Below are 288,358 nucleotides of genomic sequence, written 5' to 3'. Positions count from 1 at the left end.
TCCTGCCAAGAGGGACGGGGACTGGACTTGATGAACTCTCAAGGTCCCTTCCGGTTCTGAGATATGTATATCTCCATACTTGCAGGGTGACCCCAGCATCCTTGTATTCCCAGATGTTTTGCCCATGACCTATTACACTTGTTGGTTTCTAAGGTGCTAGAGGACTTTTCATTATTTGTGAAGTTGCAGACTGAATGGCTACCATCTGAGACTCCAAAAACCTGTGTTATGCCCTTTCCTGGACAGTCCAGGTATATTAGGCCCATTGCCCCTCTAAGGGGTTCAACATACAACAGTTTGGGCAACTCCATTTAAGATGGCAAATAGTTCACAACACTGGATTACTTTTGATTTAAAAACAAAGTGTATTTAACTACAAAGATTTCAAGCAAGTACAAGAGATGAGGCATTAAAGTCCGAAATAGTCACAAGAAAAATAAAGATAAAATGCTTTCTAAAATTAACAGAATAGACTTGACAAAACAGAAAAAGCAGTTATGTAGCACTTTAAAGACTAACAAAATAATTTATTAGGTGATGAGCTTTAGTGGGACAGACCCACTTCTTCAGATCTGGAAATTCTGAAGAAGTGGGTCTGTCCCATGAAAGCTCATCACCTAATAAATTATTTTGTTAATCTTTAAAGTGCTTTTTTGTTTTGTGAAGAAACAAACTAACACGGCTACCTGTCTGTGGCTGTTCAGATTAGGCTTGGTTCAAGATGAACCACATTTTCAGCATATTGCTGATTAAAGTATCAGGCCAGGATCTGCTCCCAAAAGCCATAGATTTGTTTCTATTGTCATTTTAGGTGGACAATAGGGATGAGTAGGGCAAGAAAATGTGGGGTGTATTTGCCTTTCATTTACTATTTGAAGTGTATTTTCTTGTGGTTTATCCCTACATGAAGTTTGCTCCTGCTGTGGGATTGGAATCAAGGGGTCTGATGGTGAAAGATTTATGCTGCTGTTTGCTAAGATTCAGATCTGTTTGTTCCTGCTCTTCTTCCTTGCCAAGAATAGCCACCTGAGAGGCAATTGTACATCAGGTTTGATGACACATAGACAGAAGCATCAACTTTGTCCTTTGCCTGTGAAAAACAGGCTTACCTGCTTTCCAGACTGGTCCAGTAAACACATCTCAGTCATGATTTCAGTTTTTTTTAGTATTGTGTGGTTAATTGTTCATGAAAGCCAGGGTGCTAATGGACCCATTTCAGTATGTTTTCTTCGTTATCCCAGGGTTAATGCTAAATTATTCCAATTTCTTCTGAGTTATTTATAATATGTAATAACGGAGAGCAGAATTTGGTAACCAATCTAACTCCCATTGAATCTGATGGGAATCATTCAATTACATTTAATATATGTTTGTCCTTAATTGACATTTTCATGAATTCCTACGTACCCTTTCCTCTTTTGCATTCATATCCCCATTGTACTGTTAGAGTTCACATGGCATGTCAAGTTTGGAAATGAGGAGTTTTCTTGTTCACCTGCTTGAATCCATGTATGTGCCATGTGCAAGCAGAATGTGTGTCTTATCATAAAGTGGATAATAAAACCCGTCTTGCTCAAACACACACATTCTCTCTCTCTCCCTCTCTCTGTCAAGTGTGTGTGTATATATACATTTGCTCACCACCCTACACACGCGTTCTCTTTCTTACATGCACACACTCACAAGACACATTTTTGTCTTTTGCTCTCACTTTCTCTGGCTCTCTCCCTCTCTCTCTCACTCTCACACATACACATGCACACACGCCTCTTACGTTATCATTTTGTTGGGCTCTAGATAAGACTAATACTTCTCTTGTAGTCTATTTTATCTTTCTCTTTGTTTCTACCATGGCTAACACTCAGCCCTGCTACTATCAGTGTCTAAATTCTTTGTTATTTCATTTAAATGGCTCCAAGCTGATTTCTTTATCCAGTGTTTCATTCCAGCATCTTTTTAAAACAAACAAACAAAAACCTTAGCATTTTTTAGTCTCCATAGATTAAAAACTTCTGAACACTGCAACACCTGAAGGAAGAAAGCATTCTTTTACATGAAGGTAACTGTGGATACGGAAGTGTTAGGATTCCTTAAGTCAATATAATATCCTTCTCCAAAGAGCTCCTCCTCCTCTGAGGCTCGTCGGCACAGGCATGGAAGGTGCCAACTGATCACTCCAAGGAGTATCTCTTCTTTGAGATGTTGCTTTGAGGAGGAGCATAAGAAGATTTCCTGCTGTTGCCTGCTTTCTAAGAACTTGGCATGCAGTAGCTGATGGCTTGAGTTTGGATAGGGGAAGGGAGATAGCTACATAGTCTGGGCAACATCTGCCTAGCCTTCCACCTCTATATCTGACAATGTATTATCCTCTCTCTGAACTTCCCTATTGGCTTCTGGTCATGTACCTCATTACATTCAAGTTTCTTGTTTATCATCATTTACAAGGTCCTATGTAATCTTGCCCTATCCTATCTCTCTATCCTCCATTCATGCTCATGCAGGTCCACCAATGCAGCCTGGGAGAGGGCAAAGGGGATGGTTGCAATTTAAAGGAGCATACAGCTAACACTACTGCAGTAGCAGCTAGAGCACCAAGCCCTATAAAATCATCTCCAGAGCCCTATGCATCATAATCCAGGTGGCACTGAAGACCGGCTGCCCTAATTCTGCCCAAGACTCCACTGCTCCCTGGGAGCCTGGAGCTGAGCCCTCCACTCACACGTTGCCCAGGGCCCAGGGAAGTCTGTTGCCAGCCCTACACTAATGTTTTTTCATCCTATCATTACAGTTGTCTCTCTGAATTCCCAGCTTCCAACCACCTACCATGGTACCAAACATGATACCTTCCTGTCTGTCTACCCCCACTTTGCTGCCTTTCAAATCCTTCCTTAATCCCACATCTATTTTATCTTCTTCTTATCATGACTAATTCCCAATTTACTTTCCCTAATCTCATGCCCAATATTCTGCATTGTGCTGCTCTGTCTCTTACTGTGCTTCTCAAGAGCCAAGTAAAAGCCTAGCATTGTATTAGTGACTTAAACAGGAGCTAATTGGTTCAGTTGCTAATACTTAATATGTTTTGGATTCCATCTGTATGACTACTTCTTCAAAAAAAGCAGGCTTTAGAAATTAGTTTTTATATTCTTTGAGAACTAGGTGTGATTCCTGTTATATTGACAGATTAACAAATTGGAGTAAAACATAAATATTCTTTCTGGAAGGTTGCACCAAGTTGTTATATTTCATAGAAATTCAGAATAACAAAGAACCCCAAAGCAAGGAGACACAAAACAGGCTGCTCGCAAGGGTATATCTGCATTACACACTCTTTAGTGCATTGTCAGACACCGCATTGTCCCCTGGAATGGGCACAAATAGCAGTGTGGACAGTGAGGCACAGCTGAGTCAAGTAGAATATAGGCTTGTATGAGCCCTGCAGATATGTGCCAATATGGCTTTCTACATTCACAAGCAGAGCCCCCTCTAATCTACACAGCTATTTTTAGCAGTGTAATTCCCTGCTGCTGGAGCCTTTCCCTGGCTTAGGGAAAATCTCCAGCCATGAGAAAAGGCCTTGGCAGGGATGATGCAGTGAGAAGAGACTCCACATTCTCCAGAGGGGATGAAAGAGGTGAAGGAGAAGAGGCACGGCAGAGCTACACAAACCTATGGCTATTCCTCGCCGCAGCAGTGCTCGAAGCTCCAGATGCCAGCAGTGTGTCTTAAAGATGCCTGGTAGCAGTACTAAGCATGCCCAGACCCTGAATTTGCAACCAGTTCCTGGAGGCCACCCTTTCTGTCAAACAGTATTGCTTTGTTCGGACGCTGATTGTTGAGCAGAAAAGCTCAGCTAGCAGCAACAGCAAGCCCCCTCCCCGACCCCCAGAAGGCAGGCAGTCTGCCTGCATAGATTACCAATAGGAAACTTGGAGGGGTAGCCATGTTAGTCTATAGATTTACAAAACACCTAAGCAGTCCCGTAGCACCTGACAGACAAACAAGTGTACTTATTAGGTAATGAGCTTTTGCGGGTCTTACCCACGAAAGCTCATTACCTAATAAATGCATTTTAGTCTTTAAGGTGCTATGGGACTGCATGTTTTTTTTAATAAGAAACTTGTGTTTAAAAGAGCAAAAGGTTAAATAAATCAGATATTTTTTGCCACTTTTCTTATAGAGAAAGCTGGCTGAACTGTGAAGCTCTTGAGGAATAGCCCCCAACCCCTTTACTTGCCAGGGTATTAGAAGAACTGGAGTACTGCACAGACCCTCTGATGTGACCGCAATCAGCACCTGCATTTGCACTGTCATGGCCCTCTTCTGTGTAAGTAGGTCTATTCAGCTGGTGAAGTGCAACCTCTGAGGTATATGCCAGCAGCTGCTGCACAGCACCTGAACTGACTGAAAAAAGGATCTAATGATAACTGTGAAAAGAGCTGCCCCTGAGCAGTTGTGACTGTCAAATAAAGAGGGCAATTATTTTCTCCTGATTATTCCCATTGCCTACTTTTTCAGAGGGTATGCCATAGAAAGCCCATGGTTGCAGCACAGGGATGTAAGTGCAGGGCCTATTCTTCCCTCCGGCGTCCAAGCTTTCAAAAATTCAAAGTTTCAGAGACTTAGAGGCTTTCTTTTTTTCTTTAGAGGAACTGCTTCACACTGAACGATGGGCTGGCTTTGAAAAGGGTGAGAGATGAGAGAGCGCTGAGGGACAGAATCCTCGCAAGGAGTCCTGGAGCAACTCTGCAGGAAACCGTAGGGCTTGTACTGCTTTGCTCTTTCACAGTCAAATAATGTTATCTCGTTCAGATGTTAAATGTAGAGAAGAAAAGCTCCATTAGCAGCAGCAGTTACAATTAGTCGAGCTTGATGCTTAGAGACTATGTTTATAGTTGTTTGCAATATTGTTTATCCCAGGATAAACAAGAGAGAAGATAGGAAAGGTGGCATTTTTCATTTACTTCTGTTGGTGAAAGGGACAAGCTTTGCAGCTATTCAGGTGTGGGGAAGAAAGCAGAATGCCTGAGATTAATACAGGTTGGGACAGATGGTTAAGCAGAAGGGGTAACATGTGGAAGGCAGTCACTTGAAATAAAATTGGCAATTGGGGTTAGATTGCTATGCAAGAAGCATTTGAAGTAGGTACGCAACATGGTGTGTTACAAATTGTTACAATGGGCCGTAAAACCAGTATCCCTTTTAAGTCCATGGTTTTTGCTGTGTAGCAGAGTCTGAATGTAAGTTGCCAGTTTTTCCTTCTAAACTTGTTGTGCAGACTTCCCTTGAAGACAAATACTGAAAGATCAGATGGGGAATGATTGCTTTGTATAAAGTATTCATCCCCAGATGTCCTTGCACAGGTTCAGGTTCTGTCATCTGGCAACCTTGGGACTTGAGCAGTCCTAGATGACGGACTTTGCTGGACCAACAGTGGTCAATTCTGCCCCTGCTTCTGGGCTCCCCTCTTCACTATCACTGCAGCTTCCCAACCACCTCTCCACCCCTTACCTGCAGGCCTACCAGCCACCGGCTTTCAGCTCCAGTCACCCCTTCCTAGCCTCTGTGGGCCACAGCTCCCTGCCTGACCCCAGCCACAGCTTCTAGGGGATGTGGCTTTGTGCACAGCCCCCAGCTACAGTTTCCTGCCCCATCCTGGGGGTGAGCCGCTGTGAAATGCCACTCCCCAGCTAGGGGCTTTGCACGCAGCCCCAGCTGCTGTTTTCTGTCCAGCTCCTGTGATGGGCTGCCAGATTACCAGCCTGGGCCACTACTCCCTCTTGCTGCTCCTGGCCCGAGCTCCCTAGCTGCTTCCCCTATTCCCCTGCTGCCAGAGCAGTTGTGGCTGCCCTGCCCTGGGCTTCTGCCACTCGTCTGGCTGGCCCCTCCTCTTCTCAGCCCTGGGACTCTCTGATCCTTCAAGATCTGTGGTCCTTCTGGACAACAGATGTTGCCAGAGGGGCAAGTGCCAGACTTGGGCATTTTAGCCTGTGCTTAAATTATCAAATTTAGTCTGCTTGGGCCTCCAGTACGTTATCCAAATAAACAGAAAAGTGACAATTAAATGTTTATAAAATGAAGATGACTGGCTTGCATATACCTCTCCCACAATATTTGGGCATGAATTTTCAGAGAGCTTGTAGAGCTTTCAAAATTTTGAAAAGTAAAGCCGTTCAAAACTAACAAATCAAAACTTTGTCGACAGAGTGTTATGCCTCAAGTTTTTGAAAGATAGCACTGTTGAGGCAAATGCAGAGTTCTGTTGAGACTCTGTCAAAAGAATGCTTTATGTGTGTAGACACCCCCTGACTTCTCAACAGAAGACCCCTCTGTCAACAAAACTCTCTAGTGTAGAGACATCCTAATACTGGGAGTTACACCACTTCTAAGAGAGCAAAGGTGAACCATTAAATGGGTTTTCCTTTGCACAAGAAGTCAAGCTGAGGTCCAACTCAAGAAGTTACACAGTTATAGTTCTCCACTTTGTTTCACAGTTGTAACAGGAAGCCATGTTATCATTCCCATATTCATTCCTTCTACTGGCAAAGCATTACCGACGTCCCAGAACTCTATAAGTGTGCATTGTTGGGTGCATAAAGATTGATCTATTTATGTTGATGCTCAGACAGTGCAATTTGCCTTCATTATTTCAAGAGTAATTTATGAAGTGCATCAAGGCTCAGAATAAAAAAAAAAATCAGGATAGTTCAGGTATGCTTTCTTAAGGTCCCAAGACACCTTACTGATGAAATAGAAAAGAAACCCAGTCAAATCTTCAGGTCTGCCAATATTTGAATGGATAGCTGTGCATGTCCCTCCATTCTTGTGTTTGGTGTTTCTCAAACTTTGTGAGCCTTTTCAGTATTTAAGGATATTGGAAGGCTTTGCTGAATTTCTCAAGCTCCAGTGCCAGCTTCTGAACTCAACATTGATTTTCTTCAGATAGTCTACAAATAAAACACAGAAAATAGGTCCATGTCTGAAATTCGTGCTCCTGCCAGACACAGTTCAAATGATATATTGCAACAATACATCAGAGGAAAGCAGCCTTGGTGATCTATTACAGTGACACTGAAATCCTCATAGAAGCAAACAGGAGCTCAAATCTGCGAAGTTGAATTACTTTTCTGAAGTTATTTGCTGGAGAAGGATGTAAGCACCCATTTTGCCTGCAAAAAAAAAAAAAAAAAAGTAAACCTCCAATTAAATCATTACCACACTGCTGAGGTACTGAGTGGAGGTTTATAAATTTTTGTTGTGTGTGTCTATTGGTGAATGTAAAATATTCTGTAAAATGTATTTTTTCAGAGAAAATGAGACCAAGCAGATCAATCACTCACTAGCCTTAGGCAAAATTCAACCACATTCCTCCAGTTAGATGAATATTCTGAGTTCTTCTCCAACATCAGTTTTGTCTTGGAGTGTAAGTTTGATCTCATCTTCCGTCGGTGCCCCCTTCTCTTGCTCTAACCTTCTTTTGGCTGTACTGAAATATCTCAGTCTTCCCAAGCCGTCTGCAAAACCACGCTGGCATTACGCACATTAGCGTGCTAATCATTTTAGGAGACTTTCCACTGTCTTGCCATTTGTTCCAAGAAATTGCTGCTGGCAGTCCCGGTGCTGATGCCATGATTGTGCTCAAAGATACAGACTAACACGGCTACTTCTCTGATCCTTGCAAAAATTGACATCGAAGGTCCTACAGTGCAGAAGTGTCTAAACACTTGCAAAATCTTGGCCTTTCTTCCTTCTCTATTGATTTGCCAAGCCAGCCATGCTGCATAGGAAACCAGTTTAACCGGAGCCATATTGTATCTGGGAATGAGGTCTGCACATGGAAGCTTGGGCCTATTTTTCTTTTGAGTGAAAGCCCTATTCTGAAACTTAGCATAGTGATGATGGCAGTGGGGATTTTACTATTCTTCCCACTCTTTCCTTTTTCCTATGTAATTACAGGAACAGTGCATTCACTCCCCATGGCCAATGTTCCTATTTGTTGCAGTCTTATAACTTCTACACATTGATCTTTTGTGCCTGTCAGTTCAATTGGACTTAGTTCTTGCTTCTTGGCATCCCTGTAGCTCTCATTGCTGATTCGTCTTCCTCTCTTGCCAACAAAATAACAACAAACAAAACGTTCTTTAGACATAAATGTAACAAAGGTATAATACATCACTTAGGAGTACATAGTCCTCCTTGTTTATGTAAATATTTTCTTTCTTTCAAAGCTCATGCCACTTGCTTCTCTTCTTTGATCTCCTTGCTGTGATAGTGTGACATGTTGAATGGGCTGGTCGGTTTCAGATCAAGAGATAAAGTACAAGATAATTTATCATTTTGGCTCTTCCATTCAACTTCGACATACAACTTCTTTTAGTTTCACTGGAAGAAAAGCTTATTTTTGGTGAAATCTTTCAAACCATTTTTTTCTTCAAGAGAAGTATTTTTTCACCATTTTGTCAAACTGCCTTGAAAGATACATTTCCATATTTTCACACAGTACAATTTTTTTTACAATTCTTGTAGAATTTGCGTAAAAAGATAAACCAACCTATGCTTTAGCTGACTATGAAAAGTAGCAAGTATTAATTTTATTGTATTGAGAACATATTGGTCTCTCAATCAATGTCAAGAATTCAACCAAACTGATGAATTCATAGAGCTTCCAATTTTAGTATATGTGCTGCTGTATTTGTAATATTACTAGCAGATTTACCTGGCTTTGCTTGGGTTTATAACTTTTTTTTTTTAAATAAAGGAAAATATACACATTTTATTTAAATGATTGTAGTTTTCAAAATTGTGTCTTTTTATATTTGATTTTTTAAAGTGTTCAAATTTTTCTGTTTAATGTTTTTAGCAAATCTTTTAAAATGGAAATTTCATTGTGAATTTTTTTTCTCTTCATCCCTATAAAATGTTGATTCACTGACTTTTTAAAAAGGCTATACTTAGTTTGGTTTCCAGTACATTTTTCTTCATGTTTTCAAACCTTAAGCATTGATTTAGCTGTGGCAGAACAGAACACTGCTCCAAATTTCTCTGTTTGATTTCTTTTGCGTTTTTTTTTTCTGTAAGGCCTATTGAGAAGAAATCTATTTCAGGTTCATCCTGTTTTTCTGGGTTCAGTTGCTTTCAATATTTGAGGACTGTGTGCTTGTTTTGGTGATTGTCTCTTTTCTGTCTGGTTCTATGAGAAGCAATCCAATTCCAGGCCCATCCCATTCTCCTGGCACAACCAAACCTTTATGTTGCTTTAAATTTTGATTAGAGGAAGCCGTGTACCAAATTTGGTGGTATTATCACCTACCCTTTAGGAGGAGTTCTTGATCTAACAGAAAACTCCATAAATACACGTATCAGATATTTTGCAAACTTTTCTACTGAGTGTATTTTAATATGTGCATTCATCCAGGGGAGACAACACATGATAGTTTATGAAGAAGTGTATATCTTTCCTACAGTGGAAATCAGCTGAAGAATAGAGAATAAGGTGGGATTGCTAACATGATTGGGTGAAGAACACTGATCCATGAAGATGGGAAATGATCTGGATAGTTTGGTATATATCCTTTTTTTCCTTCCCACCCCTCCAAGACCATTTAAAAGTAGATGACACATGGTCATTGTCTTGACACAGTGCCTGTAAGATTGAACTTTACCTGAATGTTCTATCCAAAGTATATTTTTATGCCCAGCCAGTTTTTAAGATTGGACATATTCTTTTATTTTTCTGGCTAAATTTTCCATCAGGGTGTCTTCATCCCTCCTGTAATCTCTCCTGATTTCCTCCACTCTCTGGCTGAGTACTTGAAAACTTCTTTCTACCCTTTTGTAGGATGAGTGCTATATGTTATAACCGTAACACATTATACATTGTGAAATTTTGGTGGGCTTGCTTACCGATATTTCTCTTAGCTTATTTCAGAATAGGCATCTTTCTTTTGAAGTACAAAGTGTGCACCACTGCATTTAATGCCTTGTATTGATACACATAGTAGAAGATATCATAACAGCTAAAACAGCCACCATGAAAGTTAATTTATGGTAGGTCATTTTTTCTACCCTAGGTTTTAAAATCAGCATATTTATTCCTATTACATAACGTTCAGAAATACTACTTTACTACTTCCCTGTGCTTCTCAATCTCTTATGAGGACATCCACAATATGACACAGTTAGCAAAGGGTTTATCCCAAATCCTTTATTAGTGCACAGTATTAATTTATAATGGCATGGTATTGATTTTAACATATTTGACCAACTGCTAATAAAGATTGCTTAAGATCTAAGATGAGGCCTTGCATAAGAGGCAGAAAATTGATTTGTTGGCTCAACTGTATTATCTGCAAAATCTCAAATAGGTTCATTTCATGTAGTGAGCAAGTTTGTTAATATAGGCTGTCTGGTCAAAATCCTGTCTGAAACCTTACCTTAGAGAGAACTGATCAGGCTCCAACTGCAGAGCCTAAGTTTTTGCTGGCAAATGAGGATTTTGCTGGAAGGTAAAACATCTGCTTGTAATTGTCCAGGTAGTATCCTCTGAGATTCCTGACATGCTAGAATAACTTGCATTGGTCTGAACTTCACAGCCACTTCTATGTTGGTAGGTGAAGGCCAGCAGAGGAAATAGAGGGATTGTCAATGGCTCTTGTGAGCAAAGAAGAATGCCAAACCCTGTTAAGGAAGCATGTATACCAATTTCTTTCACGCAACAAGCCATCCTGGCCAGATCTAGACCTGTTTCAAACTTTATGGTTCTGCTTAAGATTATGAACGAAATTAGGGTATGTAGGTTTTCTTACCACAACTCTTTGACGTGTCTCATTCTGGTCATGTGCCAATTATGACATTGAGATTGTACTGATGGCGCATCAATTATTTCCTTCTGGCAATAAATGTTTGTTATTGAGCTACTGTTGATACTGTTGCTTCAGGAGTGCTATGGATTCACTTACTCACTTGATTGTGGATAGATGGTATAGTCTTTTGCTGCCTTATCGTTAATTGGAAATATCCCAAAAAGTTTATCTGCCCCATATCCCGTTGATGTCAATTTTTGCAAGGATCAGAGGGGTAGCTGTGTTAGTCTGTATCTTTGAGAACAACAAGAAGTGCTGTGGCACCTTATATACTAACAGATATTGTGGAGCGTAAGCTTTCGTGGGCAAAGACCTGCTTCATCAGATGCATGAGTGGGGGGAGGGGGTTTCAGGGGGTATTTAAAGAGTGGGGTCCCAGTAAAAGGGAGGGAAAGAGCTTACAAGGTCTCTTCAGTCAGGGTGGAAAAGGCCCATTATCAGTAGTATGTATCAAAAGAGGAAAAAACAAGTCAGATCAGACAGGGGGGATGTGGCCCATTGTCAGAATCTAATGTGCAGATGTTAACACCCAGGGCAGAGAAGCTGCTTTTGTAAGGGGCCAGCCACTCCCAGTCTGTTTAATCCTTGGTTGATGAAGTCAAAACTGCAAATAAATTGCAGCTCAGAGATTTCTCTCTCCATTTTGATTTTGAAATTTCTTTGTTTTAGGACTGCTACTTTTAAATCCTGTTAATGAGTGTCCACAGAGAGATTGAAGTGTTCTCCCACAGGTTTTTGTACATTACTATTCCTGAAGTCTGATTTTATGTCCATTTATTCTTTTACGTAGAGACTGTCTGGTTTGACCAATGTAAATTGCAGTGGGGCATTACTGGCACATGATGGCATATATTATATTAGTAGATGTGCAGATAAAGGAGCCCCATGATGGTATGGTTGATGTTAAGTCCTGTGATGATATCACTGGTGTAGATATGTGAGCAGAGCTGGCAGTGAGGTTTGTTGCAGGGATTGGTTTCAGGTTTAGAGTTACTGTGTTGTGATCTTTAGTTGCTGGTGAGAATTTGTTTAAGGTTGGCAGGCTGTCTGTAGGCAAGGACAGGCCTGCCTCCCAAGGTCTGTCAGAGTGAAGGATCATTGTCCAGGATGGGTTGCAGATAACTGATGATGAGCTGGGGAGCCTTGCGGGGGGTTGTACATGATGGCCAGTGGTGTTCACTTATTTTCATCGTGAGGCCTGTCTTGTAGCAGGTGGCTTTGGGGTATCCATCTGGCTCTGTCAGCCTGTTTGTTCACTTCCTGAGGTGTGTACTGTAGTTTCAGGAAAGCTTGGTAAGAGTCTTGTAGATGTTTGTCTGTCTGATGGATCAGAGCAGATACGGTTATACCTTAGTGCCTGGCTGTATACAATGGATCGTGTAGTGTTCCCTGGATGGAAGCTGGAGGCATGTAGATAAGCATAGTGGTCCATGGGTTTTCGGTATAGGGTGGTATTTATGCGACCATTGCTTATCTACACAATAATGTCCAGGAAGTGGATATCTTGTGCGGACTGGTCCAGGCTAAGATTGATGGTGGGGTAGAAACTATTGAAATCACGGTGGAACTCTTCAAGAACCTCTTTCCCATGGGTCCAGATGATGATGATGATGATATCATCAATATAGCACAGGTAAAGCAGGGGTGCTAGAGGACAAGAACAGAGAAAACATTGTTCCAGGTCATCCATAAATATGTTGGCATACTGTGGGGCCATGAGGGTGCCCATAGCAGTGCTACTGATATGAAGGTATAATTTGTCCTCAAATCTGAAATAGCTGTGGGTGAAGACAAAGTCACAAAGCTCTACCACCATTTGTGCCTTGGTCTCTCAGGGATAATGTTCCTAAAGGCTTGGAGTCCATCTTCATGTGGGATATTGGTGTAAAGGGCCTCCACATCCATGGTGGTGAGGATGGTGTTTTCAGGAAGGTCACTAATGGACTGTAGTTTCCTGAGGGAAGTTTTTGCAAAGGTCTGCCTTATTACTTGTTCAGTGTGTCTAAGGAAAATGTTGGGAGAATTAGTGAAGAAAGTGTTTTCAATTTTCTGATGATATTCAGCTCTGTGTCATTCAATCCATCTGAGGATGAGTTTATAGAAAGTCCTTTGGAGAACAGCTGCATATTGCAATAAGGTCCATAATACTCTCTTCATGGCTAACCTTCCTGCGTTGATAGTACGAGGATGACCAAATATGATTCATCTATTTAAATGAGCACCCTTGTATGCCAAGCTATAAAATAATGTTCCTTTTCCATAATAGTATAGCTCAGTGGTTCTCTAACTGTAGGTTAGGAACTCAGTATTGGTTATGACCCTGTTTCTATGGGACTGCCAAGGCTGTCATAAGACTTGCTTGGGATGAAGTCAAAGCCTGAGCCCCACCACCCAGGTCTGAAGCAGTATTTTAGAGTTAATAGACTAGTAATGTGAAGATCAATAACATTTTATTTTAAGCCATTTAACAAAACTTTACTCTGTTTTGCTCCAGGCCCTAGGTGAAAACTACAACACTGTGAAAGAAATTATGGAGGTTATTACTTTTGATTAAATTAAATTTCAGTTTTCAGCTAAAGAGCAATTCAGTTATCCCATTAAAACTGTCAGCATTTCATGTCTAACAGCTGTTAGAGATGCATGCCGCTGGTAATGATTTGGAGTACTTGCCAGTTACCTTGTCAATAGCCCCTTTGTATCAAATGATGTTTTCCAATCCTGACTGAATATCCCCCACTAAACTGATGTGAAGTCTTAATGGTCTTCCTTAAAGTTCTGATATTAATGAATCCAGTGTTTTGGGTTATCTAATTCTCAACTATTTTATCTGGAGAATCACTCTTCTGTGTCTCACCTTGGCTACGTCTACACTAGCCCCAAACTTTGAAATGGCCATGCAAATGGCCATTTCAAAGTTTACTAATGAAGCACTGAAATGCATATTCAGCGCTTCATTAGCATGCGGGCGGCCGTGGCACTTCGAAATTGGCACGCCTTGACGCCGCGTGGCTCGTCCCGACGGGGCTCCTTTTCGAAAGGACCCCGCCTACTTCGAAGTCCCCTTATTCCCATCAGATCATTCAGATATCTTTAGTTGCTAAGGCTTTTTTTACCCAGGATGCTGGTGAAGGACTGTGTTGTAATGGCATGCGTAGGCAAGAGACTATGCACATGCCATAACCTTCATATTGTTCACTCTTATATCCCAAAACCATGTGTTTCAAGGTGACTAAAGAAGAAGTATGACAAGGTGTGGAGGACACCAAGCCAAGGGGAGAGGTAGGGATAGGATCCAGAGTGATCTAGACAAATTGGAGGATTGGGGAAAAAATATCTAATGTAGTTCAATAAGGGCAAGTTCAGAGTCCTGAACGTGGGATGAAAAGAATCCCAAGCATTGTTACAGGCTGACTAGCTAAATAGCAATGCAACAGAAAGGGACCTGGGAATTACACTGGATGAGAGGCTGGACATGAGTCAACAGTGTACCCTTGTAGCCACAAAGGCTAATGGATGGTGAAGCACTGGAATGGGTTACCTAGAGAGGTGATGAGCTTTCCATCCATAGGGGTTTTTATAACCTAGGTTGACAAAGTCCTGGCTGAGATGATTTAGTAAGAGGTGGTCCTGCTCTGGGCAGGGGCTGGACTTGACAACCTCCTGAGGTCTCTTGCAGCTCTAGGATTCTATAAGTAATTTAACATGGCCCCCTAGCAGTGCTAGTTTGCAGTGTGATCAGTAGAAAAGATTATGTACTAGATTTCAAGTTTCTGCAATCCTCCACTCCCATTCCTACAAGACATTGAGCCCTTTTCTTCCTGACTCTTGTACAATTTCCTGTGCATTGGCAGCACAACGCTGCTCTGATGGAAGGAGAACTTTTTCACTGCTGTGCTTACCAGTACAATGGATGCAACTCCAACAGCAGCCCACGAAGCACACCTCAGTGCAGACTAATGTGTGGGAAGAGTCCATTGTCCTCCACAACTTTGACACCAATATTTACCCTTACTGGGAAATTTCAAAGAAGTTGGAGCAGCAGATACTATCCCAGAACCATGAACACACACAAAATGTGAGATTCCAGTATAGGAAGGTTAAAAACTCCAACAGTTTGTTTGGAGGGGCTTGTTGTACATGTCCCCTCTATGGGACACTTGACCAGATACTGTCAAAGTCCTCCAGTTTTGAGCATGAACTGGCTCATGGTCCCCTTCCCCAATCCCACCATCCTGATTATCTGATACGGTGCTGATGAAGACCAGGGTGAGGAAGGTAGCATGGACTGTGGAGGATGATCCCAAAGATTCTGAGCATGTGATTCTGTACCTTTACCTGGACAGTTGGTTGAAGAAGCCTCGCATAATGTACCTGGGGAGGACCCAAGCCATTTCAGGAACCAGAACCTCAGGCTGGTAATTTTACAATGGGCCCTTACCTGGCCCACCCATATTCCACTCTTGTTCTAATGCTAAATTCCTGATTTTAGTATCAAAAGCATTTGCAATACTGTGTATTCACTTTTCCTAGTTGGATAATAAGCTCTACATGGTTCTGTGTCTGTGTGTTTGGACAGCTGTGATGAAACCACGTCATTGTCACATCCCATCATGTTATCAGACTTCTCCAACTTTCCTTTCTCCATCCAAGATCTGCTCCTTTCCAGCCCAAAATGCTCCTCAAAGGAGGCAGAGTTACAAATCAACTTATTTTTGATGAGCTGTTACTACTCATTTGGCTTTTAAAGCTATTTTTCCCTATATGTACATTTCTCAGCTCCTTCTTCATGGGCTGCAAAAAAAAAAAAAGTCTGAGAATCAAGGATAGTGAGACCATTACATTTCTGTAATGTTAAGTATCAAAATTATGATCTTCAGCAAGATTATACAATGTGGAGGGATTTTTTTCCAAAGGCTAAATGTGCAGTGCTGTCTCTCTTTGAAGTGGTAGGATTTTTGCCTTCCAACAGTGAAACCATTTCACCAGGAGCCACCCCTCCCCACAAAAAGGTTGAGAAATATCTGAAATTCTACAGATACATGGAAGGGAGGAGGAAAGTGCCTTGTACCTGTTACATAATTTTTACAGGGACTACCATTTTTTTCCATTGTAGCAGGTACCTAAAACAGTGATTCACAACCTTTCCAGAATACTGTACTCATTTCAGGAGTTTCATTTGTCTTTAGTACTTCTGCAGTTTGACCTTATTTAAACTACTTGCTTTCAGAATCACACACAGAGAAATGCAAGTGTTCAAATACATTTTTTACTGAAAAACTGCTTATTTTATTTTTGCATATTATGATGACAATAGAACTATAAAATTGTGTTTGCATTACGGTGTGTAGTGCATGATACAATCTAAAAAAGTCCTTGTCAGTATGAAATTTTAATTTGTACTGACTTTGCTTTGCTTTTTCAAGTTGCCTGTTGTAGAACTAGGCAAATATATAGATGAGTTGATGTACCACCTGGAAGACCTCTGCATACCCTCAAGGGGACTCATAACCAGGGTTGAGAACCACTGATCTAAAACACATCAAAGGGACTGATCAGTGCCTTAATGTCTTTCCTCAGACATGTTGAAAAACAAAACCAAAGAAAAATAACAGAACAGCAACATACTGGCAATGACAGCATATGTCCAAAACATGGAGGCCTGGGTGAAAAATGAGAATCTGGGGGTAACATGGAACACTGAAGCATGATCAAAGTGGGAATATAGAGAGGAAATAGAATACATGCATTACATGTATAGATAGTAATGCAAAAAGTATGGCAAATTAACAATAATAACTAGAAATATTACTGAATAATCACCATTGACACACTTGACTGGAGTATTGGTATAGAAGGGTACAGATTGCGCAGAAATGGTATACTAAAAAGGGGACAGCGTGCAAGACAGACAATAACTGAAATGTGGAAAGGTGTGAGTGCTAGGTGCCTTTTTTGAGAAGTGTGGGCAATAAGCAGGAGTTAGAAATACTAGGAATAATCATAAACATAACTGGCATCACAAAAATTTGGTGGGATCATGTTACGTTACTGGAGTGTTGGTATATATGGCATACAGCTAGTTAAGGAAGAATAGGCGGGGGAAAAAGACCTGTTCTCTTGGATATCAAATATATATGCACTTGCACTAAGGTTGAGATAGAAGTGGGAAGCAGATTTGTTGAAAGTCTTCAGGTAGAGATAAAAGAGAAAAAGAGAGGGTGATGTCATTTTAGGTGTCTACTATAGACTACCTAATTAGGAAGAAGAGATGCATGAAATTAAAAAAAAAATGGAAAAATCCGCCAAAATGCAGGACTTGGTTGTGATGAGGGTCTTCAACTACCCATACTTCTGTTGGGAAAATACTATACAGGGTCATGTATTACTATCAAATTCATGGACTGCATTGGAGATGTTTTATTAAGGAAGGTGGAGAAAGCAACTAGAAGAGTGGTGATTCCAGGTATGAGTCTGACAAGGAGGGAGGAGATTGAATAAAAGTTATCATTAGATAAAAGTTCATAATTCTAACGTTGTAAGGAAAGAAAACACCTGACTAAAGACAAAGGATATCAAGATGGCAGCCTTTGACAAATTTCTAGAATTAATAGGTAAAATCTCAAGGGAAGCAGGTGAACAGATGAAAAGGACTACAAGAAAGTTGCCAATTATTTTTAAAGAGACATTACTAAGGGCACCACAGCAAACTATTATAATGCATACGAAAGATAAGAAATATCTTATCTAGCTGCATGAAACAAGAGCTCCTCAGTGATCTGAAACTCAATAAAAAGTTGTATAAGAAATGGAAACTAGGACACATGACAAAGGATGGATATAAATATATCCAGGAACACAAGGAGCTAAGGCAAAATTATAAAAGCCAAGGTGCAAACTTATGTTAAACTAGTTAAATATATAAAGGGCTACCCTTTAAAGCAAGCATTTCACAAATACATGAGAAACAAGGGGAAGACCAGGGACAGGGTAGGACCATTCCTAAATGAAGGAAAGAAGAATAACAAAAAGTGTCAGTAGCCTTCTGCTACTGCTTGTGGCATGGGAGTGGGCTGATCTGGCTTCACTCAGCTGGGGTGAGTAGTTGTCTCTCAGGCTCAGAGAAATATAAAGCTTCCTCACTACACAAGATGTGTGCACATATGACTTCTCTGATTTTCCTTGCCCACTGGGAACTGGAACCAGAACTAGTGAGTATAAAGGTGGGATTTAGCTGCCTGCATGCAGTTTGTAAACAGACTAAATCTGAGCCCTGCTCAGGACAGAAACTCTCCCCTTCACCTTTACAAGTTTTTATGTAGTGCATATGATGATGATTGTTGATAATATGAATAGTATTTTTCACATAACCATGCAGACAGGTGCTTAGGCATTGACAACCAAACATAGATGTTCTATTGCTGCTCAGCTTGTGATGTGATTTCCCTTTTTTCCAGGGTCTTTGATGTCAGGATATAGTTGAATGAACCCAAGCAGGAGTGAGTATGCAGGATCCCCCAAAACAACCATTGTCACAGACACACTGTACACAAAGGTATAATTTCTGCAGAATGAAGGCCCAAGTACCATTCATCTCCTCAGCACCTCCATTTTCTGAGTCTTTCCAGTGTTTCCCATGTTTGTATTAATGTACCCCTGTGGTCCACCAAGCCTTTCCAGAAAGTTTAAAGCTAAACCTTTTCAGTTCACATACTTGCTTGCCCCTTTTGGCAAGCAAGATATTGGGATATGGGTGGTATTGATGGGCCTTGCATGGATTGCAAACCCCATACTGAGAAATCCTAGCTTTTAGTTCTGTAATCTTTTTTATTACATCTGTAACCCTTCCGCCAGAAGGAGTTGCAGCAATGAGGGCCGGGTTCAACATCTAGTGGTTCCTTTTCATCTATCTCACACAGAACCAGCTCAAGCCCCCACCCAGTAGCCTGGGTGTCTTGGAGAGGCAATGCTTCCCCACTCGCAAGTACAGAGTCTGAGTGTAGAAAAGGACTCCTAATAAAAGGCAGTAAAATCAACTAGCATAAGCTTGGGAAAATTATCACACCCAGAGTTCATGACCAATCCTCAGGTAACTGTCCCAGCTCAGCTGCATTGAGCAATGTCCTTGGTCTCTCAGGCTCACCAGTCCGATACTGTAAATAGCCAATCCACACACCCAACTTTCTCCGCACCCCCAATTCAAATGCCCCACTTACAACTTGGTCCAGTCCGTGCAGGCACTGATACCTCATGCTCATGCGTTCCCTCGTGGAACCTGAGACAATGCCACCTTTGTGCCGCTCCGGCGTTCTGCTTGCTCCTACTAGCCATCCATCCTTCCGTCTGCTGCTCCTCCCACCGGCCGCCCGCCGGTTGTGCAGTCTGCTGCTCCTCCTACCGGTTGCCTGCTGGTTGCGCTGTCCATCCATCCGCTGTGGGTCTGGCCTGACGCAAAAACCTGTGATTGCAGCTCTTGGTGGCCTCAGCTGCCACGCTGTGATTTCAGCTCTTGATATCTACCAAAGTGGAGGCTCTTTAAACCAGGGAGCCCTGTGTAATCCATGTCCCATGCAGCTATATCGACTGCCCTGTCCCCCCACAATGACCCAGAGCATTGGTGAGATTCCACAATTCTTACACTGAGCGTAAGCATAAATTGTGATTCTACAACAATGTGTTTACAATAGACAAAAGCTCATTGCTTCCTTGCTACCCATCAGTCTGTGTTTGCAATGTTTCACATAAGCACACCTTTGCATTCTCATGCAAATGATCTCTGGGAGACACATTCCTCCCAGGCTTCAGCAGCATTGAGTTCCTGCTTGCACATTCCTTACACATCCATCTATAGGTAAATCACTATTAAATGCCTCATTTCAGACTCAAGAATTTGAAAATTGACTGACAAGCGGTTGTTGCAGTTGACCGTGCAAATCCAATATTAGACAGCTAGGCCATGAGAGAAGCTGCAGACTCAAACTCTGCCCATAGATCCTCACTGCTGCTGTTAACCACGCTTTTTTGAGCTGGAAAGGGGCCATAGCACAAATGCCTCATGAATGTGTATAACCATGACTCTGCTTTCTAACCACACAGTGATCTTCAATGGACTTATAGCTGTTGGCTGTAGCCAGTTCCCACTAGCTAGTGACAGCCTGCTTCTGAATTGTTAGGGCACTGAAAGACTGGTGCAAGCTCATCACACGGCTCCATAAAGGTTGATTGTTTATTTCCTTCCTCTGGCAAAAGACCTCCCGGACTCCCCCAGTTGTGCTACAAAGATGTCTGCAAGAGAGACCTCAGAGAGGTAGACATCGAGCTGGAGAACTGGGAAGAACTAGCAGACGACCGCAGCAGATGGAGGCAGGGGTTACACAAGGGCCTTCAGAAGGGCGAGATGAAGATCAGACAGCTAGCAGAGGAGAAGCGAGCGCACAGAAAGCACACTAAGGACTTGCCAGACACCCACCACATCTGCAAGAGATGCAGCAAGGACTGTCACTCTCGTGTGGGCCTTCATAGTCACAGTAGACGCTGTAAATGAAGTCCTCAATTGAAACTATGAAGGGCGTGATCCGTAGTCTATGCAGACTGAAGGATGCCTACTACTGGAAATTGGAACGACACTGTTGGTCATTCCAAGTTTTTTCCAGAATGACGTGATTCCTTCACACCTTACTGGTTCTCCTGCTTCAGTAGCAACAGTCAACCAAAGGGCATGACGTAACAATACAACCATTAACCATACATATAGCATGAGAATGAATTTTCGTAGTGCCTCAAGGCCTCTTCTAAAAATTCTGCCTACATTCCATCCACAATCTAAGTGAACACCTACTCCACTGGGTAACCATTTGTCTCACAATATAAAGCTGCAGCGGAACTAGCTGTAGATGCACCACTGCAGCTGTGCTCCGTTGCACTTAGCGATGCCATTACCTGTGCTGATGGGGGAGCTTCTGCCATTAACATACTTGGCACATTGGTATTAGTGCAGCCATACCACTGAGCAATGTAGTTAGACTGCCATAAGTCTGTAGTGTAGATCAAACATTCGCTTGCATTAGCAGGCCAATTTGTGTTTATGGAAATGGAGCTGATCTGCAGAGCAGGAAAAGCTCCAAGTATTCAAAGCAGAGACTCTTTAAGCGTGCTGATAGTCGAGCCTTTTTACCCTATAAAAACAAGCAGTCCTGTAGCACCTTAAAGACTAACAACATTTATTTATTAGGTAAGATCTGCTTCTTCAGATTTTCAGATTGGAGTAAATAGGAATCCAGGGTTCATAGAGCAGGGACAGGAAAGAGAGAATTAAAAAGGGGGGGAGTCACCTGTCATGAATAGAACCAGTGGAAGTAGATTAAGTGGGATGGGTGCCATTCCTGCAAGTATCAAAATTGGGGAAATTGTCCTTGTAAAGTGCAAGATAATTGAGATCTTGGTTAAGGCTGCAGTTAATGTGCCAAACTGGCAAATTAATTCCAATTCAGATGTCCCCTCACCTGTAATCTTGTGGTAAAATCTTTTTGTAGAAGACTGGCTACTTTCAAATCCTTTACTGAATGTCCAGGGAGATTGGACTGTTCCTGTATACATTTATGTGTACTGTATTCCAGTTCCTGATGTCAGATTTGTGTCCATTCATTCTTTGGTGCAGAGACTGTCTGTCTGATTTGTCCAATGTACATGGAAGAGAGCCATTGCATTACAGACTAGCATGGCTACTCTTCTAAGACTTGTTACGCTATGTACTTCAAAGACTGTGCAAAGGAGCTGCTCTTAATCACAAAGTATGGGGATCATGGCATTCATTTTCTCCATGTAAGAACTACCTCATTTTGCTCAGACCTATCAAACTATTAATCCTTCTGCATCAGATTGTCATTGGTGTCTGTATGAGTAACCTAGCACTAAATATGTGCACATTATCTCCTTCCTAGAAGTCCCAGTTCAGCTAAACATTTTAGCATGTGGTTTAAAGTTAGGCACACAGTTGTGTTTTGGTTGAATTTTTACCTATGACATTTTAAGTGAAATAAAATATTCTACTTTGTTCCATAAATTTCACCATTAACAGTTATTTACTAACCTGAGTGGTTTTGATTTTTTACAGAAAAGAGGTCTCTAGCATAGGTCAAAGTAGTTGCTGAAAGCATAAAAATACTTTGTAATTATTCGATATGTAACATCTGCTTGGAAAGTGCTTTGTTGCTGTCCTTGCTCCATGATAAAAGAAAAATGACAGAGCATGGAAAGCGTGAAATCAAGCACTTTCTGAATGTTAAGCTCATAAAATAAACTTATGGTTAGCACTTTATATTGTTCAAATAAGCAAATTGCTCCTGTTGGAAGCTGTACTGAGAAACCACAGTTCGATTTTGAACAGGGGAGCCAAAATGTTATCCAGTACACTCTACAGTGTCTATAGAAGATCCTATCATCTGCACCTCTTTCTCTGTCCACCAGGAATATAAATCAGTGTCAATGGCTTGTTGTGTGGGAATGGGAGATGGCCAATCCCCAGTACAGAAACTCCACTGACTGCAAGGTGAATGATGGTCCAGATCCTAAGTCAATGTAAGTCATTGTAGCTTCATTGAAATCTGTGGAGTTTTGTTGATTTACATTGGCTAAGTATTCAGACCCAATACATATGAATTAGGTTCATTTCTGAACTGGAGTCATCTTATACTTAGCTATCTGCATGTGTTATGAACATCACACGGAATAAGGTGAAATGCTCCCGTTATGATGGCCTCTTTTATGTATTCCCTTATGAATCTGGCTGGCTCTACTTTCAAGTGCTTGCACATTTTATTAATTCTGTTATTTATGAACTATACCCACCTACTCTTCAATCTCGACATTTTTAGTTCCTTTTTTAAGTGAAGATGGGCTTATTTTTTGCAGATGCTTTCATCACTTCTCTCCTTAACAGTAACCAATGCAGTACTCAGTGTTTTTGTACATGCCTTCAAGACCACTGACAGAACAAGTGAAGGAAATATCTTTAAAATGTATTGTAAGTATTATTGTTGGCTTACTTGATCATGTATGTATCAGAGACTCCTTGCAGGACTGACACAAACTGAATTTTGCCCATAAGTTCTCAAACTAAGTCATGGTATGACCATCTGACATTAATAGTAAAACTCCAGTGGAGCTAGGGTGTCACCCCATTGATGTGTGAGGAATGCCATGACTAAGGGTGTACTGGTATAGTGTTGTCCTAATGCCTGTATAAAGCCAAGCATTAGCCCGCATGATAACTTTCTTACATTCATTAAGCCTACTTGTCATCATTTAAATTAAAATTATGTAGTTACCTTAATCACACTGGATTCCCCCCTCCAGTTTAATACCATTCAAATAATGTAAGTGAAATTGAACACCTCCCCATGTTCTCCAAATGATATGTTTACCCCCTCCAGAGTATGTGCTGCTACAGGCATTTCTAAAATGCAACTAATTATGGTAAATAGCCTTCATGTGCTTGTGGGGCTGAACGGGGACATGGATTTACATTAGGCGAAATAAATTAATCTCATAATATAATTTTAGGGACTTAAGTGAAGCTAGTTGTCAAGCAAGACTCCTTGGTGTTCAGGGATGGGTTATCTCCTAGCTTGTATGTATGTATGTATGTATGTATGTATTTATTTATTGTGAAAATTATAGAAGGGTCTGAGTTTCATCCCACAGCAGAATGAAAACAAATTCTGGAACTTTTTTTCCCCCACAAAACAGCAATGCTGTTTTCTGGCCCACCTAATCAAAGACAATGCTTTGTAAGAAAATACACAGCAAAATTATTTCTGCTTTGGAAACAATTTTTTTGCAGACTTGCCCCCATATTAAGAAGCAGCTAATAATCAGAGCTCTCTTCTTGTGCATATTCCCTTTTCAGCTTTTTGTTTCCTCAGTGTCTTTGTATTGCTTTCCTCCGTGCAATCTTTTTTCTTTGGGGATTTCAGCAGCTTTTGCAATGCAAGGGGGCCAAGAAGAGGACATAGATGCATGCAGAGTGGGAAGGATAGCTCTCTTGTAATTTTCTCTCACTCAGGGCACATGATTAATCCCATCAACATTATGGAAAGTATAGATGCATATCAGTGGAAAACAATAGTTCCCAAGTAAGCTGGGTGCTTTAATCAATGTCAGTATAATCAGGAGGAAGAAAAAGTATTTCAAACACAGAAATTTACTTAACAATATTTTATCATGGAAGTTCTTTGAAATTGTGAAATACAAGACATTAGTTAGTGTATTCTGCATTTTGAATGCTCTCCATTTATGACTGTTGTTCACAGTTACCAAGGAAAATATTCAGCAGGAAATGTATCTATTATCAGGAGCAAGACCAGCCACATGCGGCGGGAGGAGGGGATGGATGAAGGGAGATTTTTCAAAGGTACTATTGAGAGGTACATCCTAACTTTCAATTAATTTTAATGGGAGTTGGATGCCTTCACGCTCTTTGAAAATAAATCACCTGCCTCATTTATTATCATGTTTTGGAAGTTTGATCATTCCAACTGAAATCATTTTGACAGGGAAAGACTATACTTCACTGGTATTACCTACCCAAGAAAATATGGTTCCTGATGTACTGAGTATTCAAATTACCCTGTAAGCATGGGAACCTGCTTTATTGTCACTAAAGGTGTCCCCATGTGTACTACTTATACTCTAATCAGTTGATCCAATTACATCAGCCCCTTGCCTGATAGTGCCTACTAAACTTTTATTGCTTTCTGGGCTCCTAATCTCTTTAATTACAAGTGTCAGCAGCTCCTCACTAAGAAATAGAAGGTATAGTAAAATTTTAAGAGAAGCTTCACTCTAATGTTTGTATATGCAAGATCTTTGGAGACAGAATGTAAAAGAAGAATTGCTTTGTTTTTTCTTTCTCATTTTTGAATGTCATTGGTACTGTATTTTACTCCCAAGTGCTTTCTTTTTTTTTAAATTCCTTCTAATTTTGTTTCATTTCTTCATAAATGCCCCACAGAAGATGCAAAAACTTCTCATTACTTCCCCTTAAATTGAGGTGGTATTTCACCAGATATAAAGTGTTCCCTTAAAAGTATAAGTATTGCAAAAAAACAAACAAAAAAAAAGGCGGGGGGCAGGAAATGTTTTTCATGGAGGGCACAATTCCTCTCTCATTGATTTCAAAAGGAATTATAGAACAGACTTCAGTAAGAATAGGACTCAGGCCAATAAAAACAGCTGACAGACAGGTTAAATAAATGTAATTACGTAGTTTGTGTTTTAGTGTACATTATTTATTAGCTAAAAATAGTTTTGGGATACTCCTGAAAGGACTGATGGATAAGATAAACCAAGAAAGCAACATCAAACTCAATACCAGTATTTTTGGCAATCTTTTCACAGCACTGACAAAACAACTTGGTACTAATGAGACAATCTTATCTAGCCAATTCTGCAGGCAAACTTTAAGTGAATGGGACATACATCTGCACTGATTTGTTTTGGTCTTAGTACCTCATTTCCTCCATCATTGCTTCCTTCAGAAACTGGATTTCCTTTGGGGGTTTCCTGTCCGAACACCTGAGACCACACTCTGAAACTTGGTAAAATCACAGCCCATAATGATCACACAATCATAGAATAGTAGGGTGGAAGGAGACCTCGAGAGCTAATAGAGCCCAGTCCTCTGCACTCATGGCAGGATTGAGCACCATCTAGCTCATCCCTGACAGATATTTATCTAGTTCACTCGTAAATGTCTCCAATGATGGAGATTCCACAACCACCCTAGGCAATTTATTTTAGTGTTTATCCACCCTGACATTTAGGAAGTTTTTCCTAATGTCCCATATAAACCTCCCTTGTTGCAATTGAAGGCTGTTGCTTCCTGTCCTATCATCAGAGGCTAAGGAGGAAAATTTCTCTCCCTCCTCCTTTTAGGTATTTGAAACCTCTACCCTCTCTTCTCTTTTCCAGACAAGATATAATTCTAGATCTTTAATCACTTTTGGCATTTAATCATTGTAGTTGCTCTCCTCTGCACCTTCTGTGTTTTTTTTTTCCCATGTCTTTCTTGAAATGTGGTGCCCAGAACGGGACACACTACTCCTTTTGAGGCCTAATCAGAACAGAGCAGAGTGGAAGAATTACTTCTTGTCTTGTTTATGGTACTCCTGTTAATACATCCCAGAATGTTTGCTTTTTTGCAATAGTGTCACAGTTTTGACTTATATTTAGCTTGTGGCTCAGCCATTCTGTCAAGGGTGCTGGACGGTCTGGCTGCTCTCTGCTGACAGAGCAGATGAGTTGTTTCATATGTTTTTATGCGTAGAAGCATCTATCAGCAGATGTTCTGCTGGAAATCCCTTCAGATAGTCACTTCTGTCATCAAATGCTTCTTGTGTAGACGTAGCCTCAATGTTTAGAGTCTACAGCTGTATTCAGATTGCACTCTCTGATACATTATATTTTCCACTTCATGGCTGCACAAAAGAATGATCTCTGAAGCTGATACAGCTGAACTGCAAAATATATGTTTTTGATGACATCACTGATAAGCCTTGATAAATGTAGAGTGTAAATTCATCTGGCTTGCTATTTGTCAAAGGATATGCTTCAATCACTTTTTAAGTCCCCCTCCTACCCCCTGAGGTTTATTTCTTAGCCAGGATAAGTGATGAAAAATGATGTCAATGTTACCTCATTAAAACTGGCATGTACCCACGCCTTCTTTCTGCCCAGGTTGCCATTAGCCCAGCACAACACTGTTCCTAGAAGGAAGCATCCAGAACTCAATGTATTCTGCATGAAATTAAATAGACTGCCAAAACAAAGAGATCTCACCCAGTACAATGCTGACCTCAGCACTCTTCAGGCTGGAATCGTGATTCTTCAACTACCTAGTGCCCATTTCTCACTCACAAATGTGAAAAGAACTGCTGCTGTTTCCCCTCCATGCTAACTCCTTGGCAGAGATCTCTAAAGAACGGAATAAGTAAAGAAATCAAATTTGAATTTTCCCCAAGCAAAACACTGAACTCCTTATTTTCCAACATCCTGTAATTGTCACCACATATGACCAAGCCCCCTAATTGAATCAAAGCCAATTCTTGTGCCAAGGGTAAGTAATTTCTGTGGCACATATTTAGTAGTAGTAGTAGGCATCCTTCAGTCTACGTAGACTATGAATTGCGCCCTTCGTAGTTCCATTAATGACAGTGCTATAGCTCTGGTGTTACTTGTTAGCAGACTATTGGAGACACCTCCCCCACCCCCGCCCCAAATAATACAAGCTACTAATTGTGTGAGTATCCCCAATACACAGCAGCTTGGTGATGAGCACTTTGTCAATGACCCTCTTTAATTGTATATCAGACTTCAATCTTAACTCTGGATGTGCAGCTAGTGCCTCCAGAATGATGGGCTTCAGCCTCGGATGGAGTGAAGGAAAAGGCCTCCTAAGACACCTTTTCACTTTCCCCAATTTTGCCAGAAAAACCCTCTTACCCTGAATCAGCCAGATGGGTAAGACAAGTCACACAAATACAGGCTTACGCTTTTTGTACTGTTTAGAGACCAGTTGCTGCCCAAGATCATGGCAGGATAGCACCAGTCCTATCCAATGTGGTATCATAATACAGTTTGAATTTATGTAGTCTAGCATCCTTAGGACCTGACCGGTGCTGAATAAGAATTTGCTGGACCATGGGAGATCAATATTGTTTAGCACATTACCAACACTTCCACTGCTTACTGGGCTCTTAGAAGCCATTTAGGGGTAAATTAGAGCTACATAACAGCACAGAACACTGAGCCAGGACTGGTGGCTATAAACAAACTTTTTGGGACCATGGGAGAGTTGGCCACACAAATAAGTGACTATCCAGCTTATAAAATCATGTTGGATTACAGATATTGCCACACAAGAGAGCGCTGGACTAGAGAGGTTAAACCTGTACTATCATGAACTGTCCTATATAGGAGAAAGAAAAGTGCCATTCAATCTGTAGTGCCTGCACAGAAGAGGTAGGACCATCTTTTTTTTCCTTTTTTTTTTAAAAAGATTTTAGTAAAAGTAATTTATATTAATTAAGCTTGATGGGGCTCTTTACCTACCTCTGAAAATTGAAAAGCTGATCCAACTCTGCCCTGGTTTTGATTTTTAGATACAGCAAACTAAACCTCTATAAAATGAACCTCTAATGAAAACATTGCTCAGATAACCAGCCCCAAGGAAGGTACAATAACATAGTCCAAAGGCAGAATGTCAACAGATAAAATAAAACGCAGGTTAGAGAATTAAATGTCCTTTAGAATAAATCACATGGTATGTAGTAATGTTGTGTTACATCATAATGTCTCCTGAAATGAAAAGTGACTGTATGGATAGGACATTCTTTCTTTAAAGAGATGAAGTACTACCCCGAGAAATCAGAAGTGAAAGGGCTGATTAAGTGAAAGTTAAAATTAGGAAGGAGTGAATATGAAGCACTCAGTAAATATACAACCCCTGCCCAAGACATTTCCATTGTGAATATTTAAAAAGGTAACTGAGGTATTATCCAACAGGTTAATAGTAAACATATATTTTTAAATGACAATCCCGTTGCATACAATATTTATGTGGTACGTAAGCTATACTTGGGGTGGGTATGATTCGGAGACCCTGAGAGAGCATTTCTGAGAGTTAGAAAAATGTCATTATCATTAACTATAACTAGAAGGATATTGTCTTTCAGTGCATTTTTATCACAATCATTTAAAATTAATTGTTTTGACTACAAAACAGCTGTGCTATTGAAAAATGCATTGAGAATTGGTGAAAGTACAATGCTGACATGTCATTGTTTGCTCACTTGCATTATGGTTGCTCTCCATGGCTTAAGCCTCAGTCTATCAGAAAATTAACTTCAGGGATTTCATTTAGTAAAATCCCCGTGCTTTTATAAAGCTTGTAAAATTGCTTTTCTGTCCAAGGAATGGTATGATTTAAATCTGATATTTTTCTGAGAGGTTTAGAAAATAAGATTAATTTTCACTCTTCCCTCCTAACCATCTATGAGAAAACAACTTGAATTTGTGTATGTGCTACAACTTATAAAAGCTCACTGATTCTTAGGAACAGAACGTGATTTGAAAATGTTGGTGTGGCCTTAATTTTATATATACTGTACTATGGCCTGGCCAGTCTTTGGAGATCTGGCCAGGATAAGGCGTTTCCCATTTGGATTTTCCAATTTCTATGCAATAGGGGCAGAGGTGCTATTGTTAATACATGCCTGACTTCTTCACTCTATGGGGCTTCTATTAAATAGAGGAATAGAAATTTTTTGGGTAGGGGACTATGCTGGAGAAGAGAGCCGTCACTCTCCCTGCTCTGTTCCCGGATTTCTGTGAAGAAATCAAAGTAAGAGAAAAGCAAGCTTGGACTTGCACAGCTTCCATCTATGAATCTTCAACTGAGCATTCACAAGAGACTTCAGCCATGGAGGGAACACAGGGACTAATGGAAACAGAAGCTGCTGTCATCTGAGGAATGAGCTTCCTTTCTTTACAGACCTCAAGTTCTGTGGGGTTGGGAGAGAGAGCATAGCTCATAAAATCTACAGCGTCCTAACCTCTTCCCCAGAGGAAAGGGGTGAAAGGAGATCGTCACAGAGTTCTCATAACTTCTAGGCCCCTTCTACAGCTTTCTTTATGGAGGCGTAAGTTGTTCCTAAGTTACTGTTCTAGGTTGAACCTCTCTAATTGGGCACCCTCAGGACTTGAGTGATGCCAAATGAGAGAATTTGATGATCTGCGAGAGGTCAATATTGTCCAGCAGTATTATCAACACTTCTAATGCTTACATTTGAGGATAAATCAGAGCTAAATAACAGCACAGAACACTGAGAGCCAGGAGTGGTGGCTGTAAACCAACTTTAAGGGACTACAGGAAACTTGGTCACACCCATGATAAGTGGTTGTCCAGCTAACTAAAATCATGCTGGGTTATGGAGTTTGCCAGATGGGTGTGTTCCGAATTGGAGAGATTCAACCTGTACTTCAGACAGATCTGGTAAAGTTCAGAAATCATTGGTGAAAATAAGTCAGTGTTTAGGTGGAAAACCTGATTGTGCCATCTTTATATTGTGCATGCTTTACCCAGAAAGGTAAGAACATCAGTTAAATTAAATAACTAAAATTATAATTAAACTGATTTGTTGGGCTTACATGAATACACAAAATTAAGGTTTATCATTGAAATCAGGATTTAAACTTTGTCAGTAGCTCATAGTCACTGGTACTAAATGTCTTCATTTCTCTCATACTCTCAATCTTTTCTTCCACTGTGGGAAATAGTAAAGGTAGGAAGGGTTCTCCTCTGCTTTCTGGACCATGACATAATCCTCTGTGTAGTTTAACGAAGGTCCATGTTTAGTTACATTTGGCATCCAACAGATGTCTACTTAAAGTCCTCAAGAGTATGGAACTAGGTGGTTTTGTTTGGGCTACATTTTTTAATTATTATTTTCCTCCAATCCAGGATGTTTGTGGCAGATGTCCACTGCACTTTCTCCTTTGTTTTTAATTTAATTTAGCTTTATGAAACATATTCTGCATTTCTCTTCACTATTAAACATCATCACATCAGTCTACATAAACACATCTGACACACACAATACCATCCTTATAGACCTCCACTTTCTACCTTTCCTTAATGCCCTTGTATCCTGACAATTCAGCTGAAACCCTTATCCCACCAAGTCCATTAGGCCCAGTAAGTCACATGCTTTTGATCATCGAGTATTGTTTCTAAATCTTGCCAATTTCATAAACTCCTTTTATTGTCAAGGAGACTCATGATTTTTTTAGGATAATTTAAACATTTATTCTTAGCTTTCGCTTTTGGTTTGATGATACCTTGGGCATCCTTTTTTCCAATCAAAGCACATGTTAACAATCAGCCTTTTCAACAGTTTGATGAGGAAGATAACTTTTAAGCGTTTCAGACAATGATAGAATTTTACATTTGCCAGTGTTACTTAGATACCAGAATGGACTTTCACAAGGTTTCACTGGTCATTTTTCCTCTGAGGTACAAAAAAATATAGGCCTTGAGGAAAGCTGAAGCAAAGTATTGTCATTTTTGTATCATTGGTATGTGTCATGTTGATAACCATCCTCTTCACATTTATTCACAATGGAAGTGCATCTGATTTCATGTTGCTCAGGGAGTGTTTCACATTGGATTTAAAGAAAATTTAATAAGCACATTACCTTTTGATTTCTCAAGCTGGTACTTTAAGGCTATGTGTACGCTAGCCCCAGAACTTTGAAAGGGGCATGATAATGTACTAATCAAAAGATGCTAATGAGGCACTTCCATCCATATGCAGTGCCTCATTAGCATAATGGCAGCTGCGGCACTTCAGAAGTGCCACTTTCGATTGCATGCGGCTCGTCTACATGGGGTCCTTTTCGAAAGCACCCCACACACTTTGAAATCCGCTTATTTGTATAACCAAATAGGAATCCTTTGCTTCTATAAGCAAATAGGAATAAAGGGATTTTAAAGTGTTTTGGGGTCCTTTTTAAAAGGACCCTATGTAGACAAGCTGTGGACAATCGAAAGTGGCACTTTCTAAGTGCTGTGGCTGCCATTATGCTAATGAGGCAATGTATATGCATGACAGTGCCTCATTAGCATCTTTCGATTAGGTTTGTTATCATGCCCCTTTTGAAGTTCTGTGGCTAATGTACACATAGCTTAAGGGACATTACTAGGTCATGTAATCCAATCCTCTGCACTGGGGCAGGAATGAGAATAACCTATGCCATTGCTCACACGTGGTTTTTTTTTTTTTAATTTTTATTTCTTAACACCCTATGTAATTTATTCCAGTACTTAACTGCCCTTATGGTTAGGAATCTTTTTCCTAATACCGTCTCTTCTCCAGACTAAACAAACTCTCTTTTTTTCCTCAACTTTTCCTGACTGGACTTCTTTTCTAGACATTTAATCATTTTTGTTGCTCTTCTCACAACTTTGTCCAGATTTTTTCTGAAGAATGTGCTCAGAACTGGAGACAATAATACAACTTTATTATGTGATGTCCTGCCAGGACTAGTAGGAAAACAACTTGCATTGGGAAGGTTATTTAGGTGAACTGGTTGATGTAGCCTTGTGTTGTAATACTGGGGGCATATAATTTTATTTGTCTGAAACTGTACAATGGGGATGAAACTATTACTCGGTAAACTTGTATGTGATGTCAAACAACTTTTTTAGAATCTATATAGCTAAAGTGCTATACCTCAAGTCCCTTCCATTGGAAGCTTGCATTGTGCTGCTCAGTCACAATATTTTTTAAAAGTTAAAAGCCAGTCGGCAGTATTTGCATGATGGCGTGTATATTTACAAATTCTTTTTTGTGTACATCATGTTTCAATGGATAGAGGATGACGTAATCAAATAGACAAAGCTTGCTTCAGAGAAGACATGCCTGTTTACTTTCTCATAAGGACTTTACTGTGGTATTCCTGATCTACTGATCACTTACTATAAAAGAAGTTAATGCTCAGACTAGGTGCACATACTTGCTTTGCAGGTATGGAGTAATATACCCATTCAACATTAAAATGATAGACTATTTCATTACAATTTTGTAATTCAAAATCATCCAACAGTCAGGAGAGGAGAATCAATGATCTTAGAAAAATAATATGAATAAGAAATGTGGGAGTTGATATAGCTATCATTCTGAAAGCTTATAATACATTCATCGGAGCACTATTAGAGCAAGGCAGACATCCATATGAATACATACCAGTACAGTAATGACTGATATGTTTAAGTTTTAAATTCATATGCTGTAATAAAAATATTCCTTGCTTGTATTATCAAGTGCGAGACTATTAAAACTAAATTATTTTTTCATTTTTGGTGCTTTCTTTCTGATTACATTTCACTCAGAGATTTGGCAATGAAATAGATGGGATAATTTCCATCTAACAGGTTACTTTTACTTTAAAGGTCTCAGAGACTGGTTTGCAATGATTGGGATAAAGGCATAGTAGAGAAATATTTCTGGTCATAGGAAAATATTTTGTTCAACTAGAATAAAATGAATCACAGACACAGTTCTAATTTTAGTTAAAACCTTTAAAAATCCTTAATATTAAGCCACAATTAAGCCAACATCAACAAAGTGCTTGCAAACATCAAGGTCACATTTTGTATTATCATTGTTACATAATGAAATTTGAAGCTACTAAATAAGAGACTAGAAGAACATCTCTTCCTCTTTGGCAGAAATTCTTGAACCAAACCTTTCTCTCTATTAGGTTAAGGTCTATAATTATCCCTACTATTAGTTTTGGCATTTGCAGTACAAAAGGTTAATTTTTTAAACAGTTCCTGAGATTATATATATTCTAGTAATAATTTCTTCACATTTAAAATTCACATAATTTCCACTCACTCATAATGATTATATTTGAATTGACTTTATAGCCTTGGGTCTGATGTTGTGAAAACAAATTTACGAGAAGTGTTGAGCTTGTGCTGGTGATGCCTAGAAGTCTAGTCATTAATGAGCACATTTAATATTACTATTGACATAAAAAATAGCAAATTGCTTCAAAGCAGTGAGCAAACTCAATGTTACATCAGTGAATGTGAAAATAAAATTGATATGACCCAGTCCAGATTTTGAGACTGTATCAGGCCTGTAGTACCAGTATCCACCTAACTGGGGCCTCTCTCTGCTTGGAAACATGAATGAGGATTATGGTCGGGGACTGTGGTGGATCCTATGGTTGCTCCTTCCCTTCCTGCTCTGTACTTAGGAAAATAATTTCTCTACCCTTCCTTTTGCAAAGACCTCCTGTGCCTAGACCAGCAGAGTTATTTGAACAGGATGGAGGGGAGATGACCTGCTGGGGAAATCACTTAGTAGTAGGCATCCTTCAGTCTGCACAGGCTATGGATCGCACCCTTTAAAGTTTCAATTTAAGACTTCATTTACAGCGTCTATTGTGACTATAAAGAACCACACGAGAGTGACAGTCCTTGCTGCATCTCTTGCAGAGGTAGTGGGTGTCTGGCAAGTCCTTATTGTGCTTTCTGTGTGCTCGCTTCTCCTCTGCTAGCTGTCTGATCTTCAACTTGCCCTTCTGAAGGCCCTTGTGTAACCCCTGCCTCCGTCTGCCGCGGTCGTCTGCTAGTTCTTCCCAGTTGTCCAGCTCAATGTCTGCCTCTCTGAGGTCTCTCTTGCAGACATCTTTGTAACGCAACTGGGGGCGTCTGGGGGGTCTTTTGCCAGAGGCTAGCTCACCATACATGATGTCTTTTGGAATCCTTCCATCGTTCATCCTGTGGACGTGGCCAAGCCAGCGGAGCCGACGCTGCCTGAGGAGGGTGTGCATGGGTGGGATTCCAGCTTGCTCGAGGACGGCGGTGTTGGTCACTCTGTCCTTCCATGATATTCCAAGGATGCGCCTGAGGCAGCGCAAGTGGAAGACGTTCAGCCTCTTTTCCTGGCGGGCATACAGGGTTCACGTCTCGCTGCCATAAAGGAGTGTGCTGAGGATGCAGGCTCTGTAGACTTGCATTTGTGTGTGAGTGTACAGCTTGTTGTTATTCCACACTGTCTTGCTGAGTCTGGACAGAGTTGTGGCCACTTTTCCGATCCTCCTATTTAGCTCAGTGTCCAACGACAGGGTGTCAGTGATGGTGGACCCGAGGTAAACGAACTCGTGGACAACCTCTAACGTATAGTTGTCAATGCTGATTGATGGGGATTCAGCAACATCTTGACCAAGTACATTTGTCTTCTTGAGGCTGATGGTAAGCCCAAAGTCCTTGCACGCTTTGGAGAACCGATCCAGCAGTTTTTGAAGCTGGTCTTCTGTGTGAGACACTACAGCAGCATCGTCTGCGAACAGCATGTCTCTGATGAGGACTTCTCGCACCTTAGTCTTAGCTCTCAGCCTTGCAAGGTTAAACAGTTCCTTTTAAACAGTTAAACCCTTCCTTTTGCAAAGACCTCCTGTGCCTAGACCAGCAGAGTTATTTGAACAGGATGGAGGGGAGATGACCTGCTGGGGAAATCAAAAGCAATATGAACTGGGAAAAAAGTACGGATGGTTCCTCACATAAGTTCCCTGTTACAGAAGTGCTCACTAAGGTCGCTGTCCTGAAGTCACTTACGTGCTTAATTTCTCAGTGGGACTGCTCATGACATAGGCATGAGAACATGCATAAGCATTTGAAGGATCAAGGCTTAGATGAGGTGTCTGTATATACATGAATGGGTAAATAAAATGGGCAAGTATGTGGTGCTCACGAATACAGCACAATTCCTGGGTTTTGCAGGACCGACGCAGTTTGGTGCAATGGACAGCCAATATTCTTACATCAACTCAACAAGCTGCATTTCTCCTGTGGGAGACTGAGGGAACCTAAGAAGCTGCAAATGTAGACTATTTTGTAAAATGTGCTTTATGTATGTCAAAATCCTCTTGCTCACCAAATCGTCTTAAGCATCATCCTGACCAGGGAAGACAAAAATCTTATAAATTGGGGAGGCAACTGATCGGTTTTTTTACAGAGTTTTCACTAGAGTAGCTCATGTAGTCTTCAATAGGTACATTCTTGTCTATCATTTCCATTCCTTCTTAGCAGGACAAACCTGTATAGTTTATAATTAAATTCCTGGGGGCATAATCATATATATTATATATTATGTGTTTACTAGGCATTTGCACTGAAGAAAGACAAAAATGTTTTCTTCAGGATGCAAGAAATAAAATTGGAGCTGGTAACATTTCACTCTTGTAGGTGTTTTAATTGAGAATGTAATTTTGAATGGGAGACCATTACCATACATGAAGAAAGTGGAAGGTGAGTGCACAATGGTCCTGAGTCTCAAAATAGCATAGAGTGGGAACTGGTTAAGGGGGTTTTAATGCTGAAGGTGTGGAGAGGATCAGCAGGGGAAAAGCAGAGTTTGGTTGGGGTTCTTGGACCAAGGGAGGGGATATGCTACTGGGAAAAGGTGTGTGACTTTGTTTGGAGCATTTGTGCTGTAGAGATGGAGGTGGTTAGTAGCAGAGAATTGCTGAGGAACAGGCATACTGGAAAAATTTATATATGCAGGCAGAGGTAACTGTTGATCTTATAACCCTAGTCCATATATGTAATGGATGTAGCTGAATAACATATTTGCTTCCCTGTTTCAGCTCGAAGACTTGCTCCTTTCCACTCATTTCAGGCTCTTAAATGTTCTCTATAATTCAAGGTCAAGGAGATTCCACCTCACATCGGAAACAATAATTCACACTGATGCAGTTAAGATGTTGCAGCTGGGCAATTAAGCAGTATCTTGAGTACTGAAATGCTAGCCTGTCTCAAGCACCTGTGCTATTAGGTTTAAATTGACATCCACAGACGTGTCTGACATGGTTCCCTGATTTATAATGCAGAAGTTGGTCAGCCCATCAATGTAGTGGTAACTGACTTATATGGTACAACAGAACCAAGCTCATACACTTGCATAAAAAATTGCTCTGGAGTGAAGTCTCATATACCCTTAGATTTCCACAATCCATCCTTAGAACATATGTCCAATTTTGTTCCCCACTAATTTTTTTATAATAACCAGGAAAAATGTTTTTGAGGTAAGAGCCGGGGTTCAAGATAAGGCCTCAGGAGAGCAAACAGATAGCAAATGTGAGATGGGGTGGGGGATGATAGGTGCCTTTGTAAGATAAACTTCCAAATATCAGGATTGTCTCAGGGTTTCTAGTCACACTAATCTCAGGTTACTGCTTGAACTAAGATTGGGAATTAAATCAGTGGCACCATATAACTGGTACCAATATTAAACCAATGACACAACATGTAGCTATTGGGAAACAATCTCCTGATAAAGAAGAGATCTGTAAAGTCCAGGAGCCAGGGCTCAAGTTTACAAAAGCAATTAGTTATTTTAGGTGCCTAATCTCTGAAATTTATCCCCTTTTGGATATCTTCAGATGGACACCCCAAAAATAGACCAAACAAGATCACTAATTCCTTCTAAAAATCCACTTAAGATCTTGTATATATTTCTAAGATTTTTGTAACACATTTCTCAAGTCTATGGATGCAAGCCCTAAAATCCTCGTGTACTGAATAAACCACAGTTTAATTGGCTGATTTTATTTTGCTTACCTATGACTCTAACTCACTGCTGAACCTGTATTACAGGTCTTTGTGGGTTCCTGTGTCAATGCCATAGTGCCCCATCTGGCTGGGTAGAGCATTGTACCACAGTCCACTTGGTGGGCAAGAGGGATGGAGTGGCTTTCCCAAGTCCTTCTGGAGTTTGTGGGCTTTGTCCTTATTCCTCATGAGGTCAGCTAGTCCTGATGGCCTTGGGGGTCTGGAAATCCCTTCAGTTCTTAAGTCTCTCAAGGTGTTTGTAGGAAACCTTGCTGGCCTGCATTATGCCTTGCTTAATCCAAAGTTATTTTAGATTTTGAGTCATATATTTCAATTGACATGAACCTCTTGAAGCTGTTATACAAATTCATTCATTTGCATGAGCACTAAATTCACATACACATGGATGAAACAACAATTTTTCTTGGGGCAGATGTGATATTCAGATATTTGTTTATAACCAATGTATCTTTTCCTTTTTCCCTCCCCACAAAACTTTTTATTAACTTATTTAGCCTATACAAAGACAGAAAGAAAATTCATCGTATTTTTTTTGTTTACTATGATATATTATCCATTTTTACGTGTGTGTGTGTGTGTGTGTGTGTGTGTGTGTGTGTGTGTTATAATTTTCTCTTATGTAAAGGGTTTGCCCAACTGAGAACAAAAGTTCTTGGCTAACATTTTTAGCAGTCAAGCTATTAATGTTTGAGTCTTTCAGATACGTGACACAAAAGTTCCAAATTATATCAAAGTCCTTTAGCTGTCATCTTGACTGATTTTTCTCCCCCAAAGGCCTTAATTCCTTTACATCCCTTTATCCAGTCTTTAGATGTTGGAGGTATTATAGTTGTCAGCACTTCTCTTTTGCCTTTGCTTTGAATTTTAATGAATAATGTTAGCAATAATCAATGGGGCTTCTAAACAATTGATATGGAACGGAGTATTAATATCAACATGTCAGTCATATGAGGTAATGGGTATTTGTGGATGGGCAGAATTGGGAAAAACTTGGCCATTTGAAGGGAGAGAATGACTCCATCGGGTTTTTAGTATCTCTCTTGTTTCTATCAAGTTTTCATTTTTGAACTTCTGTGTCAATAAAATATTTATGTGGGGATAATGCATTCAGGGATGTTAAAGTAATGGATTGCTATAGGGAGTTACATGTAATCATATTTATTTTTAGAGTAAGGATTCGTGTAAGGGATAATTTTGGGGAAAAGGTCATCTCTGTGAGTAATCTGATTACTTTTTATGGCAAAAAAGTAGCACAGGTTACCTTCTATTACTCAGATCCATCTAGAGAGAAAAATATGGCTCATTGTGGGATTTTGTGACACTTACTCGCTTTAGCTGAAGGTGATCTTACCTCTGTAGGAATTTATTTTGTGTGTCTCATTTGTCTCTTTGTGATATGTCAAGGAAAGAGAATGGAAATGTGGCTGTAATGCATCAGCTGAGAATTCTCATGGCACATGGCTGTCTTAAATAGGTGTACAGACATCATAGAATCCTAGAGCTAGAAGGGACCTCATGAGGTCATTGAGTCCAGCTCCCCTGCCCAAAGCAGGATCAACCCTAGCTATGTTATTCCAGACAGGACTTTGTAAAGCCAGGACTTAAAAATCCTCCAGGGATGGAGATTCCACCACCTGTCTAGATGATGCATTCCAGTTCTTCGCTACCCCCCTAGTGAAACAGTTTTTCCTATTATCCAATCAACACCTCCCCCTCTAACTTCAGACCATTGGTCCTTGTTCTGCCGTCCATCACTACTGAGAACAGCCTCTTTCCATCCTCTTTAGAGCCTCCCCCCTCTTCAGGAAGTTGAAGGCTGCTATCAAATCACCCCCACTCTTCTCTTCTGAAAACTAATAAGATCAAATCTCTCTGCCTCTCCTCACAGGTCATGTGTTCCACCCCCTAATCATTTTTGTTGCCCTCCACTTGACCTTCTCCAATGCATCCTTATCCTTTCTATACTGGGGCCCCAGAACTGGAAACAGTGCTCCAGCTGTGGCCTCTTCAGCGCTGAATAAAGGGGAAAAATATGCTTCTTCCAATGTACCCTAATATGCTATTCACCTCCTTGGCTGCAAGGGCACATTTTTGGCTTAGAGCCAGCCTCTTACCCACTGTAATCTCCAGGTTCTTTCTGCTGCACTTCTACTTTAGCCAGCCAGTCAGTCCCCATCCTGAAGTTCTTATGCCATTCCCCACCTTCCTGGGTGTTGGGGGAATTTTGGGCATACTGGATGTGGCTGGAGTACTCTTGCACTCAGTGATTCTTTGCCTGGGACACAGTCTGTGGAGGACCATTACCATTGTTCAGATTTTGCTGCAACCACTAGCCTGCTATAACCTTGGCCAGGTCCAGGCACTGAAGCCATTATCTGAGGCTAAGCACAGAAGAGAACTGGGAGCTGCGTGTCTGAGTATCACCCAGGAAACACTGGACACCTCTGCCCAGAGGGGAAAGTAAGCAGGTGTATGGCTCTGGAAAGAGCTGACTGAGCTGTGGCAAATGCCAGTAGGGAGCTTGTTAAAGAGTTGTCAGGGACCCCTGTTGCAATAGGACAGAGACTTTATTTTCACCCTCTCACACATACACACTACACCTTTCCGGACCTTGTGTGTGTTATATGTTGGAGTGCAAACCACAAGCAGGTGCACATGATGATATTTTCACAGTATAACACAAGATGTAATTAGGTTACTGTAAACTAGCAACCTTCCTCACTAGCCTGGCGCAATTATTCAAATGTTCAATCCAGCCAGCCTGGAGCTTCTTTCTTGCAGGTTCCCCCTTTCCTGTAGCTGTTCATAGAAAATAACATTTCTGTTCTCGGCTGGATTTGATTAGTGAATGGAAGGTGTTGGCCCCAAGTGTTTGGCTGTTTAAGGGGCGGGCCATCTAGTGCTTAGAGCCTTTGCCTTCTAAACCCAGGGTTGAGTTCAATCCTTGAGGGGGTCTTTCAAAGTTCTAGGCCAGGTTAGATTTAAAAAAAAAAGTGTTGGAGATGGTGATAGGTCCTGCTGCGAGTCTAGGGGACTGGACATGATGACCTCTCAAGGTCCTTTCCAGCTCTACAACATGTGTGCATCTCTGGATGGTTTATATCTATTGGCTCAAGTACCCTTAAGTCCCAACAGAGCATTGAAAGCAAATTTACCAATTCTGATTCTGAAGTAAAGGCTACCCCACTGATTAGTGCTTTAAATGCAGCTTCACAGCATGCACCACTCTCTGCAAAGGCACAGTTTGGGCAGATTACTGGGGAGGACCTACCTTTTTTATGAAGATTTTGGGCCTGATCCTGAGATCAATTATCTGGGTGAAACACTACTGTCATCTGCAGAGTCACATCATAGAAAATCAGATCAGGGCCATTGCCCTTTAAGTTTGAATAGCAGGTAGAAATTGCTCTTTGAATGGTGGTTCTGACTGACGTTCGCCAAAGGTAGGAGAAGAAAGATAAAAATAATCGATTCTGAGAGAAAAAGTAATTTTCATTCCTGTCGAAAGCCATCAGTAGGAGGCTTGTTAATTTCTTTGTTTAACTGTTCCATAAGAATAAATTAGCCAGCCCTCCCGCTGTGTTCATCAGTAAGTGTCACACCTCCATTTCTTCTCACCTCACTCTTTAAATTTTCTCCCTTGTCTACACTGTTGTTCCTTCAATTGCAATGTGTGCTGAACAGTTAATAAAAAAGAACGGTTCTGCTGCTGACCCTCTCTTTTTAATTATGTGATGTCTTCTGGTTCGTCTACCAAGGCATGCTTACACAACTGTCCATGTTTGGCAAGAGGCAACAAAATCGTGGTGTATTTTCTTTTATTGTGAATCTCAATGATCCATTGAATCCTAAATAGTAACAATAAGCATATATTTAATATATTGGGGTGGGGGGATCTATTTTATTTAAGCAGAATATGCTTAAAATATTTAACTTCCCTCATTCTTTGATGAAATACCTATTTCTTTTTTCCTTCCAGGATATGTTGCTCCTGATATTATACCATATTTAAGTTTTGTTTCATAGGAAGCACATTCTGAAAAGACACGGCTGCTTATTAAAGCTATAAATTTTAGAAGGATAAGACTGTAAAGTTATCATGAATTCAGGGCTCATACTGCAAATCATTGTAGTTCCATTAAAATTGATGAAACCAACTTCCCAGCATTTGAAGTAGCTACAGCAGGACTCAGCACTACACTAATTTGGCCAGTCTGCCCCTCTGTAGCTGGACAGGCAAACAGGTCCTATTGGATTAGTGTTGCAATCTCATGCACTAGGTCAGTATGCCAGTCACATTTGGCCCATCCTTCCACTCTGTAGACAGAAAATTTTCTATTTCCACAGGAATGAAGAGTTCGGGGCATCAAAATCAGACCATCCTGTGAAACCCAGGACTGTTGGGAGGTCTGATGAAGGTATGTCAGCTTACACCAGCTGAGGTTCTGGCCTATGCTTTTAATTGCCTTTACACAAACTTTAGAAAGATCTTCTAGTACTGAAGATTTCCCTGAATACTGGAAAATCCTGTACTAAGGAGAGCACTAAAGGGTTAGGTTTATCCTCGAAACTCTCATGTATATGTGTAATGCCAATGAAGCAAATTATTATTATTAATAGATTTAGGCCAGTGGAGCTAGTCATGTGAATAAGGCTTGTTAGTATTGTGCCCTTAAATCTGAGAAGAGCAAAATATTTACAGTATGAAGCTTCTCTTGTCTTCCCTTCTCCCTGCCAGTGAAAGTTTCATTTAGAGAGAGAGGATAGTTGTTACATCCTTGTGCATCTGGCTCTGATCTCATTCATTGCAAATGCATTATACAAGGTACATTGGTTTCCCCTCCTTTTGTTGTTTTTCTGCATTCTGCTTCTTCATAGTGCTGGGCTAGGATTGTTCATTTTGTTTGACTGATTATTAATCATGCATCTGGAATACCCACAAAGAAGATGATGAAACAAACACATTTTTACAGCTTCTCAGTGTAGTGAAAAGTTGCTAAATGATGACATTTTTTGGAGTTGCTCAGCAAACCTTCATAGCTAGAGGGCTTGCTGAATCTCAGGAGCAGCTTGTCACCCCCCTATGATAACTACAGGCAGTGGCTTTAAAGAACTGTGTAGAAATCTGAACATGTTGGTTGCCTTCATATAAATTTACCTTCATAAAGTCTATGGTACATTTGATGCCAAACATATCCCCAAAGCCATCTGGTTCAGTATCTCTGTGCAATAAGGGATAGCAGAAGTGCTGACTTTCTAATTTGCTGGGGCTACTTGGCTCCAGGCTCTGCCCACACTTCACTTTTTAAAGCCCTGCCCCACCTCCGTTCCACCTTGCCCTGTCTCCTCCAACTTCCAAACAGTGGGCGGGAGATGCTCAGAGGGAGGAGAAATAAGAACACCATTTTGGTAGGGCAAGGGGGCAGCAGCCATGGGTACCAGGACAGTTTGCTCTTCTTCACAATCCCCTGACCATCAGTGGGTGAGGGGAAAAGTAAGCGGATTGCAAATTACTCCTCTGCCCCCTCCTCTTACCAGCCAGGAGTGAGATGCAAGCAGGCAAGCCAGGTACTTCCCCCTCACTCCCTGACCATCGGGGGAGCAGGCAGAAGCAAGCATTGCCCTGGTACACACAGCTGCTGCCTTTCCCAGCCTCCCAAAATGGTGTCCGTGAGGAGGCAGAGCTTATCAATAGGGCCACTGGTAGTTGCTGAGCTTCCATGGGTTTTTTTTCACCCATGGGTTCTCTAGCCCCAGAGGATCCATAGAGTCAATGGCTATGATATATAGCTCACTTCTTTCACTATGTTCATAATTGCTGAGACAAGAGACTCTCCAGTGATCCTGCAGCCAGAGACAAAGCCCATTGAAGTTAAAGGGAGGCTTTCACAGATTTTAAGCCTAGCAGGGAACCTTAAGTCAGTCAGAATGAGTTGCAGAATACAGGCCTGAGAATTTCACCTTGTACTGAGCCCAGTATTTTATGTTTGACTATTGCACATCTTTCTATAGAAAGTTTTTCATCAAATGTTATGACTGTTCTACTTTTTCCCTTTCTTCTTTTCTAGTAGTTAGTACAAGCCATGCATCAGATCCTTAGGTGATACAAATGGGCATATTTTAATTAATTTTAATGGCGTGATCCCAATTTACATGAGCTGAGAATATGGCATCTTGTGTATTTTGATATATGTATGTTTTCTGCAGTAGGGTATGCACAGTTAAACATAATAGGCCAGCTCCTCAGCTCGTATAAAGAGCTCCATTGGCTTTGTGGAAGAACTCCTGTTTCCAGAAGCCTAGACTCTGAGCCATTATATCTAGCTGAAGTGTATTGTCCCATTCAGGGTGAAGTTACTTGTGAGACTACTGAGCTTTGTTTGGTTTCTTCATTGTTATTGTTGCCTGATTCTCTGTGAAGCTTAAGAAAAGGAGCTTTAAATCTCTATTGTATGCTGGTACTACAGCACTATAATCTTGGGACTTCTTTAAAAAAAGTCCACAATAAGCTGTACATCATTTTTGCAGATGATAAAAGTGACAGGATAGTTAAAAAGGAATAACATATGACAAGGTTAGACTGACAGTAAGATGTATATTATACTCTACATAATTGTATGAGGAGTAAGACATGAGAGCGAAGGTCAATTGATCCTAGAGACTAAGGCAGCATTTTTAAACAAGAACTTCCAGCACTCAAAATCTTTGTTTAATTCATAAATTTCAGTATTAGCTGAAAAAAACATTTTTGTTATATCTGCTACAAAACAGCTATTTGCTTTTCTTTAGGAAGAGAGCATTGTGGCAAGCTGGGGTGCTGGAATGGAATTTGAACCATTACAAGAAGAAATATGTTGTACAGATTCAATCTTCTTCTAGTTCATGACACTGAAAAAAACCTGAGGCTGAAGACCTACGCTGGCTGAGGTGACTTGTTAAATGCTCTTTGTAAACTGAGTATTATCATGCCCTGCTGAGTACTGGAGAGAATCCTACTGTTTTCCTTTGTTTCTCATTCTGTAAGCCAGTTCATTAAGTTGGGTTGCATATGGTAAGAGAAAGTGCTGATGCCCTCTTTAGTTGCCTGAGAACCTTTGCCTCTTTGACAGAAATTAATGCATACCAGACCTTCTGGGCCCATATCTAGTTTGACAGCAGTCAGCACCAGCTTACATATGGAATGAGTAAAGGCAGACTGGTTAGTCTCCACCACAGTGGAGACCATTTTGGGTGTTCTGGGTCAACATGGCAGGGAAAGCAATTAAGCCATCCCTGGTTTGCTGTTTTAGACTGAATTCAGTTTGAAAGCCAGTGTGAAGGGATTAGGTAAACAGATGTGGTGACACGTGTTGTTGAAATCAAACACTGATCCCAGAGAAATTTTAGGCTTCTCCAAGATAAGCTTTTAAAATAATGTTATGTTCATTACAAATTAATCACATTTGGTATAAATTATTGTCCTGATTCCAGGCTGAGGTGTTGCATTGCCTGCAGGGTGGCATGATATTGCAGGGGAGACCTTACTTGCTTTTTCTCTCACCCAAAGTAAAAAGAACCACAGACAGACCTGTTAGGTGACAGAGAGACCATCATGGGCCATTTATGAACAATAAAATACATAAACATTTCAGTCCAATATCTTTGTTGAGTGACCTTGTTATTCTTAATCCATCTGTCTCCACACTCAAGTCCAATATTAGCCTCAATCCACTCCTTTCATAGGGGTTCTCTCTATTCTCAAATCTGGTCTTGTCCCTGGCGTAAGGCTTGTTTCCTCTCTACTAGAGTAAGGTTCTTCTCTGGAGTCTCTGTTTTGGCTCTGCTCCAGGGACAGCCTGTGTCTGTGAGACTGCCATGTGAGATGCCGGACTCTTGGATGCCAGTTAAAGGCAGCCCTCTGTCAAGGAGACCTCTTCTTTTTCTAGGTGTGTATCTTTTACAGGTTCCCCATTCTGGTGGGATCACTGGAGAGCTCTCCACCTAGGTTCCTGGCTTAGCTCTCTGGCTCAGTTTCTCTCCAGAAGGGCTTCCTGTTTCCCTTGGGCATTCCCCACTAAATAAGCTTGGATAACCTTTATTAGATCTTGGTTCTTATTTACTAGTCAGCCACCCAGTGACATAGTATACTTTTAAGAACATCCTCTAATCTCATATGTGCCTTTATTGTTTTCACTTTTTTATATGGTAATTAGGGTTAGGACTTGAGGTGACATGCAGGTTTTTTTTTTTTTTTTTTTTTTTACAGCAAATGTTTACAAACCACGACCAGCACGGTATAGTGTTTAGTGAATATTGCTTTTATGATCTGGAATTCAGATATATAAATCTCATTCAGATACATAGAGGCATGGAAGGAAATACAAGGGACGTTTTGACTGATATGAAGATGATGATTAATCATCCCTTAGTCAAGATTTTTCTTTACTTAATGCACCTTTTTTTTTTTTTTTCGGTCTGTCTTCTACCTGAGATTTCTTACACATTTGCTTTCACCTACTTTTATTTTTTAACCCACATTCCTTAAGGAAGACTTTTCCCTACCTCACTATTATTATTCTTCCTAAAATCAGTACAAACCTTTCAGAATAAAAAAATCCAGATTTCTGAGTAGGGATTATTTGTTGACAGGGTTCCCTGTAAAATGAGCACTTTGGGCAGCCACCCAGGAGAAATTCAGGTGCTGCCCAGCTGATTAGCAGCCTCCCACACTGGCAGCATGTGTTTCTATTAGGGGTGCACATCCACACACGCCTCAGCGCACACAAAAAATATTCCATCAATAGGTGGAAAAAATTGGAGTGAAGGCTCTCTGTTAACGCATCATTTATTAAATGTAGTGTGATATTTGCAATGTTGTTGTACCAGTGTTGGTTCCAGTTTATCACAGAGGCAAGATGTGGGAGGTAACATCTTTTATTAGACCACTTTTAATGATGAAAGAGACAGGGCTTTGCTCTAAAAAGAGGAGTTCTTCAGGCCTGGGAAAGGTTCCCACTGACACACCTAAATAAAAGTGGAACAGTATAAACAGTTATCACATATTCTAAGAGATCGTTCAGGGGAAATGGCCTCTTAATACCTCACCAAGCATAGGATGAAAAACGGAGAAATTTATTGGGTTACGGTTTGTTGTAATAAACTATAAATCCAATATCTTCATTTAAACTGTGACTTTTTTTAAGTGTTTTACAAAGTTATGAGTTAAAGATCCGAGGCCTGGGAAATGCACACTTAAAACCGTCTTCGTCCAACAAGGACACTCCACTACGGAAGTAGACCACATCACGGAATGGGCCACCTAAATACACTGAGAGAACCTACCCCGACCTCTGACTGTATGTCTCTAGCGATCAGCTCCCACCCAGTACTGGAACCCATATGAGGTACTGTCAAACAATTACACTGCGTACTTGATGGGGAATATATCCTGAAATAAATCTTTCCTGAATCCCAACTTCTGGCCTGTAAACCTCACCAAACTCATCCAAAACACACTGCCCCAAGACTATGCTAGAACAACAGATTCAAAACGTGTGGACTTATCGCTACTGCTGCAATGATCAACACCTCACAGCACGCACCTTTCAAGAGCCCTGGGGCCCATATACATTTATCACGTATATCTCATCCAGTGCACTAAATGCTGCAATAACACCTATATGAAAGAAGACACATTATACTTGAATGCAGCAAAATAATAAATCATAAAAAGCTCCATCACCTGTGAGTGAACATTTTTCACAAAGTGATCACGCTATATGTGACTGTTCAGTCCTTGACCTCAAAGGAAACCTGCACAACACCTTCGAAAGACAAGCCTGGAAACTTAAATTCATAACTTTGCTAGATGTACAAAAACATGGACTTAATACAGACATTGGGTTTATGGTGTATTACAACAAGCTATAACTCACTTTAGCCACTCCCTTGACTTGTTTTTTCCCTTGCCCCCCTATGACTGGAAAGGTGTTAACAGACCACTTGCATGGTCCCATAAACTGTATTAACTACTTATGCTAAGTGGTCTGTTCCACTGTGTATTAGACTGTGACATGCTGGAATACATTTCCCAGTCCTGAAGAACAGATCTATGTAAGCTCAAGAATGTGTCTCTTTCATGATCGGAAGCTGGGCTAATAAAAGATGTCATCTTGCCCACTTGGTCTCTCTAAAATCCCAGGACCAACACAGATACACCACCACTGAACAAAATTTGTTATTGGCGTTACAAGTGAGTCAGAGCTAGTTAACTTCAGGGGACTTCGCCTGTCTTCATGATCACTGTTGTCACCCCCTGTTCCAGACGTTCTTTCTTTAACATGTGTTATTTTAAAATGTTTTACTTCTTGCCACATACAAATATGCAGTTATATTGGATAATTAAGCTTAGTCAATGGGGCTGTTCTGGTGCTTACATGCTTTGCTGGCTCAAGAGCCTAGATCGTGTAAAGAAGAAAGTGGGGAAAAAGAGAGAGAAAGATATAAAAATGTGTATGCCCCAAATTTAAAATATTCATAACACATGAGAAACAAAGATGAAACTGCAATTATGACAACTCTCTGGTTTATTCCAAATTCCATGTATTCTTTCAAGAGTTGTCCTTGAGTCTACAAACTGTTAAGCACAAATTATTGAACTTGATGTGAATATTCCTATTTGTGTGCATCCAGTAAAACCTTTCTAGCAAAATACAAGGCAAATGATTTAAATAATAAAAAATAAAAGGAAACCATGGAACTAACATGATGCTGCAAATATCTGCATCATGCCTCTCATATCTTATGACACTGTCCCTTCCCTTTGTGTCCTATCTTTTTCAGACGTAAACTCTGTGGTGCAAAATCTGCCTTATTAAATGTTTTTTTTACAGTACCTATCCTAATGGGGGCTCTATTCTCAGACTGTCCCTAAATACAGACATAATGAATATAACAATAGTAACACGCTTGTGATTAAGGTTATTTCCATGTGTAAATCTTTGCAGTCTCAAGTTTTTCATGGCCAGGTTTCTTATAAGAAGGCAAGAAAAGGTTATTTACAAAGAAGATTAACTCTCTGTTGCTTCTCCATCAAAATATTGACAATTGATATCTGATGACATCAGATTCTCAGGTGGTTTCAACTGATGTAGCTCCAGGGAGCTAAGATGACTTAATCAGCTGAGAATCTGACTCAGTTCCTCGTTAGGCTGTGGCAAGTTGAGACCTATGCTGGGGATTTTATGCTTCATTGCAGTTGGATGAACTCTGTCATGAGTCTTGACTTCTGTGACTCGTGTATTTCTGTCCTGCTCTCCCACTCAGTATGGTGCTAGACTGTCTCAGACCTCCTCTGCTGGGAGCCTTGTGGCCCTTCTACACCTTGCACCATAAAAGGGCAGTGGAGAGGGTTCTCCAAGCTGCCCAGCCTGTCCATGTGGGTTAGTATAAGGGGAGCTGCAGGGCCAGCGTGAGTAAGGTCAGTTCTTGGCTGGAACTGGAGGAACATAGAGGAATGTAGTCGGCTGGCTGAGGGAGATGCAGGACCTCTGACAGGGCAGTGTTGAAAGAAGCTGCAGAAAGTGAGAAGGAGCCCTGAGCTGGTTGCTGGGCCTCCATCAGGATAATGTCTCGAGGTAAGGGTAGAGATGCAGTGAAGCAGTTACCCGGGAGATTAGAGCAGTGGTTTGACTCAGGTCTTGTCCACACTACCAAGTTTTGATGACCAAACTTATGTTGACTCCTAAAATTCTACATCAAAAGAAAAAGTGCAAAAGAATGTTCACACTGGCTCCCTTTGTCATCAGATCATGTTCACATTGGGGGCACCATCACTGACAGCATAAGCAATGCGCTTTGGTTATGTCTCCCACCATGCAGGGGGACACCTTGGGTTGGAAGGGGTTGCGGGAAGATGGAGTCACTCATGGCATGTCTTGGGGCATGTTAATTGTCTGGTTGTGCATTGTCCCAGCATTCCCTTAGACTTCCAGCTGCCTTTTGTGTCATTTTTTCAACTGCCCTTCTTTGCTGTGCACTCCAGCATCTGCAGTGAGAGGGGGTGTATAGTGTAAGTTTGCAGATGACACTAAACTGTTCAAGATACTCAAGACAAAGGCAGACTGTGAAGAACTTAAAAAAGATCTCGTCAAATTGAGTGATTGGGCAAGAAAATGGCAAATGAAATTTAATGTGGATAAGTGTAAGGTAATGCACATTGGAAAAAATAGCCTCAACTATATTTACAATATGATGGGGGCTAATTTAGTTATAACTAATCAGAAACGAGATCTTGGAGTTATCGTGGATAGTTCCTTGAAAACATCCATGCAGCATGCAGAGGCAATCGAAAAGGCAAATAGGATGTTAGGTATAATTAAAAAGGGGATAGAAAATAAGATAAGGGCTGTGTCTACACTAGCCAAAAACTTCGAAATGGCCATGCAAATGGCCATTTTGAAGTTTACTAATGAAGCGCTGAAATACATATTCAGCGCCTCATTAGCATGCGGGCGGCCACGGCACTTTGAAACTGATGCGGCTCCACCTCCTCTGGGGCACTTGGCACTGGCCACTGTCGGCAGACAGGCTACTGGGCTGGATGGACATTTGGTCTGACCCAGTATGGCCATTCGTATATTCTTATGTTCAATGAGATTGAAATGGTAGAAGAAGTCAGGTTTAGTTCCTTGAATGTAGAAAAATAGAAAACAAACAACCTTTTGTGCCCACATATTGGGAACTTGAGAATACAAATATAGGTACCAAAGTACCAAGAATACCAAAAATATAGGTACCAAGAGGCAGCTGTTCCCATTCTCAACTTGCCATTGATTAGTTTATTATTATGTACAGGAAGATATATTATACCAGTCTGGATGACTAAACCTATAGAACAAAGAAATTGTACCAGTAGAAGTAAGTTAAATTAATACTTGCCTGCAGTGGTGTGTTTCATCTTTAAAATCCCACATTAGTCTAGCTGTCAGCTTTATATGTGGAACCTGTTTTAATAGTTGTCAGTGCATCAGAATGAGTTCCTACCCTTAATACCAGTATTTCATTTCTATGTATGGAATTTAGAAACAGAATTTTATTCTGTTATCTGCAATTACATAATATCTTACATGCTATATCATAGTTCAAGGACAACACGATAGAAAGCATTCAACGCTTCTATGGCAGCGTGTTTCAGAAATAATGTATTTTTAACTGCAAAATGTCGTTTTATTATTCATGGATCCCATGGCTGTTTTAAAAATAAACTAGCAGATTTGGTACCAAATGACTTCATTTAGGACAGGAAAATGGTGCTTGCAGCCATACAGTTCTCTGTAAAGTGATAAAGGGATAATTGAAGCCTCAAGTATTTGTGTTGAGAAATTCCCTGTTTGTTCAATCCTATATTGCGGCAATGACTTTGTGAAACTAAAAGGTATCAGAGGCTATTTTATTACTGTGATAATCACAGCAGAATGACTTATATCTGGCACTGATATTTAGGTTTCTTTGCATCAAGTGGAATAACATTAGTTTAGTATCTGATTCATCATGGGACCAAAGTTATATGCTGTAGCAAAAGGGTTGGTTTTAAGCTTTTTTTCCTATATTATTTTCACAGCATCTATTATCCTGTAGAAACTGCTTAAAATCCATGAAAAATGCAGTGTAAGGACATAAGGTAACAGTACGATGTGAAGGTTCAATGTCTGTTAAATTAACTCTGGAATGTGGGAAATGTCTATTTCCATTAGGCACCTCAGGGTTAAGCTTAAGGTGTTCGGCCACAGATGTGATAATTCTAGTTTAAAAAAAAAAAGACATCTTTGCTTTGGAAAAAATGCATCAGGAAATAGGATAAAACCCAGGCCATATGAAAAATCAAATAATTGGAATCAATTGCTCTTGGGATGGCCTAGTTTACCTCTGTGACTGCAACTTTATTTAAGGTATAACTGATTACCTTTTGGCATTTCAGAGTTATTAGGGTCAGACTGATACCAGTTGTATGGGGCATATGTAGTTTATTCATATTCATACAGGAAGACAGAAATTCCATGTAAGTGATGTTTATCTTGGGACAAAGTCTAAATTGGGTTCTAGGGAACTAGATCTATGAATCTGTTTGTATCACAACTTTTTTAATTCAGAGTGTGTGTGTGTGTGTGTGTGTGTGTGTGTGTAAAAAATGTTAAGAAAAAGGCTGTTTCCTTTTTTCATAAGGGTTTGATTCAAAACACTAACTTCAGCTTATGGAAAATAACCATTTTCTATATGTTAGAATCAGCCCAACAAAATCACACTGATGGATTTCTGGGGAAACTTGGCATTTGTTGGGCTGATTCTACACATCCTTTTTTGCTTGAACACCCCTCAAATCCCACATTACAGAATGCCACGCACATTTTCCTTTTCATGATGAGATAAGATTAGATGTCACCATTACATAGCATATTATGGCTCTGACAAAAACAACTAATCACTATAACTCTAAATGACAAATGGGAATCTGACATCTAATAAAATATGTCAAAATTTGTGCCCCCAAAAACATTGGAAGATCATAAATTGAAGACTAAAACATCCATCTTGTGTAGGCCTCCAATACCCTGTAATATAGTCTGTAATTCACAATACTTTATGTATGGCATTTTGACAGACCATTCTCCTCTTTAAATGTTTTGGTAAATGTCACTGGGCAAAAATCTATTATAATTCACCTGATGACAGTAATGTATAATGTGACATGCAACAGATTGAAGAACAGCCAAGAGTCTGTTAATTCATGAATTTGTACAAAACCCAAGTGGCCTAATTTTTGGAAAGCAGCTAGTTGTGTTGTTGGCCTCAAGTTTTGGGTGCCCAGCCTGAGATGCCTTGAAGTGACCTTGATTTTCAAGGACAGGTCTCTGCATTTTCTAAAAAAATGCTTCAAATTATGCACCCATAGTCTCACATGAACTGCTAACAGACAAGATTTTCAAGAAGTTTTGAGGACCCAACTTCTGTTAAATCAGGCCACTTTAAAAATCTTTTAAAATCTTTCAATGTACCATGCCAGCAGGCCTGCCTGCAGGCCTTAGAGAGCTGCCTGCAGGCATCAGAGAGCAAGAGTGGAAACTTCCATGCTTGCTATGCAGTGCTTGGCACAGTCTTGAACTCTGCAAGCATAAACAACAGGTGGATAGTATCATCCTTGACATGCCTTATTGGCTGCTGCCCATATAGCTGTAATTGAAAGCCAAGTACTGAAGCAAACAGCCCTAACCCAGGCTTCAACCCTACTTTAACTCTGTGGGAATGTAAAAGTGGTGTTGAGCCAGTGCGCGCGCACACAGTGGTATACACCTACGGTATGAGAACTCAGAGAGCCCCACCCTTAGCTGAATCTCACCTGGGACTTCAGCCTTTGGGGTGCCCTGGATTCCCCCAGCTGGAGCCACATCCACTGTGGCCCTAGTGTGAGGAAACAGAGATGGGCCTCCCCTTGGCAGAAGGGAGGTAAGCATTCCAAAGAGCTTCTTATTTCATTAAGCAGTGTCCTGTTGTGCTTTTTATTTGCTAATGTGTACCCTGTGAACTGTTGTAACTGCATAATAGTAAGCTTAATAAAGTACATTATCCTAATCAGTTCTGTGTTGAAGAAATCCCATAATCCTGACCATCCTTGGCTGTGTGAGTTGACAAAAATAAGTGCACAAAGAGGTGACCAGGTTGGTGGTTGTTAAAGGTCATGGGAAAACTGACATGAAGCTGTGAGAAGTCATGCCTCTTATTAGAAGAGCATAAATCTGGAGCTTGCAAGGGGCTGGTCATTTTCTGTTTCTCATATTAGGCATGAATATCTAAAACTCTAGTATTGTTGGGTTAACCTGTGGTATCATCTCCATATCTAGATAACCATTATTATTAGCATAACTCCTTCATGTAAATATATAATGAATGTAAAAATTATGAGAAATAAATTACCTTTTCAACCATTTATTCAGTCATCTCAAAATGGGCAATGGATAGAGATTTGATCTGTTACCATAAGATTAATTTCAATTGCTAGTGACATTCTCAAAGGACACTGTTCATCACTTGTTAGTAGTATGCTACAGCTTTTCAACCCATCTGTCATTATCTTCAAGAGGAAATATTTTTCCTGTCAAGATTCTTCACCAATTTAAAGCCCTAAAGGTGAGCCTCACTTGCTATTTTCTGATAAATATGTCCAACTTAATTGAAAATCCTCCCTGGATACGTGGTGCAAGGAGAATATCCTAAAAGCTGAATAGCCGGTATAGTTGAGAACAAAACTTATCTAACTCCAATTACTTAAATGATTGTCAGAAGTATTCTCTTCTCATTAAAGATGGCCAAAAAAGTTTGCCAAAAATATGACCAATGCCAGAAGTTATGTCAGTGTGAGTTATTTCATTTTCTGATCAGCTCTAGTTTCACACCAATTAAGTGACTTTTACTGAAGTCCCTACTCCACTTTTTAAGAAGTTGGCAGTATGATGAAAACAGAATTTCTGTGCTTGGTTTAAGTGATAATAGTTGATTCTAAAACACCCTTCAGATAAAAGAGCTATTGGAAATAATGGAAAGAGAGAGAGAGAAGGAACAGCACTGTAACCCAGGCTCAGGATATTCCTTAATTTTATAGTTTCGATCATCATCTGGATTTTCACAGATATCAGGATGTTCAAATTCAGTGCTCGTACTGGCAAACCCAGAGCTATGTTGGAGATTCAGTTCTAGGATTTTGCTTAGTCTGGCTGTATTGGATATAAAATTTCAGAACCCTTTTCTGTACTATTTCAGAGAGGGTGCCACTGAATCTATGGACTCGAATAAGAACTCTGGGGTCAGGCCGATAGAAAGGCAGGGGGGAGGGGTAGCTCAGTGGTTTGAGTGTTGGCCAGCCAAACCCAGGGTTGTGAGTTGAATCCCTCAGAGGGCCATTAGCAATCTGACACAAATAAATCACACACAAAAAATGAAAGAAAAAAAAAACCAACAACCCTGTGAGGGATGGTGATAGGTCTTGGGAATGCAGGAGACTGGACTGGATGACCTCTGAAGGTCCCTTCCAGTTCTGAGATAGGTATATCCCCATACCATTTTCTTCTTCTTATTTTTAAATTAGGGGTAACATTTCAGATAACATTTCAGAAAATATTACCTTTTTCATTTTGCCTATTTTTATTTTTTCTCTACATTTTACCTGCTTATAGTTTGAGTACATCAAATATAAATTATATTCAAGTTGTCTGACTTTCATATGGCCAATGCTAGTTAGATAATTCTATTGACAAGCAAATTAAAATTTACTTGAATCCATAATAACCCACGTCTTGAAAACATGTATTCAGAAGCATGTTGTACAGATGTGAGACATGGGTGATAATGGAAGTTTGAAAGAGGAAGATATTGGCATTTGAGAGGACTTATAGAAAGATCCTGGGAATAGGATGGATACAGAAGGTCACCAGTGAGGAATTACATAGAAAGATACAGACAAAAGAGAACCTACTGAAGAAGATTACACAACAGAAGTTACAGCTATTCAGGCATATCTGCAGAGTGAACGATGAACAAAAATCACTACCCTGGTATTTGGCATAATGGATGGTTTGAATAGGAGAAGCAGAGCACACAGCAAATGGGTAGATGGTGTAGTAGATTGGTGCAGAGGTAGTCTGCACTGGGCAGGGAAAGATGTAAGGAAATAGTGAGGGAAGCATCGGACACCAACGGGCGCTGAGCCTATAGTTGATGATGATGATGATACCCAAACTTCAGCTCCAACCTAATTTTGATGGCCATTGTGCATTATCTTCTAAAGCCTGATCCCATGCTTGTTGGAAACAACAAATGGCATATTTGATTTCAGAGGTCACTGGCTGGGCCCCTGTTCTCCACTATTTCTATGGAAGCACTTATTTCAACAGGCTCACTGCAGGAGAATTTCCCTGTCTCTACACCATCTGTGCCAAGATCCGGTCTGAGCTTTGCTCTAGCACTCTTCACAGAATGTTAGCACTTTCCTTGGTTTGTTGCTGGTTGCTATTCCAGGTAGTCAACATTACAAAGCAGTTTTAAAGTTATTCTTAAACCATGGATCAGGTTACTTGCAGTAGTAAAGTGGCACAATAATGTATATGCAGGCATAAAATGGGATATTTGTGAGAAATTTTACTTAATTTAGGGCTGAGTTTTGTACAATTTTCATGCTGACTAGTAATTATAAAACAATTTTTTTATTTATCTTAATGGGACTACTCATTTGAGACATTACCACCCCATATAAGGAACGCATGCAGATTCCAGCCTTTAATCTGGTTATATTTTGACTTGAGTTTTGGAAACATTTTATGATTTGACATAATTTACATTGGGAGTCTCAATGTCCTGTGCTTCGGTGGGTTTTTACCTTCTGTTCCAGTATTCGCAATGACCTGTTAATGAAATCCAGTTACTGTATTCATATAAATTACTAGGTTGCTGAACCTAGAATTAGTCTGCCATCTCATATATGAAGTGAATCTTTTCAGTTTAACTCCCTGCCTTGTCTGTTAATAGACATAAAACATGTAGTGCTTGTTCACTATGTATATATAGGCAGAGATATGACCAGCCATTCAGAATGTGTCATACTCTGGGGGAGCTGGAAACATGTTAATATGTGGAACATACAATTTTTCCATACCAAATCCCAATAGAAGATCTAATAAATCTGTGACCTTTCCTGTATTTCACTTTTTGTAGGTACAGGATATAATCCACTCCCAGGCAAATATTGAATTTTCTGATTTGCTTGAAATTGTGAAAAGGGGAAAATTTCATTTTGGGTTGAATGGAAAACAAAATATTTCAGATTTTTTTGGTGAATTGAAAAGTGTAAAAGGAAAAAAGCGTGTTGAGTGGATACAACACATTTCCTTTCATTTCAACTTCCAGTTTTCCATTTTGATTTCACTAATTTTGACAAAAGCAAGGAACTGAATTCTCAACATGCCAGACTGGCTGAGGAAGGTAAAGGTCCTTCCTTATTTTTAGTTTACAGGCTGCACCTCCAGAAGTCCATATTCTCTCATCCGGCTTCACCCCTTGTCCAGAAGGATGAAAGATGTTCCTGGACCAGCTCGCTGGTCCGGGAGGGCAATCAGCTAGCAAACCTGCAGGGGTCAATGAGGCTGGGCTGGAGGTGGTGTCCCCCAGCAGCCCTCTGTGGGGGACCAGGGTTAGAGCTCTGGCTTGACATTGCAGCCCCAGGTCCTGGGCAGGGGCCAGAGCTCCAGCTTGTCGCAGCAGCCGCCCTGTGAGGAACTGGGGCTGGAGTGTTGGCTTGCTGCGGCAGCCCCCCCGGCACATCTGGCATGCTGGGGTGCCAGCTGTGACGGCAAGCCATGGCCAGAGAGCCAGAGCTGCAGTGCCAGTGGGTGTGGCCCAGGACAGGGGGGTTAACCTCTCCTTCACTGGCAAAAACCCTTGTTCAGGACCACTGAGGTCCTGAGGGTGCTGGACCAGGGAGATACAACCTTGGGTAGTTAGGGAACTTAACTCAGATGTGTAGTAACCACAGTTCAATTCTCTCCTCTGCCTAGTGTGGCAGAGGGTTTGAACTTGTGGTTTCCACGTTACAGAAGGGTGTCTTGGGCACTGTCTCATGGTCCTTTCTAGTATTGGTCTTTCTCATTCTTTCCTCCTAAAGTTGTTCCACTTTTTATCATTGAAGCAGAGATTTGAACTTGTGTGAGTGACCGAACCAGCAAGCTATGGAATCATCCTGACTCTCTCCCTAAACAGTGACTGTTTATATCAGTGTTGGGATTTACCAACCCCACATGGGGCCAGAAAGAGACAGTGGAGCTCAATCTATCTCACCTTATTCCTGAAGTGTGCATCAAGCCTGAAAGGAGGCATTAAAAGGGCTGACCCTGCCTCAGGTGGGAGCTGATCAGGGAGGAGAGCAGACTGGTGCCTCCCAGTGAGAGAAGCCTGGCTGAAGCCATGCACCTGAGTAAATCTGCTGATGCAGAAAGCCTCCCAGAAGAAAGGCAGGGAGGCCAGCAAGGGGAAGCCCAATGTTATTCGGAGAAGGAAAGTGGGAGGAATTGAATCTGTCCGTGATTCATTCTTCTAGTGAAAGGGCCCAGAGGGAAGAGACTAGAGAAACTCCTGCTGAGGCAGGAACTGCACTGCCGGGTAAGTGGAGAAATCTCGTGCAAGGCAGAACCAGCTGGTTGGCAGAAAGTGCTTAGAAATTTCGGTGAGACTCTGGAAGAGGCTTAGAGAGAGAAGCAGCTACACTGTGAACCTGGGAAGGAGCTGTGACAAAGGCCTATGTAGGACTGCAATGTAGGAAGTGGTCCAGGGGGCCAGAAAATAACCTATGTAGCCAGGCCTGAACAATTATTAAAAAATCCCTGTACTGGAACCCCATGAGAAGAGAGGGCCCTGGATCCCAAACAGGCCAGGGAGAAAGGTGCAACAGAAACCTTCAGCACAAAATGTAAATGAAGGGGGATGAGGTGGGGCTATATATGAGCCTACCAGAGGGTGAGTTACAAAAAGAAGCAGGCCACAGCAATGCTGAAATGGCTGTGAGCAAGGGGTTAAAAAAAGGAGAGCCTACTACACCATGCCCAACCACAAGGGGCCACGATGACAGGTAAGTCTTATCCTTGCACTAAATTCATTAGGGTCCCTACACACTCAGTTAATATTTTTAAAGTGGACTGGGATTGTTGTTTAAAAGGTGCTAAAAGTAGCAATATATTACACTAGAACGCTAGTGTCATCAGTCAAAATCGTCTGCCTGTCCTGATAAATGCATAGATATATAGCTGTGGAATACCAAATGTAACTGTTTATTCTGAACATTAGCAACCATTCATTATTTCAATCATCTTCACTTTATGCAAAAGTATATTCCCTAACTTTGTCATGGAGTGCAGCCAGGGGATTAAGAAATAATATAGGATGAATTCAAGATGGATTATTTTTATAGTGCTGCCTAGTAATTCTCATTTGACTACCTTTAAGCCTTGTCCCCTTCTATATATCCTCCTCTGATAAGCATAAGTGAATGAGTGATAATAAGATGTTCTTCCTGCATCTTGTCACTATTTTATCTCAGCCACAAGGACACACGTTCATATGTTTGTAACATCTCATCCCCAGACAATTTGACCTATTCATATGCAGTCAAAGTATGTGTGGTGTGAACCTGTGCTATTAATCATTTTACTCAGCTAGAATCTGCTATGATTTGTTCTTCTTGATATATAATAAGATCACATTTATTATTCATGAATCAATTCTCTTTTGTCTTGACTTACATTTAGTCCAATGTTTTGCTATGTCTTTTTCTCTCTCTTTATTTAATCTCTTATCTAATATCAGGGTCTGACGTTTTATTCTTTTTAGTGTGTGCTATGCAAGTTGTGTTACAGCAGAATAGATAAGTTTATTATTTTTTAAAAAAAAATTCTATTGTGCCAAAATGCATTTTAGGGCTGACACTTTTTTAACCATAATGATATACTATTTATTCTCTTTAAGAGGCCATGTGACATGGTGTTCCCGGTCTTATAGGTTTTGAAGCAAAGGACTCCTAGGCCATGTCTAGATTACAGGAATTTTTTGTCAGAAGTTTGTGTCAGAAGATATGTTGTGACAAAACTTCTGATGACAAATTGTTTGTAGACCACAGAGAAGAGTAAACTGCTCTGTTGACACAGAGCGACCAGACTGCCTGGCTGCTCTACTGGCAAAACAGCCACCCGGAACCATAACAGATAGGGGGTTTGTGGTGTCCTGGAAGCCTTTTCTGTCAGCAGAAGACCCCCAGGAACATCCAAACTGGCGTTTTTGTCAACAGATCTCTCTCAACAGAATGCACTTGGCAATCTGAATGTTCCATGGGTTTTGTTGACAAAATGGCCTTTTTATCGACAAAACCCTTTAATCTAGACACAGCCCTAAAGTCTTTATTTGTCTGTTGCAGGGTGTAGGTCAGGCTCATAATGTCCCCTCCAACACGGGTCAAGAATTGCCTTTCATAGGTGGCTATATATACACTGACATTACCTAATGACTAAACGTAAATAGGTCTTGATACAAGCCTTGTTGAAGTCTTCCATTGACAACAGATTTGGATTAGGCCTATGGTGGGAGGATTATTTTGTATGTTGGACTGTTCTGTGATTTACCTTTAGCATTTGCAACGTTGCAAGCTATGTGCTTTGCTCAAAGAACACAGGATGATGCACCTAAGGCAGTCTTTGCAGCTATCTAGGGTTTAGATCTGAAGTTCTGCACCATTTATAGCAATTTTACTCAGAATCTACTAGAATTTCTTAATTAAAATATAGGATAGCTACACTAAAAATAGTGTAGATGCATAAACAAGTGGCTGAATTGGAAATAGTCTCTTTATAATGATCCTTCTTTGTTATACTAAAACAGATTTTTTTCTGAAAATGTTATAAAAGTGATTGACATCTGTACATTCACCTCTCTTTTAAGGCACAAATGTGATTTTTAAATTAAATTTACAGAAGTTTTTAAAATTCTTTCAAGTGCTGAAATTAAGTGGTGTCAAGACTTTGTGCTGGTCCTCTGCATAAATGAATTTCACCTATTCCACACCTCTAAAGTTAATAGTGTATGAAAATCATTTAAACACTGAGAAAATTTTCAAAATTAAGATTTAAACCCATACAACTCTAACATGTAGATGTGTAAAACTCCTGTTCCAAGATGAGTTGCGATACAGCTTGAATCTCTCTAGTCTGGCGCACTCATCTGGCAACCTCTGTAATCCAACATGACTTTAGTTGCACAACTGCTCATCCTGGGTGTGGCCAAGTTTCCCATGGTCCCATAAAGTTTGTTTAGAGCCATCAGTCCTGGCTTTCAGTGTTCTGTGTTATTTAGCTGTAAATTACTGGCTAAATGTCTTCTAAGAGCCCAGTAAGAAGAGGAAGTGTTGATAATGTGCTAGAAAATATTGACTTCCCGTGGTGCAGCAAATTCTTTCATTTGGCACCAGTCAGATCCCAAGGGTGCCAAACTAGGGAGATTCACCCTGTCTTTGTTAAATTTCAGCTTTTAATAGCTTTTGATTATCAGAAAAAGGTATCATTTCCAAGCTTGGCCATAGTAACTTTGATGTACCTTTTGTGTGAATTATTCTTTTTACAAAGAGATAATAGACAACCTTAAAATACTCTTTCTGGAAGGTTGCAACAGAACATTAGTTTTATTTTTAGAATCCAGAACCACCCAAAGGAACCAAAAACAAGGAGAAAGCACTTTGCTCCGTACAATAGAGAGGCACAGCTCACTGCATTGTTTTCTAGGTTGGTTCCAGACTGAGTGTTGCCCAAGAAAGTGACAGACAGCTGGCAATTCCAACACAGTCTTCAGTGTATCACAACTCAGAGCCCTCAGAAATGAAATTATTAGTTCTTCTATCATCTGTCATTCTGAGAGACAATATTAGAGCATTGCACACTCAGTGAAAATGATAAAGGGTTAAATCTTGATATTGAAGTCAGTGGCAGAACTCCTATTCCCTTTACTTTGCTGAAGATTTCTCCTTAAACATTTAGTTAAACTTTATTCCAACACAATCTCTAATTACATTTCTGCCAAAACTTTATGTTCATAAGGCCCTTTATGAGGCCATGATTGTTAATTAAAAACCAATCTTTACTTGCCCCCTTTTTATTTTTTAAAGAGTATTTATTACATTCGTATCTTGCTCTGACTTATACTTTCCTGCAGTTTTGACTCACAACACATTTTCTGTTTTATGCCTTTGGGATAGTTTTTATTTCCTCCTAGGTTTTTTCTTTTTTCTATTCTCCTCAAGGAGGCATCAGGGTATTAATGAGAAATGAGGTGATTTTATAATAGGAAAAATGAAACTCCTGTAGTGGAAAAGACCAATGTTCCTTGCAGACTGGTATCCTTTTTCCAAAATCAGCCACTGATGGATTGTCCAGTGAAAGGTGAAAAATTGCAATAGGGCATCTGACTTTTGCAGTGCTATACTGTGAACCAAATTTCTTCCTTGTCTTATCTGATGATAAACATATAACCTGACACATGATACATTGGTGAACCTTTCTTACTTTATCCAAACACAGTGTCTGAATAAGAACATCTGGCACTGAAGGCTTTAAATTTTTTAATTAAAGTTTGTAAACTATTTGTATCAATACTTTGTGCTAGTGTGTTCCACTGTCTCATGATAAGCTGTTTGACATTTCTTTTAATCAAATATAAGTATGTTGCCTTTCCATTGTGTATTTTCTTCTTGTCGCAATGATAAAAGTGAACCAGATTGGCCTCTCTATATCATTAATCACTTTAGATATTCATTGTGCTTGTTATGGCTCCTTGTTCATCTTTCCAAAATAATTCTCTATGATGATCTTGAAATCAGTTCCAGGTGCAGCACCCTGACCCAGTGAAGCACAGGGGTCAGCAACCAAAATAGCCTTTTTTTTTTTTTTTTTGAGTTCGGTAAAAAATCCCAACGCTTCAAGAGCCACAATGCATGTGAATATGAGATGGTCCTAAATAAATAACGCCAAACCATACTTTTTGTAACCCCTCCTTTAAGAGCAGCGCATACAATTTGTAATGGAAAACATGTTTACTGTAGGATGTTCACAAGCTTTTTACATGTTCTCTTGAGGTTGCATTTTTGCTGTTGACGAATTTCTCGTTGCAAATGAGACGTAAAGGGAGCCCAGGTAAACTCGATAGAAATGTGAAGGACTGGGCCCATTCAGTTTGAAATTCTGTTTTCATCTTTGATTTTTCTCTTTTTTGAAACAGCTCCAACCCCACTTTATGCCAATTTTATTTCATGTTTAATTTCATTTTTCTCACTTAAAATGTGTTTTGCCCTTCACAGGAGAAATACTGCAAGCTTCCTTTTCCTTTTCAAAATCAAGACATTAGTAGCAACATGATCAAAACACAGATACAGTATCATATCCCACAATGCACTGCAAATATTAAAGGGGAATTTATGCAATGTGCAAGGGGCAGGTAAGCCTCACATGGGGGATAGTTTGGGCCCTGCACTGGGGGCCAGGTTAGCCACCAAGGGGTCAGCTTGGACTCCACTGGGGGGCAGTTAAGCTGCCAGGGGGCAGCTTGGGCCCACACGATGGGCAGTTAAGCTCCCCCCATGCGACAGCTTGGGCTCCGGGTGTTTAAGCTGCTGGGGAACAGAAGCTGGGACTCAGGATGGGGAGGGGCAGCTTGGGGCTTGAGTTCCACCACCTTTTTTTCTTTAAAAAAATAACTCATTTTAATAATTTCAAAACTATTGTGAGAAGTCCTTCAAATCACAAATTTGTCAAAACTGTCCCTTTCCTACAAACAGTTGTTTCAATGACTCATCCATTTTCTGATGAAAAAGCTCTTTATAGAAAAAGTCCTGATAATCTAAAAATATTTACCTATCATTGGTGCTAGTGCTACTTAATCTACTAATATAATATATGCCATCATGTGCCAGCACTGCCCCACTGCAATTTACATTGGCCAAACTGGACAGTCTCTATGTGAAAGAATAAATGGACATAAATCAGACATCAGGAATGGTAACATACAAAAACCTGTAGGAGAATAGTTCAGTCTCCCTGGACACTCAGTAACAGATTTAACAGTAGCAGTCCTACAGCAAAAAAATTTCAAAAATAAAATTGAAAGAGAAATCTCTGAGCTGCAATTCATTTGCAAATTTGACTCCATCAACCAAGGATTGAACAGAGACTGGGAGTGGTTGGCCCATTACAAAAGCAGTTTCTATGCTGACAGTGGGCCACATCCCCCACTGACTGAACTGGCTTGCTTTCTCCTCTCTTGATACTCACTGCTCCACACTTACTGCTGATAATGGGCTATTTCCACCTTGAGTGAATAGACCTTGTCAGCTCTGGCCCTCCCCTTTACTGGGACCCCCTCTTTAACTCCTCCCCTGGACATCCCCCTACCCCCCACCCCCACTCATGCATCTGATGAAGCAGGTCTTTGCCCACAAAAGGTAATGCTCCAAAATATTTGTTAGTCTATAAAGGTGCCACAGGACTTCATGTTATTTTTGAAGATACGGACTAACACGGCTATTTCTCTGATACTTAACATTGCTATAGTGCCGTAGAGGAGGAGGATAGGTGTAAGAAGAGAGCAATAGATTACTTCCCAGCTACAATGGTTCCTCACTCATTAATGCTAAGTGAACCCCTGTTCTCGCTAATACTCTTACCTCCATTTGTACAAGCAAAGGTGAGAAAAGATGCTGCTATGATACTCCAGCTTTCATCGATAATCAAGTGACACCTAGGAGCAAGAGTCTTTTATCAGGTAGTAAACAAAATCCTAAATTCTATAGGATATCTGAGGGTGACTCCCACTAAAATTAATAGAGGTGAAGAGAAAGGGTTTTAAGCATTTTGAAATGAAATTCTTGCATTTGTAGAGCAATCTAGAATAACTAGGATGGTGCTGTCATCTCTAAATTTCACAGGGTTGTGTTAAAAGAATGATAAAAATTAAGGAGCCCAAGTGTTCTGGGGGCAGAGAACAAGGGCAGTTGTGGTGGGTGGATCAGTCTGTCACCTGTCTACAGAATTCAGTAGAAACCATTCACTCACAACCAGAAGATTAGTAGGAGAGGAGCCATGTGACTGTATTGTCTGTGGGTTTAATGAGGCATCTTAGCAGAACAGATTCACAGATCAACTTACTCCTCTGTTAGTTACCCAGGGTATCTCTAGTAACTGTCATGGTGGGCAGAGCACCTTCACGCAGACTGTGATACAAAACAGAGCCTGAAGGCTTGTCTCTAAAGGAGTGGTAAGGGAATGGATACCATCATGTTCAAACAAAAAGCAAAACAAAACAAAACCCTTAATTCACTCTAATTTCTGTAATTGGAATTTGGAAACTCTCATTTGCCAATGACACTCAGAATCTAGCAAAGACATATTCTTTTTGATATTTTAAAATGTTTTTTAGATGAAATATATCATGCTGGGTATTTTGATATTTTAAAATGTTTTTAGATGATCTATATTGTGCTGGGTAATAAACTTTTCCAGCTGGGAATGAATAGGAAATAAGATCATCTGATAGCAGTAGCACAAGATTAATGAACAACAGGGATTCATATCTAGTGTGAATGACCAGGCAACAGCTGGTAAGCTGATGGATTCTACCATTTATCTGTAAACATCTGAAAATCCATTTGAAACAAGTCTGACATTGCAATTGCTTTCCCTAGCTAATTCAGAATATTAAATCTTCTTTCCTGATATTGCAAAGTAGTAAGCATTTCCTGGGAGGTGTGAAGCATCCTAGGCTCCCAGGGCCATCCCAGGGCAATCCCAGGAGGTGTTTATCACTTAGCTGCATTAAACAGTGCAACTGTGCCCCATGTAGAGCAATAGGTGTAAAAAATGTGTCACTCTATTAATATTTTCTTATTACGTTCTAAAGTTGAGGTTATCTCACTGATTCAGAACAACCTTTTTTATTACAGACAGCATTATGTATGTGCTTAATTTTAAACACATCTCTCTCCCTTCTGAGTGGAATATTTCCAGACTGCACAGCGTGAATTCCTCAGTACAATCAGATTGCCTAAATAGACCTAGTTTCCTTTTCTCCTTAGAGACGGTGAAGAGTGGAATTGCCACACCTTCACTTACCACCTGGCTTTTTCTAAGCAAGTGCATTAATTGTAAGAATTATAGTGAAAAACATATTAAAACAATAAAAGATCCAATCCACCATGCTACTGTGGGTGACAAGGTGTATAAAGTATCAGAGGGGTAGCTAAATTAGTGTGTATCTTCAAAAACAACAAGTCCTATGGCACCTTGTAGACTAACAGATATTTTGGAGCATAAGCTTTCCTGGGCAAAGAGCCACTTCCTGGTTTAGGAGTGACTCTCACAATCCTTCTTGCTCATTATCATCTGAAGCCTAAACACCTCTGTTGTCAGGTCAGCACTATTCTTGTGAAGATGTTACAGGCGACGCTGAGAAGTGAGGAGTTCAGCGGGACTTGGAATGCACCTCAGAAGTGGCTCTCAGAGTTTAATCTGTACCTTTACCCAGAATGAGCTCAGCATAGGGAGTGAAGTGAAATAGCCAATGTGGCTTTGTGTGCCCCACCCCAGTTTTGGCCCCTGCCGTGGGTTAGCACTCTAACTAGGGTGTTATGGTAGGTGGAAATAGTGGGGGATACAAACAGGCCTGCTGAAAAGGGGGAAGGTCCTGTGGTGCAGAGATTTAAAAGGGCTTGAGGCTCCCAGCCACTGTTGTCACTATTGAGGCAGCAGCTAGGGCCCCAGGCCCTTTAAATCACTGTTGGAGTCCCAAACAGCCCTCCCCACAGCCTTGGGTGCTGTGCTCTGGGTACCACTCAAGGGCTGGTGGCAGGAGGCTAGTCCATCCCTGCCCCTTCCACCCAAATCTGCATCCCTTTTGAGAGCACAGAGAAAACCCCCCACCTGGCCCAGGGACCCAGCAATTCTGTCATTTTCATCACCACCACCACCACCACCAGCCCTGAGGATAAGAATACTCCTGCTTGACCTTCTTCCACCTAGCTTATTCTTGTGAGTAAGGTCAAAGGTTCTACCCTGTTTACACCAACTAGATCTGACCCCATACGTACAAACTCCAGGTACATCCAGTGAGGGAAGGGTCTGGTTCACTCCGTGACTTTTCCTGTTCACAAAATAGACATTTCTCCTAACTGGACTAGAGAAGTTTCACATAAATTCAGGTATGTCACTTTGTAAGGTTTCGAGGATGCCACTTGTGTTTAGTTTCTGAATCACATGGGTTTGACTCAGCTGGCCATTCAGGTTCAAGCTGATCCAAGAAACTTCAAAGCAAAAGTGAATAGAAACTGCTTACAAATCTTGCAAGACCACAGGCTTTTCTTAGTTATGAACCAAGCATATTCCAGCCTAAATTTGTGAAAGAGAGTGCAATACTTACTGGAAGCATAGAACGAAACCGAAGTGCGCACAGTAAACAGCTTCCTTTCACTTATCTCTACAGTCTGGGAAATCTGTATTCACACTGCTCCCTGTTCACACTAAATCTTTTCCCTCCAACCTCCGAAGTGATATGGCTCCTACGTCCTTTGATAATTAGTCACTAGCAGAACATAACATCTGGTGGCTGTTGGGTTTTTTGTTGGGTAAATGAGCTGGAGCTAATGCCATAACAGAAGAATGTGCCTCGGTAAATAAAGTAGTACAAGCACCTTGCAGGCACTATTAACTGCTTGATGCTGCTGAACTTCCTGGGTAGGTCCAGGTAGAGTGTATTACGGGTAATGGATGGCAGCAGCAAAGCAGATACAGAGGAGGACCTGAGGCAATAAGGTTAAGAAGACTCAAATTTGTGTGCCTTTGTAGATTTCACATTGGAATGTGCTAATGGTGCAGCTGTCAGCAGGTCTGCCGACCGGAGGTGAGGGTGGGAAGAGGACTAAAGAGGCATCTGTCCTGGGGCCCAGCGATTCAACTACTGTGGTGGCCAGAGCCCTAGGCCCTTTAAATCACCAGTGGGACCTCAGATGGAACATTCCAGGCTGTGCAAAATGCTGGCATGTTTGGGGTCACAGCCCAGCACAACATGAGCAGGGCAGAGTTCAGGGCTGAGTGCCTAGGCAATTCCCCTTCTGGGAGTATGGCACCACCTCCCTCACCTTACCCCAGGGCTCAGCAATTCTACCAGCTTCCCAGGCTTTCAGTGATCTGTGTACCTCAGGAATGCAGTTTTCCCACATTTACCAGTAATGAGTTACATTAGTTGGCGTTCGAGTATAAATCTTTGATCGACCTACCAGCATTTAATCACGTGATTTTGGAGTTGTGTCTGTCTTCCGTAACTGAGTGAGCCTATTCTCACCTATTCACCATGCTCTTAAACAGAGATAGCTCTGTTTAAGAGCATGGTGCCCAGTCTTGCATAAGTGAAATACATTTCAGAAGCTGAGCATCCTGTATTCCCTGCTGAACATAAGCTGTTTGGAGGTGGGTTTAGGAGCCAAATTCAGAGGTGACTTCAATGTTTTTGTGATTGGTAAACTGGTACAAGTGAACACAAATTGGTGATATTTATTCGTAGGACATAAAAAGGTTATAGCAGAAAATCAAACAGTTGGTTAACACATGGAGGCGAAAACAAAAGACCATGTAAGTTTACCCATTGGTTGCTTTCCCTGCTGTCTTTCCATTCCCTTGCCTTTGGATCTTCAACAGAGGGCATCTTGCTGCACACAAGATCTGATGGGAAACTGTTTAATCTTGCAAGACTGAAAGCTAAGTCTAAGGTGCGGGAAGTCCTCATCAGAGACATGCTGTTTGCAGACGATGCTGCTGTAGTGTCTCACACAGAAGACCAGCTTCAAAAACTGCTGGATCAGTTCTCCAAAGCGTGCAAGGACTTTGGGCTTACCATCAGCCTAAAGAAGACAAACGTACTCGGTCAGGATGTTGCTGAATCCCCATCAATCAGCATTGACAACTGTACATTAGAGGTTGTCCATGAGTTCGTTTACCTCTGGTCCACCATCACTGACACCCTGTTGTTGGACACTGAGCTAAATAGGAGGATCGGCAAATCGGCCACAACTCTGTCCAGACTCAGCAAGAGAGTGTGGAATAACAACAAGCTGTACACTCACACACAAATGCAAGTCTACAGAGCCTGCATCCTCAGCACACTCCTTTATGGCAGCGAGACTTGGACCCTCTATGCCCACCAGGAAAAGAGGCTGAACGTCTTCCACTTGCGCTGCCTCAGGCACATCCTTGGAATATCATGGAAGGACAAAGTGACCAACACTGCCGTCCTCGAGCAAGCTGGAATCCCAACCATGCACACCCTCCTCAGGCAGCATCAGCTCTGCTGGCTTGGACACATCCACAGGATGAATGATGGAAGGATTCCAAAAGACATCCTGTATGGTGAGCTAGCCTCTGGCAAAAGACCTCCCGGACGCCCCCAGTTGCGCTACAAAGATGTCTGCAAGAGAAACCTCAGAGAGGTAGACATCGAGCTTGACAACTGGGTAGAACTAGCAGACGACCGCGGCAGATGGAGGCAGGTGTTACACAAGGGCCTTCAGAAGGGCGAGATGAGGATCAGACAGCTAGCAGAGGAGAAGTGAGCACACAGAATGCACAATAAGGACTTGCCAGACACCCACCACATCTGCAAGAGATGCAGCAAGGACTGTCACTCTCGTGTGGGTCTTCATAGTCACAGTACAGGCTGTAAATGAAGCCCTCAATTGAAACTATAAAGGGCACGATCCATAGTCTGTGCAGACTGAAGGATGCCTACTACTACTAGTACATCAGAGGTTTGTTGACACAACCCTGGTTTTGTGGACAAAACTCACAGAGCATCCACAATAAAAATGTATTGTGTTGACATACTGTAGACAGAACTCATCACTTTTGTCAACAGCCTTCTGCTTCTCCTCCACAAGGTTGAATACCTTTCCTGACAGAATTTGTCAACAAAAAAAAAGCCATATGGACGCTCTTTAGTGGGCCCTTTGTCAACAGAAAGGGCCTCCAGGTCACCAGGCAGCCCTGTCTGCTGTGCTTCTGGTCAGCCATTCTGTCAAGAGAGGCCAGGCAGTCTGGCCACTGTCCACAGAGCAGATCATTTTTTCGATCTGCTTTTGTGTGTGGCCACTCTGTCAACAGAAGTTTTGTCAGAAAATATTTCCCAACAGTGACTTCTGTCAACAGATCACTCTAATGTAGACATAGCCTTTGTGTTTTGAGTAAACCATTTAACACAGGCAACGTTACTCTCCTTCTGTATATGGTTCACTATTTCTGTCAAAACCCATATGAGCTATTACTAATCTCAGTAAGTTGCATGGTGTAGTGTTGCATCATTTGCAGAAGACGGCTTTCCTTCCTAACAGAAGCACAATACAAGTAAATGCAGCTCATTGTTGCGCCTCTGACCCAGTGCAAGCATACCTTTAAATAAAAGAGATTATGGCCACAACAAAACCTAACACAATTTTGCTATCAAAAATTTGATGTCGCTGCTCAGACATGACACAGTCCATCAGGAGTACATATGATTAGGGTTTAAAGCTACAACTTTCATTCCTTTTTACTCTTCTTACCTTTCAGCTGTTGGAAAATATTTGATTTTTGTTTGGATGCAATTTTAGTTGACAATTATCAAGCCAAATGTAGAAATCTGTGTTCTTAGGGTGACTTTGTTTGCATGCAAATATTTTTGCTCATAATTAAATAATCTCCTCATCAGTTTGGGCGTAGTCTTCATTTCACATGCCCCATTAAACTCCAGTTCCCTGAAGGCTTAGTCTTTCAGAGTGCCTGTTTTATTGGATACAATTTCCTCACGAGTGATTGTTGTGCTGCAGGAAGCTTCATTTCTATAAACTAGATGTTTATATACTATAGTAAGCCTTGAGCAAGGTAGTACAGTTTGTGATAATTATGTATGTGGGAGACAGAGGAGTTAAAACTATGTTTGTGCTTACTTTCTTAAGCTCTTATTTAGAAGAAATTGACTGTCTTGTGAGACTTGGTAAGCTGAAGCTCTTAATAGTTAAAATATTCAGAGCTAATCCAAACAATGACTAAAGAGAATTATGTGAGGGTTGAGAATTTATGCTAATAATGCCTTAAACCCAACATGGACACACTCTCTCTCTCTCTTTCTCTCGCTTTTAAATTGCTGTTCTGTAATAGGATGAAAAATGTACTCTGAAGAGTCTTTTGAAGCATCAGCAATAGTAAGCAAATGGAAATCATGGTGTTTTATACGTCTGTGCATGTGCCTTTTATAATCTACTAATTATTTCCATGACTTTAAAAAGTAACTATTGACTTCTGGTGCCTAGATTGACACCTTCAACACGGTCTAATTTTTAGATCGTGAAAACCAAATCTTTCTGAAGATGTTTTTGGTTGGGCACCCAAAATCTGAGGTGCATGGTGGTTTAAATCAGTGTATCTAATAATTTTTTAAATGTGAAACAAATGTAAAAGACGAAGACATATCTACCTGAGTTTGCAGAGAGCATGAAAGAATATTTCTGAGACTTCAATTCGTCCATTCAATGGTTTCAACTCATATGATATGTTAAATATCAATGTTGTTGTTGTTAGCCATGTCACTTCAAGGAAAGGATGCAAGAAATGAGAGGAAAGACAATTATAACTAAGAGTTTCTGATAGAGAATGTGTTTAGAAGAGGGGGGCCTGGCAGGTGTCCAGGTCTTTAATGATCCATGGTGAGGTAGCAGGAACATGAGGGATAAAGATGTGGAAGTTAGAGGTAGGAGAAGTGTTGGTTTTATTTTCTTGGAAAAGAAGCTTAGCTCACTGGAATTTTGGAAACAGTGGTCCAAATGTACCTGAACAAGCCCACCGACATGGGGGTGGGGAGGCAAAGGGGACAGTTGCTGGAGCTCCAAGCTCCTTTTAAATGCCATGGCAGCGCTTCTCTGGCTGCCCACAGCTGTGAGGGGTAGACATGCTCAGGAGCACAGTCCAGGGGGGTGCCGAAAGCTGAATGCTCTTGGGGCTGCCCCTTCTGAGGCGTGAAGCCAGGCCGCCCTCCCACTCTGCCATGAGGCCCATGGTAACTGTCAGCGCTGCTGTACCTGAATGTCATATTTAGCAGCATAACTCAGAGAAGGAAATTCACCCCCATGTAGAGAGTGCATGAAGCAATTAAGTCTTAACTGAAACTCTCAAAGTGGGGTTATGAAAATGCAGTGCTGCCCCCTGCACTAGGTGAATTTCTGTGTAGGTAGGGAACACAAAGGAGTTGAGGGATCACCTTTCTTCCTGGAGGGGCCATTCATTAAAGGTCATGAATCAGCAAATAATTGCTCACCTGGGTATGGCAAAGACAGCACATTCTGGCTTTATATGGCTTTGAGCAAAAGATCTCCCTGTAGTACTAGTGCCAGTGAAGGTGGTGATAATTCGTTCTGGCTTTGACAGAAGCAGGATGAAGTAAACAGTCATCTTCCTGTGACTCTGCTTCCCCTTTCCCTCAGGGGGTGGGGGAGGGGAAACTGGGGAAAGGTATTTGCATTGCAGTAAGAGTTATGGCAGCATAATCATGGATCAGGGTCCTGTGGAATTACTCCATTTCTATCCAGCAAAGTTAATGTTCATCCACAGAGACAGAGAGATTAAAAAAGAGCCTCTGATGAGAAGCTACATGCATGTCTGGCTTGTGATATATATAATTAGATATATGCTGGAAATGAAAGAAAGAGAAAATGGAGCTAAGAATTGAATTGTGTTATGAAGGAAAAAAGAAGATTGATGGCAAAGCAATCTCTCTTATATGCCTTTGGGATTTAGGTTTCAATTTTACCTACACAATTTTTGAGCTCTTCTGTTCCGTAGTGACGTGGAAAAATATATTGAGTTAACATTATTTGTAATAATATCTCATTAAGCTTAAGACACCTTGATAGCTTGACATTCCTTTTTTACTATCTCAGTGGTGTGTTAGTTATTCTGTTGAAGCTATATTTACTAGTACATTCAGGGACATCAGGAGAGAATACATTTTATGAAATGTAGTTCATTTAAAATGAAAATAAAGCATATGCTCCCATTTTATAGGTCTGTTTTTCATCTTGATTACTGCTTTACACTTTATTTGGGAATACAAAAATAAAATCCCATCAAAGGAACCACTACCACCCCACTACAGAAAGGGAGATTTTTAATTGTTTACCCCGCCACTCCCCATTTTTGGTAAATAGTATGCAAAGCACATGATGCAGGAAAATATATTTTGAAATTCACTGAGTTGTTACTGATTTTCCTTTTTTTTATCAGTACTAAGTCTGCATGCATTAGATGAGTTCTGGTTCATTAGCGCAGAACATATACAACTTTTCACTGTTATTGTGAGCTGCAGAATTCAATAAACGAAAGGGATCAGTTACAGAGATTCTGACAGAAAAAAATAATGGTGTGTTAGGTTTAAATGGTGATATGTTTGACTGGAGGTTTCAAAAACACTGTCTTTAAATCCTAAATAACTCACACGAGCCCCCTGATAAAATGTAAGCTTTTCTGGGGGAGGAGGGGAGCGGAAGAGGGGGACGGTTCCTTGGTTCCAGAAGTCAGATCGAGGCTGTCTGTTCTGTCCCCGTGTAAGTGAGCCCTCAGAAATGTCCAGGAAAAATAATACAAATTAGTAAAGGTGGGTATCTGAAGTGGATTAGTTAATGGAGCAATAATTAAGAAATCTGGTTGCAAACATGTAGATGATAAGGTGATAAGTAACAGACAGCATGAATTCGTAAGGCACAAATCACGTCATATGAACCTGATAGCTTTCTTTGATAGGATAACTAGCCTTGTGGATAACAGGGAAGTGGTAGATGTGATGTACCTAGAATTTACTAAAACATTTGACACACTCTTGCATGGCCTCATTAAAAAACTAAGGAAATATAACCTAAGTGGGGCTATTATATGATGAATGCATAACTGGTGGAATAAACATTCCCAGAGAGTAATTACCAATATTTTACAGTCACGCTGGCAAGGCATAACGAATGGAGTTCCACAGGGATCAGTTTTGGGACAAGTTCTATTCATTATCTTCAACTATTTAAATAATGGCATAGAAAATTTGCAGGTAACACTAAGCTAGGAGGTACTGGAAGTGCTTTGGAGGATAGGGCTATAATTCAGAATGATCTGGACAGAGTGAAAAAATGGTCTAATGTAAATAAGATGAAACTGAACAAGGACACATGCAAAGTATTCAACTTAGGAGAGAACAGTCAATTTCACAAATACAAAATGGGAAGTGAATGTCTGGGAGGGAATGCTGCAGGAAAAGATCTAGGGCTTATACTGGATCACAAGCTAAATATGAGTCCACAGTGTGACACCCCTGCAAAAAAGCAAACATCATTCTTGGATGCGTTAGCAGGAGCGTTGTAAGCAAGACACAGGAAATTATTCTTCCACACTACTCTATCCTGATTAGGCCTCAACTGGAGTATTGTGTCCAGTTCTGGGTGCCACATTGCAAGAAAGATGTGACCAAATTGGAAAAGATCAAGAGAAGAGCAACACAAATGTTTAAAGGCCTAGAAAACATAACCTATGAGGAATGACTGAAAGAATTAGGTTTGTTTAGTGTGGAAAAAGAACACAGAGAGGGGAGATAACAACAGCTTTCAAGTGCCTAAAAGGTTGTTACAAGGAGGAGTGAGGAAAATTATTCCCTTTAACTGCTGATGATAGGACAAAAAACAATGGACTTAAAATGCAAATAAGGAGGTTTAGGTTGGACATTAGGAAAAGCTTCCTAACTGTCAAGAGTGTTAAACACTGGAATGAATTGCCTAGGGACATTGTGGAATCCCCATCATTGAAGACTGTTAAAATAGAAACACCTGTCACGGATGGTCTAGGTGGTGCTTGGTCCTGCTGTGAGTATAAGTGAAGGACTTGACCTCTTGAGGTTTCTTCCAGTTGAAAGATTCTGTGATTGTATGAAACTGCATTAAACCCCTGTGTGAAGAAAATTAAAATGACTTTAATTTTGTTTAGCTGATTTCAGTAAACTTAAATCAAGGCCACTATAAGCTTGTCGTCACATACAGTGCTATAGCAGGGCAGCTTTTCCTGTTAGTGTAGTTTATCCACCTCCCCAAGAGCTGGAATCTGTGTCGGTGGACCAAGCTGCTATGTCAACATAAAGCTAGATACACAGAGGGTTAGAACAATATAACTGTGTTACTCAGGAGTGTGGAAAATCTGCCCCAGGAAATGAATTTAGATTGATATAGGTCTGTAATCCACTTCAAATTTACACTTATTTAATTAATTTGGATTATTTTTCTTGAAAGTCCTTGTTGAGACAAATCCTTTATAATATATGCACCTTAGGACACAACCAAATGGCAAATAGTAGTTGAATAATAGTACCATACAAACAGAAGGATCACACCTGTTACGATTTGTACAATTCTTATAAATGACACAATCTTTTGGTGTGTCTTCAATGTGCAACAGGAATGAGACCATTTCTAATATAAAGTTGTAACACCCTAATTATTCAGCACAAAACAACTACTGGTAACTATTATTCCTTTTTAGTATAACAGTACTCTACTAAGTTATTCTAAAAATGAAGGCTGTAACTTGAATGTATCTAATTATTATGGAAAAAACCTACCGTGTTTAGTGAACAGATGTCTCTCATGGGCCAGATCTTCAGCAGACGTAAATCAGTGCAGCTTCCATTGATGTCAAGAGAGTAATGTGGATTGGAGCTCTGCCCCTCGGTGTTTGCATGCTTCTTTATTTCTATCAGATGTGCTACTTAAGTCAAGAGATTGTAGTCCAAGGACAGCAACTGCATTCTTAACTAAGTTAATGAATACAGAAGTGATGCCTGGAATTCAGCCATTGATGACAGGAATTTACCAGGAATAACACTTGAACTCCACCTAATGTACCTCAAACTCATTTGGGGAGTGTCGAAAAATGTGGTAGAAAAGTATCAATCATCTAACCATTCTGCACTAATCCTCATTTACAACTATAGGAGATAAGAAAAACCAAACTTAATTAGCTAGCCTCTGGTGCCTCAAAACAGATTAGTAGCTCTTCTATTGATTAATTCATCTAGCTTTATTCACTAGTTACTTGTGCAAATAATCTGGTAATAAATGAATAAAGTTTTGTTTGTTTGTTTGTTTTAAATTACCTATGTTACTTTGTTTCTAACCTACAAAAGACTTTCCCACTATCCTTGATTTTGCTGCTGTGTTGTGAAGGAGCTCTGCTAGATGTACTGTCCTCTCCTATAGCTCAAAGGCATAAGAGAAGCCTATTGGGAGAAGATGGATAGTTCACTGTTTAGGACATTAGACTGAGACAGGTGAGACTAGAATTCAATTTCCAGCTCTGTCAAAGCCTTCCTGTGTGACTTTCGGTCACTTAAATACTTAGTTTATTTGTGCCTTTGTTTCCCATCTATAAAACTGTAAAGTGTAGGAGATTATATAAATCTAATATTAGTGACTGTAAGGAACACAGATACTATAGCAATGGTGTCCATACAAGTCCTGATACGGAAAATGATGGAAACCTCAATTTAAGGTTTTACATCTTTCAACGCTGTCTTCTGAGGGAAGGAGGAGGAGGTGGGCTCTCTCAGCACTGGAATGTGTGAAAGCATTAGGCAAGCAGAAGTGAAGAGGAAGTATAATGATGAGAAGGAGGTTGACAACAGAGGGGAGTGGGAACAGGAAGTTAGAAAGCATGTTTGGGTCCTAAGTGTCCTTTACTCCCAGTTCCCTAGTGTTCTCCATAGAATCATAGAACACTAGAACTGGAAGGGACCTCAAGTGGTCATTGAGTCCAGTTCCTTGCCCTCATGGGAGGATCAAGCACTGTCTAGACCATCTCTGATAGATGTCTGTCTAACCTGTTCTTAAATATCTCCAGTGCTGGAAATTCCGCAGTCTCTCTAGGCAATTTATTCCAATGTTTAACCACCCTGACAGGAAGTTTTTCCTAATATCCAACCTATAGCTCCCTCATCAACTTCACTGCTGTGTAGCTGAAGCCACTTTACTCCCTAACGCTGCCAACCCCTTACTTCCGGGCAGTGCTTTTTTTTCTAGAAACAAAAGGTACCAGAACTCCCTGCAGCCCCAGACTGCCCCCCTCCCAGTCCCCAGGCTTAAATCCCTTGGAGCCCCAAACCTTTCTCAGGCTTAACTTCCTGGAGCCCCAAACCACCGACTCCCACCCTGAGGCTCAACCTCTGGCTGCCCCAAGCTCCGCCCCAGCCTGCAGGCTTAACTCCCCCCCTCCACAGCCCCACACCATGCCCCCTGCCCCAAACCAAGTTTCAGTGATTTACCTGACCCAGGCCAGGAGCTCCACGTGCTGCCACCCCTGCTGCTTCTTCACTGGGCCCTCTGCTCTTCACTGTGGCTGTGTGGCTTCCCTCAGCCCTCTGGCTCCCCACAAGTAGAGCATGGCAGGGGCACCTCCCAGCACCCTGCTGTGTGGAAAGGATTCAATTTAATTGGTTTAATGGCTGTTAAACCAATTAAATTGACTCCTCTTTCAATGCAGCAGGTGGGGAGCTGGAAGAAAGTGGTAGCAGCAGTAGCAGGAAACACAAATGGCTACTTAAAGAACCACTTGTGGCTTGGAGCTGCCCAGCCACCTTCCAAAATGGCAGCACCGTAAAAAAAGGTGTTGGAATGCCATTCCATGGTGTTCTGGTAGGAAAAAAAAAGTCCTGCTTCCAGGGCACAGGAAAGATGGCACATTGGAAGCTCAGCACTGCTATGCATCTCTGGGGGAAGGCACAGCTTTTGTACAGTAGCTGACATCCTGTCTTCACAAAATGAGCATTGGAAAATATTCTTTATGTACACCCAAAACCTCCTCACTACCCTGACACAGCCATGAGGAAAAAAGTCCCAGCTTTCAGAAAGTGAGATCCTCTTCGCAAACATGTTTGGCAACTCCCTGAGGATATGTCCATATAGCAGCTGGATGCATGGTAGACAGATGTGCTCTAGCACTGCTGCAGCTAGCATGCTAAGAATAGCAGTTTGACTGAGAACAACATGGATGACAGCAGCTCAGGCAAGTTCCTCGAGTACAAATCCACCCTAAGGTACACACTCAGGTGGCTAATCCCTGTTGCCACTGGTGCTACCCTTCACTACACTATTCTTTTTGTCATGGTAGTTTGGGCAAAGCTAGTATGTGTCTGTCTATCCATACTAGGGAGCATGCACCCAACTGCACTTGAGTGAAATCTGGTAAAACTCTGCTGGAAGAAATGCCGTGTCTACAAGCTGCTGGCCAAATAAACATGAGTCAGTCACAAAATCTGGCTGAAAGATGGTCATACCCCCTTGCTACACAGGCAAATGGGTATGCGGGGGAGCTTTTCATTTGTTTATTTTTGCAATGTAAACAGAGCTGTCTTGTGAGTGAGAGAAACTCTACTAAATTATGGCACTAAGGTAGGAAAAGTTCCTGCTCTGTCTCAGTATGTAGGGGCCAGGAGGTATTTCCAGAAGAGCATAGACCACAGATCTTCAGGCAAAAGGCCAAACATCTCATATAGCTGAACAATTATTTAGCAGGCCTTTCTTCTGTGTGCCTTTCCATCCCTTCCTTCTTCCAGATATTGTGGAGGACACCATACAAGACAAAACTCAAGACAGAATCATAAACTGAGACAGAAAAGGAGTTCATAGTACTCTGTTGAAGCGGGTCTTTGCCCAAGAAAGCTTATACTCCAAAATATCTGTTAGTCTATAAGTTGCCACAAGACTTCTTGTTGTTCTCATAGTACTCTGGATAGTATTAGTTAAGCTCCAATTTCTACATGGTGTCTGTGTGATGTTGGGAGCTGTGGGGAGTGGAATGTCATATAAAATCTCTGCTCCTTGATACCTCCTCCCTGAGCCTGACAAACACTTTTTGCAGGGCTTGTCCAATGAGACTGAGTGGGCATATGGTACTTTGCAATATCTGTCATTCTTTATCTTTCTGCAGCAAGTTGAATATAATTTGCATTCTGTTTTGCAGACCTTAGTTTCTCTTGCATGTTGCCTTGGTGACACTTGTTCAGAGACCAGCAATGCAGCGCTGTCACAGTGAATGACTCCACCAACTTTTCAAACCAATTAATGTGCTTGGAACGCTGAAAATGTTGAAGTCTTTAGTTAATCACAGTGCCAGGGGACAAAAACAGGAACAGTAATATTGTGGTTCAGATTACCTCCTTCCTAGTAAGATACAATCCCATTTACCCATATTGAAATCTCACCAAGCTCTGAAATTCTAACCAATCAGATATTGATGCCTTCCACTGATTAACTAGAAAGTCAAAATTCATATTCTAATGTGGGGAGCTTTTGAACTGTAATACAACTAGTAAAACAAAATCTCTCAGCAAAATAGATTTTCCTTTGCTGCTCAAATAACTGTGGAAATAATATATTGGCAATTAAGTATTTCAAAGCACAAGCAAAGTGGCCCCTTGCTTGTTGTCTGAATGATAAATATTAACCTCAGGGGCCTAGTGGTGGAAACATCCATTGTATAAAATTCTGCTGAAACCAATGGCAGTTTTGTGTTTAGAATGACTGCAAGAGCAACTCCATAGCGTTACTTAGGTAACTTGTGATAATCACATATTAGGCCAGGTTCAGGTCTCAGTGACACAGTTGACTTCAGTGGTGCTCACATTGGGAATACTCTATATTTGCCTTGATATATCCCAAAATAATTATAGCTAAATTTAATTAATTGGAGCTTAATTCAATTTAAAGGTAAAAATACAATTCTCCTTCAGTTACATGTGTAACATATTATGTCTTATGTCTTAACAAACTTATGTCTTAACCAGATTTTTATGCAACTTCTTCACTGTCCCTTTGTCTCTGATAATTGAGGAATAGTATACCTCTTTCACAACTATTTGAATGAAAGTCCTGCCAAGACCAAGGAGGGGGAAATAGCTCGGGGCTAGTGTATTGGCTTGCCAAACCCAGGGCTGTGAGATCAGCCCTCAAGGGGCTATTTAGGGATCTGGGACATATAGATTAAAAAAAGAGAGAGAGAGAACTGCTAGGGATCATGGCAGGTCCTGTTGTGAGGACAGGACTCAATGATCTCTGAAGATCTCTTCCAGCTCTATGAGACAGGCATAGCTCCATACTTCTTTCTTATAAAAACCTGCATCAGTAAGAATTGTCTGTGTTAGTAAGGTTTGCAGATCAGCACCAACCAGACTGAAATATTAGCATGGCTTCTGGTGGCTTTTTGCTCCTTTGTCATGATGATTGAACAGTACAATCTTTAATTTAACAGCCTCAACTCCCTGCTATGCTTAAGTAACTGTTTGGTGTCTTGCAGTTCTTTCTTACTGTTTGGTGTCTTACAGTTCTTTCTTTTCCTGAAGCAAAATAGGAAGAAGGGTTCTTATGAAAACAGGGCTAGTTTTTGAAGGAACAGCATCTTCACAGCCGCTTTTGCTTTCAGAAAGCCTCCTCCGAAAGCACATTTTCATGAGATTATGCAAATGAGGCACAAGATATGTAAATATGTGCTTCATTTGCATTTTTGATCTCACTCATTTACATTCCACTTTTGAAAGCGGAATGCAGTGTAGATATAGCCTCAATGAAATGTACGTAGCAGCTAGAATTGTCTGTGATGGGAGTCCATGAATGGTATAGGGAGGTGATTGGGGGTCCACTCTAGTGGAAAGGTTAGGAACCATTGACCAAATGGGTAGGGATTTAGCCTAGGACATGGGTTCAGTTTCCACCACATACCTTCTGGTGGCTGGGCAAATCACTAAGTCTCTCTTTCTCTCCCTGTGCCTCAGTTCTGTCAGGGATTTTATCCCAGGGCATTATCGTCCCCATGGGCTAGGGGAAACAAGCCTTTGGCTATTAAACATTAAGCAGGCACATGAAAAATTTAAAGTCACATAGGCTGATATTTAGCAGCCCCTGCAACGGTCACTCTGAGTCAGTTGGTTTCCCTGGTAACCTGAACTCATGAGTTATTCATGACTGCAGATTTAAAATGAAGGCTTCTGATTGGCCCAAAGTGAATCCTTCCAGCACTTTCAGGCTGACAGAGGACCTAGATGAAAACACCTGCGTGGAACTTTCAGTATGCTAATCATGTCATGAATATTCATCAGATCAAGCTGTAAATTCAGGGCTCACAGCCCATTTGGGGGCCCTGAAGGACATGGACTTGATTCCGTTACTTCATATAGGGAAGGCGTGGCTGCATCTGCGGCATCCGCCACGTCCCTTAGGCCAGCCTAGAAGTGACAAAGCCTTTGTGAAGACTTGGCGGAAGCACAGCTGAAATCACAGCGGTGCTTGCCACTTTTTGGTGGCGCTCGCCAGAGCTGACAAATCACCACCGTGCCTCCCCCTGCCTGAGTGGCACCACCGTTGCAGAAGCAGCGCCAGTGCCCCAGTGCGCCACACTGAACGCTAGCAGTGCATTGCTTTGTGGAGCAGCAAGTGGGTCTCTTGGCCAGGCCACCAGGTGGCGAACTGGCCCCCACCCCAGTGGGGGTACTGCGTACCTGGTGGCGCAACCAGGGGTCCGCCATCTTGACCACCAGCGCTCCCAAGCATCCGCGCCTGCTCCACTCACACTGATGACTTCACTGGACAAGACACAGCCTGCCGGATTTGACCTTCAACTACAGGACACGTAAACCATTCACCAGGCCCGAGGCGCAGCCCGGAGCCACACGACACTCTATTTAAAAGGACACATTCACTGGTTTTGGGTACTGGGACCCCTTACGGGGGGACAAAGGGTCATTCCTTTTGTCGTGCCCTCTTCAGGGCCAAGGAGACGGCAGTGCCTGGGGGCCTGACTTAAGGGCCAGGCCTACATACCCGAATCAGTAGAATATACAGTTGTACACTTAATTAATAGTTTATAGTTGATAACTTAATTCAGTTAATATAGCTGAGTAATTAGTTAGATAATTATTGCGATAGTTTATATTTGTTACTGTGTAAGTGGGATGCTATGGTGAAGGCACTGCCTCCCATCACCCGAGTTCACCTTGCACCTTACCTATCCCTCAACCTTCGAACACTAGCTGTGGGGCCACCTCGAAGCTCCTGGTTAGTAGGTGGGCCTTGAAGCAGGATCTCAAGGTCTACCAATTAGGTTGGAGTAGCCACCTGGCCTGAGGCTGAAGGACAAGGAGTAGCGGCCTTGCCCCGCTCAAAGCAGTAAAAGATATCAACAAAACCCTTTACCTCTTCCCTTAAATCCCTACTCACCATTAAATTTTTGGCTTCCGGATTAATAAAGTTCGCCGTACAGGTTGTCACCATGAAGTTATTAATTATAGTAAGTGTTCATTAGAGTTTAGAGCTTATCCTAGTGTTATGAATTGTTTTATGTGTATGTTTTACACTTGTTGCTGTTTATTCACTTGCTGTTGGCTGTGTTAATAAATATATCATCTATTTCACCTTAAACCTCTGGCTCACCTTCATTCTCCGACCCAGCCACTGCCTGCCAGGGAGTTAAGATTCTTTAAGCAGAGGGCACTTGCACAGCCCCTGTTTCTCTCGCCAGAAGGCCAGATTATAGGCAGTTAAATTTGAAAATTACGGCACAGTTCATGTTTTTATTGTGAAATGCTCCCTTGACCAAAGAATACAGACTATACTGAAACATCTAGGCTAGACTGAGGGCAGAAGACTCAACCTGCAAGAATAACAACGCAAGAGGCAACCTCAGGTGAGAAATAGTAATAATGAGAAACTAATGGGATTTTTTTTCATTTTCTTTATATTTAAATACAATACTTAAAAGATAATCAAACAAATACTGAAAACTTGAAATGGCTTTTTTAAAATATACAGATATGGGAACCAGTTTTGCTCTCATGTCACTGTGCAAATCTGGCATAACTCTAAAGATTTCAAAATCTTTATGCTGGGGTAAATGTTACATGGGAGTATATCTGTAATAACAAATTGTTTTGGGGCTTATAGCACCTATTTAAAATGACAAGTCCTTCTGAATCAATCCTCCCTCCTAAATTATATGACCAATCAATAAAACATAATCACCCAGAATACGGTTATTGCATTATTAAATTATCAACAGATTACTTTGAACACCACAGATTATTATTTTAATGTACACAAAGAAATGTAGTTAACTTAGAGGAATCAACAAGGAATCAGTCAAGAAAAGGTATCAGCAAAATAGGTGACATTTTTAAGTGGTTTTAAAAAATGATCACATAAATAGATGTTGTGGTGCATGTTTTCAGGGGGCTGGCCACAGAATGGCAGGAAAAATTATGTGTGTAGTACAACATATCCTAAATTTACACAGAAAGAAATGTTAGGGGATTAGACGTTTTCCATTAGAAAAAGATGTCCAAGGGAAAATGCCTTTTGAATGGAAAAAATAAAACTTTCATTGGAAAATTGTGATTTTTTCTATCAAAGCAAATTTAAATGACAATTCTCTGGTAGCCTACCTGACTCTTAGGCTACGTCTAGATTACCACAATTTGCCGACACAAATTTTTGTTGGAAGATGTCTTTTGACAAAGCTTCTGTCAGCAGATCATGGCCAAATTGCCAAACGGATCGCTCTCTCGATCTGCCGTGTCAATAGAGAATGGCTGGACTGCCCAGCCACTCACTCGACAAAATGGCCATCCAGAAGTGCAACAGATGGGCTACCTCGTGTCCAAAAGCCCTGTCTGTTGTCAGAGTCCCCCCTAGGAATGTCCAGACTGGCTTTCTGTTGACATATCTCTGTTTCTTTGTGGGGAATGGGATACGATTGTCAACAAAAGTGCTGTGTTATGTCAATTTACTGTAGACTGAATACCTTCAGAATCTGGACACTCCCCTCTACTGTAGACATAGCATTATTGATTTTCCTTCCTGCCTACACAAAGGCAAATGGAGGACTGAAATACAACTCCCATGAGGCAAAGCACCACATAGGCTAATACAGATTCACCTTGAACAGAGTTGAAATAAACTATTTCAGGTCAGTTCAACAAAGCAAAATATTTCAAATTGGATCAAACTTTCCCAAAACTAAATACTTCATTCTGACATTCCCATCAGAAATGTTTCATTTTTCAGAAACAAATTTCCAATACGATATTTTTCTGATTGGAAAAATAACTCCACTCCAATTGTAGTATATTACAGTAGAAGGCGTTCAATCAATCAATTGGTAAACATCACAAATGGGAGAGAATTTTAAATTTCAAACGAGAGTGGCTGGCCACCTGCCAAAGAAACCGCTGCACGTCATACAACACTAATTTCATTTGGGGATCAGTCCTGAAGGAGGAGCAGAACAAATCTAAATGAAACCAAGTAAGTTGTGTTTCTTGCAGATATCTATTCCTGTTGTCATGTTCTTGGTCTTGTAGTTTGATAACATGTCATTTTCAATGTGTGTCCCTATCATTTTAGAATATTGGTTCATTTCTTTTTCTTTCAGTGTCTGGAAATATTTGCTGTTTCAATTAACTTCATCTTGAAGAGCCACCAGCAAAAGAGATTAGATTCATTCTAACAATTTGTTTCTTGAATCTTCTCTCTGATTTATAAGTGCACTAGTAACATGTACTATCTTTGTTGTAGTAATGCCTTATTGTCATCATCAAATTATGGTTTTTGTTGTCATTCGATTATGCAGTAGGAGGAAAGCTAGATATAAGGGATAGATGAAGTACTTACGGGAGGATAAGTTAAGCACTTCATATCCCTTATCTCCTCCATCATCAACATCATATCCATAGGATTTTATATAAGACCAAAGCAGTGCATTAAAATATATTTCTGGGGACAGACCGGCAGGTCCCATACATCGCCACAGCCCTGCTGAAGCTAATGGAGCAGCACCTGTTGACAATAGCCATTTGTTTACAGTGGCTTAATCCTTGTGTTAAAGTAGTGATATGCTAATTGTACAATTATGATTTTACTGATATAAGAAACACAAATAAACCTGGATTGGGGACCTATTTTAACATGTTGAAATTACAATTACTTATAAGCCTCACCAAGAAGTTCAGCCTCAGTACATGGACAATTTTCCATGTTAAATGGTGTCCTTGGTTTTGTGGCTCAGTTATCATAGGACAGGGTTTCCCAAACTTTATACAGTTGGAATCCAGTTTTCCTCAGTATGTTTTTTTCTGACTCCAAAATATACACACATGTAAGAATAAATACATTTTCACAGTTTATTATTTATTCATAAAAATAATAGTACATAATAATATAAATCTTGATATAAAATACTTAAGTGCCTAGTTTATTGTTGTTCCCTTAATTACAATTTAACCAGTAGAATTTTAACAATTGTAAAGTTTGTTTAAGGGCCGGTATTTTTTTTCCCAAGGACCTGTACTTTGGGAAACACTGCCAAAGGACATTATGATATGGTGATAGTTGCAATGTATGGACTGGAACAGAGAAGAATAGAGGCCAGGACAAATGAGCAGGGAGATCTGAATTAGCTGACCTAAAATAAAATCCTCTGATTTTTCTCTTTTATGGTCAGACCCTCACCTCTCCACAGGTGGTCTTCAGCCTAGTCCTGGGACCTCTGATATGGGCTGGGAAAAAGGGATTGTTTCCACATATTAGGAGCTCCCATCCCTGTCCTCCAGCTTCTACAGATTCCATCTTCTGCCAACCTTTCTTCTTACCTTGGTTCATTACCAAACTGAGTGGTAGGTGGGAAAGGAATTTGTGGCATGCCCTCTCTGGGTGTGTCTCTTTCCCCGGCTGTGTGAGTGGGAGGAAACTATCTCCCCTTTTTGCAATAATATTGTGTTCCTTCTCCAGGGATACATTCCCCTCTCTGGCTCAGGTCCATCAAGCTCCAGATCAGAGTCCTTTGACTGAGATGTGTCATAATATCCAAAGCCACATGCAGTTATGTAAGCTGTGGCCACTTGTCTACTGCACATGTAGCTTGGGCTTTCTTCATTCTCGGTAGGAATCACATATTGGGTGGTACTCCTTAAGTTCCTCAGATTCCCCTCTTTTATTCAGGTATGAGCCACAGCAACACTAAACCATGCCTATGTTTCCCCAGGAAGGAAAGGGAGTGGATGCACCTTTATGAGAATTTGTGTAGGCTTCCTTTTACCTCCCAATGCAGAGCCATCTGTGCGAATCCTTCCCTTGTTACCTTTGGGTATGCTTGACACAGTGCCTGATTGTCCACAGAAGGATAGGGTGGGTGTGTCTTCAAATTGTCTTTAACAGTACATTCCCTACATTCCCTCTTTGAGCTGGATAAGTGGTGTTTGATCTGTTACAATCTGTCTGCTAGAATGACAAATATTTTTAGTTCAGTAAGTTCTTCCAGTCCTCTAGGGACATTCACTCCACCTCATCCAGTCTCCACAGGGAGGGAAGCATGATTGCTTGCTGCCTTCCTCCTTTAGCACCTTCTGCTGCCCGTTCAGGCTTGTTGCCCCTTCCCCTATTCCTCACCCCACCAAAAAAAAGTACTCTTGCTCTGACGGGGACGGCTTGGCCATGGCACAAATCATCCTTCCAACTCAGGGGGAGCACTCTTACCCCACCCCCCATCTCCATGGCTAAGTAATGGTGGTAGAAGATTCTGGCCTTCCGCACCTGCTGTGTGCTTCTGCTGCTGAGCTGCCTGCTACCTTATGCCTGTCCACTGCTGCCATGATTCCCTTTGTTGTGACCATGCAGTGACTGCATGCTCCTGCCATGCAAAACTGCAGCAGGCTTCTCTGTTACCTTCAGCTGCTGGCCAAATTTATACTACTCATTGGGGCATGAGAAGGGGCTCAGGCTGGCAGAATAAAATTGATATATCCTGTCCTGGGTGCACAAATGCAATGGTTTCCTGAACTGCACCAGCCTCCCCCCTTCTCACTGCTGAAAGCTTGTCCAGACTGAGATGTTTTTTGAGATTTCCCATCACTAACTGTCATGTACTTCAACGAATCTTTTTACTCAGAAAAATATTTCGCATTTGACAAAATGCCAGTCTTCGATGCTGCTGAAATGAAGAAACACAGGGTAACCAGCATTCCCATAGACAGACTAGCTACCTATAGCAGAGGTGGCCAACCCATGACTCTTGAGCTGCATGTATCTTTGAGTCATTAAATGCAGCTCCTCTTTGGAGCCATGCACTGGGAGTGCTGTCTGCCGCTCTACGTACATGCCCCAGCTTTTGGTGGAAGAAGTGCATGGTGGCGGCTCTGGTGAGTCACTGGCATTCAGTTAGATCTATATGCAACCCCAGAGGCACTGAGACCATGCACTAGGAAGAGTGAAGTCTCTGCTCTGCAGCCTTGGCTGAGAGCCAGCTTATCTTTAGCTCATGTGGAAGATCACAAGGCTTTAACCCCTATGGTTGAAGGTTCAATCCCTTCTGTAAATAACCTGGGTCTGTTGGTGTTACGTATAGACAGATAAAATATATATAATATGTAGCTTTTTGTTCCTCACTTGTTGGCCATCCCTAACCCACAGCTTTTCAAACATGATCTGCTTCCTTCCAGCTGGCTGCATTCCTTCCTTTTGTCTCTCATGTGTCTGAAACATTTCAAGAGCACTGTCTAGTTGTGTGATGACTTTCCAGCATTAATGACTATTGATCTCATCTAAGTCATGATGTATGTTAGAGTTTTGCATAGCTTAATAGAAGGGCCAACTATGACAGTATTGAGCATTGCAAAAGAAACAAAAGAGATCAGGTTCCTGAGAAACAGTGCTGAATAATTGTTTTGTTAGAAACGTCATAGTTAATCTGAAGAAAATGGAATTCCCTGTATAGGTAACCAAAACTGACCACTTCTCCTAGTACCAGCAGCTGCTAGAGAACTGATTATTATATTCAAGTGGTCATTTTATTACAGCATCTCCAACAAAGTCCTCTTGGATCTTGTAAAGGCAACCACAACATACAGTAGAAGTGTTGTGCATTATTAAATTGACAAGCTCCACATACTGCTATTTTACTTGCCTTCCAGTTATAGTCAAGTGACAGGGCAGTTTGCAGAATGACAAATTTCTAACTGAAACGTCCAGCTCAGAGAAAAGAATTGCTTAAGTATCTGGCTACTGCAACAGACAAGACATGCTCTGATAAGTGCATGAGTGAGTTAAAATTCTCAAATGTGACTACTGTTCCTAAGTGCCTCAATTCTGGGGGGCTCATTTTGGACACCTTAAAAGTGCCTTTCTTTGAGACACCTTAAAGGGCTTTATTTTCAGAAAGTAATGAGCATCCACCTCTTGTAATTCAGTTCCTTTTAAGAAGTCTGAAGTTAACAGATAATTCGGCACTTTAAGATTGGACCTTCAGTGTTTCCATGCAGAATCTAAACGGAATGTCTAGATATTTAAAAGACAGGCAAAATATATATTACTTAGGTAGATTATTTTCTCTCTATAATGTAGGACTCATGGTGATCATTGTTGAGATTGTTAAAAGTATTCAGGTGAAGTCAATGGGAGCAATGGACCTAAATACCTTTTGAGAATCTGGAACCACATAACAGAAGCCAATTCATTTTTCTTATACTTCTCATGGGACCTGCTTCTTAATGTATTTTTTAAAAAGATTGTTGAAGAGAACCAAGAAAGTTGCATGTTTTTAGCATAGCAGTAAAATGCCAAATATTGTACAGATAGTAGTGAAACATGTTGCATCTGCAACCAAAATATGATTGTAAACACTTAAAGAATACTCAGACATACAGGCCCACAATTTTATATGAAGTTCTTTTGTCAATGTTCATTCCTAAAGTCAGATGGCACTGTCTGGTATATTTTCATTGGCTCCAATGGCATGACCTCCTTTCATATAACCTGATCTCAGGCTGGCTATAGGGTCATCTTTGAAGCATTTTATTGGCTAAGTTAGGCTTGGCATAGCCTTTCTTATAATTCTTGTATTCTCTCATAAAGGCATCACAAATGTTATCAGTAGAGACACAGAAAAAACAAAGACATTTGCTATCTCTTGGGAAAACTTTGTACTCCCAGTGATTTTCCCTGTAGCATGTAAAGCATTGGCAGTGCAACCACTGACCTCTCCTTTGGGGTAGAGTCAGTGGACACTACTTTCCCTTGCATACAGTCCCAGCATAAAATGCACAAAGCCCTGAGTCTGAGTAGAAAAATTCCTTGATGAGGTACATGCAGTGCTGTGGAGGGGAAATTGCATGTTATCGTTACATGTCACAATGAAAGATTCTGTACCCTTGACTACACTATCACACAGACAGGCATGTCTCAGAGGTCAGAGCAGGTAGCCACAGCACACTGAAAAATGAAGAAAACACTAGGCAATTCAAGCCATCACTTGAGCATGCTTCATGTCCCACATACCATTAAGTTCCATTTCTAAAAGTACTACCCACTTGAACATGCTACTGCATATTGAAAGTACCATTTTTCTAATAGGTATGCTGATTCCCTGGCAATGAAGTACCACTTGATATTTCAGCAACGGGGAAAAGGGAAGTACAAGATGCTGGTACCTTATTACCAGTACAGACCTATTCTGGATAAGAAGTCACAGATACAGCTGGAAGGAAATATTAGTGCTGCATTTTTCAACAAGAGCTCCTCAAAATCTGCTGATCTTTTTCCCTCCCCACACAAACTAATTAACACTTAGGCAGCTTGCACATCTTAGGCCATCTCTAAAGAATGTATTTTGTGACAGGAAAAACTGCAGGTCATGAAAAATATGAGGAGGTAATTGTTTCTGGGAAATGCCTTAAGTGTAACCTAACCCCAAGGTGAGCATTTTAAATATAATCCTGTTTTAAATAGAAAGGCAGCAATATTAGCTCTATCCCCTATAAAAGTACAGTATGATTTATTCTTTTGGTTATTTTTTGAAATTCATGAAGTCCTTTTATGAAATAAAGGGCACAGATGATAAAAAGAGCTGTATGCATAATTAAACAAAAGTCAAACTGATCACAAAACCACCTTTTCACAAGGAAGAAAAGTCCTGTGTTATTTTGATACTGTTTAAAAGTAGTTCAAAAGAGGGACTGTGACCTAGCTTGTGTGTTAAATTCAGCTATAAAATAATTTAACTATGTGCCGCTCCCTAGTGATTCCCTGTAAAGCTGCAGAGATGTGTACAGGTGAAATTTACCACTCCCCTTCCAAAGCCTGAGAAGATAGGATTGATTCTGAGAACTGTGTGGCAAATGGAGGGGAATGAATCCACACTCGCAGCATGTGCAAAGACTGCAGGATTGCAGCACAGCCCCCCTGTGGTGCTAGCCCGTGCATGTTGGCTCCAGTTTATCAGACTGAGGTAGTGACATATACACAACTTAGTCCTAACTCCTTCTCCTGATCGGTCTGAAACTGCTAGCCAATTGTCACACCATTTTGTCCACACTTGGAAAAGGCCCTGAGTAAATTCAGAGACAGATGAATCCAGGTTTGGTGAAAAGGAAGCGTGCCTGAGAGCTGAATGTTGTCGGCTTTGAGGTGACATAAGAATGGCCATACTGGGTCAGACCAAAGGTCCATCCAGCCCAGTATCCCGTCTGCCGACAGCGGCCAATGCCAGGTGCCTCAGAGAAGGAGAACAGAAGACAATGATCAAGTGATTTATCTCCTGCCATCCATCTCCTGCCCTTGTACTGAAGGCTAGGGCACCATACTTTACCCCTGGCTAATAGCCATTTATGGACCTAACCTGCAAAAATTTATCGAGCTCTTTTTTAAACCGTAATAGAGTCCTGGCGTTCACAGCTTCCTCCGGCAAGGAGTTCCACAGGTTGACTGTGCGCTGTGTGAAGAAAAATTTCCTTTTATTAGTTTTGAACCTACTACCCATCAATTTCATGTGGTGTCCCCTAGTTCTTGTATTATGGGAAAAGGTAATAATTTTTCTATATTTGCTTTCTCCACACCATTCATGATTTTGTATACCTCTATCATATCGCCCCTCAATCGCCTCTTTTCCAGATTGAAAAGTCCCAGTCTCTCTAGCCTCTCCCCGTATGGGACCCGTTCTAAACCCCTAATCATCTTAGTCGCCCTTTTCTGAACCTTTTCTAATGCCAATATATCTTTCCCTGCAGGAGTGGAGCAGGGACTTTGCTGCAGTGTGAAAATATCAAGCCCTTCAAAGTTCTCATACATAGATTTATTTTTGGAAATAGGTGAAGGCATGGGCATTATAACAATCTCTCCATTAGAACACAGAACAGCTTTTTAAAAGCTAGTAGATTATACCCACACATATGTGCTCTTAAAATTAGATCCTACACAGCTTTGAATTTTGCACTTATTAGGTAATGAAAATGGACCTGAATCGCAGTACATCATTTTCATCTCCCCAATTTTCATTTATACTTTACTCTGGCAGAGTGGCACAAAGAAGTTTTAAAATGGGTTGGTAAGTTTCCCTGCAATGTGGTTAAAGCCCCTTTCTACCACAAGAGAGGTTCAAAATGCCTCACAGTACATGACTAGAATTGGGCCCAATGAGTATTCCTACAATATTTAGCTGTGGCACAAAGGATCTTGCTTGCCCTTCTATAAAATTGAAAATGTTCTATAGGGATGTTAGGCCTTAGATTTGTAGAGACCTGTCAAAAACCCTTGGTAGATACATTTAATGTGTGTGGATTGGAGCTGCTAGGAACTGCTTGCACTTTTCTAGCATACAGAAACTCCCAGGGAAAACAGATCTGTGTGACCTGCTTATGCAGCAGCCTTAGCTGTCCGTTGAGGTTCATATCATTCCCATGCGTTTGCTAGATTAACGCTCTCCTTTTTAAATAAACTGGTATTTTTTATTATGTTCATAGGAAAAATTATAGCAAAAGGAGAGTTGGGAGCCAAGTGCATTTGTGCTCAAGAATTCAGTGAAGAAAAATGAATATGCCAGCAATGGCTCCAAACCTAAGGCTTTCACCAACTCTCCATGCATGCATAACTACCATTGGTGCTAAGGGAAGATGCACAAATGCATCCTATTGAGAATACACCTCTTAGGCCTCTATCTAAAAGCAAGGTTTATTAATATGATGCAATTAAACTAAATACAGAAGGGAAAATTTGGCTAGTGATTTGAAGCCATAAATAACTCTAAATGGCATGGTTCCCTGCAGGTGCACAGGCTGTTGAATAACTCTCATTTAAGTCACTGGGAACTTTTTGGTGTCCAAGTGGGTTGTACTAAAAATAACCTTGAGAAAGGGTTCATAATACCATCTTCATGCATGTGAGTCTGGTCTCTTGATGGGGGTGTGTGCAAGTTATTAAATGCAGGAGGAAGAGTCAGTAGGTTTACACTGAAATTTAAAATAGAGCATGCACCATATTAAATTTTCCTGTAGTGGAAACCACAACAAATAGCTAACCTGTAATTGTTCTGCTAACAGATGAGCTAGTCAGGAGGAGACAGTTGAAATCATAAACTGTTTCTGTTTGTCATTGAAATTTCCCAGACAGCTCTAGCTAATACAGACTGGGGTATGTTAGCAATTTAAGTTTTGAACCTGACTTTCTAAGAGTCTGTATGATTCATAGTAATGTTCTGTTATCAATGAATATTCACATTATCAATGAATATTCACACATATATATATAATTATAAAAGTATTGCATCAATTTTTAAAATATAGGAGGGATTTCTACATTGATAACTGTATACTTAAGATCTTTCAAAAGCATGTGTGTAATTCCATTGATCACAATAGTATTACTCATAAACTCAAACGTAAGAGTATCTGTACATGTTTACCGGACTGGGCTCTAGGAACCTCTTAGGGAGGGCTCAGTTTCTCTTCTCTACAGTGCCTACAACAAAGAGGCCCCAGCTCTGGTCAGGACTTCTGTACCTACGTAAAGATATGCTCAACTGAAGGATTATTGCTTGGTTTCTTTATGCGTTGATTGTATGGTACAAGGTCTATTATCCAGCATTTTGGGGAACTTGGGGTTCCAAATACTAAAATGTATCAGTTAATGGAGCTGGAGCTGGGGCTGGCAGCTGGCCATGCTCTGCCCCTTGGCCTGGGCATTGGGCACCTGGTTCCTCTCTGACATACCGCCCTCACCCCCCCTGCCATGGCAGTTGGCTCTGGCAAGGACGCTGGCCCTGGCTAGGCCACCAGCTTGCAGCTGGTGGCTCCAACTAGGCATACTGGTTAAACAAATGAGTTGGTTATCTGAGGGCTGGATAACCAGGCTTTTACTGTACTGAGCTGACTGCTTTAATCAAAAATCAGAGCAATTAGAGTATGAGAGAGACACTGTTTGGGGCTTTATAAACCCAATAACTATATTCTTTGCCTCCCTCATGGACATCTCCTCCCTGTCTGTCCCCACACATTGAAACATACTCCTACCTGCATATAAAACTATACATAGCAAGACAGAGAATGCATTTTATGGACATGCCATTAACTAAAAATTAAATTTGATGCAAAATGTGTTTTCTGGGGAGACCCTAAAATTACATTTTCTGTCGATATAAATGTGCAAAATTCCATTGATGTCAGAGGATTTATGCTCATTCATAGCAGTCAAAATTTGGCACTTAAATGTTTTGTACACCCTGGAAAGGGATGTGGCATTATACTGTGCTTCCATCTTGTAGTGACAGAAGCTTTCACAATAAGGGTCACATTTAATTTATAACTTGACATAAAAGGCGCTGTATAACATGTTCTCTGGTACGGCAGTTTCTTGCAGGGACAGAGACACTATTTATTATGACGTATACTGTGCAGTCACTTATCATGTTTCTTGACCCACCACTCTACCTCATTATTCTCTGGGAAAGTCATTTTATGAAGTGCCAGCAACTTACTTAAATTATAAATGGGTTTATGCCACTTTTGGTTTTGAACATGGAGACAGTATTTTGTGAATTAGGTACTCTGACTATTACATTTGGTAATGCAATGTGATATAATAACTCATCTGACTGACAAAATATCTCTTCGAAACCAAAATTTAAAGTGGCAGTATATATATTTGTTTCCAGAGATGAATTAATGCAGTCAGATATACATGGAAGAAATAATCTGGATAGTCAAGCTTTCTCACAGCATTTCATTTTCCCTTCTTATTAAAAAAGCAATTGTCATTTCAACCATTGGTATAAATAAAGACTAGAACTGATATTCCTTGTAGAAAATCTAAGTTTTGGGAAAACTGTTATGGCTGAAGAGTACAGAAGGCGGTGAAATTTAATTTTTGTACATAAGAGTAAATCCCAAATACTATGTAGAAATCATTAGTGTACCTCTGGATTTACATCAGCGTAAATAAGATCAGCCTTTGACAGTGAATAGTCAAATAGATGTGCACAACCTTTTTGATATAAATATGAACAGAATAAACTAGTCCAGCAAACTGTGTGATAAAGTTTAAATGGGTAACCTTATAGGTTCTAGGTAGTTAAACTCAGTTTAGTTTACCGAGGTAACAGTAAAGCTAATCCAGAAAGAATCTGGTTAGCACCAGATTTACAGGTGATTCAGTTTATAACACATTTAAAAAGAAAAAAAAAAGCAGCACCCTATTATATCATCATAGGACGAAGAATATTTTGTCTTCCAGCAGCTAATTCTTATACAGGTTGAACCTCTCTACTCAAGAACTATCTCATCTGGCATGATTTGAGTTAACTAGATGGCCACTTGTCATGGATGTGGCCAACTTTCCAGTGGTTCCATAAAGTTTATTTATAGCCACCAGTCTTGTCTCTCAGTGTTCTGGGCTGTTATCCAGATGTATTTTACCCTAAATATCTTCTAAGAGCCCAGGAATCAATGGAAGTGTTGGTAATGCTGCTAGATAATATTGACGTTGTGGTTTGTCAAATTCTCTGGTACAGCACCAGTTAGGTCCCAACTGAGAATTGTTGACATCTTCACTTTGGTTCTGTAGGAGGGAGAATAGTTTTATTGCGTGCTTCTGCTTTTCCTCTGTATTTTTAAGCATGAGAAAATCAGGATTTTTTTTCGTCACTGAAATGAAATTTTTTTGAAATATTCCACTGATATGTTTTTTTTAATTTTTATTTTTAAAAAAAACATAAATATTTTTGATGAAAACAAAGTGTAGTTGTTGTTATTTTCTTAAGGAAAAAAGCATTTTTGTCCTCCTTTCCCCCCATCACACTTCCTAATTTAAAATGTTTGGCCAGCTGTATCTATGATAATGAGTCATTCCGATGGAGCCAAGAAAAATATAATTGATTGGGAATTAGCTAGTCCACAGATCTCAGAGGGGGTAGCTGGGTTAGTCAGTAGCTCTAAAAGCAACAAGGAGTTGTGTGGCACCTTAAAGACTCTCAGAATTATTTGAGTATACTTTTTTATGGGTAAAAATCACTTCATTAGATGAACAATGGGAACAGGGGCTGCCCATGCCGGGAGACACTTGGAGGGCTAAGGGATTGGAGTGCACTTATCACTACAGAGAAAGGGAGAGAAAGCAATGTTTTTTGTAGGCCTATAGGGCACTGCTTGTGTTCCCTATGACCAATGGAGCCAGAGAATTGACCACTGACAGGCACAGAGAAGCTTTGTCTTGCTAGCTGCAGGTGGTAGTGAGGTACCTTGCAACCCTGGATATCTCCAGCAAGTATAAGAGGCAGGTTGGGGCCAGCCAGTCAAGAGAGAACCCATGCTGGCAAGCCTTTGCCAACATATTCTCAGAGACACAGGAAAGGAATCATAGAACACTAAACTGGAAGGGACCTCAAGAGGTCATCAAGTCCAGTCTCCTTTCCTCACAACAGGACCAGGCAACATCTAGATCACCCCAATAGATGTTTATCTAACCAGCTCTTAAATATCTGTAATGATAGAGATTCCACAACCTCCCTCGGCAAATTTATTCCAGCATTTAACCATGCTGACAGGAAGTTTTCCTAATGTCCAACTTAAACCTCCCTTACTGCCATTTAAGCCCATTACTTCTTGTCCTATCATCACAGGTCAAGGAGAGCAATTTTTCTCCCTCCTCCTTGTCACACCCTTTTAGGTAGTTGAAAACTGTAGCTGCAGTGATTAATCAATGTGCAAGCAGCTTTTCTGGGACTGTTAATTACACCTTATCACATCTGTCTGGGGAGATCCTGAGTTACTGCACAATGGGTCTTACTTTCAGGGTGTCAGGCTAGCAGAAAGTTATAGTACATGACAGAAGAGAAAAGACAAATACCCTCCTTGCTGTTGCCAGCTATGCCATTAGAAGCAGAGCTGTTCAGCCTCCTATGTGCAATAACCCTTCTCACTCACTCAGAAGGGCACATCTAGACAGGAAGGTTTTTCCTTGTTCACATAGCAACTTGACCAACAATATTAAAGGTCGATGTTCAAATTTGCCATCCACTCTATGGAATAAGATGGCAAGGCATGAATCAAGGCTGTCCTCCAAAGAAAGGTTTCAAAGAAAAATGGAGGAAGATGACATGGTCTTTTCTGTTAAGTGCTTTGACATGACCAGTGCCATGAACATTGTAGCTGAGTAGTGGGTGGTGGCCTCATGGTGTAAAAAAAGCAACTCAAGCCAACAAGCTGAAAACTACAAGAAGTCCATTCAACTGTACTAGTGATAACAAAGTCAAATCCTTCTAGGGATTTGGTTTTGTTGATTTTTGTCTTGGTGAGTTCAGAGTCTGGCCTTGCTCTTTGATTGCTGTTCCTCCTCAGAAGAGAAGCAACTAAAGCTGTCATGTCTTTCTCCTGTCTTGGCCTGTGAGCCCATGCTGCCATCTCCTGTGACCACAATTATCAGCAAGGACACAAGGAAGGTCTGGTATCAGAGGAACTTGACTTTTCTTTGTGAACTTCATCTAGCACATTGAGCCTTCACCACCATCTCATGAGCCACGTCTACAATGGCAAAAGCAGTGGATAGAAAATGCAAATAATATGCTAATTTGCATATTTGATGCATTATTTGCATAATGCCAGTCAGTTGCTGTTCTAGAAGAGCAGCTTTCAAAATGCAAAACAGATGTATAGATGGGGTTCCTTCAAAAGACAGCCTTGCTTTTGAAGGCACCCTTCTTCCTGAAAAAAAAATTAGGAAGAAGGTTGCTTTCGAAAGCGGGTCTTCCTTTTGCATTTGGAAAGCAGCTCTTCCAGAATGGTGAGTGGCCACCATTATGCACATGTGGTGCTGGATATGCAAATTAGCACATCATTTGCATTTTTGATCCTTAGCGTTTGCATGCCCCTTTTGAAAGGGAGGAGCCTGTGTAGATATAGCTATGATGTGTCTGTGCATTGTTTATGAGGGGAAAGGAAGCCCCTAATCATATAACTGAGATCTCATCTCTGCTCTTCCTCCCTCTATACCACACGTTTGAAAAGAAAGCTACAAGTTGCAGTGAATAATCTCAGGAAGAGTGAGACTTTCACTCAAGATTGCATTATGGTAACTTGTGATCTAGGGTTTCTCTTCTCCTTTTGTGCAATATGAATAATTCCCATTAACAGCTGCTTGAGGGTAAGGAGAGCATGATGTGGTACATGTGCTTGGCTTGCTCTTTAGGAGCCTGATCAAAAAAGCCCTACAAGTTTTTTCATTGGCTTAAAAGGGCTTTTGATTGGGTGCACTGTGTAAAAAATGAACCTCATCTTCCAGAAAAAAGGAATGGCCAGGGCCACGTCAATAGTAGTCCATGGGTATAAATGAGAGCAAGCTATGGTGACTGAGAGTCATCTTGGTTGGTACCATGTGAGCAAGGGCTTGAACACAAATTCTACCAACTAAGCCTGGGGTTCTCAACATTTTTCTGTTTGCTTTCCCCTGAACATGCTATAAAAATTCCAGGGGGAAGGGTTGTAATCCAGACTTCAGCAGGGGAAGACGTCTGAAGAGGCTCTGGGTTCTAGCCCTGTAGGGTGCTGGGGTTCAGGTCTTCTACCCCATGGAAGGCTGGGGGCTTCAGGCTTTAGCTGCAGGATGTGAAGTCTCAGGATGCCAAGCTTCAGTTGTGGCAGGCCTAGGATCCAAGCTCTCTGCCTTGATCCCCAGACAATCTAATATGGGCCCTAGTTTGCTAAGCTCCTGACGCTGGCTCGTTGATCTCTGAGGGCTGCTGTTCTCCAGTTGAGAACAGCTGAAGTAGGCTATACTGAAAATGTTCTAACAGAACCCCATCAAAAAGGCATGTTTTAAAGTAGAGAGGCCCAAAATAGCCACAAATGAAGTAAAACAGACTCCTGGACATGTTTTACTCAACCCCAGTGATGTCACCGCTACCTAAAAGCTTGACTGACACATGTACCAGCCAATCACCATATGGTGATAGAAGACATCCCCAAACTGGTTTGAGGGATAGGTCTCTGAAATCATTCTTAGCAAAAATTTCCTTTCTGCCAAGATTGTAGATTAGAGTGTTCTGGGAGAGGTAACTTGGCTGCAATACTAAAGAATGTTGTGGAGCTTTTAGCAGCTACATTTGGACTGTCAATTTATTGCTGTGCACAGTCCTGAGTTAGTAAATAAGAGGAAAATATTTAGTGGTTGATTGAACATATTGGACTCTATCACTAATTTAATTTTCATTGCACTCCACTAATAGCAAAATTAGATGTTAGTATTGGAAACAGCCAAGGAAAAGAAGCAGTATATTTGCTAATGCTGCTGTTAGAAAGTTGTTCAGGGACTCTCAGCATATTGAAAGCTACATTTCACTGAAGCATCACAAGGTTGCACTGATTGGAAAGTCATCCATTTCTCCTAACTCAAATATATAAGGATTCTTATTTTTGTGCCTTTTGAGAAATGCCGTCTGAACACTTTCCATTCTTGTTAGCCGAGGTCTAGTGAGATACCAGGTGTACCCTCACTTCATCCAAGTCTTTAACTGCTAGGACAGACAGTCCCTTCACAGCAGGCAGCCTGGGCTGGCTGACAGATGCCCCAAGGTTTTTATCACCCGAGTCTTTAACTTCTAGGACGGGAAGTCCCTTCACAGTGGGCAGCCAGGGAGGCTGACGGGTGCCCCAAGAGTCTGCTCCATGGAGGTAGCACAACTCAGCGCTTAGCTCTCAGTATGCCTCACCAGTGACCAGGCTAATATAGCTGAAAACCAGTTCTTTATTTTGTGTTCGGTTTGCACAGTAACAGGAAGAGTCAGATTAAAACTTAAACAGTTACTATTTATTTTAACTAGAAAACTTAACTCTTATGGCTACAAAGTTACAGGGTTTATACTTTGTTTCTTTATAAGGCTTATACTTGATTACAAAGAGCTAGCTTATAAGAAAAGGTACTTTAATTCATAGATCTATTATTAAATGAGCCAAAAGCAAAAGCAAAGCACATAGCAGGTCTTATTCTCACGCCTGCGTTACCCAACGTGGCGTGGCCAGCGTCTTATCACTCAGCCCTCGGGAAGAAGTAATACGAGAAGGGTGTCCCCGGGAACCTTGGGAGGCACAGACCTTCCTGACCGGCAGGTAGAGGTAATTGGAGCTCAGTTAGGGGGTTTGCCAGGTCCTTCTTTATAGCTTTTGGGTCACATACACTCTTTCTTATCTTTAAGGGTGCCAGTTGAATTAGATCGTCTCATGACGTTAGTTCTCACAGGGAGTTCAAGGGCTTAGTTCACACCTGCGAGGTGGAGGTAATTTAGGGCATTCTTTCTTTATGGGCAGGAGATTCCTCTGTCTGGGACCATGTGTGGGCATACCAATCACCGGTACTAGTCAAGGGCAGCCTGAGGCCCTAGTTGTCTGCTAGCCCATTTGCCTTTGTTGTCTGGTTTTGGTCCTTTCAGGGTCAGTCTGGCTTTGTGCTCTGGAGCATCAAAGACTGTGCTTGAGATAAACACATCTGCGTTCTTGGGCATTCCAAGACTGGGCTGTTCCTTTTTAACCCTTTTGTGCTCTGAAGCACCTAAGGCAGGCAAGATGGAGTAAAGCAAAAAAGCCCGGGGGTGGGGGTGGGGGTGGGGCGGGGTTCTGTCTGGGTACAATTCTTTCTGCTGATTATTTCACAACAAATTTAAGCAAAATGCCTCTATAACTTCAGTAGGCAAGTTACCATTGCAACCTTTGCACTTCAGTGTTTCAGACAAGGAAGGTTTGTGTTTAAAGCACTGGCTTGAACTCAGGAGAGTTGAATAGTAACAGAGAGTAAGCTGTGCTAGTCTATACGCCATCAAAACAAAAAGCAGTGAAGTAGCACTTTAAATACTAGCAAAATGGTTTATTAGGTGAGCTTTCGTGGGACAGACCCACTTCTTCAGACCATAGCCAGAACAGAACAGACTCAATATTTAAGGCACAAAGAACCAAAAACAGTAAGCAAGGAGGACAAATCAGAAAAAAGATAATCAAGGTGAGCAAATCAGAGAGTGGAGGGGTGGGGGGAAGATCAAGAATTAGATTGAGCCAAGTATGCAGACGAGTTCAGTTCCTGTCTCTGCTGCAGACTTTGTAAGTGACATTTTTGATTGTTTACACTCTGTGCTTCAGTTTCTCCTCTGTTAAATAGGGATAAGAGCAAATTCTGAAGATATGAATTTCGTACACGACTACTAGCTCACCACAGGCATGCTTCTTGGTCACAAACGCATAGTTTATGTGTGTGTATCCTCTTGGGCTGCACTCTTCCAGGATCCTATTCCTGAATCAGACTTGCATTAGCTAATCGTGGTACCATCTCTAGCGCTGCTGTTGATATGTCCAGTGTTTTATATGTGCACCACTGCTGTGCAGATGGTTTAAAAAATACTTCTGTGAATTAGAAACCAAATTTTGATTTACTACTTCCCCTGACCATTCTTGCAAGGGAAATGATGTTGACAGGTGGGGCCATGGGAAAGAAATCCTGGGCTTTAACCCAACATTCGTTTTGTGACTAAAATAGTGTTCATATGAATCAAAGTAGAGAGATCTGAGTTCTACTCCCACCTCCATCACTGACCTGCACTGTGACTCTGAGTACATCATTTTCCTCCCTGTGCTTCTGTTTCCTCTCCTGTCTGTCATGTTCATTTATATTATAAATGCTTCTGGGCAGAGACTCTCTTGATGTGTTTGTGCAGTGCCCAATAAAATAGGATTTGATGTCAGCTGTGGACTGTACATATTAATGCAATATAAATAATAAAGAAAGCACAGTACAGGTTGAACCTCTGTAATCTGGAACTCTCTGATCCAGCAACATCCATAGTCTGGCATGATTTTCATTAGCCAGATGACCACTTATAATGGGTGTGGCCTAGTTTCCTACAGTCTCATAAAGTTTGTTTACAGACAACAGACCTGGGTCTCAGTGTTCTGTGCTGTTATTTAGCTATAATTTATACCTAAATGCCTTATAAGAGCCCAGGAAGCAGTGGTACCGTTAGTAATGTGCTAGATAATATTGACCTCCCACGGTCCAGCAAATTCTCTTGTTAGGCACCACTTAGGTCCCAAGGGTGCTGGACAAGAGAGGTTTGACCTATAATTAAATTGGAATAACTCCTTCTCACCAATATGCAGATCTTATCTATATGGAAGGCTAGATAAGCACAACTATTCTGCAAGCAAATACCCAACTTCCAACCAAAAAAGACAGTTCTAGTCATTGTCTGGCACTAGTGTCAGGCAACATCTTCCATAGAGTCTGTCAAGTTCTAGCTGCCAAGTGCAGAAGTTAGTGTTCCCTCTTTGCATCACCTCCACTTGTTCAATTAGTGCCCAGTTCTTACAGTCAAGAGTAAATTAGGTTTGATGCTGGGTTCTCTGAATACAAAAACACACTCACCAGATAACTGTTAACACAGTGAGTCTATTTCCTGACAAGTTTAAACAAACCCCTTAACTAAGTTTCTCAAGCATAACAGGAAAGCAGCTTCTTACATCCCTTTCGCTGGCTGGGGACCCCAGGCAGCTGCAGATGAGCGGGAGTTCTTCTCATAGTTCCAAGGCACAGATACCAGCTGCATCAGTGAAGTCCAAATTGCATTGATTTCCGTGCTGCTTTTTTTTCCTGCCTTACTAAATAGTTCTGTTAGGTTGCTTATTACCATTTAAAGTATTTCCTTATTTGTCTTCCACAATTAACCCCTTGTTAGCCGGTGGCCAGGTAATGTGTGGTGAGGTACTCCCCTGGGTCCTAAGCAACCCAGTTTTTTTACTGTTAGAGCAGGGAGCTCTAGCACTCTCACCTATGGCCAGGCTGTAGTAACCAAACGGTTAAAGTTCTTTTGTTGTGCCGGCTGTGTTGCAGTGACAAAAGGGTTAACAGCAGTCAGGCTCAGAGCTTAACTAGTTACAAGTTTATTAAGCTACAGTTATAAGCGTGTGGTTACAAAAGGCTATTGTTTACTTCTTATATGCTAGCAAAGTACAGGTGTTAACAAGTTACGTTACAATCCGATACAAAGATATCTGTTACCATCTAACACAATGATGTCTTGATACAACGACGTCTAGTTACAGAGCTCTAATTCTTTAGTTGTGCACAAAAAAGTCGGAGACCTAGCATGGGTGTATCTTACCCTCTCTGCGTCTCTCGATACCAGTGTAGCCAAGCCGGATTGGTCACTCAATTCCGCGGAAAGACGAATACGAGTTTGGGCGTCCCCAGTTGTGGACCTCGGGAGGCAATCACCTGACCCGACCAGCAGGTAGTTGGTGGAATGCACTCAGAGTTAGAGTTCTGCTGGACCCATCTTTTATACCCCTTTTTGGGTTACGTATTCTCTTTCTTATCTAAGGTGCCAGATCATACTGGTCTGTCTTTGTGACGCCAGTTTGTTACAAGGGCATTTCTTACTTAATTTGCACTTGTAAGACAGGAGATAAGCAATTTGAGAGTACAGGACATTCTTTTTGTGTGGGCAGGGGACTTCCCCTTCTGGGATGGTTGTGTGGTCATCAAATTCATCAATGCCAGCTGGGGTGATTTCTTGAGGGTCCCCCCCTCTCTTGTTGACAGTTTGGCCTGTTAGCCTTCTATCTGTACTTTCTGCTTCTCAGGGTCACGATAAGCTAGCACATCTGGGCCTCAATGAGGGCATCAAAGACTGTGCTGTCAGCAGCCATTTCCGTGCCCTGTGTGCTCCTCAGTGGTGGGGGGGGGGCAGCGAGCAAGCTGGCTTGTAAGGGGGAGACTTTGTCTGGCTACACCCCTGCCTGTTATTCGCTTCTAACAATATTTTACTTCACAAGTATTGCTTGGGAATATTTGTATTGCTGGCTCCCACCCTAACAATATTTCATTTCACTGGCATAGCTGGGGAACCAACAGAGCAAAAATCCAAATAAATGTGCCCTTTTCTCAACACTTTGTTAAAATGTATAGAACCACTTTTATTAAAGAAAGAAACCTTCATAAATTCTTAATGTAAAGAGTAGATAGAAAGAAAGTCAATGTTTCCTGTCACTCTTTTCATTTTTACTGTATAAGTTAGAAAATAAACTTGACAAAATTGTGAAGGACCCAAATGTAGAGTGACTTTTCTAATCATTAGGTTAAGATTTGGCCATAGATGTTAACAATGATATAGTGGTTATGGCATCAGTCATAAATGGCTTATCTGGTAACAAGAGATGAGGGCTGGGTGTACAAGATGTTGAAACTGCCACCATTACTTATATTCATTAATCTTTCCTTGTAAGAATCTGCCCAAATTTTATGTGTCAAACAATGTTGTCAGTTTAAAAAAAAAAGAATAATTATGTTTGCTTTTACTTCTGTCTTATTTGCATTCCATGTATTATAAGAGCTCAGATTATTTATTATAGCAGAGAGTATATCCTCTTTTGCATCTAAAAATCTTCACTTAAAACTCTTCAGACTAAAAGGATGCTGCATTCCCATGGGAACTGTAACATTCTGACCTTTGAGAACAAGAAGTCCTGTGGCACCTTGTAGACTAACAGATATTTTGGAGCATAAGCTTTCGTGGGTAAAGACCCACTTCATCAGATGCATGATGGGCAGGGGGTGATTCAGAGGAGTATTAAACAGTGGTATCCCAGTAAAAAGGAGGGCCAGAGCTGACAAGGTCTATTCAGTCAGGATGGAAATGGCCCATTATCAATAGTATACATCAAAAGAGGAGAAAAAACAAGTCAGATCAGTAGGGGGGATGTGGCCCATTGTCAGATTCTAATGTGGACATGTGAACTTCCAGCACAGAGAAACTGCTTTTGTAATGGTCCAGCCACTCCCAGTCTCTGTTTAATCCTTGGTTAATTGTGAGCCAATACCCAAGTGCCAGCTAAAGGTCTGGTGGGGCAAAGGGGCTAAGCTAAGCAGCCAGGGCAGGCTGGGTTCTTTGGTTTGCATTTAGTTCGGGTACAGCAGCAAGAGGAAAATTACACTTATTAGAGGTTTTAACAATTACTTTTATTTACACAAAGACAGAAACAATTTAACTAAGATAAATGATTAAAGTACAAGAATTTGTGAGTTTTGTGTTAATAACTTTAGCAGCGGTTAATAGGAAAACCGCTGACAACGATTTTACAACACAAGCGGCTGCCACGAGTAAAAGGGGTTTTTAAACTGACCGCCCAATTTCATGAATGAAACCAAGGTGGCCGCCGAGTGAGTGACAGGATAATGATTTTTCTTGTGGTTACTAATGTTTACAGAAGGTAATTGCTGACCGCAGCTTGCCAATTAAGGTAAGGACCCCCTGTGGTTTGACAGACAAGATAATGATTTTCTACAGTTCTATATAAAAGATAGTGGCCAATCGCGGTTTTCTAATACATCAAAGGGGTAAACGCATTTTAAAGATAAGACAAGGGCTTTCTGTGGTTTGATTGACAGGCTAACGGATTTTAGCAGTTTGTAGCCTAAAACAGTTAGTACCCGCAGTTTTTAAAGGGGAAACAACACAATTTAACTTAAGAAAAGTTTTAGACAAACTAGCTAGCTTAAACTAATACAATTACTGTGTACACAAGAAAAGCACATTGCAGGTGTGATTTTCACCACTGCCTCTTAGACCTGGTGGAACCAGAGTCTTTTCCTCAATTCCTATAGGAAAGAAGTGTAATACAGGTGTAATTCCTACCCCTGCCTCCTAGATCCGGTGTGACCCAGAATCTTTCTCTCAATCCCTCGGGAAGAAGTAGATACGAACCAGGCGTCCCCAGTCTCGGGAGTCAATTCCAGACCTGGCCAGCAGGTGTAGGTGATTGGAACTCAAAGGGGGTGGGCTGCCAAAGCCCTCTTTATACCCCCTTTGGTCACATAGGCTTCTTCGTGGTCTCAAGTGGCCAATCAGGGAGGAATGTGTTTGAACCCCAGGTTTCCCAGGGAAGGTGCAAGGCTCAATTTGGACCTGTGAATTGTGGACAATTGGGCACCTTCGTAGGTGATGGGCGGAGATTCCCCGTTCTTCCTGGGGGAGTGATCAGGCATGTCAATTACCGAGATCAGCCAGAAGGGCAGCCATTAGCTAGCCCATTTACTGTCTGGTTTTTGTGTATGGTAGAGAGGCTGGGCGAGACAGCACACCTGCGTTCCCAGGACATCAAAGGCTGCCTGTCTCCCACTCTGTCTCTCTCTCTCTCTCTCCCAGTGGGGGGAGAAGAAGAAAAGCCCAAATGGGGGGTTCATGTCTGGCTACATTAATGGAGTCAAATTTGCAAAGTAATTGCAGCTCAGAGATTCTCTCTCCATTTTATTTTTGAAATTTTTTTGTTGTAGGACTGCTACTTTTAAATCTGTTAATGAGCGTCCAGGAAGATTGAAATGTTCTCCTACAGGTTTGTGTATGTTGCCATTTGTGATGTCTGATTCGTGTCCATTTATTCTTTTACATAGAGACTGTCCAGTTTGGCCAATGTAAATTGCAATGGGGCATTGCTGGCACATGATGGCATATATTATATTAGTAGATGTTCAGGTAAAGGAGCCCCTGATGTTATGGCTGACATTAGATTCTGTGATGATATCGCTGGTGTAGATATGTGAGCAGAGTTGGCAGTGAGGTTTGTTGCAGTGATTGGTTCCAGGTTTAGAGTTACTGTGTTGTGATCTATAGTTGCTGGTGAGAAGTTGTTTAAGGTTGGCAGACTGTTTGTAGGCAAGGACAGGCCTGCCTCCGAAGTCTGTGAGAGTGAAGGATGATTGTCCAGGATGGGTTGCAGATCCCGATGATGCTTTGGAGAGGCTTTAGCTGGAGGCTATATGTGATAGCCAGATATTTTCCTTGAGAGGCCTGTCTTGTAGCAGATGGCTTCTGGGTTCCCATCTGGCTCTGTCAATCTGTTTGTTCACTTCTTTAGCTGGGTATTGTAGTTTGAGGAATGCTTGGTAAAGTTCTTGTAGATGTGTGTCTCTGTCTGATGGATAGGAGCAAATATGGTTTGTACCTCAGTGCCTGGCTGTATACAATGGATTGTGTAGTGTGCTCTGGATGGAAGCTGAAGGTGTGTAGATAAGCACAGTGGTCCTTGGGTTTCTGGTATAGGGTGGTATTTATCTGATCATCGTTTATCTGCACAGTAGTGTCCAGGAAGTGGATCTCTTGTGTGTGGACTGGTCCAGGCTAAGGTTGATGGTGGGGTGGAAGCTGTTGAAATCATGGTGGAACTCTTCAGGAGCCTCCTTCCGATGGATCCAGATGATGAAGATGGCCTTTGCTTCTCTTTGTAGCCTACCTACCTTTTTCCTGCTGCTTATCTGTCTTCGCTCTACTACCCATCCATCCATTCACTTTCCACTTCTCACCCAGTGCTACCTCACATCACCACTTCTAGTCATGCCTTCTGGATTCCCACACAGCCCATCCTTCCTGTTCCTTCTTTAGATTGCTGAATGAGGAAAGTTTTTGGAGTTTTTCAGTCATTCAAAATTGTAGTAAGTTTTCACTAAAAGATAGAGGACAAAAAAGGGACATGAAAATTACATACGTTACAACTAATTGAACCAAAATTCTTATGTATGTTATATCACATGACTATTTCAATTCTTCATTGCCTTTAGAATATATATGTATATTTTGTAAAGTTCTTCAATGGCAGGAAGAAAGACGGTAGGACAGGTAAATTCTTTCCCTGTAATCTGTTTGGAACAGGGACAATATCTCGTTACATATCTAGCAGATCTCAAAGAATAAAATTCTGATCCTGATTAGGGCTCCTGAGCACTATTGCAATACGAATATTAAATAATAATCTACTCTTTGATTCTGTAAATTCTGGTGGTGGTTCTTGTGTTGTGGACACAGTTTCAGTGAGATCTAAAGCTAATGAACAACTCTTTTCATATAAACAATGAACAGTCACTAGTCTTTAAATGGCAAGACAGTAAAGTGTACTGAAATGGTATAAAAAGTGTATAATAAGCTGTGAAATAACTGCATTGATTCAGTGAACACAAGTATAAAGTAGATCTCTTAGCAATGGTTTGGAGATTGCACAAAACCACAAGGGACTGCAACCTGATAAAAAAATATATATATAATACACATATTTAAAGAAAGGAGCCTGAGGCAGTAGTTACTTATGCACAACAAGTCTACAGTTCTTGGGTTCTTTACTGATTTTACTGTTCTATTATTAATAAAGTATATAAGGCAAGTCTTTTCACACAGAACAATACATCTGAAAAAAATTGCCAAAAAGATGGGTTGTAACATGGGCCAACCAAGTTGGTATCTGAATCAAAATATGAAAATGTGAATGAGACCAACTTTATATAAATAAATAAATATTCAATTTGTATGGGGAAATTAGATTGTTCCCAGCCGGGATGTGCATCTTGGGCAAGTGAAGATCTCTGGCTTCCAGCTCTCTGGAGAAGAAGAATAGAAGAGGCTGAGCAGGAGGACTGAAATCAGTTTTGGCAGCTACCAGTGTAAGGGAAGGTACAGAGGGCTGAATGGGAATAGAGCCAGGAGAATTTGGCTGCCTTTGGAACTGAGAGTGGCAATCATATTTTAACTTAAAGCAAGAATAAAACTGTGTGCATAAATCCATGTGAGGATCAAATGAGAGTGAAAATAAAACCCTGGTGCACTAGTCTCAGTCAGAATGCAGGGTAATGCCTTTGGATTGTCACAGTAGTGCTTCATTTTAATTTTGTTTAGGGGATTACTTTCCTAGAAGGGAGGAATGGAATTTCTTGTTGGATAAACAATTTGATGTCTTAGCTGTCTCTGGACAAAAGACTAAGCTGAATAAAAGACCTGCTGTTTTACTGTTTGTTTATTGTTGTAGCACCTAGATTCAGAGTCCCTTTGTGCTAAATGCTACACAGGCAAGTAGTGAGAAATAATCCCTAAGCAAAGGACATTAAAAGAGAAATACAGTACAGAAGAAAGGGAAGCTATTTTCCCAATTTTACAGATGAATATGAGGCAGAGTGAAATTAAATGAATTGCCCAATGTCCCACAGATAGGTTATAGCAGAGAGAAGAATTGAACCCAGATCTTTTGAGCTATAGCCTTGTTCTTCAATTAATTCTAAAACCATCCTTCTTCTCCAATCTTGCTAAAGACTGGTTCTTACTAAATAATAACAGAGAGTTAGCAATGTTAGTCTGTACTCCAACAAAAGAAAGCAGCAGAAATGTAGCATTTTAAACACTAACAAAATGATTTATTCAATGATGACCTTTTGTGGGACAGACCCACTTCATGTTCTATGAAAGCTCGTCACCGAATAAATAATTTTGTTTGTCTTTAAAGTGCTATATTTCTGCTGCTTTGTCTTACGAAATAAGTCAATCAATGCCAGAATAGGTTAGATGAATATAAATTGTGATTGCAGGTAGAATGAGGCACTGCAAGTTATACCCTGTAGAAAACTTCTCAATTAATGGCTTGCACCTTCTCTTTCTAACCTTCCCTGCCCTGCACCCCCACCCCCGCCCCCACGATTGGAGTCAGTCCATATACAGGAATGTTTCTCCATCAAAATTACAGAGTTTGTCACAGACTCATGGGCCCTTTAAAGGCCAGTAGATCCAATCCCCATGGGGGAGCAGTCAGTTCTGCTTCACTAGTAGGAAACATGAGTCAAATGCCAAGCTTTGCCTGAAACTAGAGGATGAGCTATTGGGAGTAAAAACTGAACTAGCACATACCTTACCTCCAAGCAGTGCTATGAAATCCTGATCTCAAGGAGTGAGTTTGCAGGCTAGGCTTTATAAGACACAATCCCAGGTGGGGGGTTGTAGAAACCCAGATTTAAATGGGTGACTTGCCAGCTTGAGAGGCTAGGATTTCAATCTCACAATCCTAGGAAAGTATAGAGACTCTCCAAAAAATCCCATGGATGGCATTGTGTATTTTCTAGTTCTTGATCGGCATAGAAAGCAGCAACAAGTAGTGTAAAGTTGGCCAAGCAATCTATTGATCCATGACTTGTTTGTAATAGTAGCACAAAGTATGCAGGAGCTCTTATGTTTGGAGTACTCATGCCAGCTTAAACTTTTGGCACTTTATATCTTGTGGTTAAAGGAAACATCAATTTATTTTCTCCTCTCTCTGATTTTGACACCTGGTTGGGCAGCTTTTGATGCTGCTCTGGGCATTTTTTAAATTTAGACTTTGTTTTTCGCCTGGCTGAGCATCAGCTTCTTTTTCTGCTCTGGGTAATCTTTACTTAGAATTCCCAGATGATTAACTTTCACTGACTCTAGCTGATTTCATTGATTTTGCTGACTGCATGGTTGTTTTAGTTTACTGCTGGTATTAGTAGGATGATGCAGTCCTGGATTTTTGATGTGGGAATGTAAGAATGCTTGTGGTTGATGCAATTTTATATATCATCATATATCATAGTATCAGCCAAAGGATTCTTAAAACTTATTTATGTATGCATCCACATGTTTCTTTCAAAATATTTTTCGCAAGAATGGTCTCTTTCGAAATATCCAGTGAAGTGTCTACACACAAAAAGCATTCTTTTGAAATTAAGTCAAAAGAATGCAGTGCTCCTTTTGAAGGAGTTCTTCCACTCTGATTTCAGGAAGAGCTCCTTCTTTCAAAAGCTTCTCTTGAAAGAAAACTTATGTAGATGATCCTCAAGCCCTTTTTTATCAATGACGATGTGCCGACCTACTCCGGGTCCCGTGGGTGCGCGTGGGGTTTGATACAGCGGGGGGAGTTGGGTGGCCCGGGACCGACCACCCCACCTCTATAACAGCCTTATATAGTGTAGCAGCAATATGTGATTCAGTGTATCTACTTTAAAACCTAGGTTTCCACAGTATTATGAGTACCAGGAACAATAACACTCCAATTGTGAACACCACAATGCCCTGTGGCTGTTCTAAGTCCCAATAATTCTCTATACAGCCCCAGCTAGTCCAGCTAGTGGTATTTACCAATAGTGATTGATTCATTTATTCGTAACTACAATTACTTAACACTTGTCTTATATATATATACACACACACACTTTTATTTGGCATAGGCTAAACACTAGGTCACATATAGCTGTATATAATTACATGTGACTTACCAATAACATCAAATGCTCCCACATCTCACCAACAACTACGTTACAGCGGCCCTTCAAGTCAGAGATACGGCTGGGTTGGGACCTTTTGTGGTGGTGACGTCCGGGTGATCAGGCCGGGGTCTGCTGTCTGGACTGGAAGTTGCTGGCCTCCACCTCGTGTCCAGGAGCCCACACCCTTGTCCCTGCTAAATCACCTTTTATACTGTTTCTTACTTGGGGGTTCAATACCTGGCCAATTAAAACATTTGTTACCTAATTTGGGCTTTCTATCCTCCCGGCCTGTCAGAACATGTTACAAGATTTCTTCTGTCCTTGGTCATTTTCCGAACCTCCCCCGCCCGGGACCCTCTGATGTTGCACAATCAAGATGTTCTCTCTGGGGGGCTTCCAGCTACTTGCCCCAGCTGTTCTCTTTGGGGACTTACTATCTGCTTGTTAGGATGTTCTCTTTGGGGACTCTCCAACTACTTGTCAACTTTCTGATTTCTTTCTCCTGGCCTGGCTTCAGACCTTCCCACCGTTGTATGATAGCATTCCAAGATGGAGTGTACGGTCATTCTGCCTTGCGAGTGAGGCCCGGCCACCAGGTGCTCGTGCGCCCACAATCAAAAGAGCAGTACTTATGGCATCTGATTTTTTGATCCCTGAGCCGTTCTTTTGAAAGAGTGGGGCCTGTGTGGATGCTCTTTTTCAAAAGAGTAGATCACTCTTTAGATTCACTTTTCTGTGTGCAGATGTACTTTTTTGAAAGAAGTTCTTTCAGAAGAGATCTTCTGGAAGGACTTCTTTTGAAAGATTGCTGCAGTGTAGACATAGCCATTATGGTTACATATTGATGACAACTTTTATTTGGAGCATTTGAGTTAAAGCTTGCTTCTTGTTATTCTCTATTCTTCATATTGTCTCAGGGCAATGCCATGATAGGCTTATTCTAATCTGCACTGACTATGGGGCTGTATGTGTCTGTGCTGTTCTGCAAGCAGAGAAGAAACCAAACTGTGACTACTTCTCCATTGCTCCGGGAGCAGCTAGTGTATACTAGTCTTTTCCCTCCAAGGCTTTGCCTATTCCCTGTCCTTGCAGGAGAAGGAATAAAAGCCCCATTGAAGTTACCTGTGATGTAGGTTCTTCCATGTGTGGGAATTACACCCCTTCATTCTATTGTGCAGGTAGACTCACAATTGAGCCCTTAATGTTTCATATATGTTACACCTGAAGTATGTTATGGCCCTTGAGAATAAGGTGTTAGACTAAGTTTGTTTGTATTCCCTTTTTTCCAGCCAATCTGGTAGCTTTCTCGATCTTTCTTCTCTTTGGCTATGTCTAGATTAAAGAGATTCGTCAGCAAAGGGTAAGCAAATTGCACGATGCATTTGTATATCTCCTGTGGACAGTTCTGTTGGGAGAGGCTTTCCCAGCATTTGGCTCATCTGTATGGGGCCAAATGTTTGGAAAACCCACTCTGCTGACACATCCATTCTTCCTCATGGAACAAGGATGATCATGATGTCGGCTGACGGCTCCTGGAGCTGTAGACTTCTGTCAGGAGATCTACAGTCTAGACATAGTCTATGTGCCTATTCCAATTTGGATTATATACATTCTCCTATCACTGAGTAGAAGTTCTAGTTACACAATTAATTCTTTTTGTCCATCTGTATGTTCTATAATTTTCTGTTCTATGTTTTTAGTTCATATGGTACAATGTCTGGTATCTTCTGACTTACAGAAATATTTTCTGCCTCAGTTCTTTAACTAGCAAGTTCAGTAACGTTTCAGGCTGTCCCCTTTCCATAAGACATTGTCCAGATTTTGCTGTCTACGAATGCACTAAGGGCTAATCCCAGCCTTAGCTTCTGTGGTTTGTGAAGACGTGTGTTCCAATTTGAAAGGTGGAGGTGGAATAGGTACATACAAAACAGTGTGAACATGGAGGATTGCTGCAAGAGAGGATTATATTTAAAGGCTCCAAATAAGCTACTTCAGCCAGTGAATTTAAGGAACCCACACAGAGTGTCTCAGTTGATTCTCGTGGCCTGGAGAAGAGATTCCTTGGAGCAGATTCACCGCACCCCATCGGCTGTGTATCAGGCAAAATTTTGGCTACTTGGTAGGGTTCCCAGGCATTTGGTTTTCAACCAGAACACCCTGTCCAAAAGAGACTGTAGCAGCTTCAGTCAGCACAGATGCTCAAAGTCCAGTTGGCTGCAGTGGGACAGGCACCTGTAGCTAAGGGGCATGCATGGAGCTCCCTGGCCACCCTCCTGCCTAGGAGCTAGATGGATGTGCCACTGCTTCTTTGGAGCTTCATGGGCTTCATCCACCCCCAGGAAGTGGGGTGCCCAGAGTCTGTAATCTGAACTCCATGCCGTGTCTTAACCCTCTGCTCCAGCTCGGAACCCTCCCACACCCCAACTCCTGCTGGGGTCCCTCACCTCCACCCCTACCATGAGTCCCTGCCACAGTCCTGAACCCTTTTCTGCCACAATCTGAAGTCCCCAGCCCCTCCCCAGAATGTGCACCATCAGCTGGATCCCTCACCCCCTCCCACGCCCTGGTGAAAATAAGCAAGTGAATGAGAGTTGTGGACAAGTGATGGGGGGGGAAGGGGAGATGGAGTGAGTGGAGGTAGGACGCTGAAGAAGGGGTGGGATGAGAGCAGGCCTTGGGAGGGGCAGGGCCTGGGGCAAAAGTGTTTGGTGCTCTGCAATTAGGAAGTTAGCAACCCTGTTTGTGTCAGTTTCTGGACACTAAATTTTAATCCAAGGTCCAGCTCCTATGCGATGCTGAGTGCCCCCTCTTAGGTGTTGAGCACTATCAATTCACACTAACATCAATGTGAATTAGAGGTTCTGAGCAGATAGTGAATCCATCCCTCTCTAGATCAGGCAGAGTGATCTCACCTAAGGTTGTCTATTGTGCTCCCACTTGCTTAGGTGAAGCAGACAGCCAAAGGAGGACTGGAGCTGTGATGATGGGTCTCCTGCTGTATGAACCTAATGACATTTGCCCCTCACAAAGTGCAGGGATAGGAACTGTGGGAGCAGCTGCAGCCCTGAAGCAGCTCCCCTGTCAGCTCCTTGGGCTGCCCCATGGTTCAGGCCAGTTATGTGTGGTATACACTTGGGAAGGGATTTGTCCTATAATGTAGTGGGCTCATTCTATGCACAAGTATGAAATGAAGCTTTATTTCTAGCCTGCAGCTGATAGTTAGCTGTGGCTGGCCTCTTGGGGATCTCTTTATTTGCCTCTTAACTCACTCAGATCTTTGAATGCTTGCCAGCCTGGGCCCAGTGGAATCCCTAGCTTTAGAAGATTTGGTTTGCTGATTCTCTGTTCTTAGGTATAAATTCAGATCTTATTTATTTACTTTTTAATGACTGAATTCCTATGGCTACATCATGCCCTTTCATTCTGATAGTTTCCTAGCTTTGAAACGTGAATTAAGTTATTGCTTGCTATAACCATTTTGAAAGAGTGCACCCAAATTTTGACCTATAACATAACTTATTTTGTTCTATTATTTAAGTGCACAGGTTTGTTATTTTAAGGGGCCTCCTCATGACTCCTGGGCTGCTTTCCCAAAAAACTTAATTTTGGAGATTGAGGCTTGACATGTTCATGTGAAGTAGGGAAAAGTAATGCATAAAACTGCCTGGATTTTGGAAAAACAACCAAAGAATAAAAGATAGGTAATTTTTTTTTCAAAATAGAAAAGAAGGGAGTTAGCTTTACTTAATTAAAATTAATAATTTGAGATAGAGGTGATTTGTGGTAAATTCAACAATTAATTTATGCTTATTTTGTCTTGAACTATTTAAGCTTTTATGATTCTGCTGTCTGCAGAGGTGGCTGTATTGAGGGGCAAGGCAGAGGCAGTATATAATGTATTTCACACTTGGCTCTCTGTTAACTACACACGTATTCTTTCTTGGCTTTCTTGTTGTTTTGTTTTAAACTGAAAGTAACTAAGTCTGAAGGAATCTGATAACATTTTTGTACACGATAAGCAGAACATGATTAGAACACAGCTGGAACTAATAGTCAGAAAAATGTGAGTTTTAATTTCCCTCCATTATTTAAGGTTAGACAAGCATCAGCAGAAAATCTTTTACAATTCTAGACCTTTAAAATCACTGTGTCTCAACAAAGTTATAGTTAATACATAGGGTAATATGATCAGGTGATACTAATTTCTATATTTTCAATATCGTGCAGGGTTAGTGAATTGCCATTCTATGATAAAATTCCATATAGTACAAGATACAGGTTTCCCATTCTCTAGGCCAGTTACCCCACAGAGAAGAGCTCATCCTGTTTGCATAATGTAAGAGCAGCATAGATTTCTCTAAAGGCAAACCCTAGATAGTTAATGGTAACAGAAGGACTTGAGCTGGCTTCCAAAAAAAATAGGAATAGACATATGTTGCCCAATCTGGTTTATTATAAATTTCACCGCTGCTTGAACTGTGCAAAGTCATTCAAGTAACTTTTGCATTGCTGAAAGGTAAGTAAATGACACATACTGTGGCAGAATGTGGCAGATTCAATTTTATTTAGCTGTCTTGAAAGGCATTTTTAATCCCTTTTTTGTGCTGACTGAAAGTGGTATACTCACTGATTGTTACATCCTCCACAGTGTCTGGTAGTAAAGATCTAAAGCATTCCAGAAATCCCATTACAAAGCATTCTATTTTGTACTACTAATGTAGAATACAAGAATTTCTGTGTGGGCGTCACTGTAATAAACAGTTTGGCACAAATGGCTGTGTCTACACAAGCTCTCTACTTCAACGGGAGGATGGTAAGTAGGGTGTTGGGAGTTTATTAATGAAGTGCTGCAGTGCATATGCAAATTCCTCCCCCGCAGCAACTTTGAAGTGTTAAACTTCGAAGTGCTGGCTCGCGTCTATCCACAGCTCACCCAACTTGCTTCCAAGTGCCTGGGCAACTTCTAAGTCCCTTTATTCCTCAACATTTTGAGGAGTCAGAAGTTGCTCAGGCACTTCGAAGTACCGGTGGGTGAGCTGTGGCTAGACGCAAGCTGGCAGTTCGAAGTTAAACACTTCAAAGTTGCTGCAGGGGGGAATTTGCTTAACGAAGTGCTGCATATGCACTGCAGCACTTTATTAATAAACTCCCAACACCCTACTTATCATCCACCCTTCGAAGTAGGGAGGTAGTGTAGACAAGCCCATAGGCTATGTCTGCACTAATACAAATTGTCAAAATGGGCATGCAAATAGCCATTTCAAAGATTACTAATGAGGCACTGAAATGCATATTCAGAGCCTCATTAGCATGCCGCTGGTCGTGGTTCTTCGAAATTGCTGTGTTTCGCTCCCGTGTGGCTCGTCCAAATGGGGGTCCTTTTAGAAAGGACCCCGCCAGCTTCAAAATCCCCTTATTCCTATCTGTTGAAGGCTATTTGTTGGCCATTTTGAACATTTGTGCTAGTATAGATGTAGCCTCAATGGCACTCTCACCCTCACAAGTCAGGGATTCAAGATACTGATACTGATGTAATTATCTCTTCCTTCCGAGCACCTGGAAGCAGGTAAGTGCTTGCCTCTTGCCTGGACGCCAGATGTTCTTGAGGATAATGAACTTCCCAATGCTAGTATTGGATAGGTGAGGATCTTCTATCCGCCCATCTACAGGAGATGTCTTTTCATAGAGAAGTAACTATTGGCAGAGCGCAATATACCTGTGTTAGAGCAACTTGATTGAACAATTCTGACCTAAGCCATGTGATAGACATAGCAGATAAGACAATGATTATTTATTGCTCTGAGGAAAGCATTAAACACTCACATGAAGAGAGAAACAGTTTTTCTTAAAGTTAACGTAGACAAATACAAAGACAATGCAGAGGAACAGTATCTACTGACATGACTATGACAAGTCAATAGGTGGCATTGCAACAGTTCAGTTAAAGGAAAAACATTACAGTAGATTAACCACCATTCACAACATCAGAGGTTTGTGTTAAAAGTAAAAACTTAAACATACACAAGAATGTTCACCATTAACATTACCCTCCCCTAGAAGACTCTTCTCTGTAATTAGGGTCCTACCAATTTCACAGCCATGAAAAATTCATGAAATCTGGTCTCCCCCAATAAATCTATTATTTTGTGTGCTTTTACCCCATTCTATTCAGATTTAACTGGGGAGACCAGTAAGGAGGGTCACAAGGTTATTTGGGGGGTGTGTCTTTTATTGCTCCTCCCCCCACAATTTCTGTGCTCCTTCATCACTAGGTAGCCAAGAACAGCAGCTGTTGTCCAAGTGTCCTACTCTGAAGGCAGTGCCTTACCAGCAACAGTGCAGAAGGGTGGCAATACCATGCCATGCCATGCTTACTCTTGCACTGTTGCTGTCAGAGCTGGGTGGCCGGAGAGTAAGTGGCTGTTGACTGAGGTCTCAGCTCTGCAGGCAGAAGCACAAAAGTAAGGGTACAATACCATACCATGCCATTTTTTGTGCTATAGCTGGTAGAGGCTCTGCCTTTGCAGCTGGGGTCCTGGCCAGCAGCTTCCATTCTCCAGAAGCAACAGTGAAGATATAAGGGTAGCAGTGCTTCAACCCTCCCTACAAAGACCTTGCAACCCTCCCTCCTTCCCTCCCACATGCACACACACACCACACAACATCTTTTTGGGCCACAAACCCTGTATGACAACACTGTGAAATTTCAGACTTAAATAGCTGAAATCATGAAGCTTATGATTTTTAAAATCCTATGACAGTAAAATTGACCCAATGGATCATGAATTTGGTAGGGCCTTAAATATAGTTTTAAAATCCCAAACACTGTCTTGAGATGAACTTTGATACAGTCTCCCACAACATTCCCACAACATTCTTGCCCATATGTTAAGGAAATGGATTGGATCCTTGGACTATAAGATGGATAGAAAGCTGGCTTGATGGTGGGGCCCAACGAGTAGTGGTCAATGGCTCAATATCTGGATGGCGGTCGGTTTCAACCGGAGTGCCACAAGGCTTAGTTCTAGGGCTGGTATTGTTCAACACCTTTATTAATTACTTGTGTGAGGGAATGGATTGCACCCTCAGCAAGTTTGCGGATGACACAAAGCTAGGGGGAGAGGTAGATACATTGGAGGGTAGAGAGAGAATCCAGAGTGACCTGGATAAATTGTAGGATTGGGCCAAAATAAATGTGATGCAGTTCAACAAGAAGAAGGGTAGAGTTCTGCACCTGGGGCAGAAGAATCCCAAGCATTCTTATAGTCTGGGGACCGACTGGCTCAGCAGCAGTACAGCAGAAAGGGACCTAGGGGTTATGGTGGATGAAAGGCTGGATACGAGTAAACAGTGTGCCCTTGTAGCCAAGAAGGCTAATGGCATACTAGGGTGCATTAGGGGGAGCATGTCGAGCAGATCTAGAGAAGTGGTTGTTCCCCTCTGTTTGGCACTGGTGAGGCCACATCTGGAATATTGTGTTCAGTTTTGGGCCCCCACAGTATAAAAAGGATGTGGATTTGCTGGAGCACGTTCAGTGGAGGGTAGCAAAAATGATTAAGGGGCTGGAGCACAAGATCTAGGAAGACAGGCTGAGGGATTTGGGCTTGTTTAGTTTACAGAAGAGAAGGCTTAGGGGTGACTTAATAGCAGCTTTCAACTTCCTGCATGGGAGCTCTAAAGAGGAGGGTGAGAAACTGTTCTCAGTGGTGCCATAGGGCAGAACAAGGAGTAATGGTCTGAAGTTACAGAAGGAGAGGTGTAGGCTGGATATTAGGAAAAGGTACTTCACCAGGAGAATGGTGAAGCACTGGAATGTGTTGCCTAGAGAGGTGGTGGATTCTCCATCCCTCAAGGTTTTTAAGTCCCTGCTTGACAAGGTCCTGTCTGGGAAGACTTAGTGGGGGTTGATCCTGCTTGAGGCAGGGGGCTGGAGAAAATGACCTCCTGAGGTCCCTTCCAGCCCTAGGATTCTATGAGTTGATGAAGTGAACAGGAGTTGCAGGGCAGCACTAGGGATCTCTGATTCAGCAGAAGCCATCCAGACAATAAGAATGAGATATATGTGTACAGCACAAGGTGAAATTGGTTATAAAACAGCTGCCACAAACTGTAAGCGGGCATTAGATTTTTCTTACCAGCTCCCTGGGGATCATCTCTGCTAGACTGTGAGACACACTGTGCCTAACAAAAGGACTTTCACATCAGACCACTCAGGGAACCAATAGGGAGTCCCCAAATAAGAAGGGTCACTGGATCCTCATACTTTCTACAGTTGCCTGTGTATGCAGCGTAGGCTCTCAGTGCAATCAGCACTTTCTCGCTACAGCTTCCAGTGGCTGGGTGCTGAGAAGTAGTAAGGGTGCTGGAACTTGGTCTCATAGGCCTAGAGGTGCAGCATGGCTTTAACACTGGCCATATGTTCACAACAAGCATGAGTTCACAAGAGAGTCTCCCAGATCTCTGGCTTCCACCTTGCTCCAAACTGGGCTGTCTGCAGACTGCCTGCTGCTTATGCCTAGATCTCCTGCTTCCGTCCATCGACCAGCCACCTCACGCTGGTCAGCTCAGGCCATGCAGGAACTTGTGACTTTCCACTTCTCTCCAGATACAGGATCCCAGAGCAAAGTTTACAGTTTCCCACCCCCAGAGAGCACCAGACACTGCATCATGTGAGTTGTAGTCTTTGTCACATCAAGCACTTCTGATTCAGTTGGAAGTAGTGGTTCACTGAGACCTAATCATAACATCCCTGGTAACTTTTGGAGGCTGCCAGAATGGGAGGGGTTTATACCAAAAAAGAAATCAACAGTTTCATTTCCCATGCATTTTAGCTGTCTGGTATTCCATCTCCTTTGCATGATTATCATTGCTATTTACCTCCAACAGCTACTGCACAGCAGACCGAACCTTTCCCTGGAACATACCTCACAGTATGGACCATGTCCCTCACTTGCCCATTCTAAGACACCAAATTACCTGCCCCCGTTCTTCTTTCAGCTACACCTTTGCAGACCTGGAGGCTCTGGCAGGGGAATGGCTGGTATAAGACCTAGGAGAACAGCTGTATTTTCAAAATGGACTGAACAGCCACTGGTAAAGGAGCTACAGTATTTGGAGGGAAAGAAGTCCATCAATACTATATCTGTGGAATAGGTGTGGGCAGATAGCTGGACTGAGTCTGTTTTATTTATTTTTTTAACCAGAATTTGAATTGCATATATATTGAAATATGCAACTGGCTGTTATGACTTTTCCATGGGACCCTGCACTCCTAACCTGTTGTCCAAGAGAATGTCTAGATTTGTTGCCTGTGAGGTGCAACCTTGTGTAAGACAACTGTTGCAGTGTCTGATGGCTAGTAAATTAGCCAGATAACTCCATGTTCTTGTCAGTCTGTCTCTCTCACATAAGATTAGAAGACTTACTTGTGATTGCTATGTGCAGCCTTATGGCCCAGCAGTGCATTAAATGCCAGCCAGTGAAAAAATTCAGCAGTTGTTCCTGCTGCTCATTCATCTGATAGTACAGTTCACGGTTACATTTTCTCTAGGGAGGGTATACAATTACTGTCTGTGTAATTTATAATTACATGTGTTAGGTATAATGTATGTAATGCTTTGCATTCTCTAGTGCAAAGCTCCTGGAGGTGTCTAAGTAATCTAATTGCTCCATAGGGATAAAGCTCATTTCCACACATTCCTTTTTTTCCTTTTGGTTAGGTTGTGGTACTAGAAGCAAAATAAAATTAATGGTTTAAGGTTCGATGCACTGGAAAATATTGGCAATACAGTGATTCAGTGGACGTCTGATAGGGCTTTTCATTAGTTTAAAGGCATTTTATATACCTAAGGCTTGATCCTGATCTCTGTTAATGATGTCACCCTTATGATATCAGTGGCTTTCTTAATATATATAAAATGTCACCTGCTGTCAGCAGTGGTGCTAGTGACACTGGAACTTTGTCAATTGTTCAGGTGTCCTATTTCTCCAAATGCCACTGGGTATTATTTGAGATCCTGTTTAGTTTAAATAAATAAAAATCTTTCCCTTCGCACTCGCAAGAGAGAGAGAGAATCTGTTCTCCTGTCACTTTGTGGGTGTATGGGAGTGACATATGGAAGTGACATATGTTTATTGCAAGGACAGTTGACCCCTAGTTAATATGTGCTTGTTTGCCCTAGACTGAGACAGAGACCTATGACTATGTAATTACTTTACCACCATATTTGATTTTATTTTCTGGCCTGGATGTAATGCTATACAGCATCCAGAAATTTGGCCACTAGTATTGTTCTGAGAAAGGTTTCTAAAGAGCAATTCTCAGGGTTGTCCAGAGAGATGCAGAATACTATCCAGGACCTTTCTTTCGATGAGTCAAATCTCTTGAAAGAGAAAAATAATTCTCTTCATTTGTTAAAGCATTTGAGGTCACCCTACACACCAGGTGCAAGGAAGAAGTCCCCTTCTCCTCTTCCTCATGCTTTCTACTAACAAAGTCCTATCAAATCTCTGTGTAAATGACAGAAGGCCTAGAAGCCCTGCATTTTCGTCCCCTTTTTCACCACAAATGCAGACCATTCCCATCCTCATGCTTAAGGGCCACTTTTGACATCTGTGGAGATTCGCCTACCACCACTGGTGCCACTCACCCCTTCACGTATCACTTCTGGAGGTTGACTCACCCCTCTCCCACCTCTGGAAATTGGTGATGATAGATATCTGGGACTTGGAGATTGTACATCAGAGATACTCTATAGATGCCCTCTCAAAACCTTTTTCGGGACCTCTCGCACAAGGTGGTTCTTCATCTGGAAATGGAAATGTTCTACACTGAGGGCAATGGAAAATGGCCAACCTCAGTACCAAGGGAGAAGGTTTTATTTTTTATTCCTAGCTCCCCAAAAAGAAGGGTGGAGATCCATTCTGGATTTTCAGTGTCTCAGCTTCTGTTTTCAGAAGGTGATATTCAGAATGTTAGCATCAATAATCATCTCGCCTAAGGAGGAGAAGTGGGCTGCAGCTTTTGACATGAAGAACATGTATTTTGATATAGAAATTCACAGGAGGTTCCTAAGAGCTGTCTTTAGGGTACCCCTATTCCTGAAGGCAGTGGGGAGGAGAATGAGTTTTCAGAGATGGGATTTTAGCCTAACACAGTACATTCAGAAACTGACAGTATAGACCTGGGATTTGCAAATGCCTGTTAAATGTCTCCATTGCCATTTGAATGGCTCCTTCACAGGTTCAGTGTTTTGCTAACAGCTCTGACAAGGCTTTTTCTCTTTTCAGTTAATTAGATCCTCTCCAGAGGAAGGTGAGTTACAGAACAGGGATAGGAAGAGGTGAGTGTGTGGGCATTAAGATCTAGTGGTTCTCCAAACTTCTGGGTTCCTTGTGCAGCTGCATATTCTACATAGGGGTAAGGATGCTTTTCCTTCTGAGGTAGCCCACTTAACAGGCATACTGTGAAAGCCATCTGGACCCCATGGGAGGCCAAACTACATATCAGCACATGAGAATTGTGAGCAGTTTGACTTGTGTGCAGAGCCTTCCTCCTGTTCATATTCTCCATCCATATGATGGGTGGAATCTTTATCCCTGGGGAGTTTTAAGTCCTGGATTGACAAAGGCCTGGTTGGGATGATTTGGTTGAGATAGCTTCTGCTTTTAACAAAGGGTGGGACTTGAAGACCTCCTGAGGTCTCTTCTTAAAGTCCAAGACACAGTAGATTTGATTTCCCTCAACCTAGTGAAGGAACAGCAATTTGTATTTAATGTTCTAGCATGGGTAGTTTTGTGTCAGGCAGGACATTTTCAGGAAAAAGCAGATGATAGTAGCCTTTAAGGATGTGCTTGATGAATGTGCACCATGTCCTTGCTCTTGTAGAAGATACAGTATCTGCTTTTGGTACTTAGCTGATTAGTTACAGGACTCCTGTGCCTGTGGATGGGTTTTGTAGTAGTACAAAGCACATAAGAACTGCAGATGTTTTGTGCCACCACGACCCTGACTTGAAGTGGCTTTTCCACAACCAGGTGTCATGCACAACCAGAAGTCAGTGTAAACAGGGGCTGAATGGAACCTCAGTGCTAATGAGGTGTTTTGTCTAATTTTTAGAGAATGCTAGTGTAACACATTTGTATAAAGATTAAATGGAACCTGCACCTGGTTTTATGAGGGGGTGAGTTTTGTCTTAACCATATTCAAAGTCAGTATAAAGTTTTGTTCACACTGATGCATGTTTTCTGGTTTGAACCTCTTGAACAGTGTATTCCACTGACTGTATCACTACTAAATTTGGCCAGTAAAACCATAGGAGCAAACCAAAGCAAAGCACCTTAACTGCTGTTGTAATTTTAAAAAAATATGGCCATTGATGGAGCTGGTGCAATTAATTTGAAAAGGTCTGGAATACTTCTGTGTATCTGGTAGCTGAGAAGGGAAACACAAAAGACTGCTAATATACTGTTAAGTGATCACGTCACCAATATTTATTTATTCTCACATCTTGCACCTGTGAGGAGCCCCCTCTGAAAAAGTCAGACTGGGTATATTACAACAAAACAGCCCCTAATAGCCTTCTGTGTGTGGTCTATTTCTTTGCAGATGAAATATGTATGTGAAAAAAATTGTATGCCTTCTGTACAGGACTACATTTTCAAATATAAAACATCCTTATGTGTCCCACTGTGGGCCATCAATGGCAGTTTTATATGTGCACTCAGGGCAGCATGTAAAATGTTTATGCATGCATAAAACTGTGTATAGACTTATGAGTAAGCATGCCTTGAACCTAGAATTTTTATTGTGAGGCTCAGAAATAGAACCGTAACCTGCGAGGTACTGAGAATGTAGTACGGTTGCACATCACTTGTGAGGATCTGGCCCAGAGCTTATTCCATGGATAATTTAAGGCCGATGACATCAGAATGACTTTATTCCTGTGAGAAGTGCATATGGAGTGTTCTAACACTGACCTCAATAAGGTTGGGCAGCGTGAGGTGCTTAAACCTCAACCTCACTCTTGTCTTAATTATTCCTCCTGAATTTCCTTGGCACTCTCCAGTGGATAGTTATAACACCTACACACTCATTTGTCATTTTCTAAAGACTCGTTTCTCTTCGTCAGGTTGCAGTATGTGGCAGTTCTGGTCCATGACTATTACACATGGCTGGGTGTTAATAGGAATGTCAACAATATTCTAGCTTCTGTTGTTGATTTATTTATGTATTACAGTGACAAATGTCTTTCAGACATGAAAAATGGGGTGCAGTAATGACTTACTGCATTAGCTGTATTACCAAGAAGTTTGTCCTAATGAAATTTGGCTAAAATGGTCAAAGCTTCTTCTGATTAAACAAACTGCCACATCTTTTTGACACTTCAGATGACAGTCTAATATTTTTCTCACTATTCAAGATGGTATGCACCATTACACTTACAATATGTGAAAGAATAGCATATGCCAGAAGCTACTGTCCCCTCAGGCTTTCACATAATTTTCCCACTTTTTTTGAAATGTAAACAAAACACAGGCCTTGAAAAATCAACCATGCACATATTTGTTTTGTCAGTTCTACTAAAAAAAAGAAGAAAATGAAAAAAGATGGTATTTTGCTCTATTTGAGGAAAATCCTGTTGGTGCACCAAGGAAATGGGAGCTATTAAGAAGTGAACAGTGATTGGCATGGTGCTTTATGTTCTGAGCTGTATGTGTGTCTTTACAACCCTCCTGTATTGCACAGCCAGATATGAATACACTGTGTGAGGATGTGTAGCATTTTACTCAATTATTCCTCTTGTTTCCTCCAGCAGAAATATAACTGAGCTAAGGAACTATTGTATTGACCATGAGTAGCTGTACTAAATCTGGCATGAAAAGGTGGCCAGGGAAGGACATGTCATCTTTCAGAACCATAAGTAGGAACATGCTGTATACATATCAACATCACTCCCTCTCCCTGTTGTGATTTAAGCTATGGCTGCATATGTTTATTTCTGACCCGCTTACTTGCGTCCTTTTGCTATAACATTAAAAATGAAATGTGGGGAGGATTGGGGAAGCATAACTCTTCCCTTCTGCTGTGCAAATTATTGTACCAAAACCAAGAGAGAGGTAAATTTGGAGGGTGGGGGCAGTTAGTAAAAGTGGAGAAACTGGAGATAACTAAGTGTAGTGTATTAGAGATGACGGGCAAAAGCCTCAATTGCTGTAAATCAGTGCAGCTCCATTCACTTCAAAGGAGCTATGGTGATTTATATCATCCGAGGTGCTAAAGAGATGCACTTAATATATTCAGTCATAGGAAAAGAAACAAAAATTAGCCTTGGAAAAAATCCCTCAACTGAAGAAAGGCAGTGTGGGGAAGCTGGTTATAAATAATCTTTAGCTCTGAGAACAGCGTGTTTCATTTAATTTTTCTGTAAAATGAAATATTTTAATGTACTTCTTTCAGCCCTTTAATTTTTCCTTGCCAGTTTATATCCTTTGCCCTTGAGGAAAACTCATAAATATTTTTTTATTATTGCTCTTATTTTTTTAAAAAGTTTACCCCTCAGATAAGCATGGGAGAATTTGTTTATTCATGGTGAGTTCTTCCTCTCCACAGCTTCATTCCTTTGGCCCTGAATGTGACACAGCTACTGTGGTTCTTTATTCTGCTTCTTCAGTTTTCTTTCCTTTGCTCTTCACTTGTGCTCTGTCTTCAGTCCTAAGAGCTATTTGAATCAACTTTGTCATCAGCCCAGTGACATTTGGATTTACTTTTTGTATTCTTCCATGGAAAATATTTTTTTTAAAAGTCAGGATGCCTGTAATACAAAAAACATGGCCTTGCTATTATTCTTAATTAATGCTATTATAGAGAGAGATGGCAGCCTATATTTAGTTTGCTTAACACTTCTCACTCTAAAAGATACTTGTGACCTTTTATTTGAGGAGCTTTACCACTTCCATTATTTGCAGCAGCCCTTTGAAATTTCCCAGCAAGAAATGTCTTTTTTTTCCCTGTCCTATGAAATCTTATTCAGTTTTAGCTGCATTACAGCTGGGTTAAAGTTACCGTTTCTATTCTCTTGTTTGCCTTCTTTAGGAAAATGTCAGTACTCTCCCAAAATAACTACACATGGAGTTTTTGAAGAGCCATTTTATAGTCCCACCTGCACAGCAGCAGCCCATGTTGCACGAGGGATGCTTGGGAGTTGCTGGAATAGCTGTGAGGTGAGTGTAAAGGAAAAACCTGAGGCAGGTTAAACTTCCTCTACAGCAGTGGTGGGCAACCTGCAGCCCACAGGACTCATGCAGCTCACTGGGGTCCACCTGTGGCCCACAGAGCCCTTGTTTGCCTTACTCCCCTGTGCACCTCTTACGCACAGGGGCAGTGGACTCCCAGGCTTCCTCCTCCTCCTCCTCTCCCTCCCAGTACTTTCTGAGAACTGCAAATCATCTGATTCTTGCTCAGTCACCATTCTTGTCCAAGCACTGGGAAGGAGGGGGAGTCAATTGGAAGTACAGGGTCCAGTGCCCCAGGATGTAAAAGGCATAGGGGGAGGTGGTAGACAGGGGGCCCATGGGCTGCAGACAGAACTCCAGAGGGCTACAAGCTGCTGTGGCCCACTGAGATGGAGGGCCACTCATGCAATCCACGCACTGTTCATGGTTGCCCATCACTGCTCTAATGCATTCCTTCCCCCACCCCAACTGGTTTGTGGCCCCTGCATCCTGAAACTCCCCATGTGGTTGAAGCTCCCCAACCCTGATAGAGAGGAGAAGAGAACTGGATTGGGCTCATCACCCCTAGATCAACACATAGGATAAGAATACCTGCCACTCCATCCCCTGCTATCTCCCATGTGGGTTTGGGAACAGAGTGAAAGACACACTTGTCTGGCCTTCTCCCAGTCATCCCTAGGGATCAGCACATGGTTCCCATTCCTAGCACCCTAGAAATCCATGGATGAGGATGAGGACATCAAAGGCTCATTTCTGCAGATACAGATGTGGATAGAGATACAAATTTGTATCCACACAAGACTGTATCTATTTCCCCTTCAGATATATCAGCACTGTGCATCTGCTATGTGCTGATGCCAGGGGAACAATTTCTTCACAAAAAAGGCTTGTATGAATCTTTACTTGCCAGGCGAAAAGATTAGCTGTTCTGCTCCTTTCACACCTTCCATTCTGAGGTGCGGAGTGTTGTCTTACAAGAATTTAAAAATAACCCATCAGAAAGGAGCAAGTCACACACAGTTTTAACAATTATGAGTGACAATTTACTTGTATTTTCCCTTTTAGAAGAAGCACAAAAGCTTAGAATACTTGTTACCGTAAAGTAGCCTTATTTCTTGACAGCATTCTGTTGTCTAAATAAAACATGCAACTATTATGCAATAAAAAGCTACTTCAGGTTGAAAATGCCCATATTATTAAGGAAATGAAAAAGATTTACATTTTCCATGTTTGTCAAGGACTATTTTCATGCACAAGAACCATCTTAAACTAGTCCTGAGATTTTCAGAATTTGCCACTTTTAAACTGCCTGCCTGTCATTAGATTTAATTTAACCAGCTCTGATATGTTAGACAAAAGTGGTTGCAGTTCCTATTAACATTAATAACACTTTCAAATTAATATAAGTATCTCCTTATCACAAATCCTCTGTCAGTGTCCTGCTAAGTGAAGCTGCTCTGACTTCAATAATTCTTTCTTTTAATTCAGAATTGAGGTCCTTATCCCTAAAGTCCAGGAAAGATTCTCAGAGAGTTCAGCGGGGGGTTAGATTGTGCCCTATCATAAAGCAGAACTGTTTCCACACATAATAACAATGATATTGGCCCTCTGCTGCATTCAGAAATGAAATCTGGGAATGAAATCAAATTCTAGCAGCAGCAGAGTTACAAGTTGATCAGTTACTCTTATTTGTAAAGTCTGCCTAGGAAGTTGTTCAGATGGTTGCAATAGGTCAGCTGGCCAGGGGTTTGGACCTTTGTGTGTGTTCTCTTGGTGAACAAAGAGAAACCATCTAAGAAAGCAATGTTTGGTTCATCTTGGAAATCCCTGGAAAGGCCAACATTATCCCATGCATGTCCCCAGTCTGTCCTTGCATTATTGGTTCTTCATCATATTTAATTACAGCTCCTTGGGTTTGTAGCATTCGAGATATGCAATGCCCTGTGGCACAGGCTTACATTCCAAAATCCCTCACAACATCCTGGTACTGGTATCTAGCATATAGCTCAGCAGTAAGTCTTTCCAATTAAAATGCTCAATTGGAAATTTGTGACAATCTGAATATCACTTGAAATGCTTCCTTGCATAACTTGGAGTCTTGAAAGTTCACACCTCTTATGTCTCGTGACCAGGCTTTCAGTGGTACTTGCCTGCTTTGGAGTCCACACATACTGCCTGCCCACACATTGGCTCCTGCCTCCTTAGTCATCTTTTGGTCCAGCCAGATCCAGAAATCTTCCAGTTGCTTCACACTTTTCAAATCTATCAGTGGAGCTGACAGCTACCATGGGCCCCTGGTCAAGGTGGGAGTGGGGACGGGTGGGACCACGGATGGTCAGCTCTCAATATCGCCTGGACCATGGAGATGTGTTCTCCCTACGCCATCACAGCCACGTGGAACCAGTGCAGCTCTGCCATGGCACGTCAAAGAGTCCCAGGACAACTGCCCTCTTTGTCCCTCTCCATCCCCCCATTGTCAGGCCTGATTTCTATGCTACCATCTTCTTACTCCCTTCAGCACATGTATATCCCATCTTTTTGCCTCTCTTTCTTCATTACAAGACTGCTTTAATTCTTTATACCAAATCCAGATTCTCACAGTCAGTTTACAGAGTTAAAGGGAAGAGTGTAAATATGCAAATTAACATGCAAGTTTACTTTTGGCTAAAGGAGAGAATATAAAAGTGTATGTTAAAAATGCAAGGGAATAAGATTCCTTTTTATTTGCATTTTGGCAGTAATATTTTGCTGGATGTGTTTTTCCTATGCATACTAAATCTGTAGTCAATGTAGGAGCATGTTTCATACTAACTACATATATAGATCTAGCTATCTCATAAAAAGATTTTAAAAAAAGGAGAAGGAGGACACTGCTGCACAGTAGTCCGGTAAATTCCTTTCTTTCCTAATTACAGGGAAAATTTAGCTCTAGTTCAGATTGCAAGTTAAACAGCCTAAGGATATTACAAAGTAACCAGCTGGAAGATAGGCTTGCCATTGCTCAGCTCTGTAATGACACACTGTGCCCTAAGCATTATTACACAAATTGACTAGACAATGAGAAGTAGCTGAGAAAAATACAGGTAAACGTGGAAAGGAGGCTGCAATATTTCACTTGGCAATACGCTAAGCCACGGAGCTCCTGTTTCTTGGCACAATGAATAAAATTTAAGTTATGTTTTGCATTTGCAAAGTACAAAAGTGCAAATGATAGTTTACTAATTCTCATGAGGTCTGATCCCATTTGGCTCTATTGTCTTTAGTCTCTTCATCTAGTATCTTCATCTTTAGCGATGAAGGTATGAAAGAACAGACGAATAATGTATTTTGGGTATTTGAAGTCAGTGCACATACATACTAAATAATTAGCTTGATCATTAAACTGAAAGGCAGAGGGGCATAAGATGAGACTCCCTCCGAACTTCAGGGGAACTTATATCTAAGCTTCATGTTCCAAGATCCTCTCTAGCATAACAAGTCCAAACATGATAGAACTTTACAGACCAGACATCCATGTGATCACCCTTCCCCTGCATCTTAACAAGGGGACAGGACTGACTTAGCAGAGAGGGGAGAATGAAAGGGAGTTTGTAGGAGGGAAAAAGACTAAAATCAGCATGGTTAAGAAAGGCCACATGACCCATGCTAACCCTGCTCCTGATTCCTCCAAATGAATTTGTTTCCAAACAGGCAGCCTGACCTCTCCTAATGTGGATTTGCTGAGAGGGTGGCCTGCATTTCCAAACCATAGATAGCCAGTCTGGGAGATCATCCAGTGTGAGAGATGCCTACTGGCAGAATCTCTCAGGAAGAAGCTGGGAGAGCAAAGGAGGAGATGGACAGGCCAGGGACCTTTTGTGCATGTGAGAAGTTAATTGTTGGTCAGTTGCTACTGCAAGTCTAAGGAGTGGAGCGTAAGCATCTGGTACACAGCAGCAGTAGCTGACTCCTGGGACTCAGCAGCTAAGAACCCTGAGATATGAGAATAAAGATGGTGCTAAGGCTATGCAGAAATGGCCCAAGGAAATAGAGCAGCATTGGCAGAGGTTACAGTGGAGTAGTCACAGCAGAAGGCTGCTATTTACAGGGTCTCCAAGTTGGAGCACAGAGTAATGGGTGGGCCAGCTCCCCACCACCATTTTCCACTGAGGAAATGCCTGGACTGTTGGACATTGACCACTCCCCCCCACACACACACCAAAAGGAGAGAGACAAATGGCGACCTAGCCAGAGGGCTGAGTGGAGAAGAGAAAACTGTGGTTTCGGGAGGTAAGGGAGGAACCATAAGCATATGCAGAGACAGAGTGCCAGTCTGCAGACCGTGGATCTTGGCATCAGCCTCAAGCTAATCCTGAGCATGGCCAGGAGGAGGTGCAAGTCTGGTGATGAGAGCATGACACAAACCATGGAATTCAGTGGCGATTGTGTGTCTGTTCCCAAAGGACTTAGGAGATCAGTCCCTGAATGGCTGTGTCTACACTAGCCCCAAACTTCGAAATGGCCACGCAAATGGCCATTTCGAAGTTTACTAATGAAGCGCTGAAATGCATATTCAGCGCCTCATTAGCATGCGGGCGGCCGCAGCACTTCAAAATTGACGTGGCTCGCCACCGTGCATCTCGTCCCGACGGGGCTCCTTTTTGAAAGGACCCCGCCTACTTTGAAGTCCCCTTATTCCTGTGAGCAGATGGGAATAAGGGCACTTCGAAGTGGGCGGGGTCCTTTCGAAAAGGAGCCCCATCGGGATGAGACGTGCGGCGGCGAGCTGCGTCAATTTCGAAGTGTCGCAGCTGCCCTCATGCTAATGGGGCGCTGAATATGCATTTCAGCGCTTCATTAGTAAACTTCAAAATGGCCATTTGCGTGGCCATTTCAAAGTTGGAGCTAGTGTAGACACAGCCAATGAGAGCAGAATCTGGCCCCTTATGTCTGTTTCAAGCACACAGCTGTGGTTTCTACAGCACATCCTTTATGAAAGCACTCAGGAAATTAAGTATTTTTTGTGTTTCCAGATTCAGAAGAAAGATCCTATTTAAATTTTAGGTTATTAGCCAGAATGGGCCAACGCACTGCTTGTAGTACCTCCACTGAGTACCACAAAGTTGCAGGCGGGTGGAGTATTGGTTCAATTTGCCTCATGGTATTTGATGCTTCTCATTTGTATACCTTGAGTCCTTTGTGGGAATTTAGATATAAGAACAAAATTCAGTACAGAGGGGAAAAAACAAGTAGCAAATTCTAATGACAGCAGAAGCCCCAAATACTATATTAGATAAATAAACAGTGTTGAATGACCAAATCATTTAAGTAGGAGGGACCACATTTTCAAAGCAATACTGGACCAGGATTTCAAAAGATTTTTCAATATCCAGCCTGTGCTAAATGTGCTTAACACAAGGTCGACCCAATTCAAGGCATGGAATTCTTTGGTAAGTCTGGCCTCCTGAGAGCTAATGTGTGCTCATCCAGCTAGCTCTCGGCAAGGGGCAGCCTATAGTTTCACCAACCCAGGAGTACTCCACAGAATGAATCTGAAGATATCATAACAGGTTGCTACCCCCTCACAGAGGCCTTGCTGTGCTGGATAGTGTCCTGTGGGTGAACTCTATTCATTCCTCTGTCCCCTCACCATCCATTTGTTGACCCCCTACACAAAGTTGGGATGATTTAACTGGTGCGTGGTCCTTGCTTATTCCCTTATAGTACGGATGAGAAGAAGATACACTAGGATGCAAAGGCAGGTCTTGTGCTCTTTTATCTGCTCCTAATTGGCCCAGACCTGGCCTGAAGTGACTGAGTTAAAATAGAAGCTTATTTGTAGACTCTTCTAGTGCATGGAGGGGCAGATTTTCTAGAGATGTACATTATAAATATCACTGTTTTGCCATCTATGAATATTGACAAATGGCTGCTGGACACTTGACATTAAGGTGACATAAGGCTTGCATTAGAGCAGATTCAGCCAAGTGTAATATATTATGCTTGGTGGGTGGATACTTAATTAGATAAGCTCAATTTGTTCTGATGGTCCACTGCCAGTACTAGGAAATGGCATGATATTGACTGAAGAATCAAACCTAATTATGAAATTACACCTGCAGAAATTAAGTTGCTGAAAGTATAGGTATGTATCTTATGGTACGCCCATCTAGCTGTAAAATATGAGAAAATTAAAGGTTTAAATAGCAGCTTTTGCAGTAAATTGAGCTTAGAATTTTAAGATCTACACAGATCTGAACTTTAATGTATGGAATGTGGATTTTTTTTGTCTCCAGTTCCAAGAAAATGAATTGCAATGATAGTTTTTTGTTTGTTTGTTTGTTTGTAAAAAGAAGTACTGAACCTGGTTGGCTTGATTTAACTGTACTGGATTGTTTGGTAAACTTGATAAAAACAAGCAATGTCCAAGTGTGACAAAATGTAAGGTCATACATCTAGGAACCAAAAAATGACAAGCTGTATTTACAGGCAGAAGGACCTTATTCTGGGAAGCAGTGACTCTGAAAAACACTTGGTAACATTAGTAATGATCAGAATATAACCTGCCTCAAGGTAGTGCTACTGTGATACTTGGAAGAATAAGCAGGCAAATTGTGAGTTGGAGTGGAGTGGTTATATTACCTCTTTATTTGGCACCGGTGAAACCATTGCTGGAATACTATGCCAGCTTTGCTGTCTACACTTCAAGAAGCATGTGGAAAAATTGGTGTGGGTTCAGAAAAGAGGCATAAGATTGATTAAAGGGTTGGAAATGTGTCTTAGAGTGAAAGACTTAAACTAGATTGAGTTCTTTATCAAAGGGAAGATGGGGACAACAGGCTGTTAAATTAAACAGACAAAGTATCACAGGAACCTGTAAGTGAAAGCTATACAAATTCAGGCAAGAAAAAATGTGCACATTTTTAACAGTGAATGTAATTGACAGTTGGAACAGTTTACCATCAGATAGTTTTTCCATCATTAGAGATTGTAAAATCAAGATTTGGAATTTTTTTCCAACAGATATCTTGTAGCTCCTGCACTACTACTGAACATGAAGCAGGAGAGTCTTATTCCCTGTGTTTTGTAGTAAATCAGAATAGATTATCACAATGGTAACTTTGTCCTTATAAACTATGAATCTGTAAAGTGTGTTCTAACTCAAAATTGTCCAATATGTTAAAATGGGGTCTCAATTATTCTTCTCAACCTGCTATTGATTTGGACATATACTGTATTTACATGGTATAGCGTGTGTGTGTGTGTGTACATGCACGTAAGATGTATTTACATAAATACAAAGTAAGTCTTCTGCCTTACTAAGGGGACTACCAGGAATTAATTACAGGGAGTTTATCTGAGTCTACATTTGTCAGCATTTTATTTTTTAGTGGTGCATTTTTTTGCCTGTCCATAGGTGCTTTTTTAATATACAGTGGAAAACCATTTAGCCAATGTAATTGGGACTGGGCCTAGAACAGATCATAAAAAATTCAGATAAGCAGAAGGATTCAGACAGTTGGACCCTCGTGTGAGGGCTTGGGTTGTCAGCCATGAGTGGTGGTGGCCAGGGTTGAAGCATCAATATATTCTTGTGTGTGCTGTGGTGATTTGATTAAACTGGAAAGTTGTGTGATGGAGACTGGATAAATAAGATTATACTGTGTTTCAAATAAAGTAAAATATTAGAATTACCAAAAAAATAGCTATTTTCCAAACCATAGCATGGTTAATCTAGTTATGATTACAGATAAATATTCCACAACTGGTGTTAAAGCAATTTGTTAATTTTGAGGGCAGAATTAATTTGGGGTTCAGCTTTAAGATGCCTTTATATCTTCCATTTCTTTAAGCCTACCTACCTAGCCTAAGCAAGAAACCACTTTCCAAGAGCTGCTGTAATTTACACTCAAATGCCATAGCCTCTTGTGAATCATTTCACAGACAAAAATAGTCAGAAACCACAGTGCTCATGTGACATTGTGACTTGGGTGTGGCATGTAGCATGCAGCTCTATGGCACCTGAGAACCCTTTTGTGCTGTGAATTATTGATCGAAGGCTGGTTCTACCCTCTTTAAGATCTTCATGAGACAAAGTAGTGTCCCTAGATTAATTTTAATGAAAACACAATTGGCTGCACTGCCTTCATTCTTCCACAACTTCCCAGTTTATGCTATTGTCTCCTTTCATCTTTCTTTTAGGTTCCACTTCTTATTCACTCTTTTTTACTGCAATGTACATGGTGAAATTCCTCAAAGGGGAATGCTCGTATAAAGTGCATATTTACCTTTTATTCCTGGACAAATTGCCCAATGTGAGGCAGACTGTACTGAAAAATTGCTAAACATAAAATGATGGCACTTTTACTGTGTTGTCATGAGAATGGTTTACCCATTTGATGACCTTAAGAAAATGGGCTGTTTCATGCATGCAATTTTAGCTCAATGAGATGTCACAGATTCCATTGAGACATTTATCATGTGAAGCCATCTTCTAGCATAGAATCACTCCATTTTTTGCTTATACCATCAGATGTGAAATGCTGATGAGAGTCTGTGGGTAGGGAGTAATGCAAATATACTGGACTTCAGGAGAATCAGACTCCAAGGAATGAGAAATGAGCAAAAGGAAATTTGATTACAATTCAGGAATACATAGGAAATGAGGAGTGGAAATGAAAATATTTCAGATATCAATAGACAAAATTCATTCCAGAAAAAAAAACCCACAGGTTTTCAGGGCCCTATTGTATAACTCAGGCTCAGTTTGGTGAGCTCGTGTTGCTCAAAGAGTGGACCCACTAAATTCAGTGAAACATTGGAATCATAGATTTTTTTTCAGGGTTAAACCTAAGCTCTCTAGCAGGGGCTGCTGCAGACTCACATCCTCTGTGGTTCTTCACAGGAAGGGCCCTGTAAGTCCAATCACCAGTATTTTATACCACCTCAGGCTTTTATCACAACACCTGTATCAGATTGTTCATATGAATTAGTGCTCAGGAGCATGAGTAAGAGTTGTACAACCAGTCTTAAAATAACTTGTACAAATATGTTTGGAACTAGAGCTAGACAGGTGAGTAGAGACTTTTATATGAACTAAAGTAACACAACTTCCAAGGCCTGTTGATTCACAGAGGTAGAGATAGACAACACTTATGGGCTACGTCTACATGTGCACACTACATCGAAATAGCTTATTTCGATGTAGCGACATCGAAATAGTCTATTTTGATGAATAACGTCTACACGTCCTCCAGGGCTGGCAACGTCAACGTTCAACTTCGACCTTGGGCAGCACCACATCGAAATAGGCGCTGCGAGGGAACGTCTACACACCAAAGTCGCACACATCGAAATAAGGGTGCCAGGAACAGCTGCAGACAGGGTCACAGGGCGGACTCAACAGCAAGCCGCTCCCTTAAAGGGCCCCTCCCAGACACAGTTGCACTAAACAACACAAGATCCACAGAGCCGACAACTGGTTGCAGACCCTGTGCATGCAGCATGGATCCCCAGCTGCCGCAGCACAGCCAGAAGTCCTGGGCTAAGGGCTGCTGCACACGATGACCATAGAGCCCCGCAGGGGCTGGAGACAGAGCGTCTCTCAACCCCTCAGCTGATGGCCATCATGGCGGACCCCACTATTTTGATGTTGCGGGACGCAGATCATCTACACGTGCCCTACTTCGACGTTCAACTTCGAAGTAGGGCGCTATTCCCATCCCCTCATGGGGTTAGCGACTTCGATGTCTCGCCACCTAACGTCGATTTCAACTTCGAAATAGCGCCCAACATGTGTAGCCGTGATGGGCGCTATTTCGAAGTTGGCGCCGCTACTTCGAAGTAGCGTGCACATGTAGACGCAGCCATGAAGTCCTCTAGTCTATGTTCTTCGAATTGTTCATTAAAAAGCAGCTTATGCTTGCATCTTGACTCACTTGAATTAAACCCTTGTACTCTGAGTGGGGTATAAGTCATCTATAAGTCTCTTCCACTTCACTTTGTCTCAGGACAAAACTTCTAGCTGACTCAAGGAGTACCCCAGTTGTTGTCCTTCAGTCTCAGCAGATCTTCTCCACATTCTCCCAGGTCTTCCTCTCTTGCGTTTTCCATGTGGGTTCCATCTCAGAGCTTGACGGACTGTGCTGGATGATGGTTTTCTGAGAGTGTGGCCTAGCCATCCTTACTTTCTTCTCTTGATTTGAGTGTCAAGTGGTTCTTGTCCCGCTGTGTTCCAAAGCTCTTTGTTTCTGACAAATCTTGCTGTTTAATGGGAAGGATGTTTATGAAGCTCTGTAGCTTGCAACTCTCATCTTATGCAGTCTAATTTTAAATTCCGCAAGTGATGAGAATGCTTCATTTCCTCTGTGAGAGTTATGCACAGGAGTCTGGTGGCCCCTTAAAGACTAACATTTTTATTATGCAATAAGATTTCAACATGCTTCATCAGATGTATGGTGTGAAAGAGGAAGATGTATCTGACAAAGTGAGTTGCAATTCACAAAAGCTGATACCATAGTAATAGAGTTAGTAGTAGCTGGGCCTCTCATGCTTCTGGGCCCCAGGCCCCTGTTCTGCCCACAAACTTAGCAGAGGCCACTCTAAGTCCAGGCAATGTGCTTTTATTATGTGTAAAGTCCCACCACCTCCTATATACAGTCCATCTCCAGAACCCTTCTGGTTACCCAGCTACAGAAGAGCCCTGTCTCTCCCTTTCCTGCGCTACCAGCTGCCTTCTATAACCCCTCTGTTCTGGGGCTCACAGCTGCCAGCCATCAGGTCTGGGCTTGCTCAGCTGGCTCCTATAACCCCCTTTGAGTGGGGCTGCCATGACAGAGTTCTGGCTCAGGCTTTCTGGCCATAGTCTGTCACGTAGTCTTTAAGGTGCCCCCAGACTCGTTGTTTTTGTTGGAATAGACTAACAGGGCTACTTCTGAAACCTGTCATTCACAGACTAATTTGTCTCATTGGATTCTGCTTGCCTTATCTATTAAAAATGAAAAAGCAATGCAAAACAAAATGAAATGACACCAAAAACTTTCCACCACAAACTCCTAAAGGTACACCTTGTGGGGTTTCTAACTTTCTACTCACACAAAACTGAACACTCATGGCCCACTTCCTGCCCTGTCCCTCCTCTGAGGACCTGCCTCCGTCCTGTCCTTCACTGAGGGCCCATCTATGCTCCGTCACCCTTCCCTCTGCTGCTCATTCTCCCCGCCCCTCCTCATTTGCTCATGTGCACTGAGCTAGCTCAGTGGGTTTGGGTGCAGTAGGAGGTGTGGTCTCTGGGGTCAGACAGTAGGTTGGGATGCAAAAGGAGTTGAGAGCTCCATCTGGGCTGTGGGCTATGGACTGGGACCAGAGATGAGAGGTTTGGAGGAGGGGGCTAATGGCTATGGAGTGGACCTGATGTGTGGCGAGCGTGTGGTGGGCTCTGGGCTGAGGCAGGTGTTGGTATGTGGGAGGTGGTACAGGCTCTGGACTAGGGGTACAGTTCTGGAGTTGAGCCAGAAATGAAAGAGTTTGCAGAGAGCTAGTAAAACTGAAAAGGAAATTGCAGTGCGGCCCCCAAAACTGTAAATTGTAAGATTGTCCCGGCCTCAAAAAAAGATTTACAAATATCTGGCTCCCACTGAAAAATAGACTTATTTGATGTGTCTGGGATGGGTCCTTTAAAAATTGTGGGTTCTGACACATTCTCATCTGTCCGCAGACAACAGCATGGAAGCTGGCCCCTTCCCAAAAGTGGATCCTCCTCTTCCCCACTTACTGAATGGAAACTGCTAATACAATAAACTCTTTCATATCCAGAAGCCCCAGCACCAGGAGGGTGCCATATATTCAAATATTCCAGATAGCAGAGAGGTATACTTAGCAATGCATAACGCTAAAGGAAAGTTAGATTAGATATTAAGAAACAAACAAAAGTGTATGAAGAGAAGTCTAATTACCAACAGCAGTAGCACTGTACCCTATATTTGCTGCATTTATTTGCATTTATTTTCACAACAGTGTACTTATGGAAAACATAACTAAAATTTACTTCTGGTTAAAATGCCGGTTATTTGAGAGTTTCAGATAATAGCATGCCTGTGAAGGCAGAGTTTATTGCATTATGAGAAAATTCTCACTTTTCTCAACCTGTTGTCATGGCCACCAGAATTTATGCTAAAACAGTGATGCATGTAAATTCTCCATCATTATTATTGTGCCCTTCATGCTGGATCTTTGTTCCTTCTTGTCTGAAACTTTTGGGCCTCTGTAGATTGAGGTATGGAAAGTGTATTTAAAAACAGAGGCACCAAAGAAGGAAGACATCTGGAAGAGTTTTAGAAAGAAGCAGAAAGGACTAAAGAGAATTGACAAATAATTGAAGATGAGGTATCAGTAGTAGATAGGGAACTTTCAAACCCATATGTACTGTGTGAACTAGGGATAAAAGAAAGCATTGGACTGCTTATAAACAACCATAAAGAATTTATATCAGAGATAGTAGAGCTATTTCAGTACTAGTCTTCTGGGTAAGTCATGGATCCGCTTTGGACAGGTAACAGAGGAAGAAATGGAGAAAAAAGGAGGGAATAAAGTATGGCTCTGGAGGGACACTTGTTTTTATACAGTTCTGCAGATCAGGATAACACACATGCATTAGGGTTAAGAAATGAGAAATACAAACATTGAACCTTTTAATGACATTTAGAAAAGATTGTCATTTTAAGAATGATTCCTGAGTACTGCAGATGGGCAGGTCTATAGCTACACTATCTCTACAGGTTGTCAGCACAATAAATAACTAAATAAATAAATAAAAAGAAAAAGATTTTTCTGTGGGGAGGAGTGTGGAAATTAAGCTCTGGTTACCTTACACTAGTGCTGTAGCAGGATCTGACTGCTCCCTGCAGACTCATTATGCCACCCTTATTCACAGAGTCCTAGCACTGGAGGGGAGCTCGAGAGGTTTTCTCATCCAGTATTTTGCACTCAGGTCAGGACTAAAAATTACCTAGACCGTCCCTAACAAGTATTTGTCTCTCTAATCTGGTCTTAAAAATCACCAATGACAGAGAGTCTGCAGTTTCCCTAGTCCCTTTTTCTCTAGTGTTTACATGCCCAGACAGCTGGGAAGTTTGTTTTCAATGTCCAACCTACTGCCCTTGCTGCAATTTAATACCATCACTTCTTGCCCTATTTAATGTATTAAAGGTTAAAGAGAACAGCCTTGTCCCTCTTCCTTGTGACAACCTTTCATGCACTTGAAAACTGTTATTGTGTCCCTCTCAGTCTTCTTTTCTTCAGGCTAAACAGACCCCCTTTTTTTTTTCAAACTTCCCTCAGAGGTGATGTTTTTTTTAGCTGTGCAATTATTTTCTTCTCAGAGCTTTCTGTAGGTTGTCCATTTCTTTCTTGAAATATGGTGCCCGGAACTGAACACAATACACCAGTTGAGGCCTAATCAGTGTGAGAAAAGTAGAATCACTTTTTGTGTCTTGCTTGCAACAGTTCTGTTAATACATCCCAAAATATTTCCTTTTTTTTTTCAAATAGGGTTAAACTATTTACTCATGTTTGACCCTCAAATCCCGTTCCACTATACTCCTTCCTTGGCAGACATCTCCCATTTTCTATGGATGCAATCAATTGTTCCTTCCTAAATAGAGTACTTTGCATTTCTCCATATTGAGTTTAATTCCATTTACTTCAGACCATTGCTCCAGTTTGTCTGGATCGTTTTGAAATTTGATCCTGTCCTCCAAGTACTCGCAATTCCCTGCATCTTGTTGTGTATCATCCAGGAACTCTGTGCTTGTACTCTGTCTACATTACCTAAATAACTGATGAAGATGCTGAATGGAACTGAACCCAGAACTGATCCCTGCAAGACCCCACTTGATATGTCCTCCCAGCTTGCCTGTAAACTACTGGTCACTCCTCCCTGGAAATGGTTTTCCAACTCTTGCTGGTTTCTACCTTCCTTGTGTTCCACAGAGTCTGACTGTAGAGCCCTTATTCAACCTACCGTCCTAGCCCCACTGGCTTTAGTTGGAAGTTACATGCAACTGTGTAAGGGCTCCATTCTCCCTCTCTCCGATCGATTTGGCCAGTTCATAGCCTTGATAGGACTAGTTAGCATCTGCCATGGCATTCAATTCTGACTCCTGTCTCCAGTTCTTAAAAAGCAAGCTTACACTACTCAGTAGAAGGGCAGCTTGGCTGAAGCACAGGGATGGGAGCCAGCAGACCTGGGGTCACTACTGCACATTTTCGATGCTGTCTTGATCCAGCCACATATAGTGTGATTTTTTTTTCAATGGTGGCTATTGGGACACATAGTAGGGAGCTGATATGGAAAATTATGGACACGCCTGAAAGCAGAGTACTTTTCAAAGCTGTGGGAGTGGGCTGGGGGGCCATGGGCTCAATGTTGTGAAAACACTATCCCGGCTTTGCTCTTTTCAGCAGATATGCTCAATACACTCAAACTAGCTGAGTACTCAGCTTAAGGACTGTGTCTATCTTTTTTTCTGAAGGCAAACATATTCCTATATATTGTTCATGGACCACGGAGCCATTTGGTCTCTCTGTTTCCTCATTTGTGATAATGCCTAGTCACATCTAATGGCTGTGATCAGTCTCTAGATTAACTAATGTGCTAAATTTACAGATTTGTCCTGTCAGGGAACCAGGAGGGAAGGTGGAAGCAGAAATACCTCAGTGGGGGTTCTGTCATAGTTATTGATGCAGAAACAAGGTGTGTATTTTCTCCTCACCTAATCATTGAATAGGTGCTAAAACTATGGGCAATTTAGAGAGCTTCTTTTTGACAGTTGTACTGCATTGTGTTCCTGTGCTCTTCCTACTTTCTCTACATTGGTAGCTTTATTGAATTTTAAGAAGAATTCTTATGTATCAGACTGAAAAGATCCTTATGTTTCTGTATGTATTCTCTGCTACTTCACTGCTTGCACATTACTCATGAAGTAGGCCTAGTTTTCTATTAATGTAGTCTGTAAATAGAAGGAAATATTTATAAGTAGATGTGACAGCTACATAACAAAACTCACAACATGACACAAAATTAGGGAGTACAAAATTATAAAAAATACTATCCTAAGTTGGAAATAGAAGGGGAACATTAACAGGGAGTAGGATTTTGGCCAAGTTTTATGCAGACAATGTGCTTTTTCCTGTGAAAAGTGCCATGGCACTTTTGAAGACCACAAGTGGTCTGAACCTCAGTTCAGGTCTGCTTCAGAAGATAGCACCTCCCACAGCAGAGTGCATCCTTCCTCCATGCAGGGCCATTAGTTCACTCTTGAAGTCAGAAGGAAGCATTAGGCATCAACGATGTTTTTTGCCCCATACTGAGATTTCCTTGAAGATCTACCATTCAAGTACAGACCAGCTTTCGCTTCTGTGATCTGAGAAGATCACAGCCCGGCATGGCTTGACTTCAGACTTCCTCACTCTCCTTTTCAATAGATAAAACGACTCGTTATGTATTTATCATGTTACTCTTGGTTTAAAAGATACTTCTTTTTGATTGACTGACTTTTTTATCCTTCTTTTAAGAAATGTAGAGGGAGGTTTTCCAAGTCACAAATGACAGTTGGACACCTACCTTCCATTGACTTAACAGAGGTATCAAAGTCTGAGGTTCCTAAGTGTCACTTTGCATTTTCAAAATGGAAAGTGACACTTAGGAACCTCAGACTTTGATACCTCTGTTAAGTCAATGGACGGTAGGCTCCCAACTGTCATTTGTGGGTACTTTTGAAGATGCTCTTTAGCATTCCCTGAGGAAGCTTAGCTTTTGAATGAGTATATTGGAACTGTTTGAACCTTTACCATTTGAAACAATAGATTCCTTTATTTTCTGGAGTGAACTGTTACTGAGTTTGCAGATCAGAAACATCCACTTGAACGGAGCATGTCCATTAGTGTTATTGAGGAAGTGACCATAGGAGAATTAAGAGGAGGGAAGGTCCAAGGACTGAGGCTCAGACTTGGAGGAGGCATGCTGAATTCCCTGCGCTGCCACACACTCACTGTGTGATCTTTGGCAAATCACTTCATCCTCCTGGCTTGGTTTTCTCATCTGTCAAATTGGATAATATTTCTTCCTCAGGTCACAGCAGTGGCATGAGGATAAATGCACTAAATAGTGTGAACTATTCAGATACTGCAATCATGCAGGCTTCATGGGTACCTAGAAAGGTAGATTGATTCATGTTTTTCCCCATGGGACGTATGACTGATTGGAGGAAATTCTGGCCCTTGACTCACTGAGTATAGAAGGAAAAGCCTATCTACAATTGGCCTGAAGCCTTTGAGTGAAATCTGGGCCTCACTGAAGTCAATGGCAAATTGTTTTCAATAGATAAGATGGTCTTTTAGTTCTGGAATGGAATTATTCAGGTTTGATTGCTGCTGTCCAGACTGGCACTCCAGACTCTGCCCAATTTGCCAGCTATGGTGGAGGACACACTGTGAAAGGGGCACAGTCAAAGACCCAACCATTGATCATTCCTAATCACTTCCACCCACATGCCTCGAGGGGTAGGACATGGACTCCATGAAGTTGCGTTTTTGCCCTGCACAACTGTCCATGCTATAGTTAGCTTTGCAGTGTAGCAAGGAGACATGTTCCCCTACTATCATGCCTGCTCATTCAAACCCTGCTGTGATCTGCCATTGATCGTTGTACAGATTAGGATGAAGAGAGGTAACCTTAAAGTCCTTAGGAGAAAATAACATTGTTTGAACAATGATCCCTAAAAGGTAAATATATAAACAAAGTGATTTTCAAAATGTGGGAAAGCCATGAAGCTTGATCAGTGCTTATTAACAGACATAGCATTTGTCCAGAGAGTCTGTTAAGAGCACTATGCTGCAGAAAGAACTTTTTTTTTTACTTCATAGCAGTATGTGAGCCATTTGCCAGAATAAAGTATTTGTTTCTTGTGCATATTTGTTTCTGTATCAAATCTTAGAACTCTTATCTCCATATTATTGCACTTAAATTTCTGACTGCTGCATGATTATCACTAAATTATTGGCATAACGTAAATTGCAATCATTCACAAAAGAGGGCTACTCACAAACTACAACAGGTTTTATTCTGAGGAAAGAATGTGGAGAGTTTATGAACATCTCTGGTAATCTTGAATGACTTCTATTTCAATTTATTCTCTGTTCAGAAGTATTTATACAAATGTATTTTGTGGCATAAAAATGATAAAAGGGTTCTCCATCTAGAAGACAAAGACAGAACAAAGGTTAATGTCTGAAAATTGGAACGAGAGAAATTCAGGAAATAAGGTTCAAATGCTTAACTGTAAGGATAATTAGCTAGTGGAATAAATTACGAAAAGCTATGGGAGATTCTCGATCACTAGGAATTTTTAATTCAAGATTGGGTGTCTTTCTAGCAGAAATTCAGGGAAGTTCTGGGGCCAGTGTCATCTAGGAGATCAGTGTAGATGATCACAATGGTCTCCTCTTCACTTTGAACCCAAAAACCTGTGAAATTCTTGGGAAATCTTTATTTTCCTTGTGTTTCCATGTGAACACTGCATGCATGACAATGTTCATACATGAACAAAATTATTCACTATTCTATATTGTTCATTGTCATGAGTTTTCGTCCTTCAGTGATGTGCTTTAGTTGAGTAAACATACACTACCATAATAAATAGCAAATAGCTAAACCTAAATAGCTGTTGGCCAATCGACAAGCTGAAAGATGCTGTTAACATTTGGTGAATATGCCAAATAACAAACCCATTTACAGAAATTTGGATCAGATCACAAATTATTTGCAAAGAGAAAAGAGCTAAATTTGATGGCTAATTTATTTACAAAATAATTCAGCTACTTTCTATGTATACTTACTCGAAGCAATGAGGACTTAGCTCAGTAAACATCTCTCTAGTGGTTTCTTTAAGTTATCAAATCAGGAGGCAGTACTATGAACTGAACTATACAGTCAGGTTTTGAGTATAATCTGCGTTAACATTCTGCAACATTCACATTAAACAGCTAATTTGATTTCTTTTTCTCATTCAGCAATAAACTATAAATAAGATTTGACTGGTCAGACTGAAGAATAACGAAAAGATTGCTGTAAGCATCAATTAATGTATATGAACCTCATTGCATTCCTTTGCCTTCTTGATAACTAGGTTATTCTTAACATTGATTGGTAAAGGCAGATGCCTATATAATCATAGAATTATCCAATCTGGTTCCCAAAGGAAGTCAAAACCTCAATAAATTGCTTAGTGTATACTTAAATTAATACAATGTCATTAATAATAACATCACAGTGATGTGCTGAGGTGATAACATTCATATGAATAGTCAGCCTGTAGCCACTGCCAAGATATTGGCTTCCTGTAAATGAGTATTGGTCAAACATTTTTAGTATTGAACTTACAGCTCCCCTTTGAACCATTTTATTTTGTGTTCAAGTTACTGATGTATTTTTCAGAAGATAATAGAATAGAAATTGAAATCACTTGTGAATGCAGCTTAGAAATGAGAGTTGCTGATAATTATTCTTGTCTCATGTACTACTTCAACTAGGGTGAATCACATGTGCAATATAATCAATTTTTTATAAAAACATACATAGAATCCTCCTTCTAGAGAGGACAATTGTCATAAACAAGGGAGTTCATGTGACTAAAGATTCTGTAACCTTCAGATTCACCCTGTGAAGAATAATATTTATTATATACTGGTGATAGAAAATGCAATTCTAGTTGGACATGACAATTTTGTAGGCTGCTGCTAACAAGATTAGGGATCCCACACAGTTATTTCAATATGTCAGGCTAAACCTATTTAATCTCCTTTTAATCAGACTTTATCCTTCTGAGCCAGATAGTTTAAGACAATGGTTTCTGTCCTGGGTAGCTTTTGTTTTCTTTCTTCCTTACAGGCAGACACTCTGTATCACAGTTTATATAGAACAAATGAACATGCATTGAAAAGGCCATAGGTGGAGAATGATGGGAGGCAGTCTGATGGCTCATATGTATGCACAGCGTACTGCTTCCTACCTCCTGGAGTAGCTAAGGTACCCTTATGGGGACTAGTTATGTTAGTTGCTGAGCTAATTAAAAAGTATGTTTAACTCAATAGGTCATAGATTCTGATCATGTTGCAGGGGTTTATGGAGTCCTTATTAATATGAAACCTTTATTAATGTGGGGAGAACACATGCTCACATGAGTATCCTCACTGACTCTACCTTTATTTTGACAGATTTTTCAAAAGATGGGGTCTCTTTCAAAAGAGCCCATGGAAAGTCTACACAAAAAAAAGTTTTTTTGAAAGTAAATAGAAAGAATATGCTACTCCTTTTGAAATCACTCTTCCTTTCCCGTTTCAGTAAGAGCGCCTCATTTTGAAAGCTTCTTTAGAAAGAAAAGGTGTGTAGATATGCCACACGGCCCTTCTTTCGAAAGAACAGTCTTCATCTTCAATCCCTGGCCCATTCTTTCGAAAGAGCGGGGGCTGTGTGGACGCTCTCTTTCAAAAGAGCAGGTCACTCTTTTGATCCACTTTTGTGTGCACTCTTTTGAAAGAAGGTCTTCCGGAAGAGCTTCTTCCAAAAGATCTCTGCCATGTAGACCTAGCAATAGTGTAGCATCTGGCTAAGAAGCCAGTTCTCCCTCTTAGGTATTCCTGGAAAACTTGGGATAAATGCTTCACACAATGGAGAGTGCAGGGATGCCTGTCTTCTGTATCTTCTCTTTCCATGCCAAAATACCCCTACTCCAGTACTTTACTTCTGCACAACCCAGGGGAAAGTTTCTGACCATAATGATGAGGGTTGTTTTTAAACCTAGTAGTACACAAATGAAGAACAGTGGAAATATCCAGGCTGTACATTGTTGTTGCAAAAAACATAATCTTTTTATCCAGTGTTTGTAGGTATGATACTAAAGCTTAATGTATGCAATATATATTGCAACTCTGTCCTGCTTCCCCACTTTGCCTCCCCACCTTACAGTGACCAAGTGTAAATTGAAATCTTTGTGTAAGTTAATATCACAAGGGAAAAAAATCAGAGTCTTCTCTAGTATCCATTGTCATAGGCTATTTCTACACATGCCACTTGTTCTGAAAGCAGCATGCTAATGAATGGCCTGGAGAATTTTCAGGAAGAAGGGGCTTCTGGAAGGGGGATTTCCTTCCGGGAGGTCCCCTGGGGGCCACACTTCTACACATTGTTTTGGAGTCCAGAAGAGCTTGTTCTGGACTCCGAATCATGTGACCGTATGCTAATGAGGCACTGGAAATTTACATCCGTGCCTCATTAGCATTTTCCAGACTGTTTATTAGCATGCCGCTTTCAGAACAAGTGGCATGTGTAGAAACAGCCCTAGTGTTTCAGTACTCACCAGTTGAATAAGATTTGCAGAGCAATTGCCGATGGATTTCATGCAGTCTTCTACTCTTTTCCCTTTCTCATTTATTGGAGATTATGGTGCAGTTATGATATGTAGGATTTTACAAAAGAATAGAGTTTTGAAACATACCATAAATGAGGTCAGACTCTGAATTAGTCTGATTTCTTGTGAGAGCTCCTACCTTTGCCATCTCCATTTGATTGATAATACTTTGTGTCTCACATGCTTTGTCCTGAGCTTTGTAATCTACATCATTCCAGACAAACAACGCTGTCTTGGTAGTTCTTTTTACATTACATTTGTCATTTCTGTGAAAAAAAATTCAGATCAACCAGCAAAATGAAGCACTCTCATGAGGTGAGAACTTGAGTTAAACAACATGTCAGCCTCCCTAATTTGTTTGTTTCATTTTTCTGCTCCTAGTATACTTTGTGACTAAATGGGAAACTCTGCCAATGTATTTGTCACACTTGAATTAACTGATTTATTGTATTTTTGAATTTCTTATGTCAGGAATTGACTATGACAATTCAGAATTCAAGCTGCACAACATGGCTGTAATTATTTTTCTGTATCATAGAATGGTCCTCCCATGAGAGCAGAAGACTAGATTGGAAGACCTCTCAATGTTCCTTCTGCTTCTACAATTTTGCCAAACACCATCTACACCATCCCAGTCACGTGTTTGGAGATATTTAAGAGCAGGTCAGGCAATGACAGAGATGCCACAGCCTCCCTAGGTACTTTATTCCAGTGCTCAAAAACCCTGACAGTTCAGAAATTGTTCCTACTGTTCAGCCTAAACCACCATTGCTGAAGTCTGAGTCCTATGCTTCTTGTCCTATCATCAGAAGTTAAGGAGAATATTTTTTCTCTCTCCTGCTTGTAACAACCTTTTAGGTACTTGAAAGTGTAATCATGTTGCCTTTTAGACTGTCTCTTTTCCACACTAAACAAACCCAATTCTTTGAATCTTCTCTCATGGATCATGTTTTCTAGATATTTACTCATCTTTGTTGCTCTTCTCTGGACCGCTTCAATTTGTTCACATCTTTCCTGAAATGTGGATTCCACAAGTGGACAGTATATTCCAGCTGAGGTTCACTCAGTGCAGAATGGAGTAGAATTGCTTCTCGTGTTTTGCTTATAATACTCCTCATAATACTTCCCAGTATGATGTTTGCTTTTTTTGCAACAGCTTCACACTGTTGATTCATATTTAGCTTGTGATCTACTATGGCCCCTAGATTCCTTCCTGTAGTACTCCTTCCCATTTTGTATGTGTGCAATTGATTGTTCCTTCCTAAGTCAAGTACTTTATATTTGTCCTTGTTGAATTTCATCCTATTTACTTCAGACCATTTCTTCAGTTTGTCCAGATCATTCTGTTTTATTATCTAAGCCTCCAAAGTACTTGAAACCCATATCTGTTTGGTTTCCCCTGCAAACTTCATAAGCATGCTCTCTATGCCTGCGGTATCCAATACGTTCACTACTCACCACATGTGGGTGAATAGGACACTGATTTGTGGCAAATGCATTCATACCTAACTTATAAGATTGGGCGGGGTGACCAACCTGCAGCTCTTGGAGCCTTTAAATGCAGCTCTTCCCGAGAGCTGCATATGGGGAATGCCATCTGCTTGCTCTGAGCATGCACTCCACCACTTGACAGCCCAGTGGAGGCTCTGGCAGCTGCCCCAGTGGCAGCTCTAGCAGAGGCCTTGGCAGTGGCCTGGCAATGGCTCCAGCAGCAGCCTTGGTGGAGGCCTTGGCAGCTCTAGTGAGTCGCCAGAATTGAATTAGACTGGGCAAGCTGAGGGTGCCTGGCTCTGGGAGAGGGCATTCATTAATAGCAGGGGAAGATGGGGTGCCTGACTCTGGGGGAAGACATTCATGTTATTACCAATATTCTTATATTATGTAATTAAATTTTGTATGACATAATGTGGCAAATACGGACAGATGACAACCACAAGTGTGACAAGCTTTGAATTCCTATTGGACAGGGCTGCTCTATGATATTAAATAAATCATTAATGACAATATTGAACAGAACTGTGGATTGATCCCTGTGAAACCACGCTTGTTATGCCCTTTCAGAATGACTGTGAATCACTGATAATTACTCCCTGGGAATGGTTATACAACCGATTTATAAACCTGCCTTATAGTATCCCCATCTAGGTTGTGTTTTGGTAGCTTATTAATGAAAAGATCATGCAAGTTTGTATCAAATGCTGTACTAAGATCTAGGTATACCACATCTACCACTTTCTCCTTATTCACAAAGCTAGTTATCCTATTAAAGAAACCTATCAGATTGGTTTGACATGATTTGTTGTTAATAAATCAATGCTGACAATTCATTCTTGGATGAACTACATTCGGCTCTGGTTACTTGAAGACATTTAACTTGGATAAGTAATCTTAAACTTGTTCTTTTCCTATTTTAACTTTTGAAACACCCCATTTTCACCACCAACCTTTTTTGGTGAAAGCTAAAACAAAGGAGTCATTAAGCACCTCTGCAATTTCCACATTTTCTATGACTGTTTTTCCCTCTTCAATAAGTAACAGTTCTACCCTGTCCTTAGTCTTCCTCTTGCTTCTAATATATTTGTAGATTTTTTTCTTGTTACCCTTTATGGCCATTTCTACATAGGCCACTTTCTTTGAAAGTGACATGGTAATACATGGCCCAAAATATGCTAATGAGGCATGGATGCAAATTCCCTGTGCCTCATTAGCATATGGTCAGGTGATTTGGAGTATGAAAGACAGTTCCTCCAGACTCCAAAACGGCGTTTAGAAGCATGGCCCCTGGGGGGTCTTCCAGAAGGAAGTCCTTCTTCCGGAGGCCCCTTCTTCCCAAAAATTGTTGGGAAGAAGGGGCCTCCGGAAGAAGGACTTCCTTCTGGAAGCTCCCCCGGGGCTGCGCTTCCACACGGCGTTGTGGAATCCGGAAGAATGGTCTTCTGGACTCCAAATCATGTGACTGTATGCTCATGAGGCACGGGGAATTTGCATCCGCACCTCATTAGCATATTTTGGGCCTTGTATTACTATGCTACTTTCGAAGAAAGTGCCCTGTGTAGAAATGGCCTATGTCTCTAGCTACTTTGATCTCACTATGGCTGCTTTTACACGTACTCCTTCTTCAGGAAGAGGCATGGTAATGAGCAGCCCAGAATATGCTAATGAGTTACAGATGTAAATTTCCTGTGCATTATTAGCATATGGCAAGTGAATCAGAGTCCAGAAGAAGCTCTTCCAGACTCCAACATGCACATATAGATGTGTGGCTCATGGCAAAATTTTGAGGAAGAGGAGGCTTCCAGAAGGAGGGTTTGCTTCCAGAAGATCCCCGTGGGCTGCATGTCTACACATGTATTTTGGAGTCCGGAAGAGCTTCTTCTTCTAGACTCTGAATCGTGTGGCCATATGCTAATGAGGTGTGGGAAATTTACATCTGTGATTCATTAGGATATTCTGGGCTGCTCATTACCATATCCCTTCTGGAAGAAGGGGCATCTGTAGAAGTAGCCTGTATGCCTTGGCCTTTCTCATTGTGCCCCTGTATACTTTTGTTATTTATATTCATCCTTCGTAACTTGCCCGAGTTTCAAATTTTTGTAGGACTCCTTTTTGATTTTTAGATTATTTACAATCTCTGGGTCAAGTCAAGATGGTCTCTTGTAATATTTCCAATATAGTGGAAGAATTTGCTCTTGTATTCTTAATCATATCTCTTTGCAAAACTGTAAAATGTTTCCAATAGTTTTTCCTCTTAGACTTGCGTCCCATGGGACCAAACTTACCAGCTCCCTGAGTTAGCTAAAATCTACCTTCTTAAAATCTATTGTCTTTATTTTGCTGTTCTACCATTTCTTAGAATCATGAATTCTATCATTTATTGAAGAGTTTCAGTGAAACAGCCTTCCAGTTTCAGATTCTCAACCAATTCCTCCTCATTTGTTAAAACTAGTAGCTTTCTCTACCCTCTGAAATAAAAAATTGTCTCCAATACATTTGAAGAACTTGTTGGGCAATATATGCCAACAAATCCTATGCTTTGGATTATTTTGTTAATTGTTTATAAAAGCTTTATTGCCTCGTCTTCTGGTTAGGTCACAGTAGACCCCTATCAAGATATCACCTTTGTTTTCCCCCTTTTATTTCTTCCCAGAATCTCAACAAGTCTGTTTCCTATGTCCAGTTCAACCTCAGTCCAAGTATGTACATTTTTGATATACAAGGCAACACCTCTTCCCATTTTTCCTTGTCTATCCTTCCTGAGCAGCTGTACCTTTCTATACCAATATTCCAGTCATCTATATTATCTATATTATATTATTATAAGTCTCTGTGGTGTATGTCATAGGTGTGTTTATTTACTAACATTTCAAGTTCTTCCAGCTTATTCCTCATACTTCTTGCATTAGCATACAGACAATTAAGATACTGATTTGATTTTGCCCCCACCCTGCCATTCTGTCTTCTCTCTCTTTTATCTCTGTGCTTACATGTGCCCATGTGCCCCCCAGTTTTTGACCCGTCTCTCAGATCTCCATTCTTTTGACTTACCTGTAGGCTTTGGTCACTTTCCCCATTGAACCTAATTTAAAGCCCTCCTGACTAAGTTAGCCAGGCTGTGCCCAAATAACCTCTTTCCTTTCCTCAATAGGTAGACCCCCATCTCTGTTTAGCAGTCCTTCTTCCTAGAATAGCATCCTGGTGTCAAGGAAGTCAAAGCCCTCCCGGCAACATCTTTACAGCCAGGCATGCACCTCCGAGGATATATCTATCTCTGTATGGGCGTCCACCTTTGACCAGAAGGACTGAAGAGAATACCATCTGCACTGCAGAGTCCTTCACTGGTAGTCCCAGAGCACTGTAGTAACTTCTAGTCTGCTCAGGGTGATACTTCTCAGTATCATTAGTGCACACATGGAAAAGTGGCAGGGGGCAGCAGTCAGAGGACCAGATGATCCACAACAGTCCCTCACTGATGTCTAATATATGGGTCCCTGGCAGGCAGCATTCCTCATAGGTGTCATAACAGAGTAACAGATGGGTACCTCCATCCTACTCAGAAGAGTCTCCAACCACCCTGCCCTATGTTTCCTCCTGGCCATGGTGGCTTCCATCTTTGAAGGTACATGGCTTTTTCTTCTCCACCTTAGGGTGATTCCTCATCTCTTCTAGCCAGGGCAACAAAACCGTTCTCCAGAACCATGGTTGTTGGTTTGGGAGCTGGGGTACAGCACTGGCTGCTGCTAGAAATAATCATCTGCCAGTGTCCTTCCTGAGACAAAGCCATCTCCTCCTCCCCTGGCTATGTGCCAGCAGTCCTCTGTAGCCAGATAGTTTGCTCAGCCTTGGATGTCTCCATAGGAATATTCTGAAGGAATTCCTCATGAGCACAGGTGCTCCTCAGCCTAGCCTCCTCCTTCTCTAGGTCTCCTACTTGTTTCCTGAGATGTTCCACCAGCAAGCACCTTTCATTTTAGATGGTCCTCACAGCCCAGTTTTCTGTAAGTGTGAAATGCAGGCCACAATCTCTGACAACTCACACCAGGATCTGGGTAGCAGTATCAATGGTCAGGTGGTCTGCCTAGCTACAAACCCAGGTGAAGGAGATGGGAACAGTGCTGGCACAGGCAATACAGTCCTTCCTAACCATACTGGTCGTATTAGTATTCACTCTTCCAAACTACCTCTCAAACTCTCCTGTTTGTGACCACTGTTTGCTGCTTCCCCTGGTTGCTTAGCCTCTGGCCTTTTCTGCTAGGTCAGCCCTACCCCACATGAACTATGCAGGGGAGAGTGATTACAACACTGATTGGCTGTATCACATGCTATTAACTTCTAGTCTCTAAATGAATGATCACATAAATACTATCAATAGGAGTAGTTTCCACACAACTCTGAAATATTTTCCTGTAAGCGTCAGGACCAGGCAAACACTGATGTTCAGATATTTATTGGACATACCACAGAGGCGTGGCAGAAGCCAATTTAATGAAAAAAATCACAAGAATATTGGACTGTTTTGCAGTATTCACCCACTTGTAATGAAAACTTTGCAGGTTTCCTGTTAAGTGGTATTCCAAAACTTGTAAACTCCTGCGTGGTCTCTGGAGCAATTTCACTTTTCAGCTGAGGAAAACTTTCAGAAAAGAGCAGTCTTAGCCACAAAGACCAGAGGGTCTTAGCTGTCTATCATCTTCACACAACATTCTTTGGGATATGAATCAGGCAGTGTTTTGAAAACACATTAGTCAGCTATACTTTTCCATGTGTTATGATGTGGTTAATAAGGTGCACATTTGTGGAAGGTGAAATCCTGGACCCACTGAAGTTAATGGGACTTTTGCCATTGACTTTAATGGGGTCATGATTTCATCTGTCTATATTTTGTAGTTCATAATAAAATATTTACGTGCCTGGATGCCTGCTTCCAAATGCTGTACCTAATTATTTAGGTTTATAAGCTGTATAAGGACAAAAATAAGCTTTCTGAAGATAGATGATAGCTTGCAAGTGGGTTTTTAGTAAAAAGAATTCCATGCATAGCATTCTTACAGGCCTATAGCAATTCTTTCAACAGCATATGTTTTGTAAGGATTTTGCATGTTAAAATCAATAGTAAAAAATAAAATCAGTATCTTAGTCACATGCTTTGTTATACAGAATGCAAAATGGGAGAAAGTATGTTGGAGGTACATCAAGAATTAGTGAACATACCAAATTATATTTTGAATGTGAAGCAAAGGATAGATGCATTTTGTATTCTAAGGAGAGCTCTGAAAGGGACCATATGTTCTTTTGTGCATATATCCTGTTTATTGTCATGAGTTTTTCAAACCAAAGTCACCTGAGAGCACTTAGCCAAACATACTTAAGGAGACATAACTCATGGCAGTTTTATCTTTTTTTTTAATTTAATTTTTCGCATAAGCATTTTTTAAGTATTCAATTTTGCAAATAATAGCAATGAAGTCAGGCCAAATCCAGTAATGATAATGGTGTTTCATCTTGCATTTAGCCGAGAGGTAGTGTTTGACTAATGTGAGAGAATGAAGAGTGCAGAGATTGCAAATTTCTTCAGATAATAAAAGGTGTATCAAAAATTTGGGAGAGGTTAATGTGAACTGGAAACCAGTCGTGCTCTGGTTTGTGTAGATATGATATGTGCCTGATATGTAATAATAATTTCCGATACTCTCTGGCCTGATGAATGAAATTGATCTGTAGATCAGAGGGCTTTGAAATAAAATTGTCTCACTTTAGCTGAGTCGCTATTGTTCCCGTTGATTTCCATGGCATTTCTAGGTGCTAGGTCCAATGTAAAAATAAGGTCACTTATACTTAAGTGCCTGCATTTGGACTGAAGAATCTACCTCTAGGCACCAGGTTTGGGGGGAAAAATGACTATTGCTGATTTGGGGATTGTATGTACTGGAATCTCATCAGGAAAGTGGAAGGTAAAACATAGAGGAGCTGATTTATTACGTGGAGATAAAGAAACTGTCAGAGTACAGTCTTTTATCTGGAGCCTGTATTCCATCAGGACCCAGTACAAAAAGCAGAGTACCAGGTTTGTGTGAGCAGGATATTGTGCAGACAAATATGCCATATCAATACCATTTGAGACATCTTGCATTTGTTGCTGTTATTTTGTGTCATGTTATATGGTGTGATTACATTTTCTGACAGCACACTGAAAAGTACAGTCCAAGGCTAAGAAGACTACAATTTATAAAGCTTTTTCAATTACAAAGGTGTGTGGATATTTAAATTACACATGAATACCCAGCTGCATCAAGAATATCTTCCACAGAAGAAGAATGTCATAAAGAGTGCCCAGTGACAATATGTTATTCTGAAAACAAAAACTAAAAGGCAAGAAGAAAACAAAAACAGGTGACAGAAAATGAAATAAACAGAACTTTTAATACAATGGATTTCCAGGCAGCATTTACTCGATTGGTAAATATTTAATGGAAAATACAGACACAGCTATTTTAGAGGGTCACCCCACTTCAAGTGGTTAACTAGTTAAATGGTAGCTTTACCTACAGTTTAACTGGTTAACCAATTATCCAGGATTTTACATCCCTAGTGTGCCCTAAGTAAGACTGGCTCTGCACAGCTGGGATGGAGTTGTTCCTCAGAGACGCTCTCGTTTGCCCAGGGGCTAACATTTTGCTGTTGGCCCATACCAGTAGAAAATTTTGTCTCCAGCTGCTCCTGCCCCCAACTACTCCTCCAGAATCAAACCCACTGTTAACTGTTGAAGATTTCTGGGGATTTTTGGTTTTGTTTAACTCAGTGGAAAAGCCGTAAAAGAAGGTTTATTTCCAATAAGACATATTTCCTCATGTCAACCAGTTAATGCAATATTTGGGGTGTGAAAGGACCCGTATAACTTTCAAGGAAGAGAGAGCTTATGTAGAATTACCATGGATTGATATGGTGCTTTAAAGGCATTTGGATAATCAAAGCTCATGTCCCAGCAAGCACGCAGTGTACTTTGGACTAGATCAAATGCTTGGTGGAATGGATATAGGCACCAGATGCAAGCAGCCATCATCAGTGAGCTCTGAGAAAGGAGTAGTTTTGAGTAATGGGGAAGTAAATCAATGGATCACTCTGTCTCAATCCAATTCTTTTTTTTTTTTTCATCTCTTGTTGTAGAGATATGTTCCCTGCTCTGTATAAATGTATCCTCATAAGGTTTCCATTCTTCACGATTGAATTCCCCAGATGAATAATTACACTATAGAGTTTGACATTCAAGAAGGACTATGAGATTACAGCCAAAATCTTTCATTCAAATAGGATAACATTGTACTGTTTTCATCTCATTGTGAATCTTTGTCATGAGACTGAACATATTTTTTCATCCATTTTCTACCCTCATTCACATTGGGTTTTTTTTATTCCCCACTGGCAAGGACAGTTTAAAACTTTAAAAGTTTTAATATAGTTGCTGGCATTACAGTGATAATAAAGGAATGATGGACTAGATCCTCAGCTGTGTAAATTAAAGTGGGAGGAGGTGGTCTTGTACCACACTTGGGTCTTAGAGCAGTGGCTTCAGACAATGGAACACAACAATAGGGACTACAAGGGGTTCACAAGGGTGCCGGACTAGAGAGGTTCAACCTATGCATCATTAGAAGTTACTCCAAGACAATAACTCCCCTAGCACACAAAAACAAGTTGACTCAGCTCGAAGGAGTCTGATGATTTCTTATTGAACATAAATGCTGCTAAAGCTTTACCACTAATAAAAATGACTTTTTTTATTTTAAATTGGTAACCAGCATAATAACATACGTCAGTCTTAACAAGCAAAACACTTTGTTCCAACTATAGAGCACAGTGTGTAAGATGAAGTGAAGAGGGTTGATCACACCATAGGGAACCAATATGACTTCTAGGAATTGTACAGATTGCTTTATCACCTGGATCCCAGCACAGATTCTTAAATATAGAATTTCTTTTTCAATATCTTATTATTTCTCCAAAGAGGCATCTGACTTGGAAAGAAAGAAAATGGTCACAAAGTTAGCAAAGACTGAATTGGATTCTTTATTTTCTTGAAGACATAATCATTAAAAGTGAAATAACACAATAGTTATCACAAAATGCATGTCTTTTACACACAGAAGAAATTCCACCCATCCCACCCCCATGCCAACATGTGCACACACACAAATACATGGGCTCATTCTCATACCCACTAACAACAATGGAAATCCTTAAAACAAGGATGGATGGGAAGGTTTCCATAGTAGCAGTGTGCTATTATTCTTTATTGTTAGCTCTCACAGTATTACATTAGACATTAATTTGTTATCCTTATTCAACTCCAATAATAATGTGTCACCTAAAATTCTTCACTCCTATTTGGAAGTCGTACCATCACTCTTTGCCACATGATCTTATACCCCATTGTGGGTTTTCGCCCTGCCATTCTGTTTTTCTCCGTAATAAGGGCTAAGGAAATGGAGCGTATGGGTTAATAAGATTATTTACATATTATAATGCAATTTATAGTGGCAAATTAGAAATGTGACATTTTTGAATGAGGGAATATAGATGCCATCTCAATTTTGATTTCCCAATTAAGGATGTTCACATTTAGCATTTTATCTTCATATACTTTCATAATTTAAATGTCACATTTAATTTTTAGAGCTATATGCATTCAGCCTGGATTCAGGGGGAACCTAATGAGGATTTAATGCTTTCCTTGTGGTTGTGAGATCCTGTTGGACATTTAAAATCTTCTCTTGTTGTGACCCAGACTCTTTACTTATTTTGATACTTTTGTCCATTTCACTGTAGAAAGACAGAAAGTTTTTTTTAAAGACTAGTTATCCTGAGTGACCAAGCTGAAATACTTTGCATGAAATTTCAGCCATAGCAAAGTCAGTGGCAAAAGTCACAGATGAGAACAAGATCAGGATTTCACCTATGAAATCTACAGTCCAGCCCCCTGTCCCAGCCCAGATGTCTCTCCCGCATCCAAACTCCCTCCCAGAGCACACACTCCAAGCCCCTAATCACCAAGCCCCTGCCCTATCTCAGAGCCCCCTCCTACACTGCAAACCCCTCGCACCATCCACGTTCCAGAGACCGCACCCTTAGCTAGGTCCCTCCCCCTGCACCACAATTCTATACCCAATCCCAGAGCTCTCTCCCACACCCTGAACCCTTCATTTCTGGTCCAGAGCCCACATGCCCTATTGGAGTCCTGGTCTCCCAACATCCCAACGCAGCACTCCCGTGTACACCCCAAATCCCTCGCTCTGGCCTCATCTAGCATCTGCAAGTCTGCCACATTCCAGTTCTTTGCCCCAGCCCAGAGTTCCCTTCTGCACACCAAACCCCTTGTCCCTGACCCCATCCCAGAGCTCACCTCCTCAGCCTGAGCCTTCTCCCCCACCAGCCTTTCTGCGGCCCCCTCCCCATTGGCAAGCCTGGTTGGCAACCTTATGTCCCTCTGAAAAGCAAGCCCCATTAAGGTGTCTCTGGATGGTCACCCAAAATCACAAGTTTGCAAAGGTACCCAATTAGCATCATAGCCTCACCTAATGCAAAGGGCCACAGCTTTAGAATTCATTTAAATGATAGCAGAATGCTTTTTAACCCAGCTGAGTATCTGGATGTGCGTGTGTGTGTGTGTGTGTGTGTGTATGTGTGTAAAATAAATGTGTAGATATACACATTTTACCTTTTATCACAATGTCTATGCCTCTGAGGGAGCATATAAATATGTGTGCTAATGAATTTAATAAGTAATTACATTCATTATTTTAAATATTTTTATAATTTGCTTGTTCATAAAATGGACCGTTAAAAATAGAGCATCTGATAATATGTCCCATTGATGATATTCCATTAATCAGTCTTCTGGATGAGATGTTATTAAAAGTAATTCTGTTTAAATTAATGTCCATCAGATTATAACTGCAAACATAAAGACATGCCAGCTCCATCTGAGCCCCATTGAAGGAGAAAGATCCTCAATGCTGAAAGAAAATGTCGTTTTTGTTTTTTTTCCAATCTGTTAGCAGAAACAGGCAGAATGCCGAGAAAAACACAGGTCAGGAAATCAATACTTATGGATATTTTCTATGCAGCATTATATAACATTAACATTTCTGTCATTTTAAAACACTGCATTGGTACCATTTCATTTGAAGTCTCACAATAGGCAAAGCTCAACTGTGCGAACTTGACTGGGTGATCCTGCTTTAGGCAGGGGGCTGGACTCAATGACCTCCTGAGGTCTCTTCTAGCTCTAGGGTTCTATCATTCTGTGATTCACATTTGGATCACATTTACACCTGCATACTTGTAGCTGGATCCTGTCCTTCTGAATAAATTACCTTTGTGGGTTGTCTTTTGCTGGCAATTCCAACAGTAAGCATAATGCCTCAACTGTGTAAACACTGAGTGACTCCCTTAAATGCAAAGGGATAGAATCTGGCCCCAACACTGAATCCTTTAGGCTGTTTTGGCAGTGCATAAGGGAATTCATTCCAGTGCTAAAATAAAATAGAAGTGGTGTAAGTGGCCTGGGACTGCCCACACCACTGCTGATGATCTGTAGGAGGCAAGCTGAGGTAGATGGATCAAGAAGCACAGTGCTACTGGATTATTTTGGGCTACAACAACAACAACAATACATACAAAAAAACTATGTGTTGAGGAAAACTGCTGTAAATTACACTTCTCCACAGGGTGGGTACTCTGCTTGCTATGGTGGGTATTTCAACCTCAGAAGACAAGAATCTGGATGGCAAAAATGTAGCTGTTACCTGTCTCCACCTTCCCATAGGCTGTCAATTTGACAGTCAGTAGGGAACAGATAGCCAGAAACATGCAAAGGTGTGTCCCTGGTGAAGGAAAAAGAGTGAGATGTAGGAAAGATTGAGCAACATGATCATGTGTGACAAGAATCACTAGGCAGGGTATATTGAACAAGAAGTGCTTACTTGCAACAGAAGAAATCAATATCACGATGATGGAGAAATATTTTGCACCATCTCTTGAACAAGGTATCGGGAGCATCAGGTTAGTAAAATAGTTGCAGATTGGAAGCTGAGTGTATATTTCATTATGTGGGTTTCCCTGGAAAGCATATTGCCTATGTCTACACTACAGCAATCTGTCAACAGAAGTTATTGTCGGACGATACCTTCCAACAAAACTTCTGTTGACAGATTGCGGCCACACACGAAAGCAGATCTCTCTATCGATCTGCTCTGCCAACAGAAAGCGGACGGACTGCCTGGCTGCTCATTTAACAGGATGGGCAATCAGAAATACAGCAGACAAAAAGGCAGAAGGCTGTTGACAGATGTGCCAAGTTCTGACGACAGTATGTCAACAACATGCATTTTCAGTGTGGATGCTCCATGGATTTTGTCAACAAAATGCCAGTTTTGTTGACAAAATCCTCTAATGTAGACTTAGCCATTCTCTTTTTTGTCTCATCTGCTTCTGTTTTTGGTTATTAAATAGCTAAGATGTGGTAATGATAGAATTAACAAAGCCAATTTAGATCAAAATGAATATTACCAGGGAGCTGATTAGAGGAGTAAAAGACAAGTGAATTTATGATGAGCCTTTCTGAAAGAGGTTGGAAGGTGCATTAGTCCTTTGCAGAAGTTTGCAGAGTTTATCCACCATAATCTATTCCAAGAATGCAGAAGCCACAAGAATTTATGGAAATGGGAAAATGAAGACCACAAGGCTAAAAGCAGTGGGAGAAGGAATGCCTTTATCAGAAGTATGCAGTCAGTATGGTCACTCGGTCTTAGAAAGTAGCTGTAATTGGCAACAAACCAAATCAAGAAAAATGCTCATGGGACAGATTAAAATGCTATTTCCATACCATTGTTTGTTTGTGTGAAATAGGAATACATCGGTATGTTTTTGTCAAGAAGTTGATATTGAAGGATAACCTATTACTGGTTTAGTCCCGAACAAGACATAGACAAAAAATCACCAAGGGTTGGTATTCTAGCCCTGTTGAAATCAATCGGAGTTTTGCTGTGTGTGTGTGTATGTGGGGAAGGGAGGGTGTTCAAGATGTTGCCAATTATTCCTTTTATGCAGTTTATAATTTAAGTGCATTCTTTGTCAGTCTAATACCATCTAGTATAAGAACAAATTCCATCTGCTCTTAGGAGAACAGAATTCTGTACTTCAATGAGTAATTAAAATGTTGGTAGTATTAAAATAGTAAGGTACCATTATCAATTTTAAAAGGTCATTAGCACACTGGGGATAGAAGTAGGCAAGTGGGTTTAATCAGGTATTCAGTAACACTGAATAATGGCGACCAGAACATTAAATGATAGCTTTAGTCTGCTTTCTCCACGAGGGAGATCTCTTTCTCCTTGTAGCTCTAAATTGCAAGTGCAATGAAATTGTCTATTGTTTGTTTTGAGGATGCTAAATCACTGTATTTTTATGGCAGCATGAGTGTTCTGTAATAGTAAACTGTGGTTTATCTGCTGTACTGAAGTAGTCTGCAGTATTCTAAACAAAGTGTTATAAAATTGGGATCAAACAACTGGATTAAATTATGCCAGATGCTAGTAAGTTATCTGAGACGTAGGAAAATAATCACTTGCTCCTGTAGACAATTGCTAAGTTTCATGCACATACACCTGGCATTGGTCACATCCTTAACTGAAGCAATTTTAAAAAACCAAAAGAAGAATGTACATGCATATTTCAATGGTGTCCTCATGCTTTATTTCAATAGCAGGGCTCAGGTAAGGGAGTAGTGGGTGGAAGAGGCAGGGCAAGGCGGTGAGGGGACGGGAGCGGGGGCTCAAGGGAGTGGAGGGTGCAGGAGTCAGGACAGTGAGAGGGGGCTTAGGGCAGGGAGTGGAGGGAATGAGGTTTTAATGGGGCTGAGAACAGTGGTTAACTGTATGTGGGGCTGTGGCCAGGGGTTGCGGGTGCAGAACTGACAGCAGAGGCTGGGAGAGCTGTTAGATGCAGGAATAGGGTAGGGAGTGGGGTCAGATGGGAGGGAGGGAGAGTGCAGGTTTGGGTATGTGGTGGGGCTTAGAGCAGGAGTGAGGGGCAGAGGGTACGGGACACAGATCTGGGAGGTATGGGTGGCTTACTGGGGACTCATGCAGTAGCCTCAAGGAAGAAGGGTGAGGCCATGGCTCCTTTCCCCCTGCCCCTGCCTGACCCTGGGGAGGAGGGCTGGGTCAGGCCAGAACTCCTGGCCTCCCATGGTTGTCCCTGACTGTCTTGGTGTGGGGGCAGGTTGAGCCAGGGCTCCTAGCCCTCCTGCTTGCCTCCCACCCCCTTGGCATGTACCAGCCCCAGCTCTGTGGGGTGGGGAGAGAACAGTGTGGGCTGGGACCAGGTCAAGCACTAGACGCATTTCCTGGGAGGGGAAATGGAGACTGGGGCTGGGCTGAGCAAGGGCCTTAACTCCTGGTAGGGGGCTGTGGAGGTCAGGGAGGCTGGGGTTGGGGTGCCCAGCCCAGGGAAAGCAGCAGGGGTGGGATCAGGGTTACACTGCTTGCCTCTGCCTCATTGTCAGCTAAATGGGAGTCAGTGTTTTGTGGCCCCAACCATTGGAGGAGTTGTGGGGAAGCAGCAAGCCTCCCCCGGTGTGGTGCTGGGATGGGGCACTTACTGTTCAAGAGGCCAGTAGGGTCGGGAGCTCCATCTCCATGTGGCCACTGTTTTCTTGCTGCAGCTGCCGCCCCCAGTGGTCAGTGTAGAATTGCCATTCCCTGCACTTGCTGCGCCCAGTGGTGAGCCTGGAGTATGTCGTCCCTTTTGCAGGTGCTCTGGGATTCAGGCATTTCCCACTTTTCAGGCACAACCTAACCCTGACCTTAGTTTAAGTTAGATCAGAGGATAATGCATACCCAATTTCATGGTTATACCTCTTCTGGTTTAAGAGGAGTTCTCAAACAAACATAGAACTGAGAGGCAGGCAGACAAACACTCTAACGTATAGTAGATGTAGAGCAGAAGGTAATGTTTCTGAACATTACTTTACAAATCAGTGGTCCTCGGAGTTCACAAAAAGACCTCTTAAGTTTAACAAAAGGTGGCTTAAGAACAAGAAAATTTAGATGTAGAATTTGCCAATCATTGTAACAGGCAAATAGAAAATGGCACAAAATTACACTAAAATAAATGATTATTCTCGATAACCAGCAAATATTCTGTTTTGTAGTTCAAAATAGCGTCAAAGTAAGTTCAGAGAGGCGGGGAGGAGGCATCCTTTACAAGTCACTAAGAAAGATACCTACCTGGTCATGCCTCATTTTGTGCACATCTTTGCAGAGTTAATCCTCACTCCTGCAATATGAGACATAGTGCACTGACTTCAGGAGGCCTCTGCAGGAATCTGCTCAGAAGCAATGTGGCAACGTAAAGCAAGTTCAGGCCTAATTTACACTAGTTTTCTTGGGAAATGGTCAAAACGGATGTTTAAATGATTTCCTGGAGAAGTGTTAAATTTTTTATTATAACAGCATCCAAAATCTTTGTGGAAATATTTTTACTGCAAAACTGAAAAAAAAATTTGACAGTAAATTGTCAGTTACAAGGTCTATCCAGCAGAAGAGCAGTTGGTGTCACCGCGCATCGGAGTTACCATCACAAACTCATGCCAAGAATTATTTTATACAAGAACACATCAACAACATATATCCGCGGCCCCTATATTGTTTGATACACTGTCAAGGGGCTCCTCGCCTGAGCCCTCCTTAGGCTCAGCATTGGGCCTTCTGCAGCCCCTTGCACTGCATTCATTTCTTTCCACTCAGGTTGCGTGACCCACTAGTCAGAGTCAACAACTTTGCCCCAGTCCATGGGTCAGTGACTACCTGGGCTGGTCCCATCAAATATGGAGGTAGTATGGTAGTCCAGTGCTCCCCCAGCCAGCTAACTGCTGTAGCAGTCCTCTCAAATGTGACCAGAAAGGCCTCATAGTTACCACTGTGTACCATCTTCCTGAGGCTACCAAGAGTAGCCTCTGTAGGCCCCCCACAGCCCCATCATTTTGTGGTCTGGGGTAGGGGCTGATGTAGGCCTCCACAGAGTCATTGGCTGCTGGAGCCATTGGTCCTGTTGAATCTGCTGCTGAAGGGCCAGTTCTCGCAGTAATTGTTGCTATTGATCCTGCTGCTGAATTGCATGCAGTTGCTGCTGGGCGACCAAATGCTGAAGCAATAGGCTTTGCTCTTGCTGCATCTGGGTAGCCTTCTGACATTGGTTCTCCAGCAGCCAGTTGAAAAATTTGCGAGGATCCATGGCCCTAGCCTCCTTAGCTCCTTCTCCTGGGTGCTATACAGCCCTCACTGTTTGGCCCACACGCTCATTCCTTTGAATCTGCCCATGTTCTCCACCAGGTTGTCAAGGGCCACCTTGCCCTAGTCCTTCTGAAGGCTGTTTTGGGCCTGCTGCAGCCACTCACATTGTATTCACCCCTTTCCTCTCACAGTTGTGCAGCCGACTGGTCAGAGTCAGCAACCTTGCCCCAGTCCATTGGTTAGGGTGGCCCAATGGCCAGAGTCAATCAATTCTCCCAGTCTGTGGAGCAGTATGGCCCAATGGCCACAGTCAACCAGTCATTGGAGAAACTATTTAGTGCCTATCAAATGTGTCACAGTAGAGAGTGGGGGGCTTCAGAGAAAATGATAAATTCCACAGGCAGCATTGCTCTGTCTGTGTGTAAATATGATCCATGTCATCCAACAGTGCTGAGGGATGCCAAAGGAAGCATTTCTACAAGAAAAAAAAAACCACTCTAGAATGATGCTACAGCTGCCTGGTTGTAACAATAGGGATGCTACATACAGTAGAACATCTATTTGTTCTCACCATGAAGAGACAATCAGTTGAAACTGTGGCATTACTTTCATTTTCCATTCCAATTGTATTGTCTAGTGTTCTCCAAAGAAAAAGTCTGGGTTGGTAGCCAGAAGTGATGGACTTACTTGATGCATGGTGGGAGCTGGAGGTAAAAAACAAACAAACAAAAAACTTCTGAATTAAATGGAACTAAGACAAAGAAGAAAAGGGTCACACAATGGGGAGAAATGTAGGATAGTTTCACGGGCTGACCTTAAGAACGTGAACAGCCAAGAGAAAAAAAAAGCCAACAATCAGAGGGCAAAGTTCTTCTGGATCAGAGATGAATGTTGCAGAGACATTGCCCAGTCTGTTCTATTTGCAGCAGAGGTGGGGAAGCCACTAAGAAACTGGTTGCTGCTCCCCAATCATTGGGGAACACTTTGGAGCAGCCCTGTTGATATGCTAAACTCTGCCCTGGCTGCAGTGTCCCCCAGTGGGCCATTTGGTAATTGAGGCTTTCTGGAAAAGAACTCATTATGGTCCCACCACAATAAGGGGAAGAATGGATCCACTGAGATGGCTTTATATCACATGGGATTTTTCCTTACAACAGAGGAATATCTATCTAGCTGTGAAAATCAGCTATAGAGTAGCCCAGAGAAGGGCCCAGTATTGAGGACATGCATTGCTCTTTTGGTTTTTGAAGGGAGTTGCCTTTGAAAATCTTGCTGTTTGCTGACAGGATGGTCTAGCTCCCTTTTGTTTCCCTGAACTAAAGGATATGGTCTGGTCTGCTGGTCTGCTCTTGGGTGGTTCTGCAAATTCAACCTAATATTTGATTCCTTAGAAAATATAGACTTGGACTCACTAGTATTGACACAGGGCACAATAAATCACACACCCTTGAGTTTATTATGGCCCCGGTGCTCTATTTGATATTCATCCTCCAGTCAGATGATGACACAGCCATTACCTTCCTCTGAGCTTTCCCTTTGAGGGCAGCTTCAGTTTATGTTCAACCTGCATTCCCAGTCAGTAATTTTTAGGCAGTGCTTGGGACCTATAAATATCATAACAAATTTGTAGTTGAATCTACTCTCTATGGCGGTAACTTTTTGATTAATAAGAAGAAGACACCTCAGGATGGTAAATGTGAAAGAGGCAGGTGACAACAGCATCATGTTCTCCAATCATAATCTCTAATTATTCACTCACACTTCATTATTTGTCATCTTCATCTTCTTTAACTGCTTGCTAATTTCGTCAGACAGTGCACCAGTTTTGCCTTTATACTTTGTCTGTTCTGGAATGCTGTACCTCACAAAACAGAACATTTGCTAGTTAGCAGGAATGATCATTTATCTTAGTGTAATTCCATGTCATTTCCTATTAGTATCAGTGACTGGCAATGCAATTTTCTTTGTACTAAAGCCAATAAATTCTCAGTTCTTTATGGGCTGCCCAAATATTTCTTTAAAAGCTAAATTTAGCCACGACTGTATTTAGCAAACAATTAAAAAAAGTCATTTGCAAAAATTCAGAGGTTGGAGTCAGTGTGCCAGCATAGTTAAAAATAATATCTGAACATATTAGAAAATATAAAACATAGAAAACCAGCTGGGTAAGTGCTACTCAAATTCGAAAACAAGGAGAAATGAACCCTGTACCTTTACTGAAATGAATGCTTCTGACATACTTCCCCTGGGAAGTCAGCAGAACAGTTGTAGTATACTACATCAACAAGGAGAGGAGAAAAGTCTGATTTTCTACATACTATATGACATCTGACTTTTGAAATGAAATATAACATTTTCTGGAACTCTGTAGATGCTTTATCCACTGAGTTATCAAAATGAACCTTATACATTACTGTCTGTAGAAATATTCAAGGTACTTATCTTTCATCCCCCTGGCTTTTAAAATCCAGATGTCATATATGGATGGATAATATTGATTCACTCAGTCACACACCCAGATGCTAAATTCCATTCATCGTCCTCTTCTCACCTGTGTTTTGCCCACTCACACTCCACCTGTACTCTTTGTAATCATCCTAACCAGTGAGGAATAAAGCCACAATAAGAATAAAACAACAACCTGCCAGAGATGTTCATCTTTTGTCACTTTCGCAAACATGGAATTTCACATCATCATCTTGTGCACAGGATGAGAACTGGTAATCTAGCAACAAAAAGTTGAGCAATTCAGTACCTAGCCTTTGATATATATCAGTTTTAATGGACTACCTTTCAAAGGAACAATCTAAATTAGTGGGGTCACTTTAGCACCAAGGTTATATATGTACCTTCAAAGAACTTCTGTATATCTTCCAATATTTCTATGATGTTTCATTAGGTCAGAGTAAAAAATGACACCAGTGTCATTTTCAATAAGCATATTTCATAGCCCAGAGAGCTACTTTCCGCTCAGACAATCATTACATATATTACAAGGTGGCTTTCAACATATTGAAGATTCTGGATCAGGCAGTGCTGAGGAACAGAGCTGAAAAAGACTTGGATATTTATTGGCTTTGAGGGAATTATGAAAATGTTCACAGATCTTTTGCCCAACAGCAATGATTCTAGATAATGAACTGTGGTGATTGTCACCAGGAGAGTACTTTAATTATGAATTTCAGAATATGTATATTGTAGCAAGTATGGCTCTTAACGCACCCATCCCCACTGTGCCATGGTATAATATGACCCTTAAAACATTTTTGAATCTTACTGGTTTATAAAGCAACATTGCAATAAATAACTCTTTGCACTGATCAAAGTGCCAGAAATGGTGTGCCTTGCAGCGTGCCATCAAAGCAACAGGCCATCTTCTATGCTGGTGTAAATTGATGTCACTATGTTAATTGCAACAGTTCTTCCAGTTTACACGAGCAGAGAATTTTGACCTAGTGCCTTTTGTCTGTGTAGACCTACAGCAGTGCCCATATAGGACCATTTCAGATACGGTATTCTCCTATTACCCTAACACAATCAGCAATGTCACTCTCTGTTGGCATTTCTTTACCACTGGGACCTAACCCCGGGGTCAGCAACCTTTCCGAGGAGGAGTGCTGAAATTTGACCTTTTGACCTCTGCATACAGTCCAAGTGCCAGTGATAATTTTTTAAGTCACCAATAGTCCTACTTACAACAACTTCATTAATAAATAAATTCAGATACAGAGCTTAACCGTTTAGGTGGTGGTAGGTAGTGTTAGCTGGTCTTTTGTTAATCCACAGGTGGCATGGCTTTGAGCAAACTCCCTGCTATATGTGGGAAGAGGGGCAGGGCTGAGCTCCTGCCTTGCATGCCAATGGAAATTGGCTCACATGCCACTCTTGGCACCCATGTCAGGGGTTGCTGACCCCTGATCTAAGCACTGTATATCTATTATGAGCAACAGTGTGCATTGTCCCATGGAAATAGCCTTACTCCTTGTTTTCATCATTGGGTTCTATCTTCAAGCATTCTGTGAGGTTCTCCTGTGCTCTAGTGCTTTGAAAAATACTTTGAAGACATTTGTTTTCCAGTGTTACCTCAACATGACATGTCTTCTCTAGGGCTTGCCTAGGAATGTGCCCCAGAGTCTTGGGGCTGCTATAGAAAAGGTGCTTCCAGTGGTTGTCTTGACTTTATACCTGACCTCTTTTAGTTGTACTGTGCTAGATAACTGGAGCTAGCCATAGTGTATACCAAGATGAATGTAGTCCTTGAGACAGAGTAAGCATGTTCTTCTTAGAGGGGTGTAAGAAGAAGTATAATTGTTCAAATCTTTCATCTTATTAACTGATTTACAAGACAACTCAACATTTTCCCCTAGGCTAATTTCTCATATCAAAGCATCAATATTATATCACTGAAAGATACTGGAAAATGCAGAACCACGTAACTAGCTATGCAGCTGCTAACTGCATGATCACTCATACTTAACAGCAACATTATGTTCAGGTCAGGCTTCAGAATCTGAGTACCTAATACTTCACAGAATATGTCAGTAGTTGAATAATATTACACTCTTCTTATATTGGTCTTAATTTGAAAACACAGTCCATGCATTGTTTGACACTGTTCAGTTTGCTTATCGTTGAGTTTCTATGAGATAATTTCAATGCCAAGAATTATGCTCAAATGAGCTAAGATCTAAGAATCTTTCAAGGTCAGACAAATCTTGAATGAATTGCAGTAACAAATTACCTGTTCAAAACATTAGCTAAAGTGATCAGTTCCAGCTCACTGCACTCTTCAATAAATTCATATGTATAACTGTGGATGCCTATAATATTATCTTATGAGAGGTTTATATGCTGTAACCTCAAAGAAAAGCTAAGCACTTCTGGCATTTAAGCTGAAAACAATTCTTTGGCAAGATATTAGTCAGTACTACATATTAAATTATCATGGGTGGTTTCTCTGCAGACACAGTATTAACAAAGTCACAATATATTATTTGTTTTCTTTCAACATAATTAGTGACATAGCTCACATGAATTATTTTAATGGAAATGTTCAGTCAACCTGAAAACTTTCCCTCCAGGTATCAGACAAAGCTTTTCAATTTAAAATGTTTTGGGCCTGATTCTTCTCTCATTTCTACCAATGTAAATCAGGAGTGACTCTAAAAGGCTGTGTCTACACTTGCCCCCAGCTTCGAAGTGGGTATGGTTATCAGGGCCACAGGAGATTACTAATGAAGTGCTGCAGTCAATAATTTTGGGACTTTTGGACTAATTTTGGAGTAAAAGGACTTCAAAATGTAGCAGGCTCTTTGAAGTGGCTGTGTCTGCACACATGCTGGAACTTCAAAGTTTGACTCTTTGAAGTTGCCATGGGGGGAAAATTAGCCCAATGAAGTGCTGCATATTCACTGCAACACTTCATTAGTAATCTCCTGTGGCCCTGATTACCATGCCCCCTTTGAAGTTGGGGGCAAGTGCAGACACAGCTTAAGAGTAATAAGAGGGATCTATGATATATGTGCAGTATCTCTATCAATAACTTTCTCTGTATCTAGATATCCCTTAACTATTTCACAGTTATGTTTTCAGAATCACCATTATGCACCTTAAAGCAGGAGAGTAAGGGGTGAGGGGCAGGATGTTTGGCTGGGTGGCTATACCTTATGGCTTGAGGGAAGGGTGGAGTAGAAAATCTCTTACAAAAGGGTGTCACCTTTTATTTTATTTAAATCAAATTTTGTAATATAGTGTGACACCACTATGGGGTTGGCTGTGCTGGCTACAGTTTCAGGTTGAACAGAGTGAAAGTTACCTCTGTTACTTGCTTCTAATTTAGAGTCTCTTGGCACACATGAAGACCAAATGTGGTGACCACACATATGTAAACTAGCACAAGGTCTAATCTATTTTATGTTTTATTAAAGTTAAAATTAAAGTTATGATTACTCAAGTGCATAGAAATTGTATAGGGACCTATGGACAACTTCAGAATGTAGTTATGTTCACATTTTTGACAATAGCTTTAGGGTCTGATAGGTCTCCACCCATGGTGGACAAGGAAAGGCAGTATGTGAACAGAGAGGTAGCTAAATTCCTGGGCACCCTAGGCGAGGAAGTAATTTCACATCCTGGTAGAGTATGGAAGGACTAATGTTGTTACAGGATGATGGGGTTCACCTGTTGGATTTAGGAGCTGTTGTAATTTTGAATGAGGTAAAGGAGGGGATTAGGAGATGTCTGGAAACCCTACTGTGTTGGGGAGGATGTAGCCAACCTAATGGCTGGTACCTCCTTGTGGCAGATATTCAACGTAGATATGTTCCCTTCCCACAGAAAAGGTATACAGTGACCCAATAAACGTCTTGCAAAAAGGACTAAAAAAGTGTTGTCAGAAAATAAGTGAATGGTGGGTAAACCTAAGATTGGTATAGCAGGGAGACAATCCCCTTTTTTATAGCCCATCTTACCTTTTCTATGGTAGGGGTAGATAGTAAGGTCCTGGCATGATTTCTGAAGGAGGGACCTGGAAGGAAAAGAGGGGGAGCTGGTAAAAGTTCTCCCCACTTCCACTTTTGGTGAATTATAAATTAAACATGGGGTTATCTATACTGCATATTATTATCTGGTGAGTAGTTGCAGGCATTGATCAGTAAAGTTGTGGCCTGATTAGACCCACATCAAATGCCTCCTGTTCTTTCAGTGTAGTCAGATAACAAGTATATTTGAGTGCATTCATCATCATCATTATCATCATCATTGTTATTCAAAGTATATCTTTCCTCTTCCTATGTAAATAATTAAGAAAAGAGATTTTGTTTGAAAGAAGGTTTCCTCTAGCTTTTGTAGTGATGTAATGGAGAACAGAATTTGTCCTTATGGCACATGTACTGCTTGCAAGACTGACATGGAAATCCCAGTTACATTAATGTGATTCCATGTAAAAAATCCAATAAATCTCTAGTGCTGTATGGGGACCAGAGTGAATTATTCCTTCTTAGTGAGTTCTCTGACAAACTCCATGTGCGACCCAATCTCATTAATTGCAAATTCATTTCTTATTTGATAATTATTCTCTGGATAGCTTTAAAGAACAATTTCAAACTGATATACTTCTCTCAAATTCTTCACTTTGATTATTCACAATATGTTAGCCATAGAATCTGATCTGTCCCCTGGTGTGTTTCTTCTCCTTCATTGGGTGACTAAAATTTAAGTAGGAGAGCAAAGGCTAATGAATAATAAAAAGCACAGCATAAACAGTATAGGACCATAGCTACTTGCGTATACAAGCACAGGAATTCACCTATACCAAGAGCTAATTACCAAACATTTTTGCAATAATAACAAAAAATATGAATATTTATAAATAGGTAATAAAAGGGGGTGACAACACGGTCAAAGCAGCAGCTGTTTATGGCTTCAATTTTATAAACACAGTTTTGCCATAGATGTTTGCAGGCAAGTGCTGGTGGGGAAACCGGCCTGTGCTACTTGTAGCAGCAACCAATAAATGTCAGAGAAATGTCAAATGCAGATAAAAGTATTCACAAAAAACTTTTTGTGGTACCTGATGTAAAATAAAATGTGAAGCATGTTTTAACTCCCAGTGGCTGAAGGAAATACATTCTCCTTGTCATCCTAAATCCTATAGTTTGTTTGTTTGCTTGCTTGTTTGTTTTAAAGCCTGCCCCTATCTTTTACTACTGAGGAGCAGCATGGCTGAACCAAGAAGAAGGAAATTTATGAAATATGGAGACCAAATTTGTCAGCTGTCCACTGACAAATCTTAGAGTCTTTATTAGTCTGGAAGTTTGCCCATCCCTGGAACCTGACGTTCTCCAAGCTTGTTCCATTTGGTACTAAATCTATCCTTATTTTCTCTAATTAGTTCAGCAGTACATGTGATCCACACCGAGAACCCTCACATTCATTTTTAAGGGCTATAGATTTTACTGTATGCAATTTATGAGAGCAAATATTTCCCAAATGTGCCTGCAAAGCCTAGTGCAGCCCACTGAGACTTAGTTTGAAGCCTACAGCTACCTTCTTCTTGAAACTGCATGATAAGGACAGCAGTGGCCAATGTTAAGATTTTTACTATCAGTAACAACCGGCAATTCCATTGAGGCAAACGACAAGCAGAAATTACTATTATGTTATTGTGCACCTAATTTTGATCAAAAATATGTGTTTTGTATATGGGTTTACATGCACACCTGCAGCCTAGCCAACTATGAATCTATCCTGCTGCATCACAAAATTTGGGTCATTGGCAACTGTGACACTCTGGAAGAAATAAACAGATGGTATGGTAAACAAAGCAGAAGTTTCTGAACTGGGTTTGTACCTCCTGTTGCCTGGTAGGGGAAAGATTAAATATTCCTGACAGCAAAGGAAACTATTAAAAATTTACTCATCTAGCATTGAAACTGATACAGAGTTCAGCAGTGCATAGGTGCCTTTGGACACCTGACAGTTTAGAACACTTTGTTCACTAGAAGGAAGACAAAGGCTCTTTGTGTGTGCTCTGCATCAGGTGTCTTCTTTGAAGTGTTATGGACTGTTTAGATAGTCAGTGCTGGCTCTCGGGTTTTCATTGCCCAAGGCAAACAACATCAAACATTCCTTGTCCCAGCAGTTACTTTCCGCAGTAAAAGTTGAGTTACACTGCAATTCTAGGTGAATGGCTGATCTTTTTGTGAGAGTAGTGTTCCCACAGTGTCCCTGTTGTAAGACCTCTCTGCTCTTGTCTAATACAAGTGAAGGGAAACAACATTGGTAGAAATTGGCAAGGAGCTGCAGACTGATGATGGTTAACGAGGCATGCTCTCACCCTGATCAAAACCCAGTAGTTCTACCATAGTGCTGTAAGTCTGGGATGGGGATGTGGGAACAGGAGGACAAAACCAGAAGATGACTGCTTTCCACCACTTCGTCCTCCTTCAGATCTGTAAGGATATCCTGGATGTCACCATCTTCTACAGGATCCCTATCTAGAACCTCTCTGTAGTGGTGAGTTCAGATTAGTAGCTGTTTGAGAGCTCAGAGGGATATAGTTTCAAGAGAAACACAATGCTTTAAGGGAGTGAGATTGGAGCATGGGTAGTGTGGATCCAATGGCTTCTCAGCAAATACCATTCTCTTCTGTAAGTTCCTGAGATCCACCAAATTTCTACTGGATACCAGCAGGTTTGCAAGGGCAGCAGATTGTCTCTTCCAGTGCCTTTTTTGGAAGGGGTTTAATGAGAGGAGAGTGAAGGAAAGTTTGCAGAAGATGGTAGCTATTGCCATATGGAAGCTGGCTACCTCAGACAGCCACCCGTCAGTGAGCCACCAATTTTGGGTGGGCAGGACCACTGTCAGGGTCATCCTTCTGGAGGTAGGACAGGCTCAGGCCACAAACCCACCATGGGGAGTGGGCAGGAGGCTATTTGGCAAGGGGGGCCCTGCGAGGGGCTGGGAAGCACCTAGCCATGCACTCTCAGGAACATCCACCTTCCACCCCATGCCGGTTTATCAGGGTGATAAACACCCTCTTCCTTCACCAGCTCATCTCTGTCAGGGACCTGGATGTTGCCCTCATGGGATTCACAGAGCTTGGCTTCCCTAACAGCTTCAGAGCACTGGACAGGATGCACATTACCACCTGGGCCCCAGACCACAGCACAGGTGTTTTTATCAACTGAAAGGGGTACCACTCTGTGGTCTTCCAGGCCCTCATAGATGCAAAAGACTGGTTCGTGGACATGTGCTTGGGCTGGTTGGGTGGAGCTCATGATGCCTGGGTGTTTAGGAACTAATGCCTCAAATGCAGGAAGGGGACCTATATCCCCCCTCAGGAGCTCCCAGTCGGAGACACGACCATGCCTCCCTACATTGTGGCCGCCGCTGCCTACTCCCTACATCCTTGGAGGGCATACTGTTGTGAGCTTGTGCTCCACCTGCTGCCAGCCTGCTCTCAAATTCCTGCAACAGGGTTTCTGGGTCCCTATGCCTTTAAACATGGCCGGCAGACACGATAGATCCTGTTTGAAATTATTTTCTAAATTCATTGCTAGTGGAGACACAGACCTCTGATGTGAGCTGTTGGGGCTTATCACTTCTCATGTTTGGAACACCATGAAGCTGTGAGTGCACTGAATTTACATTTACTGTGAGTACGTAGTTCATGAATTTCTGAGATGTTATTTATTTATCCACTGATATTACTGATTTTTATTTATTTTTACTCAATTCCATTGATTTTGGTTTTGGAACATTTCTATCTATTATTGTTGGGGTGATTCAGATGGCTTTAAAACATTATTTTAATTGGTATTTTATTTTAAACAATGACAATCAATTGTGTTGATATTTTTAATATAGTCAATTTACTAATACTCCTTGATATATTGTTTCAAGGATACGTTTTCCTCATTTATCTGTTTTCCCCATCTTCTCTCTATTAATGCTGCTCAGACATTTCTAAAAGGGTTATTAATGAAGTGGAGTATTTATAGAAGTCTACCTACCTTGCCCTCCTTTTTTGTCCTCTCTTCCTCAGCCATTTTTGAAGGCAGAGCAGCTAACTCTCAACATTTTATCAAAATCTCAAGATACTTGCAAAGCTATGATTCATAGAACTAGGTAATTTGTTCAGAACATCCACTTTGGGTTTTAATGTACAATTTTATCTCCCATAGTTGTGAAAAAAGCATGGGAATATGGCCTGGGTGAACCTTAAAGGCTAAAAGCCAAAAGGTCAATAGAAACAATCCCAAATGTTATTTAATCTCGTGACACTTAAGACAATCAGAGTTTTGGGCTGGGGTGAGGAGGCTGACTAATGATTTTTGAGTATTTGGGGTTGTCTATGCTGCATTATGGAACCTAATGACTCTGCCTGGGTTGATGGCCTGGCTGCTCACCACAGAGGATCACAAAAGTATAGTAGACAGTAGTAAGCAAAAAGTTAATTTTCCTTACTGTAGCAGAGAGTGAATGGCTTCAGCTGATCAAGTTATGTGAATGAGATTTGCAAGATTCTGACGACAGGGTTTACGGGCTTTCACTCCATGGTCAGATACTGAAGTGGAAAAAATGCTGGTAAAAGTTCTATATAGGTGCATATTTGACTCAATTTCCATATTATGTCATGTGTCTGAATAGAATTTAGATGTTCTTGAAAAACTGACCGATTAACTGAACATTTGTTGTTATATATAACTTTATCCTCTTTCTCTGTGGGGAGCAAAGCATTATCCACCATTTTGCAGCTGAGTAATAGAGTCAATGTGAGATTAAAGCAAAGGAGATCTATGTCAGAGCCTATAACTGACATTCATTCTCCTGAGGTCTCCATCTAATGCCACATCCTCAAGACCAGCCTTCTGTTTAGTTTGTGGCCTTTGGGGAAAAAAATGGAAGCAGATTTAATTCAGCACGATCCCCCTTCTGCACAGAAGACCTCCAAAGATAATTCCAGATGGTAAAGGGATCCGGTCTATGGTGGAGAGATGGCGGAGAGAAAAAACAATCACTCTACATAGCGTGACCACATTGCCCTATAGCACGTATGGGACACTCACGTCTGCAGATGCTCTCCTGTGTCCGGGCTCCTTGGTGATGGACACTGCTGCCCCCTGGTGAGGCACTGGGGATTGGGGCTCCACAGCCTCCCAGTGAGGTGGAGAGGAGGAGGGTGAGGGTTTGGCAACTTCTTGGCTCTGTGTGTGTGTGTGAGCACGTGCACATGTGTGCACACGCACACACACACATGCGCTGAGAATAAGGGTGTCACAACCTCCCAGTAGTGTGGGAGACAGGGAACAGGGCAGCCGCCCCACAGAGGAGCTTCCCCACAGCAGAAGTTGCCTCACAACGGCATCGGCTGCCAGGGAACGAAGCAGCCATTCCATGGAGGAGTTCCCTGGCAGAAGGAGCTGTCTCCCCCAGGCATGGGGTGCCAGGGAATGAGACAGCTATCCAATGGCAGAGCTTGGTGGCAGGGACTGGGGCAGCCGTTGCCTGTGGAGGAGCTCCCTTGCAGCAGGAGCTGCTGCTCCCAGGCACAGGACACCAGATAATGGGGCAGCCTCCACACCGAGGAGTTCCCTGGCAGTGGGAGTGCCATCCCAAGGCATAGGGTGCCAGGCAACTGGGCAGCTGCCCTGCAGTGGGGCTCCCTGGCAGCAGAGGCTGCCACCTGAGACACTGGGTGCCAGGGCACAGAGCCCCACAAAATGTGGGACATGTTTTCTTCTGAAATCAGAGGGATCTAATCATGTTCTTTCATGAAGTAGCAATTGTCTGTGTTGTCCTTTTCCCTAAAACCATGCAAAGGAGTGGACTGTATACCTGATGAAGATAGCTTTGATGCCATGGAATAGGTAGCTGGTTTAAGGGGCATACTCACTGTAGCTTTAATTTCACTACAGACCTTTGGATCCACTTGGCTTGGTGTCCTCTGTCCCTGCCCTCTCCATGAGACTTCTAGCCCATCCGTCTGACGAGAACGTTCAAAGGAAACTCTGACCCCCATCCTTTTCACAGTGCTTTCAGTGCCAGACAATACGCTCTGATCCTTGGTAAATAACTTTAAAACCTGAAAAAAATCATAAAGAGTTAGGATTTTATTTTTAAGCACTCTCCCCTGGAAATAATAACCAATTATTGCACATCCCTGCACAAAGTGTTGTGTGAGGTTTTGATTATCTGCACCAGTGTTTGTGACAAGAAGGACAATTTAAGGAGTAACAGACAATCTGAATGGTTCCGACAGAAGGCGGAAAAATATAGGAAGAAAGAAAGGTGCAATCACTAATGAAACAATAGGGAGAAATAGCCAGCAGGTAGTCTTGTAGAACTAGATTGAAATCCACGTGGATTACATTTTATTAATTATCTCAAGATGTTAAGATTCACACAGTGGTCTGAGATTATAATAAATGTACCTATCTTCTTACCACCCCAAAAGGAAAAAAGGCCAACTGTACTTTAATAGAAATCTGTATCTCATGCCCTTGAGAACAGCCCCTAAAACACAGGCTGGTAATTGGATGTGGCAATGGGAAATGAACACGGTCACTGGAGAAAAAAATTCATATGTTTTTGCCTCGTTAGTTTCTCTTTTCCTTCTTTTTCTTTCTATATTTTACATTTGTTCCATGATATGGATTCTAGCTTTTAAAAGGAGGTAGGGGCCTTTTAAACAAGAATTTATCTCAGGATTTATCTTAGGACAAATTCTGTCGGATTACAGCTTGAGTCTCCTACACCCAATGGAGCTGCACCAGTTTACACCAGCAGAGAAACTGGGCCATAATTGCTACTTTGGACTTCACTCAAGGATTTCACTTCATTTTTTTTTAAATTGTGTGTCAGACATTTCAGTCTAAAGAACAAAAGGACATAGGTTTTTAAAGAGTCCCCTGACCTTAAGCCATTCCCGTCTCTTATAAGTGCACCATTATGCTAGTCATAAAAGACTATAACATTATTGACGAAAAAATAGGTCTACAAAAATCATACTTCATATAATAGAAGTTTGAGGACTTAAATGATTTCTTGCCAGTGGTAGAGAGTCAGCGCTCCCACAATCACCTGGAAAAGACTGAAAACATATTTTCAATCACTAAAGTGAAGGAACTTTCACAAAGATGGCATAGGCTGCTTCTACACTCTCACTCTGTAGCTGGAGGTGGCATGGTAATGAGGCAATTTGAAGCATGCTAATGTGGCACTAATGTGCATATTCAGCACCTCATTTTCATAATGGCAGCAGCGCGAATTTCGAAGTGCAAACTTCAAATTGCAGATTGACAGTGTAGATGCGGGCAGCTTCAAAATAAGCACCCAACTTCGATATTCCCTTACTCCAATATAGATCTATGGGAGTAAAAGTATGTTGAAATGGGGTGCTTATTTTGAAGCCGCCCCATCTACACTGTCAATCTGCAATTTGAAGTCTGTGCTTTGAAATTCTCACAGCTGTCATTATGCTAATGAAGTGTTGAATATGCACATTAGTGCCTCATTAGCATGCTTCAAATTGCCTCATTACCATGCCACCTCCGGCTGCAGAGTGAGAGTGTAGAAGCAGCCTATGCCATCTTTGTGAAAGCTCCTTCACTTCAGTGATGTCTTGCGTCTGATGGGAGAGTGAGAGTATAGAAGCAGCCATAGAAAGGAAGGCTATTTAAAAATTCCAGATTGATTCCCACTAGTATCTCTGGGGATCATGTGATTGAATCTCAACATTTCTTTTGGAAAATTTACTCCTAGCAGAACAGTCATTCATCTCAGTGCCTTGTTGCTGCATACAAGCAGAGTTCTGCCATTAAGCTGAGATAAGAAACTGAGGTGATGCTGAAAAAAAGAAATACTCCAGGGCACCTCTTGTAGGCAGGGATGAAAACACGGAGGAAAGCGGATGGTAACCACAGTTACCATTTACAGTCTGAGTAACAGCAGTGAAAACTATAAACCTAGGCTAGTGGCTTTGTCCACTATCAAATTTCACTGACTTAGTAAAGCTATTATGGTTTATTTCAAACATCTCAAAAAGTTGTAGTCACCTCTGTGGACAAATTAACACATGGTTCCTACCTAGAGAGAATTTACAAACTTTGACACAACATAAGAGGGTCTCACATGTAGAAAATGGTGTCAAAGACCATAGTAAGTGGGCCTTTTTGAAGTGCCACAGCTGTGCTGCTCCACCACTCCGCACAGCTACGAGAGGGGGAGGAGACCCATCATGGTCTCAAGTATCGGAGGGGTAGCCATATTAGTCTGGATCTGTAACAGCAACGAAGTGTCCTGTGGCACCTTCTAGACTAACAGAAAAGTTTTGAGCATGAGCTTTCATGGTCTCAGTGGCACTAAGGGATGACTGCCCTAGGCCCCAGCCTTTCCACCGTTGGCATGGGCCCTTCTGAGGTGAGGAGTGGACACCCCTCCCACCTTATCCCAGGGCCTGCAGTGGCTGTTGACCCTGATGGCATCACAGGGACAGCATAAAGCCTATGAACCACTTAATCCAGCCAAACTAGGGACTTTGGGCCAGATTGTCCAAAGCTATTTAGATGCTTAAAGATGCAGATGGGAGCCTGGTGAATTTTCAGAAGTACTAAGTAGTTTAGATGTCTAACTCCCACTGATTTCAAGGTGTCTGTTTTGAGCACTTACCAGATTTGTAGGCCTCATGCTGTCCCTCTGAACAAGGGAGAATGTCACCTTTGATGTATATATGTACAGTAACTCCCTGAAAATAACATTAAACATAAAGTGTTCCCACATAGCATGAGTAACTGATAAACTCTTTTCGGGGACGTTTCTGTGAAAATCTATCATTCTAGTTAAACTATATTTCATTAATGAAAATTGTGTAACTTTCACTGTTAAGAGAGTTTCTAGAGTAATCTATAGAGCTTCCCAGATGACAATATTTCACAAAGGGACATGACTTCTTTTGGCAACAACACAGCACTGTGCAATCTTTCTGATAGTCATTCATATTATACTTTTCCTTGACTAAAACAGTAATTTGTTTCAGAGACAGACAGTTTTGTTGTTTAAACATCTGCACCAAAATAATGCAGTTATTTTTTAATCTTGTCCCTTTGTGCTTTTAAATGAATGCATTGCACTTACATCATCACAGAAATATTTAGTGACCCATATAAAACATCCCAAAAATAACAACAAAGTATATGTTAGTGCAAAAGGGTTATATACTTTTACTGTGTTTCTTTGCTTAAATGACCTTTCATAGAGTAACAGAAGGGTCATTATTGTGGAAACTTCAGGCAAAACTGATGGCACCAGAAATCATTTTAATGGAGCCTCATCTTCACAGACCATTGATTATATCTGTTAAATATGAAGGGAAATCAGTAAGAATAATTTTTCAGGTCTCAAACATTTACACCAGCCAAAGAAATATTTTCAAGTGAAGACAGAAACCATGGGAGGAAAAAAATCAAAATGGCTAGGCATTTAAGTTCCACTCTTGGGCCACGTCTACACTATAGAGGTCACAGAGTGTCCACACTACAAATGTGTTCTGTTGGGAAACTGTCAACAGAACGTAGCAGTTTTCTCAGGAGAGTTAAGTTGCTCCTGTACGAGGAATAAAGCCTCTGTCGACGGATTCCATCAACAAAAAAATAGTGTAGATGCTCCAGGGGTCTGAGGGGCTTATTGACAGAGAGGCCTTCCTGTTCACTGGGCAGCCCTGTTTATGAGCTTCTGGTTGGCTGTTCTGTCAACAGAGGTCTGGGCAGTCTGGCTGCTCTCTGTCTACAGAGGGAGCCTCTATTTGGTGTGGAAATGTTCTGTAGAGAGAAGTTCTATGGGAAATATGTCACAGCAGTAACTTCTGTTGACAAAACTCTGTAGTGTAGATCCAGCCTAGGAGTTTCATGGGTCATCTTTGATTCAGCCCACACAGCCAGTTGTGGACCTGGTAATCTTCAGCTTAGATGTCAAAATAGAGGACATCTCAGCCCACCCATGAAGTTGAACAGGACCATCACCTCATTGAGGAAATTCTTGGAGACTTTACAGTTATAAGAAAGACCAGGGACCTTGATTCATATAAAGACTAATAGACTCCAATAAATTCCAAAGCCTCCTAAAAGGAAGCAGCACCCCCTCCCATAGGGGGAGGTGGTGACAATCTCGTGAGTCATCATCACTTTACCCTAGCTTTGGTCATTCAGAGCTATCGCCCTTCCCACTCCAGAACCCATCCAGATCTTCTTCATTTTGACACCCCGTACCAGATGAAGGGAGGGGCAGAAATTCGAGTGCCGATGTTTGAAAACAAAGGCTGATACGGACAGGAGGGAAGGCTGTGACGAGGTTGTATTATAGTCCAAGACAACCTTCTTATCAACCCCCACAGAAAATGACAAACTGCATTCTAAGCACTTGTCTTCTTTATGGAGGAAATTGATAGTGCTGCAATTGATGTGAAAAACCTGTTAAATCAATGACAGAAAGCACTGGTTGATCCCAGTACTCCAGCTCCCTGAGAAGATTAAGGCAATTTGACTAGAGAGTACCTCCCATAAACACAGGGAATACACTGGGATAAGCTGACCTGAACTAAGTCAACTCCAACTGTGTTATTTGTGCAGCTGGAGTAGTGTAACTTAGCTTGACTTACCCCAGCGGAAGGCTGTAAGGTGCTATCTAGGGCAATTACAGATTCATCAATGATGGGTGCCTACAACCTGTACCAGTAACAAGTACCAAATACTGTCAAGAACTAATATTCTACTTTTCTAAAACAATCACACACCTGTGAAGCCTTTTCAAAGAGTATGGATTTGCTCACCTGTCCATAGAACCAACAACCTCTTGAATTCCCAGAATTCAGTAAAGTCTCTTAAGAAGTCCCGAACACCAGACAAAGGCTCAACACAAGAATAGTGAATATGACTGATGCCCTTCCTGACATATGAAAGAGAGTTACAAAGAACTAGTGCCATTCCTGACCACAATATTTAATGCATTGTTTACAAGACAACTCTCCTTCCTCCTCCAATACTTAAGAAATCCATCCTGGTTATATTGATTCTAGCCATCTACCACGCACTGACAAAACTTCCTATTCCTGAGTAAGCTCCATATAGAAGCTAAATGTACATGGAGTCACTAAGTGAACTGCATAGCTGACATGAACCCATGTGCCAGCAATATACAGATTATACACATCTCTACCTATGTCACCATAATTACCAAAACTTCCCAGTGCTTCAATGAGATCAGTCCATGGAGGAAGAACACCTGTTTGAAGTTGAACCTGGCCAAGATAGAGGTGATGCTGTTGTGGAAAGTATTCTGAAGAGTTTTAAACCATACTGTAGCCTTCTTTGGCTCAATGTACACATCCACTAGTGTTCAACTCTAGGGCTGCACTTGAATTCCTCATTGATGTTGAGCTCTCACAAGAACCGCTGCTCATGGATGCAGCTATCATCTGTCCCAGACTGGTAGTCAGTGACCTGATTTTAGTTACTAATGTTTTTGTCACCTCTTGGCTGGATTACATCAATGGACTATACCTAGGCATGAAGTTATCAACACAGGAGATTCCAATTAGTACAGAATGTTGCAGCACATCTTTTTATAACCTGATTTATTGTGAGCACATAAGATTTATCCTCCAGTCTAAAGGTTTCCCATAGAATTTCAAATCAAGGTCAAGGTCTTGGCACAAAGAAGCTCCCTATAGTAAGGCTACAGGTCAGCACTGGACTGATATAACTTTCTCAAGGACTGGTCTGAGATTCTGGAACCAACTCCTATGAATGAAGGACAGCTACAAACAAAACCACCTTTAGTTGCAATTACACAATTTGTTTTTATCTTTCTGACTACAAATTCAAAGCAATAAGTATATTTAATGAAAAGCAATTAATAAAACCCTACCAAAACTGCACACCTTCTGCCTTTGAGGAGAGAATGCGAGGAAAAAACCACATCATATGATGAATGTATGCTATAGTCCATATAGATTGGGACTTATTAGAAAAGCATTTTATTTTTTGTATTAAATGGTCAAATTCATGCTTCATGTAACTCCATTTATTTCAATAAATTTACACCAGGAATGGATTTGGCTCAATGACTTTAGATTTCAGTTCTGTTGAAAGGAGGCTGCTAAATATTAAACATATTCAAATCAGAGGGTCATAACCTCAGCTGATGTAAATCAATGTTGCTCCTTTGAAATTACAGTAACTATGAAATTTGTGCCAGCCAAGAATCTGGCCTTATTATTAAATGGAATTGAACCTGAATAATAATATTTCAATATGTAGGTTTCTGCTGTCATTCACTCCCCTGTAGTTTCACTAACTTTAGTTGAGTTCTGCAGGAATCAGTCAGGCGGGTTTCAAAATAAAATCCTTTCTCACAAAACATTAAAAATACAAGCTAGAGATGTTAATGAAAAGATCTCAAAATTCTCTTTGGCATGGCAGTATAACAGTTTAATCTGTGCCTAATAGCACACCTCTATGACTTGTTGGGCTCTAAAGGCTGCTGGGAGTAAATGATGTCATTGTATAGCAATGGAGTCATCTGTTTCTCTAGAAAAATGGTAGATATTTAGGGGATATAAAAATGCTGCTGTTGCTTGATATAATATTAGTTAAATGTTGATTTTATTTGGTTTGCTGTGACAAAATCACTGTTTAGCATAGCGGTTCCTCTTAATCCTTCAAACTCATAGATTGTTTTATTTTGATGGCTTATGTGATACATTTTCTGAGGTCATTATTGAGCTTTGAAAATGTTATGATGCTCCACTATGTTCCATTTTATTTAGGACATGGCCCTGTGGCTATAAAAGAATATTTCCGTTTACTTGGGGTTGAATCAGGTCCCTGTAGTCTAGCTGTGAATAACACTCAAAATAAAAAGGGTTAAATTTTGAAGATTAATTTTGATTACCTGACTTAAGACATTTATAGTAGTATGGTTTTTTCACAATTCAGTTGCCCAGTAATTTAAGAAGGTGAGTCAAGTTGGGTACCTAAAACTGACAAATGCAAGGCCAGGGTATTCAAATGCAGCAGTGGCTTTCAGCCTTTCCGGACTACTGTGATTTGCTTTGCATATTCCCAAGTTTCACCTCACTTAAAAACTACCTGCTTACAAAATCAGACATAAAAATACAACATTGTCACCGTACACTATTGCTTACTGTTTCATTTCTACCACATGATTATACAGGACTTTTTTTTCGTAAAACAGGCCGAGTCGGTACTCAGATGGCTCTCCTCCCCCGCCACGGTTCCTACGGCTCGGGCTGCTGGTGGGGGTCCGTGCCCCAGCTGGTTCCCAGCTGAAGGGCTGGCAGGGTCCCCCTGTCACTCAGGTGGGGATGCCATGGTTGGGGCTGCCAAGGTACCCACTGGCACAAAAATAACACTGTGATTAAAAAATAAATGAATATTATACTTATTTTGCAGTGTATATAGTATAAACAAGTCATACCTGTGTGAAATTTTAGCTTTTACTGACTTAGTTAGTCCTTTTACTGTACCCTGTTGTAAAACTAAGCAACTATCCAGAGGAGTTGATCTACCCCCTGGACAACCTCTTCATGAACACAGAATTGTTGTATGTTACCCAGCCTATGGAACCAAGTCATGTGGTTTCCTTCCATCAGTTCTATTTAGAGATTATTTTCAAGCAATAGCAAACAGTTGCTACTTCCTTATCTGTGAGCTATCACTTAGGTGATGGAAATAAATGTGACATTTTCATCACTAGAGGATGAAAAAGAAAGAGGGAGATCAAATTTTGTTTACTTTAACAAGTATTCAGTGAATAATCTTAACTAGCAATGTGTGAAAAGTAGCAAATATGTCTGTTTGGTTCAGAATCAAGTATAGAATTTCGTTAATAGCTCATCTGAACTATGTGAGTTTCTTGGACTTGCATGCCAAAAATGGGGAACATCAATGTGAGAACAGACTTCCTCACCCTCAGAGCTTTCCATTTCTTTTTACCCCATGATACCACAAGGATAACTTCAGTTGCAGTACATTGTCACTGCACCACTCATTCCTGTTTGGAATCTATAATGAGGAGAGAAGAAAAAAAATTAGAATCACATATTAAATGGCATTTACTTCCGGTACCACTGAGTATCAAGGCAATAAAATAGGCTGTATAGGGAAAAAAGAAGGCATTGCGCCTGCTCTGTGTATAAAAAAAACGTACATTTCCATTACATCCATCCAGCAGATGAAACATTTTGCTAATTTAAACATGAAGGAAATGGCTTCCTTGAGGTTTCCCAAGGCTTCCCAAACTGTATTAGTATTCAGTTTAAATCTTCCTTCACATCCTTATCTTTGAATATCAAATTATGCATTTTTGTCATATTATATTATCACATCAAAGAAACTCTCATTGTTAGTCATTCTTATTATTCCAAGTTCATAGACTTTAATATTAAACTTAAACACAATTTTACTGTCATTAACAATTCTTGCTTTTGAGTATTCTCTGATGCACACTTCAGAATTAATCAGTCACTTTTTCATGTGCAAATACCACCAAGGGGCAGATACCTAGATGACATAAATTGTCATAGGCCTGATGATTTCAGTGGACTTTTGTAAATTGCCAGGAAATCAATGAGTCTATGACAACTTACACTGGCTGAGGCTCCACCCAGTTGGGTATCTGCACATTGATTAGTTGAGCAAATGATTAATACATCATATTTCAACCTTACTTTGAAAATACCTTTCAAAATGTCAGACTTGACAACATTATTTTCTGAATATAACGTGTCCTTGTGTTTATTTCATTATTGTGTTGCCTGAGAAATGGGTTCAAAGACTTGTGCCCATCAGTGCCGAAAGGCACCATGGGCACAGAGGCAAGATGAGAGGGGACCTGCCTCCATGCCTGGAAGGGGCGGAGCCAAGAGCAGAAGGGACAGAGCCAAGGGCAGTCAGCCCTCAGCACCACCCATACCATGGTGCTGCTCTCCCTGCCCCCGACACCCTTGCCCCTGGACAGCTGGAGCAGTGCTGCCACAGCGTTTCAAAGGGGCCCGGAACTCTGGCTACTGCTGCCAAAGTAGGAGGCCCAGCAGCCCTTTGAATCACTGGGACTAGGGAGCAATTTCCTCCTTTGCTCCCTGCTGTTGGCAGCCGTGCTTGTGCCTTATCTAGCAAAAACACTACAAGCCACCTGTAGTAACAGCCCCCATAGAGCTGAATGTCATCAGCTTGCTGATCGTGTGGCAGACCTAAGTGCATGATTTTCCATAAAGGAATAAGTTTCTAATTCTTTAAATGTACCCAGGGCTAGTTAAAAGTTATCAGCTAGGTCAGTATGCATTCCTGTTCTAAGAATAGTATTGTTCAGCATCACAGAAGTCTTATTATTTTCCTGAATGTGGATAAATATCTGATCCTGAAGCACAGGAACAACTGGAGGTTCTATTACGTGTGTCTCTGTGTGCGTGTGTATGTGTGTGTGTTCAAGAGCATCTAAAGAGGTAAATGTATCTCTCTGAAACAGCTGCTTGAAATGTATCAGATTATCCAGGTCCATTATTTCTTTCTGTAGGAATGCCTCAGCAGCATGTTCTGCATAGCCATCGTAACAGAAAAGAAAAGCCTGATTAAAAGATACATTCCTAATTTGCCTTTGTTTTGGACCTGATATTAATTACTGACTGAGCAACACTGGGTGTATCCATTTACCTGAATATTCTGTGGGCCACATTCTTAAGGAGACAATAGTCTAGTTCACATACAAAGGCTTTAACATGGTCAATTCTATCAGTGGGGAATTACTTATTGGTACAGGAGTGTCACATCTGAAGGCCAGGCCTCTACCCTGCTTCCTCTGCCTTGAGTATATGGGCATATATGAGTCAGCAGCATAGGTGGAGAAAAGCATGTTGGAGATGCTTCCTCAATGTCTTTAGCACCATATGTAGCAAACTCTTTCATGTCCGTCATTCTATCATCCAGAACTTTCAAATAACTGGCATTTTAACCATAAATAAATTTTAATTACGTTTTCCATAAGTACAGTGTAGTGAAAGTAAATACAAAGAAATACAACAAATTGAGCATACGTTTACATTGTACAATACTACTGTTGTTGGTAACTAAAGCACTCTGCATACTGTTTCTCTTTGTTTCTTAATATCTAAGATTGGTTAAGATTTGATATATTGGGTAAGTCACTTCAGTCTAGGCCTGTTTTTCCCTCCTCTCTCTTCATCTTTCTTTTCTATTTAGTGTAGACATTTTGGGTACCGCTTGCCTTTTGAGTGTTTATTAAATGGCACAATAGGAACTAGATCTTTTGACACTGTTGTATGTAAGCTAGAGGAAGGTTATGCTTGATAGCAAGAAGTAAAATCTAAAAATTGAAACTCCGAGCAAAACAAATAGTCATTGGCTCAGTGCCAATCTTTCAACTGCGGGGTGGACATTTGATGATTCAGAAAAAGTGTACTTCACAGTATTCTTTTAACTGTAATAACAATAATACAGTTAATAATAATTAACAGATATGAACGTTTAGATAAATTAGGATTATTAGATGGGATTTTGTATTTCTAAATCAATATATTTTAAGAAAAGAGAAAAGAAAAGAACAATTTTTCCAGGGTATTAGAGCTAAAATGTCCCTCTTTTGAACAGGCCCAAATCAATTTTCCTCCTGCTTTCTCATCTTTGCCACTTAGCTTTACTTGTGTGCATAAAATTAAAATTTAGATTTCTCTGCCCCTTGTGTTTCTTAAAGTGTGTGAAAATTGTATTATTTAAATTCTGGTCACTATTTCCTCATTTCATTTCTAGACATATGGTCTTTCAAAATCAGACTGGCACACAGCCTATTCCTTACCTCACAACAGCCAAATTCTGTAATTATATTTAAAGATAATCTAGGGACATATTCAGGAAAACCTTGATGAATGCTACAAAGAGAAGACCAATCATGTCTACTCATTGCTGATATATTGTCTATGATAAATCATCATATACCTAAATGATAGTGATGTATTCAATATAATAATAATATAAAATTAGATTAAAATTCTTTTTCCAGGTATTTCACTTTAGAAAGAATAACAACCAGAATGGGCCATTCCTATCATGCTGCCACAATTATCATTCCTCTTTTCTTGAATTTAAAAGAAAATAGTTGACTAAATCCATGTACAAACCATTTTGCTAGAGAGATGGAAAGTTTACTCTGAAAAATACTAATGGAATAAAGGGACTCTAAGTTGCAAAGGCCTATATTCTGCTCTGCGTCAGATATTTGGGCAGTCCAGAAGAAATGTGCTTAAATCACTACAGATTAATATTGGTGTAACAGTGATTGAAATCTATTCCACAGTGCACTGAATAGGAACGTTAGAGGAGAACACGTGGCTTTCTTTCATTATTGTATGACTGGAGTTTCAGTGTAACCTTTCACCATTATTTAGAGGCTGAAAAAATACTCCTTTTAACATTCTCAGGACTGAATAGGATAAAAATACTGTGCTGAATTCATTCAACTGTAACCCTACTGTTTTCAATAGAATTATAGCAGGGGTAAATTTAGCCCATTGGTTCAGATTGATTCCATTAATGTATGAAATCCTTTTCAGGGTGCAGATGCTTTTCAGGTCTGTCTGGAATTTTAAATGATAATTTTCTTAGCCTAGGGTGAAATCATGGACTAGTTGAAGCTGGTGGGAATTCTGTCATTAACTTCAATGTGGCTAGTCTCTAAGTACTGCTTGATACCACCCCCAACTTTCCAAGTAATTTTGAACTTGAGCACTAGTTCTTGTACAAAACCTTATGGCACCCTACAATTAACTCTACTCCCTTTCCCCATTTCCTGCTTTCCTCTGTCTTAGCTAGCATTCGATGCACCATAGTACCTTCCTTAGTTATTTTTCTAATAGCTCTGCGCATTCCCACTTTTGCCTGTAGTCTATTCAATGCACCCAAATGTTAGAACTATCTCCAAACAGTGCTCATTAGAGCACACGTGCATCCTTTCCTACCTCTTCCCTCAATGTTTCCAAAAGTTCTGAGAGCGAAGCTGAGAGAGATGCTGTGCCATCTGCTTTCTTGCTTCCTTCAAACCACCATACCAGATGGAAATGAACCACTTCAGTCTGTCAGATCTGAGGATTTCTGCTATTCAGTGCTTTTGTATAGTTTTTTTTTTCCCTTAGTGTAACTTAAGGTAGTTTTATAGTACAGCTACAGGTTGAACCTCTCTATTCCAGCACTCTCTTGTCTGGCAACATGCATAATCCAGCATGATTTTAGTTAGCTGGATGACCCTCTATCATGGGTGTGGCCACGTTTCCCATGGCTCCATAAATTTTGTTTACAGGCACCAGTCCTGGCTCAGTGTTCTGTTCTGTGCTGTTATTTAGCTCTAATTTACCCCTACATGTCTTCTAAGAGCCTAGTAAGCAGTGGAAGTGTTAGTAATGTGATGGACAATATTGACTCCCTGTGGTCTGGCAAATTCTCTTGTCGACCACCGGTCAGGTCCCGAGGGTGCTGGACTAGAGAGTTTCAACTTGTAGTAGTTTTAGCCAAGTTCCATGTGATGGTGGAACCAAATGCAGAGTCGATGCTTAAGAGATGTGCTTCATGCCCAGCTCTGCTCCCAGTGACCAACAGTAATCAATGATCAACTATGTTAGATATCTTAAGCGCCCGAGGCTGGGTCTACACAGTTGCTCTCCTGGCAGCTCCATAGTAATGAGCAGCCTCCCAACTGCAAATGGCTGATCATTAGCGTGGTCCCACAGCTCATTAGCATAGCAGCACAAGATCTCACTCTCAGCACAGGGGGGTGCAGGCAGTAAAGAGGCTATATGGACGTGCCCCTGCCAGCAAAAAGCCCTTCTGTCACCTGCCCCTTATGCCTTTGCGAATTAGAGTCACTTTATTTCATTAGTATTTTTTTCAAAGAAAACTTTCCCTCTCTCTAGCAAAATGGGTTGTTTATAAATTTAGTCAACTATTTTTTTTAAATTTAAGAAAAAATAAATGATAAATATGACAGCATGATAGCAAAGTCCCACTCTGATTTGTACATGGATTTAGTCATGGGTTTATTTTCTTTTAAATTCAAGACCACGTTCGTCTATACTGTTTGAAAACACTGGCATTAAAGTTGAGGATTTCCCCTTTGAAAATTATCATATTTCAGTAGCAACACAGATGAGCCTTTAAAAATAAATTTAAAGTGATCTACAGGTCAATCAATGGGTTATATCCTGCTACTAGAAGGAGATCCCCTAACCCTTCATTTTCATTATCAGAGGCAGCTTAGTCTTCATTTTATTTCTCATCCAAAAGATGTCAGCATCATATATGTCTTTATTTCAATCTCAATACAAGAAAAAATAATTCAGATGTCACATCAGTCTGCTCCTTCCTCTTTATCATCCCTTAACACAAGACCTCAGAATGGACATGAGAGATGAGAAATGTGGGGCAAGAGGCAAGGAGAATCCCTTATTTTGTTCAAAAACAGGCCAGACTGTTTCATTAAGACTTGGAGTCTCATTACTTCAGACATATGGGTCCTAGCAATTACAAAAAAGGGCTATGTGATACAATTGAAACAAAATATGGGTTTATTTAAGAAAGCATACAGACTTAATTAAAATAAGAGAAAGTGACAGAAGCAAAAGGTTACAACACAGAACAAAATCATAAACACACAAACCTGGGTTAACAATTATCAATAGTTCCCTTTCCAGTATAATAAAGTAGCTTTCCTCACCCCAAAAATAATTGGACAGTGTTGCGGTGTTCAGTCTCACAGGAATTAGGATCTAAATGTTCATAAAAGCCCCCTGATTTTTCTGCGAATATTTTCAGAGTGCCTTTTCCTACCCTTTGTGAAACAACTTTTGTTTCCTAGTCAGGATGGTCACCTGCCAACTATGGTGCTGTTTTTAATCTCCTGGTGGTTTCGACCATTTGACAACATGTTGATGGTTTTCCATTGACTTATCTCAGATATGGCCTGCCTCCACCGTAGCATCTTGCATTACCTCACTGGCTCACTAAAGAAGATTAACAACTTACTTTTGTTTGAACAAATCATCCTCAAAACCCATTACAGCCTAGTGACTAATGTCTACTGAGTGCATAAAGCATATTTCCCATATTAACACATTACTCCTTATATAATATCTGTACATATATCTCACGATGATTATAATCTTCACAAGCTTTCTGTAGACATGTTGCTACTCATGGATAAATATCCTGTATATTGTAAATTTGATGCAGTGAGTTTGTCAGGCAAGAGGTAAGAGATATTTGCCAAAAATAAGGAACCCTTTGCCAAGGGATCACTGTATGACAATACAGCAGAGCCTTTATGGCAGCTGGGGATCATATATTCGCATGGACGTTCTAATTAAGGTCTCCGTCCCCATGGCCACAGCCTTTTCAAGAATAAGGTTAATATAGAAGGTATAATGGCAGTGCCTCATGATGGCTCATTGCCACCAGAGGATCATGCTTTGGAAGATTTGTTGAGCTACCTGTTAAGCCAAATATAGGGAAACGAGCACAGGGAAAGGATGCAGAGCATCTATTGGAAATGTCCACCTCTTCCTCTCTCTAAAACACTTTGGCTGTTTCTACACATGCCACTTCCTCCGAAAGTGCCATGCTAATAAACAGCCCAAAATATGCTAATGAGGCATATATGTAAATTCCCAGTGCCTCATTAGCATAAGCCCACGTGATTTGGAGTCCAGAAAACACTCTTCGGAGAATGTGGCATGTGTAGAAACAGCCTTTCGGTTTTGAACACTTTGAAATTAGGCAACCACTGGGGAGAGGCAGTTTTATTTTAACATGTCCTTTCCACCCAACACTTGCTACCAAGGAACACGTCCATTGTATTAAATACTGCAGATATTTCTTTTATGAAACTCACTGATTAGAAATAACATCAGAAACAGTTACTGGAACGAGTAGAATGTTAAAAAAAAATTGCTGTAATATTCTGAGTCTTGGCATGAGCTGTATGAAGAATTCATTACATTTCTCATTGGAATGTTCTGCTCGGGGGAGAAAAAAAAACATGTCTTTACGGTGCAGAATTGTTTTCATTGTAGCAAACAACTGTCTGAGGTTAACGGTGCTGAACCTCAGTGACCCCCAGATCTAAAACTTTATCAAAGTGTCTTTGCACACTGTCTGCTACCAAAAGATTTGTCTATGCTAAATAAAATGTCTGTACTCCATCTACATTCAGGTTTTATGACAAAACCCTTCATTTGGCTGAAATAACTGCACCAAGAAACTATGTACTTAAAATTAAATGTACGTAATTAATCAAGAGGGAGGCTAACAAATCAAGAATATTAGGTAAAAACTGATTGAATAAAAATACCAATACCTCAAGTACAAGGAGAGTATACTCAGGAGATAAATTAAAGAAGGACTTCATACAGCGTGCCTGGAGTTATCATCTTTAATGATTACTGGTGAATTCATTCAGCCTGCAGTTAATGACAAAGGTAAATTTAAATACAAAGGAAACTACAAAATGGTCAGAAATCTGCTACTGACAGCCCAGTAACTGATATGCCATAAAATATCATCATTTCAAAGATGATGCTATTATTATAGCTTGCCTTGAAAACATTTTGGGACACATCAAAGACTTTCTAATAAATCTGAAAAACTGAAGCCATAGAAAGAGTTGGAATCCATATACATATTAAACTCCTTCAGAAGCAAAATCTTGCCATATTCTATTAACAATAAAGAAGTTGAAAAATTCTTGCATAAGGTAACTGCTTATCCTCAGAAAGTGATGGACAACAATGGGAATAAATACTGGGGCTAGATTCTCAGCTGATGTAAATTAGAGGCTCTTCTGATCTGAAAAGCAATTTTCTTTTTCAGGTTAATAGTCACAAAGATAAGGAACGTTTTAGATTTTCACACTGTGTAGCTACGTGGAGGATGTGAGAGTCACTAAGGAGGCACTGAGAAGCACGTGTTGTCATATTATGCTCCTCTGGACAAGTAAATGTGGATTGTTGATGTATTCTGGAAAAATGTATGTTCCAGCCTTTTGGATGGGCTAAGGTTTGCTGACACATGAGGGCTGCCGGGAATAGTAAAACCAGGCTACATCTACCATAGAAGCACTACAGCAATGCAGCTGCAGCAGTGCGACTGTGCCTCTGTTGCACTTCTGCTAAAGACTCCCTAAGCCACCAAGAGAGTTCTCTTATTGGCTTACTTACCCCACCACCCATAAGGGGCAGTAGTTGTGTAGGCAGAAGAAACTCTCCCGCTAACCTTGCTCTGTCTATACCAGCACTTACATTGGTGTAACATATGTCACTCAGGGGTATGAATGTATGTATGTTATGTTAGTGATGTATGTTATATCCAAAGCAAGAAGAATTCCTATCCTGGAGGTGCAATTGTAAAAAGAAAATCATATTTCAAGATGGAGCAGTTAGTGACAGCCCATGGCTAGTAGCTTAAATTATTCTGGGAGTCTGGAGACATGAGCTCCATTCTTAGTTTGCCACTGACCATGTGTGTGAACAACACTCCCTTTAGAGCCAGCCAAGCTGGATAGGGGCCTAAGGCAATGCTATTAGTGGATATTATAATAATTGGAGCACAGGGCCCTGAAGGCCAGGCCTGAGTCTCTTCCTACGTGTCTCCTTTGGAAAGCTATGATTAACAGTATATATATATATATTTATTTAGAGTTCTGATTAAGGGACCATGGCAACTTACTTAATAATAATAAATAGTAATACTGTGGCAGAGCCTCCCCTCAGAGGGAGCCCAAACAAGCAGAAGGGTCTGCGAAGCACCAGCAGGGCAATCAGAGGCAGCTGGGCGGGAGATGGCTCAGCCTAACTGGGGTGGGCCAGCTGACTCTATGACTGGGCTAATACGAGGCCTTTAAAAGCCCTTGACAGTGGGAAGGCCAGAGAGAGGGTGTGAGAGGTGAGTGGAGAGATGCAAGAAGACCAGAGTAGGAAGAGAGAGTATCAGGAACACCAGAAGCCACAGAGGGAGAGTGAGGAGCTTCAGCGGATCAGGAGTGGGGACTTGCTACTGCTGCAGCCTGGAGAAGGTACCAAGGAGAATCATCTGGGGAAGTGGCCCAAGGAAGAGAGCTGTTGTGGCAATGGCTAAGGGAATCAGCTCCTCCCACTAGCAGCAGCACAGGTGCCCTGGGCTGGAACCCAGCATGAGTGGGTGGGGGCCAGGTTCCTCCCAGACCACCCCTCACCCCAGCAAGGGCAACTGAACCCTTAATTGGGCCAGTGGACTGAATAGAGGCCAGAGGCCCAGGAAGACTGATTTTGTCACAATAGTCATGACTGATGCTCCACCATGTAGTGACACAGCTGAGCAGAGACATGAGGCCATTCCCCTGCTCAGCTCAATAAATCCTACCCAGATCGTGAGTCTGGTGCAGAGTGCAACCCTTGCTTTCCAGAGACTTCCCACTGCTCAGCTAGCATTAGTTTCCCATGGAAAGCTGTGGAAGCTTCATCATGTGAGATATGTAAAACTATCTGGGACAATAATCTAATGCACATCCCATCAGGAAGACTCATGCGTTGACAGGAAGATGCCTTGTGACCATGAGTGTAGCAACCACATGTGTTTCTGTGAGTCTAAACTGTAGCATACGTAGAATGTAGAAAAAAATTAGAACACTTCTGCCTGTGCTTCTCGCTGGGGGCTGTCAGATGTAATCACACTCTCCATGAAATATTTAGGTTGTGCTTTCATGGACAAAAGAAATAGGGAGGATGACTGACACTCCAGTTGCTATTATCACAAGTAGATTCTCTATCAGAACCTCAATCTGCTGCTGGTTTTTCAGCACATTTCCTTGGCAGTGACAGGAAGCCTATTTTTAAGCTGTCTTCAGATTCCAGAATGAATAAAATATATAGTATGGAAGAAATTGTGTTGATAAAATTGACTTGCTTGTGGTATCCCTCTGTATGTTACAGGTTTCAAAAGGAACACAAAAGAGCATTAGGTGCTTTAGACATAGGACGATTCATTCAAATGCAATATTAGCCATTACTTATCTTCTGTAAGAACATATATTTTTCTTGTTAAAGGACAAAAGACTGGGGTGAGGGAATGGACAGAATATGAGCTATGATAAGCAGGAGTTGTGCTGCCAGGAGACTTACCAGGAGAAGGAGGAAGTGTACTATAGTCAATTGACATGCTCCAAGCCCACAAAGATAGCAGGAAAGCCAGAGTGAGGGGCCATTCTGCCCTCTCCAAGGCAAAGGCTGTAGTTTCTTATACAAGCTTATACCACTACCCTGTTATGGGCTTTACTAGAAACAAACAAAAATAAAATGCAAGCTCATAAAGACGTTGTCCATAAAGAGGAAATAATCTGACCTAAGTTTTCTACTTAAGCAGGGTGTCTTGTATGAAGGAAGAACCAAAACACTCCTTTAAATTAAATGAATGTAACAATCCATGGAACTAACATGCAGGGTAAGTTTTCCATCTGAGAATCTCCCAGTGTGTTCAAAAATAGGTATAATCAAAATGTATCTGCTATGTATCTGATGGGTCTCTCCATAGCATACAAAGCCACAGGTTTGTTTGTGTCATGCAACAGAAATGATGCTACCACAGATGGGTAAGCAGATGTGTAACTGTCTGAAAACCCATATATTGCAGAAGAATTGCAAGTTAGCTCAAAGGAATAATAAGGCCTGCTCGTTAGAGGAAGAGATGTTCATGTGGGCAGTAGTGAACATTTTTTGGAACCCCATAAATCTGAGCAAAGTGGCATGCCATATCTATCTAGCTATATAGCCTTGGACGACATGTTTACGTAAGCAGTAATATCACAAAATTGCTTCAGGAAAACACTGATACAAAACCGTGTATGTCAAGTCAAAGTAAAATTTGACAGGTGCATTAGATCCAGGGTGATGTGGGGATTGCTATCTTGAGACAAAGGTGGGTAGGACACAGAGGCACCAAGTTTGAGAGTTCTGAGGGAGTGTTTGAGCCCCCACTCTGCCCCAGGATCTATCTCTGCTCCAACCTTTCCCCATCCCTCAGTTCAACCCTGCCTCTTTCAACCCCATTCTGACTCCTCACGCCACCTCTTCCTGCTCCTCTTCCTCCACACCAAACAGTGGGCAGGAGATGCTGGGGAAGAGGGAGAGAAGCAGATCAGCAGGGCCTACCAGAAGGCAGAAGACACAGTGGGTCAGGGAAGGACCTAGCTACCAGTGGGTGCCTTCCCCCCCCACCCCCGTCACCCCCTCCAGGGCTGTAGCGCACACAGAACACCCATGGAATCGGTGCCTGTGCTAGGACATTTCACAAACAGCAGCTCTTAACTGAAATCCTATTTTACTCTCACAAATGTGCTGATTGCACTGCTACAAAAAATGGGCCCAAAAACATGATACAAATCCTGTAATTTTGTTTTCCATGAAGACTGCTTAGCAATGCACACACACTGCCTAAAAAAGAAGTCTGATAATTCAGATCTGTACAAATGTCGAACACACAATGGTTTGAGAAAGCAACTGAAAAGAATATGAGTAATACATAGCAGATGTAGTCTGTGGTATTCAAAGAATGTATTTATGTATTTAACAGTAAACAGTAAGATGCAAATGCTCTAAATTGTCTCTTTTTTTCAGTTCACACCAAGGGCAGACAGATGGTGAAAACACAGATGTAAGAATTCGTTTCTCTTTAAATGACCTACACTATCCTTTGTTTTTGTTTTTTGTTTTGGGGGGGAAAGAAGGGCATGAGGAAATAAGAAATATTAAACACTAGGCACATAATAAGATACAGTAAATTAAGAAAACTGCTTGCTAAACATGTAAATATGTATAGATTGTTTCATAACATTAAATTATTGTATTACCATTGAATAATTATTCCTAATAACTCATGTGAGGGAGGTAAATATATTTAAATATCATTTTACATATGAGAAGAATGGGACAAAGAGCAAATCTCAGAATTTGTGTATACAAAATCCATTGAAATCAGTGGAGCAGCCAATTCTATCAACCTTCAATGTAGCCTAGAAATAGTAAGGCAAAACGTGTAAGTGTCCAGTAATTTTAAGCCCGCTTTTTGCCTACATAACTTGAAACACCAAGAGCTTAATTTTCACCCATGCTATGTTAAGTGACACACTTTGAGCATTCTCTCTCAATTTCTTACTTTTCAAGAGTTTAAACTGAACGTCCAATGTAATCTTAAATTGTATTTTTATGACTTATTTATGGAGAACCAGAAGTGAAGGCCTTATCACTTGCTATCTTTTAACATGAGTTAAAAAAAATCCCAGACAGGATACATTCAAAATGTTGCAAATGAACAATATTCAGTCTCTTATGAGCAAGGTAAATATAATATAATAGTAAATAGATTCATCATAATTATTTCTGTCAATGTTACTTAAATTTTGGCTCTCTCAGGTACCAGCATATTAACTGTAAAATTTCACCGAGTAATTCATATAGTTCATTCCACTGCTATAATTTAAGGGTGATTCTCATTCAGTGTCATATATTTTGATGTTCTATAGCATACCCAGCTCTTCTGTATGTCTGACATATCTATGGTACGGTTAGAAATGTTGTTGGTCTGTCGTCTTCTTTAGAATTGCACCTCTGTCTTACAGTTTATATTTACTATTTATGCAAAAAGTGCCTATAATCACATAAATTCAAAGAAATTGATGGGATATGAGGGAATAATCCATATTTGTTCCAATTTGCTTATGCATTTTTATCTTTTTTGCCAGCACTTTTGGCATATGCGCATTTGCTGGTCCCTGTGTAATCTAATATGCCCTAAATTCTGCTATCTGCTGCACATAAGCGTTGGGGTTTGCAAGTACGAAGCTCATTATCTCCACCATGACACAGTCAGTACATGTGGCTATTTCACTTGGCAACAGGAGAGAGAAATAGACTTCTAAATAATACTACTATTAAAATAAATCACTTTTGAAAACTACCAACATTGTGAAAGGGATTCAGAGGCAAAATTGGAAACTACTTTAAATTTGGTTTTTGAAGACAAAAACAAGACTGCAAGTTGGAGTCTTTTTAGCACAGAGTTGAGATAGTTTGAGACTGGGGATTGCTGCAGTCTGTGAAGTAGTCATGCTGTCTGGCCTCAAAAAGCATAAACTCTTAGGTCACAGCCACATTACCATGGAAGATCGACCTGCTTAGGATTGGTCTTCCAGGGCTTCATTTCACATATGCACAAAATGATGGGTCAAAGTTGACTCCAGAACACCTTGTGAGAAGCAAGGCATATGGAAGGACAATGGGAAAAATGCTTCTGTCAACCTTCCTCTGTGTACACAGACATGGAAGTCAACCCACAATAAGTGCAGCTAAAATTACATATCAGGAATCAACTTCTATGTCTAGCACAGACACAGTACCATTATTTCAAAATAAGCTACTCCTGAAGAGATTTTTCCAGAATAATTTATTTCAAAATAGCACGGCTACACACAAAATGAATTATGAAATAGTGCTCAGCTATTTCGAAATAGATTATTTACACACAAGAGCGTCTATTTTGAAATAGAGCCATTGGACGCACTATGGCTCATTTCAAAATAGACTCTATTCCGTCTCTACACAGCCCCTATTTTGAAATACCTATTTCAAAATAGGGCTTGTTCCTCATACAACGAGGTTAATGAATTTCAAAATTAGATGCCTGTTATTTCAAAATTATTTCATAATAGTGGTTGCCTTGTGTAGACGTACCCTTAAAGGCCTGGTCAAATTGCTGTTGAGTCAATGCAAGCCCGTCCATTAACCCTGAAGAAGGTTGAATGAAGAGCAGGTGTAGCAACATGAACGGAACAAGAAATAGTGTTGCACAGATGGAGTTAATGGATTAAACACAGTACTTTCTACAAAGCAGGTCCCAATCTTGGTGAGGTTTAAGACACTTTTTCCAATATTTATTGACAATTGTGGAACATCCACAGTTATAATCTACAAAGTCTTATATATAATTTTTATATTTGTGTTGCAATATTCTTACTGTTGTAATTATGAAGAATTGTCCTACATTTGTTTCTTGCTCTCCCTGTTGCTAGTGAAGTTAATAGGAGTTTTCCAGTTCCTCTTTTAAGAATATTACACTTAATGGGAATTTTCCATTGATTTTGGGGGGACGGGGCGGGGGCTTTAGATCACATCCCAGAAACAGGACTATAATTTACATCTAGAAAAATGGAAGATTTAAGGTTTTCCAAGTACTGCACAGCAGTAACAATTGTTAATTGCATTATTCTTTGTAAAGTGTCATGGATTTCCCAAAGATCTAACATTATGAAATATTTTAATGCTAATGTTAATTGAAATATTTACATATCTTGTCACAAAATTTCTGATATTGTTTTCATTCCTTCTTGTTTCTGAGGAGTGTTCTGCTTAGTTGTATCACAGCTGTAAGCAATATAGGAACAATACTTAGCTGAAGGGAAAGCCTCCCAGTATGTGCCACTTCTTATCCTGCACTTATTTTTTTAAATATAAAGAGAAGAGAATAAACTTTGGCAAAAGGGGAATGAAATAGCATAAAGATTTCCTGTTACCATGGAAAATGCAAATAGCAATTCTTACAGCCTTTCTAAAACCCATTTAAGTATTTTCCTTTAATAATGGTCTCAGTTCTTGAAAGTAGAAGCATTATCATATTAATGGAAAATAACGGCCAAAATTCTCACTAGATAATGTACCAGAACTGATATTTTTATCTCCTGTGGCGGGGGGGGAACCCTCATTCAGGATTGAAGCACTCACCACTTTTCAGTGAAAGAGCAGCTGAGGTAATAAAAGTGATTATGAAGCTAAATCTCATGGGTTGCCGTATTTCCTCTTTGTTAAGTTGCAGGTCAGATTTGCTCAACGTTTACGTCAAAAGGATGTATGAGTGCTTTTTTAATTTAATCACCATGGCTACGTCTACACGTGTATGCTACATCGAAACAGCTTATTTCGATGTAGCGACATTGAAATAAGCTATTTTGATGAATAGCGTCTACACGTCCTCCAGGGCGGGTGCCGTCGACATTCAACGTCGACGTTGGGCAGCACCACATCGAAGTAGGCGCTGCAGGGGAACGTCTACACGCCAAAGCGGCACACTTCGAAATAAGGGTGCCAGGAACAGCTGCAGACAGGGTCACAGGGCGGACTAGCACTTCTGGGGCAACAGCTAGCCGCTCCCTTAAAGCGCCCCTCCCAGACACATGCAGCCTGCACAGCACGCGGTTTGCAGAGCCATAGGCATGCACACCTCGGCGAAGCAGTTATGGACCCCCAGCAGCAGCAGCAGCAGCAGCCAGAGGTCCACCCAGCTGCCCGTGCAGGAGCAGTGCTTGCCCTGCTCAATGCCATGCAGGAGACAGCCGATCACCTTTTATTCATGGAAAAGGAGCTGCCCCCAGGGGAGGAGGAAGCAACCCCAGACCCTGCTGCCCCCCGCCCCCTCCCACCACACACACCGCCGGCTGTGGAGCTACCCCACAAGCACCGACTGGTGGGAGCGGCTGGTGCTCAGCGAGTGGGACGACGACCGCTGGCTCCAGAACTTTCGTATGAGCCGGCAGACATTTCTGGAGCTCTGCCAGTGGCTCACCCCTGCACTGAGGCACCAGGACACCGCCATGCGGCGTGCCCTCAGCGTGGAGAAACGGGTCGGCATCACTGTCTGGAAGCTGGCCATTCCAGACAGCTACCGATCTGTGGGGCAGCAGTTTGGTGTCGGCAAGGCTGCCATCGGGGCTGTCCTCATGGAGGTAAGAGGACCCACGGGGAGGGGAGGGCAGCCCTGGGGGTGGAGGGGAGGGCCAGACACACCCTGCACACCCCTCATTGGTGCTCTCCCATGTCCTTCCCCTACAGGTCATCCACGCCATCAACGCCCTGCTCCTCCACAGGCTCGTGCGGCTTGGGGACCCGGATGCCGCTATCGTGGGGTTTGCCAGCCTGGGCTTCCCAAATTGCTTCGGGGCTCTGGATGGGACCCATATCCCCATCCGAACTCCAGAGCACAGCGGAGGATGCTTCCTGAACAGGAAGGGCTACCATTCGGTGGTCCTCCAGGCCTTGGTGGACAGCCGGGGCCGCTTCCTGGACATTTATGTTGGCTGGCCTGGCAGCACCCACGACACCCGGATATTCCGGAATTCAGGCCTGTGCCGCTGGCTGGAGGCAGGGACCTACATCCCCCAGCGGGAGATCCCTGTGGGGGACACCACCATGCCCCTCTGCGTCATCGCAGATGCGGCGTACCCCCTCTAGCCCTGGCTCATGCACCCTTACACGGGCCATCTCACAGCCAGCCAGGAGCGCTTCAACACGCACCTGAACCACATGCGCCAGGTGGTTGAGCGCACATTTGGCCGCCTCAAAGGGTGCTGGAGGTGTCTCCTCACCCACCTTGATGCGGGCCCCACCAACATCCCCCAGATTGTGGGCGCATGCAGCACCCTCCATAACCTGGGGGAGAGCAAGAGGGAGGCAATCTTTCAGGGCTGGGCTGTGGAGGCTGGCAGGGCTGACGTGCAGCCACCCGCTGCCCCTAGTCGCCAGGTGGACCCCGAGGGGATCTGGGTCCGGGAGGCCCTGCAGGCCCATTTCGACCAGGCCGCGGGGTGAATGCTGGCAGGCCCCTCACTGCACCCCTGCATCCTCCACAACACTCCCTGCCCCTACGCCCACACCACAGAGCACCCAAGAGCGCACCCCCCAAACTTTTCTTGCAAATAAAAATAAACCTGTTGTTCGTGAAACCACAAAACGGTGAATTCTTATTATATTATTACTACAAATATAAATATTATATATTATATGATAAACAAACAGTGGAACACAAGGAAGGGGAGAACTATTTACATGGGGGGGCAGGTATCATAAAATAACAGGGGTCTAATACAAACTATATACAACATAAAGGGGATATGTACAAAGGGGGGGGCATGTCCTGGGCCCCACACTCCCTAATGTCCAGTGCTGGGGGTTGGCGGGCGCGACCCTCGCCTCGGCCTCAGCCCTGGCTGGGTCTGGCTGGGGGCCGGATGAACTGGCAGATACAGCCAGAAGGTGTCAGCAGGACCCAGGTCCCCCTCGGCGGAAGGCCCCTCGGTGGCAGACGGCGGGTGGAGCGGCAGGTGGAGCAGGCAGGGCAAGCAGAGCGGCGGCTGGTGCAGCATGGGGGGCCAGGTAGTCCGCGATGCACCCAAACGTGCACATAAAGGCCCCCCATGCCTCCTGGCACCAGGCCAGCGCCCGCTCCTGCATATGGAGGCACCGCTTGTCCACCCTCAGGCACTGCTCCGAGACCTCCAGCTGCCGCCGGAGGATTGCCAGCAGCTGGGGGTCCGTCGCCGTCCGGTGGTGGTGCTGGGTCAGCCGTCATCCCCACCCTGGGGCTGGTCGGTGCTCTGCCGAGGGGCTGGCCTGCAGTGATGGCCCTGGTGGGTTCTCCGGGACCACTGACACCTTGCCGGTGCTCACCGGGCCCTCCGATGGTGCAGCTGCGGAATACAGGGGGAAGAAGAGTGGAGACAGCCGTTAGTGTGGGTCCCGAACCATGGCCCTTGTCCCACCACCCCTCTGCTGATGGTTCCCCATCCCCGTCCCTGGGAGATGCTGCTGCTGATGATGGGTGTCCCACCCACCCCCCAGGGGACCCTAGGTTCCTCTCCCCCAATCCCCAGGGGTGGGGCATGGCACTGTCCTGCTGGGGGGCCAAGGGCTGATGCACTCTTCTGAGGGACATGCCACTGCTGTCCTTGGGGCCATGGTCATCTGGGCATGTGGAGGGCCCTGGTCATGTCTGTTGTCCCCGCTCCTCAACCCCGGTGGTGTGCACCAGCAGGGGGTACATACCTGACGGTCTGCTCCCACGGTCAGGGGACACCCTGTGGGTGGACGCCCTGCTGGAGCTCCAGGACGGCAGCGCAATGTGGAGCCCACCGTCGCTGGAGGAGGATTCCCCCTCCTCCTCCTCCTCCTCCTCCGGCATCCCAGGGGTGGGCTCCTGGGGGAGCCCCTGGGGAGCGGGGCTTGCCTCCATGGCAGACTCCGCCTCCAGGGCCTGCTAGGGCTCGTCGGCTGAGGTGTCAAGAGTGGCCGGCGGGGAGGAGGTGTGCCGGGGGCCCAGGATTTCCCTGAGCTCCCTGTAAAAGGGGCAAGTGAGGGGGGCAGCCCCAGATTGGCTGGCCGCATCCCGGGCCCGGGCATAACCCTGCCGCAGCTCCTTGACCTTACTCCTGAAGTGGTCAGGAGTGCGGACAAGGTGACCCTGGGCAGCCAGGCCCTCGGCCAGCCGAGCAAACGCATCTGCGTTCTGCCTCTTGCTCCCCATTACCTGGAGCACCTCCTCCTCACTCCAGAGCCCCAGCAGGTCCCAGATCTCAGCCTCCGTCCAGGAGGGGCCCCGCTGCCTCTTCCCCAGCTGGCTGCCAGCCTGGGAGCCCTGGCGCCCCTTGGGGGTGGTGCCCTGGGGGCGCTTGGGGGGCTGGCGGGCGGCCATCGCAGCTGGGGGTGTGTGTGTCTGGGCTGCAAGGAGGCGTGCAGGCTGGCCACGTGTTACTGCTGCCACCTGCACGCTCTCTCAGCTTCCTGCACAGGAAGGCAGGGGGCGGGGAGCTTTAAGGGGCTGCTGCATGCGGCAACCATAGAGCTCAGGGGCTGGAGAGAGTGTCTCTCAACCCCTCAGCTGATGTCTGCCATGGCGGACCCCGCTATTTCGATGTTGTGGGACGCGGATCGGCTACACGTGCCCTACTTCGACGTTCAGCGTCGAAGTAGGGCGCTATTCCCATCTCCTCATGAGGATAGTGACTTCAGTGTCTTGCCGCTTTACGTCGATGTCAACTTCGAAATAGCGCTCGCCACGTGTAGACTTGGCAGGTGCTATTTCGAAGTTGGTGCGGCTACTTTGAAGTAGCCGGCACGTGTAGACGCGGCTCATATCTATAATGACATCTTGGCTACGTCTACACGTGAAGCCAACATCGAAATAGCTTATTTCGATGTAGCAACATCGAAATAGACTATTTCAATGAATAACGTCTACACGTCCTCCAGGGCTGGCAACGTCGATGTTCAACTTCGACGTTGCGCGGCACCACATCGAAATAGGCGCTGCGAGGGAACGTCTACACGCCAAAGTAGCACACATCGAAATAAGGGTGCCAGGCACAGCTGCAGACAGGGTCACAGGGCGGACTCAACAGCAAGCCGCTCCCTTAAAGGGCCCCTCCTAGACACAGTTGCACTAAACAACACAAGATCCACAGAGCCAACAACTGGTTGCAGACCCTGTGCCTGCAGCATGGATCTCCAGCTGCCGCAGCAGCAGCCAGAAGCCCTGGGCTAAGGGCTGCTGCCCACGGTGACCATAGAGCCCCGCAGGGGCTGGGGAGAGAGCATCTCTCAACCCCCCAGCTGATGGCCGCCATGGAGGACCCGGCAATTTCGACGTTGCGGGACGCGGATCGTCTACACGTTCCCTACTTCGACGTTGAACGTCGAAGTAGGGCGCTATGCTGATCCCCTCATGAGGTTAGCGACTTTGACGTCTCGCCGCCTAACATCGAAGTTAACTTCGAAATAGTGCCCGACGCGTGTAGCCACGACAGGCGCTATTTCGAAGTTAGTGCCGGTACTTCGAAGTAGCGTGCACGTGTAGACACAGCTACTGTGAGCTGAAAAATCAAAGTTGTCTTTCCATCAGAAATTAGCTGAATGATGATGCAAGCAGTAGAATGGAATTTAGGGCTGACGTACTATTAGTAAGTGTGCTTTGCTGTTGGATGGTCCAAGCTCTCTCCCTCTGCCATAAGTCAGACTATGTAACAACTAAGCATAGTCCTTCCCCACTATCTCCTTATATTTCTAAATTATAGCAGCTTTAACAGAAAGTAATTTCATAATCAAGTTAAAGTGTAATTTCTGAAAGTTGGCTTTGTATATATCTTTACACATCAGTCTTTCCCATCTATGCCTCCATTATCCCTAGCCTCTGTCACATATTTTTTCAAGACACCTTGTTACTTCTCTTATCACTGAAAACAGTGCTGTTTTGGTGAGAAGAGAGGAGCTGGTATGCAGCTGGCTCCCCAATCCCACCCCACCCTGCAGGGGTTCCTGGGGCTAGAGCCGATGGAGGGTCTCGGTGCCCCATCTGGCTCCCTGCTGTGGGGCCAGTGGGGGTCCCACTGCCCACGAGCCAGGTCTCTGGGATTAGAGCTGTCAGCAAGGCTCCCAACCCTGTGGCTGCCAGGGTTCCCCATCCCCAGGGCTGGAACTGCCGCCAGGACTCTGCACCCCAGATGGCTCTCTGCCACAGGCCTAGTCCACAGCCAGATTCCCACGGTTGGCGCTGCCAGCGGGGCTTTCTGCACCCTAACGAGCTGACAGCTGTGGCTCTGGTGGGGTCCCCCACCACCTCACTGGGGATCCCAAGGCTAGGGCTGCTGGTGCGGCTTCATGCCCCAGCTGACTCCCATCTGTGGAGCTGGCTGCTACCCATCTGGCGGTCCCAAGGCTGAGGCTGCAGGAGTGCTAGAACTACATTCCAGCACAAAAAAAGCCCTTACTGGAATGATGGCTAACTTCTTATACCTATATTCTGCCATTCTTGCTCATATTTTTGTACCTTTCTCTGCAAGTAATCCTACTGAAGTTAACAGGATTTTTTCATGGAAAAAATTTGCTGCTCAGCATGAGTAAAGATAGTGTGGCTGACAGTAATTACAGTATTCCATTTGCTACAGAAGAAAACAGTTTTGCTTGTATTATCTCTCTGATATTGTGCTGCACCTTTAAAAGAATCATTAACAGATAGATATATAGATATGGGCGTAGGGAATTTTGCAAGGAGTATTGATTTCCACTGAAGTTTCCTCTTTCCTCTTGTTAGCCTTAAGACTGTTTGATAGTTCAGACCTGAAAAGATTCAGCTATGACAGGAAATACCAAGAACATCATGCACAACGCTGGCTTCATATGCACCCAACCAGCTCACACCCAAAATAGTCTCTGTGTAGGAATGTGTTAAAAATGTATGTAAAAAATTGCAAACATTAAACCGGATAGATACAATTATGACTGAAACAACAGTAGTTATGTTGATTGTATGAATACATTTTGATATACTATTTAATCTTTTTTTAGACTTAAACTAATAAGTTTTATAGCCCTGTCTTCCTTTTTTCTGCCATATATTTCAGTGCATTATGTAGAGATCATAAAGCAACCTCCTGACCTGTGGTGTCCCTGCAGCTTTCTCCTTTTTATTCTCAGGCCTAGGGGGCCAAGGTACCTCTATGGGGGGTTCCTGGTGCCTATATCCAAGGAAACTCCAGAGTTGAGAGCACAGAGGAGAGGACTTCTCTCTTGGTGAGATATTTAACATGTGGTCTCGTACAGAGGAGCGTCAGTCAGAGCAAACAAAAATATAACAATTCTCAGAGAAACAAAAACCCGTAATTGGAGATTTATTAGGTCCAGGGAACTCAGGATAGGGGATAAATGGAAAGGAAATTAGGATAAGACAAAAATCACAATACATAAACTCTCCCCCTCACTCCCTGCCCCAACATTTACAGTCACTAAAAACCACCCTAGGTTCCCTCCCACCGTCTACTCCAGGCAAAAGATCAAAACAAAAAGCAGTCAAGTAGCACTTTAAAGACTAACAAAATAGTTTATTAGGTGAGCGTTCGTGGGACAGACCCACTTCTTCAGACCATAGCCAGACCAGAACAGACTCAATATTTAAGGCATAGAGAACCAAAAATAGTAATCAAGGTTGACAAATCAGAAAAAAAATTATCAAGGTGAGCAAATCAGAGAGTAGAGGGCTGGGGTGGGGGGAGTCAAGAATTAGATTAAGCCAAGTATGCAAAAGAGCACCTATAATGACCCAGTAAATTTGCATCCCAATTCAAACCACGTGCTAATGTGTTGAATTTGAATATAAAAGAGAGTTCAGCAGCCTCTCTTTGCAAAGTAGAGTGAAAATTCCCCTTCAGTGAGACGCAAACTCTTAAATTATTAACAGTATGGCCCACTCCATTAAAATGTTGGCTGACTAGTTTGTGGATCAGGAGTGTTTTTATGTCTGTTTTGTGCCCATTAACTCTTTGTCTAAGAGTTTGAAGTCTGTCCAATATACAAAGCATATGGGCATTGTTGGCACATGAGGGCATATATGATGTTAGTTGAGGAACGTGAGAATGTGCCTGTGATTCTGTTATTAACCTGGTTAGGTCCAGTGATGGTATTGCCAGAATAGATATGTGGACAAAGCTGGCAGCAGGCTTTGTTGCAAGGAAAAGTCCCAGGACTGGTGTTCCTGCAGTATAGACTGTGGCTATTGGTTAGAATCCTCATAAGGTTGGGAGGTTGTTTGTAGGAGAGAGCAGGCATGTCACCTAGGGCCTTCTGGAATGTGGTGTCCTGATTAAGGATAGGTTGTAGGTCTTTAACAATGAGTTGCAGTGGTTTGAGTTGGGGGCTATAGGTGATGACCAGTGGTGTTCAGTTCTTGGCTTTTTTGGGCCTATCTTGGAGTAGCTTGTTTCTGGATATTTGTCTGGCCCTGTCGATTTGTTGTTTTTTTTTTGTTTGTTTGTTTTTTTTATTTCTACTGGTGGGTAATTCAGGTTTATGAATATTTTGTAGAGATCTTGTAGTTTTTGGCCTCTGTCAGTAGGATCAGAGCAAAAGTGATTGCACCTAAGGGCTTGACTGTAATCAGTGGATCTAGTTATATGTGCAGGATGGAAGCTAGAAGCGTGCAGGTAAGTATAGCGATCAGTGGGTTTCCAGTACATTGTGGTACCGATCAGGTGATCCTTGATTTGGACTGTAGTGTCCAGGAAATGTATCTCTCACGTGGAGTAATCGAAGCATAAGTTGATGGTGGGGTGCAGATTGTTAAAGTCTCTGTGGAATTCTTCTAGAGTCTTTATACCATTGGTCCAAATCATAAAGATGTCATCAATGTATCTTAAGTAGAGGAAGGGTAATAGGGGATGAGAACTGAGGAATCGTTGTTCCAGGTCAGCCATAAATATATTAGCATATTGTGGGGCCATGCGGGTGCCCATAGCAGTTCCACTAATCTGGAGGTATAAGTTGTCCCCAAATGGGAAATAATTATGGGTGAGAACAAAGTTACAGAGGTCACACACCAGATTGGCTGTGGTGACATCAGAGATGGCAATCCTGATCGCTTGTCATCCATCTTCGTGTGGAATATTAGTGTACAGAGCCTATACATCCATGGTGGCAAGGATGGTGTTGTCAGGAACTTTTCCGATGTTTTGTAATTTCCTCAGGAAGTCAGTGGTATCTCAGAGACAGCTGGGAGTGTTGGTGGCATAGGGTTTGAGGAGAGAGTCCACATAACTGGATAGTCCAGTGGTAAGGGTGCAAATACCCGATATGATAGGTTGTCCGGGTTTCCCAGGTTTGTGGATTTTGGGAAGTAAATTGAATAATCCAGGATGGGGCTGAGATGGTGTGTCTGAGTGAATAAGGTCCACGAGTAGCAGCAGGGAGTTCCTTAAGTAGTTGTAATTTCTTTTGGAATTCCAAAGCGAGATCAGCGGAGAGAGGTCTGTAAAATGTGGTGTTGGAGTGTTGTCTGGCTTCCTCCTGTTCATAGTCTGACTTATTCATGATGACAACAGCATCCCTTTTCTCAGCTGGTTTGATTATAACGTCTGCGTTATTTTTGAGACTCTGGACAGCATAACGTTCAGCATAGTTGAGATTGTGTCTCATTTGGAATTATTTGCATATGATGTCAGTCTGAGCACGGTTGCAGACGCATTGTACGTAGAAATCCAGACTTTCACTATGACCATCGGGGGAGTCCATACAGTTTCTTCTTCTTTTGGTAATTGGAAGGGGGGTCAAGAAAGTCAGACTGTTGTTCATAGTTGTGTTGGAAGAATTCCCTTAGACAGAGGTGGCGAAAGAAGGCTTTAAGGTCACCACAGAATTGTATTAAGTTCGTGGAGGAAGTAATCTAATTCTTGCCTTCCCCTCCCACTCTCTGATTTGCTCACCTTGATAATTTTTTTTCTGATTTGTCAACCTTGATTACTATTTTTAGTTATCTATGCCTTAAATATTGAGTCTGTTCTGGTATGGCTATGGTCTGAAGAAGTGGGTCTGTCCCACAGAAGCTCCCCTAATAAATTATTTTGTTAGTCTTGAAAGTGGTACTTGACTGCTTTTTTGTTTTGATAGTATATAGACTAGCACGGCTTTCTCGCTGTTACTAGGCAAAAGATCAGTGTGGCTCTCATTGAGAGGTAGTTTTATGCTGAAGTCTCTGGCTGGCTTAAAATAGCAAAGTAAACAAACAAAAAACATGGTACAAGCAAGCTTTGGTTCTCTGGTCTGGGTTCCAGTTCTCAGCCTCCTGAGCTTCTGGTCTCTGCTGAGATGACACAGTTCAGTGTTCCAGAAATTCCCAAAGAACTCAGTTTTCCTTTGGGTAGGAAAGGGGAGGTTAGAAGTGTCTCCATGGCTGTAATACTTCTCTCCCTAAACTGTCCAAACTGAAAACTTTTGTCTCTAACTTCTGGCTTATGCATGTTGAATAGTAACAGAGAGAAAGTTGTGCTAGTCTATATACTATCAAATCAAAAAACAGTCCAGTAGCACTTTAACAAAATAACTTATATGCTAACTATACTATACTAACAAAATAATTTATAGGTGATGAGCTTTGGATGTGAAGAAGTGGGTCTCTCCAATGAAAGCTCATGACCTAATAAATTATTTAGTTAGTCTTTAAAATGCTACTGGACTGCTTTTTTTTCTGGTTTATTGTTAGTTTTGATCATTTTGCTAGACTATTCTGTTTCCACAGTGAGTTCGAGGCAATCTGAGAGTGCTGAACCGCTGCCATGATTGATGTTGTAGTTCAAAAGGCAGTATTTCAGGAGCATCCCCTCCAACAGGGCTGCATAAATACTCAAAAATACATAGTAACAATGTTTAAAAATAGCAAATGCCTTACAGAAACACTAAGGGACAGCAGTATTGATATAATTCAACAGTTCATTGTATTCCCATTAATTATTTGAGTTATTGAGCGGAAATGTTGTTTTGTTTTAATGTTTGATGCCAATGGTGATTGATTTAGTTGATTCATCTGTAAAAGTTTATTAATCTGTATTTAAAAATGCCATAAATATATGGCATTTCTAAGGCTCATCAGCCAGGGGAAGCTAGTGAAAAAACAGGGTTTCTGTGAATTTAAAGAACACTAGCTACACTGCATTTTCTCCCTGTTTCGACACACGGCTTCTGCACTAAGTGTAGCTTTGTGCTCTTTAGAATAAAAATGTTTGCATGGGAAGTAGGCGCAGAGCAGCTAGTGTGCTTATAACTGTTAGGGATTTTTCCATCTATCCCTTGGGCATCATCGCCCCCATGGGTTAGGGGAAGCAAGCCTTTGGCCATTAAACATCAATGCAGGCACATGAAAAATCTGAAGTCACATAGGCTGCCATTTAGCAGCCCTTGCAACAGTCACTCTGAGTCAGTTGGTTTCCCCAGTAACCTGAACTCATGAATTATTCATAACAGTAGGTTCAAAATAGAGCCCTCCGATTGGCCCCAGGTGCAAACTTCTAGCACCTTCGGCCAAGAGGAGGACCTATTTGAAAACCACCTGCACAGAACTCTTATATGATAATCATGTCATAAATATTAATAAGACTGATCTATAAATCCAGGAGCCACCCACCATTCTGTGGCCCTGGGAGCTAGCTGTCAAAACAGCTGCTACTGCAGAGAGGAGCGTGGCTAGCAATAGTGTCCGCTGGACTCTCAGGTCAGCTCAATAGAGTGAAGCCTTTGTGAAGAGCTCCTGAGGGAATGCCAGCAGCGCCCACCAGCCGCCGCAGTACCCTCGCCACCCGCAGCCTCATTGACAGCGCAGCGTCTGGGTCGAAGGAGCAGCAAGCGGACCCTGTGGTGGGGCAGCCAGGTGGCGAACTGGCCCCGCCCTAGTGATGGGGTACTGCGTACCTGGCTGCAAAGCGCAGTGTCCACCGCCAAGCGGCACCTGCGCTCCCGCTGCCTCCACCATCTTGTGGCTTCGACGCCTTCACTGCCTTCGTGATCACCTACCTACCTGGACCATCTCATCTGCGGTAACACCACCTCCGCCATTCTAACTAACCTGTCTGACCACCGGCCACTTCATCACTAATTATTGCAAACACCGGACTTGACTATTTACTTAGATATGACCACTGGACTTGACCACTAACCTCAAAACGACTACTAGACTTGGCTACTCACTTTAAATAAAGACCACCGGGACTCGTCATCCTTTATTTAACTCTGCATAGGGCTGGGCCCAAAGGCCCAGGTCAGGACTTCTTTTGTAATGTAAACTAAATGTTAATGTTCATATTAGGTAGGTTTAATTATTAGATGGTATTATTAACGTTAATTATTATTGTTAGTTAAATAATACAATAGGCTGCTTATCCTGTAGATAATTGATTACCCTATCCTAACCCTATCGTTCAGATTCGCGGGCTATCACTATATCGGGTGGGGAGTAGCGCCCCCACCTGGACTCTCTTCGGAGACTTAAAATAGGCTGGTGACCGCTGGGAACTCCGGGCACCAGCTGTGGTAACCTAAGAATCTGGACGTCCATTTCCACGTGCCCATTTACCTTAATCAATGTATCTTTGTATATATGTGTATAATACAGCATAATATATTAAAGTCTAGTTTAATATAATGTAGCATAATATAATATAGATAGATATATAGGCTTCATTAATAGATAGTTGTTTATTCAATAAAGATAGCACTCTGTTTCACCATTACTCCTTTGCCTCAGACTGTTACTCTTTCCATCTCTGGCAGTTCCTCCCCCCTGGGTGGCCCTAGGGTAGGGTCCAGTGCATCTTCCCGGGGCAGCGCTCTCGCCTAACATCGCACATGGGGTCGCAGCTGGGTTTGGCCGGGTCCTCGGACCCCGGGGGACTTCAGTCCTCAGCAACGCACCCATTCGACCACCTAGCCTCGTTTAATCCTACCATCAGCATCCAAAAGGTCTTGCGTTGTGACAATAACTATTCTACTGTAGCTACTCTGGGCTTTTGTGGCATGTTGGCAAGCCCAAAGAGTATAAGATTCATGTAATTCCCCAGGTATTGGAGGTAAGTGCAAGAGCAAGACTAGCATGCAAGCTAGTCCAGTAACTGTGACATCACTGCAAATGTTGTTATTGGTGGCACTTTGGCTTGAGTAAGAGTCAAGTGTTGACCCATGGTTGATACATGCCATAATTATTAAAATATTTGCTCTATACTAATTTATTGTTCTTGAAAATTGCTTTTGAATAGCAGTTTTTACTCCTGATGGTAGTACAAGTTACAAGTTCTCTTGGCCAAGATCTGAGTGCAGAAAAACGTGCAGGTATCTAGGCAAATCATCCTGCTTATGGACACCACCTCCTGACATGTGCTTTCAGCCCTTTGAGCCACTTGACTTTAGGAATATAGGACTTTCAATGGCTCCTAAAAAAGGCTCAGTACCTTTGTAAGCCTGAGCCCGCATTTTGCTTTAATAAATCCAATGCTTTTCTCTTACGGTAACACGGGCATAAAAATTCTGCACAGAACAATTTGTGCACAAAGACTGCACCTTCTGTTTTAGAAGCTGCTCTGAAAATCTGGCCAATTACCAGGTTATTATATAATACCTCTTGCAAACTAACTACTGTGCCTGTAGATGTGGACTGGTCACATTTTATCCAGCAATGGTTATTGATTTGCCAGCATAATTGATTTCAGTCCTCACCGTGTGCAGGTTGAACTGGTGTGAATAGTAGCTGAAGGGGAACACTGCACCTCTGAAAATCAGGCCAAAAGTAAATGCAATATATGAGAGCAGTGGCCTATACCTCAGTGCAACATGGTATTTTACACTTTGAGTTTCCTTTATTTCATTTTTAGAGGCCAACTCAAGAAGTTGGTTTAAAGAAAACACAGGTCAATATTAGTTTTGCCTGACAGAGGACTCAGTAAAAACATCCATGGCCAGATCCTGTGAGTCATACGAACAGGCAGGGGCACTTCCAGAAATTGTTCACGTGGCCTGTACCTCTCAGGAGAAGAGGTTTTCACACCTTGGCCCCTCCATCTTCAGTTCATCAGTACCCTTAGCTCCTGTCTGACTCCTCATGTTCATCCCAGCTGGCACCACCAGTCACTCACACCTTCCCAAGTGAAGTCCTTGCTGTCAATTTTACCTCCTATGCAGCAGTGTCACCACCAGAGTCTGGACACAGTAGAGATGAAGCAACAGCTGCAGAGTGCAGTCTAGGGCAGGGGCTGCCCAGGCTTCAGAGTTTGCAGAGGCTCCATGAAAATTTACAGGTGCAGTCTGCATGGGGTCATCCAGCTAGGTGGGTCACTGCACATGTAGCCAAGGCCCTGTCAGCACATGGTTGCCCCTGCATATCCATCTTAGCCCAGGAAACAGCACCAATAGCCATAACCAGGAGGGAGATGGCAGTCAGGAAAAAGCCCCAACCACCCAAAGCCTGAGTCGTGACCACCATTTGATCCATAGCAGGAATAGGGAGCAGGAGGCAGATGTACATCCCTGGCACTCTGTCTGGGGTCCTCTTCCTCCTGCTTGGGGCCCTGTTGGGAGCTGCCTCTTAACTTGAGCATCCACATCCCACACCATTGCTGCCCGCTGTCAGCTGGGGCTTGGAGCGGGACACCAGTTCTCAGGGAGGTGATATCTAACCTGATGTGAGACTAGAGAGCTCTGTCTCTTCTTACAAGAGCAGCCACAGCCCCTGAAGTTGGCATTGGCTGCTCACCATGGCACAGCCCCTGCCATGAGCATGCATTTTGTGTGTGTGTACAGTTGTGGGCCCCACTACTCACAGGAGAAATCCCTACTCAGCTAGCTTGCTGCAGGATTAGTAACACGTACAAGGCTTCTCAGGACTAGGCACTAGTTCATTTTAGGATTTTTTTTTCCCCAAATTGGATTACAAAGTCTAATTTGATGTTGATCATTCAACAACGGGTAACAGGACACTACCTCAATGGAATTACATGTCAACTCCATTACCGCTGGTCTCTATGACTATGGTCACACTGTGATTTCTATTTCAGGATACAAATATGTCCCGAAATAGAAACCCTGTGACTAAGCACTGTGCTTGAAATAGCAAGGATATTTCAAGCATGTTATTTTGTTCCTACAACCCCTGATTGTGAGGGGAATAGCGGGACGTTCAAAATAGGCACTAATTTAGAACTTACACAGCACCAAGTCTGAAAAAGTTCCCTAGAAATAGCTTACACAATTTGTGTAAGTTATTTTGAAATAGGGCTACACTGTATCCCTAACCTTTTTTGTCTCAGAGCTTTTGAGCAGCCCTCTCTCAAAATAATTTTCCACAAAAAGTGTGTCTATTCTTTCCATCATAGTGACCTCCCAGTGTGGCCACCAGTACACATCATATTCTCCATATGCACAAATGTTCTACTGGACAATAAAATTTAAAGTATGACCATTTAACTTAGCAAAGGAAACAATAAAATGGTAAGATGCATTAACTTTTCAAGTACCTTTTAAAGCAGACATAATTTAAACAATGTTTCATTGCACAGAGGACAGCCTCAGATTAAAAACACAGTATTTTCAGCATAAAAATTCTTAACAGTTTAAAGGTGAGTAATAAGGGCTTCAAAAACACTGAAAACAATTAGTATCACTTACACCCATTAAATCAGCATTTTTTTAACTCCTAATCATTTACCAAGAATTTGGCCAATTTTCTTCATATCTTGTCTTCAAAAAGTCCTTTGTCTTAAAAACAAATCTGGTCAGTGTTCCCACCACACTAGCTTTCTTACACACAATTATGAGATGATAAAATAAGTTTTATAATAAAACTAGACTGAAGCCTTAACTAGGGATGGTACGTGGTCCATAATTAATTGTGACATCTTGATTATGCCTGTATACTACCATACTCAGCACATACCTATCCTCCCATCTGGTCAAAAAAGAAGGGTTTTAATACTGCAGTGTGAAATCACTGCATAAACTGCAAATCAGCTGCAGCTGATCATCATTTGGGAGCAATTTAAGTGACAGTGCCAGGACAGAAACACTTTTATTATAGGGGAGAGATACTTCCAGGAGGGAGAAATAGAAACCTTCTCCACCTGGTACAGGAAATGCTGAAAACTCAGCTGTTGTGTTCTTAACCTTGCCAGGGTAGGGAACTACTTAATTTGAAGTCTAGGTGCAAATAAATACAATTGTTCTGTGCATGCACTGGCAGAGACTGATGGGCTTTAAGATTCATTTCTCCTCAGGTTAGGATACTCAAAGCTGACAGAGGAAAGTATGTAGTAAGGAGAGAGAGCTAACTTGGAGAGTGCTGCTGAGTAGCAGTGAGGAAAGATCTACCATTAAGGGAATCTCTGGATACTTGACCAAAAACAAAAGGGTGGGGAATGGAATTAGTTTTGTATAATAGCATCTGAAGTAAAGAAACCAGGAATTACCATTAAAAATAGAGAACTATATGCTTTCTGCATGCAAACTTATTGAAGTGGATGTTGCAGAGTAGTGTTTTGCACTGTTTGATAGTACTCTCTGAATGTATTGTGTCTGTAGCATGCTGCTACCAGATTGGCATCTCATAAGCTGAGTTTCAAATGGTTGCATTTAAAGTCAGGAAAAGGGAATGTTAGTACCATTCTACTGTGAGTTCTTTCCATGAGGATTCCAAAAAACCTTCAAAGCACTATGTAGGTTTTACATCCGCTCTGACTACCCCAAGATTGTCAAACAGGCTGAAATGACTGAGAAAGTTTTGGTATCTAAAGAATGTTTTCTTCCAGAAGTGAGTGGTGCGAGTTGTTATAAGTACAGTCTCGTCAGCATTCAGAACTGTGGTACTGAAGGGGGAATGTAACGGCAGTGAACAAGAGAGACATGAAACGAAACAAGGTCACAGGAGAGCAGGGAGGAAATAAAATGCTACCTAGCTAGTGAGGTTTTTTGTTTTTTTGTTTTTCCTTTATTTTTTCCTGAATCTCTGGGCATCCTACTTTAGTTCAAGAGACTGTCAGTGTTGCAGAAGTATCCTCCAAGGGACATATTTAGTGTATCTGATATTTGTCTCAGATTATTTTAAGCATTCAACTGGATGAATTTTGGATACCCCTTCACATACCTTTAGCAAAGCTGCATTTCAAATATCAGAAGTGGTCTTCTCAGCATCCCTATTCAGACTTATTATTTAAAAAGAAAAAGTGAGATGTTAAACTTTGGTATGTTAACAAGGCTCCTGCTATCAAAACAAAAAAGCAGTCAAGTAGCACTTTAAAGACTAACAAAATAATTGATAAGGTGAGTTTTTGTGGGACACATCCTCTTCTTCAGACCATAACCATACCAGAACAGACTCAATATTTAAGGCACAGAGAACCAAAACAGTAATCAAAGTTGACAAATCAGAAAAAAAATTATCAAGGTGAGCAAATCAGAGAGTAGAGGGGCAGAGCAGGGGAGTCAAGAATTAGATTAAGCCAAGTATGCCAAAGAGACCCAGAAAATTTGCATGCCGGTTCAAACCACGTGTTAATGTGTTGAATTTCAATATGAAAGAGAGTTCAGCAGCTTCTTGTTCTAAAGCAGACTGGAAATTCTTCTTCAATAAAACACAGACTCTTAAGTCATTAACAGAATAGCCCACTCCATTAAAATGTAGACTAACTGGTTTGTGGATCAGGAATGTTTTGATGTCTGTTTTGTCCCCATTAACTCTTTGTCTGAGAGAGTTTGAAGTCTGTCCAATATACAAAACATCTGGGCAGTGTTGGCACATAATGGCATATATGATGTTAGTAGAGGAGCATGAGAATGTGCCCGTGATTTTGTGAATAACCTGGTTAGGTCCAGTGATGGTATTGCCAGAATAGATATGTGGACAAAGCCGGCAGCGGGCTTTGTTGCAAGGAAAAGTCCCAGGACTGGTGTTCCTGCAGTATAGACTGTGGCTATTGGTTAGAATCCTCATAAGGTTGGGAGGTTGGTTGTAGGAGAGAATAGGTCTGTCACCTAGGGCCTTCTGGAATGTGGCATCCTGATTAAGGATAGGTTGTAGGTCTTTAACAATGAGTTGAAGTGGTTTGAGTTGGGGGCTGTAGGTGATGACCAGTGGTGTTCTGTTCTTGGCTTTTTTGGGCCTGTCTTGGAGTAGCTGGTCTCTGGGTATTCGTCTGGCCCTGTCAATTTGTTTTTTTATTTCCCCTGGTGGGCAATTCAAGTTTATAAATATTTGGTAGAGATCTTGTAGTTTTTGGTCTCTGTCAGTAGGATCAGAGCAAATGTGATTGTACCTAAGGGCTTGACTGCAAACAATGGATCTAGTTATGTGAGTAGGATGGAATCTAGAAGGGTGTAGGTAAGTATAGCGATCAGTGGGTTTCCGGTACAGTGTGGTACCGATCAGGCCATCCTTGATTTGGACTGTAGTGTCCAGGAAATGTATCTCTCACGTGGAGTAATCGAAGCATAAGTTGATGGTGGGGTGCAGATTGTTAAAGTCTCTGTGGAATTCTTCTAAAGTCTTTATACCATGGGTCCAAATCATAAAGATGTCATCAATGTATCTTAATGTATTTCCAATTTGGGGACAAGAGCTGAGGAACTGTTGTTCCAGGTCAGCCATAAATATGTTAGCATATTGTGGGGCCATGCGGATGCCCATAGCAGTTCCACTAATCTGGAGGTATAAATTGTCCCCAAATTGGAAATAATTGTGGGTGAGAACAAAGTTGCAGAGGTCAGACACCAGATTGGCTGTGTTGACATCAGGGATGGTGTTCCTGATTGCTTGTAATCCGTCTTTGTGTGGAATATTAGTGTACAGAACCTCTACCTCCATAGTGGCAATGATGGTGTTGTCAGGAACTTCTCCGATGTTTTGTAATTTCATCAGGAAGTCAGTGGTATCTCGCAGATAGCTGGGAGTGTTGGTGGCGTAGGGTTTGAGCAAGGAGTCAACGCAGCTGGATAGTCCAATGGTGAGGGTGCCAATGCCTGAAATGATAGGGCGTCCGGGGTTTCCAGGTTTGTGGATTTTGGGGAGTAATGGCTATGGTCTGAAGAAGTGGATCTGTCCCACGAAAGCTCACCTAATAAATTATTTTGTTAGTCTTTAAAGTGCCACTTGACTGCTTTTTTGTTTTGATAGTATATAGACTAACACGGCTCCTTCTCTGTTACTATTCAACAAGGCTCCTGCTGTGTGCTGGGTTTGTGCAGGAAGGTTAGGAAGAGGTGATCTAAGCTCACCCTAATGAGGTTTCCAGCTCAGATGAATGTTCCCATCCTCAGAAGTTTGGAATACAGTTACACGATGTTCAGTTACTATCCAGGATTCGTGGCATATATCTGAATAGACCAGTTACACTCAATTATGCTTTCTATCCATGGGGAGAAAGGCACTAATTTGTAATGGCTTATTCTAGATTCAGGAAATGAGGAAGACATAAGATTTCAGCGAAGGTGAAAACGGGAGGATCCTCCATTTCAAAACTAAGGGGTAAGTTCTAATATTTAAACATATAAAATGCAGGATATGGGATTAGACCCTATATGTGCGCCACCATCACAATTGTGTTGTAATCTTTGTTATAAGGAAATGTAATTTCACTTACCGCAGGTTTATTGCTGCAGTCAAATGCCTCCCTCAGCTCAACTTTTCAAACCACAACACAAATCAGTTTCTTATGTCTCATTTATGTTGCATTACTGTGTGAACTGCTTCAGTGGATTCCCTTAGCACACTAGACAATATTATGGCAGGGATTTGCACTGATAATTGCCAGGAACCTAAATAAGGAATCCCCACCACTACACATCCAAACCTTGTTAGCAGACACACTCTTCCAATGCAGGGTGGTTGCCTATTCAGCCAATCTACTCTGCCTCCATGGAGGGTACTTAGACGGGCCCGGTTCTGTTCAGCATATAAGTGGCTTGGAAAAGCAGGATAAATAGCTGGCAAAGTTTGGTGATAGTACAGAACTACTCAAAATAAAGTCTAAACCTGACTGTGAAAAGCTCCAACGAGTTCTCACTGAACTGGGTGATTGGGCACCAACACTGCAGATGACACTTTGTGTTGAGAAGTGCAAAGTAATGAATATTGGAAAATATAATTCCTACTCAGTGGGGCTGACAGCCACTGTGGGCCCCAGGGCTAGGTGGAAGGGGGTCTGGCTCCATGCCCCAAGAAATGGCGGGGCCAAGGGAGGAAGGGGTGTGCCAAGGGCAGACAGCCCTTGATGCTGCTCAGATCGTGGCACTGGAACCTCCCTCATCTTTTAAGAGCTACTCCAAGTATGGTGGCAGTGCTGCCATGCCATTTCAAAGGGGCCCAGAGCTCATGCAAGGACCCTTTGAAACAGTGGGTCCTGGGGCAACTGCCCTCTTTGTGCTCCCTGCCCATCAGCGGGCATGGCTTCACTATACATCAATGTTCCCTCTAATCTTTTCCATCCACATGTGGACTTTTTCCATCCATGTGCAGAATAATTTTATGTGCACCCATATGTGTGTGAATGTGCACCACCAGTAGAAACAACCTAACTAAGGGTGTGTTATGAATCAGCTGAGTGGCACTTGAATCTCTCCTGAGTGTCTACACAAGACAGGGAACAAGACAAGGCTGCTTACAGGGAACACTACTATACATACAACATGATGAAATTACATAATGGCTGGTTTCTGTGGCGTCAGATGACAGAACAAGAAGCAATCATCTCAGGTTGTAGTGTGAGAAGTTTAAATTGGATATTAGGAAAAAAACCTACTTCATTAGGAAAGTGATAAAGCACTGAAATGGATTGCCTAGGAAGCTGGTGGAATTCCCATCTTTAGAGGTTTGACAAAGCCCTGGCTAGAGTTATTTAATTAAGGTTGGTCCTGCTTTGAGCAGGGGTTTGGAGTAGAAGGTCTCTCCAACTCTAATCTTCTATGAGTCTATGGCTCATTAGCATGCAAGAGAGATGTTGGCACCATTGTAGATGTCTGAAAATATCTGCTTAATGTGCAGCAGCAGTCCAAAAAAACTAACAACTATCGGGAATGGGATAGATACTATGTAAATCCATTATGAATAGTGTGTGCAGTTCTAGTCACCCCATCTCTAAAAAGATATATTCAAATTGTAAAAGATACAACAAAAATGATTGAGTATGGGTCCATAGGAGGACAAATCACTTGATCATTTCCCTGGTTTTTTTTTCATCCCCTTTGATGTATCTGGCACTGGCCACAGCTGGAAGGCAGGATACTGAATGCGCCACTGCTCTGACCCAGTATAGCTATTTTTATATTCTTATAATGGACCATGAATCCATATTGTGACAAATTCTTGCACCATAGCCTTCCTGCAAGACATATAACAAGGAGCCTGTATAGCAGAACAACCCCAAATCCTATCCCGTCGACCCGCTACAGCCCCCATTCATCTATTTGGAACTGGACTACTTCTACTGAGTAGAGTAGAGGAGGCAAAGGAGGCAAAGATTTGATCAGTCATGAATAACACCATGTAGCATAGACCATGTGGTGTCACCATTGAGCATTATATACTGAAATAAACATGCACCATTGGATTTATGCACTGCAGTAAAACATAACAAAGTCCTCAAGTTCAAAAGCTGAATCACTGATTTTTCCTTAGCTGATAACTTTATCAAACACAGGTCTGAATCTCAAGTTTGAATTATGGGAGGGGAACCTTTCTATAAATATTTAAATGTGACCGACAGTGTATATAAAGCTTATTTTGTCTTCCTTTTCTGTGATGATTTTTCATCACAATAGCCATCATTCTCATGCATCAAGACAACACAAAAAAGGGAGAAATAGAAAAGTCACAGATTGCAAATGAAAGCCACTTGAATAATTGGTCATTGAGGCTGAAATGAAATCAATAATGTAAATCAATGTGACTCCAGTACAAATAGCTTGCTAGCGCTGGCATACTGTATACAAATATTTGTCACATCTGGGATCATTAATGTAGATATTGTGTGACAACCGACATTAAGAAAATGCTGAATAAATTACCACTTACTATTCTTACTTTCAATTTTTAAAGCAGCCATGTGTTCCACTTACAGCTTCAGTAAACCATTCTGAATAGCAGCAGAGGTATCCACCATGAAGTCAGCTATAAGAAGACTTACTGGCATTCTTTTCTACTGCTTATGGGCTAATTATTAACTATTATGTTTCAGCTAATATTCCATTGTTTTTTTTTCTATTGCTTCCTTCAAACAGTGTTCCATACATGGTATTCCTTTACACCAGATTATGATGTGGACAGGTAAAGAGGATATTCAGCAGATATTCAGAAACAACAAAAGCTTCTTTTATTGGTAATTTAAAAGAATGTTGTTACATTTATAGCCAGGTAAAAGGAGGGGCTGTTCTTCTCTATTGTTGAATTTAATTAAAAAAATCATACAGTGTTCCTACTTACACGTATAAGACACAGTCATCAACATACAGCATAGCCATTTCCATAGAAGAAGATCATAGGAAAAAGTAGCTTTCACTGCATAGGTACTAGTTACATGACAAGAAAATTCCTATTGCCTTCTACAGGTTGAACCTCTCTTGTCCGGTCCTCTCTTGTCCAGCACCATCTGTAACCCAGCATGATTTCAGTTAGCTTAGTTAGTTAGATTTTTAATGGGTATGGCCAAGTTTCCTGTGGTCCCATAAAGTTTGTTTACAGCAACTAGTCCTGTTGTCCATATTCTGTGCTGTCTCTTACCTGTAATTTATCCCAAAATGTCTTCTAAGAACTCAGTAAGTAGTGGAAGTGTTGATAATGGTGCTAGACAGTATTGACCTCTGGTGGTCCACCAATTCTCTCTTTTAGCACTGGTCAGATCCTAAGGGTGCTAGACAAAAGAAATTCAATCTGTACAATTAAACTATCACTGATATTTTTGCTGGTGATTGGCAAATGGCTGTTTGTAAGCATAATTTCTTTCCTAACATTTATTAAGTATTTTGTCAGAACATATTTCACTGTAGCAACATTCAAGACTGATCCATTCTGGATTTCTAAGTGCAAACCACCTATGTAATGAGCGAGAAAAAATGTTCTGTAATGAAGCAACTCTACTATTCTGAAGCAACTATATTATTTTGAAGCAACTACAGAGCCTATAAATGTGGAATCATGGGTTATGTGCTATGAATGTATAAATCCCTTTCATATTTGGGTGTCTTAGGAAAAATGGAAGAAAAATTAGTTGCAAATCTGTTCATGAATAACTAATTGTCATATTTTCTGTGAACAAGTATATGAATGTTTTGTTCAGGTGAGATGATGATATTCCTGCAGATACTGCTATTCCTGGCCTAGAAAGTATATAATATACATCAGAGAACTTATGGGAGTTATGGTTGTGGGAGAGTGTAACAGAAAGTGGACATAGGATAGACCCTAAATGAGAAAAAAAGAAAGAAAACAAAATTAACTATTATTGAAGAGCAGTGAATAGAAAGGTAAGTCAGTGTTAATGATTATAGGAGAAAGTGGAGAAAATTCTTGGGCAAAGTATTGAATTTGGCTGATCAGCTGTACAGATAGTAATGCTGAACCTTCTCTAGTTATCATGATGATTGGCTTTTACAACTCTCCCTGTGGCCTCTGAAAGAATGCAATCTTCTGGAACTTGGGAGTGTGTGGGCTAGTGCACAAAAGTGACTGTTGGCTGTGCCCTGGTGCAGGTCTAGTGATAAAAAATTCCAGATGACACACACACAGCATTTTTGGATATCAGCCAAACCAGACATTAAGGTTCATTATTTATACTCTGATCTTGCATCAAATTTCATTCTTATGGATCCCTGCACCCAATGGTGAACCCCCATGATCAAGCAACAAGAATGATGAAAGGTCTAGAGAACATGATCTATGAAGAAAGGCTGAAAGAATCGGGCTTGTTTAGTTTGGAAAAAAGATTGAGCGGGGACATGGTAGCGGTTTTCAGGTATCTAAAAGGAAGTCATAAAGTGGAAGAAGGAAACTTGTTCTTCTTGGCCTGTGAGGATAGAACAAGAAGCAATGGGCTGAAACTGCAGCAATGGAGATTTAGGTTGGACATGAGGAAAACATTCCTAATGGTCAGGGTGGTCAAACACTGGAATAAATTGCCTGGGGAGGTTGTAGAATCTTCATCTCCGGAGATATTTAAGAACTGGTTCAATAAATGTCTATCAGGGATGGTCTAGACAGTACATGGTCCTGCTATGAGGGCAGGGAGCTGGACTCGATGACTTCTTAAGGTCCATTCCAGTCCTAGCATTCAGTGATTCTATGATTCTATGATGTTAGCAGGTGCTCTGCAGGGACATGGTATGGTGGGCCTGAGCTACTGGATTCCTGAGTAAGATCAGGGCATAAAGGTAGTATTTTGTCCTGGCAAAAATGGAAACTTCATATAAGGAAAATGCCAAGTTCATTTTCATTTTTTAAAAAGGCAAATGGATGGCAGAAAGTACTTTAAGTTGTTTTCCAGGAAAACTATAAAGTTGAACAGCTTTTCTTTTTACAGATAAAATTCATACATTAAAAAAAATTCATGTTTTTTTCATGGAACTCATGCTCGTCACACATTTACAGGCTTATGTCTAGGGATATTACTATGAATAAACATAGTCTCTTGTCCTCTGCTGTTCAAAAGATTTGATGTTGCAGTAGGGCTAACTATGTGTTTAATTATTTTGCTGCATAACAGGCCAGAATTTTCAGCAGTTGGCAATCAAGTCAGGAACATACTGGAAAGAATGGGTGGTGCTTTTATCGCTACAACATATGACATGTAACTGTCATGGGCCTTTCTGCTTCCAGATAGTCCAATCTCCTGTGCAATTCTATATAATCTGATCGTGTTTCAGCAGCCGAGTGAGAAGATAAGAGCAAAGTCTCTGGCTGAAACAATGAGCCTGTTGTGAAATAAGATGGATGGACTGACTTTCCATCTATGAAACAACATTAGAGATTACCACCTACAAGACAACTGGCTGCATTTGGTAGAATAACAAAATGCAGAATCAATAACTGTGTCAGATGCAAAGAGCTGTGTGTCAGTGAGACATGACCAATCCATCTGTAGTACAGGCAGCACTTTACTTTCTGTGGCTGAGAAAATTGTTCCATTTGGGGTGAAAAACAATTTTGTAAATGGCCACAACTCCACCAAAGTAAATGGAGTTGCATCTGCCTGGCTTAAATTTTACCATGGATAAAATTAGTCCAGAATTTTACACAATTAAGGAGAAAACAGATTTGTTTAATTGAGCTCCTGGCTTTATAATATGGTGCAGTCTATGATGCCTCTCAAAATTTCTGCAGAACCCAATAGTGCCAAATATAGTGCTAAAATGTCAAATTGACTTCATCCAATGTTGTGGTACTTTGTACCATCCGAGGATCTAGCCATCCTCTGTTTTCCTAAACCCAAAAAACTGCTCATTGACTGCTTTACCCTTGTCACATCCTGCCCCATCCCCATTTGTCAGTAATAACTAGAAAGAAGCCATTTTGTCATCACAAGGATTGTTTTATCTAGTATAGTCCTCAATGTCAGTAAATAGTTTGATCTTTCCAAGATAATATTGTTCTCATATTTAGTTCTAAATTCTATTTCCATTAGTCTAATAACAGTGACATTAAAGAACAGGAATACAAATATAAAATACATTAAAATGGTAAATAGTCTCAGAGGGGTAGCCACGTGAGTCTGTTGTTTCACAAATAACAAGCAGTCCTGTGGCACCTGAGATACTATCAAATTATTATTTTTATTTATTTAGTTATTTATTTAGTTATTTTATTTCTTAGTCTTTAAATGGCCTTAGGACTGCTTGTTAATTAAAATAATGATTTGACCTACTATAATACAGCTAACTGACATTTCTCAGTTATATATCCAATTATTCAAATCTAAGTATTTATACTCAGTATCACACTTAACAAGCACCAATGAGGATGTAAACATTCAGTCATCTCCAAGACATCTAAACAAATGTAAGATTTTAAAGGATATTAAATGTTACTGTTCAAAATACTTAATATCTTTTGAGTTTCCACATACTGTAGCATTTATCATCTTCTTTACACTATTCATAGGTAGCCCAAAATATTTTATGTTACCCTAGATAACTTCAGTGATTGGTGCACTACCAAGTAGAGTAGGAAGATATAACATATACTCAGAAATAAAAGGCAAACTAGTCTATAAACCTCCCTAGGCTTACTTGTGTTGAAATACATTTGGGAAGAAAAGTGTCATTTGAAATACACAAAGTAATTAATAGACAGTTCCCATACAAGAATAACATTGGAAAGGATAATTAATGGTACAAGTTTTAATATATTAACATCCAATCAAATATTTTTGAACACTGTAGTTATACAGCTCCTTCTCCAATCACAAATGCTTCCAGCAGCATTTCTGTTAAGTGATCTGGTAATGCTTAAAATATCCAAACCATTCCCAATTACCATGCAATAATTGCCCCCTCACTCTCTCTAACCAGCTTCAGCTACTGAGTCAACCTTAGTTTTGCCATTTGCCCCTTTAGTTGTTTTGGGATAAGTTTCAGAAAGGAGTAAAAAACATCCTTTATAACAGGACCTTCATTTCAACCTTGGTGATAGAGTTGCCATGTCACTCCATAATAAGTTTAAGTTAGTGCTAGCATATTTCCATAAAAGAGGAAAACTAGGGTTTCAATTTAGTTTAGGATATTGCAGAAAAAGGGCTGAGGCCCAGGTTTTAAAATGTACTGAGGCCCTACAGTGCAGTGTTGCAATGCCTAGGTGATATAGGAGCTCAAAAAATCTCAAAGTTTTTGGGCTGCTAAGCCTCTAAATCCCCTTTGAATATGACAGTAGGGATCCTAAATCACTAAACATTGCAACACTGAGCACTGCATTACCTAAACATCTGGGATCAAATCCTTACAGATGTGTTAGTCTAACTCACATGAATAGTCTCATTGTCATCCATGGAGTTATAAGTAAAATATACATTAGGGTTGCACATATCAAGCTTTGAAATTGGCAGCATAAATTAAGTTTTTTCTACCAATAGTCATTTTACATATGTTCTGCTTTCAGAGGTGCTGATTGCTGAGCATTCCCCTTGACTAAAGGTAGAATTGCTGGTACTGAACAGCTCTGAAAATGAGATCCATTGTACCTTATATTTTCAAGCAGTTTTACAAATCTGCACATAATCCCTATGTGATGGTGAAGTATTTTCATTGACATTATGCATATAGGGAAACTGAGTCAGTGAAGAAGTTTGGGCTGCCCCACCAAAATAGTGGGTGCCTTATTTTGAAATATAGGTTAACTTCATTCCATAAGGAATAGCACCTCTTTTGCAATAGTTATTTTGAAATAGGGGCTATGTAGAAAGGGAATAGAGCCTTTTTCAAAATAAGCCATGGTGTGTCCAGTGGCTATATTTTGAAATAGGCTCTATTTACATAGACACACTATTTTGTAATAGCCAAGCACTATTTCAAAATGCATTTGTGTATAACTGTGCTATTTTGGAATAAGCTATTCCAAAATACCTCTTCTGCATCTGACGAAGAGTGTCTTTGCCCGCAAAAGCTTATGCTCCAAAATATCTGTTAGTCTAGAAGATGCCACAGGACTTCTTGTTGCTTCCGGAATAGCTTATTCAGGAATAACACAGATGTTTAGACATAGCTTTGCAGGAGCTCATTTTAAAAAAAAATTAAGACCATCACAGCTATGGATAAATTCTGGGTAAGTGTCAACAATCACAGGAAACAATTTCAGTCAATAGAATTGTCTGTGACAACTCTTACTTTTCCATTTAAAGTACATTAGAATGAACCTGAGGATGGCAATATGTGTTGATTTTAAAACTCCATTTGAATCCAAAGGTAAGCGCAAAGGCCATATTTTGTGTAGATAATAATGTTCTTTGACTGAATTTATTTTGCTGTTGTAGCATTCCTTCCTTATATATATATGCCCCATGGCACCTATTGTCAAACTAATATGGTCATTCAATGTCTCATTACCTAACTGTTAATTTTTAAACAGATCATTTCTTTTTTATTACAGATCAAGCATGTAGCATTTATTATCTGTTTTCCCCTCAAAGGTAAAATAACTTGAAATAAGTATAAAATCAAATTAAATCAGTGTTATAGTCTGCTACATTGTTCTTGCTCGTGTTCTATAATTAAAGACATGTCTTGCAGTCCTTCCTCAGGCAAAACTCCTGTTGCATTATATATGACATAGATAATAGTGTAATGTCTCTTTAAGTGGGTAGACACTGTAAAATTGCCTTTCTTATTTCACTAAGTAGCAACAAGTTCACAGCTGAGCATGATTATTAAGCATGGGAGTAGACTCATTGACTTCAGCAGTATTCTTTCATTCTATGCTGAAGTTCTTTGCTGAACCAGAGCCCATAGTTAAGAATCTCCTTCCAGATAATGATGTGGTACCATCTCCCACTGAGGATACCTCTCTGGGGGAGGGAATTCCAATTATTAGAATGAGACGGGTAACAATTATAGGGGAGTCAATCCTTAAAAAACAAAAATAGCCAGGTTTGTGATCACTGGGAGAACTGTACATTGACTTGTCTGACTAATATGAAAGATGAAGATCTCTTGAGACAAACAGATATAGTTGTCCTTCAGGGAAGGAGCCTGTGGTCATGGTATATGTGAGTACCAATGACACAGGGAGGAATAGGAGAGAGGTCCTGGAGACCAAATTTAAACTGCTAAATAAGAGATTAAGGTCCAGAATTCCCGTGGTAGCATTAAGTATCAGAGAGGTAGCCATGTTAGTCTGTATCTTCAAAAGCAGCAAGAAGTTTTGTGGAACCTTATAGACTAACAGATATTTTGGAGCATAAGCTTTCATGGGCAAAGACCTGCTATGTCAGATGCATGAGTGGGTCAGGGTTTCAGAGGAGGATTTAAAGAGGGGGGTCTCAGTAAAGGAGAGGGCCAGAGATGGCAAGGTCTATACAGTCAGGGTAGAAATGGCTCATTATTGACAGTCAGTGTGGAGCAGTGAACATCAAGAGAGGAGAAAACAAGTCAGTTCATCAGGGGGATGTGGCTCATTGTCAGATGCTAACATGGAGGTGTAAATATCAAAAGCAGAGAAACTGCTTTTGTAATGGGCGAGCCACTCCCAGTCTCTGTTTAATCCTTGGTTGATGGAGTCAAATTTGCAAATGAATTTATCTCTCCATTTTATTTTTGAAATTTTTTTGTTGTAGGACTGCTACTTTTAAATCTGTTACTGAGTGTCCAAGGAGACTGAAGTGTTCTCCTACAAGTTTTTGTCTGTTAACATAAATGGGACATAGCAATACTGGAATATAAAATATATTGGTAGGACAGAACAGGTTATTCTGGAGCGGGAGTGGCATTGTATGTGAAAGAAAGTGTCGACTCAAATGTGGTAAAAATCTATAATGAGCCAAACTGTACCACAAAGGCTACGTCTACATGTGCACGCTACATCAAAATAGCTTATTTCGATGTAGGGACATCGAAATAGTCTATTTCAATGAATAACGTCTACACGTCCTCCAGGGCTGGCAACGTCGACGTTCAACTTCGACGTTGGGCAGCACCACATCGAAATAGGCGCTGTGAGGGAACGTCTACACACCAAAGTAGCACACATCAAAATAAGGGTGCCAGGAACAGCTGCAGACAGGGTCACAGGGCGGACTCAACAGCAAGCCGCTCCCTTAAAGGGCCCCTCCCAGACACAGTTGCACTAAACAACACAAGATCCACAGAGCCGACAACTGGTTGCAGACCCTGTGCATGCAGCATGGATCCCCAGCTGCAGCAGCAGCAGCCAGAAGCCCTGGGCTAAGGGCTGCTGCACACGATGACCATAGAGCCCCGCAGGGGCTGGAGAGAGAGCGTCTCTTAACCCCTCAGCTGATGGCCGCCATGGCGGACCCCGCTATTTCGATGTTGCGGGACGCAGATCGTCTACACGTGCCCTACTTCGACATTCAACTTTGAAGTAGGGCGCTATTCCCATCCCCTCATGGGGTTAGCGACTTCGACATCTCGCTGCCTAATGTCGATTTCAACTTCGAAGTAGCGCCCAACACGTGTAGCCATGATGGGCGCTATTTTGAAGTTGGCGCCGCTATTTCGAAGTAGCGTGCACGTGTAGACGTGGCCAAACTCTCTGTGGATAAGAATGAGAGAGGTAGCCGTGCTAGTCTGTAGCTTCAAGAACAACAAAAAGTCTTGTGGCACCTTAAAGACTAACAGATATTTTAGAGCATAAGCTTTTGCAGGCAAAGACTTGCTTCATGAAGTGGGTCTTTGCCCATGAAAGCTTATGCTCTAAAATATCTGTTAGTCTATAAGGTGCCACAAGACTTTTTGTTGTTCTCTGTGGATAGTAATTCTATGCTCTAATTATAGAAATTTAAAAGTAGGGATATATTACTGACCACCTGCCCAGAATATCAAGAGTGGCCATGAAATGCTCAGAGAGATTAGGGGCTATTAAAATAAAAAATACCTCAGTAATAATGGGAGATTTCAACTATCACCATATTGACAAGGTACACATCACCTGAGGACAGCATGCTGAGATAACATTTTTCAACAACTTAAACGGCTGCTTTTTGGAGCAGCCGGTCCTGGAACCCACAAAAGGAGAGGCAATTATTGATTAAATAGATTTAAGTGGAGCACAGGATCTGGTCCAAGAGGTTCATATAGCTGAACTGCTTGGTAAAAGTGACCATAATATAATTAAATGCAACATCTCCATAGCATTTAATCACAGAAAGGGGATTACAAAGAAACGAGGAGTTTAGTTAAACAGAAACAAAAAGGTACAGTACCAGAAGTGGAAATCTCTGTGAGCTTCATGGTAATTTTTTAAAGACACCATTATAGAAGCTCAGTTTAAATGTACACCCCAAATTCAAAAAAAAAAAAAGGCATAAAAAGAGTGACAAAAAGTGCCACCATGTTAAATAGCAAAATAAAAGAAGCTGTTGAAGTCAAAAAGACATACTTAAAAAGTGGAACTTAAATCGAAGTAATAAAAAGAGAAAAGAACATAAATTCTGGCAAAAGAAATGTAAATTATAATTAGGAAAGCCAAAAAAAGAATTTGAAAAACTGCTAGCCAAAAACTCTAAAACTAATATAAAATAATTTATGTACATCAGAAGCAGAAAGCCTGCTTAACAACGGGGAGTGGGGAGCAGAGACAGAGGAAGGAGGGGGACGGGATGATTAAGTGTTAAAGGAGCACTCAAGGATGATAAGAAAATAAGGCTATGTCTACGCTTGCCCCCAGCTTCAAAGGGGGCATGGTAATCAGGCTGATGGGAGATTATTAATGAAGTGCTGCAATGAATATGCAGCACTTCATTAGGCAAATTCTCCCGCATAGCAACTTCAAAGCATCAAACTTCGAAGTGCTGGCATGAGGTGTCACAATGGGCATTTCAAAGTGCCTGCGCTACTTCAAAGCGCATTTACACCTTTACTGGAGGTAGAATTTTGAGGAGTAAAGGCACTTTGAAGTAGCTCAGACATTTTGAAGTGCCCATGGTGACACCTTATGCCAGCACTTCGAAGTTTGACACTTCGAAGTAGCCCGGGCACTTGAAGTGCCTACGGCTACATTTCATGGCAGCACTTCAAAGTTTGACACTGCAAAGTTGCTGTGGGGGAGAATATGCCTAATGAAGTGCTGCGTATTCATTGAAGCACTTAATTAATAATCTCCCATCCGCCTGATTACCATGCCCCTTCAAAGTTGGGGGCAAGTGTAGACCCAGCCCATGTGCAGCAGCAGTCAAAAATGCAAACAGAATTTTTGGAATCATTTAGAAAGAGATAGATAAGACAAAACGAAATCATACTGTCTCTGTAGATATGCATGGTACACCCATATCTTGAACAGATAAGGTCATCCCATCTCAAAACAAGATATGCAGGTTGAACTTCTCTAGTCCAGCACCATCTGGACCTGACAGGTGCTGGATGAGAGAATTCATAGGACTATGGGATGTCAATATTATCTAGCAGTATTAACAACACTTCTACTCTCACTGGGGTCTTAGAAGATGGTTAAGGGGAAATTACAGCTAAATAAAGCACAGAACACAAAAGCCCAGACTGGTGGCTGTGAACAAACTTTAAGGGACTGTGGGAAACTTGGTCCATGATGAGTGGGCATCTGGCTAACTAAAATCATGACATATTATGGATGTTGCAGGACGATAGCGTTTCAGATTAGAGAAATTCAATCTGAATTGGAAAAGATTCATAAAAGAGCAACAAAAAGGATAGTTAAGCACGTGATTAACATTAAAGCAGGTGAGAAATGCCATTGAAGTCAATGGAATTTCCTTGAAGTTAAGCGTGGGCTTATGAATTTTGCTGAATCAATGCCTTAAGAAAAGATGAAATAAAGAAAAGTTACTTTTAAATTTGCCTTTAAACAATGAGCCAGCTATAAAAGTGGGTTAATATACTACATAAAGTACACCAAAGAGTAAATTTAACTGATGTTCATTTAAAAACATTAAAATACTTGAATGGAAAAGAATATGGAATGGAGATGATGTTATTACTTGCTTAGCACAGGGTTGAATTTGACCCAACATTGATGACTGTATTTCGTTTTCAGAGGATTTTCACAGCATATAGAGTTCTAGGAAAGTGCAAAGCTAACCAATATATGGAAAATGTCAAGAATGATTTGTTTAATTGTTCATGGTTGAATGAACCAATTGTAAGGACATTTTGTGTGCAGATGCAGAATGTTCATCCACCTTCCGGCATAATCTAATAACAACTTTGTTGTTAAAATGGTTTTCATGCACCATGGAGGAAAATTTCAGTCACTGTTTTCCATATTCTCATTTGTTCAGTAACATTTCTGTGATTAAATAGATCTATAAATTAGCGGGTAAAAGTCTCCATAAAATGGCTTGAGTATAGGAGGGAAACTTTTCATCACCATGTGGATATCTCAACAACTCAGTGTAACCAGAAATTATATTACTGGGTGTAATTGTTAATAATATGTAAAATGTGTCCACTGTGCATTGTAGACATGATCCCAGCCTAAGATCTAGCAATCCAAAGCAATGTTAGAAATGTTATGTCTGGAAGCACTAGACTGTATGATCTATATAGTAAAAATATATTCTAAATTTAAACTATATGCAGTTACTTAAAGGCTACTAGTAAAAGTTGTGAAACTGTATAGCAATATATATTTTTAAAACTCCAGAACATTTGTTCTATTTCTGCACTCCTTTTGTTAGCAGGGCTATCTCAAGGGGAATGTGGGGCCTGGGACAAATCATCCTGTACGGGCCCTTGTAGTGAGGTATTCTAGCCTTCCTCCACTTTGGAAGCAGACGAATCGTTCCTTACCCCAGTGTTTAAATCACAAAACTTCGTCAGGTGATCTGGGTTTTATACCAGTTTCCACTAATTTAATCTAATCATGACTAGATGACTTAAATTCTCTATTCTATGGGTTCCTCGTATGCAAAAGCTTAGTTCACTGAGAACTTCAATAGGCAAGCAATAGAGAATCACAAGTACCTATTATTAATTATACAGGACCGCTCCTTGAAGATTCTCCAGAAAGTTTTTCTGAAAAAAACTGATTCCTTCACTGTTATGGGAAAACAGAATAACTGCTTGTGATTGTAGAAGAACTTAATACTGGTACCTGCGTAGCGCCTACTTTAAAATACCTCTGCAATGTAGAAGCCCCCAGGGTGCATCTGATCATACCAACCTTCGCAGAATGACTTTGATTCCAGAGAACATTTTGCCTTTCACTCTGTTCCTCAAGGTATAGAACAGATAGGGCTAGAACCAGGTGCTTCAGAAACATATTCTACTAATGATATGGATAAACCTATTCGGTGTCAAAATATTATGTAGATTTTTTAAATGTGCGTACAGTGTGAATACATGTTCACATTACAACCGTTGTAGTGTAGAAAGTAATTGGACAAAATAAAATAAGGTGATTGCAACAAATACCTACTAATTCATTGTAAAGGGACTATAATGAAGCAATTTATTCTGTGTGTAGAATACATGTAATGGTAAAAATTAAAGCATACAACATCTTGCTAAGTAAAGATTTTCTTTGTACAGAGCTCCTTCACAAACTAATATAGCCATATAAATGAACTGAGACTGACAGTGCTTGAATACATTTAACATGGATTTCAGATCCTCAGTTTTGTTAATGGTTATAGCAAAAGGGATATTGTTCTGATAATCTCTTAACTGAATTCAGATAGCTCTGCTAATTCATATTGTCTCTTTAAACCAGACATTTAGGTATCGTATATTAAATGTTAAAGGTTATATAAGCAGATGTAAAGGAAAGACAATATATTGCAGATCCCTTTCCTAATAGGCAATAAGGAATCTGGATGATTTTACTATTAAGTTTCCTTTATCAGACCCTTAGGACATTTAAAAAGTCATCACATTTTGAGGATTTTTTATGGCTTCTGACATTTGTAGTGATAAGGATATAATCTAATAGTTTCGAAGGAGATAATCAACTGTTGAGGTCAAGCAAGACTTCCACCTCTAATTTTTCCTTATTCACAGATTTTTCTAGATGATAGAAAGAGGATTTTCGTCAAACAGAAATTTTTATGGAATTGGTGCATTCAGCCTTCAACACACCAGCCTCCCGTATTGGACCAAGTTGCTATTTTTCTTGTGTGCTCATCTGTTTACTCTCATGGTGTCTCAAAAACCCTTCAGACAAATTCTGATAATTTGCAGAGTACTAAACAACCCTATGCCAATTATGTATCTAGTGGATTTATTGGCAAATAACTAGGGAAAAAAGGTCAATTGTTTTCCTTTATAAAGGATTTCCATTTGTGAACATAGTCTATACACTTTTTAAAGCTACTACGTATATGTATGATTAGTTGTCAGCTAGTCCTGGCCTTCAGGACAGTATGGCAATCAACACTGGATTCTGTGGGGCACTTTGCCCTCTTTTGATAAAAACCAATTCTTTAATGCTTCACATTATATAGTGTCATTATCTTTACAGCAGAGTGTAGCCTGTAATCAATAAAAGATGCTTTTATCTTAATCATAGTGTACTATAAATGTGCAGCTTTGTAGCCTCTCAGGTTGCTGCTCATGATTTTTCAGCATATGGCAAAAATAGAATAAAGTTCATTTAGGCCTTGATACTGTAAACCACTTAAGTATATGATAAAGTCCCATAGATTTCAATGTGAGGTTTTGTGCTTTGGTGTACTGGGGTTTAAACACTTAAAACTGTCAGACAAGTGACAGGTTACATTTGTATTGAAGGACCAGACTTTTGCCTCCGTAATCGTTATAAAAGTTCCAGTAAGTGAAAGCAGTGTTTGTGATGACCTCAAGTTTACTATAGTAGTCCTTGAATTCCATGCTAGTTAAGGTTGTATCATGACTTCTGTTTAAAAGTTGGCCTGGCTCTTCTAAAATTAACATACTTGCTTGTAGTTCTTTGAAAGCTGGCCCCTCAGACGGTTGCAGAGTCGAGTAGTGACCCAAATTTGTGGCCATTTCAGCCTGGGATTAGAGATATAAATCCCTCAAAACAGCCATTTAAAAACTTTCTTGGTGAGCTTTTATTTGTCTAGAGCTACCAATCAAATCTGGTAAGTTATGGGTCAACATGACCTCAGAATTGGGAGTTTTACCTGAGGTAGTGCATGGCACTCATGAAATCTTTGAGAGATCCTAACTGAGAACAGTATTTAAGAAAATGTATTTTTTTTAAACAGCAGATGCACGAATACCAAAAAATGGCTAGAAGATTTGTATTCCTGACATTTTATATACTTTAAAGCTTGACTCTTGTAAGAGCTCTAAAATCCAAATAGCTAACTGGACTGCTTTGAAATTTCATATGCACCATCGGGGTTCAGAGTGGCATTAGTTTTCATTTTCAAGGTTCACAACTTACAGAACCCCCAATTCAGTTTCTTCTGCCTCATACTTAGGTTTGGAAAGATTACATTTTTATCAGATCAGTAAACATTTAGAAAAAATGATCACATTGGAACACACACACACACACACACACCTTTAATAGTGTTAGATTAACTCCTCTGGATGAGTCCATGGGTTTTAAAAGGAGGTGAACATTTCAGCTACTGTGGTGTTGGCAGAGTAAAATAGTGTGTTATTGGGGCATTGCATTGTCTCTGCTGCTGCAGAGTTTCCCTGTCATTCTCCTTGCAGTAAATTGGTTGATGTTAAACTGAGTTTGATGACATGTATCATCATGAGTACCATGTGACCCACTCCTATTTCATGGCTACCAATCATGAGAAATATAACTATTCCTCATATTTGGCGCAGCGGGTCTACAGACAGACTGGTGGAAAAGCGAAAATCTAAGCCAGATGCCCCACAGTACACAGACGTTGTAGTCTCCCCAGAGCATGACTTGCATCAAAGCATCCACTGTGGTCTCAAATGCTGGATCAAAAACTGTCAGCAGCAATCTTGTGGTGTTGGCTAAAGACATTTGGAATGGTTTCCCTGTCACTGATCCAACAGTATGACAGCCTGGATTTGACCTTCCATGTCACTTTGGGGCTCTGCCAAACAAGTTCTAAACTGGTCAAAAAAACCTGCAGCCAGGCTTTACACATGGGGTCACACATGATTGCCATGAATTATAGTTCTGTTTTGTCACCATCAGTCTTATATCAAATCATGATCAAAAAAGTTCCAGTGTGAAGCAGCAAGGATAGTTGGATACTGGGAGGACATTAGTTATGATGATACTACCAACATATATATAAACCAGCCAGTTCAGATCATGGGTATGACAAATCCAAGCATAGAGGAATTTACAGGAACACAGTGTTTAATTGTTTGTATAGATACTTTCAAGGAGTGTAAGTCCTCTTGCCTTATTGTTTAGAAACCATTCATTTTTGACAGAATTACAGGTCTGGTTTATAAAGAGAACAGTGTTGACATAATGAGATTTCTCCAAGGCATTTGACTTAGTGCAACATGACATCTTGATTCAAAAATTGCATTTGGAACTGACAGGGCACACACGGGGTAGATCAGAAATTCTGATTTACACAATTTCATAAAGTAGTTGTTAATGGGGTGATACCAATGAGCAGATGGTTTCTAAGTAGGTGTCCTCCACAAACAGGTTTGTCCTCCAAAACTGGTTTATATTTTATCAGCAATCTAGACAGTGATGCAAAATCTTAGTTTTTCTGATTACACAAACTATCGGTAGAAAATAAAGAGAAGCGGAGTTTGTTGTTAAGCAGTGATCTGATTCACCTGGTTAGACAGTTGCAGGCCAAAACAATGCATTTTAATATAACCAGATGCAAGTAACAGTTCTGGGAAACACAAATGCTGATTATATCTACAGAGGCTATCTAGAAAAACTGTGACCTAGAGAAGGATGTAGGGGTTTTCATAGATAAGCACCTCAAGATGAGTTTTCAGTGCAGTGCTGTGGCGAAAACAGCTAATGCAATCCTTGGTTGTATAAAAAGGAGACAGTTCACTGGAAGTAGGAAAGTAAGATTGGTTCTGTAAATAGCATTGGTAAGGCTTCAAGAAGGATGACTCACAGGCTTACAAACAAGTGGTATGATGTGAAGCTCAAGGAGCTCTTTTTATTCATCTTATTAAAGAAATGGCTGAGAAGTGACTTACTTGTGGGAAGAGGTTTGCTAGCAAGCAAGTTTCTAATGTTGCTAAAAGTGTTAAGATCCAGTGGCTAGTAGCTGGATAAATGCAGCCTTGAAATAAGATGCATTTCGTATCTGTGAGGGTAATTAAACATTGGAACAGACTGAAGAGGTCATGGACTTACATTGCTATAATTTTAGACCCTTCTTAAGGTATTAATTTTTGTGAATAAAGGTAAGGTTTAATTCAATTTCTGGAAGAAATTCTCTGGTCTCTATTTGCAAGGGTTTCTTTGTTATGGTTCCTGCTAGCCTTGGAATCTGAGAGTCCCCTGTTGCTGCCAGCATGCTCATAAAACTAGCATTTCTGCATAAAAACAATGACTTTAAACAAACCTCATGGTCCAGGGCTTCATTTAGTCACTTACAAGGGAAGGAATGATTTTTTTCCTCTGATGCAGTTAGGTAGATGCATTTTGAGTGTGTGTGTTGTTCTTCCCCCTTTCTCCTGAAGCAAATAGGCTATATCAGGAGACCATAAACAACCCATGACATCAGTGGTCTGCCCTAGCGCACAGCAGCATAGCCATGACTACAAATCAAGGAGGCCATAGTCAGCAAGCATGGATCAGAGTAATCACTAGAGCCAAATGCAAGAGTCAGGGTCAGAGCCACACTGGAGTAGAGGCCAGAAACCAGAAAGCAAGTTGAAGTGTGGCATCGCAGTACAAAAGAAGTATTTGTCATTGCCCAGAGAGCTTCCTCAGGCACCCTCCAGATTAGATAGTGAGCATGGGCCAATTAGAAGGTTGCAGAGTCCTTCCACTCTGGTTTCCCCTAATGTCTGACCTATACAACACTGCATACCCTCCCAAAGGAGATGTGGATGCATCAGCTGTCCCTTGTTCCACAGGCTCCTGTGTCCTTCTAGAGCTGCGGCAAATGGATTAGTGTTCTTAGGTGTTACAGAAGAGAGAATCCTCTTTTTACATGCATTACATGATGTCTTGCTCATATGCCTGACTAGATTTGGGTTAGAAAAGAATTTTCTCCAGGTCAATAAGCTATGTTAGACAATATCCAATAGAAGACCTGGAAGAACCATCCTCCAAGGATGATTTGCACTTATATTAAGCTTTAATTTGGAAATATACTAGTAGGTAAACTTTCAATAACCTTTGTTCTTTGTATGCGTAGGAACTGTCTGAAACAAGATGCATGTTCTGTTAAGGAATTCTTATATGAATTGTCACCAAGTACCATCAGAACAAACAGCTTGTGTCACTTTGATGCTATTTATACTGTTCCGTCTACTAACATGTGGAATGTTATTGTATGTGGTTAGTATAAATGTCTCTCCACTTTGAAAAATAGATACGATAAGGTGTGTAAGGTGTATTAATCTTCTCCTTGTCCTAAACAAGCACAGAATAAATATGTCAATTTAAATTCATGCTTTGGGACAGATGAACTACTTCAAGACTGTCTTCCAGAGATTGTTATTTGTGACCCTCTCTGTTTCTCCTGATCTATCATTAATAACTGATTGAGATGAGTTAGCTGGTGTTTCATTCATGAATAATTTAAACTGTACCTGAGCATCCAGGTCCCTGGTCTCTTCACCTTCATGGTAAAATGGGACATGGCTCATCTGCTGGGGTCATCTGCATATATGTCACCTACTCCTCCCTGCCATTACAGGGTCCTCAGACATTAGTCACCTGAGTCACTCCTAGCCTCTGTGCAAAACAGTTGCATGATGGCTGAAATACTTTAATCTGATTGATGTCTTTGGGCTTAAATTAGGGGTATCTGATTGCTTACAGGAGGGCAAATGAGATGATCTCATGTTCCCTTCCAGCTTTCAACTTTATGAACGTATGAAACATACAAGTTCCCATGAGAAAAATAATGGCTTCCTGAGCAAAGTAGACTGACATCAAAATGATGTTTGGGATCAGTAAAGTCTGATTCAGGAAAACAGGTGCTTAATATTAATAATGGAAGTAATCACATCCCTATGCACATGCTTAATTCCCAAATACTGAATGTTAAACATGTGTTTCTGACCAAGAGTTAAAGTTATTGTGATTGACTTTGAAATAATCTTTATTGCATTACAGCAGTTGATGGAGTTGATGAAGCTGCTGCAGTTTTAGGACTGATCAGAATATTTTGTTATGAAAGCTGAGGGTCTTCCCTTTAAAATTCATCATCTGGGCTATGTCTACATGACAGGCTTTTTTTTTTTTTGGCAAAACTGGGCTTTTCTTGGGAAAAACCACAGAGCATCCACATGCAAAATGCTCTTTGCTGATAGTTTGTTGACAAAACCCGGCACATCCATTGGCAGTGTTATACCTCTCCCCATTCAACTAGAATGCCTCTCACAATAATACTCTGTCAACAAAGCAGCTGTGTAGATGCTTTGGGGTCCTTTTGTTGACAGACAGGCTTCTGGTTCACCAGGCAGCCCTGTTTGCAGAGCTTCTGGTCATCCGTTCTGTTGAGAGAGGGCTGAGCAGTCTGTCGACAGAGCAGATTGCTCTTTTGATCTGCTTTTATGTGTAGACATGATCTATTGACAGAAGTTTTTCTGGGAAATCCCTTCCAATGGTACCTTTCGTCGATAGAGGCTTCTCATGTAGATGTGGCCCTGGAGGACAGAAATGAAGAGGGGAACCATCTTGAAAGGCAGAAGAGTGAAATAGTGCATGAAAGCCTTGATTCAGGAAAGCACTTAAGCACATGCTTAATTTCAGCAAAAGTTGGAAATTTCCCTTCATCAATCAGAGAGAGGTAGCCAAGTTAGTCTGTATCTTCACAAACAAAGCAAGCAGTACTGTAGTACTTTAAAGACCAACAATATCATTTATTAGGTGATGAGCTTTCATGGGAAAGACCCACTTCTTCAGATTCTGGAGCAGAATGCTGTCTGACATAAATGTTGCTTTCTAGTTAAAACCATTCTTTGCTTAAAAGGAAAATCAATAAATGAGCTATAAGAAAAATCACAAATTCCTAAGTCTATCAGAAACTGATTTTTAGGTGAGGAAAATGCCTGCCATTTTTCTTTTCTTCAGACTATGAAATAGGTCCTTACAGGGGCCAAAACAACCAAGTTCTGTCTTTGCATTAAAAAGGAAGCTGTATGATCTGAACACTGAATTTTCTCTTAATTTCATGAGCTTTTAATTTTCATATCCTCGAAAAATCTTGATTGTATAAATTTACCATACAATTTAAAAATATTTGTCATAGAAAATGTGTCCAGCTCTCTAAAGTAATTGTTTTTCATATAGTTCCCAAGTCCAGCTCATTTGAGATTTAAACCACCTCTGCCCTTTCCTAATTGTGGAAGCATTATTACTCTGCTGAATGTTGCATATGTATAAATAGTTTTGCATATTGCTCATCAAGCCTTATCCCCATTCTCAAATGTTTCATGAACCCACAATTAAAAAAAGACTTTTACTACTACTTTCTCAATTAGAACCAGGCACACAGGGACACAAATAATCTTCAAATTTTAATAATCAGTGTAATCATTACAAAATTTTACTTATCTAACATGTTAGATCTTCTTATCCCCGATGGTGTCTTTAATTAATAAACCTTATTAGACTCTCATGGCCTCTTTATTCCTTGTTCATGAATCAGAGGTGATACATTAATGAGGAGAATATTAGGTTTATAAATGTCATTCAGGCAATTTTCTGGGTAATTTTTATATTTAATTCTTTTGTTTCTGTCAAAAATGCTTTATTTAGTAGGATATGGTTTTCAGTATTCAAGGCTTGTCTTTCCTAAAAAATTCCTTACCTAAACTAAATGGTTTACTTTCTTCTCCATCCCCAGCCCCATTTATTGCACACAGTGCAGTCACTGGAGGCATGATATTTTCAGGAAAAAAAAAGATTTAAAAGATTGTTTGTGCTTTAATTTCATAGCCCAGATGAGACTATGTTGTGTTTTGGCTGAGATGTGGGGCATTATACTTAATGCCCTGTAAATCTATACATATCTACTCTATATCCAGGTGTATTTGCATCTGCAGATGTGGAGATGGATTTCCATGGCTCTTTTTTGCAAATATGGAAGCAGATGCAGAAATTTTTTTTTATCTAGAACCCTGAAAATTTGTGGATATTCTCTTTAAATCTGTGGGAATCCTCATCTGCAGATACCAATTTTATATTCATGTAAGACTCTATTTACAGTCTCATGATTTTTTTCTCAGTGATACTTAATTTTAGGCATTTAGGGCACATCTACACTAGCGAGTTTTGTCGACAAAACTGGGATTTGCCCACAAAAGCTTATGCTCCAAAATATCTGTTAATCTATAAGGTGCCACAGGATTTTTTTGTTCTCAAAGCTACAGACTAACACGACTACTTCTCTGATACATGCAAAATGTGATCTGTCAACAGAGTCTCAACAAAACTGAGCCTTTTCCCCAGTAGTATTATTCCTCTCAGCATTAAGGAATAATGACTCTGTTGACAGAGTTCTGTTGACAAAGGAGTAGTGTACACACTTATGTTGACAGAGAGGGTCCTCCATGGCGGTGACTAGCTGGGGCCAGAAGGTGCTCTCTCCACTGCAATCAGGGCTTTATGCTCTGGTCCTCCAGCTACCCTTAAGACACAGAGAGCACAGGAAGCCCCATACCAGGAAGTGGCCAGTGTGGAAGCAGACAGAGTCCATGTTGTCTGCAGCCACACCCCAGCAGCCACTTCCAGAGCAGGAAGCCATGTCCCAGGCAGCCAAAGACACCACCCTCCAGGAACCCTCACAAGGGGTTGCAGGACCCACCCAAGCCCACTAAAAAATGGGCACTCTCCTTGTCTGGGCCAGAAATAAAAGACCTCCTGGTCCTGTGGGTGGATGAGGCCATGCTCCTGAACCCCTCAGCCAACTGCTGCAACACCTCAGGCTATGCTCATCTTGCAGTGGCCCTGGCACAATGTGGGCACCCATTCGAACCCTTGAACTAGTCCGAGCCAGAGGCAGCAACTGGGATCAGGGATGGCCAGCTGCCACTATTACCGGGAACTACACCAGCTCCAGGGGGGTGAGGATGGCACCCCCGGAACAGCCCCCCTCGACCCCACAGAGGAGACCCCCTCAGCCCACCAGGAGGAGGAGCCAGAGCCAGGGCAGGCCACCACCCTGGAGCCTCAGCGGGAGCCAGATTCTGCCTTGATTCCAGCCAGGGGACTCTTATAATTACCCTGGACACAGGATCCTCAAGCTCAGCGACGATCAAGGCATCCCTGAACTTGTTCAGGGGACTGTTGAGTGAGTACCTCATGGGCACACACCCTGAGACTGGTGAGGGTGGCTCTGCTGTGGCTGGACATGGGCCAGTGACATGGTAAGCACCCAACCCAGTAGACACAGCCACAGGCCATCCATCTGTGTGTTTGGAGGGCTGCCCTGTGCCCAGCTTTCTTTCCACCCATGTGGGCATCCCCGCATACTCAGGCATCCCCAGGGCCAGTAGATCATCAGGCAAGGGGGCCAGGGGAGCAGAGTGGTTGGCTTAGTTTCATGAGGTGGTGCCCTCTGTGCAGAACACACATACTGTGCTCCCAAGAAATCCTCCTCCAACATCTGAGGGGCGGGATCCACTGCTCATGGTGGGTGAGAGTTGGGCCCTTGGGGGCTGTGTTGTAAGAAGTATTCACTGTGTTCCCCTCTCCCATTACAGCAACACTATTGGAGGGGGGACAGGCCCCCAAGGCCCCCCCCGCATCTACCAGGGTCAGCCAGCCCTGTCTCAGGGGCAGCACCAGCCAGCCCTGGAACATCCCCCAAGAAGCCACTGACATCACCAGCACAGGGGCAGCCCTGCATCTGCAGAGTCTGCTGCAGGCTGGACAACAACCCCCTTCATGCCTATACAGGATTATGGCCACAGCTGCCTACCAAAAATTCCACCACCTCAAGCACCCGCATCCTGCCCACTGAGCCCATACCTACCATGCCCGCCGAGCCCAAGCTCACCGAACCCTCTCCACCACTGTACCTCCCCGTGTTCTCAGCCACAGCGTAGCTCTGACTAGGACCAAGAACCCAGGGCAGGAGGCCACCTCACGGCCTCTGTGGTTTGCAGCCCCCAACACCCTCCCAGGACTAATGCCCCCTCTACGAATCACTCCCAAATGTATATAGTTTCTTTCTCCCAAACCCTGTACATAATTTTGTATAGTAACAGAGAGGGAGCCGTGCCAGTCTATATACTATCAAAACAAAAAAGCAGTAAAGCAGCACTTTAAAGACTAACAAAATAATTTATTAGGTGATGAGCTTTCGTGGGACTGACCCCCTTCTTCAGATCATAGCCAGACCAGAACAGACACAATATTTGAGGCACAGCAAACCAAAAATAGTAATCAAGGTTGACAAATCAGAAAAATATTATCAAGGTGAGCAAATCAGAGAGCAGAGGGGCAGATGGTGCTGGGGGGGTAGTCAAGAATTAGATTAAGCCAAGTATGCAAAAGATCCCCTATAATGAGCTAGAACATTCCCACCCCAGTTCAAACCATGTGTTAATGTGTCAAATTTGAATATAAAGGAGAGCTCAGCAGCCTCTCTTTCCAAACTGTTGTGAAAAATTCCTCTTCAGTAAAACGCAGACTTTCAGGTCATTAACAGAATGGCCTGCTCCATTAAAACACTCCTAAGTCACAAACCTGTCAGCCAGCACTTTAGTGGAGTAGGCCATTCTGTATCTAATTTTGTGTAAATAACATTTATTTCCCAACATAGTCCTAGTTACATTTGTGTACTGAAAAGCTACTATCCCAACACCCCTGTCATCCCTCATACTAAAAATCTATAGTTCTAACACCCCCTCCTCCCTCATTACTGGGAGGGGTGGGGGGGGATGGGTGTGTGAGGTTGGAGTGGGTTTGGGGTGGGGTTGGGATGGGGCTGTGGGCCTGGGGACCCTGTAGAGGTTGCCCTGGGTGGGAGTCAGTGGGGGCCATGGGAGAAGCTCTCCCAGAGGGCCTCCCTGATGCTCAGCCCCTCACGGTTGGCCTGCTGGTTAGGAGCTGTGCCCAGCTCCTCGCACCCGTGGGCGGTGGTGGCCAGCCATCCCTGGGGGAGGGCCTTGTCCTTGCTCTCCACAATGTTGCAGGGATGGGGCCCCTGACAATGGGATAGTGCGCAGGCTGCCACGGCCCATGAATGACAAGTGAATGACAGCCACTGCGATAACCAGCAGCAGCTGCTGCAGCTCCCAGGGCATAGCTGGGGGCTGTTCTGGGTCCATGGACTGCAGCACAGTACAGGGGTCTTCCTTGGGCTCTGTGTGCTTCCCACACAGGCTCTGCTGTCCTTCCTGGGGCTTGCCAAACCTCCAGTGTGCAGGGGCAGGTGTGTGTGGGGAGCCCTTTAAGGGTGTGCAGGGCTGCCAGCCATGCAACCCCGTTCATGGTGTTTTCTGTCCCTGTTCTGTCAATAGAGCTGCCAGCCGGTGTGCCCACTCTCTGTCGAGAGAGTAGATTGCTGTTTTGAGCTGCTTTTGTGTGTAGATGCATTCTGTGGACAGAAGTTTTGCCAGAAGATCTCTTCTGACTTGTACTTCTTTCATCAGATGTTTGTAGTATAGATGCGCCCATGGAATACTGCAAATGCATGCTATTTAGTGCTTTTTCTCAAAGCTTCTGCCTCCTGGATTTATGTGGTATGGTGAAAAATCTTAGTTTCTATTTTAAAACAGCATATATTTGAACTCCCATTATTGTGGAAAATGATTTTGAAATGTGCATAAATAGATTCTGCAGACTCAGAAGACAAATGAAACCAGTCAAAATTATTTTAAAAAACATCTCATGATTTTAAGTTGTTGTTCATTATTTTTAATGTGTTGAATTGGCTTCACAGTACAGTACCTTCTCATGTTTACCAATACGAACAGGGATATGTGTGCTGCAGCATCACTTAGGAACTTAAAGTGCATTAAAGTGTACTTTAATGCATCCCAGGGCTTCTCTAATTTATGCCATGGCCAATGTAGAACCAGCACCACCCTCCAAAAAATTAGAGAGCTGTAAGTGTGCCTCCTACATCTCCCTTTGTGCAGCTGCAGACCTAGCCCTTTGATGATAAGAAACCTAGTTTCTTTTATCAAACTTTTTGACAGTAAGATCAACTGGAATTCTACAGTACCAAGCTGCTGGTTTAGTTGAGTACTTTGCATTGTATCATAGTTTGCATAGTACTGAAGCAGTGACTCCAGCTGAGTCACCCGTGACAATGAGATGCACATCTCAATCTGGCACTTGCTGGGAGCAAAAAATTATAAATGTGATGTTCAGTGGTACCTGGAAAATGCTGCTAATCTAACATCTGTCCTGTTTTTGAGCTCCCTTCTTCATTTGGGTGGAACAGAATGTTCAGCATGATTACCATAAAGTCAATGGAAGCTGTCTCTGTGTTTGTTGTTCTTTTAGGAATCAATATGTTTTGTTTATCTGAGCTGCATGCGGGTGGCTATTTGTAGACAGTCTTCAAATGTAAAGAGCTCCCCACCTACAACAATAATGAAAAATAAATCTGTTAAATTTATTATTTTTTAGATCTGTCATTTTATTGGTGTGATAAATTATAGTGGAAAAGTAAGAGATAGTTTAACTAGCTGAGAGGAGATCTTTACTGAAGACAGGAAAAGCTTTCTGAACCACTTCTCTTTGGTGACTTCACATAATCTTTGGTTTTAGATCTGTTATACATGTGGTGCTGGATGGCAGATTCGCATCTAAAACCATAAAATTGTCTGCACGTATTAAAAAAGCCATTTTTTGTGAAACAGCTAAGGTTCCTACACATGTAATAAGACCAACCTATCTTCTTTGCATGGTTAATGTAAAGCAACCACTATAATTTTACATTTAGATAATTAAGTGTGTATGCAAATTCTGATATGGTAGTGAAAATCAATGTGTTAACAACCCAGAGATTTGAGACCCTAGTAGAAACCATAACTGTAGTAGCATCATGACCTTAATCTTTGGGTCTGCTGAGTCTCAGCCATGTCTTCTCTTCCTCCAGTCATATCATGAATGCTTCCTGTGGCAGCCTGAGTCAAAGAGCTATGGAAAGAGCCTGAAACTGTAAGACAAAATTGGGTCTAATTAATTGTCTGATGCTGGGATCACAATCTGTAGCTACACAAAACAAATCTATGATTTTGAAATCAGAATACTGCATCATTAGATAGGATAATCAAAGCCATACTTCTAAAATCGATCTAATAGACATTAAAACGTATATGTGACATGCTGGAACTCCATAAAGTCACCTGAGAGGATTTTGTGTGGTTAATGGAGGATTGAAATGTCTTAGGTTTCATGTCATGAGCTTTCTCCAACTTAAGAAAACTGAGGGTCAGAAATCTCTGTTTTGTACTATTACTAGCCCGTACCTCAGTATGTGTTAGAAACCAGATTTCAAGAGATGTGAAACAGTGTAGGGAATATGTAAAGAGACTTCTGCAAGTTTGTTTCCAGATTATTTGTCACTGTTCGTGACAAGAAATCTCCCTGATGTTATGAGACAAATCTTTGTGCTTTGGGCATTTATTATATTATTCCTAGCAAACCTAGGAGACTATTTTGGGAGGTGTGACAATGTACACTGACTTCTCATGCCTCTTGTTGGGTGAGTGCAAACCTGCACTCTTTCAGCTCCAGGCTCCTCCTGTGAGCGGTGATCTTCTTCACATGGATTCTTAGTGGCTCTGCTCTTCAGCCAAGTCAAGCTCACTCAATATGTGAATGAACAAACCCCTTCTGTGGTTACAAAGCTCCAATAAAGCCTGTCCCTGTGCCTGTCTTTCAATCTTTAGCCCTGTTTCTGGGCTCAGTCCTCTGCCTCTATTGCTTTTTATATCGAAATATCACTGTGTTAAGACCATACAATTTTAAATCTCTGGTTTGCTTTCTTTCTCCTTCTTTCTTGGCTATGCTGATGAATGCCAACCTCAGAGAGAAACTAGATTAAAATCCGCTTTTAATCCTCATAGTGACATAAGATAATTATAAAGTTCCACATCTTGAATCAAAGTCTAGCTGCCTTGTCTTCTATAAAGAGATCCATTTTAAAAATCCAGCGGCGTATCAAAAGAAGCAGGGCTTTTTATTTATTGTTTGAAGTATTAAATCGCAAAATCATGTCTGCAAAGACAAAGACAAATAATAAATTAATGGCTTGTTTTAATATCATTTATAAAGAAAAATGAGTCAGAGAAAAACTAGGGTTTTTTATCTCGGATCTTTCACTTTGCTTTCGCAGTGGCTTATGAAAAAAGAGAATAGCTGGCATTTATGAAAAATATAACATCCAATGAAACATTTTATGGTTTATGATTTTAGGCTTTCATCCTTGAGTATGCATAATGTTTTGGATCATGGTTGTTTTGGATCATGGTTGTTTTGACATCAAAACAAGATTGATACAAGATTTTATGTATCATATTTTGTCAACTCTGTAGGATCAATTCAAATATTTACCACCGTACTTTATTATCCCTTGTGTAATGAATATGTGGATAACTGAGAACTCAGAATATTTGATATAAAGATTTATGAATTGGATAAAATTACCTTCTGCAACATGAATTTCTGTGTGATTGAGATTTTTCTATATGCTGCAAATAATCAGAATTTATGAAGTATATAAAATATTTAAACTGTGAACACTGCTTTATCACATTGTGCATTTAATATAAAAACTATGTTCCTCTTCTACTCTTATGCTGGTTTTTAGTCCAAGGTAGAAAAATCCTAAAAATAAAGTCGAGAACAACAACTCTGTTTCACCTCTTCGGGTCTGTTGAGGTAGAACTCCCTGACGTCTCTGAGTTCACCAAGCCATCATCCCATTTAGATCCATTTCACTTTTTCCGGTGTCAATAACCTTCCTTTATGAGGAAACTTCTGTGTAGTTTGTGGCTACTGTTGAATTTTCAAAAGATAACTGCATCTTTCCCAACTGTGTACCTGAAACTAAGATATTTTTGTCAATCACTTTTATACCCTAGGAGTGACATGATAGCTACATGGAATTTAAGGACAAAACTCTCATTGACTTCTGTGAGATCAGAAATTCATCTCGGGACTTTACTACTCTTTCCATGCCTTTCTTTTTAGTTGAAATATCTCAACTAGTCATATATCATTGGCCAAATGGAGTATTTAAATACTAACTGATTAGAGGGTTGGGTTTTTTGAAGTCATTTGGGATACAGCGTTTGCACTTATTTCAGTCACAGTTGTGCGTGCCCCGTAAATGTAAATGTATATAAAAAGATTTGCTGGGACCGTTCCACATACAGGGGCTCCTCCTTTACACTTCTGCCAACTATTTTTTGTTAAAGTCAGTTAACTAAATTGCAAAATATCACACTATGTAAAATGACTCAACTAATGTGAAGTAGTTAACTTTAGCGCTGACTGAGTACAGATTTGCTACCTGACATGTCTTTACTCTAGCATCCTATATGCTTCAACTTTGATATTACAGTCAGCAAGCCCAAGGACACTACTTTTTTCCCCCACAGTGGTGTGCAAAGGCATGTGAGTAAGCCACAGAGTTATCACTTACATCTGCGCCACTGCTTTCGCCTGGTTCACTGTCCCAGTAACAGTTATCAGACCTCCAGAGAAAAAAGGAATAGGTTTTCCTGTGGCAGCAGTTCAGGTACAGGAGGGGAATTAAAATTATTTTCATTTGTAAATCACACTCATTCTGTGGAGAGCTTTCACAGACAGGCTGACTATTTAGATTTAAGGTAGGGTAGTTCTTCCCTTCTAATTGTTCTGTGCTGGGTAGAGTTGTGGATGTGACACAGAAAGTTCTTTGTAAGTAGGAATGGGGGCAGGCTGTGAAGGTGTGCTCACTTGCATCTGGCAGTCAGCTGTGCTGCTCTCCAATACACAGGCTTTGATATATTTGTGTGTATGTGTATATTTGTGTTATATGTATTTAAGAAGAAAAGAACTATTTTCTGATGCCAGTGGATTTCTTTCTGAAACAGCTAGCTGGGCTCAAAATGCCTCTGGGCTATAGAAATAATCTTCCAGGTGTATCAGTGCTGCAGAAGCCAAGAGATACTTTTAATTGGACAGGTGCGCTACTCTGTGTGACATGTATTTTATTTCACTTGCCTTAAGTTTCCTATTATGTTCATAGCTACACTAGATTAGAGCCTGACTTCTTTTGGTGTTATCTAAAAATAGCTCATTAGGCCTGCACTTTTCTATTGTATCCCATATCACACATGGTTTATCAAGTTTTGTGAACTTTATTAGAAGTTCATGGGATTATGATGCCCATATTTAACCATAAGCACAGACCTGTGTCCAAAACATAAACCAATTCTGAGTCTTTAATAGTTAATAATCTTTATCTTCACCTGTCAGTGTTCTCTTGTTTCAGGTTTAATAAGACAGAGTTACTGATGCTCTCCTGGGAACAATGGTGGTTCTTGCATTATTTCTGGTTTTGGTAAAATCAGGAATGTTTATTGCAGGATCTCTTCCAAGGCTGACCTCATGTAATTCCCAGTTGAAAAGACACAACTAAACTGCTAACTGCTCAACTAAACTTAATTTTTTCATTGTCATTAATCTTAAGTTTCTCAGAGGACTGTCTGTTGTGGAGATCTCCTGACTACCTGTTCTGAGTCTAGTTTCCTTTCCTGATTATGACACAGATTCCCTGTATCTTGGGCTAATAAAATAAATACTGAGTTTCCTTTGCTGGCTCTAAAATGTACACATTTGAAAAATTCTCTAACCTCTTTGAAGGGAAGGCAGAAAAGGAACCGTGAAATGTTATGGTAATATGGACTATAACCTCACTTTCCACATCCTTTGTCATCAACCTGCTTATTTCCCAGGATGACATTTTATATAGCAGCTCTTAACATGAGTTTGAAATTCATATGGCAGTGAAAAAAAGGTTAGTACGGTTTTGGGTTGTGTACCCACGGGCCCCGATCCATGTCGCACAAAATTAATAGTTGCCCTGTTGTAACATCTTCTTAGTGTATGGATAACATGATTCTGGTGGACCATGATGAGGATTTATTGCATGCTTTGGTTCACTGATTGGGTTATTAGCTTCCCCAGCCAGGGCTGGATACTGATGGGGAGTACAGTGTGACTGCTGATCCACACCCCCTCATGATCCTCTAAGGTTCTGCATGTGCTTGCAACAAGGGAAATGTGATATGTGCAGTTATACAATAGTGGGGTGGTATTAAGGAAGAGAAATTCTGGCCCGGTCATGGGAGGGATGGAGTGCAAACAGGGGCAGCTGCCCTGGGGCCTCGTGATTCAAAAGGGTCCAGGATTCTCTGCAACTGCTGCTACTACAGCAGTGGTGTTGGATGGAGCTATGGGTCCTTTAAATAGCCCTTCTGCCTGAGGTCCCACCCCTTTCAGACACAAGGAGCCATGTCTCCCCCACCTTGCTCAAGGGCCCAGCAAGAGTGTCAGCCCCCAGTCTAGGATGAATGCTTTGCACACCTGTCATTCTATAAATAATATAGAAACAGAAGCTAGTTTTCCCTTCAACAAAGAGGATTGAAATCTAACAAAGGAAGTGGTGGAAGCCCCGCAGCCTGGGATTGTGGTTTTCAAGAGTGATGAAAGAAAGCTAGGCGATATGACAATGTTCTTGGTTTAAAATACACTATAAATAAAGGGAGTAGCAAACAGTAATTGGAAATTACTGATTACGAATAGGGTTTAATAAGAAGGGAGAAAGGAATTCATCATTTGACAAGTGCTTTGACAAGCTTCATGGGGCAAAACCAAATCAGCTTGCATTAGCATTTGGTATTTGACAGTGTAGATAGTTTGTCTTTATTGGTTATAAGAGCGCATGTAATTAAGTAAAATGTATACTGTCATATTTTGTCAGACATCTAAACAATGACAATCGTCCACAGACAGTTACTTTTCTTGGCTCTGTTTTAATTTAAAGGAAATGCAGTTTTAACTCTTTAAAAGAAAGAAGACAAACAATTTATATATTCTAACTTGTAAATTACTGAAAACAAATCTGCGTATGAAATAACTTTCTCTCAGCACTGGATAAAGGGCATCTGCTATACCTTCTATTTATTGTGAGAACCAATGACTGTGCACTTTTTGTTATAAATCAGAATAAAATATATTCAATGTGTGGTTAGTGTACCTGAGTTCATTTCATGGTTCTTTCAAAGACGTCTTTTTGAACTTGGCTAAGACGCATAGAACCCCATCCAGTACCCACTGAAGTCAGTTGGTCCTCCATCAGGCTGATGATCTCCCTTTCCCTCAGTTTGTCACCTGTAAAATGGTTTCCTTTTTGGTTCCTTTTTCTACGCTCTTTGGTTGTCACATCCGTTTTGGACTCTGAACATTTGGGGCAGGAACTCTCTTACTATATATGTACAGCACCTAGCACACTGGAGCCTCAATCTCTAGTGGACCCATTAATCACTTTATCAATATGAATAATAATAAATGTCATCATTTTGTGCTAGCCTATCTCCCATAAGTGAGTTTCATCATATCTGAATAGGAAGTTATTGACTGCTCACAATCTATTTTTTAATTATTGTTGCTTTTCATATTTGCTATTCTTATTCCACCAGCAGCAAATGATTGTTTATCTAAGTCATCACATGCTATTTTCACTGCTTCCTGAACCCAGAGTTTTCAAGGTGGTAGTATGAATGCTTCTGGAATGAATGCATATTTCCATCCCAGGTACAAAAAAAAAATGGTTTGTATGAATGTTTGCAAAGATAAAATAAATGAGGTCAAATCAAGAATGTGAAAGTGAACTCTGGAGTGGGGTCATATTCATGCAGACCTTTTCTGCAGCAGGTAAGTCAAAACAAGCATCATCCAGCGCACATCATGCAGCACTGGCAAAGGATGTAAATCATAAACAATAATCAGCACAAAGTAAGTCTCCTTCATATTTCTCCACATACAGGCAGCAGCAGCAGTAGGTGGTGCTAATATGCACTAGTTCGTGCCAGAAAATGACCTTGTCCATAAGGAAAGAAGCCAATATGGTATGCTTACCCAATAGGACACAAAGAGTTTGTTCCAATGTTCATTGAAGTTAGTCTGCATCTTTCCACTGACATCACTGAGCGCTGACAATCAAACCTGCAGCACAGAACCCATGGGAAATACAAAGTGAAGAAGCCATGGGCCTCTTGAAATTATGTTCCACATACTGGGAACCAGGGACTGTGCACAATTGCACAAAGATTGACATATGTCATTTATTATTTGAGCCATTTGCCCCAGGCCTGTAGGGAACATTTTCGAGGCTTCAGTCACTGGAAGAACAGCACACTCTGTCATGGTCTATGCCCAGCTTAGTGATCTTTACCTCTGGGCACTACATACAACTGCTGTCTACTCAGTCCTTCTGTGTTCACGCTGTCCCTGTTCCATTATTACACAGAATCTTGTTGATTGACACTCCCAGCCATGTCAGCCCAACCCAGGTCTTCTTGTTCTAAATATTAGCCAATGGGATGTACTGATTCTTCAAGCCACGGATCCATAGTTGGAAGTACTATGTTTAATTGGCTTGTGGTGCATTTCAGACGGCTTTTACAATGGGGCAAGAGCCATCCTTGCTGTCAGCTCTGTCACTGGCTCTGTATTTAATGCACACACTGAGATGGGTGTCATCCTAAGACTGTCAACCGTGCAGGTCACATGCTTGAATTTGTGCACAAACTTGTACGCGATGTTTATGCAAGGCTCCTTTTTGTTTTTTTATGCAATGGAATGATCATATCTCTTAATTCAAAAATCAGTGTAGTCTGTATTTCAATAGAGGTACAGCAGAGCGAATAGAGAAAGAGAGAATGTATGGAGAGAAAAAGAAGTATCCTATTTACTTCATACAAGATTTTCCTAGCATAATGCATATCTCAGAAACCCAGAGGTCATTTATTGTGAGTGTAATGAACACATTCATATACACCAATGGTAATAAATATTGCAAATTAAGTTGAATAACGACTATACTGTCTATTTCATTTCTACATGAGAGGCACACATGGGACTTAATGTAAGTCAGTATTTATAATGCAATATACGGCATAAGTCTCATTCAAAGATGGGATTGCAGAAATGTCACAAACGCATTAATTTACCTTTACTGCCTGAGGAAAAATAAAATAATAAAAAATGCATGTGGCCAACGTGCACAGAATTTAGAATGGGCATTTTAATAATGGAACTATTTTCTTTCATTTTATTACTTTACTTTTCTTATTTGTAGAAAGGGCTTGGGTTTTTGGAAGGCAAAAGCAGAAAGAAAATGAAGTACAGCAGTTACCTTGAAAGGTGCTATTTGACATGTTTTTAACTGGATTGATTTCTTCAGATATACATTAGCTTGGACGAATCTTGAAAAATATTTCTATAAAGAACAACTTAGAGTCAAAAGTGGAGTGAGGAGTGGAGTTAGTCTCTGCTATAAACATGCATCTAGTAATCCTATTCTCAAATGAGCTTCAGGTTGCTCATATGTAACTCAATGTACCCAACTCAGTTTACAAGATTTGTGATGACATAAATGGATCACATAAAAGCATAAATTCTCTATTCCAACTAGTTGTGTTAAGAAGGTCTGTGGCAGGTGAGGTGACTTCATTTTTGCATTGGAAGGACAGAACCAATAGAGACAATGTGGTGGATGGTGCTACTGTGAATTAATCTAATTACAATACAAGCTTTATAATCTGGCATCTCTGGGGAGACAAGGTTGCTGGATAATCAAATATCCTGTATATTTGAGCTGGGGCCCTGGAGGGTCCCACCTCTGCTCCAGCATTGGGCCCTGGCTGGACGTGGCTCTGCTCCAGAAGCTGGTCCTGGCCAGTCCCAGCAGATGCCAGTTACCAGAGTGCTCATGTTATCCCAGTGCCAGATAACATGGTTTTACTGTATTAGGGAGAGAGATATAGCGAGAAGACATTAGATAAAGAGCTAAAGAAGACAGATGCTTGGAAAAAATCTAAGGGCCTTATTTACCCCACCAGATATGTGCATATCCCACTCTCACTTCAAGAGCAGATTCTAGGGCATACAACAGATGAGCTAGTCAGTCACCTAGGTGATAAAGGCACTAAAACCTTTTTAAGGTCCCCATTTAATTAGCTATTGTCTGCATTGTGAAATCAGACAAAGAATCCCCAAGATTTCCTATGCAGCTGCTTACACCAAGCTGAAGTCAATTGAAGATTCCTGGTTGGCCAACCTCAGAAATAGGCCAGTGCCATTTAAGGGTCTGGAGCACCTTTTTGGAATTGCATTAACTTGCACGTGGAGAGGAACACTGCTGTGTTGGAGAGAAACTATAGAAATCATTTGTCCAAGAACATGGATGCTTAAATGCCCCTCTGCTTCATATGCTCAGATTCCCATGGCTTGTTAGTATCAGTTAGAACCAGGTCATTGGCTTGCATAAAATTCACTATGCTGTGTTATGAAAGCAGTGGATTTTTGCCCAGTGTTTTCACTGAGCCTCATATTACCCAGTTTTGGTCCTTTTTAGCTATCTGGTTCAGCTGTCGTGGGAGAAACAGAGTCTATGATTTAGCATCAAGAAAACATTAGCATTTTGTGCCTATGTGAAGCGTTTCCAGATACTGTGGGAAAGGGTAACTTGCAAGAGTTCATGACAATGATGAATAGCACTAATCATATTTATATGAACATATCTTCACCAAAAATGCAGAATGTTCCCATTTTCAACCAAATCTTTTTATTAGGTACCAAAAATATGACAATTATTTCCTCACAGGATATTGAATTAATCAACTGAAAACATCCCCCAGACATGGCACACTAGGCAGAGTATATGGCAGAATGAACAGGTAACTACCTCATAATCTGCTCTCAGTAAATACAAGCATAGATGCAAGAAAATACTCTCAAATTTCCCTGTTCCAAATATTTAACTTCTCCAAATTGGGTATTTATCATATGATTCACGACAGCCCCCATCACTTTGGAAGGAATTTCAAAAGAAGATTAAAAATTGATCAAGGGTATTAGGCTTAGGCTGTGCTCTTTTTGAAAGGTCAGGACAATTGAATTGGTATTGGTAGCACCTCAGTGCTCTCCTATTCTTTGCTTGTGGCATATAACAGTTCAGTCTCCTCAGAACAGAAATGCTTTAGTCTAAAACAAGTTACTGGACTCACCATAGGGACATCAGGGTGAACTTTAATGTGTTGTGATATACAAGAGAGCAAACTAAGTGATCCAATGATCCTTTCTGGCATTCAATTCAAAGCCAACTGAATGCAGTAAATACTTCTACCGATAGAAGAATATCAGAGGGCAAAGGGGAATACCATTATAAAGTTAATCAAGAAATACCATTGCTGAAGGTGCAGATCCCAACTGAGCTTGCAATCAAAACAGCAAACAGAATGTTGGGAATCAAGAAGAAAGGGAGGAATAATAAGACAGAAAATATTGTATTACCTTTATTTAAATCCATGGTATGCCCATATCTAGAATGCTGTGTGCAACAGTGTTCCCTGTAAGCTCAGCACTTGGACTATGACCCAAGAGAAACAAGAACTAGGGGGTCACCAAATGAAATTCATAGGTAGCAGGTTTAATACAAACAAAATAAGGTATTTTTTCCACACAGGGAACAGGCAATGTGTGGAACTCTTTGCTGGAGGATATTGTGAATGCCAAGACTATAACAAGGCTGAGAAAAGAGCTAGATAAATTCATGAAGGATAGGTATCTCAATGGCTCTTGGCCAGGATGGGACATGCCGATGTACCTAACTCCTGTTTGTCAGAAGCTGGAATGAGCAACAGGGAATGGGTCAGTTGATTAATACATGTTCTGTTCATTCCCTTTGGGGCATCTGGCACTGGCCACTGTCAGAAGACAGGATATTGGGTTAGACAGGCCTTTAGCCTAACCCAGTGTAGCTATTTTTATGTTCTCTTTTTTACACTTCTTAAGATCTTCTTGACACCTGCGTAGCGCGAGAGGTTTGCACTCTGGAATGCACTCCTGTTTGGATTTCTTTCTTTGTTTTTGTGTTTTGTTTTGTTTTTACCATATTTACAATACACTAGAGTACTAATATTTACAGAGGGATACTAAGAAAGTAATGAGTGAGAACAAATGCCACCTTGATGAGGAATATGAGCAAGAGTGGATTTTTCTGGCCCAGTGTAAGGGGTAATCACTTCTGTTAACACCAGTTTCTCAAGGAAATCTGGTGTGACCACCAAGAGGACTGTTCTGTGAAGAGTAGAGATGTTTTATCACTGCCATTTCTTACAGAGAATCTAGTTCCCCCTTTTGGGCGGGAGAGGGTTTCCCTGGGGGGGGCCTCCCCGCTCCCCTCAGGACCTGGGAGAAGGTCCTGGGCTGCGCCCTCCGGCGGCTAACTGGGTGGCAGCTCTGGCCTGGGGCCTTCTGCCTCCGAGCCAGCTCCTGCCTCTTTGCTGGTCAGCCCCAAACTGAGCTGGCTTCCCTCTCTTTATGCCCCTCCAGGCCCGACACTGGCCACAGGTGAACCGGGGTGGGGCTGATTCGGCTAACAGGCCTTGTTTAATCCCTGCCTTGCCTGGCCTCCCTCTCACACTCCTACAGTCACTTTTTGGTGCAGATAACTAGAACTGTGTTTACTATGTAAAAATGCTTTTCCGGACTACACATCATCTTGTAAGCCCTGCCTATTCTAACTTGTGTGTCTGTCTGGAGAAGGGAGAAATTTCATCAGTTTGGAAGGAATGAATGCTGTCTATGAGAGGTCACTGGTCTGTCAACTCAGTCCATTCCTGTGTGCTGGTGCTGTCGTGTTGATGATTTCTTGCTGTTTTTTAATTACCTGCAGGTTAGCCACCTGGGACTCTCAAGATTCCCAGTGGACAATGTATGAGCTTTTACCAAACCACTTACCCAGACATGCAACCAACAGCTACCACTTGCCATGGATACATTTTGATAAATGTGGCCTGCAACCCCTCTGACAACCATATGCATCCCTAGTCTTCCATTGCATTCTGTCCATCATGGACACACAGGATAATGATAAAGCAGGTTGAACATGACTCCACTGCAGTTACAGAATATAAGATCTGGAAGCAATAAGGGAAAGGGCATTGGGACACTCAAGCTGCGTCTACACGTGCACGCTACTTCGAAGTAGCGGCAGTAACTTTGAAATAGCGCCCGCCACGTCTACACGTGTTGGGCGCTATTTCGAAGTTGAAATCGACGTTAGGCGGCGAGACGTCAAAGTCGCTAACCCCATGAGGGGATGGGAATAGCGCCCTACTTCGACGTTGAACGTCGAAGTAGGGCACGTGTAGACGATCCGTGTCCCGCAACATCGAAATAGCGGGGTCCTCCATGGTGGCCATCAGCTGAGGGGTTGAGAGACGCTCTCTCCAGCCCCTGAGCTCTATGGTAGCCGCGTGCAGCAGCCCCTTAATGCTCCCCACCCCCTTATTTCCTGTGCAGGAAGCTGAGAGCTCGCGCAGGCAGCAGCACTGCCACGTGCCCAGCCTGCACATTCCTCTGCAGCCCCAAGCCAGCACCCTGCACCCCATGGCAGCCAGCCAGCCCCCCCCAAGCGCCCCCAGGGCACCCCCCACAAGGGGACCCAGGACAGCCCCGACGGTAGCCTTGCCCACGCTGAACTGCTGCCCTACGGATCGGTAGCTGTCTGGAGTGACCAGCTTCCAGACAGGGATGCCGACGCATTTCTCTATGGTGAGGGCACGTCACATGGGCGTGTCCTGATGCCGTAAGGCAGGGGTGAGCCACTGGCAGAGCTCTAGGAATGTCTGCCGGCTCATTTGGAAGTTCCGGAGCCAGCAGTCATTGTCCCACTCGCCGAGCACCAGCCGCTCCCACCAGTCCATGCTCATGGGGTATTTCCACAGCTGGCAGCGTGTGCAGTGGGGGGAGGGGGGGGCTGAGAGGTCAGCAAGGTCTGGGGCTGCTTCCTTATCCCCCGAGGACAGCTCATCTTTGTGAAATAAAAGATGGTCAGCTGCTTCCTGCATTGTTCTGAGCAGGGCAACCACTGCTCCTCCAGGGGCGGGTGTGTGGGCCTCTGGCTGCTGCTGCTGCTGCTGCTGGGGGTCCATGCTGCTGCTGGGGGTCCATGCTGCTTACATGGGGTGTGCATGCCCGTGGCTCTGCAGACCGCGTGCTGTGCAGGCTGAGTGTGTCTGGGAGGGGCCCTTTAAGGGAGTGGCTTGCTGTTGCCCCAGAAGTGCTAGTCCACCCTGTGACCCTATCTGCAGCTGTTCCTGGCACCCTTATTTCGATATGGGCCACTTTGGTGAGTAGACGCTCCCCTGCAGCGCCTACTTCGATGTAGTGCTGTCCAACGTCGACGTTGAACATCGACGGCACCAGCCCTGGAGGATATGTAGATGCTATTCATCAAAATAGCTTATTTCGATTTCGCTACATTGAAATAAGCTATTTCGATGTAGCATCCCAGTGTAGACATAGCTATAAAGCTACAACAGTGGCTTAGAACAGCTCCACTTCAACTGTGGGCAGTGAAGTGAAGAGTCTAGAAGAAAACATCTCAATCTGCAGCTCAGCCATTTAGCTAATCCCAGTTGCAGAATTTGGCCTCTAATAGCTGCTGTTTTACCTGGAAGTGTTTTCTTCTTCATCTTCTGCCCCAGAATTCTGAAACATGTCAGTTTGAGGATGAGCCTTCAAGCATTTAATGGCCTTCAAAATCATGTCAAGTTAATTACTGTGATAGTCAGTAACATGTAAAACAGAGTAAGAACATTTTCAAACTTAAACATGTTTTTAGAGTCTTTGATGCAACCTTAATGTACACATCTGCCATGAGAATCAGTCAAAAGGTATTGAAATAATAATATATTACTATTGTTTCTTGTTTTCATTTACTTTTAAAATAAATTCTAGGTGACCCTAGTGGGTTCCCAGGATCGCTTCTTGCTGCAACACAAGAGAAGTAGTTTTAGGACAAAAATACTTTCAATTTTCATACTTAGACATTTAAGATTAAAAGGTCTAGATTCATAATTGGATGCTGGAGTTGGCATTAGGACTAATCCCTTAGGTTGCTTTCACTCACTAGAGTGACAGATCCTCAGTGGGTGTAAATTGGTATAGGTTCATTGGCATCAGAGTGAAGTGAAAGAATTACAACAGAGAGACAGCCTTTTTGTTTTGAAAGAATTACAGATTACAACTGATGTCAGGGAATGATGCTAATCTACACAAGCTGAAGAGCTGTTTTACGGAGTTCTCTCTGTATGCCACAATTACCCAAAATCACTGCATGGCAAGAGCAGCAAGCAGAACTGGGTAGAACTAGTCTATTAACTGTTTTCTCCATTGTACACACACCAGATCCCACTTGCAGATACGTGTTTTTTGAAAGCTACACTGAACAGATTATCTAGAAATCATTCTATTACATAAAACCTCAAGTGAGTCTCAGGATATTGCAGTTATTTGACTAACCAAAAAGTTAGAAGTTTCTTCTCAACTTCCAAAACCTCTGAGATAAACCTCCTCTCATGGGGCTGGCATGCTTCCACTCTATTTCTTGGTGTAACAACTGTACCTCTACCCACTAAAACAGGCCCTGGCTGCTCCATTATTTGACCAGCCACAAAAAATTTAAATAGCTATATGGGACATCAGAAGTTCAAATTGCACTGTGAATATCAAGAAAGCCACAAGATCAGGTAAGGCTCAAGGAAATTCTTCCAGTAGTGACCAGACTTAAAGCTACTAACTGGTCTCCACATAGAAGACGTGCCATGCTTCGGGATCAAGAACCTCTTGGCTTTCCTCTGAAGAAACTCAGCTAGGTGTCATGGTTAATACTGTGGTGGAAAGTCAAACCACATTTCCCTGAATTTAGAAGAAAGAAGATTACTTAGATTGGGATAGTTGATAGTATGAATCTAATTTTTTTGTAGTGTATGTAGGTAAGATTTTTTGTTCTATTCTTCCTTTTATTTTATTAATAGGGACCTTTTCATCAAAACAGGGTACTACCCCTGGATATGTGCTGTTTACCCCTCAGTTTGAAATCATAATTCTCTCCAATTACTTGAGAGCAGTTGATTGTGTTGGCAGAAAAATGGAAGGTGACATAGAAGTGATGCACATATTTGTAACCTCATTCTTAGCCCTAAGCAGAATGTGTCTCTGCCCCCTGCACATACATCCTCCCACCCCAAGCAGGAGCCTTGGCAAGTAATTGTCACTCAAAGTCACATTTTCACCTGTATTTCTGAGGGAAGCAAAGACAAGGAAACAACTTCAGTCACTGACAAGGCGTCGCACATCACACCTGGCCATCTCAAGTGGCCAACATGCAGCTGGCATAGAGCCTACTCTGAACGTTTGTACCTGGGGAGTTAGCAGTCAACATGCTGTGTCCACTGTAAATGGCAGACTGGGAACAAGTGACCTGAGTGGGCTTACCACATACTCCCAGTGAGGGACAACCCATTTATTTCCTTGTGTAAGCAAACTAGGGCTAGGCAACTAAAGTAAAATATGGAGTGCAAATGTTTTTAAATTAAAAAGAAACTCAGATGGTAGGTGAGTATGTAGAATGAATTGTGTGTGTACATCATATAATGACTACAAAATTAAAAATGCAACATTGAACACACTAGGAAGGATTGAATCTACCATGGAGGCAGCTAGTGCACAATTTAAACTAAGTTTAGCATAGGGATATTTTTTCTGAATTTCATAAAATATATAAACTATTCATAGAAACACAGAATCATAGACTTGTAGGGCTGGAAGGGACCTCAGGAGGTCATCTAGTCCAGCTCCCTGTCTAAAGCAGGATCAACCCCAACTAAATCATCCCAGCCATGACTATGTTAATCTGGGATTTAAAAGCCCCTAGGGATGTAAATTACAGCACATCTCTTGGTAACACACTCCAGTGCTTCACCACCCACCTGGTGAAATAGTTTTTCCTAATATCCATCCTACACATCTCCCTCTGTAACTTCAGATCATTGATCCTTGTTCTGCCTCTGTCACCATGGAGAAAAGTCTGTCTCCATCCTCTTCAGGGTCCCCTTTCAGGAACTTTAAAGCTAATATCAAATCACCCCTCAGTTTTCTCTTCTGCAAACTAAATAAGACCAAATCGCTCTGCCTCTCCTCATAAGTCATGTGCTCCAGCCCCTTAATCATTTTCATTGTCCTCCACTGAACCCACTCCAATGCATCCACATCCTTTTCAATACTGGGAGAATGCTGTTTCCCAAACCACCACTGTCTGTCTGAAGACAATGCTTTCCATGCAGCCAATGTATTGAAACAAAGACATATAAATGGATATATCTCTCTGCACAGGGAATCTGGATTGTGCAGGTTTATTTTTACTTTGTGTGTGTGTGTGTGTGTGTGTGTGTGTGCACCATCTTTTGAATTTATATTTGTATAATTAAGCATTAAGGAAAAACAGTGATTTGAAAGAAAAATTCTGTAGTCCCATTACCTTATAATGTATTACTGTTCATAAGTCTTCTGCAGAGAGCATCTCCTTTCTCTTTCACAAATATGTACTGCACCTCATAAACTCAGAGAAGACTGCATCTATCATAGCCAATCAGTCTTCAATGTCTGATGCAATAATCCATTTGCTGATTACAACAGAAAAGCTAAAGGCTAAGGCCATATTTCCAGACGTAGACGAAACACTCTTCAGTAGCTGTGCTTTAAACTGTTTGTGCCTTTCAGATGACATTTGTTTTGTTTAGTCATCATGTATTCAATAAAATATTATGTACAATGTCCTCTTTCCATTATCTGAGCATGAGTATGAGTTTCGAGTTTTCCCTCAAAATGCGGACCTCTCAGAGCCTTTTCTCTAGACTTCCACCAACTTTGAAGCATTCTTGGGGAAAAAGAAAATTTTAAGAACTCAGAATCTGCTCCCTTTGACAGAGTTTTAAAATTTCATCCCATATAAAAATGTCACTTTTTCCACTTATATCATCACCTTTAGGATTTACTAACCTGGGGACACAAATGTATTCATTCTAAAGCAAAGTGTGGAATTTGAACATACTTCTTCACATTAAAATATGCAAAGGATTAAGTAGATGTCATAATCTACCCTTCTCCTTTATGAAAAAAGCCCTTCTGAACAGAATTGCGTTACTCTTAGCATTCTCTACACAAATTACTACTATAATTTTGTGCCAGAGATATTAATCATTTTGAAACATTTATCTCTTGGAAAGCCTGGTTACAGTAGACTAAATTATATCTTCCAAGAGAAAATGAAAGAATAGGTTTTCCCACTTTAGGCTGCATAATTTGCATGTCAATTAATGTTACCCTTTTGCATTTTAGGTTTTCCAACATATCTCAAGAAAGATCCCTCGTTCCTTAGTTTATCTAATAATTGACGCTGTGTTGTTACTCCACGACATCCAATTAACCAGGCAGCAAAGTAAAAACCCTACATTTGTTTACTTACAACAGCTACATCTTAACAATGACCCAGTTTGGGAATGATGATCTTAGTAGCAGGGGAAAAATCCTAGAAATTAACAGAGTTCACTTGCTTTGTTTAGTAAGTAGAGTTCGTAAATAGCATTTATAGCCATAGGTGCTTTATATTAGAATTTGCATGTGCCCATGAAATCTTGCCTGGAGATATTTTTGTTAGGAGCTTCTGTATGTCCATACCTATAGCCTATGACTGCTCAAGCTGCATGTCGGTCCAGTTCTTTCTCAACATCAGACCCTAATCAGATTCCAAAGCAGAAGGGAAAGATAGACAGCCCTATAGGTGCAAAACAACTTGCAGAACCCCATCATCTCCTTTAAGTTATTGTCCCTATGGATGTTCCATCTGAGTGTTAATTTGAAGTGATGATGCCCATTGCTCTCATTTGGTGGCACTAAAGACAAAAGAGTTTAGAGTGTGGTGGGAGAACAGCTGCCTTGATACCTTGGCCAGGACATGACACATTCTATGAGCCCTCTGGAAAGTAGGTGAGATTATAGCCAGAATCCACCAAACTGCAATGGTCTGGTGAAACAAGAGCCCAGTTGAGAGGCAAGACTACTTTGCCCTGAGTGGGAGTATGCAGGATATCCACAAAGAAATGCTTTTGTTTGTGGACTTGCTCCAAATGAACCTGTATTTCACAAAATCCTGAAGGGCAATGAAATCACCCGGCAAGGATAGTGAAAGGGACATATTTGTGGAAGATTATCATAATTTTTCTTCCTCTATTCTCAGCTCTTGTTCCTTTGATGGATTTTCTTGAGGAAGGTGAAGATCTTAAGGGCTTGTTGACTGAGAATCTTGGTAGGTCATTTTGCACAAGACACCCTGTAGATATGATCTCCATAATAAGGGTGAATCTGAGGATTGCTTTTGTGGGTGCAGTGACTCCAGCACTATCAGAGATTATACTGATGATGGACTTGGTTGTGCTGGAGAGAGCTACCTGAAGGCAAACAGAAGAATTTGCTGAACTTTTGAAATTTTGTACAAAAAATTTGAAATTAAGCCTGCCATGACAAATATTCCAAATCAATCTGATGAGACTGGAATGCTTTGATTTTTCATTTCAAAAATGTTTCTGTTTAGAGATTTATTGTATTTTATTATATTATAAATGACAAAATAAACCATTTAAATGCCCCAAATGCTGGTCTGGAACAATTGTAATTTTTAAGTAAGGACACGGATGCAACAATGGATGGTCACCCTCCATTTATGGAAGTGGGGCTCTGCATTGTAATGGAAAGATCAGAAAAGACTTTGGTAAGTGATAGCATGTAGCAGGCACTTGTTATGCAATGCTTAATTAAAATGTTAAATACACGCTCTTTGTATCTGAGTAGGGCAAAGAACATCTCATGATATTATGAGTGAGCAGATCTGAGAGTCACCAGAAACATTTTACAGCTGTTTCAGACACCTGCAGAACAAATGGGCTATGTTTACACTAAAGCGATCTGTCAACAGAAGTTACTGTTGAAAGATACCTTCCAACAACACTTTTGTTGACGGTTTGTGGCCAGACTGCAAAGCAGATCAAAAGAGTGATCCACTCTATAGACAGAGAGCAGCTGGATTGCACGGCTGCCCTATGGGCAAAACGGCCAACTGGAAGCACAGCAGACAGGGCTGCACAGTGACCCGGAAGCCCTGTCTGTCAGCAGAAGGCTCCCTGGAATATCCAGACTGGTTTTTTGTCAACAGATTTCTGTGGACAGAGGCAGTATGCATCATGGGGGAGTGGCAGGATGCTGTTGATAAAAGTGCTGCATACTGTCAATGTACTATCGACAGAAAGCCCTGGGAGTGTGGATGCTTCCTGGGTTTTGGTGATAAAACTAAGTGTAGACATAGCGATGAAGAATTGATGCTCTGAATCCAACACCAGAATTAACTTACCAGGAAAATGTGGAAGCATAAAGGAAGCTTTTCAAACAGCATTTGATTTTTGTGTATCAGACTGTACAAGTTGAAGCTACACAAATTCAGATTGGAGATAAGATGTATGTTTTAACAGTGAGAGCATTGGAACATATTTATAAACTAATAACAGTGTGGAAGTAAACATGAATATAAATATTGTTAAAAATTTGGGAAAATATATGCAAAAACAAACTGCTTTATAAAGTTAGCCCTCTCTCTGTCTATTATTGCAGGCTGTGAAACTAATTGTGCATACTGCATATACAAAAAGTAAAAATAATTTGCAGCAGTTTTTAAGAGCTAGCATATTTACTTCTGTGTATGGCAAGCTATACATAAATTTACATGTAGGTGCTTTTCCCATGGATTACACATTTATATAGCACATACAAGTTTGAAAATGTATCTCATAGCATCATTTCCAACAGCAGAGTAAGCCAGACTGCTTGGTGTATTTTTCAAACAAGTGCATATGGAGAAAAATATATTTTCTGCTTGGAAAAACACTCTTTTATCTTTATAACACTGGATTGCTACTGAGTCTCTGAACCACACCCTGCTACATATCTAGTTGAATCAATCATACCCTACTGAGAGAGAATCTTTCAACCATTGTAGAAATGATAATCACATCTCACTGCTTTTACAGCCTGTTGCATTTCTGATTCTACTGATTGTGTGATCTGGAGAGAAAAAAAAATGAAAAGTAGAGTGAGAAAAGATTTATTTTGTTATTTAGCAGACCTTTCCCTGATTGTCATAGATTTACTTCCTACAATACATTATCTATTATTTTGGACAGGCGACCTTTACAATTTTCAAGTAGTTGAATTTTATCCAGTTCTTTAGGGACTCTTTAACCCTATGAAACTGAGGTTCTTAGCTCAACTAAGCTCTCTCATGGTCAAATAGAAGAAACTTCACATGTTATGTGACATTTGATTGGTTGTGTGAACCTCACAAAAATACAATAGAATGCATTGAAAAAACAGAGACATATTGCAGGGTATTTTCAGATATAAAAACTCCAGACATTCTGAGCCTGATTCTGACACCCTTACTTGCCTTAATTAGTCCACAGTTAGTTCTATTGCTTCAATGGAACAACTTACACAATAAGATGCTGCTCAACATTAAAAAGGGAGCCAGACTTGGGTGGTCTCTTAAGAAAAAGGGAAGAACATTCAACCTAATGAATCTAAGAATGTCAGAGGTCCTATTAACTGAACTATCAAGTTTCCCTTCTTGTCCTCCTTCCCCCACCCAATATGTGAGTGGAAATAAAAATTGTTTCTTTTTGGCCATGTTCTTTTTCCAGTGATCTCCCTAAAAATTAATGTTATGGAACCTCGCTAATTAGATTGCCCATGGACAAATTCCTAGATTTTCTACTATTGATGATGCAGTGTAAAGAAAGAGCAACTATTTTAGTATTAGAGGGTAGCCGAGTTAGTCTGTATCTTCAAAACCAACAAGAAGTCCTGTGGCTCCTTACAGACTAACAGATATTTTGGAGCATAAGCTTTCATGGGCAAAGACCTGCTTCTTCGTATCCATGCAACTGTTTTAGTAGTTTGGTGTTGTTTTGGTTTTTTTTTTGTCATTTCTTTTTGCAAAAGTTTTAGATGTTTCGGCTATTATTTTTGATAGTGCATGCTAAAATTTTGGAAACCTATCACCATCTGCATTGGAATATTTTAATGAATTTATAATAGCCTTGATTAATGTGCTAGAACTTTATAACTCTCAGGAGATGCTGGTCTTGCTCACGAATGGGAATTCTGAAATTATTTAAAAGAACACGGAGCTTATTTAACTGAGGTCTACATTACTTCCTGTAATAAATACAGCATAATCCAATATTTAGGTGATTCCACGGTGCAAGGCTGTTGAGAATTCATTTGGTATTTTTAGCCATGTCATAAGGATTTGTGTATCTTTTAAGTATCAGAGGTTGAGGGTGGGGTGCCTTTGTGTTTTCCTTTTGGCCTAAAGGATCTCTGAAGGTGCAAATCCCGAAAGTATATAAATGAAATTAAATTTGCATAGACACAATCCTGTTTTCACATTTTTGTCATATGAAAAGGGAACTATTTATCGCAACCAGTTTTGGCACACGCTGGTCTGTGCAACAAATAGATGCATTGCCAGAGAAGAACAAAAAAAAATCAGCTGTTGGGTTTATTTTCTATTTGCTGCATCTCTGCTATATCTACATCTATATTACACCCTTAAGAAAGCTGAATGCAAATTATTGCTGAAAATGGAAGAAGGCGATGGTCTGGACATCTGAAAGGTGTACTGAACACATGCATGTCTTAAGAGTAATCTGTACAAGCATGGGCACTAGGGCTGCAGGAGGTGCTGCAGCAACCCTACACTGTGCACAGGATCCCAGCCACCAGCCCCATACCCCAGTCCCACATCACTGCCTCTGGGGATCCCATCTGCCAGTCCTGCACCCAGCTGTGGCCCTGGCCTTTACTAGCCTAGCGTAGATGAGCCCAAATATAAATGTGATTTTGTAACACAGTGATTATAATTTTGTTATTTATTCTTTTTTGAAGGCTATAATTTCTACAAAAAGCAAATTATTGGAAAAAAAAGTCTATGGGTGAAAGTAGGTGCACTGTAAATACAAGTCAGTGTATGTGAATTCTAAGTTATGTATGTGAAGTAGAAACAAAAGGGTTAAAAAGTTTTGTAAAATAATTAGTTATTGCATAACCACAGTGTAATTATACTATAATTGCAGTGTTACTACAATATGATTAGTCACTTTATTGTAAAAGGTATTCCAGAATTAGAGAGGTGACCATATAGGCAATGGTGAATTGGAAAAACAGAACAAAAAGGAATATAAATAATTCTTTAGTAGCAATTCCAGAACTTGCAGCTGGTGATGGCTATCTTACATGAAAGTGAAAGTAATGCCTACATTACATACGTAAATAAATGCCTGATTTCTGGCTTATAGACAGGAAGCTACTTACTTAAGCATATATCTTGATTAAAGTTAGAATCATGCTTAGATACTTTGCATTCTGGTGGGTGAAAAATCTATTCAGCAGGGTACAAGAGCACCAATGCATTATTTCTGTAGACTTCTTGGTCCACCTCCATTGTGTCCCTGCACTGAGGCTTTCATCATGGTGTGTAAGGGTTACTCAGGCAAATGGTCCACTTGCAGAACCCAAGAACAGCCCATGAATCTGCTACTCTGTCCTTCCCAGGAATTCTCATTGACGTCAATGACAGTTTTATGTGTACATCAACCAGCAAATTCTCACCTGATGTTGTAATCCAATAATACATCAGAGGCACCATCGAAGTGAGTCTCAGGTATGCTACAAACTAACAGATTTATTGGCACATAAGCTTTTGTGGGCAAAGACCCACTTCATCAGATGCATCCGATGAAGTGGGCCTTTGCCCATGAAAGCTTATGCTGCAATAAATCTGTTAGTCTACAAGGTGCCACAGGACTTGTTGTTGCTTTTGCAGATATAGACTAACACAGTTATCCCTGTGACACTTTTCAGATATGCTAGTTAGAATTCTAATGACTAGTTTTAATATGCCACTAACAGCTGTATGTGCAGGAAAACAATTTGAATCTGTATGGAAAATCCATGGTAATATGAAATTGGAGCCACCTGAGTTAAAACTTGATACGAAAGGCTTCCTGAGTTTGCAGAGCTTAATTTGCTAAATGACCATACTGTAATGTCTTGGAAAGTTTCCCTCCAGCTGAAAAAAGACTATCACAGGTGTTTGTTTCGTGTAGATGCCCACCAGCAGCATTTGTGCTTAGCAAACTAGATATTAAGTTAGTTTCATACTGAAATAATAAATTCAGGAAGCACTCAAAAGGTGAAAAACTCTCTCTTCCCTTCTTTCCCATACACCCATTGCAATTACATTTAGCAACCACACATTTTCATATTTTCAGTATCCCTCCGGAGGAGAAATTACTGCCTTCTGAATTCTAAATGTGTGCTGAATGCATAGCAACTTAACAGGAGAGATCTTAAGCTATTGACATCTTGCAGTTAGTGATACTCTCAGCAGAAATGATAAATCTCATCAGAGAGAAAAGGAAAATGCTCAGGCCCCATCCATATAGAGGCAGTAACTCCTTATTATTACGGATAGCACTTTCCAGATTCTGCTTCATTTAAATCAGGTTACGAAAAATGCAGCCAAATTAAACAGCAAGTTTACCCTTTGAAAAAGTCATTACATTATGATTCTATCATTAACATCCTGTGAAAAGAAGTGGAATTGATTTTTGCAAATTAATTTTCTTTTTAGTTGACTAACGTGATATGTGTACATACTGTTTATCAGATTGCTTCCCCACAGGGTCTGGAATGGGAAGAAACAGAAGGCATGATATTGCATTTGAGTGCCACTTGTTAGTGTGGCAAAAAGTGGCAAAGTAGCCAGGGTCTGTTAGAAAAAGTGTTGCTATTCAGGAGTGTTTGTGAAGCAGAGAAATTAAGACAGAATCTAGTCTTACCCTTAATAGAGATGCAGGCTCCCATTCAGTAGGAATATATACATACTTTATGGACTGTTTGTGGTCACATTGAAAACAAGGCAAGCTATTACAGAGCATGATCTCTTTGTAGGATTGGAATCTTATGTTCTTGAATGTCTGAAGCTAGACATTTTTGCAGATTTAACTTAGACACTTTGTGCTTATTGCATAGGCAGGTATCAGGAGCTAATGTTCTATACCTGATCATAGGATGAGGCCTCTTTTACTGTAGATCTGCAGAAATAAAAATCTATGTAACTGAATAAATATGATTGGCCTACTGAGACAAATCAAGGAACAACTTTTATCCTGCAGCAACTGACAGATGATCCTGAGAAACCCCAAAAGATAAGAGTCATTTTGGTTTGCAGACTAATCTTGCTTCCTTTGGGTCAAAGGGAAAACAGTCATCGACTTCAGTTTTCCCACATAAGGGCCTTACATGAATTATCAATGTCCTGATGGAGAAATCACCTGCGGAAGAATGGTTATGTGCATGTGTAAGTTTGCACTGATTACTCAATTGGAAGGAAAATCATCATAAAAGGAATCTACCTGACTGCATTCTGTCTTAAAGGAACTTAAAGCAAATGTTCATTTAACTGCAGCTTCCCCAGTTGCATTCCTGTTCTGCCTGTTGAGCTTTCTTCCATTTTTATGATCGAGTCAATAGTTAACTACTGATATTGAACAGACCGACCTAAAGGGGTACTGCCAAGGCTGACAGATACAAAATGTACTAATCTTTGTAAATACAAATTAAATGATCCTTCTCTTTCTCTGCCCCCACCCACACATATACGATATACAGTAATCCCCTCAAAATACATGATTTCAGTTTGAGCTTAACTTGCATTAATGTGAGTTAAGTGCAACTCAAAACCCCACTCGCCCTGGCTCAAACCATTGCCCCCTCCAGCCTCACATGGCCCCGGTTCAACACCTCCTGCCCCGGTTCAACAGCCCTCACCCCACAGCTCAGGCTCACCCCTCCCACCCATGTGTGACCAAGGCTCAGCTGAACATCCTTGCAGCCCTAACCCACCCAGCCTTAGCCCCCATAATCCCCTCCCACCACCAGGCTTAACCTTCCTCAACTGCCCCCCACAACCCCAGGACTTACCTTTCAAAAGGAGCTCCAGGTGCTCCTGCTGCTTCCCCAGTTGCAGAATGTGTGTTCAGCCAGGGAAAAAAGCCATCCCCTGCCAAATTCAAGTTATGCGAGGGTTCATGGGAACCCAACCGTCACAGAACTCGAGGGACTACTGTATAATATTTCACTTTTAATTCCTTTGACACTGATTTAAATGAAGCTGTACCATCTTACACTTGTTGAGAATCAGACCTTATGTTTAAGTATCTAGCTGAATACCAGTCATGCCCCAGACTGAAGACTGAAAAACAGAACATTTCCATTGATGTCAGTGAGTGTCAGGTAATGCCCATAGACAGGTTCTTTAGCTTTGGCCATTGAAACACAATAAACAGAGGATCCTCCTGTGTATTCTGTGCAACTGAGGGTCGATATTAAAGGGCTGGATTCTGTTTTTAGTACACTGGTCCCATGTTTGGTGATGGTTTGGAGCTGTACAGTCACTGGGGAACCAACTCATTGCCTCCTCATTCCTTTGGGGTGGTTTAAGGAATAAATTCCTGGGCTACAGTTGTCCCAGGCACATGCACAGTGGTGGGGTGGAAGTGGGACTAGAAGATGGGGCCCAATGAACTCTTTTTCTCCCAGAGCTCTAATTCACAAAAATACAATCTAGCTCATGATCAGTCTTATGTCTGTTGTGTATTTGTTCATTCACATGCCACATTTTCATTCAAGGACATAATTTGTTGTGAGTTCCTTTGCTGGGAGTGCCCATACCAATGCCACCCTTCAGCTTTAATCCTACAGCTAACCAATGATCATTTTGTAAGACTCTCACATGGTTTCACTCCTGGCAAAAGGCATTAGTGGTAGAACTTCCATAGTGAGAAAAGATTGGCAAAACTCAGTTGCAGGCTCTGCCAAGGCAGTGGTAAGGGATCAGAACTTTTAGACTTACAGAATTTAAGGCAAGAATGGGTCATTAGATCATTTAGTCTGAGCTCCTGTCTAATATAATCCATTAAATTTCACCCAGTTTATCCCTGTTTGAGCTCAATCACTTAAGTCTGGTTAAAGCATAATGTGTCCGCTATAGCATATCTTCCAAAAAGACACCTAGTCATGACCTGAAGATGCAAAAGATGGACAAACCACCACTTTCCATGCTACTTTCCTTTTGAATTTCCAGTAGTTAATTGACTGCACTTTTAAATTGAGGTTATTTTCTAATTTAAATTTGTCTGACTTCAGCTTCCATGCATTGGCTTTCTTTATTAGATTAGTGAGGTCTATAGTGCTTGGTATTTTCACCCTATGAAAGTACTTAGACAATGTAATCAAGATAATTCTCACTCTTGTTTTTGATAACTTAACCAGATTAATTTCATTCAGTGTCTCTGTAAGGAATTTTCTCCAGCTGTCATAATTATTCAGCATCCTTTTAAAAATGTGGACATCCAAGCTGGAGATTTTGTACCAAAAATTAGATACCTCTGGAAGGGAACATAGCATGACCAAGCCAGCTGTGGGATGCAATTCTGATTCAATATGTTCTTTCTGGCTGCAAAGTTAACAGCCTCTTAGACTCCACAGGAAAGAACAACAGCATCCTCCTAAGAGGCATAGTGTCTCACAGGAATAGGCAGGTATAATTTATAGTTCTCCTTGCTCCTAGTGAATCTAGACACAAGTGTTATAAAACCTAGAGATAAAATATCTAGATCTTTATGATGATGCTGAAATGTGTCTCTCCATATGATGGAACGAGGCTCGAGAGAGAGATGAAAGCTCATCTCTGTAGCCGCTGGTACATAAGTAAATATTTGTCTTTGATCCAGCATTACTGAAGTTGTTAATGAATGTAGATATTAATGGACATTTTAGACCCCTTAGTAACCTGGACTTCCTAATGTTATTCTCCCCGGTGTAAACTGTACAGTGTTATTTAATGTATTGTTATGTTCTTAGTCTCTGCTAACTTCCTTCTCATGATCCTTTCTCCAAAGAACTTCAGTCTAATTTTGTGTCTGATGCAATGAGGTGACATGACAAACACCACAGAGGGGACAGATGAGGAGGGTTGCTACGATAAGATCATCCAGCTAGTGAGTTTGGGTAAGTCAAAATTATCTGTTGAGGCTGATTGTTTAATCATGTGGGGAGTACTTAAAAAGTCTTAGTTTTGTGCCACTTTCATACAGCTGTTATGATGACCAGTTTCATTCTTGCCAGCAAGATTAGTTCTATTTTTAAGCATGTGAATAGAGCACTCAAGCAGATGAGAGGAGTGGTATTCATCAATGGCACACCATATTGTGCCTCATTCTAAGCATGTAACGTAATGCTGTCATCCCAAAAGCACCTCTGTGAATTAGCAACATGATAAATCTTCATTTTGTTGCATTTTTCTTGGACATATTTGGTGCTTTCTACCTTTCCAGAGGAAGTTTTATACATATGATCTGTATTTTTTCTTTTTTTCTTCCCCATTAGTGTTAAGTGGAAAAAGAATTGGCAACACTTTAAAAGTACATAGCAGGCACGTTTGTGGGGAAGTATACCTTGTTAATAGATTAATCCTATCCCACAACCAACAGGACAAGTGGTCTTGTTGTTTACGAAGGTTCTAATTAGTATTTCGAAGCGGTGGGGATGCTGTTTTGAAAGATGTCCAACTGTGAGTACTTCCTCATCCAAGTACCAAATATCTCTAGGGGAACTTAAATCTGAAAGTCACCAGGTAGCATCTCTTTTATTTATACTGCCAGTAGGATATTTTGCAGCTTGATTAAAGAGCCAACTGCTCTCCAGGCTGATTGCAAAGATTCTGGTGCAAAGGATAGTGTTTTGAGGTGAAGAATTCATAGCCAAAAATTAATCTGCAGAGAGGTGAGGCTTTCTGTCCATGTGGATTGACTGTGGCATGGAACCAAAGGGTGACAGTTTCATTCAAAAAGTTATGGCCTTAAGCATATGGTATAGGAATCAAGCCTAATGGTAAAATTCTGAGATCCTGACTCAGTTTGAATTTTACCTTGTACCAGCAGTGTTCTCATAGAAATCCATAGCACTGCTTGTGTAGAAAGGAGTTAGTCACTGTGAATAGAGGTACTAGAATCAGTCTCATGCAATCCTGATCTCCAAAACTAGGCCCTAAAGTGAAGTCCTCCAGAATCTGGGGCATAAATTTTACAGAACCGTAGTCAAACGACTTCTCTAGACTGGTATTGAGAACAGCCTCTGAGTTGTTTTCCTGAGATAATGACTATCTAAGGCTCTTCTAAGACAGCTGCTGACTGCTTAATCTAAAATTAAAGCAAATCAGTTCATGTGAGTAATATAAGGGGAGTGGAACCAGCACATATGCATATGGCTATGATATTTCTTCTCCCCTTTAAGTGAGATGTAAGACCAAAGGAAGAACATTATGCAGTGTCTCTCTCCCTTTTTACAGAAAACAGCTATCACTCGATTCTTTAGGGGAACAGCTTATATACTCTCCTGCAACAAGGGATCATCAACATTTTACATCTTTTATGTAACAATAGAGAAAGGTATTTTTCTATGACTGAGATCTTTGATGGCCTGCGGGTGTTTGGTTCTAACAGCTCATATGTTCCTTCTATTCTTTCTCTGCCTGTAAGGTGGTAGATACATCTTGGCAACTGGTGATTAATCATCAAACAAACTATCAAGGGAAGTGATGGATTCCCCATCCCATGAAGTCTTCAAAGTGTGACTGGATGTCTTTCTGAATGGTATTCTTAAGTCAACCAGAAGTTATTGAGATTAATACAATAATAATCAAGTGAAATTCTATGGCCTGTACTGTTCTACTGGTCCCATCTGGCCTTAAAAACTGTGAATTTATGAACGAGGCTCAAAACCATCAACCACCATGCCAAGCTCTCTATAGCTACGTCTACACGTGAAGCAGACATCGAAGTAGCTTATTTCGATGTGGCGAAATCGAAATAGACTATTTCGATGAATAACATCTACACGTCCTCCAGGGCTGGCAACGTCGATGTTGAACATCGATGTTGCGCAGCACCACATCGAAATAGGCGCTGCGAGGGAACGTCTACACGCCAAAGTAGCACACATCGAAATAAGGGTGCCAGGCACAGCTGCAGACAGGGTCACAAGGCGGACTCAACAGCAAGCCGCTCCCTTAAAGGGCCCCTCCCAGACACAGTTGCACTAAACAACACAAGATCCACAGAGCCGACAACTGGTTGCAGACACTGTGCATGCAGCATGGATCCCCAGCTGCAGCAGCAGCAGCCAGAAGCCCTGGGCTAAGGGCTGCTGCCCACGGTGACCATAGAGCCCTGCAGGGGCTGGAGAAAGAGCGTCTCTCAACCCCTCAGCTGATGGCCACCATGGCAGACCCCGCTATTTCGAAGTTGCGGGACGCGCAACGACTACACGGTCCCTACTTCGACGTTGAACGTCGAAGTAGGGCGCTATTCCCATCCCCTCATGGGGTTAGCGGCTTCGACGTCTCGCCGCCTAACGTCGATGTTAACATCGAAATAGCACCCAGCACGTGTAGCCGTGACGGGCGCTATTTCGAAGTTAGTGCCGCTACTTCGAAGTAGCGTGCACATGTAGACACGGCTTATAACAGCTCCTGAGCCAACCTCAGGGCAGTCTATCAAGGAACACAGCACAAAACCCAAACTAGATGTATGTTCTAAAATTAAATTTCACCAACCAAGTAACAAATGTGAACTCCTAAAGCAATAGAACAACATTATCATTGAGTCACAAACAGTCCCCTTGGGCACTCCAGTATATCCTGCCATCTGCGCAAACCAGACTTCGTGGCTGGTGGTCCTTGCACCAAAAATCAAATAAATATTCAGTTTACTCCTGATCCCAAAGGACAAGTCACTTACCCCAGGTATGTGGTATCTTAGATCTCTCAACAAAAACAATGTTTGTAGCTGGTCCTGTAATAAACTAACTAAAAACATATTAATTAGTAAAAAGAAATGTGTTTTTTTTACAAAGATAAAGCATTAAACATACACACAAATTAACTACTGTCTTAGATTTCAAGAAGTAATGACTAACCATGTAATAGGCAAGTGCTATCTATCCTTTAGGGTTAAATCTAGCTTGTGCATAGAATTGTTGCTCTATAACCCTCCTTTTGTTGGGAAGAGATGACCCCTCTTGTGGTAAAAAAAAGTATTTCACATTTGATAATGTTGCTTTCATGCTTGTGGGGGTCTATAGTTTTAGCAAGCATTTTTATTGTTAGCGCAAACACTTAAATATCACCTTATAACATGGGATACAGATATTATAAGAAAGACTAATTATGCATGCACCACAACCTATAAGCAGTTAATAAAGTCTAAAGCTTACATGCAGTCTTATAATTCTAATATCTATTTTAACAATACTAGCACATAGCTGAGCCAGACTGACTTCCAGCTCTGTACTTGTCAGTGTTCAGTGAGGCCTGGGGGCCTTGGCATGAGCTAGCACCAGGTCTGTCAGCATCAGTGTTCACTCCTGAAGAGATGCTTATTGTTGTCATTATCAGAGGTTTATACCTTCGGATTAGGAATGAAGAGTAGATGAACATGATTACTTAGGAACATAGTTCCTGTTTTCATATTTGTGTTCATTGTGATAAACAAAACTGACCAAAATTTTGTGTCAGCAATTTTTGGGGATGAAAAAAGCAGTTTTCTCATGAAAAATTCCATTTTAACTAATAGTACTGCAATATCCTCCACGTGAAAAATTAAAACTTTAAAAAATGGTATTGAAGATTTATTTCTTTTCCTTTATTACCTTTCTTAACAAAAACCTGAAAACTTCCACTAATAAATATGCTTTGCTCAAAAAAGGTTAATGGAAAATAAAGTAAAATTTCCAACCTGCTAAAGTAACCAACCCTGATCTGTTTATTTTAAGAAACAAAAGCTCTGAAACCCATTCACACCCTCATCAACAATCCGGATATAAACCTTCTTTACAATAACTTGGAAAAATTGAAGGCTTTTAACTGACCTCAGTTCAATGACCCAACCCAAACCAATTTTCTCCCCCATTATTCTCCACGTGTGCCCTCTTTTGCTAATTCACTTGTACATTCTTATAACATACTTGTGGGCTGGTACTACCCGGAGGAACAAGTGCACTTTTACACTCATCCTGCGTCCTCCAAGCAGCTGGCTTGCACTCCACCTATATAATCTTCCCTTAGGCTGGTTTTTTTATTCTCATGTTGTTGTACACTGGCAATTCCTCAATTGAGGCAAGTGAGGCATAGCCGAATCAAATGTTGCCAAGATCTATAAAATACATTTTGCACTTTCTTTTTTTGTTGTTGTTCTAAGTTTTATCTATTATATTTAAATGCAAATTATGATTTGATTTAAATGACACCACTCACTCTCTTAGTTGATGAACCCAATGCCAGAAATTTTGAAGGATGTAGTGCTGCTTGAAGCCCATCTCTTGGTGTAGCTAATGGTTCCTTGTTGCCATGGCAATTTAAGACACAGAGGAGCCACTCTTTTAGGGCACTGCTTTGGTATGCATTTACTGGAAAGGTCATGGAAAGACTGTAGCAGTTAAGTTAGCGCTGAAGGAGGTCTGCAGGGGACAAGGGGGCAACACCCTAGAGCTCCCCAGACCCCTTCCTCTGGATTGGGTTAGAACCACTGACAAGCCCCAGGCCTGTCTTTTCCTCTGTCCCTCACTCTGGCCCAGGTGACCACTGTGTGGCTCAAGCTCTCAGGCTTGCTTGCTGCTTTTTCACCATAAATAAGTTCAGATTTTAATAGCTATTATATTATGCCTGGGGACCTTAACTATTTTGTGATTTGTGCCTCATATGTAAAAAAAAAAAAGTCACAAGCTATCAATGTTCCATTCCCAGCAGACACCTGTCACCTGTCATTGCCTTTTAGACCCTGTGCATAGCACAGGAAAGCAAGAGACTCCTATATTTGGAGGTGGCTTATTATCACTGCAGCAACAGCAATTTAAAACAAAAAGCTCTGTAACTGGAAGCAAAATTTTATACCGTCAGAAACAGAGCAGATCTTAGTCCTTTGCTCTTAATCGTACTGTTGGAATTATAAGATTTTGTATTACAGTTCTGTGAGCTAAATTGTTCCTCCAGATCTACCAGTGTAAATCCAGAATAACTCTTCTTTAAGATCCAATACTATTATTCTGGGTTTAAACTGGTGCAAGTGAGAGCCAAATTTGGCCTGTTAGGGACAATTTTGCTAAATCTAAAATACTAGTTTTCCATTTGCAGCTGACAGTGCTTATCTCCCTTTAGATGCTGCTGAAGTCACCAAAGCCTCTCATCCCAAGTCCCCAGACTCCAGAGGAATGTCATTATAATGCAGCACATCATCTTTACATCTGTAATTGAAAGAACTTTTGGTGCACTGAAAAAGAGATTCAGGTGCCTGAAGAAATCTGATGGGCTACTAGAAAACAGACCTTTTAAAATGTAGAATGCTCTCTGTGGCTGTTGCACAGTATGGCTGTGACTACACCACCCCTCCCTTTTGGAAGGGTCATGCAAATACAGCCGATCAGAAATGCAAATGAGGTGTGGATTTGAATATCATGTGCCTCATTTGCATACCTCTATGGGATCTTGATTCCAGAAGAGCTGATTTCAAAAACCACAACAACCATGTAGACAGGGTTCATTCGAAAGGAAACCCCACTTTCAAATGAACCCCATCTACATGGCGGCTGTGGCTTTTGAAATCAGCTCTTCTGGAATCAAGATCCTGTGCAAGTATGCAAATGAGGTGCAAGGTATTTAAATCCATGCCTCATTTGCATTTCCCATTGGATGTATTTACATGTGCCTTCCGAAAAGGAGGGGGCAATGTAGCCACAGCCTATAGGACACTGCTGTAAAACATGGATAGAGGATGCTATTAAATGTATCTAACAACAGGGATTGATTCAGAGGAGATGTACTTAAAGGTCCATGTCCTAACATGGGTAAGGAAGTGGGATAGATCCATTAATTTCTGAATCACACAGTAAGACATTAGCCATGAAGGGCCAAAGTGAGCCCTAGTGGCATCAAGACCCTTTTTCTTGTATTTACAACCATTTACCACTGATGTGACTACAGTCCCAAATGTGTTACAACATAGTTATGACCTGGTTTTAGGAAGAATGTATATGTCTAATTTTTAAGATTAGTAGTTTGACTGAAGCCAGTGACATTATTCAGACCTTTTATTAGTCCTGTGGTTAATTACTTTGGTGAATCAGGCATCATATAATAATTATTCTATATGCGTGTACTTTTTCGGGAAAAGAACATGCTGTATTTACTACACAGTACACCTCATTTTAGTAAGTGAAGCTTTTTTGTTGTTGTTACTGTTTTTTACTTTCCATCTGGTGAATCAGTCAATGCCTATTGATTCAGAAGATTGATTTTAGATGATGATGATGATGATGTATTGAGCGATCAATAGATAGATCTCACCTTCTACAACACATTGGTGAGCAACTAAGCCAATCCTCAATCAGCAAATCCAATTGCAGATATTATATGAAAATCTGCCATCTATGGGTGCTATACACTCTTTTTTGAATCCTAAACTATTCCTGTGAAGTCTGGATACATTGATTCTCAGTGTTTGAGAGCCTGTGCGGTAGTCTGCTACTAGAACAATATGTCCTGACCAATTATTTCCACATCACTGGGAGATATGCCACATGACTTCATGTTGGTCTTTAAGATGTCTTTATAATGCTTATGCTGACAACAAATGAGACATATTCTGCAAACCAGCTGGCCACAGAAGACACCTTCAGTATCCAGGTGTCGTCCATCCTCATAACATAATCAGTCCAGAGAAATTGTTTGTTCAAAGTATTGTGTCCATGCCCATTATGCCACACAGCTTAAGGACCTTCATGTTTGGAATTTTGTCCCGCCTGGTCAGATGAACAATCTTCCTGAGGCAGCATATATAGAAATGATCAAGTTTTGAAATGTGGCAGTGCTGTACGGTCCTTTATTCTGAACCATATAGCGGGATAGTCAACTGTCTAATGAACTGCTATCCAACACCATGTCCATTCCATAAATGTTCAGTCAATCTTTCAAAGGCACTATCAAAACAAAAAAGCAGTCCAGTAGCACTTTAAAGACTAACAAAGTAATTTATTAGGTGAATAATTTATTATTCAACATTTCAAAGGCACTGCTATCCTTGGCTATTCAAGTAGTTACATCACCATCAGCATTATGCTGAAGGACAGTTTGCTTCCAAGGTAGCAGACCCCTTGTTAATAGCCTTAGCTCTATATTGGCAACAGTGATCACTGGGTTGCTGGGGTCCTTCCAGACAGACTGAGGTATCACCTCTGTCTTATAGAGGCTCATAATGAGTCCAAAATGGTGAGTAGGGGTAGCAAAATGGTTAAAAGTCTCCTGTGCATCCTTGACTGAATGAGCCAAAAATGCTCAGTCCCCAGCAAACAGGAGGTCATGGTTAGTTCTACTGAACACTTTCTCATGACTGGAGACTTCAGAGGCTGACAATGTTTGTTGACAGCTGAGCTATAGTGAGCCCAGGTATTCTTCACAGCATGCGCAGTTACCTTTCATTTTGTGTATCTGTAAAATCAGGGCATCTGTGAAGGTATATGGAACCTAATCTTTCTCCCAAATAGCGATGAATAAACAGATGAGATGGTGTATCCACAGGCCACCACCAGCTTTGTAAATCTCTGATGGGATTGCATCATCATCACCCCTTTCATCTACTTGGCAGCTTTTTGTATCTTATCAACAGCTGGCACCATAACCCTTCTGAGGAATCTCTTCAAGAATGCTGCTGTCAAAAGTTGACAGTGTGAAACTGTTTGACCCAACAGTCAAGGATTTTAGTACTATTTGTAGTCAAAGTGCTACACATCCACCATTAGAGTACACTCCTGTACAGCAAGCCTCACAAACCATACAAACTACCTTCAGCCCATCACAAAATGGTTTAAAATCATGTCTATTGACTGAATCTGGAAGTTTGGCTGGTTCATATTTCCACCAGTCCTCTTTCATCTGTTGTAATTTGACTTATGCCTTCTGCTTAGCTAGGATGAATGTCGATTTCGGGGAGGCATTCTCTTTGTAATTGATCAAGCAAGATGTGTTATATCTTCTCATCTTTGGCCTTGTTGTCAAATCAGTCCTTGTGTTTGCATGTTCAGACATCCAGTACTTTGACAGCAATTTTATGGATTGTTTCTTTCATGATGAGCCAGTGCTCCTCCGTAATGACTAGATGCCCTGATCCATAACTGTTGATGCTAAGAAGGCATCAAAACTGAGTTGAAACAAAGCTCAGGTTGTGATCATTTCAAGTTTACCTACATCCAACTTTATCCAACATACAAAAAAATGATGAACTTTTCATGAACAGAAGCTCAAGGAGATGACACTATGTACCATGTAATGATCAGATTAGGATCCAGTACCACACATAACATGAGTCAACTTAATATCAGAGATATCTCCTTGTTTTGTAATGAAGTAGTCAATCATATGCAACTACTTAGAATGAGGGTGCATCAAAGTCACTTTACTTTTTTTAACGTATTTTAAAAACTAGCTTATAGTAGCAAGCTTGTGCTGTGCACAAGTTTTGAGGAAGGAGGGTGCCATTTGAGTTAACACATCCAGTTCCATGATGTCCATGCACCTTGTGCAATGTAGGTGGAGTCTTGGCCAACCTAGCATTAATGCAATCACATATATATAACTTGGACCTGAAAGGTACTGAAGAGCTCACTGAATTATGGCTGTTATAGAAAGCCTCCTTTTCATTGTCTACACCAGGCACTGTGGGTGCATATGCAATAACCAGCACAAGACATTGTCTATGCTTCGATATAAGGTTTGTAGTTATGAGGTAAGAACTGTAGGTATGTGTCTGGAATTCCATGTGCCAACTTCTGCTTGTCTTTGATGACCCTCAGGATGGCCCACACAATCATATAAATTGCCTGCTGCAACGTCAGTGAACTGGTTGGAACTAGAGATGCATGTTTCACTTAAAGTTGCAACACTGATGTTATGATGTGCAATATCTCTACCAGTAATTTACGACTGATGATTGTCACTGTCAAGAACTGTACCTACATTTCACGGTGCAAAGTCTAGTGTCTGTAGAGCCATTGATTTTCTCTGGGGACCACAAATTTGATATCCAGTTGGTTACAGTTAATCAACCGGAATCAGCTGGAACAAGCAGTGTTTAGGGATTGTTTTCTCTCCCCCACTTCTTTAGAAGAAAGCAGCAGTATCCCTAAATAGGGCTGCTCTGTTGCCCAAATGGAATACGAGGGCTACTGTTGTTCTAGTTCAGCAGACAGATGACCATCCCACGCAGGCCACCCATATGCAGGTTTGTAGCTAGAGTCTGAAAAGTGATATCCTTCACCTGCATCCAATGTCACTTGCCCATTGCAGTAGGATTTTCATCGAGGTTAAACTTTAATAGTCAAGAGATATGCCTTATATGAATGGATTTAAGTGAGGCTGACATGTAAGTTCCAGCTCTGCTCTCTCTTCTCATACTGATCATTGTACACAGCCACATGAACTGTGACATACCTCCTGGAGAGTGTGACCACAGGTTTGAAATCAAAGTTTATCTTCTTCTAGCAAGACGTGGCTAAAAAGGCTTAGTAAGCTCTCTCTCCCCGTTTCAAATCAGAGTTTTCCTCTTCTTGAATATTGTTGGTCCATAATGCCTTATTCCGTATTATTTGGGACGACCCATTGAGATCACTCTTCAGAGGGCTTCCACAATTGCCTTGCTGAGGACACAGCTCAATGCTGTGGTACCCCAGAATGAGGGATCCCTTCGGAAAGTTCTAACAGATTGGTGAGTCATTATTTCCATTTGCAAGAGCCATGTTGACCCTTCCCCAACATATTGTGCTAATCTATGTGTCTGCTAATTCTGTTGTTTACTATAGTTTAAATAATTTGCCTGATGCTGAAGTTATGCTTAATGGCCTGTAATTACCAGGATCACCTCCAAAGCCATTTTTAAGAAATTTGCAATAAGCTAGCTACTCTAGTCAGCCAGTGACAGATTAGAAATCAGTTAGGCCTTCTACACTTTCATATTTGACTTCCTCCACAGTTTAGGTGAATACTAGCTGGTCCTGGAGACTTATTATTGTTCAATTGATCGATCTGTTTCAAAACCTTCTCTACTAATAGCTCAGTCTGGGATAGTTCACCAGATATGCCACATAAAAATCTGGCTTAGGCAGAGAAGACGAATGCAAAGAACACATTTAGATTCTCTGCAACAGCCTTGTGTTCCTTGAATGTTCTGTTTTAGCATCTTGATCATCCAGTGGCTCCATTGATTGTTTACATTCTTGCTTGTGATGTACTTATATTCTTTTTTCATCCTGAGTTATTGCACTTTCACATTTAACTTGCCAGATTTAGTTCCTTTCTAATTTCCTCAGTAGGATTTTATTTCCTATTTTTAAAAGGTGTCTTTTTGTCTCTAAGTATTTCATTCTTTTGTTTAGTGATGGTGGCATTTTTTTGAATTCTTACTCTGTGTGTGAGTGTTAATTTTGGGTATGCATATAGTTTGAAGCTCTGTTATAGAGTTTTTAAAAGTTTTATACAACTTGCAGGCATTCCACTCTTGTTACTCTTGGAGGCGTGATTGGAACGGAAGTATTTCAGAGACTGTAGGTCTCTGACCTAGAAGCATAAGTGTGGCCTCCAGGACCTCTTTCCTACCTCACCCTCTGTCCCTGGTGCCTATATGTATTACAATCATCAGTTCCTCTGCACTGCACTAATGCATGTGAATTAAATCTTGTGTATGCTGCAGACAATGAATACGAATACTGAAACCTGAATTCAACACAATGTTGGAATCTGCTTGGGATCTGAAGATTTGAGATCTATTCCAGATCTGAAGAATTGAGTCTGCCCCCCACAAAAGCTCATGACCTAATAAATTATTTTTTTAGTCTTTAAAGTGGCACATGACTGCTTTTTTGTTTTGTAAATTTGAGATATTCTTTCTTTTTTATTTCAGTATAAATTTCCAGTGGAATTCTTTAAAGTGTGAAGTATCACCATCCTAGGTACCTGCAACATCCTCCTGTACTTAAAAGAGGTTATTCAGAGAGACTGTTGTGATAAAATAATAGATACTAATAATAAATACTTCCCTTGCATCCAAGGCTCTGAAAGGAATTTAGAACCATAAATGGATGAAGCTCCCCAATATCCCTATGATGAAAACCATCAGAGCTAACCCCATTTTAGTGGAGTACGTGGGGTGATTTTAATGAAACCCACGTTAGATGAATTTTGAATCTCTGGGTATATATTTAGAACTTTGACTGCAAAGATCCACTCAAGCAATGTTCCCAGTAAAAGTCATTAGGAGTTTTGCTTGAGTATGGATAGCCTTGAAAATTCTATAGTTAACATGTACAGCTACAATCTGCCCTCTGTAAGGAGTGGGCATAGCTGTTCCACTCATAGGCTGTTTCAACACTACCACCTTCCTTCGAAGGAAGGATGGTAATTAGGGTGTTGGGAGTTTACTAAGGAAGTGCTGCCGTGCACAGGCAGCATTTCATTAAGCAAATTCCATCTCCCCCCCCCCCACGCCCATGGCAACTCTGAAGTTTTAAACTTCGAAATACTGGCACGTGTCTAGCTGCGGCGTACCCGCTGGTACTTCAAAGTGCCGGGGCAACTTCGAAATCCCTTTACTCCTCAAAATTTTGCATTTCCATCTATCTATCTACCTTGATAGTTAGTTAGATAGTGGCTCAATGCCCTTCCTCTCCCACAGCTCCAGGCACCCCCCAGCCCCTACCCCCACTCTAACTTGCCACCGCCACCACTGCCAATGCTTCCACATGCCTCTCCCACCAAGTGCTGGGGTGTGTGTGTGTGTGTGTGTGTGTGTGTGTGCACGTGCGTGCACACAGCAGTGGACAGCACTCCTTGCAGGCAGCTTCAAGGAGGAGCCACATTTAATGACTCAAAGAGCTGCATGAGGCTCCAGAGCTGCAGGTTGTCCACCCTCACTCTAAAGCCACAAGTATTTTAATTTTATCGTCAAGAGGTTTCTGAATACAAATTACTGAAAATCATAACACACTAACAAAAGCATGCAACTTGTTGTTTGACATGGTATTGTATATTAGGGACAATAGGAAATATCCTCAGCTAGTGTGAACAGATATAGTTCCATCAACTTTAATGTTTTTGAATGTTAATATCAACTAAGAAGCTGGATGAATACTTAATTTCGTTCCTAATTAAATTTAAAATTTTAAAATATATCATGTAATTACAGTTCCGAGTATTTCCCCAAATATTTTACTTCATGATTTTAGTTAAACTCCAAAGGACAACTCTGAAGTTTGGGGCTGGGTTTGTCTATTTGTTTTTCATTTTCCAAATACTTGTGTTGCTCCCTCATCATCTGTCTTGTATGTTTTCTGGCAAATACAATCACATCATATTGCCTTACTCAGCTATCTCTGACTTTATATTAATCCATATTCTCTTTACAAGCAGATTGATTTCTTTCTCCATATCTTAGCCGTCTTCTAATATTTCTACAACTTCTGTGGCTGCATACCTTTTTTTAGCTTTTATTTTTTAACCTCAGGCACATCTGGGCTGTATCTACACAAGCCCCCTTCTTTCAGAAAGGGCATGTTAATGAGGGAGTTTGAAATATGCTAATGAGATGTTCCATGAATATGCAGTGCCTCATTAGCATAATGGCAGCTGCAGCAATTCGAAAGTGCCACTTTAGAATCAGGCGCTGCCCGTGTAGCCAGGAGCCTTTTGAATTGACCCTCAGGACTTCGAAAGCCCCTTGTTTCCAAAACAAATGGGAAGAAGGGGCTTTTGAAGACTGGGGGTTGTTTCTAAAGGCCCCTGGCTACACAGGCAGCGCACGATTCAAAAATGGCACTTTTGAATTGCCTCAGCAGCCTTTATGCTAATGAGGTGTTGTATTGCATATTCATGGTAGTGCCTCATTAGCCTCTTTCGAACTCCCTCATTAACTTGCCTGCTCCAAAAGGAGGGGGTTCATGTAGACACAGCCCTGTTGTGCTGTGTTAAAGAGTAGAATTTTCCCCTTGGAGCTGATAAATATTCTTTCAGACACATTTAAGCCTCCTAAATTTACTTTTTACTGATTATCCTTTCAACCACTTCTCATATCTTCATTCTGTTTAAACATCTTTTACTATATCTTACCTGGGCTATGCTTATGCCATTTCTAATGAATGTGTATCCAATTAATTATACTAAGTATGATGTCAGCAGTCTTCAAATCAAGCTATTTTTGTTTACTTTGTTTTGGTTCTGCATGTGTTGCCCCTATCTTTCTGACTCTGTTAGCATCAAATTCTAGTTGATGGTGAGCATCTGAAGCCCTCATTCCTTGGCAATTAATAATATTGCCCAGAAGAGTCCTTAAAAAAGGCTAACCAACTGCCTGTTTGTGTAAAGGTTTCCGTGCTCAACCCTAAATCAGATTGCTACCATTAGAATTAATAATACGCTATGTGGGAAAGGGAAATGTGAAAAACAAATGACAAAACTAATCTAAAGAAAATATTGAGAGCAAAAGCACACATCCTCCTCTCAATATGTTGATTGATAGGGAGATTTCAGATTTGGAGTGTGAACGAATATAGAAGGGTTTTACCATCAGTACATTATGATTAAAGCCAGAAATTGGATGCCAGAGTCTGGGCTCCTGCTTCCCTGTCTCTATCTACCCAAAGAGGCAGTCTCTTCTAGTTCTTCATTTTGTGGATACCTTTGTAAGACATAAAACCTTCTATGGACTGTGTCCCCTTCAACATCTCTATACCCACATCTTTTGGTCAATCATTCTTGTAAGCACCAAATAGGGTTCCATTGCAATAGACAAACCTGTTGCTCCAAATTAACAATTTCATTTCCCCATTAGTTACCTGAATGTGATCATCAATCGCAACATAACTTGGCTAATTTAACATTTAGCCAATGCATACTCCTCTGACAATCACTGGAGCCTTATCCATTACCCATTAAAGCCAAAGGATTGACTCACATGAATTGCAGTGAACTTTGATCAGGCATTAAATCTATCCAATTTTTTTTCCCATTTAAACTGTAGGAGGATTCATATACTTCAGTCAAGAGGAGTGAGAAAAGCAAAAATCATTTTGGCTCTTCTCAGCCCATTATAATGAGCCCATGATGATCTGTCTATTTTGCCTTAAATAATCAACTTTTGGTCTGCAAGGTCATTATTACATAGAGGAGTAACAACCATGAGCAGCACTGCAGCTTTTCATAGTTACGAGACTCAGAAGATGCTCTTTAGACCCCTGGGACCCTTAACTGGTTTTCATCTATAGCACTTAGAATTTCTGTAGCATTCTTGAACTGAGAAAGACCATAACAAACATCTTTCAAATCTGTACATAGTTCTTTTCACTCCTCATTTAATTTCAGGTGGTAAAATCTATTGGTCTTCCTTAATATTTCATCATGTGGGACTCTACTGCGCTCATACCATATGGTGAAACATAACAGGTTAGCCACAGTGGGCCTTCAGGAGTCATAACATGCTCATCTATTATTATCTAACAGCTGTCAATTCTATTTATGAAAGGCAAGCTCACATTCCTGTGATCCATTCTCTGGACTAACCCTGTCAAAACTATAGTAATAGTTTGATTTACTTGGATGATTTTCTACAAGGTCTAATTACAAAATAGTTGGCCAAAAAAGGTGATTTTGGTGTATTGAGTGTCCTTTTCTTAAGTGATGTATTTCCATATCCAAGGTAGGATCTTAGTGGCCATAACTGTCTTGAGGTACTCCAAAGTGGTATGAAACCTACCCTTAGTATATTCACTGAATGCTCAAACTGAATAGTTTCATGTTATTCTATGCAGGCTATTTCATGATGAAACTGCAATGGATTCTAATGAACATCTCCTGAAAAACAGTCTGTCCTGGAGATGAATAGAAGCACTTAAAAGTTATGCACCAGCTTATGGTACTTGTAACATTCTGCAGGATAATTTATTTTCAAACAATTTTGCCCATCAAAGAGTGGTAAGAAAAACACGCGGCACTGTCTCTCTTCCCTTTAGTGTTTGTAGATGTCTCTATGGTAACTTACTGCTGGGTACTTAACTGAATCAGAGATGAGTTCCACATGCCAACATTCATTCCAAAACTGAGGTTTGCTATAATGAGGTGGCAACATCCCTGTCCTTGATTTGGCATGCAATCTACATATTACTATACTACTTATAACAATATTTCCAATGTACCGTAAGTGAGGTCTCTCATTCTAGTACTGTAATGAGATATTATTTTTAATGTATAACATGGATAGATCTTAGCTTCATCACCAGTTTGCTTAACGTCTCCTAAAAGAACTAGATCATTGCATGTAGCTGGAGCGGGAGGAAGAAGAGTAAAGGCTTGGAGTCTTAAAGGTAAACTTATGTTTGTTTTAAAACTATTTTAGAGTCCTTCAGTCCTTTAACATCCACCTACCCGTTATTTGACAGCACTTGCTCCAGGAGTCCCAGTGAACTCGTGAAATATGCGCAGTTTGAACATAATACAAAACCTATCCTATTTCCCTGCAACCAAGAGGAGCAACTTGATTATGGTACTGATTACTATACTAAGTTATATAGATATCATATACTTAACACTTACAGTGCTCTTTTTTATAGTATCAGAGGGGTAGCCATGTTAGTCTGGATCTGTAACAGCAACAAAGGGTCCTGTGGCACCTTATAGACTAACAGAAAAGTTTTGAGCATGAGCTTTCGTGAGCAAAGACTCACTTCATCAGATGCTGGTCATGGAAATCTGCGGGGCCAGGTATAAATAAGCCAGAACAAGGGTGGGGATAACAAGGTTAGCTCAGTCAGCAAGGGTGAGGCTCACTACCAGCAGTTGATCTGGAGGTATGAACACCAAGGGAGGGGAAGCTGCTTTTGTATTTAGCCAGCCATTCACAGTCTTTGTTTAATCCTGAGCTGAGGGTGTCGAATTTGCAGATGAATTGTAGCTCAGAAATTTCTCTTTGGAGTCTGGTCTTGAAATTTCTTTGCTGTAGGATGGCTACTTTTAAGTCTGCTACTGTGTGGCCTGGGAGATTGAAGTGCTCTCCTATGGGTTTTTGTATATTGCCATTTCTGATATCTGATTTGTGTGCGTTTATTCTTTTACGTAGAGACTGTCCAGTTTGTCCGATGTATACAGCAGAGGGGCATTGCTGGCACACGATGGCATAAATTATATTGGTAGATGTGCAGCTGAATGAACCCACGATGGTGTGGCTGATCTGGTTAGGTCCTGTAATGGTGTTGCTGGTGTAGCTATGTGGGCAGAGCTGGCAACGAGGTTTGTTGCGTGGATGGGTCCCTGAGTTAGAGTGACTGTGGTGCGGTGTATAGTTGCTGGTTAGGATTTGCTTCAGGTTGGCAGGTTGTCTGTGGGCAAGGACTGGTCTGCCTCCCAAGGCCTGTGAAAGTGTGGGATCATTGTCCAGGATGGGTTGTAAATCCCTGATGATGCGCTGTAGAGGTTTTAGCTGAGGACTGTAGGTGATGGCTAGTGGTGTTCTGTTGGTTTCTTTCTTGTGCTTGTCCTGTAGTAAGAGGCTCTTTTTTGTTTTTGTTTTGGGATTTTTGTTTGTTTGTTTGCACATCGCAGTGCTTTGCAGTTATTACTCCTTTGGGAGCTAGATAGAGTCAGCACCACTTTACAACTGGAAAAATCTGATCTACAGATCAGTGAAGTGATCCAACAAACCATTTCCAGAGCCAGCAAAGCTCTACAACAAGCCAGTGGCAGAGTCAGTAATGGAATATCATCATCCTGCCAACCATATTGCAAGACACAGCTCCTTATCCCTTTATTGTGGAACACTCACTGGTTTTCAAGTAACTTTTTTTCTAAGTTTTATGCTGCAGTGTAATGCTTACAGACATAACTGTGACAGATAATGCAGTAAAATATTTCTGGCATGAAAAACAGCACTCAGTTTGGTGTCTTCTCAAAATGCTCACAGACGTGTGACTTCAGCAGATTTTAATATTTATACCTTCCCTCCCCTTTCTAGCAGTGTTAACCAACAGATCGTCATATTTGTTAATATGCCTAACAAATCAGCCTTGGCACTGAGAAAAGTCACTGTGAAGAGTGACTGCTGGGGGCAGGGATTCTATACAATATGGCATTTCTGAATTTTAAAACAGATGTAATCCACTCTCAAACTCTGTGGCATTTAGCTTACATTTCCAATCATTTTAGTGAATTATTACTGTTGATTTCTTTTCCCATAGCCTGAGCTCTTGATCCCACCAGAGACCGGTACTGTTGTTGACACGATCCCTGCCTGAAGCAATAGGATTTGAGATGCCAAATGTTTTATTTGTACTGACTGGCTGTATGATAGTCTTTTTCCCTACCAGTTCCAATGGAGGCTTTCTGTGTTAGCAGATTTTCATCACTAAAATAATTTTATTCACGGTCAACAAGCAGTAGTTAAAACATTGTCTGACAACTCTGCTATCAACACTAAAAAAACCATATTTTCCATAGATGTCCATAAATAACCTCTTTTGTTATTCTTCATTTTCATACGGTGCTAGAGAAAATTGCTTTAAGGCACCTGTATAATCCAAAATAGCTTCTTTTACCATCCACCCCCACTGTCCATGGTAGAACTAGAAATGCTCTGCAATTATCAGTGATTTGGACTGGTGGTAGCTCATTAAAATCACAGTGAATTGTCACACAATTTGTCCTTTTGTCTGTCTACTCAGGGGCCTAGCGAAAAAGGATGAGAAATAAACTTTATGACAGTTCACTAACAGTTAATCTTATTCAAGCTCTATTTCATAGGATATTTTTGTTTTTATGCATTCATTTCTTCCTGATAAATTAGCTTGGCCATATGCAAAGCAAGTTCCACTTTCAAAAGTTTTTTTTTAAGTTAACCATTTCTCTTTCTTGCTTAGCAAGAGTATACTTCAAAGTTCATTACTTATTTAAAGTCAACTGCATATATTTGCATCAGCAACCCAGGTGACTTGCCTTACTTGAGATTCCTTATACAGGTCTGAATTTCAGACAGTGCTAAGCACCCACCTCAGAAAATTCTCCTTTCAACATGTCTTAATGTGGGTATCCAAAAACATGGGTCTTTTTTTTTTCGCTAGTACTGAGTGCCAGCACATCGGCAGCCCCAGCCGCAGGATTGCCTTGGGAAGGGAATGGGGAGCCAGCTGAGTACCAGCGTCCTCTTTTTCACAAAAAATCACAAGTGCTAATTAATATAAGAACATAAGAATGGCCATACTGGGTCAGACCAAAGGTCCACTCAGCCCAGTATCCTGTCTGCCGACAGTGGCCAGAGCCAGGTGTCCCAGAGGAGGTGAACCAAAGACAATGATCAAGTGATTTGTCTCCTGCCATCTGTCTCCAGCCTTTGACTAAAGGCTACGGGCACCATACTTTACCCTTGGCTAATAGCCATTTATGGACCTAACCTCCAAAAGTTTATCAAGCTCTATTTTAAACTCTGTTAGAGTGCTGGCCTTCACAGCCTCCTCCGGCAAGGAGTTCCACAGGTTGACTGTGCACTGTGTGAAGAAAAAATTTCTTTTATTAGTTTTGAACCTACTACCCATTAATTTCATTTGGTGTCCTCTAGTTCTTATATTATGGGAACAAGTAAATAACTTTTCAATATTCACTTTCTCCACACCATTCATGATTTTATATACCTCTATCATATCGCCCCTCAATCTTCTCTTTTCTAGACCGAAAAGTCCCAGTCTCTCTAGCCTCTCCTCATATGGGACCCTTTCCAAACCCTTAATAATTTTAGTTGCCCTTTTCTGAATTTTTTCTAATGCCAGTGTGTCTTTTTTGAGGTGAGGAGACCATATCTGCATGCAGTACTCAAGATGTGGGCGTACCGTAGTTTTATATAGGGGAAGTATGATATTCTCCATCTTATTTTCTATACCTTTTTTAATAGT

At 41.3% G+C, this 288,358-nt stretch overlaps 1 long non-coding RNA gene across 1 annotated transcript; it reads left to right on the top strand.

The window, feature by feature from the left end:
- Positions 1-52,481: 52,481 nt before the first annotated feature.
- On the top strand, positions 52,482-271,135 carry LOC142016639 (uncharacterized). Its single transcript, XR_012646347.1, has 5 exons — positions 52,482-52,542; positions 215,754-215,827; positions 269,239-269,347; positions 270,687-270,786; positions 270,877-271,135. It is a non-coding gene; the product is annotated as an uncharacterized LOC142016639 (long non-coding RNA).
- The last annotated feature ends 17,223 nt before the right edge of the window (positions 271,136-288,358 follow it).

Source organism: Carettochelys insculpta, chromosome 8 (genome assembly GCF_033958435.1).
Source record: "Carettochelys insculpta isolate YL-2023 chromosome 8, ASM3395843v1, whole genome shotgun sequence".
NCBI classification, from domain to species: Eukaryota; Metazoa; Chordata; order Testudines; family Carettochelyidae; genus Carettochelys; species Carettochelys insculpta.
This window is presented reverse-complemented; position numbering and strand designations above follow the sequence as displayed.